The 242,936-nt window shown below is 48.6% G+C and overlaps 4 protein-coding genes, 1 long non-coding RNA gene and 1 pseudogene across 18 annotated transcripts; 4 read left to right on the plus strand and 2 right to left on the minus strand.

The window, feature by feature from the left end:
* Window positions 1–4,365: 4,365 nt before the first annotated feature.
* On the minus strand, window positions 4,366–13,126 carry C22H13orf46 (chromosome 22 C13orf46 homolog). Of its 7 annotated transcripts, none has more exons than XM_049099215.1 (9): window positions 12,651–12,777; window positions 12,390–12,535; window positions 10,102–10,153; window positions 9,479–9,587; window positions 9,327–9,368; window positions 8,391–8,438; window positions 6,607–6,674; window positions 4,632–4,712; window positions 4,366–4,456 (listed from the first exon to the last, which is right to left on the minus strand). In XM_049099215.1, exons 1-8 carry the CDS (start codon window positions 12,728–12,730, stop codon window positions 4,646–4,648), a joined length of 612 nt encoding a protein of 203 aa, XP_048955172.1. In that variant the 5' UTR covers window positions 12,731–12,777; the 3' UTR covers window positions 4,366–4,456; window positions 4,632–4,645. The 7 variants fall into 7 exon arrangements, with proteins under 7 accessions (XP_048955172.1, XP_048955171.1, XP_048955170.1 ...); XM_049099214.1 differs by having other exon boundaries at window positions 4,629–4,712; window positions 9,327–9,374; window positions 12,651–12,761; XM_049099213.1 differs by having other exon boundaries at window positions 9,327–9,374; window positions 12,651–12,745.
* A 34-nt stretch (window positions 13,127–13,160) lies between these two features.
* On the plus strand, window positions 13,161–15,751 carry LOC125753310 (uncharacterized). Its single transcript, XR_007404840.1, has 2 exons — window positions 13,161–13,463; window positions 15,276–15,751. It is a non-coding gene; the product is annotated as an uncharacterized LOC125753310 (long non-coding RNA).
* On the minus strand, window positions 15,717–124,425 carry RASA3 (RAS p21 protein activator 3). 3 transcript variants are annotated; one of them, XM_025441337.3, is made up of 24 exons: window positions 124,260–124,425; window positions 76,743–76,860; window positions 66,750–66,853; window positions 57,231–57,325; window positions 50,295–50,371; window positions 41,622–41,702; window positions 41,170–41,242; window positions 38,847–38,923; window positions 37,157–37,261; window positions 35,494–35,650; window positions 34,560–34,708; window positions 33,446–33,560; window positions 32,654–32,728; window positions 31,773–31,896; window positions 30,584–30,690; window positions 29,750–29,827; window positions 28,762–28,839; window positions 27,729–27,802; window positions 26,941–27,047; window positions 26,392–26,474; window positions 23,647–23,855; window positions 22,087–22,190; window positions 17,630–17,813; window positions 15,717–17,143 (listed from the first exon to the last, which is right to left on the minus strand). In XM_025441337.3, the coding sequence occupies exons 1-24, from the start codon at window positions 124,312–124,314 to the stop codon at window positions 17,068–17,070; spliced, it is 2,505 nt and encodes an 834-aa protein (XP_025297122.1). In that variant the 5' UTR covers window positions 124,315–124,425; the 3' UTR covers window positions 15,717–17,067. The 3 variants fall into 3 exon arrangements, with proteins under 3 accessions (XP_025297122.1, XP_048955169.1, XP_025297121.1); XM_049099212.1 differs by having other exon boundaries at window positions 23,647–23,846; window positions 124,260–124,420; XM_025441336.3 differs by lacking the exons at window positions 57,231–57,325; window positions 66,750–66,853; window positions 76,743–76,860; window positions 124,260–124,425 and adding an exon at window positions 52,520–52,668.
* A 21,444-nt stretch (window positions 124,426–145,869) lies between these two features.
* On the plus strand, window positions 145,870–146,992 carry LOC112655943 (ras-associated and pleckstrin homology domains-containing protein 1-like; annotated as a pseudogene).
* Window positions 146,993–166,385: 19,393 nt separating this feature from the next.
* Window positions 166,386–176,884, plus strand: CFAP97D2 (CFAP97 domain containing 2). Its single transcript, XM_035704515.2, has 4 exons — window positions 166,386–166,553; window positions 173,042–173,122; window positions 174,504–174,622; window positions 176,314–176,884. Exons 1-4 carry the CDS (start codon window positions 166,464–166,466, stop codon window positions 176,423–176,425), a joined length of 402 nt encoding a protein of 133 aa, XP_035560408.2. The 5' UTR covers window positions 166,386–166,463; the 3' UTR covers window positions 176,426–176,884.
* A 30,014-nt stretch (window positions 176,885–206,898) lies between these two features.
* On the plus strand, window positions 206,899–236,305 carry CDC16 (cell division cycle 16). 6 transcript variants are annotated; one of them, XM_049099209.1, is made up of 18 exons: window positions 206,899–207,048; window positions 208,589–208,643; window positions 208,744–208,841; window positions 209,855–209,893; window positions 210,251–210,391; window positions 212,367–212,526; window positions 213,503–213,594; window positions 213,980–214,113; window positions 214,970–215,049; window positions 216,366–216,415; window positions 217,307–217,380; window positions 219,662–219,787; window positions 226,729–226,881; window positions 228,443–228,506; window positions 230,905–230,966; window positions 232,009–232,089; window positions 233,646–233,736; window positions 235,825–236,305. In XM_049099209.1, the coding sequence occupies exons 1-18, from the start codon at window positions 207,001–207,003 to the stop codon at window positions 235,846–235,848; spliced, it is 1,572 nt and encodes a 523-aa protein (XP_048955166.1). In that variant the 5' UTR covers window positions 206,899–207,000; the 3' UTR covers window positions 235,849–236,305. The 6 variants fall into 6 exon arrangements, with proteins under 6 accessions (XP_048955166.1, XP_025296801.1, XP_025296798.1 ...); XM_025441013.3 differs by having other exon boundaries at window positions 206,900–207,048; window positions 232,009–232,144; XM_025441017.3 differs by having other exon boundaries at window positions 206,978–207,048; window positions 208,728–208,841; window positions 232,009–232,144.
* The last annotated feature ends 6,631 nt before the right edge of the window (window positions 236,306–242,936 follow it).

The following is a 242,936-nucleotide window of genomic DNA, read 5'->3' on the forward strand; positions in this document are numbered from 1 at the left end:
GCCTGGAGGGCTCGCTCCCCTGCTCCCAGCAGAGGTCATGTGGGTCAGGGTCCTGAGGCCAAAAGGAGTTGACAGGCAGGCAACCTCCTGCTGTGTGTGTGCTGCACCCCCCAGAGAACTTGTCCCTCCAAGACCAAGGGAGAATGTGGGGACGCCCAGGCAGTCCTCACCAGGGCTTGTGCCCCGCTCCGCTCGCACAGGGCTCTCCCTCTCTCCTGCTGCTTCTCCCAGGGCTCTTGGGATAGTCAGGCAGGCGGCATCCTGGGGCAACAGGCCTCGGGGGACAGGGGAGGGCCTTGGGGGAGAGCACCTCACCTCCTGCCCGGGCCTGGGCTGGTCTCAGACGACTCAGGGCTGGCTGTGTTGGTCGTCCTGTCTCCCTGGGAAGCTTCTCACCTCCCAAGGCCTCAGCACCCCCAGGTCCCTGGGCAATGGCTAGGCGGTCGCACTCAGCTCCTGTCTGCCAAGGCAGGCCCTCCGTGATGCCATGTCACTGGGACCAGGGCATCTGGTGACACCAGGGCTCACAAAGGGCCTCAGGACGACCACAGTTTGAAGGACTTCCATCTTTTGTGGAGTGAAACATCTCAGGTTATAGTGGGAAGATCTACTTGGGGGTGTGTTTCCCCATGAACCAAGGATTGTCCAGCCCTGCGAGGCGCCAGGATGCTCTAAATACAAGTGCCAAGAAGGTCTGTCTGTCTGTTCTACAGAGGGGTCATGGGTCAGGAGGTCAGAGGGCAGGGAGGGCCAGTGCAGGGGGTATCTGACTTCTGGGCTGCATGTGGAAGCTCCACGCCCTGACCTGGAGGAGCAGATACGCACAGGCAAGCCGGGTCTGGCTCAAGCCCCGGGCCTTCCCATGAACTGGGGGCCACCAATGCATTCACCTTCCAGCCTCCCCTTTTAGTGGATCATGAGAGTTAAAATTCTCTACTGATGAAGTGACTCTCCGTCGCCTCCTCTTGGACGGTGCCGGTGACCTCCCCGCTGAAGGACACAGGAGGTGATGCGCTGCCCCAGGCCCGCCACCAGGGGTGCACTGAGCAAGCGCCTCTAACCCTGAGGGAGCCGCTGGGGTGTCCAGGGCTGGGGGCAGGAGCACTGGGGTGCGGCTGGGTGCAGGGGGCGGTGTCCAGAGCTGACGGCAGCAGATGTGCCTTCCACACGGCCGTCTAGGTGGTAGCAGGAGGAGACCACAAACCAGCCGCCACAGCCGGAGCAGCATAGATAGGTCCGCCCTCAGGGGCACAGTAACCTCTGAGGGCTTCAACCAGGACGCACCCCAGAGTGCCTCAACTACAAAACGGGGCTGAGGATAGAACCCACCCTGTAGGTTGCTGTGGGATTAAGGACTTAAAATCTGCAAAACTGCCAAGACCGTGTCCTGTGCCTGATGCAGAGCCAACACCTGCTCTGTACTGTGGCTGTTGCCGTCATGACTCCTCGGGGGCCGGGCACTGTTTTCATATCACATTTATCTTTGTGATGCCCTGTGCCCTGGGCAGTGTGGCAGGAAGGTCATTTCTCACTGCGATGAAGTTAGTTTCCCCAGAACAATGTGTAAATAAATTAAGATACACTGGACATCCACTCTCTCCCCGCCCTGCCCCCGGGAAGGGAAACGCCGAGAGGTGGAGAGCGTGCTTCAGTCACCAGGTCTGGCACACAGATGAGGTCAGGAAAATGCTTGTGACAGAATGAAAACTTGTAAACAAATAAACAGGTGCAATGTGATGCCGATTTTGGAAACGAGCTGTATTTATCCATCTGTCTCCATACATAGCTCTTTATATATATATATAGAGAGAGAGAGAGAGAGAGAGAAATACATGAAAATTCTAACAGAGAGTCTAAAAGAGAGAACAAATTCAATGGTTTTTGTTAGTCCCCACAAGGAAGATGCATATTGGCTTTGAAGTGAAGGGGACAACATTGAAAGGCTGGAGGCAAGGAGGGTGAGCAGGGCGGTGAGCCGCCCATCCTGGCCCTGCCCCAGGGCGGTTCTGTGGGCCTCTCGCAGAGTAGGTGGAGGCCGGCAGAGAGTCAAGGACGAAACCAGGTCAGGCTGGGAGCCATCACCTGGGGCCATCAGCCAAGCCTGTGACAAAATGCCAGCAGTGAGCCGCATCAGTGTCCCCGAGGACCAGGGGCCTCTGAGCAGGGAGGCAAGAGGAGGGTTCCCCTGGCCAGCTTGGCATTCACATCCCCCAAAACTCCAAAACTGCCCAGCAGGTGTCCCATCCCGCCCCCCACCTGCTGGCCACTGCCCCCTGGCTGAGCGTCTGAGCACAGGCCGGGCAGCAGCAGCTTGGCCGTACCCTGGGCGGCTGCTGAAGGCCTCGAGCTGAACGCTCTGGTTTCCTTCTGGCTTCCAAGCGTGCCATGTCCCCGGCAGTAAGTGCTCGGCCCCTACTGCGCGAGAACAGGTGCCCTCAGGGCTGAGTGCTCTTGCTCGGTGTCCACGCCTGCTCCACCCCACCTCGCCCCCGGGACTGGTGCATTTCTCTGGCAAGAGAGGGCTGTGCCTGCTCCATGGAAGCCTCGGCAAGGGCAGAGGTGCACGCCTGCGATGGAGGCTTGACATTTTCCTGGTGTGTCCCCTCCCACAAGACCCTCTGGCTTCCAGGGCCACCCCTGCCGGCAGCTCAGGGACTGGGCATGTGGCTAGGAGACCGGAGCCAAAACCACCACATCTGCAGGCCAAGCCTCTCCAGTTACCCCCAGGCCTGCCCTAGACTGGTTCCCCAGCAGACAGCCCCAGGCCACATGGAACAGAGCTACCTCAAACCTTGAGGTTCAGAGGCTTAATGAAAAGACTCATGCATCTTAACTGCTGAAAGGCTGCAACCAAGGTAGCCATGCTGTGCACACGTGGGGCCTCCCTGCTTCCTAGGCCCTAAGAGGCCAGCAGCCACTCACCATGACAAGGGATGAACGACAGACGAATGGACAGCAGGCCACCCAGGCCCTGTCTCCCTCCTGGCCTGCAGCTGAGCATGGTCACAGAGGAACCAGCAAAGCCAGTCTGGCAGTGCTGCTCTGTGTGGTAGTACCCCTGGGCCCCAGACATGGAGGTCTACTCCTCCCTCCTGGCCAAGCAAGGGGCAGCACAGCTGTCTCTGCAGAAGCTTCCTGGGTGCCGTTCTAGTTGGTGACAGCAGTTCGAATTTGGGCAGGGATAGGGCCTGCCTGTTTGGGGGCTGGGACACAGATGTTCCACATCTCCTTTCCAGGGGGACAAGCAGCGGCCCCTGTGCCTAGGGTGGCTGAGGTCCTCCGTGCGTCTGTGATCTGGTCCTGTGACAGCAAGGCTGCAGCCCCATACACCCGGCCAGGGAAGCCAGTTTCCATGCTTGCAACTCAGCACGCATTTTCCAGCTGCTCTGAGGCTCCCTGTTCCCAGACGGACAGCATTGGAGCAGAGGAACCGTGGTGCCCAACCCACCTGCACACAAGATGGGCACCTGAGAGGTTCATCTGTCTGACCCCTCTGACCTCCGGGCCCAGATATTCCTCACCCTCAGATGCTGCGTGTCACCAGACCACGTGGTCCTGTATGCTTGTGTGTGTGCATGCACGTGTGTATATATATGTGGGTGTGACTGCCCACACGTGTGCTCTGTGTGCAAGTGTATATGCGCCCACATATAACACATGTGTGCATGTGTGCCCGTGTCCATGTGCACGTGTGTGTGCGTGCATGGTGTGTAGATGTATGTATCCATGCACAATGCACACTATGTGTACATGTACACATGCATGTGTGAGTGTGCATGTACACATGCTTGTGCACTCAAGCATGCATGTGTGTGTATAAGAGTGAGCAAGGTGTGTGTGCTGCCTTCTCAGCATTTGGTTGGGCCACATGAAATGAAAAATATTTGCTCACTTGGCCTGTGGTGGTTTGAACAAACACAGTCTGAACCCCTTGTCAAGCTTCCTTTGTATGATCCTCTGCCCCTGCCCCTTGTCCCCGCAAGCAGCATCTCCGGAGCCTTGATGCCCAAGGCAGGGGCCCTTGTGAGGCACGGGCCCTGGGACCTCCACGTCCAGCTGCAAGAATGGCTTAGTTCTGGGCCTGCTCACATCTTGGCCTCGGGGAGCACGCCAGCCTCCCTCCAGGCTGCTCTCACTGGGGCCAAGTTTGCAGGCCATCTCTGAGAGTAGAGCCTGCCCCCAGACCCCAAGGGATCTGACTTTGCTTCCGGGTGTTCCTAGGATCTGAAGGGTAGGGCTGGGTGATCACAGCTGCCATCGTGCACACGTGATTTGGGAGGCACAGCCACCTGTCCCTGAGCTCACACCCCGTCCCTCCATCACGTTTCAGAGAATTGTCAAGCGGGACCAGAGAAGGAGAACACCTTCTGTTCACACTTTATTGTGTCTTTTTAAAAGATGGCATCATGGCTTAGCCAGCAGATCAGTGGTTCACACCTGGGTGGTCATCAATGCCCTGAAAGGGTTTGAATGCTGTTTCTCAGGGCTGCCTGTGGCATCCCCAACCCCATCCCTTCGTCCCTCCATCGCAGGTCTCTGCAGGACTGAGAGGGCTGGGAGGTCAGGAGAGCAGCCCCCTCTATTCTCCCTCCTGCAGAGGTAGGCCTCCACCCAGTCCCGGTGCAAACTACCTTGTCCCAGGCTGCTACACGCTCTCCTTCGCCTTCCTTCTGGTGGAGTACGGGATGCAGCACACCCAGCTGGTCTTGGTCCTAGAGGCCGAGAGGAGGCCACAGCAGATGAGAGCCAGGCATCCCCCCACCCCTGAGTTCAGAGCCTGGGCCACAGGCAGCACCCCTCCCCACAGGTGCATGCCCCTATCCGGCCCAGCTTCCTGCACACACCAGCAGACTCCCGTGCAGAGCTGGGCTTGCCTTCCCACCAGCTGTCCAAGCTTTCTCCAGCCCTCCCAGGGCCTTCATCCTCTGCGCTGGGAGGCCTAACCGGAGGGGCTCCTTGACCATGAGAGACCTCATAGACCAGCCAAACCAGAACGCTCCCCTCGGCCCCAGAGACAGGCCATCTCCAGGTTTCCCCACACCAAGCCCTGTCCATTCTCAGAAGACCATGGCCTCTGCTTTTCCCTCTGGGGTGTGCTCCGGGGTGTCCACTTCCAATCATAGCTGCCTCTGGGATAAGTCAGCTGTCCTCCTTCCCTTTGCAGGGACCCCACAGTGACTGTGAACAGAGCTGGACAGAAAGCCTCAGCTCTGCAGAAAACCAAGATGGTAGGACAGCAGAGCAGCAGGACAGACTGCCCACCTACCCCCAGTCCCCTACCCACTGGCCAAGCGGCCGCCTACAGCCAAGGCCCGGTTCTGTGGCCCGTGGCCAGCGGGCTCTCTTGGGCAGCAGAAGCATCGGGTGGGCTGCCAAGACCATGGGGCCAGGTGGGCGGACTCGGGACTGTCCGGTCCCAGGGGCAGAAAACAAAGCCACCATGCTGCTTCCAGTGCGGCTGAATCCACAACCACATCCACTCAGAAGCAATGGGGAACATCAGGATCTGCTTAGGAAAGACCCACCCACTCTCAGCCTAGATTTGGGAGTGAGGTAGGGATCCCAACATCTTAGCTGATACAGGCGAGACCCCCTGTGCGAGTAGCAATGGGCAGGACACGGGCCATGTGCACGGACACGGGGTGACACTGCCTCACGGAAGCTCTCCCATCTACAGGTCTGGGGGAAGGTGGTGGTAGTAATGACACCGTCAAGGCCCCAAGCAGCCGACGTGGAGCCCCTACTCGAGTGGGCGCTGTGTGCGTCCGGGCTCCAGCCCACGAGCTCCTGTGTGACCCTCAAGCTGTGAGCGGGAGTCTGGGTGACCTAGAAGCGGGTGAGTTCCAGTTATTTAAAAGGACTGTGTGTCAGTTTTACCAAGTAATTTATTTTGTATCTAAATATCTCTATTAGAGACATTTTTCTTTTAAAAAATGTTGAAGCAAATGAGCCCAGATATTAAAATAGCTGTTAATTCCAAGAAGTGGGAAACTGGGTTAACTGTGATTTCCTTCTTACTGTTTCTCTACATTGTTTAAAATAAAAACAGATCCGCAGGCCCTTGGATGATATAGTGGCCTGCTCCCAGCACCCCTTATGGCCTCAGGACTTCGTAGGCCTAGGCTGGCCCTGCCCAGTGTCCACCCTAAGTGGGTCTAGGCAGTCAGGACAAATGTGCCTCCCACCCCAGCCCTCGGGCCTGGCCCCCTCTGCAGACACTCTGGCCGATGGTGTGCCCCCCGTCCCCCAGCAAAACCCCAAACTGACCAGCTAGAACCTTCCACACGGCAACACTTTCCTCTCACCTCCTCGGCCTCCTCCCACCTCTCTCACCTCATAGTATGGCTGATCTGTTGGCTGATGGGATGGGGAGAAAGGGTCTGGCTGTGGGGTGAGGGGCACTCAAGGTAAGGGTTGTCCCTGAGTCCCACTGCTCGCCTGTCAGCCCTCCAGGCCAGTCAATGCCTGGTCTCTGCACACATGGGAGAGGAAGGCAAGCAAGTAGCGGGTTCTGCCCTTCCCCCAGGAGGCACAACGGACCCAGCAGACACCGTGGTGCAGGAGAACCCCCATCTCTCCATGTAGAAACCCACAAGCATCACTCACTCGTCTTCTGACAAATCCCCCACATCCATCTGGGACCGTTTCTCTTCTCTCACGGCACCTGTGACTACCTGTGGCGAGTGGCAGAAGCAGTTTAGGGAACAAGTGGAGGGAATCAACTCATCCACCACAGCCACCAAGGCCAGGCCTGCTAGACCTGCTCAAGGATCAGATGGGGGCATGGAGACAGCACCGGCACTGAGCATCTTCCCATGAGTTGGGGCACTGTCAAGGGAAAGTTTCCCCCAAAAGTAAGGGTGAGGGCACCTGTGTGGTTCAGTCAGGTGAGTGTCCGACTCTTGATTTCAGCTCAGGTCAAGATCTCAGCATCGTGAGATCAAGCCCTGAGTTTGGGCTTACACGCTCGGCATGGAATGTGCTTAAGATTTTCCCTCCCTTCCTCTGCCTTTTCCCCTGCCCCACTCTCTATGTCTCTCTCTCAAAAGAAAAGAAAGAAAGAGATGAGAGAGAGAGAGAGAGAGAGAGAGAGAAAGAAAGAAAGAAAGAAAGAAAGAAGAAAGAAAGAAAGAAAGAAAAAAGAAAGAAAGAAGAAAGAAAGAAAGAAAGAAAGAAAGAAAGAAAGAAAGAAAGAAAGAAAGAAAGAAAGAAAGAAAGAAAGTCGTAAGTTACTTTCTAATTAGGAGACCCCCGACCAAGGAACTATGCCTTTGATGTGCATCACTGTGACCTCCAGACTATAATCCAACTCTGCCACTGGATGACCCTCCTTGAGTCCTTAGAACCTGTGGTGCTCCCAAGAGAGTCTTGTGAGGGGCTAATAGCATGTTCACTGTACCACATGTTCTGAGGGCAAAGAGCGAGGAGGCACAATCTGGAAAAGAACAATCCCACGCAAGAACTTAAATTTCCAAGATAGAACTTCAAAATACTTCCAGAGTGGCTGCCCACAACATCTGAGAAACGGAGGACATCCTAGGACATTTGTGTTGGATGGTCCAGATAGGCCATTGGTCAACAGCTTCGTTTTACAGAAAATGATGCTGTGACAATGATGATGGTGATGGTGGTGGTAGTAATGGTAGTGATGGTGATGGTGGTGATGGTGATGATGGTGATGGTGATGGTAGTGGTGATAGCAGTGTTGGTGGTGATGGCAGTGATAGTGGTGGTGGTGGTGGCAATGATGATGGTGGTAGTGGTGAGGATGGTGGTGATGGTGATGATGGTAGTGGTGATGGTGCTGAGGTGGTAATGGCAGTGATGGTGGTGGTGGCAGTGGTGCCAATGATGATAGTTATGGTGATGATGGTGATGGTGGGGATGATAGTGATGGTGGTGGTGATAATACCTGATGCTGAGGCTTTCTGGGTATAAGCACCATGCGGAGCTTTCCAGTTCAACCCTGGGGATGTGGGTACTAACTACTAAGATCCCCACTGTATGGATAAAACTGAGGCAGTGAGAGGTAGAGTGACTTGAGTATTTAGTGGCAGAGCCAGATGTGGACACCCAGTCTCTGACTCCCAAGCCTTTATACCACCCCAGTATGATCCCCGAAGAGGTTCTCAGGGCCCATGGGCACCATGAAGGTTGACCCTGGCCCTAGAGTCTCTGATGATGCCAGAATGCATGCAGGTTGGAAGATAAGGAGGAGGCAAGGTGGCTTTTGAGTTCCCAGGCCAGTCGTCAGCATCCCAGAGTCCTCCTGGCACTGCCAGCCTGCCTCTGCCTCAGCCTCCACGACATGCATGTGGGACAGGTTCCCTGGACAAGCTCCATGGGCCCTGAGCACCAGCATTCCTGGCAGGTGGTCTGAGGGCTTTTACCTCCTCGGCACGGTCTCCCAGATCAATCTCCACAAACTCAGATGGTTTCTGTGAATGGAAACCAGAGAGGTGTGGATGGCGTTCCAGGGTGGGCTGGAGAGGAGAGGAGGCTCCTGGGAGGGGCAGTGGGCTCTGGGCCCTGGGGCAGCTGAGCTCTGCATGATTAGCACTGGGACCACCAGATGATGGCGGAGCTCAGTGAGGGATCCTGGGGAGCTGGGCAGTGTGGATGGTGAGGTGACCGTGGCCAGCTCTGGTCTCCCACCTCTCCCGACATTCTGTCAGGTCTCTGAGGCCCCAGGTGTCCCCTGGCTTCGCCCTAAGAGAAGCAGGGCCTGCAGGTCACAGGGCAATGCCCAGCGCTGGCCCACACCGGTACACTGCCCACGAAGCTCCTGGGCCCCCTGGGGCCTGCACTAGTGAGGAGTGGGGGCCTCAAGTGGCTCCAGGTGTTGCTGCCCCAGCGTCTCTAACCAGCCCAGGAGGGGTTTCCAATGGAAGCACTTCAGTTAGTGCGGAAGGTATTTGGGGATGAACCCTGGGAATCCCATTAGGGACCATCAGTTGTAGGTGCTGGTAAAACAGGTCCAGCCCCTTCTCTGTTCCTTCCCATGCAGACTTGGAAGAGAATGAGAGCCTCCTTCCCTTGGAAAGTGCCTGGTGAGAATTCGTACCCCAGCTACAGGTGGGTCCCTGGCCACCTCCTGTCATATGCCTTTGGCAACTGCACTGTTTGGGATACTGGGGTTAGGATGCACAGCATCAGCTGGGAGCGCAGAGCTTGACCCAAAGGCTTTTGAGCTATGGCAGCGCCAGGTCCAGCCTGTGGCATGGCCCTACCAAGAGGCCCTGAGGCCACATCTGCACACCCTGCTTGTGCTCACATGGGAACATGCCTGAACGGACCTCCCGGTTACCAAAGTCAAAGGCCCTTGCCTCTTTTCCTGGAGGCTCATCCAGCTTGACGGACTCTGGTTCCTGTTCCTGGGGAAGAAACCAAACAGGTAAATAACAGCGGGACCCGAGAACGATGGACATGCGCGCCCATACAGGTGTGCCCAGCCAGTGCTCCCACTCTTGCCACTGGCCTCTGGGCGGCAGCCCTTCCCTTCTGGCTCCGTCCTTCCTCCATCAGGGTCCAACTTCTCGAGGGCATCCTGATTCTTTTCCTGCTTGTCCTCCTCTGGGTCTGCCTGACTGTGGGAGGAGCAGGGGCAGTGGATCAGGATGGGTACCGAGGAGACGCAGCTTCGAGCTGGTCCTTCCTGCCCCTGGGCGTTGGGAGAGCTCTGGGATGTGCCTTCACGGAAGCTGGGTGTGGAAGCCTTCCTCCTGCCCGGGGTTGGCGTGGGGGAGGGACTCTGGGGGAAGAGGCAGTGCTACTTGAGGATGGTTCTCGGCAATGATGGTAGTGCCAGGGGCCTGTCCACCAATGGTGCTGCACATCCAGAACTTCCCCAACAAACTAGACCTCTGCGTGCCCAGGGGTCTGGAGAGCTGAGTGCAAACATTTGCCAAGACAGGCATCAGCTCTGGGACTCTAGGCCATGGCCAGCTGCAGGCCTGCCTGGGGGAGCAGGAGTAGGGGCTGGGGAGGGGGTGGCTGGCAGCCCTGGGAAATCCTCCCCTCGGAGCCTTCACGGTCTTCTCAGGACCCCTGTGCCACCCTCATGTCTCTGGAAACCACCTCTGCTGGATACAGACCACTCACCAGCTGGCATCTTCAATGTCACTTCGTAGGTCCCTTCCCTGGTCCTCAGACTCTGGGGAGGAAGGAGCGGCAGTTGTCAGCTCCCATCCCTGGACCCTCTGGCCTGGCCCCATGAGGATGGGGCCCAGATTGGGGGAGTCCCCTCAGCTGCTGCACTTGTCCCTGCCAGTGCCTTGGTCCCCCCTTGTCCAGCCCGACACACATAGTCCAGCTGACTGGGAAATCACAAAGCGGAAGCTGGGTGTGGAAGGCTGGGGAGGCGCCTCTGAACACCGCAATACCGCAGAGAAGATGTCCTTACAGAAGTGGGTGCGTCTATTCGGCTCCCAGGCCTTAGGGCTGGGGCACCTGCTGACACGGGAGGCAATGACCAGCTTGGGTTGGTACCTGCACGCGACTCCTGCTTCTCTGCAGGAGTCCCTGACACCATCCCTGCCCTGGGCCTGGTCTCATGGGGAGCCCCGCCCCACGGAAGTCGACCTGCCTCAGCAGGAGATTCGCCTCAGACAGGCCTCCGGGGAGGGCGGGGGTTACGTGCACTCCTCTCGGGCTCATCGGAGTTCCCTGCGGGGAAGACCTGGGGTTGTCAGCCCTGCTCCTGTTGGCTGCACCTGCACAACCTCAGCGACACTGGCTCCTCTGTGCAGACACCACCACTCTAGAGCCAGAGCCTCACAGGCAATGGGCAGGGGTCCAAGGGAGCAGGGGTGCAGGGGTGCTGCTCTCACGTCTTCAGAGAGCATTCCGGAGCTCGGCAGCTCTGGAGCCGTCTCCACCTCAGAGAACAGGACCCGAGTGACTCGGAAGCTGTGGTTTTCTAGTAGGGATTTTACAATTGACTTCTTGTGGAAAATCTTGATCTGCCCCTACCCGTGGGTATGTGTGTCCTCATATTTTAGAGGACACAGGCTCATCCCTGAACCTGCTCCATCCTATAATATGTATCTGGCAAAAAGGAAAGAATCAGTAAAAAGAGAGACATGATATGTTTTCTGCAGTGCATCTTCTTCCTGACAGAAGCAGGTTTCGGCCCTTTCCCTCCCCTAAGGGGCTGCTGCGGCTATCAGGGTGGTAGGCTGGGGGCTGAAATGCGCTCTGCTGAGCCCAGTGAGGTCCAAGAACAGAGATGTGAATGTCCCCAAATGCTCACAGATTCTTTTTTGGCCGCGAGATGCCCCCTTGGGTATCGGCAGGCTGAGGGTGCAGGCTGGGGCCAGGGTGCAGGCGCCCAGAGGCAGCACCACACCGCCTTGCTGCTTGGCCACCAGCTGAAGCTTTCAGCAGGTCCCTCTCGCCCACCCCTCTCAGGAGCAGGCCCCCCCACACCTGCCTGGGAACTGCAGTGGGTAGGTGCACGGGCAGTGGGGTGAGGGCGAGGGTGCCCTTGAGGGCAGGGGCACAGAGCAGGCCCGAGTACCAAGGTCCGGGAGGGTGTCAAGGATGTAGCAGCCCGTGCTCCAGTGGGTCCCCTGGTGGATCCCGTGCAGGTGGCCAGGGTGGGGAGGCGGGCTCAGGGTGCAGCCGCCCAGGGTTGGGGCACTCAGCACATGGACTTCTGCTGTTCCCTCCCAGACCGGGCTCATCCTGAGGCCAGCTCACTCTGGCCGCCCCCAGGCCCAGTCCCTTGACTTAGGTGGCCCGTGTCCTGTGTCCACTGCATCCTGGTGCCAGGGGTTCAGGCAGCAGAGGTCCCTTCGCCCCTGCTCCCTACGCTGTGGGCATCCCATCAGTGAGCCTCCTGTTCTTGGTGTGTGGGCTCTGGGGAGGCGACATTGGCTCCTCTGTGCAGACACCACCACTCCAAATGGTGACACTGGGGCCACCAGGTGTATGTGGCAGGATGGTGCCACAGAGAAGTCTCTGCCCGGCCTCTTGTTTGGGGGAAATGCAGCACTGGTAGGAATAGCCGGGAACGGTGGGGCCCAGACGGTGCTCTGTGGCTGCCCCGCGGCGGCATCTCAGACACCCTCGCGTCCATTCGCAGTATTTCCCACATAGACTTAGGCCGACTTCTTCTTTGGGAAACTTTGCTCCTCTTGCTGCGAAAGGCTCAGGTGCCCAGAGTTTGCTGGGACGGTGGTGCCGAGAGCCTTGCAGTGACCCGTGTGGCCCACCAGCCGGCACCTCCTTTCCCCTACCCGCTGGAACATCTCTGCATGTTTACACTAACGGAACAACACTCTTATGCCACCGCCTCTCAAAATCGTCCCTAGGGCATGAACAGCGAACCGCATTTCCTACTGCTTCATTGCTGTGGCGTCCCGACACCCTCACAAAGGGCCACTCACCAGGTGGGCCTTCCCAGCAGAGCCAGAGCTGCCAAGAGCCTGGCACAGGACTGAAGTGGTCACCTTCATCTGTCAGCCAGGCCAGGGTCCGGCTCTTCCTGGGAGAGCACCCTGCACCCAGCCCCAGTTCCATGTCCCAGAATATCCTAGGTGGCACGTACAGCCAAGTGTACGTTAGCTCACCTGTGTCCCGTGTCCTGGGTCCACTACCCCTGGGCCCACCGCTGACCCTGCCTGGCAGGTTACCCGTGCAGGACTGACCAGAGACACTTCACGTGGCCACGGCCTTCTGGATGCACAGCCCCCCTCGCCTGCTGCCTGCTGACCCCAGGGTCAAGCATGCTCTGCCCAGGCCTTAGGATCTCAGCAGGGACGAGGGCGTGGGCAGGCAGGAGAGAGGGACGCTGCTGGGGCCTACCCAGCTCCTTGGATGGCTTCTTGATGCAGCTCGGAGGGTCCCCCTTCTGATGCAGGCCACCCACACTCCGGCTCCTCTGGAGCTCAGCTATCTCGCTGGCTGCCTTGAGGTGTCCGGGGGCCACCCCTGGTGGAGGGGCCCCGGGGCCTGGCCGGTGCCTCCTATGTGCGGCTGCGTCTTTCTCCATCCTCCTCCCCTCCATCAGGCTTCAGGAATGAAGAGGGACGTGGGCTCCCGAGCGCGCCCTCAGACAGAGAGCATGGCTTCCCACCTCTGTCCCACCAGCAGCCCTGTGTGGCCGGGGCCCCTGTTGCCAAGCGGCCCCTATGACATCACCACAAAGTTCAGAGGTCAGAAGTCAGTGCAGGCAGCTCTTTCCGTGGGTGAGCTTCCTTCTGAGGCCCTCCCCGGCCTTCCCCCCGAGGATGCGGAGGCAGACGGCTGAGTCCCTTGTACTCGAGGATCTTTCTGCAGGGACGATGCCATCACGACCCAAGGGACCGAGGGTTCAGAGTGGCAGTGCTGGTGTCACAGGCTCATCAGCAGCCAGCGGCCCCGCTGTGCTGTCCGCGTGGGCTGCGAGCGCACTGCAGTGAGGCCGCTGATGCCCGGGCGCTCGGGTCTCACCGCTGGGAGGCGGGAAGCCCGACGTGCAGGTGCCGCGGCCGCCTCGTCCTCCACAGTCGTCCCTCACGCTTCCGGGCCCTCATCTTTTGTTTTCTTCTGTTTTTCCTCTTCTGTTTGAGTCTGGGTGACACACATTTGTTTCAGGAGTTTGACGTGTGGGTCAGCTCCTCTGGCTGTGATGCTGTGCCCCCTGCTAGCACGGCCATCTGCCATCGCACCACGCGACCGCGGACGCTGTTCCATTTCACCCATGACCAAGTCACTCACACCAGGGTCTGGCCCCCGTGCTCCCCGCGTCCCCTGCCCGCCTTCTGCCACCAGCCACCTTTGCTCTCTGTGTTTATGGCTCTGATTCTTTTTTATTCCATTGGTTTGTCGCTGCTGTTTGTTTAGACTCCACTTACCGGTGGGGTCCTAGGATATTCGTCTTAGTCTGATTTATTTCACTCAGTGTTGTACCTTCTCGGTCCAATCGTGTCACGAATGGCACAATCTCATCTCTTGACTTCTGAATAATATTCCATTATAAAGGCCAGCTTCTCTTCACCCATTCATCTGTCGGTGGACATCTCAGCTGCTTCCGTATCTGGACATCGCAGATAACGCTGCTATAAAGTTCTGGGGAGCATGCACCCCTTTGCATTAGTGTTTTTCTATACTTTGGGGTAAATTCCCAGCAATGCAATTGCTTCTATTTTCAACTTCCTGAGGACTCTTCACACTGTTCTCCAGAGTGGCTGCACCAGCTGACACTCCCAGCAGCAGTGCATGAGGGCTCCGCTTCCTCCACAGCCTCACCAGCCCCTGTTGTTTCTTGTGTTATTGATCTTAGCCATGGTGACAGGTGTGAGGTAGTGTCTCATTGTGGTTGTGTTTTGCATCTCCTGGTGATCAGTGATGTTGAACATCTCACGTGACTGTTGGCCACATCCTAATCTTAGAAGGACGCTGGTCACATGGGATTGGGGTCCACCCAAATGACTTCGTGTAACCTTAACTAACCCCTTTAAGGAACCCATCTCCCAACACGGTCACAGTCTGAGGGGCTGGGGTCAGGATTTTGCCATGAGTTTTTGGGGGACACATTCAGCCCATGATACAGCTTAGCAGAGAACATCTGGTCTCATCCCAGCACACATTTTTTATCTTGAGGCATCCAAGGCCACAGGAGACAAATCATAATAGGTGCTTTCCCTGAGCAACCAGCAGATCATAAATAGAATGAAGCAAAAGGGACTCTGTTAATTCCACATGCACTTTTATCTTCCAAACCACTTCCCGGCACATCCACTCATGGGGGCTCCAGTCACCCAGCCAAGGGGCTCGTGCAGCTGCTGATGAGCCCAGGGACATGAGAGCAGAGGTGCCAGGCCTACAACCAGGAGGGCGGGATGCTGAGATGGGTTGTCTGGAGGCAGAGCAGGTGGGCGCACATGGAGGCCCCTGGAAGCCACCATGGCCGGTCATGAGGCTCCTGGGAGAAGGCCTTGGCTCCCAGGCTTTCTGCCCCCGGTCCCACGTCCTCCCATGGGGACAGAACTTGGCTCTCCTGATTCCCTGGGTCCTGCATGTATCTGAGTCAGCCAGGCTCCCTGAAGCTGCCCCATGGACCTGCCGTGGATGCCTGCATGTCCCGGGGTACTGATGCTGCTGGCTTGACCCCTGCACCCCTGTGCCGTACCCCCCCCAGCCCATCTTGCTGCCCAGGGCTGCCAGGAGTGGCCGCTGGGAAGCAGCAATAACACCTCCCTCCCCAAGTCCCCCAGGAGGGGCTGACCCCCCGTCATCCCAAACCTGACCTCGTGTCCTCAGAGCCAGACCACTTGATTCTTTCCTAACAGGTGACTCAGGCTGGAAGTTGAACAACGGAGTCAACACCACTTGGAGAGGAAGAACAGGGAAATGATGCATCCCTGCTCTGGAGGCAGGTCTCCTCCAGGCTGCTGCCCCCACACACGCAGCACCCCCCAATCTGGGAGCCCCTCCTGTTGCTTCCCATGGATGCCGGCCTGTGTCTGGTCCTGGAGCTCAGGCCCCACTGTGTCCCGGAGATGGTAACACATGCTGGAGCCTGTCCTCCTCGTGTGGGCTCGAGGCCGCCTCCACCCTCACTGAAGGCTCCCGGCACAACATGCATTGAGGGAACGCTGAGTGCCGAACCCACATCCTTCCATCCCACAGTAGCACTGTGGTTTCCAGTCTGACCCTCACCCTCACCTGTCCCACGTGCCCGCTCCGCCACACGCAGGGGGCACTCCCGCAAAAACAAACCAGTCTTCAGAAAGAATAAAACATCTGTTTTAATTGGCCAGTAAAATACATTGCAAATCATTAGTATCTTATAAACAGAAACATTAAGTTACAAATCCATGTTAAAAATTGCAGTTTGGTGCAGCCTCATAGCTGTGTGTCCCAAAGTTTATTTTTTGCAACATCTTCCTCACCGTTTTGTGACAAGGCATGTTACTAACTGCCATCGTTCAGAATCTGCAGGACAGTGTTTGCAAGTAAAAGCAGAGATGGGCACAAGGTCTGTGTGTGTGAACAGTGCTCTCCAAAGCTCAAAGGCTGCCTGCCTCATGTCAGCATCCCCACCTCCACAGAAAAGCACCCCACCACTGCCTGGCAGCTGCCAGGGGCTTCACAGAGACACAGCCTCCAGCTCAGGAGGAGCCAAGTCTGCACAGCTCAGGGCCTCACTTTCCCTGATGTGCTCTGGACGGCCTTTAACTGGCTTCTAGGAGATGCGCCTCCTTCCCTCTGTGGCTCTCCTGTGGCACCCTGCCCTTTGATGAGAACAGGTCTAGATGTTCCAAGGTACCTTATATCAAAGACCTAATGAGAAATGGTCCTTTAAAAACATTAAGAAAAACAGCTTGAAAATAATGCACATTTCTATTTTAAAAACCTTCCCCAAACCTCCAGAAGTGGTGGTGGCTAATGTGGATCGTACTCTGCAGTTCCACTGACAGCAGAACTACAACTTTTGCTCAGAAGGGGATGGGGTGGACACTGACCTCAGCCCATTGCCAGCTCTGGCAGTGTCTGCAGCCCACGGGGGTGGGAACACCCTAGTGCTCTCTGCAGAAGGATCCCGTACCTCCAAAACATCAAGAACATCCTCAAATTCGGATCTTTGTGCCATTATGCACAATGAGGCCACAAAACCGACCTTTCAGCCAGGAATCACAGCAACACCAAAGGCTGGAGCTGGAGGGCCACTGCCCACGGCCGCCCAAACAGGCTCACGGGAGACAAATGATGCTATTTAACGTCCGGTCTCGCTGAAGCAGAATACGCGAAGGAACAGGGCTCCAGGGGCACAGCGCCACGCAGCGCAGCAATGGCAGAGGTGCACACGACACAGAAGTACAAGCTCTACAGAGGGCACAGTGTCCCCAGCAGCTCATTCCAGAAAGGCCGGTTCCAGTCACCTGCCACAGTGTGAATAAAGTGCACGGCAACCACAGACACAGCCCGCGGAGGTTCACCAGTCCCAGGAGCTTGGCGTGTGAGCTCTATGTGAGCGGAACAAGTATGGATCCCTTGCCCTTTAGTCCTGTCTCTGTTCCCTCCTTCCCGAAGGTGGTGGTCTTCCTGGTGCCCGTCCTTGGACACGACCTCCTACAGACTTCAAATGGAATGGGTGGAGGTCTCAGACTGCTGCCTGATGTAGCTCTGGAAGCTCTTGTCTCCAATGGGGTGCTCCCTGCAAAGCAGAAATGGGGAGGAGAGAGTGGGGTGTAGTCTCCTACGGCCAGTGCTCAGCTGCGTGCTTTAATACTCTCTCTTCTGTCTTTAAACGTGATACGTGTTCATCGCAATAAATATGAAAAATACAGACAAGCAAAGAAAAAACAAGCTAAGCCAGAAGTTGTCTATAGAAATGTATTTGTGGCCCAGAGAGAGGCATGATGTGTGCAACTTCTGGCCCAGGAAAGCCTAATTTTGGAAGCAATGGATCTGAAGGCAGGAGGGTCTGGAGGGAGGAGGTGAGGGAGGTGCTGCCCCTGGGACACTGCCCAGCAGGCCCTGGAGAGCACGGTAAGCCCCTCTGAAGGGACAGGAAAGCTGCCCTAGTCCTCATGGGTGCATGCAGGTGGCTTCACGGTAGCGCCCGGCCCAGGACACTCCTGAGGTCCCCTTCTCTGCTACCTTTGCCAAGAGCAGCCCGCAATCCCGCCGCCATACTCACTGGCTCCCATACTTGGTCTTCTTGAACTTGTCCCTTCTGTACTGGGCGTGCTCCTGCTCCAGAGCCCCAACCCCAGTGATGACCTGCTTCAGTGTCTTATAGGTCTCCTGAGGGTCGTCAATGATGAACGTCGAGTACTCCTCCTGCTCGGGCCCGTCGTACACAGATCTGCTTCCACAGGCCTCTGCGGTGTTGGGAGAGGGCTGGAGGTCAGGGCGGGAGCTCTTCGGGGCAGTAGCCTCAGGGAAGGGCTGGCAGAGCCCACGCAAACGCACAAAGACACAGAAGCCATCCCCAAGAGCCGGGCCTGCACTGAGCCCTAGAGAAGCCAGGGTCTGATGCCTATTTCTGACCAGCCTGTTTTCTGGGCGACCTGCATCTATCCACGCCCCATGGCTCACCAGACCAGAACCAGCAGATGTCTGTTCGCGGACACTGGGCCAGGTTGGCTCAAGAGCCTGTGGTCACCCAGGGTCAGTCTGGGGAGACGACCTCCCCCATGAAGGCCCCATCTTAGAAACGGGTGCCAGGGGTTCACTCACCCAGCATGCACACGCACACCCTATGCTGGGAACCGTGGGTATGAGGTGCGTAAAAAGGTGTCACCTCTCAGCCAGTCTGCACTAGGAGCTTCCTGCGACCTCTGTGACCCCTATCTGCTGTGCAGTGACTTTCTCATTGGACCACCTCACTCCTGCTGAAGACCATGCTGTGGCCTCCAGGTATCCACAGGAAGCGCCAAGTCATCTGAGCTGGGCCTGGCCCCCTCCCCACACAACCGGTCCCCAGTCACCTGAGCTGGGCCCTACATTCCAGGGCCACAAAGAGACCAGGTGGGAAGACATGCCGTTTGGATAGTACCTGGCCTAGGTGAGCCAGCATCTAGGGGGCTCCTCACCCTATCTGTATTGCTGTTTCATTATCACAGAAGCTCTGGTGTCCACTTCATTGTCTTTATTTCTAACCCAGGAGAAATCTCTTATTTCTTGAAAAACCACAAGTCTGTACAAAAGAAAACTAGGAAGATTTAACATTTCAAAGAAAAAGAGAATCTGATGTGAGAAAGACAAGCAGGTCTAAACATGAGGGACGAATGAGCAGAGGAGGCAAAGGAGGAAGAGCCAGGTGGAAGGGTGCTGATCTCATGGTCTGGACCCCTCCCCACAGCCCTACCTGTGGGAGCTACAGCCTGGAGCACGTTATGTAAGTCCAAGCCTCTGTGAACCCTCTGGGGAGGAGGGACACCGGTGTCCCTGAGAGGCTCCTGCCTGGGGGCCTGGCAATACGGAGAGCTTGGCTGTTTTTTATTTTATTTTATTTTATTTTATTTTATTTTATTTTATTTTATTTATTTTATTTTATTTTATTTTTATTTTATTATTTTATTTTATTTTATTTTTAAGATTTTATTTATTTATTCATGAGAGACACACAGAGAGGCAGAGACACAGGCAGAGGGAGAAGCAGGCTCCACGCGGGGAGCCTGACATGGGACTCAATCCCGGGACTCCAGGATCACAACCTGGGCTGAAGGCAGCACTAAACTCCTGGGCCACCCAGGCTGCCCAGCTTGGCTGTTTTAAAGACAGCCAGTGTGGACAGGTCAAGAGGGATCACCCCTGAACACGCTCACATCTCTGATCACTGCTCACGGTGACCAAAACCAAACAAATTCACTGCCAGCATGGTGCCGGCAGAGAATGGGCAGACGCCTTCCTGACACAAGGATCTGAACTTTCTGCAGAGTTCCAGGTGCCCAGAGGACTCAGACCCAGAGGGGACGGAGTACAGGGGAGGTGGCCTGGACAAGGATACAGGCAGCCAGGGCCCTCACTGCCTCCCAGGGGTTATTTGATTTAATCCTGGATTAACCCACACGGGATGGTACCATCACTGCCTGGTCTCATAGGAGAGGACAACAGGCCTTGCCCAGTTGTCTCACAGTGGACACCAAAGCTGTCTCTGGGTTGCCTGAGAATGGCAGACAAGCTGCCCGCAGGGCCCCGAGGAGCCCTGAGCAGATGTGTTCGGAGTGACCCCAGAGGCCCAGGCCCGAGAGAAGGTGATTGTGTGGGGGAAACAGCACAGTGCTCTGTGTGAATCCTCCCCCTAACCATCCCAACACCTGATAAATGGGCCCTTGTGCCTACTTTGCAGAGGATGAAGCAAGCTGCTATCCCAGGATATACCACGAGAATGGTGACCTGCTGCCACCCTGAAAGGCTCATCTGCACTCATCTCAGCCCCACAGCCCAAGCCCCCTGTCAGCTCGTTAGCCAGGCCCCTGCCAGGCCCCATGCTAACCCTCCTCTGCCTAAAGTACTGGGTTCTGCTGTCAGCAGATTGCAGGGGAGGGTTAAAGAACCAGGGCAGGCCCCAAGGAAGATAGCCAGGTGACTCCATACCACATGAGGGAGGTGGAGGAGACCAAATCTCTCCTCCTGCACAGGCAACTACAACACAGCTTCCTCTGATCACCTAAAGCCTGCCATGCCCAAGAGAAAAGGACTGACCATGTCAGGTGTTAATAAGCCCCATGGTCAGTGCCAAAAAGAACAGTTTGATTAATATAAAAGGAGTATCTTGAGAGGATTAGGTTGCTCTGACAACAAACTATCTGCCTCAAAGAAGCACTGAGACTCCAGACAGAGGCTGGAAGACGGTCTGAGAAGTGATTCAGTGCCACAGTGCCCGGGTGAAGCGTACTGTAAGGTCTCCAATCCTGTTGACACTCTAAGAACACTTGTCCAGATGATTCCTATACTTTGAGGGAGGTTCATCCATCCATCCATCCATCCATCCATCCATCCATCCACCACTCATTATCCATGCATCCATCGTCCACCATCCATCTATCATCCATCCATCATCCACCCATCTACCCATCATCCATCCATCCATCCATCCATCATCCATCATTCATCCATCCATCCATCATCCATCCACCCATCACCCATCACCCATCCATCCTCTATCCTCTATCATCCACCATCCATCCATCATCTATCATCCATCCATCTGTCATCCATTGCCTATCCATCTATCTAGAAAACATGTATTTAGTTCCTCCTTCATGTCAGGCTCTAGGATAAATAACACCTGCTTCTGCTCTCAAAGGGTCAAGTATATTGAGACAGTTGTCATGGCAAAGACAGAGATACATACAGGGTTAGAAAAAGCTCCCTGGAGGAGGAGATTCACAAGACAACCAGGTATTGGCCAGACTGAGGGGGCAGAGGCAGAGGCCTGCAATGGCATGATGCTGGGGAGACCCCAGACAACGTGTCTGGAAGCAAAAGGGAGACAGTGTGTGGAAGAGGCGGCTGCAAGGTGGTTGATCATGCAAGGCTTAGGCAGCCCCCTTCACAACCCCGGATCTCACATGGTGGCTTTGGCCTCCTAAGACTCCTTACTTCTACCCTCCTCTGGACTGGTCACTCCTCTCAGGCAGCTGGGAAGGGGCTGGCATCCCCTGGCTCCAATGCCTTTGCCACCTTGAAGCCTGGTGTAGAGTGCCAGGGCCACCACTGCAAGGCCTCCTGGAGCCCTGGAGCCACGTGCTGTGTACAGCACACTTGCTGGGTGGGTGTGTGCGTGTGCACACGAGCATATGTTCAGGTGTATAACACAGTTGTCTTGCATGTGTGACTGTGCATGTGCCCAGAGCCTGGAAGTGCACCCAGATGAGTCACATGAGGAGACCAGAGAACAGGTGTGGCCCCCTCAGACGGGAAGCTCAGCATGGCATGCCTGCCACATCATCGCCATTTTGCTGTGTTAGATCAGGAAAAAGAAAAGGAAAAATATCTAGCAGGTGCGTTTCCAGGCCCACTCCGCTTTATTTCACCTTCAGAGTGGGGCTTAAGGGCTGGGTCACCGAGTCTCTGAATGTGGCTCTGAGACCTGCCCGGCTCGGCCCAGGACCAGGCAGCTCATCTGCCTCCCAGTAGCTCTTCTTCCATCCACCTCTCCTGAACTGAACATCACCCCATGTCACCTCATGTGTCCCACCCATGCTGCTGAGCTCTGCAGAACATTATAAGGTGGTTAAATGTTGAGGATGATAAAGCTGCGTCAATATTATGTCTGCTCCCACGTGCAGAGTCACACACACACATAGGCATGCAACCCTCTGAAAAACACAGAAGACCGAATCCTCAGTCTGGGGGTACAGGAGATTATAAAATATACTATCTTCTCAAGAACTTGGCAGTTCAGAGGCTGCAACTGAATTCCATCTTAAAATTATCTACGGGATCTGTTATTAAAGTAGTTCGCCCACGTAGCTGCCAAGCTGCAGAAAGCAATTCCCCCCTCGGTGCCACAAACGAGGACAGGGGGCTCCGAGGGCTGGTCGTGCCAGCAGAGGGCTCCCGTTGTCGCTGGGACCCCAGCCAGGCATCCCTGAAGCCACTGGCAATCTCGTGAGACAGTGTCAGGCTGTAAGCGGAGCCTACCTTGCATTTTCTCCAGTTTGCTCATGTAGGAGTTGAAGAGAGAGTAGATTCGCTCCGTTTCTCGGTCCCCGTCAATGTCCAGCTGGATGTTTGCTGGGAGGCCGCTGCCCCAATACAGCAAGACCAGAACAGAAAGAACAACAATGGGAATCATGACATTTCTTTTTTTAAAGAGTTAGCTAACAGAGTGGTCTTATAAAGTGAGCTTATCCCTGATGGCATTCATGTGTGGTTGGTGGAAGAGGTCACAGCACTTAAAGGTGACCATCCACGGGCTCGGAGGACGAGAGGCCCACAGATCTGCTGTGATAGCCAAGCAGACTTGTTCTGCTGGGAAAAGAAATGACTTTACTGATGCACCTGGGCCACGTGCCCTGAAGGTTCGGCCTGCCACCCAGGTGGGGACAGCCAGGTCCCCATTCCTCCTCAGCCTGGGGTGGCTCCTACTCCGCCTAAGCGTGTGGCAATGTCGCCTCCCCTGGACACAGTGCTCAGCCTCTCCTGGGCAGGATCCCACAGGGATTTTCCTGAGTCCTAGAAGCCGGATCCTCCACTCCCGCTTCCATTAGCCTGGGCCTTTCCTCACGCCCACACTAGACAGCAGTTGTCACTGTCCTCGTAAGCCATGGGGCACCTGGTCCTCCTTCCAGAAGAGGCAAGGTGAGCCTGTCCTGACCCTCAGGAGGCCCAGCTGACAAAGCCAGAGGGTGCAGGGGAGTGTGTGCAGATACTTGCAGAAACCGAAGGGCCTGTGAGCAGGATGGCGGACGACAGCACCTCCCTCACTGCCACCCACCCCCAAGGATCACTAGGACCCCTGGCAGAGACAGGAGGACCCAGGATGGCTCACCGCTCCTGATGGGTCTCCTGAGAGCCTTCATGTGGATGAGCCAGGGCTCTCTCACACAGAAGCCCCTCAACAATCAAGACAATGGTCCACGGGACTCAGCGGTGCATATGCAGCTTGCCAAGACGCCACATAGCCCCGTGGCCACACTTCCTTGTGCAACGCACAAGCCAGACTCTGGTGCTTGGGCCACACGGGGTGGACGTGAGACAGAGCGACTGAGGGGACCTCACGAAAGAAACAATTTTTTTAAATGCTCCTTTTTCAGCTCCTATTCTGAGTCTGCACCCCTCACACCACTCGACACACGCCTGGGCAGGGACAGAGGCAATGCTACCTTCCCAGTTCTCCAGTACAACACAAAATGTCTAAGGAGTGACTAGTGGGGTGGTCGTAAACGTTCTCTAGGACCACTCACTCCAAACCCCTTGAGGCCAAGACCCTGGCCAGATGGACTGACTTAGAGACCCTGGGATGCTGCCCTTGTGCTGACCAGTCCATGGACGCCGATGTGTGCACCAGACCACGATCCCTGTAAAATCCCAGACCCAGGCTAACATGAGACTCGTCGGAGGCCCTGTACAGACATATTCAATAAACTCTGCTTTCACTTCCTGCTGGCTCAGATCTGACTCCTGGGCTCTGTGAAGCCAAGGCCCCCTCCCTGGGTCCTTGGAGCCAGCCCGCCTGCACTGGCGGTAGTGCAGACCTACCCGGTGCAGGGGGAGCAGCCAGGCGCTGTGTCCGAGGAGGCCCTGCAGCACAGCCAGTGGCCATTCAGGTAGGCTGAGGGGTGGTAGACGGTAAGCCGTTTCTGGTTGCACTGGCTCACTTTGGTGAGGATGTCGATCCAGGCCTTGGCCTCCACACAGTTGTTGGCCTGGATGTACAGCGCTCGCTCGGGCTGAATGACCTGAAACATCTGGGACGTGGGGAGAAGGCTCAGAGAGACCTCAGAGCAAAACACCCGCCGGGCCATGGAGTCCTGGGGATGGACTCGTACAAGACCCAGGCCCACAGAGGGAAATGATGGAGCTGACCCCGAGGGAGGATGGCACGGGGGACTGGGGGGACTGGAGGGAGAGAGAAGAGCTGACCCCGAGGCAGGACAGCCCGGGGGTCATGGCATCTCAAAGTACTTTCTGCTGCCCTTGAACGACAGAGCCACTAGGCACAGCCTTCTCCCTGGGGGCTCAGGAGAGAGAAGAGCCCCTGGCCAAGGCTCTGTGCTGGGGTGTCAGGGGCTCATGTAAAAGCACAGGGATCACACTCTCTACCCTCCCCCCCCAGGTCCTCCTGATGCTCACTGTGCCCATTACTGAGACTTTCTTTGGGTCTCCTGGTTTTTAAGGTGGGAGGACTTCTAAGCAAGGTGCATCTGGCTTACCTTGTGCTACCCCCACACCTACCTCAGGACCTTTGCATGTGCTATTGAGTCCATCTGAAGAATTTCCCCCACCCACCTGAGCACCCTGGGGACCCTTCTTCTCCTTCCAGAAAGGTGTCGCTTCCTCTGAGAGGCTGCTAAGAGCCTCCACTGCTGTTCTTATTATTCATTCCACCCACATTCCCGAATGCCAGGCTCTGCCCTGTGTTCTGGGAACACAGTGTGGCCCAAACAGTTTCTATCTCCATGAACTTTCAGCCCTCAAGAAAGATAAAAATGAAAAGGAAGTGCAGGGTCTGGGCACGTCAGAGGAAGAGTCAGGAAATCAACGACCCCGCTGCTGTCAGAACGTGATTGGGGGGAGGGGAGGGATGTGTGCATGGACAGGAGCTGCTGGATCTGAGGGGAGAGCTGGGGCGTCTTCAGGGACCTGAGCCCTGCCCCTGCCCCCCCTGCACACACATGCACTGTTGCACAGGCCTTAGACTGCATCTCTGCAGGCTGCGACCCCCAGGGAGGGACAAACCCCAGACAGAGTTCTGTTGACCGCCCTCACGAACTGGCCGCTCTGACAGGGCCACCGCGGGCCACCTCGCAGACGGGCAGGGGTCTGCAGTTAGTGCCATACGCAGTTGCCTGTGAGGGAAAGCGGTGGGAAACAACAGGCTGATATGCTGAAGTTGGGTGATTTTCTAAAGAAGTGAAGGGGATGGAAATGCAGTTTCTAGGCTGTCTTCACGCTCGTGCCCTGCCATCACATCCGGGAATGCCATGGGCTGCCCTCAGGGCACAGTGCTCCCAGGCTGCCATCCCGGAGAGGGCCGGTCACAGGCCAGGCAGCAGACACCCAAGGCGACAAGACATGCCACAGAGGAGATGAGGACGGTGCTTGCAGCAGGTGCAACAGCATTACCATCCTCAGGCCCAGAGAAAATGCCACCATCTGCCACGGGCCCATCCGCTTGCCCGAGAAACCACCTTCCGTGGTCCAGGGGCGGCACGAGGTAACAGGGGGTGCAGGTGAGCAGGACGGCCATCTGTGAGCTGGGCCTGGTGGCCTCTAGGTCACACCCATGACGGAAACCACATCTGTGCTCAGCCTGTCGAACTCTGCATGCCCACGGCGTGTGCCGGCAGCAGCGGTGACAACGCGATCAGCAACGCTGCCACGTCCCATGGCCACATAGGGCAGTGAGGGGTGCCACCCCGGGTAAACGTGGCCCTGGGAGCCCCGTGGCCCTGACAGACAAGCGAAGAAGGTCCCTGGGTGGCTCTGTGCACGGCAGAAAGCCAAGGAAAGTTGTGAAGGGGTGAGGGAGGTGGGAAGCCTGAGTGGAGGGGCAACAGTCTGAGGAGGAGCCCGATGAGGATACGGTGCAGTGTGTTTCCCATGCTCGGCTCATGACAAGATGCACGTAGGGCTCAGGCCTAACACCCAGACTGTGGGACACCCGCAAAACCTGGCCTGCATGCGTCAGACACTCCAAGGCTGCGAAACACAGAGAGAGGCTGAGAAATGTCCCAGATCAAGAACCTGGCAGAGAACGAGTGGACCAGGCGGCACTCGGCTGGGCACTCAGAGACTGTCATCGGTGCCGTGGGCACCCTGCCCTGCCTTTGAGAGCAGCACAGCTCCTATCCCAGGATGTCGTTCTTTATAGGCAGCACGCTGGGGTATCTGCGTGGTTCAGAAGGATGCATGGCCACGGAGGGTGATAAAGGACAGAGCTCAGCCAACGTGACAAATGCAAACACCCCGCGACTCTGGGTGAGGGGACACGGGAGGTCCTGCTCTGTTTCTACAACTTTCCTGTAAGTGCACAACCATCTCAAAATTAAGTTTCAAAGAAATGCTGCAAGATCCCAGAGCTGATCCCTGAGCTGCCAGGAAGCCCTTTCCAGCAGGTTCCTCCCTGCCCGGCTGCCCGAACAGGAAGAGCCAGGCCGCTGTGCTCCAGGGTTCCCACACAACAGCTGTGAACACCAGTGAACATGCGGGTGACGGGGCTCTGTGGCAGAGAGCAGAGGATGGAGAAACCCCTGAAAAGTGTGGCGCACACAGGACACTCACGTTCTTCATCTTGAAGGACTCCTCCTCCAGCTTCTCCACCGCCAGAATGTTCTCAATAGGAATGCTGCACAGAGGCTGGTCTCCTGAGGTTGAGAAGGTCCATGAGGGGGCAGGCGGTGGGCAGAGGGTGGGTCCCCGCCCTCGGGGTAATGGGTAGACGACACAGAGACCCCAGCATGGACACTGTCCCACCCCTGAGCCTGGGCAGCACTCCCAGCAGGACCCAGGACACGTGGCAGCGACCCAAAGCCTCCGAGGAGCCCTGTTCTCAGTGCCACATCCCTGTGATCTGAGCCGTGTCACACCTGGGAAGACACGACCAACACAGGACCCTGACCCTGTTGCCCGGAGCCCAGAGGCGCGGCCCGGCCCGCCTGCTCCCCAGCCCCCCGGGCCACCCTGGTGGAGGAGTGTCCAAGCACTCCTGTGACAGCGGCGGCTCACCCGTGGGACACGTCATCCTGCCCTTTGTTTTCACTCCGGAGAAGCAGGCTCTGGCCTTGAGGATAAAGGCTGTGAACCAACTAAAAAGCCAATTTCCCTTGTTACCTTTGCTTTTCTGGTAGGTAAATTCATGGTTGGTCAGGCAGAACCATCTTTTCTTAAAGTTCTTCATCCCAAAGCGCTTCCGTCCTTGTGCCCTCTTGATCATGAACCTGTTGTGAAGAGGGCGTGTCTGTGGGTCATTGTCAGGGCTCAGGGCACATCCGCCTCCGGCCCCCACGCCACAGCCCAAGTCATATCCGCTAAATCCAAATAAACTGCCCCTTTCACAACTGTCCTACCTGAGGCCGCCTGCGGGTTTTCAACACCTTAAACCCAAAAGGCAAAGCTCTCTACTTTTGAAAAGTTTTAGTCCCAGTTGACAAGGACACTGGGTTCACGAGACCTTCAGTGAAGCAGCCACCCTCCCCATCTCCCGCCCCGGGAAGCCCCAGGAAGAGCAACGAGAGACACCATGAAGAAGGTAGGGCCCACGAGCCATGGCAGGTGCGCTCCCCGGCAGGCAGGAGACGCTTCAGGAGTGGGGGCTGCGGGGGCAGGAAGGGTGGCTCCAGTGTGAGCAAGCCAACACCTCAGCACGGTTCAGCCTGCCCTCCCTCTCTCCCACTGACACTCACACCACCCACAGGGGAGAGGCACCAAGAAAGGCAGGCCAACCCCACATTTCAGACATCCCTGCAGACCATCTTGCAGGATCTGAGACACGGATGGGGGCTATGCTTGTCCAGGCCAGGGCGGCCCCTCAGGGGTCTGGCTGCCTGTGAGCTGGGACGGCCAGGAGCACGGCCCCTGCAGGTCTGTCCTGCTGGCCCAGCAGCGCACGCAGGCCTTACCCTTCCTTAAGCAGGATGGGCTGCTCTATACTCTTAGGGTCTCTTCTCCCAGAAGATGAGATCAGATCTAAAAACTAAAGCAGGAGAGATATGAGATGCTTAAGGGGGAAATGGTGGGTTGGATACAATCCTGCTCACACAGGAACAGTTAGCTAGAATGCTGCATCTCTTTCTGACTCGAGGAGAGAGCAACTGGGGGAGCGTGGGTCCCTCTACAAGAGTCAGGGGGTCCTGAGCGTGTCTCTGCTGTAGCTGGAAGCTTCCAGTCCTGACCCCAGCAACCCATCAGACCCCCCAGGGAAGGACTCACTGCACCCACAGCTGCGGCTTCACCTGCTTCAGGTCACACCTGGAGACCTACGTGTGTGGCAACAGGCAGCCCAAGGACGCATCTCTCCTGGAATGCACAGCAGGATCGGCATCCAGGCCCCCGCCCCTCCTGGATTCATCTGTTCCTCAACCTGTCTGGATTCCCTCCACCAACTGTGCTGATGTGTGCCCCCGGCTCCTCTCCCTTCCTCCTCTTCTGGGTCTTGGTTTTTATGATTTCTGAGAAATAAGTATGTGTGACTGTTTCTAAACACAAGAGAAAAAGTGGGGCACCTGGGGGGCTCTGTGGGTAAAGCATCTGCCTGAAGCTCAGGTCATGATCCTGGGGGTCCTGGGATCAAGTCCCGCATCGGGCTCCCTGCTCAGTGAGGCGTCTGCTTCTCCCTCTGCTGCTCCCCCTGCTTGTGCTCTCTCTCTCAAATAAATAAAATCTTTAAAAATCAATCAATAAAAATAAACCCAAAAGAAAGTAAAGCTTTAGCATCCAGAAAAGATTGTCCCCATGTGCTGTGTCCCTAACTCCAGGTCTGGATGCCCAGCTCTGTGACTCAGGCATTTGTGGGGCACCAGTATAGTACGTGGCCGGCAAGGCAAGGCACTGTGCCACCCCTTAGGGACAAGAACTGTCAGTTCCGAACAGGAGTGGTGCAGAAGGGGCTCACAGCACCCTGGGGGCAGAGGGTCCTGGGACAGCCATACTCACATTTTTTACTGCATCAGCATATTTTTGCTCGTTGAAGAATTCATAAAATGCAGCCATGTAGGATTCCTTAAAACTGGCCTAAAATGAAACAGGTCACTTAACAAAGGCCTGCAGGACAGCGCTGAGCTGCAGGCTGCCTGTGGAGGTGCACCACTCATCTGGGCAGCGGGTCTCCCTCAGGCCCACACGTCCTCAGGTGCCCACAGCTGAGGCCTCCTCATCACTGCAGTGGGGCTGTGACAGGTCCTGCCCTGGGGAGCTCTGGTCTGGCCAGGGGACCGCGGGGGCCCTGGGAGACCTCAGGGTTTCCTAGGAACAGGGAATCTCTCGGCAAGGGCCACTGTCACTGCTAACCCTTCTCTCTAGGAGGACACAGGATTCAAATTTATTCCTTGCCCTCCCCTGCCTGGAACATGGTGGGACTGACCCACCGCTGGTCTGGGGGATGTTACTGCTCTACTGCTTATTAAGACACGTCATCATAGGGATCCCTGGGTGGCTCAGCGGTTTGGTGCCTGCCTTTGGCCCAGGGCGCGATCCTGGAGACCTGGGATCGAGTCCCACATCGGGCTTCCGGTGCATGGAGCCTGCTTCTCCCTCTCCTTCTGCCTATGTCTCTGCCTCTCTCTCTTTCTCTCTCTGTGACTATCATAAATAAATAAAAATTAAAAAAAAAAAGACACGTCATCGTGTATGCTACTGGCTCGTGAAATATTACTGTAAATTAACATCCCCACAGTGAACCTGATTAAGTACGATTCACAAACATACCCTCAGTCTCTGAGGATAATTTGCCCCCACACAAAATAGGTTTAGAAAGCAAAGTTTCGGAGTTCAGCAGAGCTGAGGAGTGTGCACGTTGTTGGAACATTCTCTCCGTGAAGATGGTAGTGGGGGCGCCATGTGGGCTTTATTGTTCCTTATGCTTATAACTGTTTAACACACACTCCTCTGTGTTAAAAAGACATGATTAAAATAAATGACTTACAGATTTTGACTTGGACAAGCTGCCAAGAGTCTGAATGGTCTTAGAGATAAGCGTCAGCGTCCTAGACGTCTGTGGGTCCTGTCGGATGGGAAGGAGACAGGCATGTTTCCTTTCAGTTTTACAGAAATGTGACTGAACCAGAACTGCATGGCCGACCATGGATGACATCCCCTAGGAGCCCCCCAGCTCCAGCGTGCTGCCTGTGTGTGATGGAGCAGGTGCACCTGGAGGATTTGCTCAGGCACTTCTGTGGCACATGCTCCAGGAGCGGCTCGCGGCCAGGCTCTCCACCTAGAGGACCAGATGCCAGTGCCTTCCAGGACAGGGGGCTGCGGGCAGGACGCAGGGAGCAGCTCCATCAAGCACCCAGCCTGACACACATTAGGGGCCTCTTTAAATGAGCAGCTTTCCTGTGCGATGCTGAGCGCCACCCTCCCCCACGGCCCTTCGTACGACCTAGAGGTTTAGTCTAAAACTCACCAACAGGAATGGGCCCCTAGAATCACCTCACCCTGGGGTCTCTGCCAAGCCCAAGCACTGCGGGGCCCTGCAGGGCTCCATAAGCGTTTGTTGATTATGTGACAGAACATACACATGATCATAAATGCCCCATAAATGCCCCGTTTTTCCCGAGGTGGGAGTGAGAAATCCCGGTCACAGAGTCCACTGTGTCTAACAGACACAGCTGGCCGAGGTGCTAAGCCTTCTTGCGTATAAAGGAGTTCAGGGCATGTGGGTGTTCACAGCCCGGCTGCCCCACCAGCAAGGATGCTGAACATCCCCATGAGCCCGGGACGGCAGGTTTGCCAATTGACGGGGGTTGACATCACTTACCGTGTGGTGAGGCGTCAGCTGGAAGAGGTTGGGGGACAGGATGGCCGGAGCGAAGAATCTCAGGAAGATGAAGCTGCTCACGGCCGTGTACCTCACATCCAGGTCATCTGCAGCCAGGACACAGAGAGCCGGCTCAACGGGCCTTCTGGGGACAGCGGTGGACCTGGAAGCCGGCACCCAAGTGCGCCTGCCCCTCCTGAGAGTCTGCCCGGCCCCACAGGAGTCCCCAGTCACCATCCCCAAACACACCACACCATGTGGTGGTAGCACTGCACCAGCCAAGGAAGGCCTGGCCGGGCACTAACCCAGAGCGTCTGAGGGCTGGGTATGCTTGGTAACTGCCCTTGCCAGACACCAGGGCCCCTTCCATGCTGGAAGGGGCCACCGTGCCCTGAAAGCAGGAGGTCCCGTCCACAGAGTCGGGTGGGAGGCCGGATGTGCTGAGAGGCACCTCAGCAGGTGGGTAGGAGGCGGCTTCTGTCAGGGTCCCAGGGACCATTCTGGGCGCCCCATGGTTCCCTGAGGCAGGAGGACACATCTGGGCTGTTCCCTGACTCCTCAGGGAAGGATGACGAGGGCCAGGGATGGGGCCTGCTGGACAGGGTGGGGGGCCAGGCTCCCCACAGCCCACTCCTCTGCCTGCATCCCAGTCCTCAGGCCTGCTGGCGCTTCCTGTCGGGGCAGGACACCTTTTCTCTGCTCCTGGGCAGCTCTGCACAGGGTGAATCCTGGTGCCTTCCTGAGGACCTGACACACGTGAAAAGGCAATTCATCCCTGGGGCCCCTCCTGTCCCAAAGCCACGGAGAGCTCATCCTGTCTTTCTTGAAAGTGCAGCAGGGCATGCGGTGCAGAGCTGCCCCTCAACCTACCACAGTCAGAACTACAAAAAAACAGGAAAGGCAGCTTCCCCTGGAGAGGCCCAAGCTCGGAGAGATTAACGCTCCACCCCACATGAACCAGTGTGACGAAACACGGCCAGCTGGCCTTCTGTGCGGGGCCCAGGCCTGGGTTCACAGAGGGGCCCAGCCGGGCTGCAGAGGGATGAGGTGCGGGCACTGGTGTGGATCCAGCAGCCACAGCCAGAATCACGTCCACACAGACTCTGAAACGTCCTTCTCTGCTTTGAGACAGTGGGGAGAGGAACAACCCAGCAAGGGGCTGTGGGTGTTCTCCACACCAAAGACTCACCCTGGAAGCGCTTGGCAGCCGCCTCTCGAAGAGAGAAGAATATGTCACACATGACGGTGGGGCAGCTCACCCCCGATTTGGTGATGACGTTGAAGATGCGGTCAACATACTGCCGCAGGTTTTCCTGCAACAGGATGCGGGTGGGACACCCCCCAGTGCCTGTTTGGAATCACTGTCTCCCCAGGGCTGCTGTGCCAGCCCCATGGAGCTCCAACCACACTGGGATGGGGCAGGGCCCGCAGCAGCAGCAGATGTACTAACATCACTATTTACAGAAGTGCCTCTCTGGCTAGTGACAGTCGTCACCGCGGCCAGGGACCAGAGCTCTGGGGGTGTGGGGCATGCCCCCTCCATGCCGACCTCATCCATGGGGCGTAGAGGTAAAATTCACTGCCTTGTATCTCCCGAAGGCATGAATAAATCACGTGAGAGATTAGGAGGTGAGGGTGCATTGAAAACATCAGGGAGTTCTATTCTAAAACACAGGACAGTGCTCTGCGGGGACAGGATGGAGGCAGCCTGGCTTTGGGACCTGTGTCTATGGCTGCCGGAGACCAGACCAGGCTGGGAGAAGCCAGGCCAGGAGGCCTCCTGGTGGGGAGGCTCTTGGTCCTCCCAGAAGGGAAGGTGCCAGGCCAAGTGCAGTGCCATCAGCAGCAGGGCGGTGGCACTGGGGCCCGGAGCAGGGCATCACGGCGCTGCACTGCAGCTGAGAGGGACTGTCTCTGGCGGAGACACAGGCTCCTGAGGACACCCTGCACAGTCAGTCCCCGTAGGTCCCCCTCCCCAAATCCTAGAGAGATGAGAGCACCCCAAGCAGCCAAGTGCCAAAATCCTACAGATGGGCGAGCAGCTCCAGAGAGTGCAGAACAACTCCTTACCATGTTGTTTTCAAGGCTCTCTCCATCCTTTAGCTTCACAGGATCAATCTCACAAGATTTGTGGCTCTGGCATATCTGGAAAGTGCACGGACAACAAGGAGTGAGCAGCACAGATTCCAGGAGCATGGGCGGGGGGAGGTCAGGGGCATTGGGCGTCATGGCCACAGCCAGCCCCACGCAACAGGGGACGAGAGCCTTCAGAGTGGCCACAGAGCGCCTCGGTCCATGAGGATCAGGCCTCTCCTGGAGACCATTCCAGATCCACGCACGTGGGATCAGGCTTCATAAATTTTAAAAACAGGGTTACTGAGCAGTGTTGGCAGGTCCACGCACACAGACCAAACCAGAATGCGAGTTTAAACTTCCTCACTTCCCTGCATTCATTTATTTATTTTTAAAGATTTTATTTATTTATTCATGAGAGATACATACACACAGAGGCAGGGGCACAGGCAGAGGGAGAAGCAGGCTCCATGCAGGGAGCCCGATGCGGGACTCGATCTCAGGACCCCAGGATCACACCCTGAGCCAAAGGCAGACACTTAACCACTGAGGCATCTGGGCATCCCACGTCCCTACATTTAATGACACCGTTCTGGGAAATGCTGCCTACTCAAGGGTCCCGGGAGCGGTCAGGGGAGGGACTCAGAGCCACCAGGGGAGGATGCTTATGGTGCATTCGTCTGTGTGCCCCAACGCATGAGCGATAACAGAGGGACCATGCACAGCCGGGGGTGCTCTAGAGAGGACCTTGGCTCACAGGCTCAGGGGGCCCTTGGGACCCCCACTCACCTCCTCTATGGCAGGTTTCAGGGTCATGTGCAGGTAGTGCATCCCTGCCAGCTTCATCGTCTCGTCAATGCACTTAGACGTCAGTGAGTTTCCTCGGAAAATGGTGTTGGGGTCCCTACAAGAACAGGCAACTATCTCAGCAGGTGTCAGGGGAAGCAGAGCCTGCTCTGAGCACCCGTCCACTGGATGCAAAGATATGCCCACGCTGCTAAGCGTGCTCCCAGATGCTCTGAGAGGGACACAAGACCACGCCAGATGTTTTACAGCTGAGAATCCTGAACCCGCCGCCCTGTCTGGAGCAGACGGACCGCACAGAGCTGTAGTACAGTTTAGCAGGACATCCACACACCCACTGCCTTGGCTCTTTGTGAAGCTTGGTTTTGCAGCAAGTTAATGCTTCCAAAGACCAAACCTGGGGTCAGCATGGAAGTCCAGCACAGAAGCATACATGTGCTTCATGCCTTCTCTCAACTAAGGTACATTCTGGGTTCTTTGAACCAAGAGCTCCAGGGAGAGACTCTTCTTTTTTTTTTTTTTTTTTTTTAATTTATTTATGATAGTCACACACAGAGAGAGAGAGAGAGAGAGAGAGAGGCAGAGACATAGGCAGAGGGAGAAGCAGGCTCCATGCACCGGGAGCCCGACGTGGGATTCGATCCCGGGTCTCCAGGATCGCGCCCTGGGCCAAAGGCAGGCGCTAAACCGCTGCGCCACCCAGGGATCCCGGGAGAGACTCTTAGCACAATCCATCCCCAGGGAGTGGGCACAGGTCCTGGGGCAGCAGTGACCCCGTCCTCTGGCATGGGCCTGACTCTGAATCTGCACCCACAGACCACGGGAACTGACCACCCTCAAGGCAGCCAGTGCCCTTCTTGCGTGCATGCCTCAGGATTTCTGAGAGAAACGGTGCCTTTTAACAATGTACCTTCAAAAGAAAAACTGAGCCTTGTGGGTCCCTTCTGCTGTCCCAGATGGGCACTCTGATCCATGCTGAGGGGACTTCCGCTATGCTGAGTCACCCACACCTGCCCTAGGCCAGCCCCTCACCACTCACTGACCCCAGGCTGCACCCCTGGTGGGATGGGCTCATGGGCAGAGGCTGAGGTTCACTCACTGGGTCCTCCGGACCTCGGCGTTGGCAATGGCACTGATGAACGGCACCACCCTGCCATAGTGCAGGAAGAGCCTCACGAGTGGGATGGCGGCCTCCTGCTTCTCCCTGCAGACCTCACCCAGGACGTGGGCCGCGGATGCTGACACAGGCTGCGAGAGGAAGACACCACATGGCCCCAGGGTGCGCTTTCCAACCTTGGGGGCTGGTGCAGATCCCCACTCCCCACCCGACTTGGTCAGTGGGTTGATGGTACCAAGTCACCATACCAGAGACCCAGGCCCCCTGAAGCCCACACCAAACCCTTCAACGTGCACACGTGCTCTGAGTGCATTCTTGGAGGATCCTTCCACCCAAAGCCAAATCTAGCACTAGGGCCAGTGACCTCAGGGTCACAGATCAGAAACTGTGGCCTTGCTGGCTTGCCACAGGGCTCTAACTGCAGGCAGGGCATGGGGCAAGGGCTTCTACCCTCCCAGCAAAGGGAGAGGGAGGGATTTCTGGGCACAGAGCAGGTGTGGGGGATGGTGTGCAGGGGAGAGTCACTGCCAAGCGCTGGCAGCTCAGACGCAGGGCAAGGGGTGGGCCGGCTCCCTGCCTCCTGAGGGGAGGCTGGTGCGGGCGGCTAGGTGGGGTCAGGGTGGGGCCAGGTCCAGGGCGAGGGCTCTGAGGGCTGGAGCTGATGGGGGTGTGTGGTGTGGGTGAAGCAGGGCGGGGTCGGGAGGGTCAGTGGGCAGGAGCTGGGAGCGAAGGGGTGGGGCCAGGGCCCAGAGGGGGCAGGGAGGAGAGGTGAGGGGTCCAGGGGTGGAGCTGGGGTCCGGAACCTGGCAGGGGGTGGGGCTGGGGATGCAGGAGCTCTGGGTGTTAGCAGGCTACCCCACAACCCCACAGGTGTCCGCAGGCAGCCCAGGGCGTAGCAGGTGCTCGGCACGGGTACCTCCACATCCGCGGACCTCAGCAGCAGGTCCCGCAGTGGGCTGTAGTAATCGGAGGAGAAGACGTGGTCCTCGGTGTACACCACGTTCAGCCGCAGGGACCCCAAGTCGCCCGGCTTCAGACTCTTGCTGCCGTTGTCTCGGGGCTGAAGGAAGTACCTGGACAAACGCAGGACACACAGTGGGCTGCAGCGGCAGCACCATCCGGGGCTGGGTCCCTCGGGGCTGGTTCCAGGACGCCCGGAAGGCCCAGTATGCCAGGCGCTCTGCACCGCGCTGATCCTGCTGCACGGGGCATCCTGGGCTGGGCCGGGGTCTGAGGCAAGAGGGAGCTCCAGGGCAATTCTACAGGACACCTCTCTGTTCCTCATAGGAGCTGGGGATGTTCCCTGACACCCCCTGCAGGGTGCATGCATTGCATGGGGTGTTTCTCGTGGAGACCCCTCTACAGGGTCCGAGTGGGGGGCCAGTCATTCCAGGCGGCACCCCACAACACAGAGTCCCTGTGCCAGAAGTCTTTTCAAAGGCAGAGCCCCTGTAGGGTCTGTGCCCTGGGGCGCCCTGCACATTATGTTTACTATGGGGGCTGACATTCTGGAGTCACAGGCCAGAAGTTAAGGCTGAAAATCAGGAAGGGTGGAAGGAATAAGAGAATGAGAAGCAGGGAATGAGTGACTACACAGTAAAGTCATTTATCCGTGAACATGAATACTCGACAACAGCTAGCAATACGAAGAGCAAAGCTGCGATTATTCTCATAAATACATGGTAGAGCTTTCAGCATCAGAGGAATGGTGACTTGTGCCTGTAGGCAGGCAGACCACAAGGGTACATGGACACTTTCTCAGTGTTTTCTGACTGGACACTCTTTTCTCTTAGGTCCCACCCAGCTGTGGCCATGCAGAGGTGTATGGGCCAGGCAGTTTGAGGTGGGACGTGGGTGCATCTGGCTGAGCACCTGGCCACCTGAAGACCTGGGTGGCCGTCCGCCAGGCTGCCATGTGCCATCTTGGTTACTGGGCTAGGGGCTGCTAGGCGCATCAGTGCTCCCAGCAGGAACCAGGACCCAGTGATAGTAAACTGCCATCGGGCACAACACACAAAAATCTATCCACACGGTGAGTCTGCAGACGTTCAGGGCTGTGGTATGCAGCACACGGCTTGCGACCACACCACGTCCCCATCCTGCACTGTCTGCTAAAGGAGACCTGAGTGTCTGCGCTTCACAGTGACATTCGCTGTGCTATAAAGGGATGCACTAAGCGATCATGAAATCCAAACATGAGGCTGGAGGCCAAGCTCAGGGGGATTTGCCTGAACAATGCCTTCGCTTCCTTCCTCAGCAGGTGACACCAGGTACGAGAGCTGTGGGGCAGGCCTGGTGCGGCAGAGCTCCTGGGAGTGCCAGGCTCAAAGGGCCGTTCTCAAAGTTGCAGGGTTCAAGGTTGCCTTTGTCTCTCAGCCACCACTCTCGCGCTCTCCCCACGCCCGCCCACCAAAACGGCACTGTTTCATAGCACCTATAACCCCATCCCCTCACCAGAGCTAGCCAGACTGGGTGGCCAGGTAGGAGCCAACCCGAGCCATCTCATTCTGGCTGCACAGTAGCAGCTCTGAATGTCTGCCCACCGGGAGCACATGGCGCCAGGTGTGCAGCCACCTTACCAGGCTTCGTAGGAGCTGGACTGGCGGAGCACGTTCAGTGGAACCCTCAGCTCTCCCAGAAACTCATCTCCAAATTTCAAGTTGCTGGCATTCCAGAGGTCAACTCTGAAAAACAGCCAATGGTACACAGATCTCAGTAAGGGATGACCTTGGGAGGGCAGGTGGGCAGCAGTGCTCCTTAGCTTCCCCAGGAGTGTCTGGGGTGGGATGGGGCCTTTAGTCCCTCAAGCTAGCCTCTGGCAAGAGAGTGACAGTGAGGACATCTGAAATGTGAGGTCAACGCAGGATGTGACTGTGGCATGAAGACGGTGGCCTCCCAGGGCCTCGGGGTGAGGGGGCTGCCCATCTTCTCAACAGCACAGGAAGACAGTGCACATGGATGGGATTCTCACTGCTCCTCTGATTTGGGGCCATGGAGACCCCAGAACCAGAGCTGAGAGTCTAAGACTGGTTCTCAGCACACTTGGTTGTCACAGGGAAGCTTCTAGAAGGCCGTGCCAGCTCTCTGTGGCCCTGAAGTCCAAGCAGGAGCCACGGGCATCACGGAAGGTACAGGAACATGTGTGTGTCAGGAACACACAGAGGAACAACGTCCCGTGGCTCTTTGAGAATAAACAAAGGAAAATCCTTAATCTGCCACATGACACCTTAGCAGTAGGACAAAAGGCGGTCAGGCAGTCTTTTCCCCTTTTTAGTAAGAAAAACATTTAAAAACGGTTTTTGTTTGCTTAAAATACAACAGCTAAGACTTTATTGTCAAGTTTAAAGCCCAGTCTTGTATAAACACTTGTTTTTCTGAACAGGGAAGGGGAGCTGTGTGCTGAGGGCAGCCAGTGCACAGCCAAACCTCTAGCATGGCCCCGACCTTGATCGGGACTCTCAGACACTCTGCCTCTGGTTCAGTGTTTTGAAATGGAAGACTTAAAGCAGAAGCAGCTGAGACCTGTGTGTGGAGCCTGGCATCCCTCAGAGCTCGAAGCCACAGAGGGTCCCACCCTTGGTCCCTGGCCCATGCCCCCAGCTGGACATCGACAGAATCCCAGGCAGGCCTCAGCTGGCTCAGGAAGCTCTGACCCTGCAGGAAACCAGACTGCAAAACCTGCCAGGTTCTGGCAATGTGGTCTGCCCGGCCCCAGGGTGACAGGAAAGACCGCCCAGCTTATGGTCTCAACTGTCACTTGGTGCCTCCTACGGCTGCAGCTGGTGGGCAGAAGCCCCGGGGGCAGGAGGTGGGGAGACCCGCCAGAGCTGCTGCACCTGAACCCTGGCATCTTCCCCAGAGCACACACACCAACGGCTTTACCGTGGGGGCTCCGAGCAGCAGGAGCACGGGGCTGGGTGAGGCCGCCACGTGGACGGAGCCTCACACACTGAGCAGCATCGAGCCGTTAACCCCTCTTAGAACATGGCCTCAAAAAAAAAAAAAAAAAAAGAACAAAACATGGCCTCTAAAACCACATTTGTCCCTTGGGTAAGTACAGGTCCTCAGCCACTCCCCAGATCGCTGGCAAGTTCACAGCTCTTCCTTTCAACCAACCCCCGACGTCCTAGTGTTAAAATTACCAGAAAATTGGAAATCCCTTTCTTCCTGGTTCTGTATTTTCAGAAACAAACCAGAAAACAAACAGCAGAGGTGGGTTGAGACTATAGCCACCAGGCCAGAGCCTGGAGCCCCATGGCCACTGCTCACCGGATTTCAAGTTTGTCCACGTCTTCCTCCTCAAAGTCAAAGTGGGACTTCCGGTTGTAGCTGCACGGTCTGGTCACCTGGAGGGGCGGGAGCAAGGTTGTGTGCCGGCCTGTGAGGACCCCTGCCCACCACGAGCACCCCCACCTGGTGTCCCAGGTCCCAGCCTCAGTGGTCTGGAGCCCCTTCTCCAGGGGGCTGTGCCTGCCGGTCTTCCCAGCACCATGGCCTCCCCTTGTGAGCACCTGGGCCAGCTCCCTCTCCTCTCAGGCTCTCCACCTCTCTGCCCTGCATTCGCTCCTCCCCAACCTGCCCATCTCCCCATCTGGGTACCTCCAGCCACAGCCCAGCTTGGCCTCCACCTCCTCCCCTTGGAGCCCCCACCAGCTCTCCTCCCCCAGCACATGGGAGTCTTCCTACCACCTGCACCCCTGCCTACATCACCTCTCAGGCCCATGCTGGGAAACTCGAAGGGGACTCTGAAATGCCACCTCCTCTAGGAAGCCCCCCAGAGCCTCCACTGCCTGATGCAGCTTGCCGTCTGGCATCCAGCATGCTGGGCACAGGGTTTCTGCATTGTTCCCACTGTGTCTACTCAGTGAAGGAAGATGGTTTTCACAGGATTTTGAATACTTTCATTTAGATAGTGAGGGGTTTTTAGGTAAGTCTAGCCATTACCCTGGAAGAAAATGCTTTCCTGTTGAAACTCCTGTAGGAGGCATGTGCCGGCCCCAAGCCAAGCATAGGGACTCCAGAGGCTCAGCCTTAAGCTGAGTCAGAGCTGTGGGGGTTGTTTGCAAGCTGAAGCAGAAAGCGGGTGCAGAGAACCAAAACAGGGGATTTAGCTGTTAACAGGGCTCAGCCCTTTCGGTCTAAGACCAAAAACTCCAAGGTCCTGTGGTCTGAGGCCATGAGCGAGGCAGGTGTCAGGTGGGCCCTGGCCAGCAGCACTCAGAGCCCAGGTCCGGACCTGCCCTGGGATCCTGCAGGATGCAGGCCTACCCCTGTGCTCACCTGTATCCGGGGCTTGTTAAATTCACCTACTGAGTTGAGACTGATGTTTTTACAGCGTGAACTGTAAGTCAGTAGCACAGTCTCAGTAAGAAGCACCCAGGGCTGCGTGTCAGAGCCCGGGGAGCACATGCTGCAGGGAAAGCCCATGCTTTACCGTGTGCCATGTTGACCTCAAGTTGGAAAGCACTGCCCAGCACGCTGGGCAGCTCAGACAAGGGAGGCTGTTGCTGCCTTTGTGTATAATTTGTATTAGAAACTGTTCTCTATCATCTGTTCCAGACGCCTTCCCTGTTCCACAGCCTGGGCACGAATCCCCTGAGATGAGGCTGACCACATCCGCTTCCTGCCTAATCTTGAGTTTCTTAAAAACCATTTTCTCCACCGGCTATGAAGCAAGAATGTCCTTCTGGGACAGAGAAGGGCACTGTGCCCTCCGTACAGCCGCCCAAGAGGCCTGGCTGCTGACCTACATGCGAGGGACCTGTGGGCTTCTGGACACGTTAGGAGTGGTCCAGGTTCTCTGCACGTGAGCTCCTTAGTTCTAACCATCGCTCCAACTTCATTTACCGAAACGGCACCTTCTCACACCAATCTCCCCTACGTGTGGACGCTCAGCGTCCCAGACTGTACTGGAGGGTCACCGTCCTGGGAAGGCTTGTCCTCTTCACCAGGAAGAACCGCCCCGAAGCCACTGACTCAACGGTCACTTGGCCACGTGCATGATCCTCTCCTGTACAGGCGGCTCTACCCAGTAGCCAAGTCATGCTTAGCCCCCCAGGACCTGGTGCATATGAAACATTCGAGGAAACTTTGTAGCTGCAAAGAGCCTGTGCCTAAATATATGACCTATGGTTCGTATTTAAGCTGAGGCAGCTGCCCTGCTTGCACGCTTTGGCCCTCATGCCCCCCATCCACCCAGTTTCGGTGGCTCACAATTCTGAGAGGCAGCCACAGGCTCTCCGTGCTCAAATGCATTTCCTCTTTTGCCCCAAAACCCCTCACTATCTCTGGTGAAACAAGCCTCCCTCCAGTGCTCAGGAAAGACTGGGGGAAGCAACCAAAAAACAAAATCCCACAGCAAACAATTAAATCCCCCCAAACTTCCCCCCCCCAAAAAAACCCCAAATACTGATAATTTGGGAGGTAAAACTCGCCAACTCAAACCCAAGGAAGCACCAAATGGCCTTTCTTCCCAGGGATGAGGGAAGGTCCTGGGACCCATGGATGCTGCAGGGAGCCACTGCCTGAGGCCCTTCAGAGCCACACTTCTCCCAAAGGATCTCAACGTGACATTGGTGGCACTAATACCAACCTCAAAATAAAACACTTCGTCAAACTGGGGGTTGTTGGTCTTCTTTTTCACTTTTGTCTTCTTTGCTTCCGATCTGTAATCAAGGAAGAAAGGTTGAGATTAAAACCGACACTGTTGACACCAAGTCTCTCTGGATCTTAAGACCAAGTGATCAAATGCACAAGTGACTTACTGCCTTTACTTATAAATATTTCTGTTTGTCTCCAACCCAGATGGTACACAAATCAGGACCCTTTACTGAGCCCAAAACACCCAAAGAGGAGAACACAGGGTTTTTTTGTGTTTTTTTACAAAGCACTTTAGGGCAATAGAGAAAATGAGAGTGGGTCAGGAGGACACTTCCCTCCTCACAGCCAGGCTGCATTTCTCTGGAACCGTCAGCATCATCATAGCTGACTGCAACTCACCATCACGGCCCAGAGGCAGTGGTAGGTGTGGGCAAAGATACTTGCCTGTATGGTCCTGCCAGTGTCACAGTAGCGTAAGGGTCACACTGCCCGTTCACGATGGGGAGGCCTTGGCACTCGAGGATGCTGAGAAGAGAGGTGGGGTGTCAGGAGCAGGAGCTGAGGGGCCCACAGGCCATTTCTCGAGGGCTCTGAAGCCCCCCACAGGGCCAAGAGCCAGGAGGTCTGCATGCTCCTGGCACCAGCTGCCCAGAAGCTCCTGTCTAACAAGCGCAGTGGGTGCTGACCTGACCGATTAGTAGTCAGAAAGCATTTAGGGCAGGAAGAGGTGTGTGCTGCATTCAGGACAAGGCTGTCTTAGCCGAGGATGACACGGTCCTAGGGACTTGTGTGAGTGATGCCACCGATTCATTTCCTGGGAACCAGCAGTGGCAAGAGCTTTCCGTGGCTCATGAGTTTACCTCTCCCACAACCTGACAAAGTAGCTGCTGTGGCACATCGTGTTACAGGTGTGAAAACGGTGGCCCCAACAACCGACTGGGCTTTTGGGTCCAGCCTGGGGACAACCCCCATGCCACGCATGCCTCTCGGCTGCAGAGGGCACCCCAATCTCAGATTTACTCGTGCCTGGTCCCTCCTGTGGGTCCCAGTACAACAGTCCTGGCTCAGGTCTCTTTAAATTCTGGAGCAGAGCTGGTTATGCAATTTATGTGACCATCCTTTCCACTTATTCTGTCATCACTGTCATCCCTGGGTATGCTTCTGTGGGCTGCTCCTTTGGGTCGTGCTCAGGTCATCCTGCTCCTGGCCTGCCGGTTTTGAGCACATGCTGGACGTCGTGAATTCCAGGTTGCTGACTTTCTGGGTCTTGTGCTAGCTGGCGGTTAGGGTCCTCTGGGTACAGACTGGTCACGGCCATTCCTGCTTGAGGCTGTGTCAGGGCTGTGTGGGCCCCCCAGGAGCTATGCTGAGCCCTGAGTGGGAGCAAGGATCTCCACCGCACTGGCGGATACGCAGGTGCCTCTGAGCCATACGAGAGCCCCGTACCCACAGACCCCATGCTCTGTCCAGACCCATGGCGCTAGCCCGACATATCCATATTGGCTTGTGCAGTATGCAGGCCTCCTCCTCTCCGGAAAACACTGCAGTGGCCTCTCTCCACCCACCACAGGACAAAGCCGGGGCCACTGCGGCCCGTGTCTGCCCCCCTTGTCTGGGGTCACAGAGTTCAAATGCCAATTGCCCAACATCCAGAATGTCCCACCAGTACAGCACCAGCTCTTCTGCGGTCTGTGGGAGGAGAGGGGGTCTGGGTCCCAGTATTCCAACATGGCAGGGAGCAGAAGCTCTACTCCCGAAGAGGAACGGTGTGGCAATTAGATGCAGGATCACATCCCCTCAGACGGCTGCATGCTCGTTTCTCTTGCCATCAGGAAGTCAGAGAATAACCAGCTGCCCCATTGCTCCATCAGCCAAGCAATGTGAGCTGCTTGTGCCTCTCTTGGGAAGGATTTAGCTTCCAACATTTCCCAGAACATGTCTCTCCAGTTGAGGATTTTGTTTCCTTCGTGGTGCTTACGGCCCTTGGAGCTGGTGCCACACGGGTCCCACACCTGGCAGCTTTCTACATTTCTCATTTCTCCATGAGTTTCCCTGAAACCTCTGCTAGACGAGGTTGAACCTTAGGGGTCACTTCGTTACTTCTGTTAGCCTTACCTAATACTTTCAACTCTTTACTTGATGAAATATTTCTGAGTTTCTCTCCAGATTACTGCCTTGGTCTTTGGTTATCTTCCTTCATTAACTCATTAAAGAAATACCGATTTATCCATTACATCATCGTGAAACGAACATTCGTGCAGATCTTATGCAGCCCAGGCATGTCTCCAGGAACGGAGCAGTCTGAGCTCAGGTCTGATCATTGGCGCAGCAGCAACAGCAAGATGGTAAACACAGAACATGCAATTGTCACACCCAGCCACGTGAGGGAAGAAGGAAACTAGATACAACAGAGGAGCACAAGGTGGTAGTTGGGGGCCTCAGGCTGGAGTCTGAAGGACAAACGGGCCAGGGAGGGGGGGAATCCCGCAGCAGATCTGAGACGGTGGGGAAACAGCCTGCTCAGGACAGGGCAGCAAGGCCCACACCCTCCCCTGGGGCCAACGACCCCAGTTTAACACAAACACCTTTTTTATTACATTCACTTGTTGCTCAAGAAGGTTTAGATGGTTTTGGATCCTCAGACATGACGGCTTTTCATGGCCAGGAACCAGATGGCATCACTAAGCATCAAAGTGAAAGCAAGTGTCCCCACACCTACGTCCTAGAGAAGCACCACCAGACGCAGGGCAGCAGCCTGTACAACCCCCCCAGCAACCATGGGAATGTCCCTGCCTTGCCTCCTCCCACATGACCTACTGTCTAACGCAAAGCAGTTACCGGGATACCGAGCCCACCTACACAGCCATTGTGGAGGGAAAACCCAGCACCCTCCATCGGTGTGCCGACCATGCAACTGAGGTAAGGGCGTCCAACCCCCCCTCGCTCACCTGGGGCGGCAGGCACCTGCAGGTGGGCTAGGGTTGCCCGGCCACACAGCCCCCTCTCACCACACTCCACACACAGGGCATCTCTCCAGGCTTATTCTCTTGCAAACAACTTCAACCCCTGCTTCGGAATGTTCCAGGTAAATAAGGGAAAGGAGTAAAATATTTACTACGCTGCCTATTCCTGTGTCCTGGGAAGGACACTGTGACACAGCGACACAGTCAACTAATCTGGAGTCCAAGGCATCAAGTATAATACTTACACGTATTATAACATTTATAGGATTTTACATTCAAACTGACCTTGAAAACACAGTTATGCCTTGCAGCTAGAACAGTAACAGCCTAGTGGCTATGTTTTCTTTTTCTAACTCCCCAGTAATATAGTAAATAAGATCTTCATTGGATTTGAAATGCTGTCAGAAACTTGAAAACAGGTAATTCCTCACTTGGATATACCTCAAGGGGGAGGTTCCCATAGCCTGGCTGTCAGCACTGAGCCTAGCCCCCCAGCCTAGCCCCCCAGCACTGAGCCTAGCCCCCCAGACTCCAACCTCTGGTCAGAGGGGCTGCCCAGTGGCATCTATGTTGATGTCAAGCCCTGAGCCCAGCCCCCCAGCAGCAAGGACCCCACCCCCAGTCAGGAGGGGCTGCCCAGTGGGCATCTACAGGGCTGCTGACAGGCTTCTCATCTGCTGGTGAGATGGTGGAGCTTGGAAGTGGAAAAGCGCAGGAGCCCTCACTTTCAGATAAAGCAGGTGGCCACAGGAGACCCAAGGAGACACTGTCCTACAGGGACAAGGAAGGTGAGTAAAGGTCTGTTGCAATGCCAGCCAGCAGATGGTGCACATGCATCATCTTTCCCACTCATCTCCTGGCACCAAAAGTGGCTGCAGGTCTCCCACAGGAATGAGTGTTGTGAATGAAGGTGATGCGGAGTCATAACATGCTGCCCACTCACCCCAGCCCACACTCCAATGGTCTTGGGGGCCCAGCAGATGGCTCAGAACCCCAACCCTGTGCTCAACAGGCCAGCTCCCAACCACCAGGCTCCTCTAACGCTCCTCCAGTGAATGAAATGTAGATGTGCCACAGGATAACGTTCCTCCCCCGCTAGAACGCAGGCCCCAGGAGGCTCGAGACAGTCCTCGGCACCTAACAGGGGCTCATGAAATATTTCTGAACGAATGTTACAAAGGTCTACTCATCTTTGTTAGGGAAGGAAAGCATGAGTTACAGCCCCTGCGTGCAGGCTTGAGATCTCCTTGGAAAGAAGCCATGCACATGAACAGACACCCATCCGAGGTCGGAGGGGCAGATGCCACATCCACAGACAGGGACAGCGGGTCACCAAACCACCTGGGCCTCAGTCAAGCGTCCAGGACAGCACATGTGGACATATGAGGGAACAGCATGAAAAAGAGTAGTTATAGTCAGGAAAGGATAGGGAAGCTTGTGTGAGCACGTCCAGTGTGTCCTCTGTCCACACAACCACAAGGAGGCCCAGTGCTGATGGCACCACCTGGGGAAAGGCTTCACTTGCCATCCAGGCAGTCAGGGAGAGGTGACATTCTGCCCGCCAGTGGCTGGGAAAGCCGGTGGATAATACTACCAGCCAGAGGGAGGCCACATTAAGGGCGGTGAGCGTCCAGGGACTCTGCAGGGAACGCTGGGACGCCCCCAGTCCAGGACTACAAGCACTCCCAGGGCCACCTGCAGTCTGGGGAAGGTAGACAAGGCCTCCCCTTGCTCTTCAGGCAGCTGGGAAGGGTGTACCCACAACAGAGAGGGGCAGGCTGGGAAACAGAACTCAACCCTGCAGAATGCCGTAGGCCCCCCATGAAAGAATGTCCCTGGCGGGGTAAGAGGTGAGGAGAGCCCAGAAGGACCTGACAGTCCAGGAACCATTGGGCCCACAGGCTGGGAGGTGGTCCTCAAACAGATGTGGCCTTGTTCGGAAAAGTCCTTTTGCAGATGTAATCAAGCTAAGGATCTTGAGATGATAAGCTTCCCCTGGATCCAGGATGGGCCCTAAACCCACTGACTATAGAGTTCTTACAGGAGGGAGATTTCATAGACGCAGTGGAGAGGGTCACAGGAAGAGGCAGGCAGAGGGGAGAAGGGCGCCCTGCATCCCAGGAGCTGGAACAGGGAGGGGGGGGGGGCCCCTGAAGTTTCTGGAGGGAGCGTGGCCCAGCCAGACTTCAGGTCGGGCCTTCAGAACTGGGATAAAGAAATTCCTGTTGTTTTAAAACACTTGAGACTGTGGTGTTTGGCTAGAGCAGCCCTCATACCTCACACTGCCACAACGAGGGGGTGCCGTGTGTCGGGAGGCTAAGAACAGGTCCAGGTGGTACACGCAGGCCGTATCTGTCCCCAGCACTTTCCAGTGAGGGAAGGGGGAGAAGTCAGGTGCTGCTTAGCAGGAGGAGGGCATGAGGCGATTCCCAGGCCAGTGGGGACCCCACTGGAACAAAGCTGCTTCTGCCTGACTTCTCGTCAACGGCCCACCAGCCTCGCTCTGAATTTTCCCAAGCCCATAACACACTTCGAGGTTGGCTCAAGCCTGTGCTAACCTCTGAGAGGCCAGGGCACGAGGGGAGGACCCGTACAAATAGCATGTGTGATACTGCACAGACGCCAGCGTAGACATTACTGCTCCGATTTTATACAAGGACATGACAGCGGAGGTCACAAAGGGAACAAGCACTAGCTCCGGACACCAGGATTCCGGGTCCAGAGCCTTCTGCACCTCATCACCTGTGGAGCGTCCACAATCTTCTGTTCCATCCCACAGCGGCACCATCTGTGGGAAGTCCCAGGTGCACAGGGCAGACTTAGCTCTAAGAAAGAAGGTGGTAAAATACAAATGGGACTGAAGTGTCAGAGGACAACGTGCAGCTATAAATGCCCAAACTAAAAAAGGAAAAAGATCACAAATCAATAACCCAAACTTCCAGCTTAGGAAACCAAACACAGAAGAGCAAAGAGCCCACACAGGCCACTAGCAGGTAAGGAAGCAGAGCAAACAGAGAAACCAGGGACATAGCAGTGCGGCCTTCGAAGATATCCACAAACTCGACACATCTGTAGCCAGGCTAACCAAGAAAAACAGACTCAAATTACTGACATCAGCCATGAAAGGGGGACATTCTAACGACCTTAGAGAAACAAGGTCATTTTTTAAAAAGCTTACAGAATAGCTGAGCAAATGGACAGACAATGTTTTGGGGCTGGAAGGGCTCACCCGGCTAATTCCCCAAACTGATGTGCAGATTCAGTACGGCTGCTATGTTCGCAGAAAGGATAACACGTCGATCCTGAAACTCATATGGAAATGAAAAGAGTTCAGGGCAGCCGAAGAGTTAGGAAAGAATGACCAAGATGGGAGGTCAAGATGGAAGATTTCAGAACCTCCTATGATCCCAAGTGGCCACAGGCACAGAACAGAGTTTACCAATAAATGTACCCATTTGTAGGCCAGGGATTTCCAACAAAAATGCAAGACAATTTGCTGGGAAAGAAGGAACCTTCCCACAAATGGTGCCGAGACAGCAGGATATTCAAAAGCAAAGGAGATAATGCTGACCCCTACCTAACACCATACATAAAAAATTAATTCCAAATGTACTGAGAACCTGAAGATGAGAACTAAAGCTGTGGAAATGTTAGAAGGAAAGCACAGGTGTCAATGTGACCTCAGAGTAGGAAAAGGTCTCTTAGAAATCTGTATAAACAGGAAACACGGATGAGGCGGATCAAGATTGAAGACTCTTGTTTTACAAAGAATGTGATCAAGAAAGTGAACACGATAGGACAGAAGATGTTTCCAAGCTATGTATGTGACAACAGGCTGGCATCCAGAATATACAGAAGATTCTTGCAATTTAATAATAAAATATTAATAACCAATGAGAAAATCAGTGAAGGACAGAAAAGATGGTCCCATCACGGCGTGAAACCAACACTTCTGCACACCCCCCAGGAGGCTGCAGAACCCAATGAGCATCGTGGGCAAGCCCAGGCAGAGGAACCGGATCATGCTGCTGGCACAGTGAGAACCTATCGGGAGCTTGCTGAGGCTTAAACACAGTCCAGATACCACACTGGTTCTCCTGTGTCTCGCGCCCAAGAGAAATGAACACAAGTCCGTACAGATGCTTGTATGGGAACGTTCACAGCAGTCGTCTTCACAACAGGCAAACATCTATCAGTGGAGGACGAGTGGGACAACCAAGGACGTGATTCAGTGCCCGCATGACGGGAGCCCTGACACCTGCCAGGGCATGGGTGAGCCCTGAAGATGGCACGCTCAGTGACAGAAGCCAGGCACAATAAACCACCTGTCATGCGGGTTCATTCACGTAAAACGTCCAGAATGGGCAACCCCACAGAAGCAGAGCAGCAGTTGTCGGGGGCTGAGGAGCATGGGGCCCATCAGGGAACAGGATTTCATCTTCAGGGTGATGAGATGTTCTGGAACTGGACGTGGTTAGCGTGAGGATTGTGCCAGAAGTCTGCCTTTGAAAATCCTGAATTTTATGGTAAAAGGTATTTCTTAGTGAAAGAAAAATCGACAGGGGGTGGCTAAGTGAAGAAAGGCAGGCCACTGGTGTCTCAGACACTTGGGGGACATGAGCCCTGGGGGTCTCGGTGCGTTCCTCCGCTCTTCCTCACCGCATCCCTATGAGGGACCTGTCTGCTCGGGGTCTGAACAGTGACAGCATGTGCACTCAGCGACCAACTCCGTTCTTTGCCCGGCCCGGTCCATTCTGCCCCCACCGCTAATGGATACTCCTATTCCACGGGAGCCTCCGCTGAAAAGGCCCTACATCGGAGGCTCCTGGGTGGCTCGGAGGTTGGGCATCTGCCTTTGGCTCAGGTCGCGATCCCGGGGTCCTGGGATTGAGTCCCATATCGGGCTCCCTTCAGAGAGCCTGCTTCTCCCTCTGCCTATGTCTCTGCCCCTCTGTGTCCTCATGAATAAGTAAATAAAGTCTTAAAAAAAAAAAAAAAAGCTGAAAGTTGTTTTGGAACAAGGGATATAAATAAATAAACAAGAAAACAGGCAACTCTCATCACTGCTACAGGGTCTGAGAGCAGCTATTTTTCGGAGAATGGCAGCACCGATGAAGGAAAGGATGAGTTTGGTGTGTCCTACTGTGCATCCCATGCCATGTCCTGTATAGGTTCCTACACACACCCTCCATGTCCCACGGTGACAGCCCCGCAGCCTCAACTGACCAGACAATGAACTGGAAAAGTGCAGTAGGCAGCGAGGCAGGCCCCGGGGTGGACACAGGGTGGAACTCCTCTCATGCCACACCCCAGGACATGACAGAGGAAACACAAGCCTAACGCAGGACTCGGGGTCTCGGCCCAAGGAAAGAGCATTACCCGGGCTCACCGAAGCCCTTGCTCGCCAGAGATGGTGAAAGGATGAATCTGGGAAGCATCTCTGCAAAGACGAAGGAAGCTGGAGCGTCTGGTCCTTCTCACGGTCCTGAGTACCAGAGGACGGCTTCTGCACACCCTCCCTTTCCCCTCTCAGAGGCCTCACTTGGGAACGTGCAGGCCACAGAGGGAAGGCCCGAGCGTACCTGTGACAGCCGCTTGCAGGATCCCTGATGCCTGCAAGTGTCGTTAGTGGGGGGGGGACACATGCGGCGCCCACGGCGCAGGAAGCGAAAGATGGGGCCCCTGAGACCTCACTGTGGTCAGAGGGTGGACCTCTCAGCCTCCTCCAGACAATCTGTGGGGTCCATGACCCTGAATGTCGAGAGCCCACGACAAGGTCTGGGGACCATGTGCAGACACATGCACCGACGCCCACACTCACCAAGCGTTATGGGGTAGACGGAGGTCTGTGGTTGGGCCCCAGGTCCACACACCAGCACACAGACCCCTCCTGTGTCCCGCCTGGGGCCAGACGGCGACCTCTGCCTACATGTCTGCCTGACTGTGGCCGTCTGCAGAAGCCAAATGTGTTACCTCAGGGACAAACACCTGCTTTATTGAGGACATGAGGAAGGATGTGCCAAAACCTCTAAAAACAATGCCATCATGGGGAATCCTGGAGGCTGGCAATTCTGATTCATTTGTCTGAAAAACCACCACCCATCCCACTCCCTGCGGGGCACTGCTCCTGGGAAGACCGGCCATCATGTCTTACCGTGCAGCCAGCTTGTGGCAGACGACACCCGTGTCAGTGATGACCTCACTCAGGCGCAGCTCCAGGTGGACCTTGCCCTGAAAGGCACAAGGACAGAGGGTCACAACAGGATGGCCACGAGCAGGGAAGAGCACCCAGAGCCTCGGCCCACAGATGTGAAGCTGAGCCCGACCCCTGTGGCATCCACAGCACTTCCCCGACCCCAGTCAGGCCGCAGAAACCAGGGCAGGCTCGTCTCAAAACGCTCAAGAAAAAGGTCCTGGAGAAAGCAGCCTCCCAACACTTTTGCTCACTTGCTTTAGGATGTACCCCTTCATACATAAGCTTGTGTGGACACCCGAGTCCTGGGGCAGGCGTGGGCGTCCCCCCGTAGGAACTTAGTGTTCATGGACACTTCTGAAGGAGATGGACTTGAGCACAGGTGGCTGGACTTTTGAGAGCAAGACCAGTGCCGTGTTTCGCCTGTGTCTGTGTCTGTGTCTGCACAAAGGTCAGACCAGCTGGAGGACCAACCAGGTTACCGTCAGGGGTCAGGGCTCAGGGGCGGGGGCCGGGGGCACAAGGCCTATGAAGAAGAGAAGCCCGCTCCCTCCAAACTATCCAACAGCAGCCCGTGTGACACAAGACATGTGTATATGAGCACACACTACAACGTTAAAATTCACACTTTGTAGCTGGAGCCCAACACCAGGCCTGACTCACTACCCCGAGGTCAAGACCTGAGCTGAGATCAAGTGTCTGATGCTCAATGACTGAGCCACCCTTTGGCGCCCCAAAATTAACACTCTCTTTAGTTAGAAAGGGAGACTGAACTGGATAATGTCCGACATCCATTCTGAGTAAAACTTCTAGCCTGCAGCTTGGGGAGGGCCCTCCAAGACTGCCTTGTCCCAGAGAACCCAGGGTACCAAGCGCATGGACAAATGGATGGGCCCTGGGAAGGCTGCCTTGTCCCAGGAGAACCCAGGGTGCCAAGCAGATGGATGGATAGACAGACCCTGGGAAGGCTGCCTTGTCCAGGATAACTCAGGGTGCCAGGCAGATGGATGGATGGACGGGCCCTGGGAAGGCTGCCTTGTCCCAGGAGAACCCAGGGTGCCAGGCGGATGGACGGATGGACATGCCAGGGGAACGTGGGCAGTATACTCAGCGGTGCCCCTAGCGGCCTCCTAAGTCGGCTCCTCTGAACACCGTGGCCACTGCGGGTCTCCTGTGGCTTCCCAGACACCTGCAGAGCTCCCTGCCAGCCTTGCAGCACGGAGGCCAGCCCCTTGGGTATCTGGCTCGCCCACGACTTTGACAGGGGAGACTTGATGTGCAGGAGGGAGCCGGGCACTGTAGCCTCAGGGTGTCCACCCCTCCCTGTCCTGAGCAAGACCAAGCGCTGCCCTTTCTGAGCCTTCCCCTCACCTGCAGGACCAGTGGCCTTAGGAGGGGGCAGCGAGACCTCCTGGATGGCAGGACCAGGCCAGCCTCACACCTGTGTGCCCCTGGGCAACACCTAGTACCCAGAGCAGACTCTGAGCACCGGGGGCTCTGACTGGTCCGCGTCCAGGGTGCTCACCGCGTGGCGTGCATGCCAAGAGCTGCCAACTTCCCGAGGGAACCAATGGGCCAGTTCCTACAGAGCCCTGGCAGCTTCTGCCCCGCCGTACCCCTCATCCAACAGAGGTGCACACCGCAGGCTCCCTGGCGCATCACCTCCTGGCCCGCGTAGCCGGGAGAAGGCAGCTTCCGCACCAGGCGGCTCTGCAGACGGAGCCAGCACCCTGGCCGCGCCCTGGGGAGCTGGCTCCCGGCTCTCCTTTCACTGAGCCAGGCTGGGCGCGGGGCTCCCAAAGCATCTCATGGGGCAGGCGCCACCACTCTGCTGAGGCCAAGGGCGACCGGCAGCCTCTCTCCAAACCAGATGCAGGGTGAAGGCTCAGGACAAAAGCCCAGGACGAGTCACAGAACGGGCTCTTCACCTGTTCTCCCACCCCAAGGGCCCACCCCAAGTCTTTCTTGGCTCAATTTTAAGACTGGCAGCGGCCATCCCAACGGCCACATCACACTGTCTTTTCACTAGGCTCTGGGAAGGGAGAGAATGTGTCTGGCTCAGGTGGACCCCCCAGCGAGGACAACCTGCGACCGACCGGTTTCCTGTTTTTCCCAGAAGAGCACGGACACATCCGCACCCGAGCCCGCGGCCGCTGCGCTTCCTCTGAGGGTGAGCACTTCCTTACCGACGGGGCAGATCGTGTCAGCCACCACCTCTGGACACTCGGGAGACGACTGTACTGGGAGCAAAACGGTACAAGCGCTGCACGTTGCTGAAAGGACCCGGGCCCCGCCCCAGAAACGAACCAGGAGCTCTGTGGTTCACCAGTGCACATCTGTCCTCATGCAGCCAGGCCGCTGGCATGGGCGTGCCCCGTGCCAGAGGGTGACACACCACGTCCCTCACAAACAACCTGCCGCAAACACCTCCGCCCGCCCGAGGGGCCAGGCCACACCCTGCCCCTCAGGGCAGGCAGGAAGTGCGGCTTCTACAGCTTGACACCCACTGAACTCCACCCTCCGCCACTGAAAAATCTGAGCCTGTGCTTATCCTGACCTCCAGCACCAGCGAGGTCGTCGCAGGCCCGCAGAAGGGGCAGCGGGGCTCCGGGCGGCACCCAGAGCCCAGGCGGGGGCAGGATGGCCCTGACCAGGGGGGCTTGGACCCTGCAGGCATCCCTGCGTCTGTGAGAACAGCAGAGTCTTAGGTGCATTCCCAAGGCTGATTGAATGGTTTCCCCCTTTGATTTAAGGTGAATGATGAGATCACGGGGCCCAAACAGCGGCTGGGAGGTGAACAGCGCCCGAGCCCGGGCACCGGCTGCAGCTTCAGCCTATGCCACCAAATCACTCATCTGCTCTCAGAACAGCATGAGGGAGCCGGACTCGGGGGCACAAAACAGCTTGGAAGTCCCCAAATACTCGAAGATGAAACCGCGTACCACCCAGTCCAAAGAGGCCAAAGAAGGGATCCCTGGGTGGCGCAGAGGTTTGGCGCCTGCCTTTGGCCCAGGGCGCGATCCTGGAGACCAGGGATCGAATCCCACATCGGGTTCCCGGTGCATGGAGCCTGCTTCTCCCTCTGCCTGTGTCTCTGCCTCTCTCTCTCTCTCTCTCTCTCTATCATAAATAAATAAAAATTTAAAAACAAAAAAACAAAAAAAAAGAAACAAAAAGGCCAAAGAAAAAGCCTCCAGAGAAGCTGAGATATTTTTAATTCATTTCTTTTTTTGTAAATGAAAATGAAATTAAAACTTATCATAACATGTGGGATGCGGTGAGAGCAGTGCTTACGGGGACATTTATAGCAGCGACTGCACGTTCACAAGGAAAGATCTAGCGTCAGTAACATCAAGACACCAGCAGAAACCAAAGAATCAGAGCAGAAATCAAACAGATTCTATCTCTAGCCAAGCTAAGAAGCTGGAGAACACAAATCACTAATAATGGGATGACAGAGGGGCCGCCCTGTGGGATCGGGGACCGTGGCTCCCAACACCACCACCCTTGTCCAACCAAGAGCGCCCCCCTCCAGGCACACTGTCAGCTCCCCGACCATAACAGATGCAAGGACCCGCCAGGTGGGGCAAGGACGTGGGACTTCCTCCAACTTTCTGCTCAACTTTCTGCAACATGAAATGGCTTGAAAAATAAGGTTTGCTAATTTAAAAAGAAAAAAGCACCAGTGGTTCACACACATTTTCCTCAGGAAAGCGGCAGACATCAGATCCCTGGCCTGCAGAGAGAGCCCTGGCCACAGGCTCTGGTCATGGCAGCCGAGCACACCCCCTGTCCCCTCGAGCCCTGGTCTGCATGGGCCTTGGGGCTGCGGTGGGGCCAGACTGCTGAGCACTTGGACCCTAGTGCCAAGAGCAGGTGAGACTCCCGTGAACACAGAAGGGGAGAGAACAAGCCAGGAGCCGTGCCGGCCCTTCCCTCCTCGGAGCGGGGTCCTCGCATGTGCACAACTGCTGGGAATCCTTCAAGCAGGACTGTCTGACATGCACGACGATCACCATCCCCAGAGCTCCCAGGCCTGCTCTAAAGGGGCCAGAAGAAGGCCAAGGTTTGCCCTCAGAGCTCACACAGTTTCACAGCAAGCCTACAAACAGAAGAGCACACAGCGGAGTTAAGCAGCAGCCGGGCATCCTCGGGGGAGCCGGGGAAGGGCCCCGGGGCCGCTCAGGTGGTGGGTGGGAGACCGTCTCCCTCCCAGTTTTGACACCACAAAGGACCCCTCCCTGCCAACACCTTGTGCTCATACTACCCACCCAGGGTCAGAGAAAGAACACAGCAACTAATTCTTTTTTTTATATAATAAATTTATTTTTTATTGGTGTTCAATTTGCCAACATACAGAATAACACCCAGTGCTCATCCTGTCAAGTGTCCCCCTCCGTGCCCGTCACCCAGTCACCCCCACCCCCCGCCCTCCTCCCCTTCCAGCACCCCTAGTTCGTTTCCCAGAGTTAGGAGTCTTCCATGTTCTGTCTCCCTTTCTGATATTTCCCACACATTTCTTCTCCCTTCCCTTATATTCCCTTTCACTATTATTTATATTCCCCAAATGAATGAGACCATATAATGTCTGTCCTTCTCCGACTGACTTACTCCACTCAGCACAATACCCTCCAGTTCCATCCACGCACAGCAACTAATTCTTTTTAATAAAGTGCTTTTCCAGAGACCTTTAAAACATCAATTCCAGAAGGAAGCAAGATATTGTTTAGATCGCCTTTTCCCCCAATACTAGGGAAATACTCCCCAATACTCCTTCATCTCTCATTGGCCCCAGTTTGTGACACCCTCTTTCTGACAAATGCCTTTTACTGCGATCACAGAATAGATGGATTCAAGAAACCACCTGCCATCCTCTGACCTTCTACGACTGTAAGGGCGACATTTCGGAATGAAAAGGGGCTGCGGGGAAAGATGCTGATGTGTTTCCGGAGGCTGTGTGGATCCAGGGGAGCTCTGCCCGTCTGCAGGATGACACCTCGAGGCAGGCACACTGCACACGAGCTGTCACCAGGCCTGGAGCCAGGCCAGCCGACACATAGCCTGTCCTGTCCTCACAGTCCCGGCAACACCCACCTGCTATTCATGATTCAGATTCCCAGGAAACTGGCCTGCCCAAAGGCAGCATCCAGGCCAGAGATCAGGCTAAGCAGGACAAGGACCTCCTCCCTGGCTATGGCCACTGGCCACTGGGATGTAGTCTACACACTGGATGACTCACACACACCCACGTTCCTCAGTTTTGTGGTGGATCTCGACTGCAGTGATGGTTGCACAGACCTACACGTGTGATAAAACACACAGGTGCACACACGTGCATGCACACACGCGGGTTTAGACACATAAACTGGTGAGGTCCAAACAAGGTCCGTGTCCTGGCTACGGCCAGTCAGCAGGCTGCAGCCACAAGGAAACAGGGTGAAGGAACACGGCCCCTTCTTTACTGTGTTCTGTATAAATAGGAGAGTGCACAGCTGCTCATCATTATTCCTCGTGTACTATTTTTTTTGCAACGTCCTATGAATCTGAAGCCATTTCAAAATGAAAAGTTTAAACACAAGACGAGAAGGACGACAAGCCCCACTCAACAAGGACGCCAAAGTGATCAGGGTAACACAGTGTGAAGGGCATGCCGGACACACAAGCTGTCTCCACAGAGAAGCGATGGCGATAGAGCCAGCACAAGTGGCAGGATGAGCCCCATCACCCCATATACGCCCCCGCAGCCCACGGCCCACAGATAAAGTTTTCGAGCAGCCTGCGCAGGAGCGGCGCTCACCATCACGGCAAGGACTGCTCTGGGCTTCGGGCACAGATGCGCATCCTGCACGACCTGCCGTGTCTGCTAACTTCGGCAGCACGTGCAGCCCCCTGGCCAAAATTACACGTGAGGGGCACTGTGACCTTCCCTTGCACCACCTCTTCCTCCAGGTCTGTGGGCTGAACCCTGGAGCTCCCAGGGGCCTGCACACCCTGGGACCACTGTAGGCAGAAACCCCATGCCTGAGAGCCCAGAGGAAGCCAAGGGTCAACAAGGAAATGGAGGACACGTGGCTGGACAGGTGCCTGGAGGTGGGGGCGGGGGGGTCCCACCAGCCTCCTATTTTGGGGCTTCTGCTGCATCAAGCACTGTCTCGTCTTCCCAGAACCCTGCTTTACAGAGGAGGGAACAGGCTTGCTGCCCCCTGGGTCATACACCCAGGCCAAACCCCAGCCCTGCACAGGACCACTAACGAAAATGCTCCTGTGTCTTGAGGTCAGGGGCACTGTGCTGTCTGGTCAGGGTTCAACATCATGGGCTCTGGGCATGAGCATGGGGTTAGGAGCTCGACTGGAACCACAGAAGCAGGGTTGCCCTCCCAGCGGGTGCTGTCCCAGATGCTTGGGGACATGTAGTGCCCCCAGCTTGGGGAAGGGAGGGCTGGGAACTGGGGTCCCTGTCGGGGGGGAAGCTTTGGATGCAGGGAGTTAGTCTCAGGTGACACAGGGCCAGGCGAGCCAGGGGAGCCCTGGGGACGCGTCAGACAACGGGAAACTCAGTGACTGGTCACTCATTTGCTGGTGTAGGAGCTGGAAGTGCACAGACCCCTCTGGCAACCAGAACCTGAAGCCTGAGGCTCCGCATATTGCTCCCACTCCAGGATTTACTTCTGCTTGCCTGTATTTTCTCTTTACCTTCAGTCATGTGTGATTATTGTCCTTTCTAATTTTATATTTTTAAAGCTGTTCTAATCACACATGACAAAGTGTGATAATAACCAAAAGAATACGCAGAAGTAACACACGCCTCTATTCACTGTAAGAAGACCTACCTTATAACTGCCATTCCCCGGTGAGACCAAAGTGCCCTCTGCTCCCACGGCCCCACCAAGGGCTCACCTGCACTTCCGAGTCTGCATCCACATGCTGCAGCTGGAACCATGTGTCCCTGTTATGATACTTCGGCAAGTCTTCTTTCTGAATGGCCACCTTCCCTACAACAGACGCAGAGGAACAGAGGTCACGGGGGAATGAGTGGCACTCTCTCCACGGACGGGCAAGCTGCTAAAACCACATGTCCTCCTTCCAGTAAGATCAATACGGGCAACGATTCATCTGGAAGGCCTCCCATGAGATCCGTCTGGGGCTGCCGCCCGGCCTGCTCCTCCATATGAGGTTTAGAAGAAGAAAAGGCTACCCTTCTGTCGGGTCCTTGGGAACTCAGCACTGGCCACCCCAAAATAGGCCACTAGGAGCTGCCGGCAAATGAGAACGAGCAGGTGCAGAAAGAGGTCTTCGTGGAGTCCCCTAAGCTGCCCACACACAGAAACTTCTGAAGAGTGAGGCCTGCCGCAGACCCTCTGCTGGGAGGTGTTAGGGCAAAAGGTCAGGCAGTGCCCCAAGATGGTCCTGCATGAACAAACCTGACTCCACTCGTCCCACGCGCTTGCCTTCCCACTGTCAGCCATGCTCAGAAGCCCGGAACCTCCCCCCTCATCAGGTGGCTTCTCTGGGTGTGGGCCGCTCGTTGGCCCAGGTCCAGCCAGCTCCTGGAGGTACTCCTCACGAGATGCCTCCTGCCTCACATAAGCTTCAGGCATGAGGAGCTGTTCCTCTCAGCTAATCTCTTCTGTGAATCCGATTTCACAGGCCCTGCCTCAGCAGGTGGAGGGAGGTTCTGAGAGCTTGGTCAGCCAACCTCTGCCCTGGATTCCGGACCCTGTGAGACCCACCCATGGGGCACAGAAGGGTGTCTGGATGGCAACACACGTGCAGAAGAGCCATTCCAAGTGCCCAAGCGCTGGGACCTGGGGGTCTCATGTCCCTGCCTTCAGCCCCCATCTGCCTGTCAGCGGTGCCATTCATCACTTCAGCACATTTACATCTCTCACATTCTCAAGAGGAAGGTCACCTTGCACAGCCAGTTATCAAACAGCCTCAGGAAAGACCCTGGAATCACCCCACTGGGGTTGTCAGCAAGGCCAGTACTTGTGCCCCTGATGTGATGTGGCACATCAACACCCCATCTGCCTAGACCCCAATGGTCCAGCTCCCACCTGCCAGAGCCACCTGGAGCCACACACGACAGCTCACTGTTGACAGGTGGGTACAAAGAGGGGAGGCGGAGCACACGACAGGTAGGTGCAGGGACATGCAGCAGGCAGAGTCTGCAGAGGACACTCCACAGAAATGCAGAGAGAAGCCCAAATCACAGGCCGTCTGGGCTTTCCTCCAGCAGCACCCAATCACCGGGCAGGATGGCTCCCTGAGGACACCTGCTCCTTCCCCGCCTCAGTCCTCCCCGCTCCCCACATTGGCCTCCCCACCCCCCCAGAGGGAACGCAGTCCTTCCTCCCTCTCAGCTCCTGCAAACCCCATCCTTTGCCCTACAGTGGGAATGTGATTTTAAGTCTCAAGGGAATAAAGCCGTGGAAAAAATTCTGGGAATTGAACTGGGCAATATATTTCATTGAAAAATAAATAAATCTTCAGACTGACATTAGTTCAGCTGGGTAAGAGGATGATATGTGACTTTCAAAACGTTAAGTCGTTGCAGTGTGTCTGTAAGCTTTAGCTGCAAGAGAGAGGGGCTACATATTTAGTGCTTATGTGAATCCCACAACTTATACATCATCACCTGGTACACAAATGTGTACTTTTTAGCACATATATTAGTGTTTCTTTTTTTTTATTTATTTATGATAGTCACAGAGAGAGAGAGAGAGGCAGAGACACAGGCAGAGGGAGAAGCAGGCTCCATGCACCGGGAGCCCGATGTGGGATTCGATCCCGGGTCTCCAGGATCGCGCCCTGGGCCAAAGGCAGGCACCAAACCGCTGCGCCACCCAGGGATCCCTATATTAGTGTTTCTAAATGCTGTTCAGACACAATGCCTGACCCACGAACTATAATACCTACTTACATGTGTCCCAGTCTGAGTGACATCAAAAGGTCACTAAAGCACTCTGGGCCTCACTGACCCACTTGGACCAACAGGCAGGCGGTGCTCCTGCCTTCACACATTAAAACCCCCATGGATCATGTGCTCTGAGGTCGGTCAGGCTCTCTTCAGAAGACACGATATGCCCGGGAAAACTCCAGAGGGCAAGTGATGTGGGGAACCGAGTACAGGACCTGGTGAAACTTCAGGAAGGCTGGCTGAGGCCAGATTTAGGGAGGAACAGATGCTTCCTGAGACGAGCTGGACATGTATCACAAACACTGATGAGAGAGATCAAGGAAGACCAAGCACGAGCCCTACCAGAGGGTCTGAAGACTCCAATTTGTTAAGATGTGAATTCCTCCCCCAAAATCAATCTGTACACTATGCAATCTCAGTCATTCTGGAAATTGAGAAGCTGATTAAACAACATAAGTGACAATTCAAGGGTCCTCAAATAGCAAAACAAGTCTGGAAAAGAACAGAGTTGGCACTCACGCCGCTGACTCAGGACTAGCTAAGGCCACTGTCAGCAAGACCACGGGTATCGGTACAAGGAAAGGAGTATGGATCAATGGAACAGCACAGAGATGCCAGAAATAGGCCTGTATGCATAAAGCTGGGTGATTTTCAGGAACACACCACGGTTACTCAATGGAGAAAGGACAGTTTTTCAATAAACTATGCTCATATCACTGGACACTTACAAGGAGAAAAATGAACTTTGTGTCATACATACGATTCACCTGAAACACATGTAAATGGAGGAAATAAACCATAAGCTTTAAAAAAAAAAAAATAGAAGAAAATCTCCACCACCCTGGAGTAGGCAAAGATTTCTGAGCTATGACACCAGAAATACAAACCGTCAAAGGATTTCGACAAATTGGACTTCATCAAAATTAAAGACTTCTGGGCTTCAAGAGACATTGGTAAGAAAACAAAAAGAACAAAAGGGAAGAAAATGCTTGTACAACAAATGTCTCATGAAGAACTTAAATGCAGAACACACAAAACACTTTAAGAACTCCATAATAGGGGATTCCTGGGTGGCTCAGCAGTGTAGCACCTGCCTTCAGCCCAGGGTGTGATCCTGGAGTCCTGGGATCGAGTCCCGCATCGGGCCCCCAGAGGACGAGGGGGCTCCGTGGGGGGCGGGGGGGCACCAGAGCTAGAGGGGGGAAGAGGGGAAAACACCCTGCCTTCCACAGCAGCCCCAGAACCCTGCTGGCCCAGATCTATCTGGAACTTGGTGGCTGGGGGAGGGAGGAAGCCCAGGAGCAAACGAGGGACACAGGGACCATTTCCTAGAATCCCGCTGACCAAGTGGCATCAACTAAACAGACATTTCCACCAGTTTCCGTCACCAAACCGTCAATGCTAATCTGAGCATTTGGTCTGCATCCAGAACTGCTGGAAGGTGGTGCAGCTCTTGTCCAGTGGGGACAGCCAGTCTGTCCAGCAGCCTCATCCCGGTAAAGGGACATACCCTGTGTGCGAGCAGCCAGCTGCTGGACCTGCAGCTCCTTGACATTCGTTATAGGCCAAGACCATGTGCCTGGAACCCCTCCCTCTGGTGCTAAAATTCTCTACCTAGGAAACCCAAGGCTGCCAACTAAGTGCAAGGGAGCCAGACAACTGCAGCCGATCCATGCCCTCCTCCGCAGGACACTTTCATTGGACCCCGAGCCCACTCTCTACTACACTCCTCACCTCGAGGGGCCTGCCTCTCACCTGCAGCTGACCTTGCACCCATGGCACACGAGTGAACTGGTGGGAGGGCGGTGAGGTCAGCTCTCCCTGGACCAGATCATGGCACCCTACTCCTGCAGCTTTGGGTTTAGGAACGGGCCCTCAGGACGAAGCTCCAGACTCAAGGCTATGTGTCTCTGGCTGGCTGTTCACCAGGGTATGCACGAGGCTCCTCCAGGCCTGTGACCCCATCAGATCAGGCACTAAAAACCCTGATAGGCCAGTGACCTGGTGCTCATTCCCGTGACACAATCTGTACTCTCACCCTCATAACAGCGTAATTACCAGCCATAATTCTGGTTTCTTCCTGGAGATCCAGATGGCCACTATTCCTCCAGCAGCAGAAATGAGGTGGAATGTCTAGGTCCAGCTGCCAAAACACCAGTTCAATGCCACCAACAGCTGCCAAACCATGATTTTGCTGGTTATCTTTAAAAATAGCAGATACTGGGGGGATCCCTGGGTGGCGCAGCGGTTTGGCGCCTGCCTTTGGCCCAGGGCGCGATCCTGGAGACCCGGGATCGAATCCCACATCGGGCTCCCAGTGCATGGAGCCTGCTTCTCCCTCTGCCTGTGTCTCTGCCTCTCTCTCTCTCTCTCTCTATCATAAATAAATAAAAAAATTTCAAAAAAAAAAAATAGCAGATACTTAGGGCACCGGGGGGGCTCAGTTGGGTAAGCATCTGCCTTCGGCTCAGGTCATGATCCAAGGTCCTGGGATGGAGTCCCGCACCAGGCTCCCTGCTCATTGGGGAGCCTGCTTCTCCTCCTGCCCCTGCTTGTCCTCACTCGTGCTCTCTCTCTCTCTAATAAATAAAATCCTTTAAAGGAAATAAATAAAATAACAGATACCTTAAACAGGATAACTAACAAACATCTTATTTGGTTATTTTGAGGAGAAATAATCTCACAAATCAACTTGAGCAGTTTCTCTAAAATGTGCAAATGTGCATTTTTTTCCTCTTAGGAGTCCCACTCAGAAAAGATTTTTCATAGGTTTCCAAAGATTAACAAACTCATCTTTATTTATAGTATAATCCAGGCCAATTGCTAAGAGCTCCACTGTGGGGTTTACCCGTCATACTGGGGTATCAGATCTGCAGAACCACCAGGGACCATGCAACACCCTCTATCTCTGTCTGCTTCATCCCTTTTGTCATTTTTTGCTTTTTAAATATTTTATTTATTTATTCATGAGAGACATACAGAGAGAGGCAGAGACATAGGCAGAGGGAGAAGCAGGCTCCTTGCAGAGAGCCTGATGTGGGACTCAATCCTGGGACTCCAGGATCAGGCCCCGGGCCGAAGGGAGTCCCCCTTTCGTCCTTGAACAGACCTTTGCACACCCAGCAAGTAATGATTAGAGACACCCAGGCCCTGCCTCGAGAAGCTCCTAGGCCCATGCACATCCTAAAAAACTCCAGCTATTTCTACTTAAATCATAGCACCCTCCAAGAAGGTAGCTGTTGGAAATGCAGGCTCTCAGGTTTTGCCCCAGCCTATGAATCAGCAGTGGCATTTTGACAAGTGTGCAAAGCTCTGGCCTACACTGCAGAAACACCACCAGAGGCATGGATCATTTCTGAATCAGCACCTCTTTACCTCAGCACCAAAGCTGCCTTCAGACTTTCTAAATTTGAATTTCTGGTCATTGGTCAAACAGAAGACTATCACTCGTGTTTGCTGGACTAGGAATGCGGAGGCAGGCAGCACGCTCAAGGTGGCTCCCACCACAGGAGGCACACGGTCAAAGGAGTTTCTGGTGGGACAGGAAGAATGCTCCCTTCCGACCAACAGGCTTTGCAGAAGAAGGGCCTCCCTGGCCTGTGGCTGGCATCTACCACCCTGCCGTCCTGGACCATGCAGAGCTACCCTCTTCAGGTAGAAGAAAACCCAGCACAAGAATCTGGTATCTAGATGTTAGATTCACAGTCATATGGTTCCATTCCAAAAATGAGAAATGTGTGGCCAGGACTAGAGCAGATACCCATGAGGATGGGGAGTCCTGAATGAGTCAGCTTTATGGGTTTACACCAAGTGTGTTTTTGGTGCTGGGACATATTTGGGGCTGGAAGTGGTGTGGACAGTGGTGAAAGATGGTGGAACAAGGTACAGGATGAGGGCTAGAGGATGGTAAATGTTACATGATGGCTGGGGAATATGGAGAACATATGAAGGGTGATGGATGGTGGGGGGTGGGGAATGGTGGAGAATAAGTGGTGATGGCAGAGAAGGGTGGACGGTCTGATGGTGGAGGTGGGTGGAGGGTGGTGGTCTGATGGTAAAGGAGGGTGGATGGTAGTGTGATGGTGGAGGCGGTGGATGGTGGAGGAGGGTGGATGGTGGTCTGATAGTGGAGGAGGGTGGATGGCAGCTGATGCATGATGGGTGGAAGGTGGTATACGGTGATGATGGGTTTCTGCTCATGGCAGATGTGGAAGATGCTATCTCGTCCTGGCACGAGTAAGTCATCTGTTACCACTGTCATCCCCACGTCCCACCTGCACACCCTCCACTAGGACCACATCCACAATTTCCAGCCCTGTGTGTGTCCCAGCACCACCACCACCCGCCCCGGCTGATGCAAACCCATAGCCAGGAGTCATCCTGAACTTCTCCCTCCCCATCAGCCTGCACATGCAACCAACGACTGCCTCCAAGTGAAGTCTGCAAAGCACAATGTAAAGCGACATGAAAACCTGGGGACCTGGCTGCAGGTGTGCACACCATCTGGCTTGTTTCTACCAGCTCCCCCTCTGAAGGTAGAGCGCAGCAAAGAATTGTGAAGGCTAAAGGGCTCAGATTCATAGAGCACCTGGAACAAGCCCCTGCACCTACTAAATACTCTGTAAACATGTGAAATAAGTAAATAGATATGCACCAGATACTTCCAATTTACATCGCTTTTCCTTTCCTACAACATGAATCACTGCTGGATAGTTCTGGAGTAAGTGGGCAGCACCTACCATTCTTTCAGAGTAAGGGTAGGGAAGAAAGGAGAAAAGTCAGAATGAAAGCCAATCAGATAGCTCATTAAATGGGATGGTGTGTTTACACTCCCAGGACCAAACACTGATTTCTATCTTCAGCCATGAAATGTTTTTAGTGAGCAACATAGATCATTTAGGCCCTAATACAGGGATTCCATTCAGGGATTTCTGGTACAACTTTGGTACACGTCATCATTTTTCAGCTAAGCCGCCCTAGCCAGAATAAAGCAAGGATCGACACATTCTCTGCCCCACACGTGGTCCAAGACCCAGAAGAGGAAAACCAGGTGAGAGAGAGTCCATGATGGAGCGTGGGGTGGGAAGGGGAGGGCAGGCAGGGCAGGGCTCTAAGGCACATCCCCTCTGGCCCCCAGGGACAGGGCAGGAGCAGATCAGCAGGTCATGACTGTTGCCACTACCAGTGGGTCTGCTGCTTCCATGGGAAGGTGACTACTGCCCTCTCTTGAACATTGGCCACAGGAACGTTCATTCACACAGCAGGCAATGGGGGCCCAGAGCACCAGGGAGAGCAGGCACCCTGAGTGCTGGACGGACTAGGGATGCTCTGCATGAAGTTCAGGAAGCTACCTGTCACATACTGGTAGGATGAAAGGTGATCCAGACTGGGAGCGGGTGTGGGGTGATGGATGGGAGACCCATTAAAGGGTCTTTGGAGGAACCAAAGCAGGTGTGGACACACCTCCTCCTCTCCTGCCTCTGACCCTCCAAATATGACAGGAGATACTTAGCCCATTGGCTTAGTACCTGCTGGCTGTGTATCTTCAGGCAAGAGTGTGACGCCCTCTGAGCCTGTGTCTACTTCATGTAGCAAGTGGAGGTAGTAGCTATATCCAGGGGCGAAGACACAGGTCAAACGCATGCTTTCACGGGAACACTGGCACAGTGCCCGGTACATACATGTCTCCATCTAACTCTAGGAATCACCTGAGGACTCCACTATGGAGTTTTAGGCTGAGCCCCTGACGATGTGGGTCCGTCGGCATGGATGAAGGCTGGGTGCCTGGGACATGGGAGAGAGGCTGAGCATGAGCTCAATCCCGCAGCACAAGTCTGATGTTGGAGAGCGAGGGCATGTTTAGAAGCCTTCTGATGTTGGGAGGGTGTCGTAGGAGCCCCTTGCGGAGGGCAGTCTGCACAGGTGCCCAGTGGGGTGCACACTTGTGTGTGTACATGCAGATACGTTGAGAAATACAGATAACCATTTGGGTCAGATTATGGAAGGTCTTCAAGGCATGCTATGGAGTAGAGTTCTTTCTCCAGGCCAAATCCAGCCGTGAGGCTAAGAAATCGGCAATTTCTTTCTTCCTTCTCTCTCTCTCTCTCTCTCCTTCTGGATAAATTGAGCTCTAAAATGGGAGCACATGACACCAGAACAGGGTTTCTTCAGGAGGGAGACTATCTATAACACACTGTGAATTTCTAAGGTGGAATAAATATAATGAACAGAGGTATTTTCAAAAACCATCCATTTTCTCAACAAACGTTTAGTGACTGCCTCCCAAGCCAAAGGGAGAGACCCGACAGTCACTGCTGAGCCCTGCCTCCGCGTGGAGCTTTTTCATAGGTGAGCTATACACTGTGAGGAGGTGCTGGGGCCCGTACACCGAAGAGGCAGCTCGGGCCTTCCCAGCACAGGGTCAGGGCTGCCGCTGGGAGGGGAGAGAGTGGGCTCCAGGGTCCCAGGTCAGGAGGGTGAGGAAGAGGCAGGGATGGGCCTTACATGGTGATGCAGAGCCTTGGGCAACGAGCAGGAACTCAGCACAACCAGACCCAGAAGTAACCGCCAGATGGCATGATGCTCAGAGGCCGAGGGACAGCTACAGGGGAGGCCACCACTGCCCAGAGTGCTGCTGGCCTGGGTAGGTGACCTTCTCAGGGGCCGGGACACCCAGGAATGAGGCATGGACACTCCATGGTTCAAGTGCTCTATCCTGGAGCTAAGTCCCTCAGCATCCCCCAGGAGCGGCCATGGCCACAACAGGGCCATCATAAGGTGCTTGGAACCCAGCAAATACATGTGCACCCACAGTTAGCCTCTTAATTTCTAGTTTTGGTGCCACAGAGACTATGAATAGGGTCTTCCTGGGACAAGGACCCTTTTGACTCGAGGAGGCTGCGCTGTTCCACAGCTCTCTTCTTTCTCCAGGAGTGCTCTGCTGAAATGCCAGTGCCTGAGAGCACCCCAATTCCTCTGAGAGCCCCAGGGCCCAAGAGCACCCCAATACCTCAGAGAGCCCCAGGGCCCCTGAGAGCACCCCAATACCAGAGAGGGATGTCAAGAGTCAGGGACAAGTGTAGTCTGGGGATTTGCGGGGCACGTCCTCTGCACACTGTCCCTTCAGAGGGGCGGGGCCCTTGGAGGTCATCTGGGGACAGGCTCCGTGGTCACTGTATGCTCACTCTGAAGGACAGTCTGAAGCCCTTGCTCTGGTCTCTCCCATGTGAGCTCCCATTGTGGAGCTCCTCTGTACCTGACGGGGCTGGAGGGGACCTAGGCAGCTTACCCCTGCCACAGGAGGCTCAGGGACCCACCCAGGGCAGGGGGGGACGCCACCACCAGGACAGCAGGTACCCACTGCCACCTGTGCTGCTCAGCACAGCCGGGAAAGCCAGGCCAGGAGTGTGACGGACGTTGCTGGCTCAGAGCAGAGAGCCCAGAATGAGGCCCCACCCAGAAGAGACCGAGAGGATGAGAACACCCGCGTCAGCACCTACCTATGATGGAGTCCCTCCGGAACACGTCTCTATCGAAAATGTAAAACGACAGGTGCCGAAAACTCCGAGGGATTTCGCAGTAGAAGTCTTCTCCATAGAAAGGGCTGAGAAAGAAGCGGAACAGGCTCTGTTAGGTTCCGGATGCAGTGGCCCGGCCCCCCCCAGGGTGGGCCGTCTGCACACAGGCCACCAGCCTTGGGCACACACGTTACAGCACTTTTGCATGTATCATAAACACGCCACTTTGCGTTTCATCTGTGAGGTGGGAAATGGCGGTTTGCTCGCTGGGGTTGAATGTGTGGGGTCATAAGGCCGCTGCACCGAGTGGGCACTGGCAGTGCTGGCGGAGCTCTGCACAGTGAGGACAGTGTCTGCAGTGCCCCGGGACTGTCTCAGTGTCCCAGCTCCAGGCCATGCTACTTGTTCCCTGGAAGTTGGGGTGACGTCTGCGCCTCTCACGGGGAGAGGACGGGCCCCCCAGGCGGACCCTCCATGGATTCACAGAGACCCAACAAGAGCTGCAAACCCCGGCTAAGCGGCCAAACCCAGGGCTCTGTCACTAAACAGACCCCCAGCTGCTCGTGGGGAGCCAGGCTGAGTCCGCGCACGTGGCCTGCACACAGCAGACAGACGCACGCTGGAGACGCCCTGGCTGCTTCTGCGATGGTCAGATTACGGCACACCACGGCCTCGGACTCGGCCAGGATTCCACTTCCACGCATGTTTACAGCCAAGGTCCAGAGCAGCAAACGTGACCCATCAGGGAAGCTGGAACGATATAAGCTCCTGCTCAGGCTGGAATGAAGGTGGAGAAGGTGGCCAGTGTGGTGCCCCATGGCGGAAGTTCACAGTGAGGGACACACATGTCCCCGGAACTGCCGGGACATTATTTTAGAAAACATGCCGGCAAATCCCAGTCGAGGGGCAGGAAGCTGGAGGTTCCACGCCAGAGAACCCTCTCCAGGGTGAGAAACCTTTAATTCCATACCCATAGATGTCTAACACAAGCCGTGAGGTCATGATGGTCTCCAGAGCAATCACGTGTGACACGTGGGCAGCACATGGATTCTCCTCAGCGACACAGAACCCCACCCCATACCCTCAGGCATGCCACTCGGGGCAAGGCTTCACCTCCGAGGGCACAGGAAAACCAGGGTAGTGTCTGCACCCAAGGAGAGCACTAGACTGCAGGGAGCCACACTCCACGTGACCTGCAGCAGCACGACACCCAGGTGTGGGTGGCAGGCACACGCTCGTGCAGGCTGGCGGGGTCCCAGCCAGAGCATGGGCCTGCCCTTGAGGGCTCCATCTGCAGGTACCAGCTCCCCGCTGACTCCCGCTCGTCCCACTGACTCCTGCTTGTCCCAAACTCAGCAAAACCACCCCAGCAAGACATAGCTTTCCGCCAAATGTGTACATTCTTAGAGCTTCCCTGTGCTTCCAAAGTCCCCTACAAGTTCAGTTGTCTGCTTTAAAAAGAGGAACATCGTGGATAAGAATGTTTCCTATAACTTTTAATTTTTATTTATTTATTTATTTATGATAGTCACAGAGAGAGAGAGAGGCAGAGACACAGGCAGAGGGAGAAGCAGGCTCCATGCACCGGGAGCCCGACGTGGGATTCGATCCTGGGTCTCCAGGATCGCGCCCTGGGCCAAAGGCGGGCGCCAAACCGCTGCGCCACCCAGGGATCCCTGTTTCCTATAACTTTTAACTAGAAACACTAACAAGTGCAGGGAGAATGTGGAGAAGCCAGACAATGCAGGGATGTGCACTAGCTCGGCTGCTTTGGAGACAGTGGCAGTTCCTCAAAATGGTGAACAGAGTAACTGTGTGGCCCAGCAGGCCCAGAGCAGCGGGATGACACGTCCACACAGGGGAGGGTCATCCGCCTCAGAGAGCAGGCATGCTCGGGGACCTGTGGCCCACGGGTGAACCCTGACGTCGCGACACTCCGTGAAAGAAGCCACAAAGGCCACACACTCCTGTGATTCCATTTCCACGAAGTGCCCTAAACAGGCAAAGCTATGGCTGCCGGAGAGCAGTGCGCCAGTAAGAAACAGGAGTGAAGGGGATGAGTTTCTCTTCAGGGACACGAAAATGTGCCAAGTACACTGAAAACCACAGAATGAGACATCTTACATATGTTAATTACATGGTATGTGAATTGTATCTCAATAAAGTTATATTTTAAAAATACATAAAAATCTTAAAAATACATAAAGATGTCAGGAAGTGAAAACCAAGTTAACACCATAGGGAATATCCTCCTGGATTTTTTTCTCTGAAACCATATGACTATAGAACAGAAATAGATGTGGATGGAGACATATTTTTGAAATAAAAAGTTGGATTACATTATACATCCCAATCTTTTAATATCACGCCATGGACCACTTCCCAAATAAGTGCATAAAATGTTTGTTGCCAAACAGCACCTGAGGTCTGAGTGGGCCTCCCTGGGGGTCAGAAGTTCCCAACCCCGATGGGCGCCAGTGCTGTCCAGATGCACCCCGGCCATCCACCTGTCCCTGAGGGGCCCCCAGGGCACGCCTGCTTGGCAGAAGGAATCACACTGTGCGACTCTCCAGAAAGCGAGCGCACATTCAGTCCACTCCCCGACCAACACCGCGTCTTACCAACATTTAAAGACTCGGCTAATCTGATGGCAAACAAGCCTCCTGCTTTCACTGGCAAAGTCGAAGTCACTGGTGCAGTGCTGAGTAGGGCACTTCAGTTGCGACGCCTGGGGCCCGTGTTCTATTACTGCCCACCTTCTCATGTCCACTGAGAACTTTCTAATGTGTGTCCCAGACTGGAAGACACATGACTGATACACAGCATGTAAGAAATATCTTTTTATCTGGAAACAGCACGATTTGTTAATAATATGTCACCAACCAGCAAGGACAGGCACGTGGTCCAGCAAAGTAGCAGAGTTCCTGCACGTGGGAGCAGACGCTGCCTGGGCAGCGGTGGCATCTTCCGGGCAGGAGGGTGGACATCACACGGACCCACAATGGTGCCCCTCCCCTGTGTGTCCTCCACCCCAGATCATCCAGACAACCCCGTCCCCTTCCTGGTCAACAGTTAAGTTCACACTGGTCTCTTCACAGGCAGCAGGCTTGGAAGCATGTTCCCAAAGACAAGGGAAGCTAAAGGGTTCTCTCATGCCCACCCTTCCCCATGTGCCCAGCAAGACAGTATCTTCTTTCTGGTGAACTCAGAGAGGCTCCAGCCCCCAACGTCCCCCTCCTGCACATGAGCAGCTTAACCTGGGGTATCTGTCTGCACAGACCCCACTTTTCTGTCCGCACAGACCCCGCTTTGTCCCCAGCCGAGGTCAGCAGCAGTCAGATGCATGACTCATGCCCCACATACTTGGCCCCACTTGCAGCCTGAGGGCTCCAGAACCCTCTTTCCAAATAAAGAAAAAAGCAGCCCAGAGGACTTGGCTCGCCTTAAATACTGCTATCTGACAGAAGGAAATTAACGTGTGCCGCAGCATCCACCCCCAAGGCTGGCCAGAGTGACAAGCTCTTTCCTTCTGTAATTACTGCGAGAAGCTCAAATGGGGTTTCACCAAATCCAGGGAAGTCTCACAAGGAGAAAAGAAAACACCTCCCACCAGACACGGAGCTGATCTGTAAGCAACTCCAACAAGGGAAATGGCCTGCCTTCCTCCCACTCCCCCCAGAGCCCAGATGTGCAGCCTCGAGGGTCAGACAGGGCCGCCTCTGGGACCCGTGGAGAAACCGCAGCCTTCTCCGTGAGTCACTTCCCAGCATTTGCGCGGGGCCCGCGGTGCACCGCCCACACCCAGGCTGCTAGCCCTGCGGCCATGGGGCCTGCTCACAAGAAAACAGCTGTGCGCCTGGTTTTCTCTGGTTTCATGCTGTGTCGCAAACGCCCAAGTGCATTTCCCAACATCTGGGTGGAGGGGCGGAGGGGCGGACAGGCAGGGGGGCGGACGGGCGCAGAGGGGGGCGGACAGGCAGAGGGGCAGGGGGGCAAGGGGGCGGGCGGAGGGGCGGAGGGGGGTGGACGGGCAGGCTGCCTGAGCTGCTCCAGATTGGGGGTAGCTGGAGAGGCTGCGTGCCCAAGAACAAGCAGCCCCACTAGGACTATTCCTGCCTCAAGGTGGAAGCTGTAGATGTGCCACAGAGAAGGCCAGGCTGAGGGTAGAGCCTCCAGAAGCCGTGGGTGCAGGCTCCCAGAGGGACTCAGGTCCAGCCCACAGCCCAACAGGACCTGGATGCCAGGCAGGCAGGACGGGTTTTCGAAAAAGGGCACCAGCCCATCTCCACACAGCTGAGAATGCAGCTAATAAAATGTGGCTAAATCACTAAATAAAAGCCGGATTAAAATTTCATTATATCAAATACTATTGAAACGTCCATAGGAGAAGAACAAGAAATACCAAGGAAGCTGTGTGTGGGCACGGCCCACAGGGACCACTGAGCCGGAAGCATCCGTGTGTCCGTGTGCAGCAGGTGGGCTCAGAAAGGAGCCCCAGAGACACAGGCCTCTGTTGCCAGTTACCTCCACAGGCTCTCAGCGCATGAAGAAAACCTGGTTTCTCACTTCCCTCAAACCTCCTTTAAATCCCTGTGTGACCTGGCTCCCCAGCACCCGAGAGCCTTCGCCACAGAGCCTTGCCCTTCCAATGAGATGTGGCACCTGCCTGGGAGGCAGGATACCCGGCCTCTGTGCTGAACGCCAGCCCCAACTCATGTCACAACCCGACCTGCTCACAGCAGCCCCAGGGAGGCTGATCCCACGAAGACAGAAAGCCACTCTGATCCCACGAAGGACAGTCTGAAGATATGCATCTTGCACTCTTGCAGCGGGGACAGGAGGGATGTAGCTAAGCCTCCTCCAGGAAGGGGAGAATCTGAGGTGGGATCACAGAGTTTGTTCCCATGTTGGGCAGAAGTTCCTGCCTGGGAGCTGCCACAAGTCACCTGGACCAGTCACTGCCTGCACTGGAGGGCGCAGGGCTGGGGTGCTGGCCATGAAGCACCGATGAGTCCACGATGGCCACTGCAGACCACAAGGACAGTGAGGACATTTGAGAGGGTGGCCTGACAGGCAGGGCCAGAGGAGCCCCAGCTCAGCATCCGGCAGGCACAGCACTAGGCAGGAACACACTCAGAGCTGCCCACACTCTTCCCAAAGCACCAGGATTGGGATTCTTCCTAGAGCACTAGGGGACCATGGAGAGACAGACCCCCACCTGGAGCACCCCAGAGCGCTGGGGGGATGGGTCCCCGCTTGGAGCATCCTGGGATGCTGGGGGGACAGGTCCCTGCCTGGAGCACCCTAAGATTGTGAGGCATGAATTCACCTATTCCAGCTGGCAAGGATTGTCTGGGCCTAAAGCCTGCATTTATGTCCAAAAGACTTCTTTTAAATTTAACTGGAGAAATTAGAGATAAAAGTAAATGTTAGGAGAAACTGTTATGTGTTCATAAATCAAACATAACAGCTTCATAAATCAGTGTTTGCTCATCAACAGCTTGGGTTTTATTAAAACCTTCCAAGAAACTGAAATCTATCCTCCCAAACCACAGACTCCTTGCTGTCCCTTTCAGGGTCTAGGCCCAGATGGCTCCTCCCCTAGGACTATGGGGCCCCGAGGACGGGGGCGTCCTTGTTGGGGCAGGTCCTGGCACGCTGTAGGGCTGGCTTCTGAGCAACCATCAGCTTCCAGGGTGAGCAGAAAGGCGCGGTCACGTCACAGACCCACTCGCACCCTCAACTCCAGATTGGAAGTGCACACCCACCCTGCCTGGGAGCGACCTTTCCTCAGGGAACGTTTTCAGCAAGAACGACAGGATGTGGGCGCTATAATCATGCCCCTGTCCATAAACATGGTGATGAGCTAGCTCCTCCTCACTTTCCTGCAGAAAGTGGTTATTTTACTGTCTAACTTTTAATTTTATGTAAAAAAGCAAAACCAAAAACATACTAACAAAAGAACAAAAATACCCCCCATAATCCCACACCCCTCCCCCTGCCAAATAACCACACTGACATTTATGTCCACATATTCCAGGCCATTTTTGGAACAATCCCAATTTTTGAACAAAAGGAACCCTACTGTGAATGCAGTCTGTGACCTGCCGGTAACAGCAGAGAGAGCCCCATTCCGTGTGGACATGAGGAGGCACCAGAGCCCGGCCTCTGCGGGAAGACCAGAGGGGGCTGCAGGCCAGGTGGTCGGGCGATCCCCCCAGAAGGCAACACACATGAGACCCCGTGAGAGGGGGTCCCAGGGCAGCGTCCCCACCCGTCAGAGTGGCTGCCGGAGAAGCTGACGGTCAGATCAGGAAGCCTGGGGCAGCTCCTCTCCAGGACAGGAGCTCTTCTTACATTTTGTGGGGATTTTGTGGGAAAAGGTAGGCAATGCCCTCCTCACAATAAGCACATATGTTGACAGAAAAATAATGAGACCACTCTGAAATACTCTCGAGAATGAGTGGGCTAACCCAGCACTCAGGAGGTCTTGTTGTTAACCTCTTTTGTGCGTGGCACGTGGGTAAGCCCCTTTTTCTGGACAGAATGGTGATTTCCTCCATGATGGAACCTTCCCCACCCCTGTTCCGGAAGCAGGAGGCAGACCCTCCTGGTGGGGTCCCAGAAGGCGCTCAGCAGATGCGCCTGCCACCCAGTATGGGCAGCTGCCCTGAGCCCCGACCTTGCCAGCCCAGTGTCCTAGAGCCTCGGGTTTAAACAGGAGACCCCGAGCTGCCACTGAGGTGCTGACACGATCAAGCCATGAAAGTTACATGTGAACAAAGTTCACTCTCAACGTCAGGGAAGTATTCTTCCTAGTAAAACAAGCTTTGCCCAAAACCACTTTTCTGGACCACAGACAAGGCCAGGAGGAAAGAGCTCGTGCTCCCAAGTGTCCCACCCAACGAGTCTTCCATCAGCAGCAGGCCCCCAGCCCTGCTCTCCATACAGAGAGGAAGAACAGAACAAACTAGGGCCTTTCCCTACGGCATCTGCCGAGTGATCCCTACTGAGTGCCAGGGACACTCATGCCACGTGGTCGCCACCCAGGGGCCCCAGGGACAACCCTCTGCTGGCAAGAAGTTGGGGAGATGCACGTCCCCTTCTCTGCCACGCATCCTGTTGGCGCCTCCCGCCACGTCTGAGGATGGCTCCAGGATGCCACTGAGCTGGAGGCTGACCCTGCCCAGGTGCCCGGCCAGGCCACCAAGCCCTCTAGCTCTGAGTTCAGAGACCAGCTGGAGGCTTTTTTCCACAGTGACTTCGCCAAATGGAGCATCCAGCCTGAGAGGAAATGTTGAGGCCAGTGGGAACATGTCAGGGGAGGCAACAACCACTGACCCACCCACACAGGTGGCCCTCAGCATCGCCAGCATGGCTCCCTCTGTGCCCACTGCCTTCGTGCTGGCAGTCATCCTCGGAGCCTGGCTTTCCTCCTCGGGCCTCTACGCTGGCAGAGGCCTCCATGTGGGGCTTCTGCTCCTGGGCTCTGCCCTCCAACCAGGGCCACTCGGGCCGGAATCTCACAATACCGCCTTCTTCCAGCTACCCTCGCCCAGGCTCCCACCCTCTTCCCCTCACCTCAGGAGTCCTTGTGAGACATGTGTGAACACCATTCTGTTCTGACCCCAAACCTCTCATCCCTCCCATTTCCTTCTGTATCTTCTCCTCAGAGGTCACAGAGCAAGGTTCTTCCAAGCCTGGACCGAAGGGCACATCTGGATTTGCTTCCACTGGCACTTCATCGCTCAGTGTACATTATCAACCACTAGTCTAGCACTGCCGCAACCCATGTTCACGGACGGAGATCTGTGGGCCACAGACGGGGATTCAGGCCTGCAAACCCACAAGACAGCTAGTTTTTGGTTTCAAATATTTGGCAGCAAGCAGCGGCAGCAATGTTCCTTGCTAACTTCTTTTACAGATGCGTTTATTTCCCTTTTTGCCCTCACACCATTGAGCAGAACGTTGGGGGTACCAGCCCGCACGATCCACCAGTGTGAACACGGCTTTTGTTTCAATACCAAATGGCCTAATGCACCCACTTTTTTAAGTTCCTGCAGTGATTCCTTTGGAGTCTTTCTTTCCCGTCAGTTTTAACCTTCTTTTACGGCACCCTCTCCTTGTCTGTGTGTTAATAGGCACTCAATCAACACTCGTTGAGGGGCACCTGGTGGCTCAGTTCGTTGAGAGTCTGACTCTTGGTTTCAGCTCGGGTCATGACCTCAGGATCGTGGGATCGGACTAGGCTCCAGGCTTAGCGAGGGTCTGCTCCAGATTCTCTCTCTGCCCCGCCACCCCCACCCCCAACATATGTGCTCGTGCGTGCTCTCTAAAACAAATAAACAAACCTTAAAATGATAAATATTCGCTGAACTAATAAATAACAAAAATAGCCAAGTTAATTAAAACTGTAAGGAGAGCATGAACATTCCGCCAAGTCTGGACCACTACATCAGTTCACCTGATTCTGGCTATTTCTCAGATTTTCCAACAGGACAGTATTACCACATCATTATCTTCATTGATCTCTGAGCCTCCGTTTCCTGCTCCAGAAGCACATTTTCTAGGTCCGCCAAAGCCAGGAACCATGGTTTCTATTTCTAAACTTGTCTAAAATGTTTTGAGGACCGTGACCCCCGTTCACAACCTCACCTAGAATAGAGATTCCCAAACAGACTCTTCCCAGAGGTCTAGGCTCAGCAGATCTGAGGAGGGCCCGGCTTCCCTGAGGCCACGGTCACCTTCTGATTTTGTGACCTGTGGGCTCCAGCTTCAACTGTGTAAACACAAGAAGGGTTTATGTTCCATCGGGGCAACAAAAGTGACCCAGGAGGTCACAGGAGCATCATCATCCCTGGCACCACCTTCATCCTCAGCCACAAAGCCAGACTCCACTCCTGACATGTCTCAGGCTCCTCGTTTTCCTTCCACAGGCTGCTTCCGAGAATCTAGAGCACACGGAGCGTCAACTACGACTGTGTGGCCTCCGGGGTAAGCCTCTGGGTGCTGGCGGCCACCATGCACATGGGGAATGACAGCAGTCCCCACGTTTCAGGGGCATGAGACCTCTAACAATTCTGTAAAGACTGACTTTGGTCAGTGGTCTGAATGTGCTGTGCTGTCTTAAAAGGAGTAATATGCAAGGATATAATTCATCTGCTAAAAATGTTCTCAAATCCAGAGCAGCTGTGTGCATGGACACACACAACCCACAATCCTAAGCCTGAAGGTGGAGTCGGGGCTTTGTGGGGCCTTCCCCACTCTCTTAACTGCCCGGTGATACATGACTCACTCAGGACCCCACTAATAGCCTTGGCTGCTTCACCCGGCTGCAAACCACGGTCCCCTTGCCCTGCTAACCTCACATTTCTGGATCCATCCCCTGTGTAAAGTACTCGACCTGCAGGGTGCCCTCCCATCCCCGGGGTGTGGCCTGGGGGCCTCACCCCAGGGAGCCTGGTAGAAACGCACATTCTGGCCCACCCTCCACATCCTGGGCAGATGCCTGTGTCTCCACAAGCCCTTGGGTGACGAGTGTCCTTCATAGCTGATCCCACTGTCTGGCAAATTCCTCAATCTGAGGGCCCATTAGGTGCTGCTCCTTCTGCAGACCTCCTCTGGTCAGTGAACACGGTCCAGGCCCCTTTCCTCACTGAGTATTTACCTCCACGCCCATCTCAGATGTGTCCTTCCTAGAACATCTAAAGGAAGGTGTTAAAAAAGAAACAAAACAAAACAAAAACCTTCCAAACATTCAGCTTCTCAAAGTGCTTGACTTGCACTGTGCATGGCACGGGCCTTGCCGCTCATGTGACTAGAAGGTGCCCACGTGTGCCCCAGGAGCAGGCACCTGGGAAAAGGGTCATTCCACTGCCAAGGTGGACACACCCCACGGACGGTGGCAAACAGCACCCATGTTCACAGTGCTCTCCACATGAGGAAAACTTATCAAGAAAGCTACACAGACATTACCAGAGCGACTTCTCCACGATTTTGGTCCTGAAAACTTCCTCCCGGTCAAGGTTCACGGTGCAGTAGCAATCTCGCATCTTGTTCGGCCCCGGGTAAGTCGGAAGATTTTTGGCTTCACCTAAAAAGCAAATGTCGATACACCATCAAGTTAGCAGAACAGAATTATCTAGTTCCCTTGCTGATCACAGGCACATTTCCGAATAATGAACTTATTTCACAGCAATGCACCTGCTCTCCCTCTTGCACACTCCTAGCTCTTCATAATCCTGGTTCTCTGCCACCACAAGTTGAGATGCCACAGATGGTGCCACCCCTGGTATTGGAACACAAGCTAACATACAACCTCCAAAACCAACTGATAAAAGTAGGAATCCATCAGCCTACCAATTAGGATTATTTGTTTTGTTTTGTTCACAGTAGCCCCCTTAATTTCTTTAATCTGCTAAATTAATTTCTTTAATGTTTAAATTATAGGATGATGCTTATACCCTAAAATTTGTCGTCTTAACCACCTTTAAGTGTAGAGTTTAGTAGCATTGAGCATATTTACACTGCTGTGCGACCAGTCTCTGCAACTTTCTCATCCTGCAAAACTGAAGCTCCGCCTTCACGAGACATGTCGTCCCTGCCCCGCGCCGTGTGTCTGTGACCTGGCTCTTCTAGGTAACTCGGATGCGGGCTCATCAGTATTTGTCCTCCCAGGGATGCCCTCAAGGCCCACGGGTGTTGTAGCAGGTGTCAGGATCTTCCTCCCTGTCAAGACTGAGGATGGATCTGCTGCTTATCCATTCATTCCCTGGGTCGATTTTCATTCTGAATCTGATTTGACAGTTGGGGCAATAATGAGGGAGAAGGACTGTTTTTTATTGAGAAAACTATAAACTCCACCTGTTTGGGGTTTTTTTCTAAGATTGTATTTATTTATTTGACGGAGAGAGAGAGAGAGAGAGAGCACAAGAAGCAGGGGGAGGGGGAGACCCTCCTCTGGGCAGGGAGCCCAATGCAGGACTCACTCCCCGGGCCGGGCCGGGATCGCGACCTGAGCCCCAGGCGCTCCTCCTGGTCTAAAGTACGGAAGATTGGCCAGCCAGAAGTAATCCCAAGGGGACGCTGCTGCAGGTCAAAGGGCTCCCTCCGCGGCCCCTCCCCACACGGAAGGACCTCGGCAGCGGCACGGGCAAGCCCACGGCCCTGCAACAACACAACTCCGCGTGCGGCCCTGGGTCTGTCTAGAGAGCAGTATCAACGCCGGGACCTCGCGGACGCCTGGAGACACCTCTGAGGAAGGAAAGCCTCGGACACCCTCCTGCCTGTCAGGGGCCTCCGGTCCCTGCGGCCGGTGGGGACCCCCGCGGGCAGCCCAGGGCTCAGGAGATGGGGCGGCTCCCAGGGCCCGGTCCCATGCCAACAACAGCCTGGGCACGGCCGGTAACGCCTGGAGCAGCACGAAGGACCAAACTGCCTCAGTCTTGTCAAAACGGAAGAAGCAACAGAAACCAACCCCGAACCAGAGCACGAGTCCGTCGGAGCTCAGCACCAGAACACGCGGCACACACACCCTCTGCTGCGGAACTCCCAGGAAGCAGACGCTACAGCGCACTTGCGGGAAGCCAGCTCATTTAAAAGGTGCCAGTTTGCGAGTGGGCACGCCAGGGCCTCAGGAGGCAGGGTTAGCTCCGTGTCGCTGAAGCTTTCTGGACTTGCATGTAATGTCAGTCACACACCCCAGGGCAGCGCATGGGTCCCTCCTGCCCGCAGCTGGGATGAGAGCCAACTGTCCAGGATGGCAAGGGCAGGAGGACACACTAGCTCTCCAAGGCTCCTCCAGCTCCAAGAAGCTTTTAATTAATCTATTTTTTTAAGATTTTTATTTATTTATTCATGAGAGACACAGAGAGAGAGAGAGGCAGAGACACAGGCAGAGGGAGAGGCAGGCTCCATGCAAGAGCCCGATGTGGGACTCGATCCCGGGACTCCAGGATCAGGCCCTAGGCCCAAGGCAGGCACCAAACCGCTGAGCCACCCAGGGATCCCCCAAGAAGCTTTTAATTTAAAAGAATCCAGAGTTTTTTTCCTTTGGGGAATCATCAAGGGCTCTTAGTGGTGAAGAGAGAGAAATAACGATGAATGTTTCTTGTAGAGCCACCTCAACATTACAGTGTTCCAGACACACTATGTCCACGCATGGAGCACGTAAAAACACGGCCAACCTGCTAAGATGCATGTGAATCTGAGTCAACCTCAAGTCAGGTGTTAAATGTCAAAAAGGAGACTTTCAGAAGGCTCCTGGCAGATGGGAAAGGTCACGTGCACGTGCAGGCTGGGTGACCGTTCCACGGGCACCAGAGGGGATGGCAAGGTTCGCCAACACATGCAGAGAGGCGGCAGGCGGTGAGGGCAAGAGGGCAGACACAGGGCTCCATCTGCCAAGCTGACCCAACAAGGCCATCACCGCACACCTGGCAGGCTCCAAACAAGCGCTTTCTGTCTTCCTTCCCGGTTCTGCTTTGGGAACTGACCACTTGTGCAGCATTCACAAATGTTTAACCTTAAAACCAGCCCGACGTTGTGTACTTTCAGCTGACATCTTTATGATGGGAATCAGGGCTGACCATGCTGCCCTTCAGAATTTTTTTTGCAGCAAATGAGATATTTAGCTGCAAGTTCCTGTGTTTCTTAAAAGGAGAAAGGAAACTTGTTTGAAAGTCTCATAGGAGATGATCGCTGGTGGAAAATAGAGAACTAGGGTTTTGTTCCTGTTTAGTCTCCAAAGAACCTCAGAACATGAGCAATAGTAGCTGACATTCCTCAAAGAGAGAAGGAAAAGATGAGACACCTGACACCGTGGACACGCAGTGTGAACACGGACTGGGCCGCATCCGCCCCACCCTGCTGGCCCCAGACACAAGCCCACTGGCGAGACGGCAGGGCCGCAGCGAGCTGGCACTGACAGGCCACGAGGACCAGGAGGGGGGCCCAGCGGGTGGCACCCCCAGCCACGTCCTCTGCCCCCTACAGTTGGGGGCCTCTCTGGACCAAAAAGGCTGAGAACGAGGGGTCATCCTGAGCCCCTGCCTGGGGCCCCACCGCAGGGCAGGGATGACATCCCAGCTCTCAGCTGTCCCACCCCAACCATCCATCTTCCTCCATGCTGACTACTTACCCCAAAGGCCAGAGGTCATTTCCCTGCCTTTCTGTCCCTGAGGAAAAGCATGTCCTTTCTCAGCACATGGAGACATTGACATAGGAGAGTAAAGCTGTTCCAGTATACAGTAGGTGCTGAATTGTTGAGTGAATGGATGAATGAATAAATGACCACCCGGTAAAAGAAGGGTAAACATTGGTTTCATTTTAAGAACTACATTAGGATCATTTTCATGAGTCTTTTTCCGACCAACTGTGTCTGGGGCATACACTCTGCACCCGCAACTGTGACAAGGGCAGAACGTCAGGACCCGGACTCCATCCCCAAGCACCTCATTTACCAACAGAATAAAGGCAGCCCTTAAAACGTGGGGAACTAAAGACCTGGAAAGAGCAAACTCGGTTCCCACCTCAGGAACCAGGCACAGGGCCGGAAGCCCGAGGCTGATCCTGAGGCCACAGTCCTGAGCCTCCACGGGCAGCACTTCCCGGGCCACAAACCCCCAGAGAGGGAGCCCCCACATGTGGACGCCCACACTTCGCTGCCGCCAGGGGGTGTTCAGCCTCCTGAGGGGGCCCCTGCCCCGTCAGGACACTCTGGGGTGCCCAGGAACGGGGCTGTGTGTGCCCTGAGAGACACTACAGGAGGTGCAGACCCCAGCACCACAAACTCTGCGGTGGCTCTCAGCCACCTCCCCTCTGAGAGCCGGATCTTGTTTGCTTCCCTCCAGTACCCTAGCACAGAGGCTGCCAACCTCATACAAGCACCCAGCACACAGCACCCAGCATGGAGGCTGCCGACCTCATACAAGCACCCAGCACACAGCACCCAGCACGGAGGTTGCTGACCTCACACAAGCACCCAGCACACGGCACCAAGCACGGAGGTTGCTGACCTCACACAAGCACCCAGCACACAGCACAGAGGCCGTTGACCTCGCACAAGCACCCAGCACACAGCACCCAGCATGGAGGCTGCCGACCCCACACAAGCACTCAACACACAGCACACAGCATGGAGGCCACCGACCTCATGTAAGCACCTAGCATACAGCATGGAGGCCACTGACCTCTCACAAGCACCAAGCACACAGCACCCAGTACAGAGGCCACTGACCTCACACATAGCACCCAGCACCCAGCTCAGAGGTCACTGACCTTGCACACAGCACCCAGCATGGCGGCCGCTCACCCCATGCACAGCACCCAGTACAACCTCAGGAAGAGGGGCGTGGAGGAGAGAGGAGAGGAGCCTGTGGATGAGAGCCCTACTGACAGTTCGCCCGTGAGCCTTGGGTGTTCTCTCTGGACATGCTCAGATGTACCATGTCCACACAGCGCTAGTGGGTCCTCCCCAACTCGGGAGCTCCACTTGTGGAAGGCAACATCGTGGGAGAATTTACACAGTCACTCCGGCTCAGCACACTGACGTGGGTCCAGATCCTGGTAGCCAGCACAGCTTATCATAGCAACATAAGAGTCTATTCCCCCAAAAACATCACTTTCATGACTAAAATATTCTATTATCCTGAATATAGGTTTTTGAATATATTTTTTAATATGTTTTTAATATGTTAATATATTTTTTAATATTTTATCACTTGATATTAAATAGAAAACTCCATAAAAACAGACAAAACTGGATTTCTAAGTCAAGTTATAAGCAGCTTCTCTTAGTGCAGACAAGAGTCAGCCTGAAAACTCCATGCTGAGTTGCCTGGATGCCTGCCTTCTCTGCATCCGGGCGACCATGGCCAGGAAGAACTATTTAATACACATTTCAGATTTCTTCCAAGAGGTAATAGGGGTAGGTAAAACACAAGAGTAAAATCAAGCGGTTCATGGGGCGCCTGGGTGGCACAGTCAGTGAAGTGTCCAATTCTTGGTTTCGGGTCAGGTCATGATCTCAGGGTCATGGGATCAAGTCCCATGTTGGGCTCCGTGCTCAGCAAGGGGTCTGCTTGGGATTCTCTTTTCTTCTGATGCTTGTGACACATGCTTTCTCTCAAATAAAAAAATATATATCTTGGGCAGTCCCGGTGGCGCAGCGGTTTAGCGCCGCCTGCAGCCCGGAGTGTGATCCTGGAGACCCAGGATAAAGTCCCACATTGGGCTTCCTGCATGGAGCCTGCTTCTCCGTCTGTCTGTCTGTCTCTCTCTCTCTGTCATTCATGAATAAATAAATAAAATCTTTAAAATATATATATATATATATATATATATCTTAAAAAAATAAAGCCGTTCACGTGGAAATTAAAATTTCAAAATATAATGAAAAGGAAAATTAGATCTATCCAGCCTCAACATATGCGAGTCAGTGATCAATTGAGCTCCAAGGTCCCTGGTAGCCAAGGTACAAGTGGAAACATGGCCAAACGCACACTTCTCAGAATTTACTTGAGAAAAAAGCACACCAACCCTCCAGGAGGACACACTGTTCTAGAGCAACCCTCTGCCAGCCTCATGCAGGAGGCAGGAGATGAGGGGCTGGGCATGTGCCTGCGTTCATGTGCCTGTGTACAGGAGGTTCAAAAGCATGCTTCCTGTGGCTACTACTTGCCCTGTCCATCCTGAGAAACAGGGGATGAATTATAAACGCTGTGAAGTCTCAGCAGAGGAGGTGGTGTGAACAAGGAGACTCTGCCTTCTGTGCCCCACCTGGCTGAGGCTAGAACTCCATACACTTACTGTGGGCGGCTTGCTGCGACCAGCATTTGCACTCCCAGCATCTCATGGCCACGGCTCCTGGAGATGTCTAGATCTCTTCCCACATCCAGGGAAGGAGGCTGGTATGACCCCCGAGGATGATAGCAGAGCCAGCCACCAGTCCTCACTGGGATGCAGCAGAGATCCTCAGCCACACCTCCACCCTCCAGCTACAGCCTCCAGCCCCATGGCCCACTGGCTTGTCTCCTCCCTCCTCCCTGGGGAACTGGAGACATGACTGGGCCTCCTTCCTTTCTTCTCCAGCAGCTGAAACAGCCTGCTAGTCTGGCAAATAGTAGGCATCCTATAAATGTTTGCTCAAATTAACAGACCAGTAAATACAAGAATAAAATGACCACCTGGGTAGGGATTAAGGAGTCCTGATTATGCACTTCAGCTGTCAAAGACCTGCCAAACACCCAACAGACAGTCGTGGATTCCTCCCACTTCCTGCCACTGAGAGGCGAGCCCACTGTCTCCCCTTGGGGTCTGAGCCGTCCAGTGGTGAGCAGGCAAGGACAGAGCCTGTGGATTCCACCTGGTCCAACCTGAGCCAACACATCAGAGCCCGATGGCCACTGCTGAAGAGACAGCACAAAGGTGCTCTGGGGGCTGCCCAACCACAGCATGACCTCCCTGCACCCCTGCAGGCACACGACATGTGAGGCATGCACCTGGGGCCTGCAGCCCAGCCCATCCACCAGGTCTCCCATGGAGACCTCACGGTAGAGAGGGTTCATGCAGCCACACCCAGGCCTTTTGCGGTCCCAAAGATGTGAGATACAAGCTGTTGTTTCCCAGCCTTAATGCTCTGAGGAAAACAATACCAAGGCACACACAGTGTCCTCAGGATCAGGAGCTTCTGCATTAGCAGAAAAAGAGACTTTCCTTTTCCTTCCCTTGCAGGAAGACTGGAGGGACCATTACTCAGATTATCTGCAGATTATCCTGAAGGCTGGACCAGCCAGAGCCACCAGTGGTCATGAGCGTCCCTCTCTGAGCAGTCACTCGGCGGGAAAGGACCGCAGAGGAGGCTCACCATGGTGAACTGTGCTGGCTGCTCCAACTGCTATTCGTATTGTTCTCAACAGACCAACAGACTCAAGCAAAGACAGCTGATGCCCTGAATGAGGGTCCCTAGCCCCCAGGGGGCCTGCTGGGATTCTCTGTGCCTGAACTGCACCAGACAAGGGCTGTGCTCCCACCAGTTCTACACCCATGGCCTTGCTGGCCATTAGCCTTTCCGTGACCTTGCAGTTACCCACCAGGGAAAAGTGCTGCTGCCCTGACTGTCGTGTCCATTTGTCAGGAAGCTGTAATATTCTGAGCCTGGGAGTGGGAGACACTTTCCCACCATCAGCCACCACTGTCATAAAAACACACAGATCTTTGGCATCGGCATCCAAAGGTGCTGTGACTCTGGCCGTGGCCCCAGTGAAGACAACATCGTGTGCTGAGTGCTACCCTGAAGTCTCAGTCTGGGCCCTCAGTCGAAAGTGATCCTGAGATACAGACTGCTCTAAATTTTCAGTTACTGGATGCCATTTAAAAATAAAGTGATTTCAAATTTCTTTTAAACCCTTTTGGGGGGTATCCCTGGGTGGCTCAGCAGTTTGGAGCCTGCCTTTGGCCCAGGGTGCGATCCTGGAGTCCCCGGATCGAGTCCCGTGTCGGGCTCCCGGTGGAGCCTGCTTCTCCCTCTGCCTGTCTCTCTCTCTCTCTCTCTCTCTCTGTGTCTATCATAAATAAATAAATAAATAAATAAATAAACCTTTAAAAAAAAAAAAGCCCTTTTGGAAACTCTGCAAATCTATCCATGCTGGCCACTTCCCCTTGCTGAAATGGTTGTGGGTCTGGTGGGGGCGGACCCTCTCAGGGGCCACCTGCCTGGCCTTGTGCATTTGGGGCACTCCAGCCACACGTGTGGGTCTGCCCCCCGCCCCATCCCTTGGGCAGTCTGTCATCGAGGCACACCTGCCCTGGAGCTCTCCACTTCCCCCACAGCGTGAGCAGCATCTGGGGTGCCCTTGAATAATGGGAATTTCTGGCTGGAAGACCCACTTGCAGCAGGTAAATAATGAAACTATAGGGTTTGTGCTTCCCCCACACCTTCCAGCACGGCTCTGCTGCCCAAAGTCTTCTGCTCTTGTATGCTTTGTTTCCACTAGTTGTGTAAGAATTTCTAGGAGATTACAGTAAGGGGAGGAGGGTAAGGAATGTTAACAGAAACATAGACAGCAAGAATATGCTGAGATTTTTTTTTTTTTTTTTAATGCAGGAAACTAAGGTGAGGTACTATGGAAATGTCTGGAAGACTGAAAGTCCCTGGACCCTGGTGAAGACAAGGATCCAAGCTGTTGCCAAGCTGGCTCCGGACCCTCCTAGAACATCACCCCTGTGTGTCTGCACAGAAAACAGGAGGCCACACAAAAGTAAGCACGCAGTCTGCAGGATGCCCCAGGGCCATACGAGACCTCAGCCTCTGAATGGTTTTCACCTGGCACTCCCATCTCCAGAGCAGTTATCATCTGACCCAAATAAGAAACAGGAAGAGAGCAAAACATCTTTGAGAACACATGAGAGATCAAATAGGGGATCGCCTAGAAGAACACCTGGGGGATTAGCTGAGCGATCACATGGAAAATCACCTGGGAGAACACTTAGGAGATCACCTGTGACAACACCTGGGAGATTACCTAGGAGAACACCTGGGAGATCACCTGTGATAACACCTGGGAGATCACCAAGGAGAACACCTGAGAGATCACCTGGGAGAACACCTGGGGGATCATGTGGGAGAACACTTGGGAGATCACCTGGGAGATCACCTGTGACAACATCCGAGAGATCACCTGGGAGACCACCTAGGAGAACACCTGAGAGATCACCTGTGACAACATCCAAGAGGTCACCTGAGAGATCACCTGGGAGATCACCCGTGACAATACCTGGGAGATCACCTAGGAGAACATCTGAGAGATCACCTGGAAGAACACCTGAGGGATCACGTGGGAGAACACGGGAGAACACCTGTGACAACACCTGGGCAATCACCTGGGAGAACACTTGGGAGATCACCTGGGAGAACACTTGTGTGAATACCTGGAGAATGACTGGCAGTGGACACCAGGGCCAAGGGCCATGCCCAAAGCCTGCCGTTTCCTCCTATCCGGGTGTCACACACTTGCTTATGTGTATATGTCTGTGTCTGTGTGTGTATGTGTGTGTTTTGATTTCTGCACTTTAACAGCTTTATTGTGATACCACGGAATTCACCTGTTTAAAGCGTACAATTCCATGTTTTTTGTACACTCATTGGGCTGTGCAACTATCCCCACAGTCAAGTGATGGAACGTTTTCAAGCCCTGAGATAAAAGTGGACCTATTTACTGGCACATCCTTTCTGCTTCCCCCAGGCCCTGGCAACCACTAACCGACCTTCCATCTCTATTGCTCTGGCTCTCCTGGACATTCATACGAACAGAATCACATAACATGTGATCTTTTGAGTCTGACTTCTTTCACGTAGCGTAATGTTCAAGGTTCGTCCACACTGCAGCCTGGGTCAGGGCCCATTCCTTCTCATGGTGAGTAATATTCCACGTGCAGACTTGCCATGACCTGTGTGTCTGTTCTTCAAGCCGACAGACATGTGTCTGGGCTGCTGTGGTGTCGGCGTAGCAGTTTCCGTGTGGACATGAGCTTGCCCAGCAGTGGAGGTGCTGGGGAATGTGGTCACCCTGGGCTGCATTGCCTGATGAGCTTCCAAACGTTTCCCATGGCGGCTGGGATACTTCACATTTCCACCAGCAGTGGATGACATTCTTTTCAGTTAAACATTGCTTGGAATCAGAGAAATGCTTTCCTATTTTTACGATGACAAAATGGGAGGGAGGACAGGTGATGGTGTCAACAAGTTTCTTAAGACAGTAAATACTTGGGGCCCAGTGGCAAGGCTGCCCCACATTGGTCTCCATGTCCCACATCTGCCAGGACGGTCGACGCCCCAACCCTTCCCCCAGCATGAGTGATGCTGGGTTCACGCCGCCTGTGTCCAAGCACCGGCTCTGAAGACACAAAGAGAGTGGGGCCTGACGGGCAGGCATGTGATGGCAGGGGCACTTCTGTCCCCAGACATGCACAAACCGGGTCCATCTGCATGCTTCCAGCCTGCAGAGCCAGCCCAAGAGAAAAACTAGGTCCTCTTCTGAAGAGAGCAGAGCTTCCAGAGGCTAGTCTACTCTGGCTCAGAGTCTCAGTGGCAGTGGACAGAGGTGGGAACATTCTGTACGTACAGGTTTCTGTTAAAATACTTTGTTTACTTATATGCTGTGTTGTTGTTATTGTTCAGAGATACCCATAACGCAGCTGTGGGAATCTGAGAGTAATTATTACGTCTTCCTGGCCCTGCCACAGACACAGTCTCCAGAAAGTCACATTCACCGATTTGTTTCTTAGTTTCTGAGCAAGCATCATCAATTCAAAGAGCATCACTGATGTTTCTCGGTTGATCAATTTAAAATCAGCTATTGACTCCATGCTATGAAAGATGATGTTTTCACAATCATTTTACAATGTCAAGAATTCAACATTTCACACTGTGCTGTACCGATCAATGCCTCACCTACCATTTCTGCAGTTTGACTGTAAATACGCTAACCCTGCCACATGCCATTATCATCAGGGTCACCAGACACTGTGGCCCTTCACCTGCCTCCTTCCCATGGGACCTGAGCACCTCCTGCACTGCTCTGGGCTGTGAGGAGGACACATCTCTGCCTGTCTGAGGGTCTTCATCCTTTGACAAAGTAAAAAAATCAGCATTCGGGTCAACTTGCCGTGTTTCAGGTACTGCTCCCCTCCTAACAGCTCTTTATTTTTTTTTTTTTTAAAGATTTATTTATTTATTCATTCAGAGAGAGCGAAGAGAGAGGCAGAGACACAGGCAGAGGGAGAAGCAGGCTCCCCGCAGGAAGCCCGATGTGGGACTCGATCCCGGGTCTCCAGGATCACACCCCGGGCTGCAGGCGGCGCTAAACCGCTGCGCCACCGGGGCTGCCCCTAACAGCTCTTTAAATACATTAAATGCTCAGGTATGGATGCTGTATTTTGTCAAATGCTTTCTCTGCATCTATTGAGAGGATCACATGGTTCTTGTTTTTTCTCTTGTTGATATGATCTATGATCTATCACACTGATTGCTTTACGAGTGTTGAACCAGCCTTGCATCCTGGGTTAAATCCCACTTGGTCATGGTGAATCATCCTCTTAATGTGCTGTTGGATCCTATTGGCTAGTATCTTGTTGAGAATTTTTGCATCCATGTTCATCAGGAATATTGGTCTATAATTCTCCTTTTTGGTGGGGTCTTTGTCTGGTTTTGGAATTAAGGTGATGCTGGCCTCATAGAACAAGTTTGGAAGTACTCCATCTCTTTCTATATTTCTGAACAGCTTTAGTAGAATAGGTATGGTTTCTTCTTTAAACGTTTGATAGAATTCCCCTGGGAAGCCATCTGGCCCTGGACTTTTGTGTCCTGGGAGGTTTTTGATGACTGCTTCAATTTCCTCCCTGGTTATCAGCCTGTTCAGGTTTTCTATTTCTTCCTGTTCCAGTTTTGGTAGTTTGTGGTTTTCCAGAAATGCGTCCATTTTTTCTAGATTGCCTAATTTATTGGCGTATAGCTGTTCATAATAAGTTTTTAAATCGTTTGTATTTCCTTGGTATTGGTGGTGATCTCTCCTTTCTCATTCATGATTTTATTAATTTGAGTTTTTTCTCTCTTCTATTTAATAAGGCTGGCTAATGGTTTCTGTATCTTATTAATTCTTTCAAAGAACCAACTCCTGGTTTTGTCAATCTGTTCCACAGTTCTTCTGGTCTCTATTTCACTGAGTTCTGCTTGAATCTTTATAAACTCTCTTCTTCTGCTGGGTGAAGGTTTTATTTGCTGTTCCTTCTCCAGCTCCTTTAGGTGCAAGGTCATGGATAGAGGGAACATTCCTCAGCATCTTAAAAGCCATCTACAAAAAGCCCACAGCAAATATAATTCTCAATGGGGAAACACTGGGAGCCTTTCCCCTAAGATCAGGAACACGACAGGGATGTCCACTCTCACCACTGCTATTCAACATAGTACTAGAAGTCCTAACCTCAGCAATCAGGCAACCAAAAGAAATAAATAGCATTCAAATTGGCAAAGAAGAAGTCAAACTCTCCCTCTTTGCAGATGACATGATACTCTACATAGAAAACCCAAAAGACTCCACCCCAATATTGCTAGAACTCATACAGCAATTCAGCAGCGTGGCAGGATACAAAATCAATGCCCAGAAATCAGTGGCATTTCTATACCCTAACAATGAGACTGAAAGAAGAGAATTTAAGGAGTCAATCCCATTTACAATTGCACCCAAAAGCATAAGATACCTAGGAATAAACCTAACCAAAGAGGTAAAGGATCGATACCCTAAAAACTACAGAACACTTCTGAAAGAAATGGAGGAAGATACAAAGAGATGGAAAAATATTCCATGCTCATTGGTTTGGAAGAATTAATATTGTGAAAATGTCAATGTTACCCAGGACAATGTACACATTTAATGCAATCCCTACCAAAATACCATGGACTTTCTTCAGAGAGTTGGAAAAAATCATCTTCAGATTTGTGTGGAGTCAGAAAAGATCCCAAATAGCCAGGGGAATATTAAAAAAGAAAATAATAGCTGGGGGCATCACAATGCCAGATTTCAGGTTGTACTACAAAGCTGTGGTCATCAAGACAGTGTGGTACTGGCACAAAAATAGACACACAGATCAATGGAACAGAATAGAGAACCCAGAAGTGGACCCTGAACTTTATGGTCAACTAATATTCGACAGAGCAGGAAAGACTATCCACTGGAAAAAAGACAGTCTCTTCAATAAATGGTGCTGGGAAAATTGTACATCCACATGCAGAAGAATGAAACTAGACCACTCTCTTTCACCATACACAGAGATAAACTCAAAATGGATGAAAGAGCTAAATGTGAGACAAGATTCCATCAAAATCCTAGAGGGGAACACAGGCAACACCCTTTTTGAACTTGGCCACAGCAACTTCTTGCAAAATACATCCAGGAAGGCAAGAGAAACAAAAGCAAAAATGAACTATTGGGACTTCATCAAGATAAGAAGCTTCTGTGCAGCAAAGGATACAGTCAACAAAACTAAAAGACAACCTACAGAATGGGAGAAGATATTTGCAAATGACGTATCAGATAAAGGGCTAGTTTCCAAGATCTATAAAGAACTTATTAAACTCAACACCAAAGAAACAAACAATCCAATCATGAAATGGGCAAAAGACATGAACAGAAATCTCTCAGAGGAAAACATAGACATGGCCAACACGCACATGAGAAAATGCTCTGCATCACTTGCCATCAGGGAAATACAAATCAAAACCACAATGAGATCCCACCTCACACCAGTGAGAATGGGGAAAATTAACAAGGCAGGAAACCACAAATGTTGGAGAGGATGCGGAGAAAAGGGAACCCTCCTGCACTGTTGGTGGGAATGTGAACTGGTGCAGCCACTCTGGAAAACTGCGTGGAGGTTCCTCAAAGAGTTAAAAATAGACCTGCCCTACGACCCAGCAATTGCACTGCTGGGGATTTACCCCAAAGATACAGATGCAATGAAATGCCGGGACACCTGCACCCCGATGTTTATAGCAGCAATGTCCACAATAGCCAGACTGTGGAAGGAGCCTCGGTGTCCATCGAGAGATGAGTGGATAAAGAAGCTGTGGTCTGTGTATACAATGGAATATTCCTCAGCCATTAGAAACGACAAATACCCACCATTTGCTTCGACGTGGATGGAACTGGAAGGTATTATGCTGAGTGAAGTAAGTCAATCGGAGAAGGACAAACATTATATGGCTCATTCATTCAGGTAATATAAAAATTAGTGAAAGGGAATAAAGGGAAAGGAGAGAAAATGAGTGAAAATATCAGTGAGGGTAACAAAACATGAGAGACACCTAACTCTGGGAAATGAACAAGGGGTGGTAGAAAGGGAGGTGGGCAGGGGGTTGGGGTGACTGGGTGATGGGCACTGAGGGGAGCACTTGGCGGGATGAGCACTGGGTGTTATGTTCTATGCTGGCAAATTGAACTCCAATAAAAAGAATTTTTTTAAATACATTAAATGCTCCAAATTTCCCTTCCCACCTACAGCCTACCTCTTCCACCGGCAGCAATGCCTTGATATGTAAAATAAGACGCCCACCCTGACCTGGCCAGTCCCAGGCAGAAAGAGTCTTCTGCAAGATCTAGATTTATTGTTCAGAAGCAATCAACTTAGGATTTCAGGCAGCTGTTTTCTGTCCTGAACACACTGGTACTAACTCTGCTTTTCTCTCTTTTCCCCACACCATTCTCTGAAAGAGTCCTGGCTTAAGCTTGAGAAAGGAAATTCCTAGACAATAACAAAAGATCAGAAAAACCATTTTCTTCCTTATACAATCAGAGCCTGCCATTCATGCCTGCCGCGCAAAACAAAGTTCTAGGAAGACTTTTAAACGAAAGTGTTCCTCTCTTCACTCACATCTGGCCTGAAGGGAATGGCCTAGATCCAGACAGACATATGGTGGAAATCCTGGGTCTGTGGCAAAAGTGAGACTGATATATTACTCTGGGATAAAGAGGCACTGGGAGGCCTTTCTCATGAAAGCTTGATCTTTTCGGGTGGCTAAATACACCCCAGGCACTCAAGCACTTGGCATTTCCTTGTCGGGGTGGTCTTTGACTGACGGTCTCTGGGAGAATGAAGACAATTAGGGCAGCATCGTGGGGGGCTACATGCTCCCTGAAGTCACTCACAGGTAACATCCACGTCAGCATGTCTCACAGTACCAGTGCTGTGACGCACCTGTTTCTGCTCCTCCATAGGAAGGCAGCATTACCGAAACTCCAACAGGGCTAGCCTCCATGTGCAGAGGGTGGCAGACAACAAGAGGGCCCAGCCACCATGACAGTGCCGACCCAGGGAGGGTTGGGGGTGGGCCCCAGGCTGGAAGAACCCAAAACAAGGTGCTACAACCGCCAGGCTACCTGATGCCTCTCTCCAGCTGTGACATAAAGAGAAACAGGTGATGCAGCTCAAGGCCTCGAAAGCAAAGATCGGCAGCAATGTGGATGTGGGTGACAGTTATCAACAGAGCAGAAGATTCCTGCAAGCCACATACCCGATGAGTATTCTGTGATCCAAAACATATAAAGAGCTTCTACAACTCAACAACTAAAGACACTTAATAATGGGCAAAGAACGTGAAAGACATTTTTCCAAAGATACCCAAACTGTCTGCGTGAACACTAAAAGATGCTGAGTATCACGTGTCACGGAAATGCAAGTCGACGCTGCTGTGAGATAACACTTCACCACGAGGATGGCCAGAATTTTTTTAAGTGGAAAAATAACAAGTGCTGGTAAGGATGTAGAGAAAGTGGGGTGGCCATACACTGCTGGTGGTACAGCCGTCATGGGAAACAGCTAGGGCATGACCCAGCAACCCCACTGCAGGCCATGCACACGCGAGAACCGAAGACAGGAACACACCCATGGATGTCCAGCAGCCACAGCAGCCAACGCTGGACAGATGCAGTTACGCATCCACGTGTCTCTTGGGGTGTGGGCAGGAGCAGGACGGTGCCATCGCTGGCTGTGAGGGGGTCACACGGTGCCCCTCAGGGCGATTACAAAGTTTCTCTTTGAAACTAAAGAGACGTGGTAGTATGTGCACCAAAGGCCACTGAAGTGTACACTTAAAATTGGCTCAATGGTGAGTTTTATGCACATTTTATCACAATGTAAAAAAGAAAAGTAAAGATGGTTGGCAGTGTGATGACCAAGGCAGTAGCCACTCTGTGGGACTGTGGTTATCACACCCAACCTCCTCTGCTGGATGGAGCAGAAAATGGTGTGCACATGTACATTCTTGCTGGAGTGTAACACAACTCCGCGAACTCCACGTATGTGCACAGCATGGAGTCAGCAGCCACACCGACACCTGCAACGTCCTTTGTCATTCCAGGTCAACCCCCTCCCCAGCCAGGGCTCAGCATTCCTCCAAAACCTCTCATGTGGCTCACAGTCCTGCCAGGTTACACCTCATAAAAGTGCAGCCTGGTCTGTTAATCAATTAGAGGCTGCAAAATAGATCCTAACTTTACCTCTCATTTTAATTTATAAACTGTGGTGATGGGCAGCCCCAGTGGCGCAGCGCTTTAGTGCCGCCTGCAGCCCAGGGTGTGATCCTGGAGACCCAGGATCGAGTCCCACGTCGGGCTCCCTGCATGGAGCCTGCTTCTCCCTCTGCCTGTGTCTCTGTCCCTCTCTCTCTCAATCTGAATAAATAAATAAATAAATCTTTAAAAATAAATAAATAAATAAACTGTGGTGATCTTATAGAGATGCTTGCCCCTTGTCTACCATTTGGTGACCCTTTAGTGAAGGTCACACAGAAAGGGTAAATGCTTGATGATTCCATTTATTTACCAGATTTTCAAATAATGAGTTAGTGACCGTACAAGTGAATAAATGGGGCATTTTTTGTAATTTGTTTGCAGTTATTACTACCATATTATTGACATACTTTACATACAAAATCCAACCTTTTAAAATGTACAATTCAGGGGGTTTTGGCACATTCACAGAGTCGCACAACTATCAGCATTAACTCCAAAGCATTTCCATCAACTGGCGAAGCAGCCAGCCCAGAGAGCACTCACCCTGATCCCGCCTCCGCTCGGGCGACCACCGCCCCGCCGCCGGCTGACGGAGCTGCCTCTTGGGAATGTTCCCAGTAACGGAACCCGCACATCCTGCCTCCGAGTCTGGCCCCTTTGGCTCGGCATCTTGCTGTCCAGGACTCCCCGGCATGGCCTGTCGTGGAGCAGCGTTTGCGCACAGCTCCGCACGCAAGCGTTCCCATACACACCCCAGAGACGCAGGAGGAGGGGCCTGGGGCAACATTACCCCAACCCGGGCCCATCAGCACCATCCCCCCTGCCCGTTTCCCCTCCGTGAACCGGGTGGCCAGGCACCAGGACAGAAGTGCCCGGACCTGGGTGTCCAGCAGTTCTCAAACCAGCAGCGGGCGCCACCAGGTGCCGTGGGCAGGGCAGACCCCGGGCGTCCCAGGCGGGCTCCTGAACACAGAAACCGCATCGTCACCAGCCCCGGTGACTCTGAGCTCTCCCTCCCGTCCTGCGCACCCCGCGGCGCCTCAACAACAGCCAGCCTCTGACACTCGGCTCGGCCCTGCCCCGCCAGGGCACCTCCTCCTCGCCTCAGGGGACCCTCTGTGAATGGCCCACGCAGGCCAGCTGCACACTCGGGCCTAGCGGGGCGCTCGGGCTTCTCGCGGGCCTCCGGGCACAGCCACCCTCCTTCGTGGCGGAACGGCCAGGCCGCGAAGCCTCAGCACCCTCTGCAGAAGAACCGTGCCTCCAGTGACATCTGACCTCACCTGCACGACTGTCCTTCCGCCCTCACCCTCACGCCTCAAAAGCACCCCATGACCCACCAAAGAAGGAACTTCCGCCCACAGCCGATGCCCTTTGGCACGTATAGGACAACCTTCAACGACTCACTTCACCTGAGCCAAAGCACATGCCAGGCCCATCCCTGAGCCCCCTCGTGTGGGCCACGCTGAGCCTCGACATCCCGAGCACCCACATCCCCTCTGCGCTTTGGGGCCGCCCGGCAGGGCTGCATTCCTCCGTCGCGATGCTCCCCTTCTACCCTACACACACGCTGTGATTTTGTGCAGGAGGCCCCCTCCTTGCTGCAAAGACCAGGCTGCCTCATGGGCTCTGTCACTCCTTGTTAGCTTCACAAAGCCATTCCTGGTTCTCAGCAAACACATGTCGAACAAAAGAACATCCTTGCAGCTAACTGGGAACCACCCAGAGGTCAAAAGTCGTGGGCCTGCCAAGATGACCTCATACGTGTCACCCGTGGAATGTCCCGGAAGATAGACTTCTTTACGACAGGCCAGCAAGGAGAGAGGCAGCTGTTAGATGCTTGGGATGGGGAGGCAGGACCTACAGAGGGATTTAAAGAATGAAGTAATACAAGCTTTAAACTTATTTCTAAAGGGCCATGGGCTGTTGTGTTCGCTGATTCATGCACAGGAGGGGGAAAGCTTCGCCAGGTCTCGGACCCACCCAGCACACGTGGCTGCTGTCCCCGCCTGCGCTTGAGTCACTCCCCAGATGCACCCCAGGCTGCAGTGACCCCTTCTTCCCTGGGGCCTAGGCAGGGCTATTCCAGACACAGCGAGCTACAGAAGCCAGAGCTCTCCAAGGAGTTCCACTTGCTCAAAACCCCCAAGTTATTTTTAACATTGCTATTGGTCTAATTAGGCAGGAAACACTGCCCGGTTTACAAGCCGGCTGCCCTGGGAGAGCCAGGGGCCATTAGGAACGAGGACATACTGACACACACAGGATGTTTTTTAAATTTTGCTGAAATCGTGAATAAAAGAACTCATAGGAGACACAGCTTGGATTTTACCTCCACATTGAGATCACCCAACACCCTCCCTGGTGCGGAACTTCTGTGCAGCCGTGTGTCCGCCTCCTCGAGCCCAGCCACCTTAGCCTTAAAATCCAAGGGCTGTGGAGAAATCCCCCAACGGCGTGCTCAGGAGGGAGGGGTGGACCGCATGTGTCACGATGCCCCCAACAAGCACTGGCGACCTTGCAGACCTCACCAGCTGCGGGCACCACCTTCTATGTGTGACCCCCGTCTCGAAGCAGAGCTGGGGCCCAGGCTCAAACTGATGGGGTTGTGTGGGCTCCTCACCACACTGCGGTGGCAGCTTGATCAGCACGCCACGTGTGTCCCTGAGATGCTGGCCGAGTCTGACAGAAGCCTGAGACGGCTGCAGGCACACTGGCAGGGATTCCAGGGGCTTCCCCTGAAAAGGTCTGTTGTCCCGCTAGTTTCTACTCCCTCAAGGCAGAGCCTCAAGGCCTCGGGTGCGAATCCCACCAGTAACAAAGGGTACGGTCTTCTCGCTGGGCTTTCTCGACAGTGGTCTGCCCTGGGCTCACCCCGCTACCCTGACCAGCCAGACCCGGGGGGGCCTTCACACCTGGATGTGGGTCTTCCAGAGTCGGGCTCTTCACCTAAACCATTCTTGCTGCAGAGCCTCACCAGGACCAGGGCCAGTGGACCCCAGTGCTCGCTTGGGTGGAGACCAAGCTCACACTCAGCAACCTTACTCCACACCACAGCGACTCGGTGGGTCAGGGGCCCTAATACTTGCTGTCCTCGGAGCACCGAGTGGTGCCCTGACCTCTCTCCTTTCTGGGCTTGAAACTTGGACCAGGCACCATCCTTTCAGGGCCTGGGACCAATGGAACAAAAAAACAGCAAAAGCCAAGTCTGTGGACCGGCTTTCCACGGAAGGTGTGTGTTGCTCTGGGTCCTCAACAAGCAATGAGTCCCCCCTGCAGCTCCCTAGCTCTCACTGTCCTCACCTGCCAGAGCAAGGGCCAGGCCGCGTCTTCCTTCGACAAGCGCACTGGCACAGGGAAAGATCAACGCGACTGCCTGCCGCCAATGTCACAGATAGCCATCCACTGGCTCGGTAATGCCCCAAGACTGAAGGGTTCCTCGGGATTCTTCACAGGACAAGTGCCTAATGGTCTGATGGCTACTGGGCTGCAGTCTAAGTGCACACTCTCCAAGTGGCCTCGGCCAGTCCAGGTGTGTCCTCTGCACACCTGTTCTCGTCTGATCAGAGCACCTGAGGTACCAACATATGCACTGAGAAGCCCAGAAGCACCCAGTACAGATTACAGAGACTCCCCACCTCCAACAGGAGCTGCAGGCTGGTTGAGGCACACGGACTGAGCCCTGGAGGGAGCTCCTGCCTAAAGCCTAAAGCTCCTGCCTAAAGCCTGGCCAATGGCCAGAGGCAGCCAAACCTTAGAAGAGACCCACAGCGCCCACCACCAGTCATCACCAGCCACCACCAGTCACCCACCAGCAGAACCACGGCCAGCATCAAAGTCTAGCACTGCTGGGCTGTCGTATCCTGAGCCTTCAGCCAGCAGAAACAGGCTCCCTGCCTGAGCCTGGTCACTGGGAATCAGACGATGGCCCTGCCTCCAGCACCACCACAGTGTGAGCAACTGCCCAGGGCAGTCACCAGCCACAAAGGCAGCTCCACTCTACCACCTCCCATGGAGAACCACAAACGAAAAGCCTGCGCTGCCCACCGGATTTGAGTCCTAATAACAATTTTAGAATAGGAAGAAACTGACAACGTGAAACTTTGGTTTCTCTTTCCTTATTTATCACTGTGCAAGACTGCTCAGGAAAGATGGATGTACCTTCCTCTTCCTAACACCACAAAACATCAGCAAGCCAGTAGCTCACAAAGAAATGCACCCCAGTCACCCGCACCGTCTCCCACTCAGAGGCCCTGCAAAGACAAGTGCTGGCCTTTCCCTGCTGCCCAAACCAAGGACCCTACAGAGAGGGCTTTCCTGGCCGCCCAAAGCAGGGGCTTCCTGCAGGCCTTCCCAGCCCACAGATGAACAAGGAGGCCCTAATACCCTGAAGGAAAACACCACCAGCCTCTCTGGGTGGAGGGACAGCTACCACCCAAGGTCCTAAGCCCCTGCTCCCAGGGGTTCCTGGCCATGTCCCCAGAGGGCCATCAACTATCTGATACACCTAGGATGCCTCCTGCCCGCGTCCCAACACCCTGGACAATTGAGGCTGTATAATAAGCAAGTGACAGGTTTATCTGTATAACAGCAGCTGAGGGGCACCTAGTGGCTCCACTGGTGAAACATCTGACTCTTGGTTTCAGCTCACATCATGATCTCAGGGTCATGGGGTTAAGCCCTGAGTTGGACTCCTCCCTAGGTGGGGAGTCTGCTTGAGAGTCTCTCTCTCCCTTTCCCTCTGCCCCTCCCCACCCCCACAGGTACTTCTCTCAAAAAAAAATTTTTTTTGAAAAACCATGAATAAATCAGTATCTAAGTCTCCTAAGAAAATATAGTTGACCCTTAAACAACACAGTGGTTACAGTGACAACACCCTGCACAGTAAAAAAAAATCCATGTATTATTTTTGATTCTCCCAAAAGTTAACTACTCTTCTCAAACTATTCCAAAAAATAGAAAAAAAGGAAAACTGTCAAACTCATTCTACGAAGCCAGCTTACCCTGATACCAAAATTAGATAAAGACTCCACTAAAAAAAGATAACTACAAGCCAATATCTCTCATGAACATAGATGCAAAATCCTCAACAAGATATTAGCAAACCAAATGCAAGAGTACATTAAAAGAATCATTCACCACGATCAAGTGGAATCTATTCTAGGAATGCAAGGGTGGTTCCTTGCATTCAATCTTTGAGATACATCACATCAATAAGAGAAAGGGAAAAAAAAAAACATCTGATCACTCAAAAGATGCAGAAAAAGCATTTGACAACATCCATTCATGATATTAAAAAAAAATTTTAAACCCTCAACAAAGTAGGTCTAGTGGGAACACACTTCAACATAATAATAAAGGCCATTTATGACAAACTCATAGTCCACATCATATTCAATGGGTAAAAACTGAGAGCTTTCCCCCTGAGGTCAGGAACAAGACAGGGATGTCCACTCTCACAACTTTTATTCAGCATAGTACTAGACGCCCTAGCCATGGCATTCAAACAACAAAAAGAAATAAACGGCAACCAAATCGGTAAGGAAAAAGTAAAACTTTCACTATTTGCAGATATATGATACTATATATAGAAAACCCTAAAGACCAAAAATCTGTTAGAACTAATAAATGAATTCAGTCAAGTTGCAAGATACAAAATTAATATACAGAAATCTGTTGCATGCCTTTACAGTAATAATGGAGTAGCAGAATGAGGAATTAAGACAATAATCCCATTTCCAGCTGCACCAAAAATAATAAAGTGCTTATAAATAAATTTAATCAAGGAGGTAAAAGACTCATACTTCAAAAATTATGAAATATTCATTAAAGAAATTGAATATGATACAAACAAATGGAAAGACATTCCATGCTCATGGATTGGAAGAACGAATATTGTTAAAATGTCCATACTACCAAAAGTCATCTACAGCTTTAATGTAATCACTACCAAAATGTCAACAGCATTTTTCAAGAATTAGAACAAATAATCCTAAAATTTGTATCTACAAAAGACCCCAAATAGCCAAAACAATCTTGAGAAAGAAGAACACAGTGAGAGGTATCACAATCCCAGGTTCCAAGATATACTACAAAGCTATAATAAAACACTATGGCACTAGCACCAAAACAGACACACAGATCAATAGAACAGAACAGAGTAATAAACCCTCACTTATATTTTCAATTAGTCTATGACAAAGGAGGCAAGAATATGCCAAGGGAAAAAGACAGTCACTTTCATTTAATGGTGTTGGGAAAACAGGACAGCACATGCAGAAAGATGAAACTGGACCACTTTCTTGCACCACACACAAAAATAAACTCAAAATGGATCAAGGACCTAAACGTAAGACCTGAACCCGTAAAACTCCTAAAAGAAAACATAGGCAATAACCACGTGGACACCAGCCTTAGCAACAAAACAAAAACAAAAATAAACTACTGGGACTACACCAAGATAAAAATCTTTTGCACAACAAAGGAAACTTCCAACAAAATCAAAAGGGAACCTACCAAATGAGAGAAGATATTTGCAAAGGATATAACCGATAAAGGATTAATATCCAAAAATATATTTTTAAAAACTTGTATAACTCAACACCAAAAAAAAAAAAAAAAGAAAAAACAAATAGTCCAATTCAAAAATGGGCAGAAGACCTGAATAGACTTTCTCCAAAGAAGACATACACACGGCCAACAGACACATGAAAAGATGCTCAGCATCACTCATCATCATTTTGATCCCAAATCAAAATCACAATGAGATACCACCCCACACCTGTAAAATGGCTAAAATCAACAACACAGGAAACAACAGGTATTGGTGAGGATGTGGAGAAAGGGGGGCCCTTGTGCACTGTTGGTGGGAATGCAAACTGGTGCAGATGCTCTGGAAAACAGTGTGGAGGTTCCTCAAGAAGTTAAATATAGACCCTACAATCCAGTAATTCCACTGCTGGGTATTTATCCAAAGAAAATCAAAACACTAATTTGAAAAGATATGTGCACCCCTATGTTTACTATGACATTATATCACCTTCATAATTATTTTTATATTATAATTAGATGTTATAATGTTTACATTAATATATATTACTTTATTATTATTATATATATTACTCGGTCATAAAACAGAGAGATCTTGGCATTTGTGACAACATGGATGACCTAGAGGGTACACTGCTAAGGGAAATATGTCAGAGAAAGATAAATAGCATACAATTTCACTTACATATGGAATCTTAAAAACAAAACAAACAAAAAACAGACTCATAAATACAGAGATTATCTAGTGGTTGCCAGAGGGGAGAGGGTAGGGAGTGGGAGAAACAGGCGAAGGGCATTACGGATACAAACTTCCAGGTATAAAATAAATAAATCAGGGAGATGAAGATGACAGCATAGGGAATGCAGTCAACAACACTGTAGTGACCTTGTACAGTGACAGATCGTGACACACCTGTGGTGATGAGCACCGAGTAATGTATAGAATTATCAAATCACTATGTTGTATGCCTGAAATTAATGCAGCATTATACAGGGACACCTAGGTGGCTCAGTGGTTGAGCATCTGCCTTCAGCTCAGGTCATGGTCCTGGAGTCCCGGGATCAAGTCCCACATCGGGCTCCCTGCAGGGAGCCTGCTTCTCCCTCTGCCTGTATCTCTGCCTCTCTCCGTGTGTGTGTCTCATGAACAAATAAATAAAATCTTTAAAAAAAAAAAACCAGCATTATACATTATATTTCGACTTAAAAAAAAAAAAAAACTAACAAGCCAACTGCCGACCAAGAGCCTTACTAATAACACAGACAGCTGATTGACACATATTTTGCAAGTGTACGTATTATATACTGTGTCCTTATAATGAAGTGAGCTGGAGAAAAAAAAAGTTATTAAGAGAATCATAAGGGAGATAAAATACATTTACAGTACTTTGCTATATTTTTTTTTAAAAACCACAGGTAAGTGCACCCACACAGTTCAAACCTATGTTGTTTAAGGGTCAACTATAATCCATAAGACAAAGATTTATAAATGATTAAAATTTATAAATGATTTAATGATCAATGTTTATTATAACAATATTTATGTTGGCAAGAAAACAAGGAAATACTTAAACATTCAACAACGGGAGACTCCAACAGACAAAGTGCCTTTGGCCAGTGCTGGGCCAGGACACAAGGCTGTAGAGGGCAGGTAGGTCGCTGCCTCCAGAGTGGCCTGTCTGTGGGTCAGCAGAGGGCCGAGGGGAGGGGTGGATGAGGGCGGTAAGGCTAAGGAGAAGGCCACACAGCAATCAAAGTGATTTTTATGAGGAACTTCTTCTGGAAGTACATGGAAATGTTTGAAGTTAAATTTTTAAAGCATATATGGAGTATATGTGTGTATACATGTGCATTTAACATCTGATAAGGGGATCCCTGGGTGGCGCAGTGGTTTGGCGCCTGCCTTTGGCCCAGGGTGTGATCCTGGAGACCCGGGATCGAATCCCATGTCGGGCTCCCGGTGCATGGAGCCTGCTTCTCCCTCTGCCTGTGTCTCTGCCGCTCTCTCTCTCTCTCTCTGTGACTATCATAAATAACTAAAAAATTAAAAAAAAATAAATATTTAAAAAAAATAACATCTGATAAGTACATATGCAATACAGATATCCCCAAATAAAAAATAAGAATGGAGAAGAAATGGCTGAACCAAAGAACCAGAATGGTACCCAAATGTTGACTGTGCTAAGCCCCCACTGGGGGAATGAGTCACTTTCTTCTTATTCTTAAAAATTCAGAATTGAATTTTTCCAAATTTCTATAGAGCATGTTTATAATTAAATGGAAATGCTTACAAATTTAAGAGCCAATAATTCTTTCCTTTTATATTAAACATTGACCACGTCAATTTATTATGTGTAATAATAAAGGCAATTTCTGATAAAGCTTAAATGTAAAATGAAACATAATAAATGTAAAATGAAGCTTTGTGATTAAATGCTCATTTTATCTACCTTAAGTTAGAAACTCCTCCATAAACCCCAGTTATGCCGGGCACTTCCTACTGCGATGTCTGGATCCCTGGTGACTGGCAGATGTGTTATCTCTATCTGCTGAATTGATCACTTTAATTATTTTATTAGTTATTTTCTCTTCAGCTCCAGAAACAACTGGATCCAAATTCTAACACATTCTACAAAGTCATCTACCCCGTTTCTGGGTATACAGTAGGCACATAATTAATAGTGAGTGAATAACATGCATAGTTCCTTTTAAAAAGCTCTATGTATAAAATTAAGTTTTTTTTAATTTTTTATTTATGATAGTCACAGAGAGAGAGAGAGAGAGAGAGAGAGAGGCAGAGACGCAGACAGAGGGAGAAGCAGGCTCCATGCACCGGGAGCCCGACGTGGGACTCGATCCTGGGTCTCCAGGATCGCACCCTGGGCCAAAGGCAGGCGCCAAACCGCTGCGCCACCCAGGGATCCCTAAAATTAAGTTTTAAAAGGAAACTGTATTCTTTATCTATCTTCAAACATTTCTATTACAAAGGAAATTCGGATTCATTGTAACCACACTAAGAAAGCTCACACAGAAACAATAAGTCATCTTTCCTTCCCTTCACACTGCTGGGCTGACCCTTGGTTCCAAAGCTTCCAGAGCTTTCTCTGAGATCTCACCACTGTATAAGGGATGCATGCATGGAAGGGGGTGGTTCCCAGCGTGTTCACTACGACAGCCAGCTGCTTCCCCTCGCCGTACGATAAATCTGCTATGACCTGTGGATTTACCTCCTTCCTTTTCAGGAATGGCACAGGCGGCACAGAGAGGGATGAGCCCACCCAACTGCTGACTTGCTGCCGCCAGGCCCCGTGTGCCCCAACCACACCATACCATGCTACAGCCTCCACCTCTTGGGGGATGAGAGCAGGGCTGCCCACAGGACTGAGGGCATGTGCCAAGCGCCAGGGGAATGTCACTGCTGTACACCCGGGGTTTCCGGGGAGAGGTCGGGGCAGGGGGGGCTGCACTCCAGCCTTGTGCATCCCATGCGTCCGGCAGCTGCTCTGTCCGCTGTGAGCACACAGGTCGGAGTGCAAGCAGGAGGTCATGACCATGAGCCAGACGCTTCCTTCGTTGTGCCATTTGTTATTTGATGGCTTTTGCCTTACTCACATTTTAACTCTTATATAATCAAACTTGTCATCTTTTCCTCTTCAGCCTTTAGTTTACGGACCACTTGGGAAGTTCTCCCACATTCCAGAGGTCATTCACAACAGTCTCCAAAGCATTCCTGATATTTTTGTTTTATTTTTACACGTTGAAACCATCAATCCATTTGGAGTCTATTTTGTATGGTGGACATTAGGACATCGTATTTTCAAGACTGAGAGCCAATGAAGCCAACTCCGCTTACTAAATATACCACCTTTTCCTCAGTGAGCTCACATGCCATCTTTATCACCAGTTAGGCTCCCATACATGCTCTGATCTCCTGAGTTCTCTATGATACTTTCTATTAGAAACCTAAGAAGATCCTGCCTGACATTTTAAAAAGTCAACTATACCACCAAAAATAACCCACCTTAGTTAGCAATTCTAGCACTTTTATCACTCTCCAAGTTACTTTTTTAAAGAAAGAGATCATTTATTTATATATATACTTGGGGGACTTGAGGGAGAGAATCCCACTGGAGGCAGCCCTCCCCAAGGGGCTTGATCCTATGACCCTGAGATTATGGCCTGAGCCAAAATCGAGAGCTAGACACCTCCCCAATCCCCCAAGTCATACTCTTGTTTCCACACGCTGACTTATATACAAAGCAGGCACCTTGCCCTCTGATCTGAACAATTTTTTCTGTTGAAGTATAGCTGCAGCTAATAACAAACCAATGCTGAAATTTCCACATTTAGTCTTTAATTTATCGTAATTTAAACTTAAACTCTCCAGTCCCCCTTTTCACAGCACGTACATGGCTGCTTAATTACAACATTTAACTCTAGAGAAAGCTCCCTCGCCAAACCTGGGCTGGCCCGACCTCCACCAGCGGCCTGGAGGGCAGGGCTCCACTGTCCGCGCGTGTCAGCTCGCTGTCCCGTCGGGGCCTCTACACTCTGCCAACCTGCCCTTCACCCACCACTCCTATTTTTAGCGCCTAGAATCTGAGGCTTTGGCTGGCCCAGGCAGTCTGCCTATTATTCAATGAAGGACTAATTCACAATTCTCCATGAATCAAAACAAGTTTAATTCATAGAAAACTCCCCACTCTTAATTTCTACTATTATGTCTAAGAAATGAAAAGTAGTCTGAGCCATGAAGATCTTCCGTAGCCCTGACCTCACCAGAACACAGAGGAAGGAGGCTTCTGCGGTGGCCAGGGCCAGGGGGACCCAGGGCAGAGAAGGGCAGCAAAGGTGGAGGTCCAGCCTGGCGGGGGAGGGGGGCATACAAAGGCCATGAGGTCAGGGGACAGAGAGCCCAGTCCGGGCAGACACCCAAACACACGGTGGCCTAAATTAGAGACAGAGGAGGCCAAATGACCACATAGACCATCTGGATCACAGGGAAAGGAGGAAGTGTCACAGGCAAGCCTGGGTGCTGGCACAGCCCTCAGTCCTCCTCACACTGGCGGTCACAGCTTGTGTCTTGCCTTTTTGTGCTATAATTCCTCCTTCACAAACTGCTCTAGCAGTATCTGTGTTTCACATCCCAGCAAGTGTGCGAGTCTCCCCAGGGGGCTGGGGCCGGGCCTCCCCAACCTGGATGTCTGTTGCGGCCAAGCAGGTGGCCGGGAGCACCTCCAGGAGGTTCCTGTGGCAGCAACTGCCCCTCATGGACTCCACTCCCATGCAAGTCTGTCCCAACCCACCCGAGAAGCTCAGAGCTGCCAGGGTCAGAGGAGTCCAGGGCCTGCCTCAGTGCCTCTAGAGGGGCTCCCACGACCACTGCACTTCCCAGAATGGAGCCATGTACAGTTGTCCCTGAGACACAGACTCACAGGGATGCCCAACAGCCGGCAGAACCATCTTCCCCTACTCTCCCCTCAGACTGGATATGAGCTTCCTGCTAAGTCTCAGTTTTCCCATCAACAACACGGGGGTCACAGTGCCTGAGAATGCCCAGCATGGTTCCTGGCCTACCCACAGAGTCTGAACCCATGGGGATCATTCTGAATCTTTTAATCCTGCTCGGCCCTCACACCCAGCACAGGAGCTTCAGTAGTTAGTCTCTGAGCAGGGAGCAGGCACCGTCCCCTCCACAGGGCGCTGTTGCTGCTACAGGAGAGCAGGGAGTCCACCCGCTGAGGGGAGCCATGGAGACCCTGGTAGATTGGGGCAGCAGCACACGTGGAGGTTGCAGCCACAGAGGGGTGTCCATCTCCTGTCCACAACAACAGCTGCTCCACTTGGGCTTATTACCACCTCCAAATGTCCCCCTAGTAAATCATGGTCTTTCCAGAAAGATCTGGTCCCAGTGAATATTCCATTGGCCTCAGAGAGGTCCTGCAAAATGAGAGAAGCAGGAGGAAATGGCAACATCACCCGGTTCCCAGCAGAGGCCAGGGCAGGAGGCCACCAGGCCCTGGAGGGCGCATGAAAACAGGGCAGTACCGGCACCAGAGCCAGACACAGCACCCACATCAATCTGCTTACAGCTTTCAATGAGATCAAGATCCAGGTTTCCCAAGGGAAACTTCTGAGAAAGCCTCAGGTCAGACAAGGGGCAGCCCAGAGCCAGGCTGACAAATGGGTTCTTAGAACTTCATCTTGGTCACAGGATGCTTGGCTGGCTCCGGGTCAGGCCAAAGCCCTGGCGCTGTGACCTCATCTAGAGAAAGGCGTTATGTAAACAGCGGGTTTCTTCCTTCACTTCATGCCCCCGCACCAAGGGTTCTTCCCCACCGATAGCAGAGCTGCATCCAAGCTCCAGGAGCCTGTTCATAGCTTCCTCTTGCTTCCAGCACCGGATGCACAGCTCATGTCCCATCCGTACCCTTCATGTTCACTTAATCCCAAACCACTGACAACCCGAAAAGACGGTGATAAATCCAACCCACATTTACATCAACCTTCTCACACAGCACAAACTAGCCAACGTCAAAGCTAAAACTGAACCCCAGGCCATCAGACTTTAGCTTGTCCTCTTAACACTGCACTAAGGTCTTGCACATCCACCTGTGAAACTAATGCCAGGCCCTCAAATCTCTGAACACAGTGGACAATGTCCTGCTAGCTTCGACAGCAGAGACAGTGGTGGAGATGACGGTCTGAACCCACATGGGATGCTGGCACCTGGCGGCAGCAGCCCCACAAAACATACCTGTGTCTTAGTCACCCACACACAACTGTGACGGTCCCATCTCACCCCCAGAAAGGAAGTGTCTGGGGGTCACCCAATGTAGAATTACAATTTTCCATATTCTAACTTTGCTTTTCTATATCCCCCAAATCTTCTTCGGTGAAAATGTTTACTTTTGTAAACACATGCATTGCACCCAGAAGACACAGAACAAACAGCTGCTGGAACTCTATGAGATGAGGGTTAAGTATACCTGGGCCAGAGGCCCTGGGAGCCGAAACAGTGGACAAGGGAAGTGGGCACTGGCCCTTGTGGGCCTTTCTGGTTTAGGGGTGCCACAGCATGTCCTGCAGAGTAACCAGGAGGTGGGGTGTCAAACACTGAGGGTGGCAGCGCTGGCCTGCCCTCGGCACCACTTGAGACACACCCACAGGCCGCTGAGCCGAGGCTCCTGAGAGGGACTGCACAGGGACACGCTCCCCCAAAAACTGACACGCTGAACTCCGGCTCATGCTTGCTTGGAGACTGTGATTACACTTTAAAAGCCTGATCAGCCATTGGGACTGACTGGGGTGGGCGGGTGGGGGGTAGGGGGTGTGTGTGGTGCTGACCCCGGATGCCGGCTGCACCAGGGCTTCTTCCACCGTGAGGCCTGGCAAAGATGTGGGGCTGACGTTCAGGGCTACTCAAGGGAAAAACAAAGTGCTGATGCCACAAGGGGGCTGTGACAAAAGCCCCACGCAGAACCCGCCTCTCAACAACTCCCACCAAGAAGCTCAGTATTTGACGACATTCGTGACAACCTTTCTTTCCAAAATAGCCTCTAACCACACAAGCTGTTCAAAAAAACCTCAAATATAATAGCAGAGTATGTAAAACCTCTATCCAAGGTCAGTAATTAGAGCACTCCCTGCTTGTAATTTGAGCAAGACCCGTACTTCTAGGGGCATATCAAATCCAAGCAGTGGTTGGAGTAACAAGGTACCACAGCAGTAATTCAAAATAGAACATGACCAACTCCAAGTGCCTTCTGTTCATGCTGCTGTTGGAGGACGCACACATCGCACCCTATCCTTTCACGCCAAAGAATGGGGTGCAGGTGTTACTGGAAGAAACAAAAGCAAACATCAAATCAGCCCCTTCGTGGGGCTGGGTGCGTGACACTGCCCCGTCCCGACAGAATCTGGCCCCAGGCACCTCACTGGCCCCTCGGTCTGGGCGCCCTGTACTGCCTGAGCAGGAAGGGCTGCTGTGTCCTCACACCAATCTGCTGACAGCAAATGCAAATACGAGGAACAAAGCACCCCGTCTCTGTGAATGGGTGTTAGCACAGCACCCAGAGGGGCTCCTGGAAAGCTCCGTCCCTGCCAGGTGCTCAGACATGTGGTCCTGGCAGGACGTCCACCAGGAAAGTCAGGGCCTCTCCCCAGAACCTGAGCACCTTCCACAGATGAGCACGCCAGAGGCACTGCTGGATTCTCCTCTTGGACCAGAGGCGCTCAACCTCACGCCACAGGGGAACCCCAGGAGACATGGGGTTCCAGGCCCAATGCCAGAGCCCCCAATTCTGCAGGTCTGCGGTGGGGCCCTCACATCTACACGTCAAACCAGTCCCCAGGTGCTGCTGTGGCAGTGAGGACCCCACTTGGAGAGCCCTGGTGGAAACTTTAAGGACAGTGATGGGTGTGCCCCACCCCACGTCCAGGGGTCCAGCAGCCTTGTCTTTCTGAAAAGCAACAGAGCTGAACCAGCTCAGCCACAGACTCAGCAATCAGTGCAAAAAAATTCAGGAAGGAACCTCAGTAGAAAGCAGACCATCTCCTGGGGGGTCAGGGGAGTGAGTGAGTGTCTGGGGATGGGGCTGGGACATGCAAAGGGCCAGGGCAGAGGCAGGGAGGGCAGGGGGAGGGGGGCTGTCAGGGGAGGGGGAGGGTGGCAGAGGGCAGAGGCTGGGGGAACAGGGGGAGGGAGAGCAGGAACGCAGGGAGGGTGGGGGCTGGGTGGGCATGTGCTGATATCACGATAAAGAGAGCCAGGATCCCCAGGGCAGGGTGGTGGATGGGGGGAGGTGACCAGAAGCTGAGGGAAGGGAAATGGGCACCCTTTCCTCACCCAGAGAGGGGCTTGGGGTGGTCCTGGAACAGCACCAGTGAGCAGGTGAGCGATGCCGGGCCCCAAAGATGGAAGCTTTCCCTGCTCTGCTGTCAGGGTGGCACCTGGGGCAAGGAGGTCCCAGGCACCCTGTGGACAGTCACGAGATCACTCAGATAGCATCCTTGTGACTGCTGAGTGTGACACCTGACACGAAAGGGGTCCCTGCTGAGCCCCCGGGAATGAAGCTGCTGTGGACAGACAGACTGCTAAAGACAAACAGTCAGGGGAAACCAGGCCAGTGAACTCTGTCACCTGCCTTTCAAGATTGTGAGACAATCTATACTAGAGATTTGCAGCATTTACTCCACAAACTGTTATCGCATGTGCAGGAGTCTGCCCCGCAGTGACACAAAGCCAAACCACACCTTCACCTGTGCAGCTGGGAACGGATTTCCTCTCGTCACTGTGCTAGCCCCCGATTCTGGATTTCCTGGGGCTTCGTTTCCCAGACTCAGTGCCTGGGAAGGAGGCTAGGTCATCTCAGCCTTGTCCACGCAGGGGTGAGGACAGGGGGCAGGACGAGCATCGCCGGCCTCCAGCTCATCACATGGTATCAAGTGTCCTGGGGGTACCCAATGTAGCGGGTCATGGTACCAAGTAGGCCAGAACCCTCATTCCACCCCTGAAAAAATAACACCTCACTCTTCGCTGGCCTTTAAAGTGCACAAAGCAAAATGAGTGGAACATTATCATGCATTTAACTTTACTTATAAAAGCAATTTGTTTTTCTTCATCCTTCACTAACCTTGTTTGCTCTTATCCACTCATACAACGTGGGCAGGTTTTCAGTATAAACCTAAGAGTACATAAACACTCACTCCAATGTGTTTCCATTGACCCGTCCGCAGCCCCACTTCCACGCGCAGGGGGAAGGCAGACTCTATAAAGTGCCAGTGCAGTGAGTCATCCAGAACCCCGTTAGCCCTGGGGCAGGGAGAGGTCAGCTCAAGTGCCAGGCTCGTGCCTTGACCAGTATGGGTGTGCGAGGGCGGCGGAGCAGGTGAGCAGCAGGGCACGGCTGCCCCACCTGGAAACAGCTCCAGCCTGAGGGCCTCCCTTACTGCTGGGCAACCCAGCATTTGCATGTTGTCAGGAGGCCAAAGAAGTCAGTTTTCCTGGGTGTCTGATGGGCAAGGTCAGCACGTGAACGTCATGCCTCCGTGCCAAGGACCCTGAACAGGAGGAGACAGCCAGGCCGTCAGCCTCCCAGCCTGGTCTCGCAGGGCTGCCCAGCACACAAAACCGGCGCTCGCCTCACTGGTGTTAGGCGGGGGGCAGGGGGCACCAGCACACTCTAAGTGCAGACTCATCACAAGACAACTTCCCATAGTTTCCAAAATAGTTATCTGATTCATTACTACCACTTCCCCATCAGGGCCTGTGGCACAGAGATAAAACCATGAAATGATCCAGAAAGAAGCTACAAAAGCCACAAGAACATTCGAAATAACTTCGATTGTCACCATGGTATCTACAGGACTGTGACCACAGTGCCTACAGCTTCTCCCGAAGCTCCCGCAGCCGTGCGTGAAGGTTTTTGCTGCACTCGAGGTTTAAAGTAGCAGAGAACATCCTTCCCACTTCCTCCTTCTACTGCACCCCGAGGGAAAGCACAGCCTCCTAACTACGGGCACCAACTTCCCTGCAAACCTGCATTTAATTGTGAAATCATGCTTCCTAGTTAATGTTCTACTTGCAAGTCCCAGGCAGCACACTTAAGGAATAACCAGGGCCAGGCTCTGTGAAGAGAAGGAGAGCCTCGGAACCAGCCTGCAGTGGCACTGGAGACATCCCCGGGTCCCCGGGAGGGCAGCCTGATGGGACAAGAGGGCCCCAAGGTCCAGGGGTCAGTTATGAGGTGAGACCACAGCCAGGGGCACGGGGGCCAGACCCCAAACGCCCACCACCAACTCATGCCCTCCCAGCCCAGCCCTTCCCCTCAGCCACGTCCTTTTGAGGAATCTGGCCAGCAGTCCTGCTTTCCATAGGCCCTGAAAATACCATCAGTTGTCCCTTCCGGCTCTGTGAGGCCTCAGGCTCCTCCTAAGAGTGAGGAAGAGCTGGAGAGAGAGGGACGGGGCCACTTAGGTAAGGCACACGTAGGCCCAGCACGTCGCCACCGCACCACTGAAGAATCCTATGAAGCCTATTGTTATCCTCCCTCATCTTACAGACACAGAGAGGTTAAGTGACTTGCCAAAGTTCACACAGCAAGTAAGGTGCAGAGCCAGGTTACCAGCTATGGCCACACTCCCTTTCAGAGGCACTGCCCTCCTTGTCCACACCCTAGACCCTCGGGCCGTATCCGTGTGGTCCACACTGCTAGGTCTTTCCATCAGGCAAGCATGAGATCCATCTACTCCCCTCCTGGCCACTTCCTAGGGAGAAGCCGAGAGCACTAGTCGGACACACCCTTGGTTTTCACAGGCACCAGCACGACGCCCCAGGCCTCTCTTCTGCCCACCCGGTGTTGACATTCTCCAGGTGGGTGCCTGTGCGCTGTCAGGTGCTGGGCTGTGGGTGCCACCCTCCCCCTCCCAGCGGTGACAAACAAAAACAACCCACACATGGCCGGACGTCCCCCAGGGTGAAAACTGCCCTGGCATTAGGGGAAAGGTGTGTGTCTGGACACACTCACTCCCGGGCGATCAGCACTGCCTGGACCAGATATGCTGGGGCAGGACCTACGATGGGTCTCACGGTGCTGGGTGTGAAGATGTGGTGCACCCGTCCCGAAGACCCCTGTCTCCTCTGGTTTTCCACTCTGCTTTCACAAGATCAATGACTCTCAAGTGCTGAGCAAAAGCCCAGGAAGCTAGGAGCTGGGGTCCCAGAGAGACGGTGCTGGGGCCTTCCCACTGTATTCACTCAGGAAACCCCAGAATCAGGAAGGCCTCCCAGAAAGGGGCGAGCCTTGCTGTCCACACACATCCCAGTCGGGAGCCTCATTTCTGAAGCATTTTCAATGACTGCTTTCTTACTCTCACCCCGTCACCCTCCCGCCAAGGCCTCTGCAAACTACAGAGGAGTTTGGAAAGGAAGGAGGCATATGGGACCAACCCCGTGGCACCGTCACCTGTCACCTGCCACCCTCTCCCGCCCTGCAGGCTCTATTTTAGCTGAAGACGGTTTGCTACTCTGAAATGCACCCCTGCAAACATAATGTACAAGACAGCGTCCTGTCCAGTCACCCAGTCTCTAGACCTGGTCCCTAGCGTTCCCTGCTTCTGTTTTCCCCGGAATACCCCCCATTTCAAGGAGCCTGAGAAGCCTCTGTTGTAAAACAGACCACTGTCACCTGCTGCCAAGGAGGGGGAAGCAAATCTTCAGAGCTGTTGAATGTGGGGGAAATTGCACTTTAGAACAGATAAAATCTTCAAATACATAGAACACGGAGTTGATTTTTAATTTATTTTTAAAGATAAAAGTGCTCTTCTTGTTCGATGGGGACCACTCTGAATAATGAAAAATGAATCTGCAGGTTAGGGAAGTACCCTGTGTGCAAGGGGCACATGGACACATCTGCTCCCCAGAGGGCAGGAGCAGGCCAGACCGCCCCAGGCTTCTTAGCACAGAGAAAGGCTCGCCTCCCCAAGAACTGAAAATCCCTGCTACTATTAGTCCCATAAATACAAGACTTTGTTTTATTTAACCTTCAGTCTGTAAAAACCTGGAAAGAAAGTCCTCTACTTCTTGTGTGTGCTGTGAAATACCCAGTTTGTGCAGCATCTGATGATAGCATCCAACCTCCATGAAACAGAAACATCGGGCCCCCCTTGGGTTGACTTCGGTCAATGGTCGATCTGCGTGACTCAGACTCGCCACCTAAGCAACCTGCGAGCACTTTACAGCAGGAGAAAACCTTCTAAAAACTAACTTTTCCCCCAAACAAGCATTTGTGATTAACACATCAAGTTCTTGCCATTGCCTTGCGGTGACCCCAGAAGTCACCTGTCTCACCCCTACTTGTGGATGCCGCCCCTCCTACCTCCCCATCCCAACCCGGAGACTCAACACCAACTTACAGGACCCACAGCACCTCCAGCTTCGGTGCACAGGAGACCTCCCCCCACACCTCCCGCTTCAGGCCACGGCAACAGGGAACTCGGAACTAGCTTCCGGAGTGTGAGGCAGCTCGCTCATCGGCTCACCCTCTCCGCTGAAGACCAACACACACATCCTACTTTTGAAAGCCAACATTCCTATGTTCACAAAACCAGCGATTCTGTACAGTTGCCACAGGGAAGCCAATGCGGGCTGGGTAGACAGCAGTGCACGACGGTAGTGGGGTGGGGGCAGGGGTGCGGGCAGGGGTGCGTTCCAGAGGGAGAGACACTGGACTACACTGTTATCGATCACAGTGGTGCAGGAGAAGAGTCTGGTTCTGTGCCGGCCCCTCCTGCTCCTTCCTCACCACCCCGTCCACTCCCTTGACCAAAGGCTCTGCTGGTCCAGGAAGCCAGGAAAGGGGTTCCCCAAATGGATCACTGGGAAACACTTTAGGAAACAATCACAAATAGAAAATCAAGATACTGAGCAAAAACATAATGACAAGTGTTTTTTTCTTTCCATGTGACCCTTTCTTTCCAGTCAGGACACGCATAAACACATTCTTGGGTCCAAATGCTGAGAAACTCTTTCTCAAACTCTTGTCGCAAACTTCGCAGCAGGAAATGATGAACAGAGAAAGGAATGCCGGGGATTCCAGATGGATGGAGCCATCTGGGGGCTCAGGAAGCCAAGGAAGGTCTTCTGACCATCACCTCCCATGATTTCCCAAGGAGTCCCCATCTGCAGCCAACCGGCTCAGAGGGAAATGGGAAATCGTGACCCAAGTGCGGCCTCCCCCTTCCAGGAAGGTGTGTGTACTGATGCCACTCAGGGGGGCTCTCACAAGCAAGCTCGTTAGTCCAGGGTTTGGACCCCTGAGCCCAGAAGGCCTGCCCCACGTCAGCACGCCAGCAGCAGACCCGCAAGGACGCAGCTCAAGTACCAGTGCTGGCAGCGGTGCCTTCTCCTGTCTCCCAGAGTTCCACTGTGTCCTCCTGAGCTGCACGGCCCAGCCCAGAGTCCCTGGAGCTGGCCAAAGACAGGGAACTCCCACCGAGGGCAGCCAGCTGACAAACAGGCCAGAAACAACTAGGGAAAAAAAGCTACAAGGCCCAGGATGTGGGCCTGAAAAGTAAAAGGCTTCTGATTCAAATACAAAAAATTAGAAACTCAAAAACAACTCCAGAGAAAACTCTCAAATCATAGAAAGTGGAAACCTAGGTATCCACATACGCAGGCTCCAGGGCAGGCTCTCCGACTACAGGTGCCCCCAAACCACACCCCAGGCCCCCTGGGGATCAGCTCACAGGGGCCACATGACTCTGCAATGTATGGGGCAGAAGAAGATTGATTTGTTTGAGAAACAGGAACTTTTTAAATGCCACACACTCTACTGTGTCACGCATGACCAGTTCCCTGGTGCCATAGATCTCAGCTAGTGGGAAACAGTTGTCACAAAGGGGTGTGAGCCTCCCTTCAGTCTCCATGCTATGCCCACACTGGGCACCCAGCATCCTGCATCTCTACCCCCCAAGACAGGCCCTAGGGCCCATGTGTGTACCTGTGTGAGCAGTGTGTCCCCGTGTGTCTGCCTGCATGTGTGTGTTCTGTGTGCGTGTGTCCATGTGTGCATGTGTGTGCCCATGTGTGTACATGCCCATGTGTGCATACGTGCATCTGCTTATATCTGTGCGTATGGTGTGTGCCCGTGTGTGCATATGTGCATGTGTGTCCCTGCATGTGCATATGTACATCTGTACGTGTCTGGGTGTATCGTGTGTGCCCATGTGTGTGCATGTGTGTGCCCATGTGTGTACATGTATGCATCTGTGTGCCTGTATTTTGTACACGTATGCAGGGCTGTGTGGTGTGCTCACATATGTGCGTGTGTATCCTTGTATGTGTGTATGGTGTGTGCCCATGTGTGCATCTGTTTGTATATTCTGTGCATGTGTATATGTGCACACATGAAACCATGTTCCAACAAGGGGAGACCTCATAAGAAAGACCAGATGGACAACTGCCTCCCTAACTAAACCCTCCACTTCACAGGGTGCAGCTGTGAGGAAAGTCCAAGTATACTTGGCTCCTCCATACGCCTGACCGACTCCTAGACCTACTATGCGTTGGTGTAAGTATTCTCTGTGTATACATCGTGTAGGCAGTTTACTGCCCTTGAAACTCATCCCTATAAGGTAATAAAATACCCAATTGTTTGGTCCTAAATTAACAACTGTTAGGGCAATGAGCCTCAGGACAGGCTAGCAGGGCCTCCTGAACAGGCAGCGCTTGCCAGCCTCAACCCTGAGTGGTCTGGAATTCCCCTGCCAGGCCCACATCCCACAGCCCGTGGGAAAACCGGCTGGGTCACAGCACCCACCCCAGACGTCACAACAAGTAGCAGGCCCGGCCAGGTTCCCCTAGGGTCTGCACACTGATGGGTTTTCCGGAACCAACTCCTATTCCTGGATCTCTGCTCATAGTTCCGGACCACACTCTGACCCCAGCCTTGGAAAGTCCCAGTGTAGCTGGGCCAAAACAAGCAGGTGCCCAGAGGCTTAGGGGCCTGGGGCTGACCCACACCCTGAAATATCCAAGCGTAACTGCCCCAACTTGACCCATCTTCCACCTGCCACAAGGCCATGTCTTCACTACCTGCCTTGGCCGGAGAGGTTTCCCTGCACAAGGTTAAGTTTGGCATGGGGGAGAAGATTGGGGAACCTGGTGGGGAACAGGGGCACTTGAGAGGGAGTGGGGCACTGGGGGGAGTGGAGAGGAGTGGGGGTGGGGGGGAGAGTACGGGTTTCCAGGGGCAAGGAGGGAGAGGAGGTGGGGGGGAGGTAGGGACACCTGGGGGGAAGGGGAGGAAGTGGGGACACCCAAGGGGGAGTGGGGACACCCAGGGAGGAGTGAAGACACTGGAGGGGGGCAGTGGGGAGGAGTGGAGGCACCAAGGGAGAGTGGGGGTATCCAGGGGGGAGTAGGGACACTTAGGGGGAGGGAGGCACCAAAGAGGGGATGTGGGGGCACTTGGGGGGAAGTGGGGGCAGCCAGGGGGGAGTGGGGGCACCGAGGGGGCAGTGGGGAAGAGTGGGGGCACCGGGGGGGGCAGTGGGGAGGAGTGGGGGCCGTGGGGGGAGTGGGCGGGATGTGGGGGCACCCAGGGGGGAGTGAGGGCACCGAGGGGATTGGGGGCACTGCGGGGAGTGAGGGTACTGGGGGAGAGGGGGAAGTGGGGACACCTGAGGGGCAGGAGACACCTGGGGGGCAGGGGGTCACCTGGGGGGCAGGGGGCACCCCCCAGGAGGAGGGATAATCAGAAAGAAGCCTTTGGGCTGTGGGCCGTAGGCAGCTGAGAAGTGGTCGGGGGCTCTGAGCCCCCAGGGGTCACTCTGCTGAGTAAGTGTCCAAGTGCTACAGAGGCTCCTGACGTAAAGATTCACGAGGAGGAGACAGGCTGGGGGGGGGGGGGGCAGCCGTCTCCTGCGGGGGGAGCAGTTCCATAACCACCCAAGAAGGCAGCTCCCCCTGACCACAAACGCACGAGGGCCTTGAGCACTGCGGGTCCCTCACAAGCTCTCTGGCTGGTGTCATTTCAGAGACGTCAGCAGCTTCCCTGAGCCCCAGAGGTGGGGGCCAGTCGCCGGTCCCAGCCTGCACCCTCCACAGAATCACTGGGTGGGGCAGGACGTGTCCGTGGCTCCCTAAGCGATGACTGAGCGGGTGCGATGAACTGGACGAAATCGAGCAAACCTGCTGTTCTCGTACCTCCCAGAACTGGATTCGGGACCAAAAAAAGAAACCACAAGAGCTAAAAAAAGGAAAACGAATCCTTTTCCTCAGAAGAAGGGAAACACCCAACAAAGCCACAGAGATCTAGAGGCCCCATAACAGGCCTCACCCACCCATGGGCTCTTACAACCAACACGACGAAAAGGGAGGAGCCGCCCTGACTGGGTGACAGGACGACCGGCCCACACCAAGATCACGCCTCAGCGGACCCATGTTGCCACAAAGAGGACCGTAGAGTCTGCACATGAGGCTCCAGAAAGAAATACACAAACACTTAGTGCTCTCAACTCTATTAAATGTCCTGAAGAATCTGGAAGCCTGAGCTCCGTCCCAGGAGTCTCCACACACAGAGGGGACGATGGCTCTCAGGAAAAGCCTGGGGACTGGGTCCTGCTCCTAGTGCTGGAGGAGCCGCTGAAGGCACCTGCCGCTGCCAAGCAGATCTTACTGCGAAGGATGCTTGGGGGGAGGCGGGGGGGGCACAGCCTGAAGGACAGGAAAACACCTCCAGCCACAGGTCTCCAGCCCGAGTCACCCCGAGTCTGAGAAAGACTTTACCTTTGGGTTTTATCCTACTGGCAACTGGGGTCAAGACAGAATAATGCTTCACATTTTGGAAATTATTCAGATAACAGGAACAGAAACGACATGGAGGAAAAAGCAGGCACGAGAGTCATTCCTCCACAGTCTTAGGAACGAAGGGGACTCTGCTCTGTTCTGTTTCTAGAAAAAGTTTTGATTTACTGTGTGACCCTGAGCGTGGCCTCCAGCCCCTTCCAGCTCTCCGAGGAGTGTGCTACACCTCACAGCATGTTTCAGAATATAGATGCAGCCTGTGTGGTTCAGATGAGGGGAGCCCCACACGGGCTCAGGTGTGTGAGGTGCCCCGTGCGGGCCAAGGTGTGAGATGCAGCATTTACCGGCTGTATCTAGGACAAAGGCAGCTGTCCCTGGAGAGGGATTCAAGCCAACTGGAAAACTGAAACCGGGGGCACCTCAGTGTCTCAGTCAGAAAGTGTCCGACTCTTGATTTTGGCTCAGGTCATGATCTCAGGGTCATGAGATCAAGTCACGGATGGGCCTCCTCACTGGGTGTGGAGCCTGCTGGAGATTCTCTCTCCCTCTGTCCCTCCCTGCCCACAAGCGCTGGTGAGTCCATTCATGCACACGTGCACTGTCTCGCGCGCTCTCTCTCTGTATTTCTCTAAAAAAGAAGAAAAGAAAACTGAAACCAGCAATGCTGCATTTCAGAACAGACAGAGCTACGGCCCAGGGAGTCCAGCCTCGTGAGCAGAAACATGCCCGGCTCTTCGACACACATCAAACGAGCAATCACTATCTTTGATCCCATAGTCGGCCTGACCATCCACCCCCCCCCCCCCCGCAAAGACAGAAGAGACACTCAAAGCCAAAGCTTCCCTGATGCTGAGGCCCAAGTGGCTCTGAGTTTGACCCAACAACCCTCGTGTGAGAACCACCTCGGGAGGTCCAGCCTGCAGAACAGGGGGGAAGCCAGGAATCAGGGACACACATCTCCATACTTCTAAGGGTGACCCTGAGACCTGTGTTTATACTGAAGTGTGAATGCGTTGAACACTGCCTCACACTTAAAGAGAAGCACTGGGTCACCTGCTGTGGATGACACGATATTGAGTTCCCTGTGGTCTGCTCAGTGTCTCCGCATGTCAGAGCAGACTCAAGGATGACTCAGGAGCCAGCCCCTGCCCTGTGCGCCCACCACTTTGCCTCTGTCCCTGCATCTGGTTTGCTGTTTCTAGATTCCAATGGCAGCCCCACTCCCAACTCTCCACACCTGTCAGCAGTCTAGGTAAATTATTTCACCTTTCTGGGCACTGCCTCTCCAAAAAGTTGTTCTTTCCATTTTTAAGGTTGTGATTTTTGAACTCTTCATATGCCTACCTAAATACCTAGTTCGTGTGTGCGCCCGACAGTAACATCCTTGATTTTCTGAAACAGATCTTTCTTGCTGTCTTTCCTAGTCCACAGTCCCCAGCCCAGGGAGTCTAGCTGATAGGCTCGTGTGCGCCCGGACATCCACATCGCCTTCTTGTGTACGCTTTGCTCTTCTATAAGGGGTGATCTTCGGTAGATATTTCTGCGTTTTGTTTCTCTTTCTAGTCATACCCCTGGGAACTCCTGCATGTCACACAGCCTGGCCTGGCTCTAACTCCCTGCTCTGGAAGCTGCGCAATATTCCACACTGTGGAAGCCCCATAGCATAATCACCCTTCCCATTGGTATTTCCTTTGTGTCCACTCTCTGCTAGGCTTCACTTCACAGCAGACTATGGTAGTATGGTATGATCATACCTGTACATCAGTACCTGCTGGTCAAAGCACTTCTCCCCATCAGGATAGAAGCCCCTCCCTCACTGTGCCAATACAAACCCCCACCCCAACATCAGGAACAGGAGACCAGACAGTGAGGACTCCCTGCTCAAGCACCCTGATTTCTCCTCTGCTCTCCAGCCTCAGACCTTCCAGGGACAACCATCACCACCACACAGGACGTCAAGTCCCCACAAGGTTCACCCAGAGGCCAGAGGGCCATCCGTCCATACACAGCGCTGGCCATGTGGGCCATGCCAGCCACCCATGTGTCCATGAGGATCTACATCACACACTGGCTCCCTATGTCTCGAAACCTCATGGCAGGTTCAGGGCCACTTGCTCCCAACATCTTTCCAGAACTCACCCATGAGCAAACACGCATATGGAAGTCCAGCTTTCTCTGAACTAATGCATCTTGCTTTGGCTGGAACCTCACTTTGTCACACAATTAACAGAACACCTCCTGCCTGGAAAGTCACACAGAGGACGTGCCTTTGTTCACACAGTCTCATTAAACTTCACGAAAAACGTCTTATTCTCCACTTTGACAGACAAAGAAACTGAGGCAGAGAGGGTTTCAAAGATTTGTCTGGAGTCACAGAATTAGTGAGAAACAAAGACTTGGGTCTGGGATCTCGGTGTCGTTAGGCATACCCTCCTCACCTCACTGGCTCCTGGGGGCTGTGGTCCCTACAGCAGCCAAGGACACTCTGCCTGTGCCCACCAAGGCCTGAAACTACCTCCAAGGTCACTAGGAAAGTAGGACGTACACCCACAGCCACACATTCAAGGGCAACTTGCACATCTCAATTCTCAGGCATGAGCGGCTACTACTTCTGCTTGCTTCAAGCAAATATACCCATCTCCTCTCTAAACATGTGCACATCTATGACTACAACATGATATGCCGATGCTCCGACTCCCCGATGCCTTCAGGAATGTGTGTTACATACTCAGATGCTTCATTGGTTTCGGAGAAGCAAACCGAACGTTCCCACCAAATGCTATATTCCAGCCAAATGATTCCACCAATAGGAACCCATGCTCCGCTCACCTGCCCCATGCCTCTTCCCAAAACATATGTTTTGCTGGTGACCCTGCTTAACAATTCATCTCTGGATTTCTGTATTCTGTTGAAGACCCCATCTCCACAATTCTCTCCTCTCGACCTTCTACCCCAGCAGCCCTAGTCAATGACTCCAAGTCTGCAGACAATCAGGCCAGTGCCCCTGGTGGTCCACCCACGGGAGACAGTGGCCCTGTTCCCTCCTGGGCCTAGAACCGGTCTTTCCCAGCTCTTCATTGCACCTCTACCATTCAAACCCAAGATCACACAGAAAGACAGACTGTAGTAAAGTAGCAAGAATAACACTGGCATCGGTGTAAGGCCCCCAGCTCTGCTTTCATGGGCTGGGTGACTTTGGCAGGTTATTTAAGTTATATGGCTCTCCTTTTCTCCACTTCAATGTCACGGAGTTGTGGAAACTTAAATTAAAATGAGATAATACGCATAAACTAGATCCTGAAGTCTGCAACCCTCTGCATGCCACACGTGTGCACAGCAAACCCAGCCCTCCCCAGCGAGGGAGCCACAAACTGAAATCCCCAATGGCCTCTGAGCCTGGCTGCTCCCCAGGCAGAGCCCAGGTCTGCACACTAGTCCTTAAGGGTTAAAAATAGCAGCAGCAGCAGCTAGCTCAGCTCGGTTAATAGAATATCCAGGTTAATTTTAGCATGAGACAGCTCAAGAGAATACAAAATCCCTGATGCCAAGAACCATGTGTGGCCTGTATGGCCCCTTCTCCCACTGTCTCTCTCTCACTGACACACACACACACACACACACAGTGAAAAAGCTAACATCACTAATATCACTTCCTCATATTCACAAAATATTTTCTCTGGTCAGGAAAACCATGTCTCCTTAGCCCTGGGAAGTACTAACGATAACTACCTTATCAAGCAGGAGCAGCACCTCGCTGACCCTCACAGGACCCTGGGATGAGCACACTACTCCTTCCCATGCCAGAAATTTGGTTAAATATCCCACTTTCAACAGAGCAGATGCAGAACCCTAAGTGTCCAGGCCCTGTGGTCTGGGCCATCTTCACCACGCCCCACCTGAGCAGCCACCTGGCCCAGGGAGGTACAGGCCAGAGACCCTCAGCCACCATGTCCTGTTCTCACCTCCCTTGGTTCCTGCCTGAGAGGCCTCCTGCTTCTGGAGGGATTGTGTCTGTAACTAGCTGGAGGGAGGGCATGAGGCTGGGGCAGGCCCGCCAGGGCCCATGGCTGGGCCATGCTGTGCTGAATGGTGGGCACTGTCAGTCCCAATGTGCTTGCACTGGACCCCACCTGCCATCGACCCTGATGGTGGACAAGTGGTAACTTTACAGAGAAAAAACACGAGACTGTGCTCTGAGCCCAAGGAGAAGGGAGGGAGAGACAGGCAAGAGAGGAAAGCCTGGAACCAGGCAGAGTGTGGCCTCGCTGGGGACACGGAGGCCAACATGCCCAGTGGATACAAACTGGGCCCTCAAACCTGATGATGAAAACCATTAACAGAGCAAGAGGGAGGGCAGCCCCAGTGGCGCAGCAGTTTGGCACCGCCTGCAGCCTGGGATATGATCCTGGAGACCCGGGATCGAGTCCCACATCGGGCTCCCCGCATGGAGCCTGCTTTTCCCTCTGCCTGTGTCTCTGCCTCTCTCTCTCTCTCTCTCTCTCTCTGTCTCTCTGAATAAATAAATAAATAAATAAATCTTTAAAAAAAAAAAAAACAGAGCAAGAGGGCTTTTCTCATTCAAGTGCAAGGCTAGATTTTGATTTTTGTTGTTTGTTTTTTAGCTCTAGAGAAAAACCTTTGTATGTTGCTCTTAACTGAACACATTTATCAAGATAAGATGACACTTTTGAAAACCAGAGGTAACTATTATGGAAAAGGAAAGTACCACTGAGAGTTAGAGCTATACCACAAAGCCGAGAGGAGCACTGAGTCCAAAATAATGCTTCCCAGAAGGGCTTTCTCTGTGGGTCCTCCACACACGCCTCACTCACAGTCTTCAAGTTGCTTCCCTCCCAGCACAAAGGCCCTGACTCATGGAAAGTCAGAAAGGCACACTTCCTCAAAACTACAATCTCATAGGAAGTGCACTTGGCCTTACACAAGAGACACTAGTATAAAAACAGCAACAACTACTACCAAAGGTAGAAGATGTTTAGGATTTTTAAGTATACAGAAGAACCACCCAAAATAACTGCAAGATCTCCATGGGAAAGGCAATAGGTTCTTCACCACAAGGCCTGAAACAGATCTAATAAGAATGCCTCGCTCTGATTTGGCTTTTGCAGAGGGTAGAAGGGCCAGAGAAAGGGGAAGAGGAAGACAATGAAAAGATTCTTCCCATTGTCCCCAGCCTCAGCCTGGGGACCACAACCACCAGACAACCCAAGGCCCTGACACCTAAAAAACTCATCCCCCAAAAACGTACTGCCTTTCTTTTTTAGCTAGCAACAAGATTAGTGATATTGCTTACCAGTGTAACTTCAGGGAGACTCTTTTCTTTCTCTGCTTTTCCGGGAGTGAGGGGGTGGGCATGAATGTGAGCCGGAACAATATCGTCTTGTAAGCCCCCACCGGATGCAGTAGACAATTACTGCCTGCATTTTGTACATGGAAACATGAGGCTATGGAAGGGGAAGACATTTGCACTGGGTCAGCCAGCCAAGAGCGCACAGGCATGCAGCCAGCTAGCCTGGAGACAAGGTTCAAAGATGAATGGATGGCCTGGCCAGTGTGTCCCCGAACAAGAAGAGGCAAGTGTGCATGTGACTGTGTGTATGATTCATGCATGTGTGCCCCTCTTCCAGATCAACTGTGGTGTTCCTCATCATCCTGTACCTTAAAGACCAGGGCATTCAGGCAAGCCAGAGCCAAGACTGGCCACGAGAGACAACTAGGGAAAGAAATCAAAAGCTCAGCACTACCACCTTCCATGCTCAGGACCATCCTCATCCCATTCTATTAACAGACCACCCCTCGAGTTAAATGAGACTAAGCCCCAAACCAGCCCCTCCACTTAACCTTCAGGGCCTCCAGCCCAGGCTCTAACTCAGAGGCACAGCCTAGAACCATGTCTGTGCTCAAACACAGGAGGATGCCCTGTCTGTGCTGGGTGTAGGCCCTTGCTCCCTGAATGCCCCCAGCTGCAAAGGTGACACACAGATATCTCCCTCTTGCAGCCCAGTGTTGTGGACAAAGACCCCCAGAGATGAGAGAGAGATAAGAGTTTCTTGAAGCTGGACCAACATCTGGGGAGTTGGAAGGTGGTGCTGTGTTCACTGCTAAGCCCCCAAACATGAGAAAGGTGTTTCAAAACTTCCAACAGTACCCACTCTCATGTGGGGTTAGAGACAGCAGATGTTTAGGACTTTTAAGTATACAGGCACTGCACCATTCCTCAGCTGAGCTGGGTGTTTCTCTTGCGTGTTTAAGGTAGAACATGAAAGACAGGAAGCCTAACCAAGCAGGGTCTTCAAATCCCCTTCCTTCCACACCAGGCCCATCCTTGTCAAGATCCAGAACCCACCCATGGACATGGACTGGTAGGCTAGTGAGGCTGCTCTCCTACATCTCCACAGTCTCCTCACTACCCTGCTTCATGTGCTGTGCCATTCCCTGCTCGGTCTACCACTGTTCCAGAACACTCCTGGAACCGAGCAGGAGACTGGAGGTGCCTGGCCTGAACCATGAAGACCTCAGACCCATTCCTGCCAGCTGTACCTGCAGAGCCTGGCACCCTCGCCCACCCCAGGTTCCCCTCCTGCTCCCTTGACTAAGGCTCAGTGGGCCCAGGGCTGAGCGAGGGCTCTTGGCTGAAAGACCCTAGTACTGGCGAGTTCCCTGACCCCACTACAGCAGCGGCGCAACCTTGGATCTCTCAGTACAAAAGTGACAGCAGATTTCAACCAAGTAAACAAGAGAAATCCTCTGCAGGCGGCCTCCTGGTGCCTGAAGAACCGCTACATTCAATCCACAGTGCTTCTCGGCCAAATATCAACGGTGTCTCAGCAATGATCCATAAACCAAAATAAAGCAGACAGGAAGCAGCACGCTGCTTTGGGGTAGCTGGAATTCCTCAGGCAGCATCAGATGTCATCAACAACTGACGGTCACTGGGCGCCTGGCTGCGTTCCCAGCGGCCCCTTGCCCCGCGGGAGGAGGCGGCGATGCGGCAGGGAGGACCCCAGCACCCGCCCCCAGCAGGGCGCTCCCCGGGCCCCCAGAAGCCGTCCGCTCATCCCGCACACTGGTGGCATCGACGTGTGACATCACGCCAGGCAAGGATCCGGGTCTTGGGAGGGAGGAAAACCTTGCCCATCACCCTCCCGAGGCAACACGGCGCTGGGGACGGGCACCCCCTCCAGACTCCCTCCCCCAGCCCCGGGCCAGCGAGAAGGGCAGGAACCTCCCCGCCGACTCGGCCGCAGGCTCCCCCGGGCAGTTCTCGATGGGGGCGGGCGGGGGCGCGGGCAGGGCCGGGCAGGGCAGGGCAGGGCAGGGCAGGGCGCACCCCACGAACGCGCGCTCGCCCGCCCGCTGCGGACCCGGCCCACGCCCCTGGGCACCGCGTGCAGGGAAGCTTCGGTGCAGCAGCCCCGGAGACGCGGCCTCCGAGCCCGGGGATGAGCCCGGGGATGAGCCCGGGGCGCACGAGCCCAGCCGCCCGACCGCGCCCCCGGAGCCGCGTCCCGCAGAGCCGGCCCGCGGTCGGGGCAGGGGCCGCCCGGCGCTCACCGATCTTGATCTTCACGCTCTGGAACACCCGGAGCCCCTCTTCCTCCACCGCCATGCTGGGTCCTCGCCGGATTCCGCGCGCCCAGCCCCGCGGAGCAGCCGGACCAGGGCGCAGCTCAGCCCCGCGCAGCCCAGCCCCGAGCTCTGCGCCCGCCCCGGCCCCGGCCCCGGCCCCGGCCCCGGCCCGCGCCCGCCCCCGCCCGGCTCTGCGCCTCGGCCGCGCCCGCAGGGAGGCGGGGCAGGACGGCTCCGCCCGCGGGGCGACCCCACGGCCCCCGGCGAAGCTCTCGGAGGCGGGAGCCAGGCGGCCCCGCCCTCGGAACACCCCAGCTCCGCCGCGGCCGAGGCTCGAAGGGGGCGGAGTCGGTCTCCGGGGGAGGGAGCCCAAGGGACCCTGCGGTGGGAGGGGGAGCGGATGGGGAGCGGATGGGGAGCGGGGAGGCGGGGCCGAGGGGATGGAGCGGAACCGCGAGCGGAGACGGGGCGCCGAGGTGGGGGGCAATGGGGAGCAGGAACCGGGCCGGGGGATGGGGGACCCGGTGGAGAGGATGGGAAGGGAATGGGGCGCTGAAGCAGGAGGAGGAGGCGAGGAGGTGGGACCCGAAGCGGGAATGGGGGAAACCGGGGAGGGCAGCTGGCTAGGTGAGGAGGACCCAGAGCGGCCAGGGGCCCAGGCTAGACGGAAGCCAGGCAGGGGAATGGAGTGAGACCAGGCAGGGGAGCCGGGGAAGGAGGGAGACCCTGGGGCTCAGGAGAAGGTCTAGATTAACGCGCTCAAAATCTTCCGGACCTGAAGAGATATCCCACTTCTCCCTGTTACAGACAAACGCTCTCTCTGTGTTTGCTGAGGAGCGCAGAGACCTCTGCAAGGCTGTATTACACCAGTGGTCAGCCCCCAGCCCCATTCCTCCACCACGTCACCATCCCCCAGCTGGAGAAGCCCAGATCTGACAAAGGAAGAAGGTCCTATCTGCAGAAGAGCCTCACAGCCATGGAAACATGTGCCCAAAGGGCCGGGAGAATAAACACAACCGGATCCAGAGAACCGTGGATTTGGGCGGGCAGAACAAAAAGGTAGATGAGGTTAGAGTTTAGTGATAAGGAATTATTCCATCATGATACAGGATTTGGCACGTTGGCACGTACCCCATGCTACTAGCATGGTCTTGGGAAGCTCATAAAAAGCGATATCCCACACTAAGTGGAAATGCCAAGTAGTTGTGGCGGATAGCAGAGAAAAACCCCAGAACGCTCAGAGAAGTGGCACAAGCGAGTAAATATACTCCCACGACCAGGAAACCTAGCTGCAGACAAGGTTTCCTGGAAAACCCAGAGGACATTTCAGTTACAAAAGTGATGAGGAATGTTCAGATGAGGGTCTCAGCGGTAGCTGGCCATTCTATGACTGGGCCATTACAGAGAGAACACCGAGCTCCCTGATAGCAGTGACGATGACCAGATAGTGACATATAGAAGCCTAGGGGTGACGTTTAACCATCGGAAGCAAGCCAGGTGCTATTATTACATTGAGCAACGAGGCTGGAGTGGCAGCCCGGGTGCTCTGAACTGCAAGGAGTAACACAGATGGTCAGCCAAACGCGGTGTCAGGAGCAGGGCAGTCAGCCTGCTAGCAAGAGTATTGCTCCATTCATACAACCAGAGGAAAAGATGGGTATCAGAACTCTTCAGTCGAACTGAAGAGTTCGACTGTTTAGGCCCCACATTGGGCATGGAGCCTACTTAAAAAGAAACAGGAAAATATTGGGGTTCAAGGGAAACATGAGGGCTTTCTTGAAAGTATAATCCTTTTTTTTTATAACTAACAGTTGCATTTCTCTCCCTTTGATAGAATCCTCTTCTGTACTCCCCCAAAAAATATTTCCTGAAAAGTATCAATCTATAAACAAGTTGGTATTTATGCATTGCTCAGACAGCATGATTAGATCATTTATTATTCCTATTTGATCAATATACTTTCAAAGGATTTGAAATGGCATAAAATAAATGACCAGTATATAACTGAATGATTTTTAAAGGGTACCAAAAAAGTGTTGAAGGAAGAAGCTATTGTGTCAAATATCTACAGTAGATACAGCTACAGCAATGTTTGTAAAGCCCAGCTCTGAGTTCCCTGGTCATCAAGGTGAAAAGGAAATATAGAAATATAGTATTTTAGACAAATGATTTAATAAACAGAAGTATGTTAGTTTTTCAGAAAATACTCTTTTGGCCAACTAAGCAATATGGGATTTTTTTCGTAGGGATGTTCAGCACATTTAGGAAGGATGTTTTTAATCTCAAATGACTAACCTTCAAGGATATGCTTGTTCCAGCATCTGGCACAGAGTGAAAGCTCCATTAAAATTTGTTGAATGAGGGATCCCTGGGTGGTGCAGCGGTTTGGCGCCTGCCTTTGGCCCAGGGCGCGATCCTGGAGACCCGGGATCGAATCCCACATCGGGCTCCTGGTGCATGGAGCCTGCTTCTCCCTCTGCCTGTGTCTCTGCCTCTCTCTCTTTCTCTCTGTGTGACTATCATAAATAAATAAAAATTTAAAAAAATAAAATAAAAAAAAAAATAAAAAAAAAAAAATAAAATTTGTTGAATGAATATACTGGTTTCTCCCATTGTCTCATGGCTAACTTAGGGACATAATGTTAGTTCATAATTCTCTGATAAGATTTACTCAGGCTCTCAGGAGTCAAGGAGGGTAGCTCTCCAAAGGCCTGAGTGTCTGTGAGAGAAAGCATTTAGAGAATCTAGAGAAATGAGTCATAGCACACCTTTGGGTAATATTTCTCAAATATTAGTTGTTTGGAGACAGAAGCCGAACAGTGAACACATCTACGCTAAGGTTCCTTCTGGATGCTTAAAGCCCAGACGTCATGCAGCTGGTAGAAAGTAGGCCCAGAGCCACTCCGAGGAGGCATCCGTGAGCCTCACAGGTGTGTACCAATAGCTCTTCTGCGGGGCATGGAGGCCACACCACCTGCCCTCATCACAGCTCAGTGAGGAACCATGTGCCCGGAAATGGGAAGGAAGGGACATCACATCTGGCTGGAAGCTGAGAAAAGCCACTGGGATATTTTCCAGTCTCTCCTGCAGTGGCAATTGAAGAGGACCCACTTTGAAACTCGGAGATGAGATAGAAGCAGCCCAGATCCCTGAGTAACTCCTGGAGGGCTGCTGGGATCTGCAGCCACAAAAATGAGAAATGAGCTTCTCACTTCTTCCTGGGTAAAGCCAATAGCATTGAGGAATCAGCGTAACCCAAGCCTCTCCTATCCTTACTGATAAAGTCTTTGATAAAGTGTATATGGTAAATTCAACAACACAAGAAACAACAGGTGTAGCAGGGACGCAGGGAAAGGGGAGCCCTCGAACATGGCTCCTGGGAATGCATGCTGGTGCAGCCACTCTGGAAAACAGGACAGAGCATCCTCAAGAAGTTAAAACAAGAACTACCCTAGGATCCGGGCAATCACACTACTGGATATTTACCCAAAATGTACAAAATTATCAAAGGGATATATGCACCCCGATTTTTTTATAATAAATTTATTTTTTATTGGTGTTCAATTTACCAACATACAGAATAACACCCAGTGCTCATCCCGTCAAGTGCCCCCCTCAGTGCCCGTCACCCATTCACCCCCACCCCCCTACCCTCCTCCCCTTCTACCACCCCTAGTTCGTTTCCCAGAGTTAGGAGTCTTTATGTTCTGTCTCCCTTTCTGATATTTCCCACACACTTCTTCTCCCTTCCCTTATATTCCCTTTCACTATTATTTATATTCCCCAAATGAATGAGAACATACAATGTTTGTCCTTCTCCGATTGACTCACTTCACTCAGCATAATACCCTCCAGTTCCATCCACGTTGAAGCAAATGGTGGGTATTTGTCGTTTCTAATGGCTGAGGAATATTCCATTGTATACATAAACCACATCTTCTTTATCCATTCATCTTTCGATGGACACCGAGGATCCTTCCACAGTTTGGCTTGCACCCCGATGTTTAAGGCAGCAGTATTTACCATAGGCAAGATATGGAAACAGCCCAAGTGTCCGTTGATAGATGCATAGGTAAAGAAGATGTGGTGTACATATGTAATGGAATATTACTCATCCATAAAAATAAGGAAATCTTGCCATTTGCAATATGGATGGAACTAGAGTGTATTGTGCTTAGCAAAATAAGTCAATCGAAGAAACATAAATATATGATTTCACTCATATGTAGAATATAAGACAACACAAATAAGAAAAAGGGGAAAAAAAGAGAGAGAAACCAAGAAACAGACTCTTAACTACAGAGAACACACTGGTGGGAACCTGAGGGGAGGTGGATGGGGGTGGGAGAAACAGGTGACAGGGATGAAGGGGTGCACCTGGCCTGATCAGCACCCTGTGTTGTATGGAAACTAATATTAAACTGTATATTAACGAAGTGGAATTAAAATATAACCTTAAAAAAATAAAGTTTCGATGGAATGTTATTTGATTAATATTGATGCAATACTAATCATTATTAATATCAATCATCTGTCAATTTGAGTAATAAAAGATCACCCTAAATGTCTAAAAGATTTACCCATTGAATAGATTTGTGTAATATCTTGATTGCTTACTATGAAGAATATTTGCTCAAAATTACTGTTTTTTAACATAATAACATCTAACTTGTGACTTTTGACCGTGAATTAGCTAAATATCAATGTACTCTATGAAGACAGCCCTGAAATCCAATTAATTACACTCCAAATCTTGTCTTCTTACCTATAGCAGGAATATATGTTGTCCTTTTAAAATCTCTGTCGAAGGGCACCAGAGTGGCACCAGAGTGGCACAGTTGGTGAAGTGTCCAACTCTTGATTCCAGTTCAGGTCAGGATCTCGGGGTCATGGGATCGAGCCCCATGTCGGGTTTCGCACTGGGTGTGGAGCCTGCTTGGGGTTCTCTCTCTCCCTCTCCTTCTGCCTCTCTCTCTCCCCACCTCTATCAATCTGAAACCCTAACCCTAACCTGGCCCATTGCCAGAAAAAGTTAAAAGGAGAGGGGTACCTGATTCACACCATTTGGAATGGGGATTTGTTGTCAAGACTATTCTGACTTCCGATACTCAGCAGAGTCACAGCACAAGCTCCAAAGAAGAAGAGGCCGAGGGCTTTAGAAAACCCTTTGTCTGACCCACAGATGCTCCCTGCAGGGAACCAGACTGCCGAGATAGCACAGGAGCAGCAGCGAGCCTTGGCGTGCTCCTCAGCACCACGACCAGGCATATGCCCAGTAGGAGCTGGCCCTTTGGTAATAATAATAAGACTTCAGAAGGGCAAGAATGGGGGCCCTAGTGGGCTCAGTCGGTTGGGCATCTGACTCTTGGTTTCAGCGTGGGTTGTGATCTTGCACTCTTGAGCTGGTCCTGAGCTGGAGCCACTGTTGGGCTTGGTGCTCAGCAAGGAGTCTGCTTCAGATTCTCTCTAAAATAAGTAAATGAAATAAAAAATAAAAATAAAAGGGCAAAATGTATTTGCTTGCCTATCATAAATATTTTTATTTCTTTGTTTCCTTCAAGATTTTATTAACATTTATAGACAGTTTTACACAGTGGCCATATAATTTGTCTGAATGCATACTTACTCTGTTTAGCAATTCATTTATTTAGCAAATGTCTAATGGGCACCTAGCATGTGTCTGGAACCAGCCAGATCCTGTGGGAATACCAGAGAAACACCACACATACCCCTGACCTCGGGCCCTTGGACTACTTATGCAGCTACCCCGAAGTTTTCCCTCTGCCTGCTTTAGTGTGGTGCGCACCGGCACGGTAAGAAGGTAAAGAGGAGAGCGTCCTAGAGGCAGGTGGACACCCCGCAGCGCTGCAGGGTGAACGCGGGGTCTGGGAAGCCCAGGAGCCAGGCCATAGCCCCAACCCCGGGCGCGGCCCTGCTTCTCCCAGCCCCCCGGGGTGTGAGTGGCACCAGAGGGAGTGGGTGGTGGCAGCTGCTGACAAGCAAACCTGCCAGAGGGCGCGTCATGGGGCCCAGTGACGACAGAGTGGAAGAAAGACAAGGCTGGGGCCGGGAACCAGCACAGCATCCGTGCGCGTTGGGACGGTTCATTTACCTTCAGGTATGAAGAGTGAGCGACTGCACTGCTCGACTTATTTTCTATTCCTTCCCAATAATTTGATGTGAACATAACTATTTCCCCAAGACTAGATCTAAGTGTCTGTAAAGTGGGGAGAGGCGGCGCCTGCCCGCAGGGCTCTGGGACCAGCGGTGCGCGGGGCGTGGGGCGCGGGGCGTGCACCGCACAGATGGGCCTCCGCCTGCCCCCACCCGGGCCGCCGGGTTTTCAGCGCCCCCTCCCCCGCCAGGGTAAGGGCGGGCCCTTCCCTCTCCTGCCCGCGGCTGCCACAAACCGCCTGAGCACCTGGTGGGTGCCAGCTGCCCTCGCCCACCGCCCACGCAGGGAGGTGTCCAGAAGCACCCACCCGGCTCCTGCTCTGGGATCTCAGGATTTCCTCACCAGGAGGTCAGCTGCCCCTGCAGGCCTGCACCTCTTCCCAAACAGGGGACCAAGGTCTTCTGTTTGGGGGTGTGCTCGGAGCAGCACGAGGCATGGCCACCCAAGGTGACAGTGGCCCACATCCCAAAGGCATCCTGCACACAAAGCATCTTTGCAGTAAGGTACGACCAGGAGGGCAGCCCCAGTGGCCAGCGGTTTAGTGCCGCCTGCAGCCCGGGGTGTGATACTGGAGTCCTGGGATCGAGTCCCACGTCGGGCTCCCTGCATGGAGCCTGCTTCTCCCTCTGCCTGTGTCTCTGCCTCTCTCTCTCGCTCTGTGTCTCTCATGGATAAATAAAAAATAAAATCTTAAAAAAAAAAAAAAAAAGGTACAACCAGGAAACGGTGTCCCACAGGCCTTCACTGGCAGGGGGTGGGAGAGAGACAAACAGGAATAAAGTGCTGACATGGATCCCCAGGCTGCCAGGAGGACAGCCTATCACAGGCCCTACAAGTCCTTTTCCACAGCGTTGTTAAATGACCAACTGTGGAGCAGGGAGCAGGTGGGGCCATGGGGGGGTGGGGGCCAGGGGAGCAGGAGGAGGGACCCCGTGGAGGGAAATGGTCTGTGTCCTGGCCACATTGGTGGCCACAGGAACCCACATGTGACAGATTCACACACACGTGTGCATGAGGAGCAAGCCCTCCAGGTGGGTGCATGGATGGGACCCTGGCCGTCTTCTGGTTGGGATCCTTTTGCAGTCACCGCAGTTCTGCAAGATGTCAGCAGTGGAGACAATGGTGAAGAGTGCCTGGGACCTATGTGTCGTGCCTTATAAGGGTTGTGAATCTACAGTTTTCTTGAAATAAAACAAAACAACTGAAGGAAGGACGATATGGCAGTAGATACCGACTCATCGCCGGTCCCCTCCCGCGCTTGCTACAGCCCCACGTGGGCAGACATCCTCTCCTGTGGGGAGCTGATCTCTGCTACCCACAGGAAGGGCGTGACATTGTGTTTATCTGCCACACCTGAGGAAACCGTGCCCTTGGTGTCCTTGCTCGCAAACAAGGGGTTTGACCTCAGGAGTCACAGTGCACACCTGAGGGCTCATATGGCTCACAGGCATCCCTCAGAGCCTCGTTTGCTCCCTCCTCCCGTAGAAGGCAGGAGATATTCAGAACAGCAGCTCTCTTTAGTCAGATTTTAGCTCTCCTGGTGGGTGGGGTGGCCCTCCTGACAGTCACTCTCAAACCAACATTGTACAGAAATGCTGCTGGAGGTGTCGATTGCAGAACTGCTCAAACTTCTTATTAAAAGACCCACATAAGTAAATACATTTTAGGTGATGACATGATATACTCACAAATTTTATGAGATGAAAACCTATCCTGACCAGATATAATGTGTTCTAAAATTTTATATTCTATTCTAGCTTCACTTAAACTAATCTTGTTTATTTAATTTTTAATTGATTTCAGGATCCTCCATTCACTAGTGAGCAACTAGAGTGCTGGAGGTACCAGCTCACAAGATCCAACCAATAAATATTCAGAAGTTTTGCCAGCTGATTATTAAACAGAACCATTTTTTAAAATGAAATGATACAGGCTTACAAAGCTTACAAAGCTACTGAAACTCATGCTCTTGAGGCTGCCAATGCCTATTAGATGGTGGAAATACTACATAATGACGTGTTGCTTGCATCTCTTCCCACCTTGCAGAATTCACACCGTGGATTGGCAAGCACTACACACTACCCCCTTTTTATTTCTAGTCAGATGTCAGCGCTTACCAGCACATGGCTGGCTGCAAGGCTCGGTTTGAGATGTGCTGCACCAGACAGTTCCCTTCCCTGTCCCCTCCCACCTTTATGCTTGACTGGGAAGACTGTAAAGGGAGGTCACTGGAGAGTCCGGGGTCCGGGACCAGCTAGTGTCTGAGTGGGGGAGGGGGTGCCCCCTCTTCCCATTCTAGGTCCAATGCTGTTAGCCCGAAGTCCTGCTTCTTGCCCCACACCACAGACCAGGACTGTCTGCATGCAGCTGGGCTACGAGGCTCTGGGGCTGGAAGCAGAATCCTCTCCCATTCAGGACTAATCACCCCTTTCTGAGATGTGGACATGGTGGGTGAGGAGCAGGTCTCAGGACCTGCGGCCAGCCAGACACCAGTGTTCTTGCTGGACCAGGGGACAGTTAGCCGACGCAGCACCCAGCTCTGGGAGGTGTAGGGGTCTGTGCTTTCAGCCTGGCCTCCTGGCGTGCACCTCTGCATGGTGTGCTTCTTTATTTGCACTTCCAAACTTATCCGAGATATGTTATTTAGACATGGTGAGACATCAGCCCTTATAGCATTCCTGCAAGGCTGCTCCTAAAGAAAGAGAAAATCCAATGGGAAATACATGCATATGATGCTAGACACAGTGGGTCCTTACCCTATAAAATATGTCTAGTTATAATATTCCAAAGTGTTTTTCTCCCATCATCAATTTTCATTGCTAAAAATGCAACATTAAGGGAAATATAAAAGAATATAATCACAATCCCACCCCTCTTGCATGAAAGTCATCTGTATGTTCCTACACTAATTCTCTGAGTAAGCATTTCCACCCAGTCAGAGTTGAAGTCCTGAGCAGCGAGAGCCCTGCACCATCCACGTACAAGCTATGGAGTAGCCCATGCATTTCCTAGCTGGGTGGGCATTGAAGCTCAGCTCCTCTCCCATGAGCATGTGAAGGGGTGAGGCCGGTGAAGACACCTTTGGTTCCCTGGCACCGTCTTCTCCCTGCGTGTCTCATGTTTAAATATGAGCAGATACATGATAATTGTATAGGGCCTAGAGGCCCTATAATGGGCCTCTAGGCTTTGGAGGAAGCATGCTGCAAAGTGCTATGTGCTCCAGGGAGACCACAGCCTGAAGCCCCTTCGTTGCCTCCACTGCTTCTCCCACCCTTATCAATTGCTAGAGCCAGCAGCCTCTGGAAGCCTGGGCAGCAGGGCTACAGGGAGCCGACGTGCCCTGCGGGATAGACCAGCCTCCAGGGCTGAAATGCCACGTTTGGTGGGTGGCTGGAGGCCTAGGGCTCCCAGCTGGACTGTGTCCTGTAGGCCAGTTAAATCCTGGTTCCCCCAGTTGAAGGGACCCAGACCGTACATTTATGATGATGAGTTAACTAACTCCTGGGGTCCTACTCGACCCTGTTGCCACCTAAAGTTACCTTTTAAAAATATATATATTTATTTATTTATTCATGAGAGACACAGAGAGAGGGGCAGAGACACAGGCAGAGGGAGAAGCAGGCTTCCTGCGGGGAACCCGATGCGGGACTCGATCCCTGCACCCTGGGGTCACAACCTGAGGCAAAGGCAGATGCTCAACCACTGAGCCACCAAGTGTCCCCTCAAGTTACCTTTAAGGTGAAGATGTAGAATTGTAGGAGGGGTCTCAGTCTCATTGAGGTAGATTTCTTTAAAACTACATTTTTGTTCACCAGGCTAGAAATTTGAGATGAATTAGAGCATGGTCACCATGCTCTACCAGAGAAGAGGACAAACATCTATTTTTTACTTCACAGTGAGAGTAGTCCTCTGTAAATTCAATTCAGGCTGTGTCACTCCTCTGCTCAAATCCTGGACTGGCCTCCTCCCCAAAATCTCTAAACCCTATATACAAACAAAGCCCATGTGCCTCTACTCAGCTTATCCTCTGACCTCACCTCCTAACATGCCATTTGCCACTTCTCAGGGCTCCATACCCATGGCCTCCATGCTGTCCCCCAAGCTCTTGCCTGCCTCAGGACCTTTGCACTTGCTACTCTCTGCTGAAGGGAGTGTTGCTCCATAGCTACATGTTGCTCTCTCTTCTCCCTCTGAAATTTTGCTCAAATGATCCCTGAGATATTTCCCTACTTTACATCAAATAACTGCCTCCCTGCCCCCATTCATTCTCACCTCTTCACCTTGCTTTATTTTTTTAATTAACATTGTTCTACTTGATCTACTATTTATTTAATTGATTGCTTATTGTCTGTCTCTCCCAGACCTGGTGTGTGAAAATAACCTAAATTCAGTTTACAATAACAAAGAGAATATTAATCTACATTGAGACTGATGATGCTCTGAAATTTTTTTTTAAGATTTTATTTATTTTCTCATGAGACACAGAGAGAGAGGCACAGACACAGGCAGAGGGAGAAGCAGGCGCCATGCAGGGAGCCCGATGTGGGACTTGAGCCCGGGGTCTCCAGGATCACACCCTGGGCTGCAGGCGGCACCAAACCTAAACCACTGAGCCACCCAGGCTGCACTGAAGTTTTTTCATTAAAAAATCCTTGATTCTCTCTCTCTACCTCAGTCCCTCCCCCATTAGTGCACACGCGTGCACTCTCCCTCTCTCTCTCAAAAAAAGAAAACCCTTGAGAATCTACTCCATGAATAAATTGGCGTATTCAAGCAGTAATAAGAATGACGATGCTGATGGTGGTGAAGCTGTGCCATGCTGGTGTCACACCGTCTGCCTCAAGGCGGTGACTCTCTGTGGTCTCCGCTCCCTGGAAGGACAGAAACAGTTCTAGGGACTTTCCTGAAGCCAAGCAGAATTGTAATTTTATAAATTTTACATAGCCTTCCTTCGTAAGAAGAAAAAAAGTCCAGCGTCCACTGGGAACACTTTCCACTTGCTTTGAGAACTGAAAGTTGGGCTTTCTAAACTTCATACACTATAGTTCTTCAGACACAAATCTGAAGAACTTGGGTCTGGTCCACATCCCTTCAGAGCTCAGCACCATGGGAGCACTTCACACGCCATCCCTGGAGGGGTCCCAGCCCCATCTGGATGACTCACCCACTGGAAGCCAGCAGCTTCCTTCTTTCCTTCTCTTTAGAGCAGGGCTCTCCACAAGGGAGGCAAGAACCTGCCTCCCTCCACAGAGCAGCTCCGGCAGTCCCCAAACAAGTGGTCTGTGCCTATGCGTGTGAATTTGTACACGTGGACACGTGGACGTGTATGTCTTGTACATGTATGTGTGTGCACATGTATACACATGTGTGCTCATGTGCCTGTGCATGTGGACACGTGTGTGGTCCTGACCATGTGCGTGCATATGATCATGTGTGCACGTGATCATGTGTGTGTGTGTGCACATGTATATACACGTGTGCATGGAGGTGGGACCTGTTTTCCCTGCTCTTACCTCCCTTCACTTACACACAGGCTACTTTCACATCCATTCAAATAAGCAACTTTTAAAAAACTGAAAAAAGGAAAAGTTACGAGGTCCAAATGGGGATTAAAAGACAGATTAAAATGAGAATTAAGATCTGTGGTGGCATAACTGTGGTTGTAACTGAGGACATTTTCCCAAGTTCACAGGTCTTCTGAACCTGACAACCAATGCCCACCTGGAGCAAGGAGTCGAGGATCCCAGAAGCTAACGTCTGGGGGTCCCATCAGGCATTGAGGGTGTGGCAAGCCACAGCATAATTTCTGAACCACTAACCCAATAGAGACACCTTGTTTGTGGATTTCCCCAAATCCCTTCCAACCCTCACACCAAGTTTAAACAGGCAATTGAGAAGGCCCAGGCAAGAGAACATGCAGATCTATTTTCTCTGACTCTCAAGTGGGTTTGAGGCAGAGATGAGAGCAGTAGGCAGAAACAGCCCGTCCAGCTCAGAAAGAGGGTCGAGACATACAGATGACCCCTGGCTCTCTTCTCACTTGTTAAGTGTGTCTGCCCATACAGGTCTTCACTTTCCTGTGACTTAATCAGAAATACAGAAAAAAAGGCTATATACTGTTTTGAAATTCTTATTCAAAAAGGACAGTATTTGATACTTCTTTTTTGAAAGATTCTTGTACTTTTGCTTCAATATGATTTCATATTTTTTTGTTCCCTAAACCAAATGCCAAACTATTGTGTGATCATCAGCACAAGACTCTCGAGACAGACTCAGGTGTCCAGAAGTTTGCAGCAACACTGTTTTTTTAAAACTGCCAACCACATCCATTATGCCCTTGAAAGTTTGACTTTTCAATAGGACTTTAGAGCTAACTGGAAAGACCCGGTTCAACCTAGAGCACTGAGGGGACCACCAACTCTATTAATTTCCAGGAATGACACCAAAACACTTAATCTCTGGCTCAGTCTCTGAGCCAAGTTACAAGGCCCATGTCACTGCTGACTTTCCTCCCAGAATCCAGGAACCACAGGAGCCGAGGCATCCAAGGTTCAGTGCACCACATTCACGGTGGAAAGAGTACTAAGGGCACCTACTCACTTGCATTTCATCACCACATCCATCCTGAGGTAGGACTCATGGTTTCCACAGTAGCCTCCACAGGCTGCTATGAGCAACCAAATTCTCTCCATGGACCAAGGCAGAGCCAGGGGCTCAGGGCTCATGTCCTCTGCTACGCTGCCCGCAACTCTGGTTCATGCCCAGGGGTCATCATTGTTCTTTGCCCCTGTGCAAAGATACTGAGACTCAAGACTGTGATCACACGCAGGGCCACCAGAGCTCAGTATTACATGGGGCAGTTTTTCAGTTGTCACAAGACAACTTTGAAATAATGGGGATAGAACAAAATGTATAGGGCCATGCCTTACTTTGTCTCAAATTTTCTCCTTGAGAAATAAAAACATTGTACAAGAGGTACAAATCAAAACCACAATGATAAAAAAAATAAAAAAATAAAAATAAAAAAACAAAACCACAATGATGTATCACCTCACACCTGTTGGAATGGCCAATATCAAAAAGACAAGAAATAACAAGTGTTGGCAAAGGGAAATAAGTCAGATGGAGACAAATATCCTATGATCTCTTCTATATGTGGAACCTAAGAAACCAAACCAACACAACAGAAACACGCTCATAAACACAGAGAATAAACCTGTAACCACAGGGGGGTGGGGGGTGGAAGAAACAGGCGAAGTGCATTAGGGTTACAAACTTTCAGGCATAAAATAAGTAAGTCAGGGAGATAAAAAAGTGCGGCATTGGGAATGTAGTCAATAATACTATAGTGACCTTTTACCATGACCATGCTTGTTGTGGAGAGCATCACATCATATAGAGTTGGTGAATCAATATATTGTACACCTGCAATTTACATAACATTATATGTCACCTGTACTTCAATTTAAAACAAGAAATTCCATTTTTGGTCACATACACGTCACAAAAGCATCTTGTTTTCATCTCTGTCCCAATGGAGGCATTTCAGAGACTTGTTACCAAACTGGCAGCACCTGCATAACCCCCACAAGCAAATCTGAAAATGTGACTGAGCAAACAGGTGCTGAATTTCAGAATATCCTCCTGTATCTATTTTCCTCAAAAAAAAAAAAAAAAAAATCTGTGATTACCAGTCTCAGTGTCACTGGAGCCAAAGAGGATATTTGTAATTACGCAGCAGCACACTCAAGTCCTGATGATGCCCACTGCAGGCTCCTCTCCATCACTGCTGTGGCCTAATCTTACTGTGAGTCCTTTGCAAACACATACGCCTGGTGTTTCAGCAACTGAGTGTTGAGTTTACTCAGATTTCTAAGAAGGGTGATTAGCATGTGCCACCTGCTGGGAATAATGACCATGTCCCCGGGTGAACAGAGAAGTCCAGAAGGTGGCCCCAGAGCAAGCCAGGCAGAGTCGGCAGATCCTGGCTAAGGACCACTCCCGACAGCCTGGAGAGCAGATGGTGGGACCAGCGGCCAAGGGCAGGAGTTGCACCTCAGCTGCTGGTTTGCAGAGGTGACCCCTCACCAGACTAACCTGGACCCCAGCACCCCCAGGACTAGATCCTCAACCCGGAGCTGCATTGTCACATCCCAAAGGCCAGATAAAAGCAGCAGGCTGGATACACCCCCTGAGGCTCTGAGTCAGCAGGTCCAAGGAGGCCAGAGTTGACATTTCTATCATGTTCCAGGAATGGGTGACCAGCAGTCCAAGTCTGCCGGGGACCAAGGGGGGCTCTCAGGACACAGGACTTGTGTCTTCAAGCTGGAGCATTCTTGGGGCAAACAAAGACAGGGTGATCTCCTGGGCTCACATTTTAGGAACACCCACCTGAAGCACCTACCCCAGTGATGAAGTTATGCTTCTCATATTTATTTATTTATTTTAAAGATTTTATTTATTCATGAGAGACACACAGAGAGAGAGGCAGAGACACAGGCAGAGGGAGAAGCAGGTTCCCCGCAGGGAGCCCGATGTGGGACTAGATCCCAGGACCCCGGGATCACGACCTGAGCCAAAGGCAGGTGCTCAACCGCTGAGCCACCCAGGTGTCCCACTTCTCATATTTATTGTTTAAAACTTTGTATTTTTATTACGTACCTCCTCCTTAGAGATGCAAATGCACAAGGAGGAGAACGGAGAGAAGTGTGCTATCACAATCCCTTCCACCCTCTTCCACTGAGCTACAGTTTCTTGGATGGTGGAGAATCAATCCAGCCCTAGGCTAGCATGGGACACGATGACCCAGTTTAAAAAGACGTGTGGAGCCATCATGTGTTCTTTCTCAGGACTGTGGACTGAGATGACAAGCAGGCTCGGCCCAGGGCCGGTGCTCCCGGGTTCAGGGAAGCACGCTGTGCCCAGCACCTGGGAGCCAGAGTCTCAGGGGCAGGAGCAGCAGGTGTACCCACTCAGAGCACCGGCGCCCGCTTCCTGCAGGCAGAGGAATCGGCTCCCCATGCGAGGCCCTGGAGCTGCCACCAACCCCGAGCAGCCCGCAGGACCAGTGTCCCAGCCCCGTGCCTGCCAAGGCTCCTGCTCCTGTTTCGTGCTCCCTGGAGCTGCGCCAGAATCCACATACCACCTGCTTCGGGTCCAGCATAGCCAGTTCTCACTTCCTCTCACACGAAGCTCAAACTCAGTTGCTCCTCAGAAACAAACAAACATAAGTAAATAAAATAACTTGTGAGAAATAGGAAAAGTTTGCTAGGAGAGCCCTTGCCACGTATCCACTGGCAAGCCTTACTTGATCCCAGGTCCTAGGGGGCTGGCTTAACTGGGCTGCCCAGGCTACTCAGGGCTAGTGTCGGGGGACACCTCTCAGCGCCAGGCAGCCTGAGACACTTGGGCACTCTTTAATCACCGTGTGGGGGTCCAACCATTGTCACCTTGTTTCACAGAGGGGGAAATTGCAGATGCTTTTGTAAGTGAGCGGTGAGGCTGAGGTCTGGACTGGGACAGTTGGACACCAGAACCACAGCCAAGTGTATGGCGTCCACAGCTAAGAGGTGCGTTGAACTTTGGGCGAGTGCTTCCACTGCCCTGTGTTATATCATTCACTTCCTTTAAAACAGTCATTCCAAATTACTTTGATTGTGTCAAAAAATAAGATTCAAATTTTCCTTCATAGACAAAGGCTTGCTGTATTTATGGACATTCCAAAGAATGTGTCACTGCTCTGAAGAACATAAAGACAAAGCATCACCCTGGCCTCTTCTGCATTGGCACCTTGTCTAATCAGTCATCATGCTGCATTTGGCAAGGCCCGTGTGTGGAGCTGTGGACACCTGGGCCTGTCCACTGCCAGGCTCCCTGCAGGGTCTCAGTCCCACCAGACAGACTTTTCTGCTGGCACCTCACCCACCATGGCAGCAAGCAGCAGAACCCTGGTTGGCGTCCGGCCCTGGTCCCAAGCCCATGCTCCATCCCCACCATGGGGGCCTTTCCACTGAGGCAGAAATTTCCACAGCAGGTTCTCGGTCCCAAAGCACCAGGTCTTCCCGCTCCACTGCTTGGAAAACCACCCTCATTTGGTTGTATAAGTTGCCACTGGTTGGTTTAACAATTAAGTGACCCACCACTTCCCCGTGAGTCTTCTCCTGGTTAAGCGGAGCCTGAGCAGGGCCCTTCTGTGTTGGGCAGAGTGTGAGCGGAATTGGCAGGGCCTGGGCAGGGTCTCTGAGCAGCTCTAAGACAGAAGCACAAGCCAGTGAGAGCTCTTCCTTACTCAGACAAGGCCTGACACCTCGCAGAGACACGCGGTGAATCTTGGAGTGTGCCTGGCTCAGGATTTGAAAAGCTTGTTTTGTGTCGAAATATACGCATTTATTTAAAAAATACTTGGTAGTGCCAAGGGCCCTCGCAGCAACCAGAGGTGCCTGCCTCACCTTCCCCATCTCGCCTCCGAGTGGGCACACCCCACCTTCTCAGCCGGCCGAGCATTTCCTCTATCCAAGCACTAACGTCAGTCACCCTGTCCACTCCTCAGTTTTACCTGGGAGGGCAGCCTGTTAGAGACTTCCTCCCGCGGTGGGGAGAATCCAAACAAGTTCTCTCCAAACTTTTGAGTCTGCGGTTCTCGAAAGGTCTGTGTTCTTGACTACATTATTCTTTATCCATGCACTTGACCTAGACCTGGTTTTAACCAGGTTTCCCTTCCTGGTCTTCCTGCCGAGGTTGCTGCCAGCATCACCTCTGCCCTCCAGGTGCCAGCCCCACCCCGTCCCTCTGGAGGGACTCACTCACTCACTCGCTTGCTCACTCTTGGGATTCTAAGGGTTATCCGTGCTGTCAGCTCTTCCACTCTCAAGATGTTCCTCCTCAACTTTGGGAAGTGCTCTTGTATTGTTTCTCAGGTAACTTCCCTTGCGTGATTTTTACTTGACTCTTTCCCTGAATTCCTATCAGCAGGGAGTTGGAACTCTTAGCCAGTTCTTCTGCTTTTATTTCCGAATTTTTATCTTCCATACTTTTTTAAAATCTTTTATTCTTTTTACAAAGAAAAAAAGAGTGGAAGCACTCACCCAAAGTTCAATTACAAATTTTCTTTTGCAATTTCTTCAGTTTCGTGTCTTAGCCTCTGTCGAACTTTCTACCTTTCAGAAAGGTCCTTATTGGGGCCTCTGGGTAGCTCAGCGGTTGAGCGTCTGCCTCTGGCTCAGGTCATGATCTTGGGGTCCCAGGATCAAGTCCCACATGCTCTCTGCATGGAGCCTGCTTCTCCCTCTGCCTGTGTCTCTGCCTCTCTCTCTCTCTCTCTCTCTGCCTCTGATGAATCAATAAATAAAATCTTTTAAAAAAGAAGAAGAAAAGAAAAAAGAAAAGAAAGAAAAGAAAAGAAAAAAGAAAAGAAAAGAAAAAGAAAAGAAAAGAAAAGAAAAGAAAAGAAAAGAAAAGAAAAGAAAAGAAAAGAAAAGAAAAGAAAGAAAAGAAAAGAAAAGGTCCTTATTGCTCTCCAGGACCATCCTAGTCTTGAAGACACTGACTGGAGGCTCAGGGGGGTTTGTTTTAGGTTCTCTTGTGTTCCTGAATAATCTCTCTTTCTCCAGAGTCTTCTTCCGGAGGCCTGACCCTCCTGGCGGTGTGTGCATGCTCACTGACTCCCTCCTTGCCCTGTGGCCTCCTCGCCCTATGCCACTGCTTCCCACAGAACTCCATCTTCATGTGCCACAGCCTCTTGTCTCCCATTCCACTCATGCCCCTGGTTTCATACATATTCTAGTTCCCCTACACCATGTAGGAAGATCTCAGGAAAGGAAAAGGCAGTTTTTTGTTCCTAAGAATTACTTCTTTGCTTTTTCCATAGACCTTGCTTTTGTGCCTGGTACAACATTCAAAGCGCGAGAGGATGATGACAAGCAGATCTTCTGCTCCCCCTGTCCACCAGCTCGAGAGCACCGTCCCAGGTGGAGCAGGCCGTCTGCATGTGTTCAGGTAGAGACTTGCATCTGTGACCGTCTCTGCCTGGAGCTGTGTGCTCCATCCTGACTCCCCTGTGCTTTTCTCCCTGTAGCATGTGGTTTCATCTTTCCAAATACAGAGCTACCTCACCAAAAGAGTGTCTGCATAGTTTTCCATTTTCCTAATGTGCCCAGATGTGTGCAGGGGGATGGTGTTTTCTCCTCTTGCAAACACCATCTTGTGCTTCTTTCTTTCTTTCTTTCTTTCTTTCTTTCTTTCTTTCTTTCTTTCTTTCTTTCTTTCTCTTTCTTTCTTTCTCTCTCTCTCTTTCTTTCTTCTCTTTCTTTCTTTCTTTCTTTCTTTCTTTCTTTCTTTCTTTCTTTCTCTTTCACTACAGAGCATGTGTTCACCCTCATGCACAGCTCTGCTCTACACAGTCACTCAGGCACCTGCCATCCTCTGAGCCTATCAGCCTGTGTGGTCACAGCTGTGTCACCAGCCCTGGTGTCACCCCAGGAAAGAGCAGAGGAGCATAGCTGGGATCTCAAGTCCGACGCTAGGACCAGCACGTGCTTCTTTCACTCACTGCAGCACTCCCCACTGCAAGAGGACCCCAACATGCCTTTGACCCTGGGCTCATAGAGGAAGTGAGGGTTCTGGGCACATTGCAAACCCAGCTGTCCTTCTGTCAGCCTGCATTTCTTGCTGTCATGAAGGCCTTCCCAATGTTAAGGCCCATGTATATCTTTTGCTTTGACATGTCTATTCATCTTATTGCTCATTTTTCTTTTATTTTTTTTCTTTTTTTTTAAGATTTTATTTATTCATTCATAGAGACACACACACAGAGAGAGGCAGAGACACAGGCCGAGGGAGAAGCAGGCTCCACGCAGGGAGCCCGATGTGGGACTTGATCCCGGGTCTCCAGGATCACACCCCGGGCTGTAAGCAGCACTAAACCGCTGAGCCACCGGGGCTGCCCTTATTGCTCATTTTTCTATTGATCTGTGGTCTTCTGTATTGACTTGCTGGTACTCAATAACTATTAAAGAAATTAATCTTTTGTCTATGATTATAAGTTGCAAATACTTACCCAGATTGGTTATTTTGCCATTGGATTGTGTTTATTCTGTCTTGTTTTGTTTTGTTTTTGGTTGAAGATATATTCTATTTTTATGTAATGAAATTTATTAATCTTTTATATTTTGTATCATACTCCGAACTTCTCCTCTTACTTTTTGTTAAATCATTCATATTATCATTTACTAACTTCATGTTTCTATTTTCTCCAATTAAATTTTGACTTATCTAGACTTTATTGAGTGGGAGTTGTCACACTCACCTACTGGGTAAAGTGAATTTTTCAGATGGCTATTTAGTTCTCACAAGGCCATTGTGTACTCATCCTTTACCTCATGATTTGAAAGATTTTTTTAATCAAAATTTCTATATAAACATGAATATAGGGATCCCTGGGTGGCGCAGCGGTTTAGCGCCTGCCTTTGGCCCAGGGCGCGATACTGGAGACCCAGGATCGAATCCCACGTCGGGCTCCCGGTGCATGGAGCCTGCTTCTCCCTCTGCCTGTGTCTCTGCCTCTCTCTCTCACTGTGTGCCTATCATAAATAAATAATAAAAAAATTAAAAAAAAAACATGAATATGTGTCTGAGTTTTCTTTTTTAAAAAATTTGTTCATTTGATACAAAGACATACAGAGAGAGAAAGAGAGCATGAGCAGGGGGAAGGGAGAAGGGAAAGGGAGAAGCAGGCTCCCCACTAAGCCAGGAGCCTGACCTGGGGACCAATCCCAGGAGCCAGAGATCATGACCTGAGCACAAGACAGACACTTGACCAACTGCACCACATAGCTGCCCTTATTCCTGAGCTTCCTATTGTCATTCATATGACAGCATAACCCTGCCACCATGAATCTTCCTCTCTGGCTATTTTTAACTAACTGTCCAATAAATAAATAAATAAATAAATAAACCCATACTATATGTTAATGCTTTTTGAGGATCTTATGCCTCCTAAGAGTATGCCCATCCTTTCGTTGCACACTGACTCTGTGGTTCAGACCTGGTCCTGCAATCCTCTGAGTCCCTCTGATTCAGACCTGGTCCTGCACACCCTCTGAATCCCTCTGGTTCAGACCTAGTCCTACACGCCCTCTGAGTCCCTCTGGTTCAGGCTCAATCCTGCACACCCTGAATCCCTCTGGTCTGGGACCGGTCCTGCACACCCTCTGAATGTCTCTGATCCGGGCCTAGTCCTGCACGCCCTCTGAGTCTCTCTGGTTCACACCTGGTCCTGCACACCCCCTGAGTCTGTCTGATTCAGGCTCAGTCCTGCACACCCTCTGAATCCCCAATTTCCAGGCCTGGTTCTACATACCCTCTGAATCTTGTTTCACACAACTTTCACACAACATAATTCTGGTTTTGCTTTGTGATTCAGCCTGAGAGTCTTTTTATTTTAATATCATCATTGAACTTATTTCAGGGCATTCACTGAGTGTCAGAAAGGGCACAGTGAGACTTGGTTTTGTCTATGTATTTCACATTTTAGTGCATTTTTTCTTGCTGTTCTTTTAAGCATATATAGAGTTCTGTGGTTTGCTCTGTGCATCTCTCTGTTTGGAAAAGTGATGTTTCTGTTTGGATATGTGTTTGGTCCATTTTCACTCTTCAGTTTGGTCCACACTGTTTTGCTATTGGTTTTGCTATTTCCTTTCTCTTTATTTTATAGTTTTCATTCTTACTTTATTCTTATGTGGATCCTGTGTTGATTTCTTTCTGATTATGACTCATCTTCAAGTATAATGAGTCCTCCCTGGATCAGATTTTTATGGGAAATTCAGTCTGGAAGTTGAGCGGTGGAGACTAGGTTCAACTAGTCTGAATGAACTGACTAGGTTCAACTAGCCACTCAACTAGTGTGAGTGACTGACCTCGGCCCGCAGGCCAGCATGGGGCATTCACAGTGCCGTGTCCCTGTCTACCTTCCTCTCCATGGACTCTTCCTGGTGGCCTGAGTTCTGCTTCTCCATGCCCAGTGATGCCCAATGCTTGTCCCCGTCCCCTTAGGATGTGACACTTACTCTCAAGTGTTGTGACCACAGCGTTTCAGGATCTCCATCCTCCCTTGTCCTGCTTTCTCTGCCTCCCCATCTCGAGTGGTGTAGACTTTTCACTGTGTCTAGCTTTGGTGGAGATCAAATGTGTTCCTCTTTCTCCTTGTCTTCGTTTATTTTTGTTCTTGTAAGAGAGGGGGCAAAATGCCACGTGCAGTTTGCTGTTTTACTGCAGGACACCTCAGGTGTCTTCTAGCTGTGGGTCTGAAGCCTGTCTGGTTCCAGATCCTCACATGTGATCTAGTCTTTTCTTCCCAGGGCTTTCAGATGGGTTCCTTTTCCAAATGTCCTGAGACTCCCACTGGCCAGGTGGAGTCGGACCAGTATGGAAGAACAGGTAGAAACATCTGTAGTTTCCCAAGAACCTACACGGATAGAGAAATCTACGGACACAGAGGAGGACAATATAGCTGGACCACTGTTTATGAACAAAACCACTCAGTTCCCATCAGTTCACGCAGAGGTGCTCCTGGAGCCCGAAGAGACCCCCGAAGCAGCCTGTGGTGGCAGCCCGAAACCATCTACCCCTAAGGCTGTGACCCCACCATCCTCACCATCTCCAGCAGCTGTCTCACAAGAGTTTGCTTATGTGCCAGCTGACCCAGCTCAGTTTGCTGCTGATGTTAGCCATAGCAGCAAGCAAAGCAGGACAACCACCACCATACTCTAACATGTGGACCCTTTATTGTCTAACTGATATGAATAAACAGAGTCATCCATCACCGCCACGCACCTGGGCCTTTCCCCCAAGCAACCCCCTATTTATCTAATCCTAAGGATCCACAGTTTCTGCAGCAGCCACCGAAAGTTACTTCTCCAACTTACGTGATGATGGATGACAGCAAGAAGACCAGTGCCCCACCTTTTATTTTAGTAGGCTCGAATGTTCGGGAAGCTCAGGATTGGAAACCTCTTCCTGGACATGCTGTTGTTTCTCAGTCAGATGCCTTGAAGAGATAACGCTGCAATACAAGTACCCATTGCTGTTCCTGCAGATCAGAAATTCCAGAAACATAGCCCAGGGATCTCTGGGTGGCGCAGCGGTTTGGCGCCTGCCTTTGGCCCAGGGCGCAATCCTGGAGACCCAGGATCGAATCCCACATCGGGCTCCCGGTGCATGGAGCCTGCTTCTCCCTCTGCCTGTGTCTCTGCCTCTCTCTCTCTCTCTCTCTCTCTCTCTCTCTGTGTGTGTGTGACTATCATAAATAAATTAAAATTAAAAAAAAAAAAAAAAACATAGCCCAAACCCCCAGAATGGTAGTCCTACTACAAGTGGACAAGATGTCCTCAGGCCACAAAGCCCAGTTTTTCCTTCTGTTGCATTCCCAGTAGAAGATGTAGCCAAAAAAGGTTCAGGATCTGGTGACAAACGTACTCCCTTTGGAAGTTACGGTATTGCTGGAGAAATAACCGTGACTACTGCCCCTGTTCGCAGAGCAGAAACTTAAAACTGATGCTGAAAACACCACCGTCTGAGTCAACGTTCAAGGTGGAGTCTGCCACCCAAACGTACTTTGTCAATAAACTTCATGCAAGCATAAAAAAAAAAAAATGTGGCTCCTCACAGCCTGATTTCCTCAGCCTGGAGGCAGAGGCAGGCTCTCTGCTCTGGGAAATTTCCTGCTATGTCTTAGTCACATAGTTTGCCCTGAAGCTCCAAGTCTCAGACACTTTACTCCTCAGCTGCGTGCTGATGACTCTGTCTCTCCTGGCTTAGCTCTCATCTGTATTTCTCATCTCTCTCTCATCTCATGTTCTGGAAGACTCCTTTGATCTTTGAACTCCTCTGTGACATTAAGTTCAGCAGTCATATTTTTAATTTCTTTCCTGTTCTCTACCTGTTTGTAAATAGCATCCTGTTCTTAGATTGTGGATATGCAATATCTTCTTGAATCTTTTTGAGGCTTTTAATGTAATTTTCTGTTGTTTTGTCTGTGGCTGTTTTCTCTAAGGTGAGGTGTCTTTGTGAAACTCCATTTCTGTCTTCTATGTCAGCAATTTTCTCCTGAAAGTCTGGGGATACTGAGATGCTCACATGTTAAGAATCAGTGGCTTGTTCTAATGAGCTACTATGGGCTCTCCATAAACTTCTCTGAATGGAAAGGCAAGCTGGGAGCTCTGTGCCTACAGACAGGGTTGTTGGTTATGCTTTATTCAAGATAGATGAGTGAGGAGCCTGCCAGTAGGCTAGCAATTCCCCCTCCTTCCTACCCCCTGACATACACCAACCCAAGCCAAAATGAGGAAGATTTTACTCAGCAGCCCCAGACCCACACTAGAAGCTGTAGCCCAGAGACTGATGATTTTAGGTCTTTGAAGAAGACCTCTTTGGTTGTCTACAGGCTGGAAACCTGGCTTAGTGGGTGAGGGAAGAAGAGGGCAGGGGAGCAGACTGCAGGTGCTGAAAGCTTGTGCATCACAATTACAGCCCACCTCTCAGAGCCAGTCTAGGGGTCCTTCAACAAGATGACACCCCTCCACTGCTTGAGCATAGGACAGTGCCCAAAACTTGGGGTCATTCTGCCACTTGAAGCACCCCCTACATAGTACTCCTAGGATCCTTCTTAAAATGTAGAAATAAAAATTGAGTCTATTACTCTCTTAAGAGCTTGGACAATGCTGAGTACAGAGGGCAAATTACTGCCTTGAGCCACACTCCTTGTAGGGTACTCTGTAGCAGGTTGTTTCTTTAAAACCACATTTATTCTATTGCTGACTCACTTCAATGCATCATTTTTTTATGATCCTCAATCATCTTTCCATTGTCCTGTTGTTTGTTCATTATTTTCAGCTTGTGCGGAAATGCTCTGACACTGTTGATCCTCCGGACACTTTTGTCACCATTGAATGTGGTCCCTGGGGATGAAATGGTTTTCTAGCTAATGGTCAATCTCAGAAAGATAAGGCTGATGTACACATAGTGTACACTGAAGGCCTCTGGTATAGTTTCATCTTGAATCCTTGTGTGTGTAGAGTTTGTAGGAGACCTCTAACTGCTTACACAATTCTACCACTCTGCTCTTGGATGCTCTGCAGGACACAGCACATTCCCATTGGCCACCCCTCTTTTTTCTTTCTTTCTTCCTTTCTTTCTTTCTATCTTCCTTTTTTGGTGATATTTCTTTTTTTTTTCTAATTCCAATATGGTTAACATACAATGTAATATAAGTTTTGGGTGTACTATACAGTGATTTGACACTTTCATGTATCACCCAGTGCTCATCAGGACAAGTTATGGAAGCAGCACAGATATCCATTGACAGATGAATGGATAAAGAAGATGTGGTATTATAGATATAGTTATCTATAGTTATTATAGATAATGCAACAATAAATATGAGAATGCATGTATCCCTTTGAATTAGTGTTTTCAATTTCTTTGGGTAAAATAATATGCAGCACGGATGTAACTTGTTCCCATTGACCACCATTCTTCGTGTTTTATCTTCCTGCATGCCATCTCATCTCTAGTTAAAAGAATGCTTTGTGGTGTGAGTAAAAACCTTATGGCTTCACTAACATGCCAAATCTCTATGCTCAAAATGTGAAGAAAAGAAAAAACTGCATTCTGATGACATACTCCTAGCTGCATGTTTCACCCAGTGGCTCCATCAGATTGAGAACTGTGCTGATTCATTGTGTAATTCACTGATATCTCTTAAAATTGGATATTATAACAAATTATTATTTCATGCTTATGAGGAAAATCATATATATTAGCCTGTTATTAACATTAATATTTAAGATACTAGCTATGGACTACTTGGAACTATGGTTTTCATAATTTCTATGAGTTCTAGGATATTTTCTTCAAACAAAATTAAGCACAACACCAACATATTAAGTGCATTCAAGAAGAGCTGCTATGATTGTGTGGGAGGCACACAGGGTACTGCCCTCTGGGCCTCATACTCTGGATCATGCATCTCCCTTAGGGGACATCATTGTAGAGAAAACACATTAGGAATGAACCAAGAGCTCATTTCAAAAGTATGTGTGTTAAGTAGACATCACTCGTGGAGAGACAACAATGGAATCCATGGGAGCAGGAAGCATTTTCCAGATGAAGAGAAGCCGATCCAGGTTTGGTGGAGGCTGAAGCTGATATACTTTGGTCATGCTGGGAGGTGAAGGTAAGGCATCAATGGAAAAAAAAAAAAAAAAGAATTAAAATCACAGAGAGAAATGAGCAGGGTCTTCCTAAGGGCTGGGAGGCCTGTGCAGGGGGACTCTGACATAATCTCCTCCGGCTTCAGGGTAAATTGGTATCTTTCCCACAGAGAAGCTAGTGACACAAGAGTCCGTCAGAGAACCTGCAGAGAGGTTGGGGATGGGATGGGAACAGGAATCTCTGGGTTTGGCAATGAGTAAGTAAAGCTACGGAAATCTTAATTAGTGTGGTCTCCATAAAGACTAAAGGCCAGGAACCTATTTGGAAAGGGTCCATTGAGCATGAGTTGTCAGGAAGCTCACTCAGAAGAGGAAGCAGTTTATAGCAGCCGGTGAACCAGATGAAGGAATGGAGGACACCATGGCCCCTGACTAGCTCTGTCCCTTTACTCACTTTTCCCAGACTCACTTTGTTAGTAACATGCAGGAATGAAAACCCTCTACCTGCACTTCATTACCTCAAGGAAAACAATAGCTTAGCCCAGCTAAAGGCCTGGTCAAATCTTCTGCCCAAAAAGAAACAGCAGATCCAAAATGGAGTCATTTGCCCCACGGACAGCAAACCAAGATTTAGATGCAGCTACAACTTCTCCCAGACCATGACCTTGAGCCTATCCATCTGGAATTTCTGCTACTGCTAGTGAAGCTGCCTGATAGACTCCCACCATTCCCCAAAGGCAGGTGACCTTGCCCGAAACAATCCACTTTTTCCTAAAAACTTCCTTTGTCCTTTCTTCCTACCTATAAAACCCCTCCATTTTGTACAGCTCCTTGGAAATCCTTTCCATTTAACAGATGGGATCCTGCCTGATTCATGATTCAAGGAGACAATTAGATTTTCACATTTTTTCAGGTGGATTTCATTGTTTGACAGATTAGGTGGCAGTGGTGGGATCTGAAGCAAACTTCTGACAACACGTGGGGGAAGAATCATGGGTGTGGTACCCATGAACCTGTCTTAAGTTTTCTGGCTCTTCTGCCATTTCAAAGGGCTGTGGATAAGTTCTTTTCAGCTCTGAGATCCACTGTCCTTGCAGGGAACTCCTCACCTAATTGTCTTTTCAGACCACAATTCCCAACTGGTGGAAATTCCCAGCCTTTGACTCCTTTCCAAGATCCACATGAGAACGGATAGTGGTAGTCTGTAACTCCCCATTTATGCAGAGTTTCCCCATCCATAGCCCCATTGGCTGTTTGCTTGTTGATCCTTCCTTACTCCAAGGCTCCACAGGAATCAATGGTAGGAACCACTGGGTCTTCCTATGACCAAGACACAGGAACATCTCCCAGTAAATGACAATACAAATACATGAAGGTTGCATATTTGCTTTCCTTGTTTTGTGTAGATAAAGGCTATTGCTAACAGGCATCTTGGAGGCCAAAAGACACAAAAATTGGTGGACCAACTCAAAGACCCCAAGTTAGGATAAGTTGGTTATGGAATGGGCTACACTGACATTAGGTCACTCTCCAAACTTAAGAATGTTTCCATGCAACAAGGTACACTAAAACACTACACAACTCTCAACCCAGTGGCACATCTCTTGTATGTATTTGTTTGGTTGCAAGAGGCCCAAGGGCTTAACTAAAAGAAATAGGATCTTTAAAGTCTAAAAGAGGTAAGTACACCTTCTGGCACACTTGCTAATTTTATGCTTAAAAAGTGTAGTCCTGGGGATCCCTGGGTGGCGCAGCGGTTTGGCGCCTGCCTTTGGCCCAGGGCGCGATCCTGGAGACCCGGGATCGAATCCCACGTCGGGCTCCCGGTGCATGGAGCCTGCTTCTCCCTCTGCCTGTGTCTCTGCCTCTCTCTCTCTCTGTATGACTATCATAAATAAATAAAAAAAATAAAAATAAATTAAAAAAAAAAAAGTGTAGTCCTGGAAGCAAAAATATTTACAAAAATGTAAAATCTTATGAAAAACAACCTAGAATTACAATTGCCATTTTGAGGAGTGTTTCAGATAGATAAGATCAATTAAGAAGTGCACTTGTAAGTAAAGATTCCCATATTAAACAAACAGAATGGGATATTTATTTTAGAAGTTTCTGAAAGGCTTTAAGATTCCCAAATAGCTTTATTGAATGTGTCACTGCAAACGCCGGAACACCTGAACCCCAATGTTTCTAGCAGCAATGTCCACAATAGCCAAACTCTGGAAGGAGCCTCGGTGTCCATCGAAAGAGGAATGGATAAAGAAGATGTGGTTTATGTATACAATGGAATATTCCTCAGCCATTAGAAATGACAAATACCCACCATTTGCTTCAACGTGGATGGACCTGGAGGGTATGATGCTGAGTGAAAGAAGTCAATTGGAGAAGGACAAACATTATATGGTCTCATTCATTTAGGGAATATAAAAATTAATGAAAGGGAATAAAGGGAAAGGAGTGAAAATATCAGTGAGGGGGGTGACAAAACATGAGAGACACCTAACTCTGGGAAATGAACAAGGGGTAGTGGAAAGGGAGGTGGGCGGGGGGTTGGGGTGACTGGGTGATGGGCACTGAGGTGGGCACTTGGTAGGATGAGCACTGGGTGTTATGCTATATGTTGGAAAATTGAACTCCGATAAAAAATAAATAAATAAATAAATAAATCACTAAAAAAATAAAAGAAAGTGTCACTGCAAAAGACTAATGAAAAATAAAAGCCACTAAAAGTACCTTTGACAACATTTAGACTTCCCCATTATACCCTCCTAGAGGTTCATCATCAAAAGCGGCCCAAAAATTGGTGTCTTATTTGCAACTGACTGAGACACCAGAAAAGAGATTGTCCTCAAAGGTTTTGTGTAAATCCTTCAACATGCACTCAAATGCCTTCATATCTACCTTCAGAGGAGGTCTCCTACATGGGCCCCACCCAACCTCTCAGGGATTGTCTGATAAACTGCTGTGTTATTCTCTTAAACAATGAAGGGAAAGTAAAAATTAAAATTAATGAAAACCTTGCCAAATTCTGGTTGATACTGGAGTTTACAGAGGGGATCCTGGAAAAACAGAAGCTGGGTGAAGGTGAACATTTTTATCAGTCAGCTCTCCCAAATTTCTGTCTGTGGTACTCAGTTGAGAGAGAGAAATAAAATTTCACATTATCCCTTCCTTATCAACTTTGGGTCCACTGGTTATTGATCCTTCCATCAGGGACAGCTGCTGCCTTCTTGCTTGTTTTGTGTCCTAAGAATTTGGCTGGATTTCTATCTGGGATATACAGACTGTCGGTTCTACCTTTGGTCACCTTTAGGGGTGACTCTAGGTCTTGGGAAGGTGGTGACTTTTGCACCCTCTTTGAGGACACTTCTTAGTCCCATGGGTTGTTTAATGCTGCCAGAAGTATGTACAGTTTATCCCCCACTGAAACCTTACAAGACATTTGAAAGAATTTAGTGACTCTATGATTAGCAATTTGGCCAAATTGGAAGCTGATTTTCAGAGTGTGGTGGGAATTTTTTAAGGACTTTTCTCCTAGGCTAAATGTACCTGGAAAGAAAGGAAGACATTCCAACATAAATGGATGGGCATTTCAGACTTGATATCATGTAGGAGGTGGCCTGAAAAACAACTGTCCTTGTTTTACAAATGTAGTCTTTATAGAACCAGAAGTGTAGTTCTAAGACAATTCAAAGTCCACCAACATTTTTTACCAACCCCAAACCTCCGCTATTGATCTCAGAAGGGCTGTAAGCTTTGCAAAAATTCTGATCTTAAGAGCACCAAAGCAAACCTTCTAGAAGGTTCTTTCCCCATGCCTTTGAGATATCAATGTCCTGCCTGGCCTTCTCTGGGAACTCTTATATTCTCATCCAGGTCAATTCTTTAAAATATCAACTTTAGGGATCCCTGGGTGGCGCAGCGGTTTGGCGCCTGCCTTTGGCCCAGGGCGCGATCCTGGAGACCCGGGATCGAATCCCACGTCGGGCTCCCGGTGCATGGAGCCTGCTTCTCCCTCTGCCTATGTCTCTGCCTCTCTCTCTGTGTGATGACTATCATAAATAAATAAGAAAATTTTAAAAAATAAAAAATAAAAAAATAAAAAAATAAAAAATAAAATAAAATATCAACTTTAGGGCAGCCCCGGTGGCACAGTGGTTTGGCGCCTCCTGCAGCCTGGGGTGTGATCCTGGAGACCAGGGATCAAACCCCACCTCAGGCTCCCTGCATGGAGCCTACTTCTCCCTCTGCCTGTGTCTCTGCCTTTGTCTCTCTCTCTCTGATTAAATAAATAAATCTTTAAAAAATAAATAAATAAAATAAAATAAAATATCAACTTTAGGGGCCCCTGGGGGCTCAGTCAGTGAAGCGTCTGCCTTCTGCTCAGGTCATGATCTCAGGGTCGTGGGATGGAGCCCCACATCAGACTCCCTGTTCAGTGGGGGAGTCTGTTTCTCCCTCTTCCTCTGCCCCTCCCCTCTGCTCATTCTCTCTCTCTCTCTCTCCCTCTCCTTTTGCCCCTGTCACCACTCAAGTGTCTCCCTCCCTCTCTCAAATAAATAAATAGAACCTTAAAAAATAGAATAATAAAATAAAATACTAACTTCAGGGAGGTAATTCTCATCAGAAGAGAAGCAAAAGGGGAGAAGACATTTGAAACTTTCATTCATGGCAGTAATTTGAGAACAAAAGCAGTGAGTCTCTGCTTATGTCTGTCCATAAGTTCATGCCTGTCTATGTATATGTTTTATAGATGTGTGGTGTTTTCTGTCTCTGGATGATATTGCCAAAATTAATTTGTAAATGAGCTCTATTTAATTGGCTTAAAGAAAATTGAGCACTTATATAAGTTAAATTCTCATGAATGTGAGATTGAAACTAACCCAAATGAATTTCAGGGAAAATATTCTGTATTAATGCTATTATTTAAAAAGACTAAATTATTTTTAAACAACTATTTAACTTTCTGTATTTGCCTGTGAAGTGTTTGTTATTTAAGGAAATATTTCTTCACAATGACCTATGATCCTACTTTACCAAGTGTTTTAAAACCTTTTGATATTTTTGGGTACCTGGGTGACTCCATCGGTGAAGCCTCTGCCTTCAGCTCAGGTCATGATCCCAGGATCCCCTGCTCAGTGGGGAGTCTGCTTCTCCCTCTCCATGTGCCCCTCCCTCTGCTCCTGCTGTCTCTCTCTCTTTCTCTCTCTCTCTCAAAATAAACAAATGAAATATTTTTTAAGACTTTTAATATTTTTTATAAACTTCCCAAAATCCAATTCTAAATAAAATCTTTTTGACCTTGAACTATCTTTGGGTTTTCCAAAGGGTCCCTGAAACTTCTCAAAAGATTTGCTTTCCTCTTATGAAAAGGGAGATGTTGAACTAATTAGGCTTATTTAATATGTTAAGATACATGGGAAATATTGTCAAATAAGAAATAATAAGAAATAATAACCCTTCCTTATGTTGCATTTGTCTAGGTATAAAGTGTTCCAAAAACTGTGTGACCTTCCTAGAAATCTGATACATCCTGATATAAAGTTATCAGTCATTATTCTGTTACTATCTTCAAATATTGTGTGGCACAGAAATAACCAAATTTCCTTGTTAATTCCGTTATAATGAATTCTCATCAGATCATTCATAATGGACATTTTTTAGTCTTTTGTCATTTACAGAGAGTTATTATTTTACTCTGATGCTTTGCAAAAGTGTCCTTGCAAAAGTACTTCATCTGCAAGGAAATTAATGGAAAGGACTTTGAGAAGTACAGGCTTCTGACAAAACTTTAAGATCATAAAACTGGGGATCCCTGGGTGGCGCAGCGGTTTGGCGCCTGCCTTTGGCCCAGGGCGCGATCCTGGAGACCCAGGATCGAATCCCACGTCGGGCTCCCGGTGCATGGAGCCTGCTTCTCCCTCTGCCTGTGTCTCTGCCTCTCTCTCTCTCTCTGTGACTATCATAAATAAATAAAAATTTAAAAAAAAAAAAAAAAAAAAAAAAAAAAAAAAAGATCATAAAACTGAACTGGGTAAGAATTTCCTGAATTGACAGGAAAAACTGGATTCAAGTGGAACAGATGTTAATAACATGGAACTAAGTGAACTGAAGAGGATGGTGACAACTTTCTATGAATTTTTATTGGAAACACTGCTGGTTCCTTAATGTTTTGTTTTTCCAGATTCTTAAAAAAGATTTTATTTATTTATTCATGAGAGACACAGAGAGGAGGGCAGAGACACAGGCAGAGCGAGAAGCAGGCTCCATGCAGGGAGCCCGATGTGGGACTCGATTCCGGGACAACAGGATCGCGCCCTGGGCTGCAGGCAGGCTCTAAACCGCTGAGCCACCCAGGGATTCCCATGTTTTTCCATATTTAAGGAAACTTTTTTCTCATAAGCTATTTATGTCTTACAGCAATTTGGTAAAGTACTCCTTTGTAAACAAAGATGAAACATTTCCTTTCTCTCCCTACCTAATTACTCCAGAATTCGGAAACTTTTAAGTATTTTTTTCATGACACTATTGTTACTATCATGCATAAGTTATTTGCAGAAGTTCAATAAGAATCCATCCTCCTTGTAATAGGAAACAATGGGAAATATTGGTTATATGACTAAGGCTTTGACTGATAGAAATTCACCCAAATGATGATTATTGTAGGCAAAATCTAACAGTGAGTCCTTGGCATGGCTTCCTGGCCTCAAGAAGTTTGTAAGAGTTCAATCTGAGGTTCCTTGTGAAAAGATCTAGCAAAGCAGTCTTAAAAAGAGCTTATATGATCAATTACTATTCTTAGTGCACTAATGTAAATAATCAGGACAAGTTTAATACAAATAAATTAGTTTAACTGGAATTATCTCTAGTAATAAATGAGCATAATTGTAGAGAGAAGAATTGATTGTTTTTGAGGTTTTGTTGTATAACCTGTGCACTAGACTGGGTCCTGAGTCTAAATCTACATGCTAACATTTTCATTTTCCTCCCATAGCCGACATCGATGGGGACTAGTTCTGCCCCAGACACTAGATCAAGGCTTCCCACTTGAACTGAACATGAAACCCTTCCTTCTTTTCTTTCTTTCCTTTATTCTGGGCTGGAAAGATAATACCATCTTCCACCTCTCCTCAGCCACTGCTAAAGACTTTTCAGATTGCTGGATTTGTCATTAGAAACTCTGATCTGGGGATCCCTGGGTGGCGCAGCGGTTTGGCGCCTGCCTTTGGCCCAGGGCGCGATCCTGGAGACCCGGGATCGAATCCCACATCGGGCTCCCGGTGCATGGAGCCTGCTTCTCCCTCTGCCTGTGTCTCTGCCTCTCTCTCTCTCTCTGTGACTGTCATGAATAAATAAATAAAATCTTTAAAAAAAAAAAAAAAAGAAACTCTGATCTGTCCATGAACAGCCTCACCTTCAGAGGAGTGGTCTATGGCCCGAATTGGATTTATCTTTATCCGTAGTGATCATTGTTCTCCTTGGGTGGATGAATGCCTACATGGCTAGTGCATAGCCTGGCAATGCCTCTTAGGTTATCTGACGGTGCCCCTAAGTGTTCACAAGCAAATGGGGACACCTCAGTGGTCCAATCTCCTGAATCTGCATTGTTGATTAGAAAGGATCTTCTAGAGGCTTTCACGATTCAGCATTCACTCCTTTGGCAGGTCCCTACTTCCCTAGTTGGGAGTAAATGTAAATGAAGCTATGATCAGGAACTTCTCCTTAATTCTTGAAAAGATTACTGACTGTGCTGTAAAGGCAAAAGCTGTCCCCCACCACCACCACTCCCACCCCACCCACCCGACCCTGCCAAAACCCTTAGACTCTCTGGCCCAGGTAGTTCTTGATATGAGAATAGCCTGTGATTACCTTTCAGATGAACAAGGACACGTCTGTGCTGCAGCTACTACCATCTGCTGCACCTGGAAGAACACATCTGAGGAAGTTGAAACTCCATTACAAAATCCCTGAGCAGGCCGCTGGACCTAAAAAGTGCCTCTTTTAATGGGATCTTTCCTTGACTTTTTAAATTTTCATTGGCGTGGGTCTTGGGAACCATGACTCTGGGGTGCACTCCAGATGTTTGGAATTACTCTGTGTGATCATAGTAATCTCCCTCACATGTTGTGTTCTCTCAAAGGCTTTTTTTTTTCTCTCTCTCAAAGGCTTCAGATGCATGTTCACAGCTGCTAACCACAAGAAACAATCTCCCTGAGGCTGGAAGTCCAGAAAAAGAATGAAAGGAATGGCAAACTTAGAAATGTGAGCCTGAGCTTGAAAGTTACAGGTGGTCAGTGACACTGAGGACCACAGAGCTGTCACTGAGAGTGGCGCTAGTGCCCTGAATTCTGACCACATCCTCAGTCAGATTGAGAGTAATTAAATGGAAGGAATTGCTAAAAATGAAACAGGTAGGTCCAAAATGGAGTCACTTGCCCCACGGACAGCAAACCAAGATTTTTTTCTTAAGATTTGTTTACTTATTTGAGAGAGAGAAAGAGAGAGAGCACACGTGAGTACATGCACGAATGGGGGGAGGTGCAGAGGGAAAGAGAAAGAGTCTCCAGTGGACCTCACTGAGCATGGAGCTCAACACAGGGCTTGATCTCACAACCCCAAGATCAGGACCTGAGCTGAAATCAAAAGTCAGATGCCCAACCAACTGAGCCACCCAGGTGCCAGCAAACCAAGATTTAGATACAGTTTCAAGCTCTTGAACCCAACCCTCTGGAATTACCACTGGTGAGGCTGCCTGAAGACATCTACCATTCCCCAAAAGGAAGGTGACCTTAGCTGAAATAATCCTTTCTTTTCTTTTGCAATAATGTCCTTGTCCCACTTCCAAATCATACAGTCCCCTGGTTTCCTTTCCATGTACTGGATGGTAGCTGCCAGATTCATGAGTCACTGAATAAAGCCAATTAAATCTTCAAATTCATCAAGTTGAATTTTGTTTTTTAATCTCTCCACAGATTGGGGAAAGCATAAGGATAAAAGTTAAGAAGCTCAAATCCTAATAAGCCCAGAGCTAGGGAGCTATGTTCCCTGAAGCAGGCACATCAACCCCCCCGAGACACAACTTCCTTACTGAAAACATGAGACCGGGCTCGGACTAGTACCCTCGCTCTGTCCACGCTTTCTGACTACATTTTCCCCATTTCCAGATTGTTCTGATCTGCCACTGGCAGAAGCACTCCCTCCATGCTGGCAGAGGTGAATTCCAGTTGGTTGTAACAGGGAAAGGGGTGGAGGACCCTGCACTAAGCAGCATCCCCGGGGGAGGGATGGAGTATGCCATGCGAACTCCACCCCCCAGCTTCTGATCCACAGGGGGCCCTCTCCTTCCTGCCCCCACTCACTAGCCCGCCCGCCCGTGGGAATTACTACTCCAAGTGATGCTCCTTTATGGTCTAAGGAATAATTAAAGAAGGTGAAGAAGTGTAGCCTAGGGAAGGGGTGAAGGGGGAGGGAGGCCACCTACGGCTGTCCAAACTTCCAAAAGTACAGTCTGTACAGCTTGTTACCCTGACTTCTGTGAATTTCCAATCTTCCCACCTCCTAGGCCTCTCGTTTCTGCGCTGAGTCCGTGAATGCTTCCTCAGTTTGGCCCAGGAAACCCAGCTGCAGTTTGGTTTTGGGAACCTTGTCACTTTACGGAGGACAGGACAGGTGTGGGGAGGAACTCCACACACCACATGACTGTGCGCCAGCTTCTCAGCCCCTCAAACCCTCCATCCCCCCTACGCCAGCCCATCCCCACGCCCTCTCGCACGCCTTTCCCCAGAGCAAGCCAGTTTTCCTCTCCCACTGCCTTTCTCACGGGTGTAGACCCTTCAGCCCCATTGCCCCTCTCTGCCGGCCTGGAACTAACACCACCAATTTATAGCACCCTCCTTTGCTTCACAAGGGAAAGGGAATCAATTGCTCTGATTCCAAGGGGACATTTTTGGTTGTCATTCTGGGAGGGAGGGGTGATGATGATAGGACAGAGAACGGAGTTCATTCAGCCCAAAATACCAACAGTGCTGAGGTCAACAAACCCTGAATCGGCCCATTTTTCTAGTTGCCTTGCTTGAACCTCTTCCAATTCAGCAATAAGCAACCTTATTAAAATGTGAGGAGGGGTGGGGAGCACAACCCCCAACACATGGCTCTCTACCCAAATACTTGCTGGAAGTCACCATCCGCCAGGAAGAGCTGCGCCTGAGGGAAGGCTCCACGGACTGAGAGATGAAAGCCCCATTCACAGCTTCCTTCTGGTCACCTGAATGCAGCCAGGAGGGCAGCGCCCCACCCCACGGGGACGACACCCCACAGGGACGACACCCCAGCAGAAGGCCAAGGCGCTTCTTTTGGCGCAGGAGAGGCCCCCCATCTCACAGACCATCTTCCTCCTAAATTGGAGGAGAGCCTACACTTTGGCTTTCAGTTTCATTTTCTCCTTTTTCTTGAAAAAAAAGGAGAAAAGACAGTTGGCAAAAATACTCATGAACTGATTCCTTGTTTTTATGATGGAGAAAAGGGTGTAATTATTTCACAGTTGCAGGGACACTTGGTGGCTCAATTGTTGAACATCTCCTCTGGGTTTGGGCTGAGGCCACAATCTCAGGGTTGGGGGATCAGGCTCCTCAATCAGCGGGGGGTCTGTTTCAGGGTTCTTTCTCTCCCTCTCCATCTGCCCCTCCCCCTACTCACTCTCTCTGTCCAAAACAAATAAATACATCTTAAGAAAGAAATAACATGGCAGCAGGGAACAGTGAGGGAGAGAGCCTGAGGACATTACCCCACCCGGGGCTCCTCAAGTGCTTGGGGTGTCTGGAGGGTCCCCAGGACAGGGTGGCTCCGCGGGGCCCAGACCTGAGGGCAGCCAGTACTGCGGGTTCTCTACCAGGCTGGCTGCTCTGCTCACTCCTCTGTTCTGACCAACACCTTTTCCCGTCACCCTCGTCTCCAGGGAGTGACCCTCCCCTGCAGATGACAGACCCAAGGATCAGTAGCAAGTGATAAAAAGTAGCTGCTAGATAAACAATAAATTAGGGTGGAGACCCCGAGAGGACAGGGTGCTGTTGCAAACATGAGAGTCTCTGCAACAGTCTCTAGAGCCGCCCCCCAGCCCTGTGTCCATCTGACCATGCGGGCACTGTGCCCTCGCCTTCTCCACGCTGGGAGTTGGGACCTCGGCTCCACTCCCCCAAACGGTCAGCTTTGCCTAGGTTTCTGAGCAAAAGATGACTAAAAACTCCGATCAGGGATCCCTGGGTGGCGCAGTGGTTTAGTGCCTGCCTTTGGCCCAGGGCGCGATCCTGGAGACCCGGGATCGAATCCCACGTCGGGCTCCAGGTGCGTGGAGCCTGCTTCTCCCTCTGCCTATGTCTCTGCCTCTCTCTCTCTCTCACTGTGTGCCTATCATAAATAAATAAAATAAAATAAAAAATTAAAAAAAAAAAAAAAAAACTCCGATCAGCTCTCCACTCGGCCTGATGTGGAAGAGGGCAAAGGAAGGATCCATCTTCCAGATGTTCTTGCCAGGAACACTCTGCAGCCCTGGAAGTTCACTCTGTTTAGTACTTTCTCGGTCTGCGCCCCCTCACTGCAGACACCCTGGCACAGCCAAACACCATACCCACAGCGTGGGGCTGGTGGAATAAAGATACTCTCCCTGGCCCCTTGACCAGAGTATAGGAGAACCTAGGGACACACTGTGTGATGCTGGAGGCCGAGGAGAGGTTTGTTCACCTCACAGGAGCATCTCTAGGGAAATGAGGATGGACTTACCCTTATGTGAATTCTCTAAGCTCAGTGGATGAGAGTGGTGGGCTGTAAATGGTGTGATCAAGGCCTAATATGCACATCAAATAGATTCTTAAAAAATTAACCACAGAAATACGATAAAATCCATTTTAAGTTAAAAATTACTTTATTCCCACCTGTAACAAGTCAGCTTTTCCAAGATCTCCTCTAGGCTGTGTGAACATTCCTGACTCTTACATATTGTTTTCTTTCTGCTTCCTTGTGTTTATTGTCTTTCTAGCCGTGCACATTAACGACTTGCCGGCTTGTTAGCACATGGATGGCCTCAGCCTCTGTGGACACAGAGTGACGCCAGCAGTGACACAGAGGACACTGAAATTTGTCATCACTGTGCGTAGCTTTTTCTCTCTGGTCTGATTCCCTGGGAGCATCCCCAGAGTAGGATTAAGAAACCTAAGTGAATCTTATCAGGACTAACACTGTGGAGATGTGATTTTGTCAGTAAGATTACAATTGGTTACCACCGTTACTGAAGGCCTGGTGATGACAACGCCCAAAAAATATATATCCAGTTCATTCTGAAAGCACCTCCTGAAGGTCACAGAGACATCCCTGTCCTGACACTTAGAATTGCATTGCTTAATTTCCAAATATACAACATTCCTAGCTGCCTTTGTTGTGAAGCCCTAAGGCTCCATCCTACTGCTAACATCTGTGCGAAGGCCACCCTTTGAAACTTGTGGAGACTTGTTTATAGCTTATCATGTGGCTGAATTTTACAAATTTTGTAAATATTCCTCCTGTACTGAGAATTTTTATGGTTTCGGTACCCTGCAGATATTTCCTATTTTGTCTACTCTTAATACAGTTAAGTGTAGCTTTCCTGGGATTTTCAATGTCAGAGCTCTGTTCTGAGGTTTCTGCTGGTTCTAGTGGTGGGCATTCACTGTGCAAGACACTCCTGCCCCAGGGACACTGGAGAGTTTAAGGCCTTCGGGAGGGTGGGGGCCACCAATTTTCCTCTGCACCTGGAGAACCGGTCAGCCCAGGACTCCTAGCTAATCACTGTTGGAGGGTGTTTGGGCTGCTAAATGATGTGCATTTGGACTGCAGCAACTTTCCCCCATTTGTCCCCTGGTCTGCAGTAACTTGGCAGCTGCTTTCGGGGGAAGGTTTATTACTAAGACAATATACAGGATTTTCTGTTTTCACATGGAGGGGATAGATAGCCCCAGCCACTGAAAATAAGTATCCTGGTTCTTTGATGAGAATTCTCCAGTGACCCACACTCAACAGAGGGCACTGGGAACACATTCATTTTTCTGTGAATCAATATTTGCCCTCCAGAAGCTGAATTAATCTGAAGTAATTTGAGATTGTTATTAAACTACTCTGTACTGTGGAATAAGAATGAAGCCTGTTGCTTTGCTTTGGTCTCAGTGCTCTTGTGGGAGGGCAAAGGAACATAGAAACCAAAGTGTGGACCTGAGCTTATAGTCACAAGACACATTCAAAGAATTATAAATATTAAGGATTTAATAAACATTTGTTACTTCACAAATGCTTTATATTGTATATCACATACAATATAACAACCAATTGCACTAATAGCCTTCACATATTCAGGGAATCACCATTTCTTTTTTTTTAAGATTTTATTTATTTATTCATGAGAGACACAGAAGAGAGGCAGAGACACAGGAAGAGGGAGAAGCAGGTTCCACGCAGGGAGCCCAATGCAGGACTTGATCCCGGGACCCTGGGATCACGACCTGAGCCAAAGGCAGGTGCTTGGGCCGCCCGGGTGGCGCAGCGGTTTAGCGCCCCCTTCAGCTCAGGGTGTGATCCTGGAGACCCTGGATCGAGTCCCACGTCAGGCTCTCTGCATGGAGCCTGCTTCTCCCTCTGCCTGTGTCTCTGCCTCTCTCTCTCTCTCTCTCTGCATCTCTATGAATAAATAAATAAAATCTTTAAAAAAAAAACAAACAAAGGCAGGTGCTCAACCGCTAAGCCACCCAGGGGTCCCAGGAATCACCATTTCAAGATATTTCTAATAAACTCAATATTTAAGTCAATATTGAGCCAAAACACTAAGGCTGGAGCTGAGTTCAGATAATAACACTAAGGTATTATCTGAATAATCAAATTAAAATAGGCTTTGCTGTCTATTTTGTGCAAAGTATAAATAGAAACCATATAATATTAAACATACAAACCTAACTCAATATTAAAAAATTCTTTTCTTAAAAATTCAAAAAATTGAAAGTATCATGGATTGGATCTCAGAACAGAAAAAGAATGTTAATAGAAACTGACATTGACACTTATTATTAATTAAACTACAGGCTTTCCCATTTTCTACTTTAATGAGTAATTCTGTGTTGCATATAAACCCTTGACAATGTTTCAGATTTTTTCCTCGGATAGTTTGCAAGGAGTTACTGGTTAACTGAGATTTCTGGTCCAATATTGTTAGGAATATGTTAAGAAACAGGGCGCCTGGGTGGCTCAGTTGGTTGAGCATCCGACTCTTGATTTTAGCTCAGGTCATGATCTCCTGGTCCTGTAATTGGCCCCATGCTCAGTGGGGTGTCTGCTTCAGGATTCTCTCTCTCCCTCTGTCCCTCCCTCCCCACCCCTGCCACACGCACCCGCATGCTCTCTCCCCCCTCCCTAAAATAAATATTTTTTAAAAGAGTATGTTAAAAACCAAACTTAGTTTGAGCCTGGATGGGTGGGTGTACCATGCAGCAGACAGTGATCTTTCTGGTTCAGTGTGGGGTATATCTAGTTGTTCCAGATCCTCTGCTGCGGGACCCCACAATCAAGTTAGATTAGATAAAAAATGTTAATTGAATGGTTAATCAGTTAAGAGTTAACATAGTGAGTGGGAAGAACAGGAGTAAGACTCCAACTTGAGATCACTTATTTGATAAGGTGCATCAATAACAATGTGTGTATCATAACCACTATGAGTAGCCACATTGCTAAAAAAATAAAAAAATAAAAAAAATAAAGACAAAAAACCCCACCCAAAGAACCTTTATTTTTTTTTAAGGATTTTATTTATTTATTCATGATAGACACATAGAGAGAGGCAGAGACACAGGCAGAAGCAGGCTTCCCACAGGGAACCTGATGCAAGACTGGATCCCAGGACCCTGGAATCATGACCTGAGCCAAAGGCAGATTCTCAACCACTGAGCCACCCACGCATCCCCCAAAGAACCTTTAAACATCATTTTTCTATCCAGCTTCTCCTTGGCCCTCCATCTGTGGTCTATCACACAAGCATGAGCAAGCTGGACAGAACGATGCCTCCATTCCTCAGTTGACTGGCAGTGATGTTGAGCATTGCAGGATTTCTCAGCATGTATGGAAGACAAGCTTCAAGAAAAGAGAAAGAGCCATATACAGCCAGCCCCACAACATGAATAAAAAAATCTCGGAGTACCAGTTGGGGATTCAATCATTATCATTAATACCATTATTTCATTAATGGCAGGGATTCCTTGAACATCTGTTGAATATTGGACTTGACCAATGACAATAACTGGATAAAGAAAATTAATTATTTTAGTAGAATTCCTCTGAATATAACATGTAGATTTTACAGGCTAAGAAACCTTAATGAAGGGATCCCTGGGTGGCGCAGCGGTTTGGCACCTGCCTTTGGCCCAGGGCGCAATCCTGGAGACCCGGGATCGAATCCCACGTCGGGCTCCCGGTGCATGGAGCCTGCTTCTCCCTCTGCCTGTGTCTCTGCCTCTCTCTCTCTCTCTCTCTCTGTGTGTGTGTGTGTGACTATCATAAATAAATAAAAATTAAAAAAAAAAAAAGAAACCTTAGTGAAGCCTTATGTCTTAAAGTGCCAGCTATATTTTTCAGGCAGTAATTCTTACATCTATTTTCTACTGTATATGCATGATTTTCTAAAGTTAATACATGTGAACTGAAATAAATTCATTTTGAAAAATCCAACTTTTAAACTGTTAATACACCAACAATTTTTCCAGCTGCAAAGTCATCTGCCAAACGTTTGAAGAGCATTGGAACCAGCTAAGTGCAACATACTTCAGCCACCTAAAGCCAGACAGGAGAAAGTCATATTCTGATTTTATCCACATCTTATTTTTCCAAAGTCTGATTCAATTTAGGCTTGGCTAATTCTCTTTCAGACTGACAGCCACTGAATCATGCTCATATGGAGAACACAATTCTTCATAAAATGCCCCTTTTCTGCTCTGTTTTGTTTATTGACACATAGCTGAACAATGAACCTCTAATCACAAATTCTGCACCAGAATGTTTCTGTGATGGGTATGATGATGTCATGACAACCAGCAATCTGAAATGAAAATAATATTGCTATTTTGTCATTAGCCAATTCCTCTAATCATGTAATTTCTAAAATTATGCCTATGATTCCGACAAAGATGAATAGCTCAATGGATATTCTAGTACTACCATCCCTTCATCTCTGTCACGGAAAACCCATCCCAACCAGATAAAAGCCACAGAGAGAGGAATGGCTTCAAATGGCTAAAACTTTCTATACCTAATCCTCAAGTCACCTGGAAAAAAAAATGAAGATCTGCCACCTAAGCTGCAAATAAAAATATTTGAAGTTGTCCAAATTATTGGACATGATTCAAATCATTGGATAATGATTCAAAGATAGGAGGGAAAGGGGATAGGTTCGGGAGGCAGGATCGGGGAGGGAGGAGAGAAGGAAAGCACAGCTAGGGAAGGAAGAAGCAGGAAAAGAGGGAGAAAGAGAAGGGGAACATCAGCTAGGGAAGAAACTCCTTCCCTTCACAACTACGGGACAGGTGAGCAGTGGACATCAAAATGGCATCACTAAGCTACTTAAGTTCGCTGGAGAAAATACCCTTTAGAGTGGAAGGAGCTTCAATTCTCCTTTGTTGAGATATCCTCTTGCCCTTTTTTTTCTCCTTGGCTTGGATGCCATGACAACTGTCAGCTGATCCAGCAAACACAACCCTCTGCCTTCTGCACCAGGCCACTAGTGGAAATGAGCAGCTGGTTTTGCTGTTTGAGATGCAGAGAGTCCCCAGGCCAGCTCTTCTCTGCGGCAGAGACTACCTGCAGCACACCTGGGAGAAAGCCTACCAGGATCACAGGAGAAAGGTAGGAAAGGTGGGTGCCAGCCCAGATGGCTCAGGCAGGTACCAAAGCAGCACCCACGGAATGCCAGGGCTTTCCCTGGAAACCAAAAGCTAATTTTATTTTCAGAGATGGAATAGTTAAAATGATATTTCCTTAAAACATTGGTCATATGTGGGGATCCTTGGGTGGCTCAGCGGTTTGGCACCTGCCTTTGGCCAGGGTGTGATCCTAGAGACCTGGGATCCAGTCCCATGTCAGACTCTCTGCATGGAGTCTGCTTCTCCCTCTGCCTGTCTCTCTCTCTCTCTCTCTCTCTCTCTCTTTCTCTATGTGTGTGTGTGTCTCTCATGAATAAATAAATAAAATCTTAAAAGAAAAACATTGGTCATATGCGTTGTCATACAATAAAAATTACATTAAATGGATTGTGATTCTCATGTGTCATATTTTAGGACTCTGAATCATGGCATGTTTACAAAGTACTTAATTTTTCCTAAATGACTTGAAATATCTTAGGACACAAAAATCTGAGGGACCCTCTTCCCTGTCAAAACAGCATATTCCAATGTGAACTAAAAGCCAGCTTTTATCTCCACTTGGAGATATGCTATTATTTCCATTATTTGATGCAAATGTGGATATCATTTGAGAAGTTCACCTTGTGCTTTTGAAAGACCTGCTGTGATGGTCTTCTGCTGCTGGGACGTCAGTGGTGCTACCCAACCACCCGATGCTCAGCTGGTGCTGTCTCTCTGTGCCTGTGTTCCTCAAGCTTGAGAAATGCTCTTAAGAAGGGAATAACCTGAGAAGGGGGTGTTGCTCTGTGATGCTCTGAGGGCATCTCCCCAGAGTGGGGGGAACCAAGTTTTCGGCAGGATACAAGTCCAGATGAGCCTTTCTACTGCCCCTGGGGTTCTACCTGCCTGGGTTGTGGTAACACCGTAGCCTCAGGGAAATCACACTTACTGCAAGGCTGCTCTGGTGCCCACCCCAACATACCTGGGCCCGCCACCTGCGGCCCTCCGGACCGTCCCAGGGCTCACCCTCACTTCCTCAGACCTCCGGGCCTCCTACAATCTCCTGTGTGCCCATTACTCTCTGGTCCTTGTTCTTCCGTCTCCTGTCGCCACATGATTGAAGTAACATATTCATCTTGTCTTGTTTGTTTCCCCCATCTGGTGGGGTGGCTGCATCGTGCTGTTATGACATCATCAGCACATAGTGAGTCATACTTAGCAAATACTTGTTGGCAGTGAAGAACTGAAAGAGAGCTTATGGTAATAATACAAAATCAACTGGCATTGCCTCTTTGAATAACAGATAAGAAAGGAAATGCATGAGGGTTTCATTGTTCATGTGTGCATCCCAGGGACTAGACTCATCTCTCATAAGAGGTAGTGGTTGATAAACAGCCTCAGGTAGGTAAATAACTCTGCTCTGTGCCTGAGAAACTGTAAGATAAAGAAGATTTGCAGTTGTCATTGTATGAAGCAGGGAGCTGATGAAAGGGGAAGGTGGTGTGCCAGCATTTGGCCCCGGGCCCAGGTGTGGTTGTGGAGCATGAAATTCTGTTGCCCCAATGCGCCCCCCTCTGAGGTGTCTCAGGAGCACAGCGTTGCTGGCTGTAAGCACGGAGTGCTAGAACACCCTAATGTGGCGTGGCCAGCAGCGGAGGATGTGGGGCAGGGGAACCCATGCTCCCAGCATCAGGTGTTAAAGGGAGGGAATGATGTGAAGATGGGGAGCAAGTCTCAGATACAGTCAACTAAGAAAGCTGAAAAGTGGGACCCCTGGGGGGCTCAGTGGTTGAGTGTCTGCCTTCTGCTCAGGGAGTGACCCCAGGGTCCTGGGATCAAGTCCCACGTCGGGCTCCCTGCATGGAGCCTGCTTCTCCCTCTGCCTGTGTCTCTGCCTCTCTCTGTGTGTCTCTCATGAATAAATAAAATCTTAAAAAATAAAAGCTGAAAAGAAGGGAACTGTGGGTGTGGAATGGGGCACCTAGAGCCAGAGGGGCCGTTCCCAGCAGGGCTGGTGCCAGGAGTCTTGGCAGGCGTTTGCTGGAGGGGATAGATCAGGACAGAATGGAGGGTTCAGGTAGCTGGCGTGGAACTCATTGTGGAAAGACAAGGCTGCGGTCCAGATGGCGAAGGCCCCGGTGACTGAGGGAAACACGGGTTAGTGATAGGAAGGAGAGGAGAAGAGAGGATGGGGCATGGTGGCCACACTGCCCTTCTAGAGGCAGCAGCAAGAACCAATGCCAAATGGTACCTGCTGGCACCAACACTTGGCTTAAAGCAAATGCTTCTTCCATATTAAGAGTAAGGGGCATTAGCTCTTTAGAGTTACTTAATTTCTTACTACTTGGCTGAGAGTCCTTGGGAACACATAGGACTCTGATGCAATAGAAGGGAGAAAAGGATTTGCAGGTGAGTGCTATGCCCACAGTATCTCTTGAGCGAGTGCCGTCCTCAGTCTGGCGTCCCAACAGGACTTCATCTCTTACAGCCTGAACAACTGGTCATGCTTTAAAATAAAATTTAAATGACCTTAATAAAATAGAAATCACTACTGATATTTCCCTAACATAATGAGATATAAATCTCTCAGTCCTGGGGAACCCTGGGTGGCGCAGCTGTTTGGTGCCTGCCTTTGGCCCAGGGCGCGATCCTGGAGACCCGGGATCGAATCCCATATCGGGCTCCCGGTGCATGGGGCCTGCTTCTCCCTCGGCCTGTGTCTCTGCCTCTCTCTCTCTCTCTCTCTCTCTCTCTCTCTCTCTCTGTGTGACTATCATAAATAAATAAAAAAAAAAATTAAAAAAAAATCTCTCAGTCCTAAGACAGTACTCAAGTAACAGTGAAACACTAAAGGTATTCCCTGTAAAGTAAGAAATAGGACAAGGATGCCTACTATCTCATATACTCTTTTGAATTGTGTTGGAGGTATTAGGAAGCAGACAAGACAAATCCATTAGGCATGAAAATGTAATGAAGTAGGTAATGTTTTTTTTTTTTTCTATTTGCGGATGAAATGATTAAATATCTAAAGAACCCAGAAGAATCAATGGAAAAACAAATATAAATTGGGAAAAATGATTGCAACTTATATCACAAAGGGTTAATATCCTTATCTATAAAGAACTTCTAAAAAGAAAAAGAAAAATGCACACCACCTCACATGAAGATGGGCAAGGAGTATGAACAAGAGTTCAAAGAAAAAGAATTGCAAACAGCTCTTAACCTGTAAAAAAGTCAGTTCACTTCACTTGGAGAAATGCAAATTAAATCTACACTGTAATATCATTTCTCAACTAACAGGTTGGCAAAAATCCCCCAAATTGTTGGCAGTGCTTTGGAGAAAGAGGCACTACACACAGTGTTGGTGGGCATTTAGCAGGCACAGCCCCAGGGATTTAGCAACTCCTAATGCCAGTGCACACATAGTGTGCATAGCCTTTAATCCAGAACTACCCACTCCAAAGGCACGCTGGCAAAGAAAAGAAATTGCAAAAGATACTAACTCCAGCAGTATCTGTAATAGCAAAATCGAAGCTAGCCCAAATGTCCATCAAAAGCAAGCTGGGTGAATAAGTGAGGATGCTTCTACATGACGATATAATATGCGATACAAAAAAGAGCAGGAAACCTCTCTGTGTGCTACTATAAAATTAGCCTAGAATGCATTGTGAAACGGAAAAGGCCACGTGAAGAAAAATGTGGAAAATACACTACATTTGTCTAATAAAGTGCCAAGAGTCCTGGGAAATGGGCATCCTGTCCGGGCAGGAATGACAGCTGCAGACTGTGGCAGGGTAAGCATGAGCTATGTCATTGGATGGCCAGCCTCTGCTTCAGCCACCACCTTCTTTAAAAAGTCTCGTGATTCCTGTGTTACTATGGATGCGAGTATGTGGGTGTATCTTTTCAGAAACTTTTAGGAAGGACCTCCTCTTTACTACTGATGTTCTGACATGTTATGATGACATACTTTCATGTGAATCTCTTTGAGTTCATCCTGATGGATTCTTTCATTTTAGAGACCTTGAAAATTCTATCCCTTACACTTTCTTTTTTTTTTTTTTAAGATTTTATTTATTTATTCATGAGAGACACATAGAGAGATGCAGACACACAGGCAGAGGGAGAAGCAGGCTCCATGCCGGGAGCCCAATGCGGGACTCGATCCCAGGACTCCAGGATCATGCCCTGGGCCGAAGGCAGACGCTCAACCGCTGAGCCACCCAGATGACCCCCTTTCACTTTCTAGAAACCCTACAAGTTATATGTCTGAGGCCCAATATTGAGCCTTTAGTTTCCTTTTATTTTCTCGTCTGCTGCCCATCTCTCTATTTCTGGCTCACTTTTGGGAGGTTTCTTGGTTTTATCCTCAGCTCCTTAATTCAATTTATTTCAGCGTTAATTTTCAAGGACTATTATCAGTAATTACTCTCTTTTCCTAGAATACCCTTCTTGTTTTAGGGATGCAGCATCTCTTTTGTCTCTCCAAGATTGTTACTTAAAGTTTACTTGATATTTTCCTCTGTTCTTTCATCGTCTCCGTCTCTTCAAGGTCCCCTGTTTGGTTTCTTCATTTCTCACTTTCGTGTTGGAACTATCTGTCCAGTGTCTGGAAGATGAAGTATTAGAAATTGACTTGAGGCTCTGCATGCTCTGGTTAGTCCAGTTTTGTGGACTCCCCATGTCTGGGCATGGGGTCTTTGGAGCAGTGATCTTCACGGAAATCTGCCTAGAGAACCTGACTTTTTAGGCACTGAGCCAGGAGGAGCCCTGAACCCCTCCTCCCCCCCAGCCACACACACACTGTGCCCTCAGCCAGAGTCTTCCACACTCATATCTCCAGAGGCAAGGAAGACAACTGCAGGCATTCCCTGCCTCTTGCAAAGACTCAACCAGGCCCCAGCTCTGGGCCTCGCCAGGCATTGTGGTTGCTGGTATCTCTCAGTGCTGAGCATCTTAGTGGTTCTTTGAGGTGAACCCTGTCATTCTCTGTCTCCCCTCAGCTGCTCTCTCTGATACCCACATCAAACACTCCAGACTTTCCCCCAAGATCCACATCTGTTGGTGATTGTGCCCGAACCAGTCTGTACTATGATGGTTATAAAATGGCAATGTTTCAATGTCTCCACCCCCTCCACATTTAGCAACTGTTAGGAAGAGTATCTTCTCCTCTATATTTAGTGTGTATAATAGATGAGAGGGAGCTTCTCAGAAGACAATATGTTCAAAAGACCTTGGTCAAAAGTAAGTGCTATAATATGGCAAATTAGTGTCATATTTTTAATGACTATAATTAGTCTGTAATTTCTATCTGCAGCCCAGACTAACTTGCTATGGATAGTTACACACAGTCACCCAACACAGGATTTACGGGCTACCTTCCAGACTGCTCACCACCTCTCTTCATTCTTGCTGTCACCAGGAATCAAAACTGCAAGCCTCAGACCTTTCTTCATCACTTCTTTCTCCCTCACCTCCACCCCCACAGACATGTGCTTCCAGGAGGTCTGTCTCCTATGGACCCTTCTCCCACCATCACTGGCATGCCTCTGCTCACCATCCCACAGCCCTAAGTGACTGGCCACCCCACCTCTGGTCTTCTTTTCCTCCACACATGGTAACAGTGGGCCTTCAGGTCACATACATGGTTGTGCTACTCCCTTGTCTTTGTTCTTTAGTCTTCCCTCATATTAGGGGCCAAGTGTCAATTCCTAAGTGTGCCGTCCAACCTTCCCACCGTCTAACCCTTTAGCCCTGTCCTGGCTCTCTGCAGGTGAGCTCTGCTCCACCACTGCATGGCTCTGCGGATTTAATTCCCAGAGTGAGCAATGCTCACGTTATCATTTCAGACAGACTCAGTTGGTGGGGTTTCCCAACATTGTCTCATGCAGATTATCGGCTAAGAGGACCAAGTAGCTGGTGGTCTAAAAGCAAGTATCCAGAGTATTGGCGGGGGGGTCCCTTTTATTGCAGATGGTAATACATATGGCCCTCATGCTTTACTCCATCATATTTTAAAACATAAATTTTCTTCCTTTGTCCATTTTCTGATAGGAAGGTACAGAGACCATTTTGAGTTAATCCATGTTTCAGGAGCTCATCCTGAACATATTACTGGCTCAGAAATTAGAGTGAGGGCAATAGAGTTTCATAATTCACTCCTTTTTAAACGCCTCTGGAGACAGAATAGAAATGTCTACTGGCACTTACATTTAATGAATTCTTACTCCACGTCTACTTAACTCTCTACTTGAGAACAACAATGTAGGCTCATTTCCCAGGGCTGCCTGTTTCCCTCCAGGGGCATTTGGGTTCTGACTCAAGTCTTGAGCACCATTGAAGACTATCTGTCCCAGGCTGACTTGGAATCTTCGGTTTCACAACCATCTATACTCATTCCTGGTGCCATAGCCCAGAAGCTGCCCAATCTGAGTTCATGTTAGTTACCTGCTAACAGCGTGCCTGGGCTCACACTGCCTCTCTGCACTGCAGATCCAAGACGCCCAGCCTCTCGTGGACACCAGCGCCCCTCTGAGCCTCAGTCACCTCCACCTGAAATTCAAGAAGCTGAAGGTAAGCTTCATTCTACTTCTCAGTTACTGGTGTAGCTAACAAGAAAACATCAGCTCAGGGCAGCCCGGGGGGCTCAGCGGTTTAGTGCCGCCTTCAGCCCAGGGCCTGATCCTGGAGACCCGGGATCCAGTCCCACATCGGGCTCCCTGCATGGAGCCTGCTTCTCCCTCTGCCTGTGTCTCTGCCTCTCTCTCTCTCTAATAAATAAATAAAAAAGCTTAAAAAAATCAGCTCAGAAACCAGGGAAATGGAAAATGCAGGCTCAGTAAGGAATAAACAGTCCCTGTTATCGACGATAACATGTTGTGTCAGCAGCCAATTAACCTCATCTCGCCAGAACAGAGCTGGTGGGTGGTAGGTGCACCAGGAGTCTTCTCCAGTCTTCCTGCTAACTTTTTGTCTCCAGGAAGAGAGGGCAGGAAGGGGCAGGAATGCACAGTAGCAAGTTATTCACTGCCGCCGTATAGCAATTAATTAGTACCCTTCCCTTAAACAAGAGCATTTCTTTAAAATAAAATTTTAAACAGTAAAAAAAAATTATAAGCAAGACCGTTTCTTGACCACCAGAGAGTATTTATGTCTTGAAGTGTAAGCCATCTAGTTAGAATAAGACTCTCATAGTTAGGCTGATAGTAATGCCTCTGAAGCGAGATGCTATGTGCTCTTTATGTGACTGTTAGTAATGATAACTGAAGCGGGCGGAACAGAAGCTAACTAATCATTGTCAGGCAAACCAGCAGATGAATCTATTTCAATACCTAAAGCAAGTGGATTTTCATTTCCTCTGGGCTCCAATCTTCTCTTCTTCTGAACAATATAAAATACCTCTCTTAAAACATGAAGTGATTTCCTCATTAGCATCACTGTCACAGAGCGTTGGAGGGTGACCTAATTTCACAAAGAATCATAGCATCCTCGCTGTTATCTCCACTCTGAGCCTATGTAATTTAATCCCATCCTAATGTATTCCAATTAATAGAGAAAGGAGCCTGCATGTGTCACACTGGTCACTGAAGCTACAGCAGCACTTACTGATATTTGAAGAAACAATGTAAAACCCACAGTGTGCTTAAGTTACAGGAAAGAGGGTTGAAGGAATCCTCTAAACATGATTTTATGTATTTATTTGAGAGAGAGAGACAAAGTGAGAGAGAGCACGAGCAGGCATAGGGGCAGAGGCAGAGGGAGAAGCAGGCTCCCCACTGAGCAGGGAGCCTGACCAGGGACTCGATCCCAGGACTCTGAGATCATGACCTGAGCCAAAGGCAGAGGCCTTCTGACCGACCACCTGGTTGCCCCAGGAATCTTCTAAATAAATCTGCACAGTAACAGCACAGACATGGCTGGTGTTTCAAAAGGTTCCTTGTGTGTCTGTCCACAGCTGGAGGAAGAACGGCTCGCCATCATTGACCGGGACAACCGTCTACTGCTGGAGAGGTTGTCCTGCATCATGAGGACCAGGGGACAGGCTGAAAGTAGAAAGAGCCACACACAGAAGAGGTAACTGGGGTCCCTGCACCCTGCAGTCAGCACCAAAGCCAGTAGGGCCCTGTGTGCTCTGCTCCAAGGCCCGCACAGAAGAGCTGCCTCTGAGCCACAACACAGTGCTCCCATCCTCCCTGCAGAGAGCCCTCTGCCTTTTCCTTTGCGGTCCACGAGTCAAAGTGTTACGTGAGGCTCATTCTATACCCACAACAGAACAAAGACCCACACGGCAGCTCTCACTGCGCACATGAGCTGTCCAAAGCCTCCTACGTTGGCTTCCTATTTAAGCCTCAGATTCATCCCACATCGGGCAGGCTATCATGCTTCTCCAGGTACACAGTGGAGACACTGAGGCACCAAGATGGCATCTACGAAGTGGGGGAAGCAGGTTCCTGCCCCGGGCCCTGTGATCAGGCAGTTCTCCTACATTTCCATCTGCAAAAGCAGCCTAGATTGTTATTTTCCTGCCAGCAAAGGCTGGGCCCAGCGTCTGCCTGGAAACAGCATCAGAGGTCATGTAATTGTGTCTCATGTGTGAGGGTGACTGTTCCTGTTTCCTACAGGGGAGCCGTGGGGATGCTACTGGCTCCAACAACATGGCATTTCCCCAAAGTGGAGCTCTCTGTGGGGAGGGAGAAGAGCAGGCCTCCATGGCCTCTAAAATCTTCCTACAGTTATTTAGAAACTGTCATTAATCCTAAAAGCCCTTCTTTAAGGTAAATTACCCCTGGCCCCTGCACCCCACAAGTCCCCAGAATTTGCTCACCGGTCACAGTACTGTCCTTTCTTGTCAAATGCGGAAGTTCCGCAGTGCCCGTGATGGACGATTGTGATGCAGGCAGGTTTTCAGAGGTGCTTAATCCTTCTAAAATCTTTAGCCTGGACCCGTCTCTGAGAAACTCAGGGTGGTTTACAGATTTCATAATAAATTACAATTTGGGGGATCCCTGGGTGGCGCAGCGGTTTAGTGCCTGCCTTTGGCCCAGGGCGCGATCCTGGAGACCCGGGATCGAATCCCACGTCAGGCTCCTGGTGCATGGAGCCTGCTTCTCCCTCTGCCTATGTCTCTGCCTCTCTCTCATTCTCTGTGTGACTATCATAAGTAAATAAATTAAAAAAAAATTACAATTTGGTTGACAGCAAGCACCAGGAAGTGTGTCTTAGAGGAGGGCTGTAGGGGCTCTGCCTGAAGCTCTGTGGGAGGGGCAGGTCCTACACTCCTGTGGGGCGGGTGTGTGGAAGCAATCTGTCTCTAGGTTCTCCAGCAGTGGTTCACCTGGGGCTTCACTCTGGAGTATCTGGTGGGATGGGGAGCGGGCCTGGTGTCAGGAAGGCCTCCGTGCTTCCTGGCTGCACCACTGTCTAGCCCCTGTCATTAAAAGCCTGACAAAAGCAGTTACAGGTCAACCTCCATATTCCTGGGATAGTTTACATAAGATTTGGAATCACTTTCTGCTCTAAAGACAGATATTTAACTTGAGGATACAAATCACTGTTGAGTGCTACTTACCTTAAGCTGTAATGAGGGAGCCTAAGCTAATAATTAATCTCCATCCAACTCAACCCAGGACAGAATCCTACTGGGAGATGATCCCACCTGCTGCCTAGATTCTCTTTGAAAAACACAAGTCCCAACTAGCCCGGAGGTAAATCTATACAATCAAGTGGCTTCCCCCCTCAGAACCTGCCTGATTTGTCACACACAGGACTGGACTGAAGAAGGAAGGAAAAGAGGAAGCAGAAGTGATCTCGGGGAGGTGCCAGCCAGTCAGAGAGCCACAGGAAGAGCCTCAGCTTGAACAAGGCAGCCAGGCTTGAGGAAACTTGAAAGGACATGAAGCACCCTAGGTGACCTGCAAGCCGACCCAGCTCTTCCCATTCCAGGAAATTAGCTCCTCAGGCTTTGCAAGTTACACACCAGAGCTCTGGGCACACTCTGGGCTCAGACTCAGAATGAATTCAGCTTTACTGTGGCTCTGAAGTCTCCTATCTTGAAGTAGTTGGCACCAAGCTAATTCAGCTAATGGCCCAGCACACAATAATGGTAAAAATGGTGTGTCCCTCAAATACCCACCATTTGCTTCAATGTGGATGGAACTGGAGGGGATTATGCTGAGTGAAGTAAGTCAATCGGAGAAGGACAAACATTGTATGTTCTCATTCATTTGGGGAATATAAATAATAGTGAAAGGGAATATAAGGGAAGGGAGAAGAAGTGTGTGGGAAATATCAGAAAGGGAGACAGAACATAAAGACTCCTGACTCTGGGAAACGAACTAGGGGTGGTGGAAGGGGAGGTGGGCGGGGGGTGGGGGTGAATGGGTGACGGGCACTGAGGGGAGCACTTGATGGGATGAGCACTGGGTGTTATTCTGTATTTTGGTAAATTGAACACCAATAAAAAATAAATTTATTATAAAAAAAATGGTGTGTCCCTTTATTAGTTTAATGGAGCCCCACCAAGAACGAAAGTCTATGATTTTTGTTAGGAATGCTTCAATTTGAGCCTGATAACTGATGTGGGAAACAAAGGCAGAAGAGAAATTATTAAATTTCCTTACTCCCAGGATCCCTGGGTGGCGCAGCGGTTTGGCGCCTGCCTTTGGCCCAGGGCGTGATCCTGGAGACCCGGGATCGAGTCCCACGTCGGGCTCCCGGTGCATGGAGCCTGCTCCTCCCTCTGCCTGTGTCTCTGCCTCACTCTGTGTGTATGACTATCATAAATAAATAAAAATTAAAAAAAAAATGTCCTTACTCCCTACAGCCCATAGACACATCCTTGAAACAGGCAGAGTGAGAGGACTCATCTGCCTCTATGTTGATACTTTGCTTTGGGCAACAGGCAATCTTAGCTCTATCCCCAGGATCCTGTGAGTCTACTTTAACATACAAAAATTCCTTTGGAAAAAAAAAATTCCTTTGGAAACTTTCTTTATCTCCGCCCCCCCAGATATATGTTGGCAGTCACCCCCAAGTATATGACCCTCTGATATACATCCGAAGGGTCTCATGACTGAGATTTTACTAAACAGTAATAAGTGACCTTTCCTATCAATAGATGCTAGCACCCTCAGGATCCTGAAAACCTTGTTTCCAAAATATGTGGGGAGGCTTACCCCTTCCAAACTTGAAAGTGTATAATGGGGGCACTCCTTATGACCCCAGTAGCTCTTTTTGCCATTGGGTCCAGTCCTTATGCTTTAATAAAACCACCTTTTTCACCAAAGATGTCTCAAGAATTTTTTCTTGGCTGTTGGCTTTGAACCCTAACATCTTCCCTACATCAGTAACTGGCCATTTCATTTCTCTGTCCCTTATTTAATAAAAGACACTTGTTAAGTTAACACATAGTGTGGAAGAGAAACAGCCCAGAACACTGCAAACTAGTTGGTTCAAGCAGTTAAGCAGCTAACTACTCAATAGCCAAAAGTCAACACTATAAGAGAAACTATATGACCAACAATCAAGTTTTCACTCCTTATTTTATTTTTTATGGCTTTATGGAGATTATAACTGGCATCTGGTAAACTATATATTTACAGTATACCAATTGACAAGTTTGGCATGCTTTATACCCGTGAGAATATCACCACAATCAAGATAATAACTGCATCCATCACTCCCCAAGGTCTCCTGTTCCCATCAATAATTACCCCACACCTCCTCTTTCCCATCCACAAACTGGTTTTTGTCCCTATGGGCAAGTTTGCATGTTCTGAGTTTTGTGTAAGTAGATCCACACAGTGTCTGCATTTTTCTGCCTTTCACCCCACATAATGTCATGTTTGAATAAGTGAATAGACCATTCCTTTTTGTGGCTGAGTAGTATTTGTTATATAGAGTTATCAGTTTGTTTATCCTTCCACCTATTGGTGAACATTTGGATTGTTTCTGTTTCTAGTCTTTTGCTATGACATAAGTGTTCATGTTTTTAAAAAAATTAAAACCCAATATCTCCGCCCAAGGCTGAAAACTCGGAGATAAATGAAGAATATCAAATATGAGTCACACAGAGAAAATTCTCTAAGCATGACAGCATAAGGAGGTCCTGGACCCATTCCCCAGGAAAACTGATAAAAAGTATTTTTAAAACAACCATTTTAAAGTCTATGGAAATGGTCCTAAGGGCATACACTATATAAAGTAACATTTATAAGAAAATCTGCTAAAATGTGGCAAGAATAGATCGGTTCCATTGTACTTGAACTGAGACCCACTTCTTCCCTCCTCCCCGCCAGCTCAGCAAAGCAGAGACTCCACTCCAGATTGCCAGAGCCAAGAACTCAGGGCTCCCTCTCTCTCTCTCTAACTCCCAGCTGGAGAGCTTTCTTCCTGGAAAAGGCAGAACTTCAGCATTTATCATCCTGTCCCTAGCTGCCTGTTACAGAGACCAAGTCTCAGATGAGTATGGTCCAGAGGTGATGCCTCTTTTCTGCCCAACTCCCACCGAGAATGAGGCTCTATCTCAAGTGTGGTGTTGTTGAGAATACTGGGGCCTGATCTCCTTGGCCTAGTTCAATTAATATAACGATTTGATGCCATGAAGATCTACGTATCCTCCCCTACTACAGCAAAAGAGCATGGGGTGTCACACAGAGAGAAGCTTGCCATGGCCCCAACTGAGCCTCAGAGTTCTGAAATTTTGCCCGAGGAATAAGCATGCCATAAAACAGATGGTTCTTGATGTCCTCTCAAAGAAAGTGACTTCATTTGCAGCAGAGTGTTTGCAAGTTCCAAGTTTCATTGGACATGAAATAAAAGACACCCACATTGGGAAGGAAAACATAAAGCTGTCCCTATTCACAGATGATACGATCTCACAGAAAATCCTAAGGAAACTACTAAAAAAATGATAGAACTAATAGACAAGTTCAACAAGGTAGCAGGATACAAGATTAATATACAAAAGTCCATTGTATTTTTAAATACTTGCAATTAACAACCTGAAAATAAAATTAATAAATTTATTCCATTCACAAAGGCATCAAAAAGAACAAAATACTTGGGAATAAATTTAATGAAGGAAGTGAAAAACTTGTATTTTGAAAACTGCAAAACATTACTGAAATAAATTAAAGAATACCTAAATAAATGGGAAAAAATTCCACGTACATAAATCAGAAGACTTCATGTTGTTAAGATGGCAGTACTCCCAAAACTGATCTCAGATTCAGTGCAATCCCTACCAGAATCCCAGCTGACATTGTAGAAATTGACAAGCGGATTTGAAAATTCATATGAAACTAACAATTCCAAAAAAGAATAACAAAGCAGGATTTGGTGTCCTGATTCCTGTAAAGCAATGGTAATCAGGACAGTGTGGTACAAGGGATGCCTGCGTGGCTCAGCGGTTGAGCATCTGCCTTTGGCTCAGTGTGTGATCCCGGATACCAGGATCAAGTCCCACATTGGTCTTCCTCCATGGAGCCTGCTTCTCCATCTACCTGTGTCTCTGCCTCTCTCTCTATGTCTTTCATGAATGAATAAATAAAATCTTAAGCAAAAAAAAAAAAAGAATGTGGTACCAATATAAGAGTAGGCATAGATCAATGGAATAGAGTTGAGAGTCCAGAAATAAACCCATGTGTCCATATCAATTTATTTTCAATAAAGGTGACAGGACCATTCAATAGGGAAAGAGTAGTCTTTTCAACAAATAGTGCTGAAACAATTCTATATTCATATGCAAAAGAACAAAGTTGGACTCTTATTTCATATCATATACAATAATTACCTCAAAATGGATCAGACCAAAATATAAAAGCCAAAACTATAAAAATTCACATAAGAAAACATAGAGGTGAATCTTCCTGACCTCATATTTGGCAGTGGTAGTAGACATGACAACAAAAGCATGAACAAAAAAAAAGAAAAAAAAGAAAAAATAGTAACTTGGATAAGTTAGGCTTAGTCAAAATTAAGAATTTTTTTTTTATTAAAACCTTTATGCTTCAAAGAACAGTATCAAGAAAGTGAAAAGACAGCCCACAGAATGGGAGAAACTATTTGCAAGTCATGTATTTGATAAGGGACTTGCATCAAGAACATAAGAAAAGGGCACCCCAGGTGGCGCAGCGGTTTAGCACCGCCTGCAGCCTGGGGCGTGATCCTGGGGCCCCGGGATCGAGTCCCATGTCGGGCTCTCTGCGTGGAGCCTGCTTCTCCCTCTGCCTCTGTCTCTGCCTCTCTCTATATATGTCTCTCATGCATAAATAAATGAAATCTTTAAAAAATAAAAATAACTATTTAAAAAAAGAATATATGAAAAACTCTTATAGCCAAATGAGAAAAATTAAAAGTATCCAATTAAAGAGGAATAAATATTTCTCCAAGGGAGATCTATAAAAAGCCAATAAGCAAATGAAAAAAATTCTCAATATTATTAGTCATTGTGGAAATGCTAGTCATAACCACAACGTGATACTGCTTTATACCCACAAGAATAAAAGGCAGATAATAACAAGTGTTGGTGAGGATGTGGAAAACTTGGAACCATCATTCACTGTGACCGGGAATGTAAAATGGTACAGTCACTGTGGAAAGTAGTCTGGCAGTTTTTCAAATGTTTAAACATAGAGTTACCATATGATTCAGTAATTCCACTGCTAGATACATGCATAAGAGAAATGAAAACATGTCTACAAGTAAAATTGTATATGAATATTCACAGCAGTATTATTCATAATAGCCAAAAGGTAGAAATAATCCAAATGTTCATCAGTTGAAAAACAAATGAACAAAAAAAAAAAAAAAAGAAAGAAAGAAAGAAAGAAAGAAAGAAAGAAAGAAAGAAAGAAAGAAAGAAAAACAAATAAGCAAAATTTGGTATACCTATACAATGGAAGATTATCCAACCATTAAAAAGGAGTGAAATACTGGGGCAGCTGGGTGGCTTAGTCGATGAAGCATCTTCCTTCAGCTCAGGTCATGATCCCGGGGTCCTGAGATGGAACCCCACATCCGAATCCCTACTCAGCAGGGAGTCTGCTTCTCCCTCTCCCTCCACCCCTCCCCTCCACTTGTGCTCCCTCTTACTCTTTCTCTTAGATAAATAAAATCTTTTAAAAAATAAATAATAAAATAAAAGGAATGAAGTATAGAAAATACTACAACATGGATGAACCTTGAAAACATTATGCTAAGAGAAAGAAGCCAGTCCCAAAAGATCATATATCATATGATTTCACTTATATGAAATGTCCAGAATAGGTAAATCCACAGATAGAAAGTAGATTAGTGGTTGTTTGGGGTTGGGAGCATGGAAGGACAGTGAGTTGATAGTTAAAGGGTGCAAGGTTTCTGGGGCTCCTGAGTGGCTCAGATAAGTGCCTGACTCTTGATTTTAGTTCAGGTCATAATCTCAGGGTTGTGGAATTGAGCCCCAAGTCAGGCTCTCCACTCAGCAGGGAGTCTACTTGAGATTCTTTCTTGCCCTCCCCGTCTACCCCTCCACCCTGCTCTCTCTTTCTCTCTCTAAGAATAAATAAATAAATCTCTCTTTTTTTTAAGGTACAAGGTTTCTTTTTGAGGGTGATGAAAATGTTCTCATTGACCATGCTGGTGGTTACATATATCCACAACACTCACATGAGATCTAGAAGGAGCTTTTCACATTAAAAGAACAGGCCTTACAATGCTGAATAAAGTTCATTGCTAGGAAGATAGCCTGGAATCTATCTCTCCACCTAGACAACTGCACAAGCAAATCTGTATGAAGTAACTACTTTGGAACTCTGGAGTTTATTGAAAGCTATAACTCCCAGGAGGAAGGCTTATGTGTAAAATCGTGGTTAATTTCAGTCACTATCAGCTCTTAGCAGGGTACAGCTACCCATTGCCCACCCACAGACTCATAAGTACATGTGTTCCTAGAGCAGTTTGTGAGAGCCAAAGTAGGTGACAAAGGATCCTTACCTCCAAATATCAGGTCTATGTTGTGATCACTGATTCCTGCTTTTGATCATGATGCGTAGATGAAGATGTGTTGCACCTCTCCTCATTGTTATAAGACCACTGTCCTGCTGAAGTGACTTCTAGGCAATTGAAAGGACCCATGTCCTTTCTCTACCTACTCCTCAGACATTAAAGACTAGGACATTCAAAAACAACTACATACATGGAAAATTAGAAAGCGCCCTTTAAAAGACCATTTTCTGGGTCTTTATGAAAAAGTAGCCACCACCTACACCTTTTTGAAAAAGACCCAGAAAAGAAATAAGAAGACATTAAGTTTACACCTCAGGCTGATCCTCAGCACAGAGACAGCAGATTTCTCATCAGAAGCTTCAGAAATCAGGGATCCCTGGGTGGCGCAGCGGTTTGGCGCCTGCCTTTGGCCCAGGGCGCGATCCTGGAGACCCAGGATCGAATCCCACGTCGGGCTCCTGGTGCATGGAGCCTGCTTCTCCCTCTGCCTGTGTCTCTGCCTCTCTCTCTCTCTCTGTGACTATCATAAATAAATAAAAGTTAAAAAATTAAAAAAAAAAAAAAAAGCTTTTGAGAAGCTTCAGAAATCAGAAGGCAGTTGTCTGATATATTCTGAGTGCTAAAAAAAAAACATGTCTGGGGCACGTGGGGGGGCTCAGTTGGCTAAGGGGCTGCCTTGGGCTCATGGTCTCAGGGTCCTGGGATCGAGCCCCATGTGGGATTCCTACTCAAAGGGGAGTCTGCTTTTCCCTCTCTCTCTGCCCCTCCCCCTTCCTATGTTCACTCTCTCTCTCTCAAATAAAGAAAAAAAATGTCAATCAAGAATCCTGTATCTAGGGACACCTGGGTGGCTCAGTGGTTAAGTGCATCTGCCTTTGGCCCAAGCAGGACGTGATCCTGGAGTTCATGGATCAAGTCCCACATCGGGCTCCCTGCATGGAGCCTACTTCTCCCTCTGCCTGTGTCTCTCTCTGTGTCTCTCATGAATAAATAAATCTTAAAAAAAAAATAATAATAAGAATCCTCTATCCAGCATCCTGAATCTGTCCTTCAAAAGTGAGGGAGAAATCAAGACATCCCCAGATATATGAAGGTTGGGGGAATTCATTACCACTAGACCTGACCCACAGGAAATGCTCAAGGGAGTCCTTTAGGGTGAAATTACTAGTAACTATACAGTGAATCAAAACCATATGGAGAACTAAAGATCTCAATAATAGTAAATACATGGTCAAATATCAAAGCTAGTATTATTGGAAATTTGAAACTCCAAATCTTATTTTATACATAATTTAAGAGACTGGGAATGCCTGAATGGCTTAGTAGTTGAGCATCTACCTTTGGCTCAGGGGGTAATCCTGAGGTCCTGGGATCAAGTTCCACATCGGGCTCCCTGCAGGGAGCCTGCTTCTCCCTCTGCTTGTGTCTCTGCCTCTCTCTGTGTCTCTCATGAATAAATAAATAAATAATTTTTAAAAAAGAATGTAATGTACATTAATATCAGAGATTATAAATAAAAAGTAAAATTATGTGTAATTCCATCACTTGGAGATAATAAGTTTTGTATATTTGCCTGCATTTTCTTTTTTTTTTTTTTTTTAATTTTTATTTATTTATGATAGTCACAGAGAGAGAAAGAGAGAGAGGCAGAGACATAGGCAGAGGGAGAAGCAGGCTCCATGCACCGGAAGCCCGATGTGGGATTCGATCCCGGGTCTCCAGGATCGCGCCCTGGGCCAAAGGCAGGCGCCAAACCGCTGTGCCACCCAGGGATCCCTGTCTGCATTTTCTCATAGTTTTATTTCTGTGCATGTTGAAATGTTTTTTTTTTTTTTTATTTTTTTTGTTTTATTTTTTGTTTTGTTTTGTTTTGTTTTAAGATTTTATTTATTTATTCATGAGAGACACAGAGAGAGGCAGAGACACAGGCAGAGGGAAAAGCAGGCTCCATGCAGGGAGCCTGACGTGGGACTCAGTCCCAGGTCTCCAGGGTCACACCCTGGGCTGAAGGCGGCGCTAAACTGCTAAGCCACCCGGGCTGCCCATGTTAAAATGTCTTGAGTATAAATAGACTTGTTCCTCATATATAATCATATCCTGAATTTTTTCACCTAATGTTAAATGAAAAGAATGTTTACACCTCACTAAAATGTCTTCTTGAAGGCCACTTAGCGTGTTCATCTCATGTTCCCGAAGCACGGCCCCACCACCAAGGCGCGCAGGCCCTGAGCTGTCAGCCAGCAGGTAAGTGTGAAGGCCCCGCTGCGGAAATGCACTTTTCACACCGTTCTCACACAGACTCCTTCCAGTGCTGTTTTAGTGTTGAGTACTATTGTTGGGATTTTTTCTTGTGTGACCTATGGAAGTGTGCATCCTGTTTGCTGGATGCGGTGCATGGCGCTCTTGCTGCATGTGCCCTGGAGCCCCGCTCCTCTCTAGTTGCAGCTCTTTCCTGCCTCTCACTCTTCTTTCTCCTGATTGTTTTCTTCTGTCCCATCATGGCCTCCTGTCTCCCGACCACCCTCCAGGGCTAGACCCCTCCGACCCTTGCCCTCTTTGCACACCACTCCCCTGCTGCAGGTTCCTTCACACACCAAGTCTTTAGCCCTTGGCACGCACACACACACAGACACACACGTGCACACACACACCCCTTAATGGCTCTGAGGTGGGAAGGCATCTTTCTGTGTAAGGCATGGCATGGTTTTGCTGGAAGGCAATTTCTCTTTCTTGGTGGCATATACAATGATGCACAGCAATCTGTTATCAATGAAACACTGCTATGAATGTTCTGACCCTGGTGAGGATGATGCTCAACTGTGCACCCTATTTTAACACCTCTCCCCACATCCACCCAGCCACTTACCTGAAATCTGTGCTCCACCATCCACCTCTGGCTCCTCCACTCATTATAGCCTATGGGAGCCAGCTTCCTCCTGTCCCCACCACCCTGCTGCCCTGCCTCTTGCCTTCACATCCCTCACCTGACCCCTGCAGTGCGTTCCCAACAACACTCCATCCACTCCTGTTATCTCTCACCTGTTCTCCACCCTTTCCCTACAGTGGTTGTTTTGAAATGGAGAAATGTGCCTCACAGCCATTCTGTGGCTCCCCATTGCCCTCAAGGTATGTCAGAACTCCTAGAGCTGCACCTGGACTTCCAGAATCAGCCAACCCCCTAGGTGCACCTGCTACCGGAGATGTCCTTCCTCAGCTTACCTGCCCACTCACACATCCATCATTTCAGGGCTCTGTCCCAGCATCAATTCTGGCTGCTACCTCTTCCCATTGCCCTCAGGGAGCCCTGAGCATCCCCACACCTGTACCTCCAGCACATTGACTACACTATGCTACATTTCCTCCTCTATACCTTCATTGTGTCTGCATGTCCTCTCCCCTACCCGGGCTGTGAGTTGCTGCTCATTTCTAAAGCCCAGCACCTCCCAAACCAGGACCTGGAGCAGGATGGGCTACCAAATGTTTGTCAAACAACTGAGCCAGAGTAAGCACTCCTTCTCTGGGAGCCCTTCCTGCTCTGTGGGAAGGAAGGCTCTCACAGGCTTTAACTTTGTCAGTATTTCAAGAAATATATGTGCTGGTTTTTTTTTTAGTCTAAACAGGGAGAAAAGAGAACAGAAACTCCACAGAGTGCAAAGAGAAAACAAAACCATTCTGGAAAGGACCACAAACCCAGAAACAACATCACACAGAGCCCAGAGGTGGCAGGAGCCTGGGACAGGCTGACAGATACCTGCACACTGGTGCAGCATGTCCTGGGAGACTGTAGACATGCACAGTGACAAGATGCCTGTGGTTTCTTGTTCATTTTAAATCCACAGTTATTTGAAATTTCCATTTGCCTCATTAGATTTATCATATATTTGGATTCATTGACGGTTTTAGGGCATTTTATTCTATTGTCTGTAAACATTTGCCAAATTAGGGTCATACCCTAATAATAGAAGACACTGAACAATGACTCAGTGGATGAATTCATCCATTTCCTCACACACACAAAATTATAAGGAGATGAAAATGAACTCAGCTGATTGATTTTAGGTTGAGGAAGAAAGATTTGGTGAAAAATAATAACAAGATAGTATCAATAAAATAACACTAAGAAATCACGTGACAATCCTGAATTAGCTATAGCACACTGTGTCCAGAGAGGCAAAGAAGGTTAATAATTTGAAAAAGTTTCCCAGATAATTTAAAAGCTAAACTCTCTCTCATTATCTTATTCTTTTTTTTTTTTTAAGATTTTATTTATTTATCCATGAGAGACACAGAGAGAGAGAGAGAGAGCCAGAGGCACAGGCTGAGGGAGAAAGCAGGCTCCATGCAAGAAGCCCGATGTGGGACTCGATCCCGGGACTCCAGGATCAGGCCCTGGGCCGAAGGCAGGCGCTAAACCGCTGAGCCACCCAGGGATCCCCTCAAATCTTTATTTTTAATTACAAAATGAATATTTGTTTATTGCAAAAAGTAAAACGTCAAACAGTAGAGTGTATAAGTAAAATGTGGGAATTCTCTTGTATTGAATTCCTTAGAAGCAATCACTGTTAACTTGCTGATGAGCATTGGCTTTTGTTCATTAAATACATATTTGTTTATTTAAATAAAAATGGGATCAAACTCTATTCAGTTTTCTGCAAATGGCTCATTTTATTCTATTACGTACAATGGAAATAATTTCATGTCAGTACACGAAGATATTTTCCATTTCTGCTTGGCAATTATAAAGCAATTTCTGTATAGATATGCCCTAATTCATTATTTCTGTGTTAGTTCTGTAACTTATGTGCCTAAAAGTAAAATGTTTCCATCAAAAGGTACACACATCTAATCTTTCAAGACTATCAAACTGACCTCCAAAATGCTCTAGCCACTTGCACCTACGTTGCAGTGGCTTCAAGTGCCTAATTCCTCATTGTCTCATCAACGCTCAGGATTTTATATATTTTAGAATCTCCTTCCATTCAACTTCTACGAATTAACCCTCTGTTCATTTTTTACTGGGTTGTCCCTTCTAGTTGTTACTATATAGTGACTATTTATTTATTTGTTTTTATTTATTTATTCATGAGAGATACACAGAGAGAGAGGCAGAGACATAGGCAGGGGGAGAAGCAGGCTCCATGCAGGGAGCCTGACGTGGGACTTCAGATTCACATCCTGGGCCTGTGGAGGCCTAGAAAATTAAGGCCATTCCACTTTAAGCTCAGGGTTAGCACACGTCCAGCCATCCCAGGCCCCTGGGAATAAGAGTTGAAATTTACCTTACTTCAGTTACAGGAAGAAAACAGCTTACAGCTTAAGGCCCTAGAAAGCCCCCTATTAGAATAAGAACAGAGCTCAGTGCCCTTGAAAGCCCCATATCAAAATGTAAACAACTTGAGAAATTCCTCCGCCCCTTCTGGAGGTCCCCTAGACCCGCCCTTAAAACTAAGGAGCCTCGGTGTCCTTGAAAGATGAATGGATAAAGAAGCTGTGGTCTGTGTATACAATGGAATATTCCTCAGCGATTAGAAGCGACAAATACCCACCATTTGCTTCAATGTGGATGGACCTGGAGGGTATTATGCTGAGTGAAGTAAGTCAGTGGGAGAAGGACAAACAGTGTATGTTCTCTTTCATTTGGGGAATATAAATAATAGTGAAAGGGAATATAAGGGAAGGGAGAAGAAGTGTGTGGGAAATATCAGAAAGGGAGACAGAACATAAAGACTCCTAACTCTGGGAAATGAACTAGGGGTGGTGGAAGGGGAGGTCGGCAGGGGGTGGGGGTGACTGGGTGACGCACTGAGGGGGGCACTTGACGGGATGAGCACTGAGTGTTACTCTATATGTTGGCAAATTGAACGCCAATAAAAAATAAATTTATTAAAAAAAACCAAAAAACTAAGCTGAAACCCACCTCAGGGTCCAAGTCCCTGCTCTGCTGTGTCAGGTATACTTGGACCCAAGATCGAGCTTGTAAATAAACTCTCGTGTGTTTGCATCAGTGTCTGCTCCTTGGTGGTTTCCCGGATTCTCAATCTCAGGCACAACAGGCCAAAGGCAGATGCTCAACCACTGAGCCACCTAGGGATCCCCGTGACTGTTTATATTATCAATATTTACTTCTTTCTATTGTCAATGTCACAAATATTTTTTGCTACATTATTATCATTTCATGTAAATTTATTTTACCATAGCCAAATCAGCCATTATTTTCCTTTATAGGATCTGATTCTAGTGCCATACGTAGAAAGGACTCTCTCAGCTAAGATTGGAAAAATACTGTCCTATATTTTCTCCTAATACTTTTAGTTTTCTTGATTCACTTTAAATCTTTAATTAACATACAATTTAATAAATATAGAATTTTTGTATGTTGTATAAGTTAGAGATCAAAGTTCGTTTTTTCCAAATTTATTGCAAGTTAAGAAAATCAGTTAAAATATTCACAATGTTCACACTCTTTCTATTTCACAGCAGCAGTGTGGAGGCTTCCGCTTCCCGCTGGTAAGCAGCGAATTCCTGCCTCCTCCCTGCAGGAGGGAAAGAGGCAGGGACTCCAGCAGGAAGGCAGGGCTCCCCCCAGGCTCCTGGGGCTCCGCATCCCATGCCCTTTCTACCGCCCTTTTACTGGCGCCGCTGCCTCTGCTGCCTCCTGCAGTTAGTCTCCACAGGCCCATTTGTTCACAGACATCTGTGCCATTTTATTTCAGGTTTGTGCCCTCCAGCAGAAGACTATAATTTCTCTTTTAACCCTAGTCCCAGAGGCTTTTCTCTTCAGTTTTATTCATTTATGTGTATTGATGTTAGTCTCCTGTTTGCTCTGGTTTCTGCTTTTTTCTTTGTTTTGTTTCTTTTTCCTCCATTATATTGTTTTCTTTAGCAAATGTCGAGAAAATGCTTGGAACCTATATTTCAAATCCATCCTTCATTTATTTACATTGACTCTCCTGAAATTCCTTTTTTACATAACAGGAAACAGATAAGGCCCTGGGGCAAAGGGAGATGTTGAGATAAAGTAAAACAAAGTGGGGGAAAACAGAAGGTCCTAGAAATAGGGTTTTCTGCAGCACAGCCTAGAGACTGCACTGTTTTACTTGATCTCAACATCTCCCTTTGCCCCAGTGTCAGCTTGATGTCCCAGCTGAGGCCCTTGGGAAAGGGCGCCCCTTAGGGTCTGAGGAAGACGGGACCCTAGGGAAGCAGGCCTCCTGGTGAGGCGGTCCCTCCCTCCTGCCCTCCAAGGAGAGAGAAGCACGTTAGCTCAAGGAAACAACGCATTGCCTCTGGATCCCAGGTCAGAAAGAATTGTGGTCTGAGTGTCTCAAATCAAAGATTGCTCTGTCGCAGGCAGCTTGCACACCCCCGGTGAGGTTCCCAGAGCCTTCAGCTTCCAGGAGGAAGAGTGACAGGCACAGAGGCCGAGGGAAGGAGGCCAGTCAGAAACCCCTTCCCTGCTCTTGGGCCTGATGGCTTTGAGGTGGAAGAACTTTCTCTGGGGGTGAGTTTCTTTTTCCCTGCTGAGCCCCTGCCTCCCAGCCTCAGCAATATCAGGGAATTAGCATGGAGGTGGGCTGGGGCTAAGGGGACACTTTATGGGAGGGGTTTTCCTTCAGAAAGAAAACCAAAATTAAGCTATTGAAAACTGCAGTGTTAGGGAGAAGCAAGCTGTTTCATAGGACCAGAGGTCAGACACGGTCCCCAGATCCCCAGACCCGCAGTAGCTCCCCTTCCCCCGCTGTGTGGGCACCAGCACCCCTCCCCGAAGCCTGCCGGTCCACCGGGCCTGCAACTTGTGCTCATCTGGTACAGGCGGGGATACACCACAGTTTACCTTTAAAATTCCAGAAATAGGGAATGCCTGAGGGGCTCTGTCAGTGAAGCGTCTGCTCAAGTCTTGGTCTCAGGGCCCTGGAATCAAGTTCTGCATCGTGCTCCCTGCTCAGTGGGGAGTCTACTTCTCCCTTTCCCTACTCCTCCCCACTCCATTCTCTCTCTCTGTGTCTCTCCTCTCAAATAAATAAGATCTCCTCTCAAATAAATAAGATCTTTAAAAAATAAATAAAAATAAGATTCCAGAAATATGCCTCTCATTGACTTGGCAGAGAAAACTACTCTTCTCCCCGAGAGCCTGGCTCCTTCTCTTCAATCAGTGTCTCCTAAAGCAACACTTCCTTTCTTAATTTGCTGAATGGCTGCACTGCCAGCAATCCTGGATGCCTCAGCTTTTTTTTTTTTTTTCTAGTTTAAATATTAACTTGCAATATATCAAAAATATTTTGAAGGAAGGATTTCAACTTTCATCCTCGTTTATCCCTAACTCCAAAGAGAAATTACTTAGCTAACTTGGTACCCGTTTTTACCCAGAGAATAAGATTTCTATAGAATCATCCCATAAAGCTCATTAGCCAAGAAACAGACTCTTAACTACAGAGAACATGCTGGTGAGTACCAGAGGAGATGGGGAAATAGGGATGGGGATGATGGAGGGCACCTGTCCTGATGAGCACCGGATATTGCATGCAAGTGTTAAATCTCTACATTGTGCATCTCAAACTAATATTACACTGTAATATTACACTAATATTACACTGTTAACTAACTGGAATTAAAACCTTAAAAAACGTTATAAATCATTAGCTGACCTGAAATCTACAAGAACCTCAGTTAACTGAAAGTATGTATCCCTCCAATCCAGTGCCCCAGCCCCAAATAACCACACACACGAGAAGGAAACACAAATGAGACTCAGCCAGGGAGCATTAGTCAAACGTTGATACAAGTTATGCAGAGGGGTGTGCAGCAAGCTTGCTCAGCCCAGTGAACCTCCCAGAAGAGGATTTGAACCACCTCCCAGAACTCAGGTCAGGAACAAAGGAGTAAAAATGACTATAGAAGTGCCTGAGATTAACTTGGCAAGTAGTGAAATATTTCTTTCTTTCCTTCCTTACCATATGTATCTTCCACACAGAATAAAAACGTTACAAAAAAAAAAAAAAAAAAAAAAAAACCATGGTCAAGGCAGCATTATTCACAGTAGCCAATAAATGGAAACAGCCTGAGTGTCCATAAATAGGTGAATGGATGAATAAAATGTGAAAAATAAAGAAAAGAAAAGGTAGTATATACACACACACACATCCACAAATACATACACACTCACACAGACATCCATACACACATGCACACACATACATACACATGCATCCATACACACATACATGCTTCCATACACACACAGATGCACACATATACAACAGAATATTACTCAGCCACAAAAAAGAATGAAATCTTAACCATTTACAGGAACATGGATGGACTTCGGGGGCATTATGCTAAATGAGGTAAGTGAGACAAAAACAAACACCATCCAATCCTTCTCATGCGTCAAATCTAAAAATAAAACAAACAAACAAAAACAAGCTAATAGATACAGATAACAGACTGGCAGTTGCCAGGGTGATGGGGGTGGTGAATAGACAAAGGGCTCAAAAGGTGGAAAAAAAAAAAAAAACGTAAAGACAGCATTTAACATTTGTGCAAACCCTAAGTTCTGTTCATAGGAAATCATTCAAGGTAACATGAGATAGGCAAATAGTACCTTAAGTCATTGACTCATCTCAAGTATTTTATTTCAATGTGTGTGTATGTGAGTGTGCCTGTGTATGGATGTGTGTGTCTGTGTATGGATATGTCTGTAGCTATGTGTGGATGTGTGTGTGCGCGTGTTGTAGAAATGCATATGGAAAGAAATGGGATGATGAAAAGTAGGTGTCTTGTTAAGTTTATTCAATTTTTATATGACAGTATCAAACCAGAGATAGGGGAACATTTTTACTTAGATAGTTGGAATCAGAATTTAATTATTGAAATATTTCTGCATCATCATTCAACAAGTGTTCCTTGAGAACCTGCAACATCAGGCATTCAGTAGAGCTCCCAATAGGGACTTATCATTTTTGGTTTGTGGTTAGAGCCAGAAGAGAATCCAATAGGTTCTTTTGAAAGGTATTAACCATTTACAATATTGGAAAAAAACCTTAATGTGGTTTATTTCAAACCATAGAAATATCTGTTACTGTGTTTATTGATATGGCTTTCAGCTTACCCCTTGACCTAGTAGGTAGGTTTGGATAATATTTTGTGATCATCTTGGCCATCCTTTGATGGGTTCTTTGCCTGATTATATCTTAACTATATAATGAAAATAAACAAAACTGTAAGAATTCCACCCCTAGCATTTTAGACAATTTGTGCACTGTAGCCCCACATACACCATGAAAGTCAGGTAACTGGACTATCTCAAGTGAAGAGGTGGCCTAATTCTCCCCTAAGTCCAGATGGTCCTATAACAGAGAAAGAAACCCCATTCCACCTCTTCTCTGAATGCCCTACCATCCAGATTTCTCCACAGATGATTTCCAGCACAGCCTTCATAGAAGGATGAGGGAAGCAAATGCAAAGAACCTGAGGTCGGTGACATTCTGAAGACCCTGTACCACCCAAATCAGTGAGCCAATGGGTCTCAAAGTGCAATTGTAGAAGCACTGGTGTAAAAGTACTTCAGCGCATTTTAGAAGGATATTCAACAACAAAATTAAAAGAATAAATGATCATCTATTATTTAAATAGACATTTCTTTTAAAAAGAAGCACAAATGAAAAAAAAAAAAAAGAAGCACAAATGGCCAGCAAGCCCATGAAAAGATTCAGTATTATTACGGAAATGCACGTCAAAACCATAATGAGACCTCATTTCATACTCACTAGTTGACCAGAATCAAAAGACAGAACATAACCAGTGTTGGTGAGGGGTATGGGGAGCTGGAACTCCCCTCGTCTGCTGGCAGGTGTGTAAGTGCTCAATGGAGGAGCCAGGTCTGGCTGTTCAAAAATGTTAAGCATAAAGATACCATATAACCTATCAAGTCCACTGCTTAGTAAATACCCAAGGGAACTGAAAACACATGCCCACACAAAACTTGTACAAGGATATTCATAGCAACATTATTTATAATTGTCAAAAAGTAGAAACAACCCAAATGTCCATCAACTGACAGATAAGCAAGATGTGATATAACCATCCAATGGAATATTATGTAATCATAATAAGAATAAAGCTCTGATACATACATCTTTGTGTGGGTAGTCCTCAAGGACATTAGACTCTGTAAAAAAAAAACAGATACAAAAGGCTGTGTATTGTATGATTTCATTTATATGAAATGTCCACAATGCAAAAACCCACAGAGATGCAATATGGATTATCAGTTCCAGGGGCTGTGGGAAGGGAATTAGGGAGGAGGAGCTAAGGAATACTGTTCGGTTTTCTTTTGGCAGGGAAGGGTAAGAAAAGTCTTCTAAAATTGGATTTGGTATGATCGCACAGCCCTGAATATACCAAAGCCACCTGAGTATATACCTTAAAAGGATAAACTTTATGGTATAACATCATGTCTTGATAAAGCTGCTATGTTAAAAAAAAAAAAAGACTATATGATTGATTCTAAATGAAATTGAATTGTCAGTAAATTGAAATATACCATTTGTATGAAATTGAAATGCACCATTTCCTTTGCATTCTAGTAAATTGATATTTTACTGCCCTTGCCTAAGGAAAGTGTTTGTTTCCAATATGTAGTTTTGATCCAATAGGAACTGAAACTATTTAGCAAGGCATATCCAAGCCTGAACCCAAAAAGTGAAGGGGGAGGGAAGGACTCAAGACACAAACTGGAAAACAAAGTCAAGTCTGAGAAGTGTGGCAGGGAAAATGACAAGGTGACCGTGGGCTCCTCGAAGCCACACGCCCCTGGTCCTCTGGGGTGCCAGCTTCTGAGGCCAGCCAGGCCCTCCCCACTGTTATCACACTCGTTGTGCATGAGACAGCAGTCTAAAACCATGCATGTTTACACAATATGCCTGACCTGATGATGCAGCAAAACTATTGTTTGTACTTCTTAAGTTGGTAATTGGAAACCAGTTACACAGAGGAGTAACATTGGGAGCTATAGGTTTTGAATTAAATTTTTTTCTCTAGCCACTAATACTTGATTACCTTATTTAGTGCCGTTGGGTATTTGTTAATGATTCTCAGGTGGATTTGTATGTTACCTTAAAAACCTGTGATTGTAACTTGAACAAATATCTAAATAAAACAGATAAAAACTCCTCCATGTGGAGAAACTACACCAGACTCCAGAGCACACAACCCTGAGACATAAAAGGAATCTGGGGTCTTGGTTGGACCAATTGAGTGTTAACAAAACTATCTCAGAAAATTCTTACTTTCTCTGTCACACCCAAAAAGACCTCCCTTGTGCTGCTCTACAGCAATGAACATCTATTGTATAGGTAATGCCTCAAGAAAAAAATGATCAAAAGACTCATGCATACCTCCATTCATTTATTCAAAAATTAAATCTAAAATTTAATTTGGGGGCAACCCGGGTGGCTCAGCGGTTTAGTGCCACTGTTGGCTCAGGGCGTGATCCTGGAGACCCAGGATCGAGTCCCACGTCGGGCTCCCTGCATGGAGCCTGCTTCTCCCTCTGCCTATGTCTCTGCCTCTCTCTCTCTCTCTCTCTGTGTGTGTCTCTCATGAACAAATAAATAAAATCTTAAAAAAAAATTCCCAACTTATACAAAAAAATAATAATAATAAAATAAAACTGAATTTGGTAATGATTGCATGACTCTGAAAATAACGAAACTACTCAAATATACACTTTAAAACGGTGATTTTTATTGTATAAAATTATGACTCAATGAAGCTACTATTTTAAAAAAGATTGTATGATTAAGTTGAGACAAAGTGCATGTGCCAGGCACTGGGTAGGCCCAGGATTCAAGATGAAGAAGACAGACATGACCCCTGCCTCACGGAGCTGGACTCCTTAGAATGTTGCAGAACCTAATCACTCCTCACTAGATTTAACTCATACTGTAGATTTAGGCTGAATTCTTTATTTAAAAAACAAAAAACAAAGAAAGAAAAAGAAAAAAGGAGTTAATTTCATTCCTTTATGCACAAACCCTTGAGAGTATATTTGAGCAACACTAGTTGAGTCTGCTTTCAGGTTTCTGTGTCCAAACAGTGTCATTCCAGGTCCTTCCCTGCAGCTTGCAGGCAGGACTTTTCTGACAGTGGTGTTTCAAACCATAGCTCTAGAGTCAGATGGACTAGGACATGCATTTTGACTCCTCAACCGATTAGCTGAGTGGCATTGAGCAGATGACTCACCGTGTCCAAACCCCTCATCCACAGAGCAAGGCAGAGCCAGAACCTGGCTCGCAGCTGCCCATTAGGCCTTCTGCGTGCCATCGGTGTGATGTTCCTGTCCTGGAACCTCACACTGGGCACAGAGCTGTGTTGAGTCTAGCACTCAATTTGGTAGAAAAGTGGCATCTTGGCAGTGACAGCGTACTTGCCTTACAAGCCCTCATACCTGCATCTCCTTTTTAACTGTGGCAATTGAGAGGTCAATCAGTAGCCCTCCCTGACTGTACGGCCACTGTTTTTCATGTCTCGCTCCTCATCTCAATGACTACATTATTCTCAGAGTTGTATCTTATTAACCTACTCTCTTCAGCCTTCTGCTGAAAAACCCCCATTTGTGAAAGTTAAACAATCTCTCACAGAGCTGGAGACTCTGCTATTTGGTCATAAAAACATTATTCCATTTTTCTACCTACCACTTCCCAGGGAACCGACAGGTTCTAAAGGCTACCAAACCTGGTTGAGCCTTTACTTCACATGCTCAAGAAACAGCTCTCTGCCAGAAATGGCACAGGTCTCCCCATTACAGGGTGACTTTGGCCCTTACCTCCCTGAACTTTGCTCAGAGTCTTTAGTTGATGAATGGGTCTTATTTCACACATGACTCTTAGGGAGCTTTGATTTTATTTTATTTCATTTTTAAAAATATTTTGTTTATTTATTCATGAGAGACACAGACTGAAAGAGAGGCAGGGACACAGGCAGAGGGAGAAGCAGGCTCCACGCAGGGAGCCCGATGTGGGACTTGATCCCGGGACTCCAGGATCACACCCTGGACCAAAGGCAGGCACTAGACCACTGAACCACCCAGGGATACCCGGGAGCTTTTATTTTAAAGGCAACTTGAAAAAACAAGGTACCAGGTGTGTTTTTAGGTGAATAGATGTGTTTGTCCCATCACACTGTGCATCAAATTAGTTTAAATGTACATTTAAATGGACATTGGAATGCTTTAAAATCACTGTAACTATAATGAATGAGGACAGCGATGGATGGGGAAGGATGGCGAGGGTGATGGGGAGGATGAGCAGGAGAAGAGGTGCTCATCTGTGCAGCAGGCAGAATCGAGGAGACACTCCCCTGGGGGACATCAGGGTCTGACTGTACTTGGGATCCTCATTCCCTCTCGATCCCTAGGCCCCTCCTCTGTGTCACCCAGCATCCAGAGACAGCTCCACAATGCAGTGGCCACTCTCTCTTTTGTCAAAGACAGTGAGACACGGGACTGCCAGAAACTTCAAAGTCTATTTTAGGACCAGAGTAAATTTTATAGAATTCATAAAATCTACTCATAAGTAGATTAGGGGTAACCACAAGCAGTACTAACCTTCCAAACAGTGGCTGAAACAGAAAGAACCCTAGGAGCTGTTAGGCTCGGAGTTCTGGACCTCATGACGACCTTCTGATGTCCTTAGCCTGATCAATTGCCTGTCAGGCCAGAGACTCGCACAGAAATGAAGTCCTGGACCAGCTATGGTCCCCTGAAACCCTTAGCGGAAAACCAATGGATGTGTGCAGAAGTGGTGGTCACTACTGGTGCTCCCTGGAACTGTGGCTCTAGCTCCTGAGCCAAGATGCCCAGATGGGCAAGAGGCTCAAACCATGAGGCACTTCCAAATTGTCCAAGGACCTTCCTGTTAAGATCTTCTCTCTCTCTGCAAGTGTGATGATGCTGTTTATTTTCCCACACATCAGACCCAGCTCCCCAGCAGAATGACTCCTGAGCACAGACAGTAGTTCCTGGTAAGGTTCCTGTCAAGTCCTATGGGCATGAGTTACCTTGATTCCCACTGACATGCATATGTGATGTGCCCCCAATCATGTGGCCTAACTTTGACCAACTGAATAAAATAATAAACGAACCAATAGTATTCCATGATGGAAACGTGCTCAAACAACCATACTGCATACACTCATACACTCAGCTGTTAGAGTGTCACAATGAACAAGTTATCAATTTCCCTGTGCTCAAGTGAGCACAGGTCCCAGAAGCAGTCAGCAGTACTCTGAAGATTCTGAAATGATCATTTACCCTAAACTATTTCCCCCAGAACTTGCATTAACCGCACTTAGAGTCGCTAGTGGACAAGACAACAGAAGTCATTGTTGTCCTTATATCCACCTTTTAGCTGTGGCTTTGTGGTGATTGGCTCTGTGATCCTGAGCAGGCAAGTTACTCTTGCAAGGGTCTCAGAGCAGGTATCATAAGGCTGTACATTTATGAGCCAACATAAAATGTCAATTTAAGTTAACATTTATTTATCAAATATTATTTATCTATATGGAGATTAATTTAAATGATACTTATTAACTAAGAAGATTTTGTTTTCTCCTCAGGAAAACAAAACTGGATTCTTGCATTATCACATGGAGCCTTCCTGGGGCCCTGGCATCTGGGCAGGTAGCACTCCAAACTACCACTGCCTAGCTCTGCTGGAGACACTGACAGCTCATCAGAGCTTACAAAGAGCCAGCTGACCAATGTCTAACCAGCTGTTTGGTGTAGATGCTTAGGAAGCCTGCAGCAAACCCAGCATGACACAGGAAAATGTTACCAGTAGGAGAGAATGGAGGTCTTGGTTCTTGGATTCCCCATGAAAGATTTGCATGACAATAGACATCAGGGGTGGGGTGGGGGTGGGGAACCGGCCAGAAGGAAGGTAACAAGCACAAAGCAGTTCATTAAGGACAGAACACTTAGGGTGTGAGATCAGGCAGGCCCAGAGGTGGGGAGTGCAGGGGGGTGTCTTTTCTTTTTCCATTTGCAGAGGTTATGGGTCATAGAAGGGGGGTGTCTCCGACTAGGTTGTTTCCACCTCCTCCTACCAGTTGTGAGGTGAGTATTTGGCCCTACAAGCTTCTTGCTGAACTGTCAAGGCCATCTGTCTGGGGGAGAATGGGTCAAAACCACAGTGCAAACATATGATAATGAAGCTGTAGGTCACCCTAGGTCAGAGGTGGAAGAGTAGAGCTCTTGTTCTGCACCTGTGGCTCTCCGGCTACAGCCCTGGGGTGTTGGAAGCTCTGAGGCCAGAATGTGAAAAACAGAGTCAGGATGTTGTGTCATCTAATATCTTCTAATATATCATCTACTTATCACCTTCTTTGCCTCTAGCAAATGTCTAACTAACTGCCCACTCTATCAAAACCATAATGAGTGGAGACTTGAAGTTTGGTTAATTCCAAATTTGTACAATTGTCATGTCTGGGTGGCTCAGTGGTTCAGCAGCTGCTCTCAGCTCAGGGCGTCCTGGGGTCCTGGGATAGGGTCCTGCATCGGGCTCCCTGCAGGGAGCCTGCTTCACCCTCTGCCTGTGTCTCTGCCTCTCTCTCTGTGTCTCTCATGAATAAATAAATAAAATCTTCAAAAAAATTGTCATGCAAAGTGACAAGAGAGATATTTGCAAATCATTGGTGTTCTAATAAATTTATATCCTTTCAAAGCCTCAGTATTTTCCAATTTCAGCCAATAAGAGTCTACCAATTCTTAAATTACTCTCCTGTGGTAACAATGTCACACTTTTCAATCCAATGAATAAGACTATTGTTCTCTCTTTATTTCAGAGAATTTAAATTCTTGAGAAACTACTTGAGATATTTAATATTCTGGTCATACTGAAAATCCATGCCTTGAGTTCCTGACTGTATTCCATGGGCAGTTTAAGAAAGGAATCATAAAACAGAAACAAAAACAGCAAGACAGATTTATGTATATGAAATTTCACAAAATTTAGACTTGCATACAAATATCAATGTACAGCTGTTCCCCAGTATTTGGCTGACTTCAGACTAGTTAAGACACCAGAAAAAATCTTGGGTTAGGGGTTTAGAAACCCTTGAATGAAAATGTATTACTATCTAATATAATTTGTGACTTGATTGGTGACCTCAGTAACCTGTTCTCTTTCTATACATGACTCTTCATCGTCCCATTTTGAAGACAGTGAGACTTACTCCTGTAGAAAAGCAGACTATTTGAGGGTAAGCCATCTTTCCCACTGCCCCATGTCACTCTGCTGGCCCTTGCAAACAGTCTCTAGCTGTTCCTTGGCCTTTACTATACCCTGAGACACCTGAGCAGTGACGCCTGACTGGTGCATTTAGGTCACGGGTATAGGTATGAGGGATAAAGTGGAGGGAAGATTGTGCCCAACACCAGCACATACCCTCCCTGGTTGTATATCTTTTTAAATTGCTGCTACCTAAAATAATGCAACTATCCCTGCATGTGCTGAGTCCAATGAACACCATGGGTATTGGATACCATTTTACTTCACATCCTTGATTAGAACTGTGAAGATGAATAGGGTGGTTAGAAAGTCCACAGGTGGTGATCTGATGAAATGCGAAAGGCAGGGAAAACAAATTCAACAAATTCAAATCCTGATTAAACTGTTATTCCAGAAAGAAAAAAGTACTGTTCTTTCTGTGGTAGGATTCCAATGTAGTCAAAGTGCCATGAAGTAGCTGACTGGGCCAAGGTACTCCAGGGCCCGTGAAGGCTCAGGATTACATGCCTGGCTATGAAGCATCAGGTGAGGGAAAGCATCAGGTGAGGGAAAGCATGCCACCTTCTTACTAACACCGTGGAAGGAGAAGGAAGAGGAGGAGGAGGAGGAAGAAAAGGAGGGGAAGGGGAGGAGAGGAGGAGAGGAAGAAAAGGAATGAGAAGAAGGGGAGGAGGAGGAAGAAGGAGGTAGAGGAGGAAGAGGGGGAAGAGGAAGAGGAGGGGAAGGAGAGGAAGAAGAAGGAGAAAAGGGGAGGAAGAAGGAGGAGGAGAAAGAGGATGAGGAGGAAGGGGAAAGAGGAGAAGGAGGGGAAAAAGAAGAGGAGGAAGAAGGAGGAGAAGGAGGAATAATGGGAGGAGGGGGATGTATAACCCCTTGTATAGCTGACAAGTTCACCATCTGGCCAGATGCTCCTTGAGTTAGATCTTCCATCATTGTGTTTCCCCTCCTACACTTACTAACTTGGTAAAGCCAACTGATATGGCTTATAAATACTTCCAGCAACAATGTTTGAAATGAGAAATGATAGTAACTAGAACATTCTGAGACTCACAGTCATTTTACAATAGCAAGTACCCTGCCTGTGCCTCCTGGGGAATGTCCTGCAAGCTCAAGATTCAGAGTGAGCCAGTACCCTGGTGCCAAGTGCATCCAATCTCTGAGTACTCAGAGCCCATTCTCCACGGTGAGGCTGATGCCCCACAACACAGGAAGCTGTGAGGGGAATAACATGCTACATGGGGAGGTACTTTGGAAGTGGAGAAGCCTCCTATAGAAATTGGTTACTACTTAAAGATCTTGAGGACTTTGAAAAGAAATGGTCCATGGTTCAGATTCTTCAGATAGTCAGATGTCTCAGCAATCCCCTGATTGAAAGTGGAGAGGACACTGGAGCTGCCCTCAAGAGCAGGAAAGAACAAGGTGGGGGAAAAAGGATAAACTGTACCTTCAAGGGTATGTGTGTACTCTATGAAGTCTCTTTGCAGCAAAGCTTTTAATACAAGAAGACAGTGGGAGAGCCTGGCTGTGCAGAATGGAATAAGATGTGTGCACTTCAACACATCTGGGAAACAGCAAAGTGATTTAGTTACTAAGGGCTTGTAACCCAAACTGAATTCACTATTTTGTCTTTTTAGAAATGAGTTTGATAGAGAGAAATTTTTAGACTCTATCTGTGATTTTGTTATTCATCTCAAATATGTAACTGGGACATATATATTAATAAAAAATGTTTGGGATGCCTGGGTGGTTCAGTGGTTGGGTGCCTGCCTTTGGCCCAGGGCGTGATCCTGGAGTCCCAGGATCGAGTCCCACATCAGGCTCCCTGCATGAAGCCTGCTTTTCCCTCTGCCTGTGCCTCTGCCTTTTTCTCTCTGTGTCTCTCATGAATCAATAAAATCTTTCCAAAAAAATGTTCAATAAAGACTCTAAACTTGAAAAGTCACCTGGCCAGCCTTATCACAACAGAAAAACTCCAGACCGATCTGAGTTTGTTTGGCAGCTTGGTCACTACTTTTTAGCTGTTACATAGAGTGGAATAGCCCAGAAAGTAAACCAGAACTGTCATGGCTCAGAGACTTCAAATGACACGGGAGCAAAGTGTCCAATTTTGAGATGGACCTGGGAAATGGCCAAGATAAATTTCTACGCTGCTACTTTCTGTTCCTCAGACTTGCTTTCAAGACTACTACTACTCCCACTACTAATAATTGCCATTAAAAATGTAATGCAATGGAATGTAATGCCATATATATATATATAATTACAGTATGTTCAGCGAGATCCTAGCACTTTAAATTATCTCATTGAATCTTTATATGTATCCCTACAAAGTGTGAGCTGTTATCATCCCCATTTTACAAATGAAGAAATCGATGCACAGAGAGGTTGAGAAACGTACCCAAGATCTGAACCACCACAGGGCTATCCTCCAGCAAGAAGTGGGTAAATTACTGGCTATGGTGTTGAAAAGAAGAGATGAGATGGTCCTTGGAGGGGTAGTCTACGTACTTTGAGTTGGTTTCAAGGCGGAAGGGTGGGTTTTCTCGGATCCACCCATATTTTCTGACTCTTGTAATAAAGGCATACCTTTCGGTTGGTGACTTGGTTAGGTAGGGTGGAGGGCAGAACAGCCCCAAAGATATTGAATTCCTGATCTAGTTAGTGTTACCTCAAATGGCAAAAAGACTGCAGAGGTGATTCAGGTAAGGTTGTTAAATAAAGCAAATATTCTGGGTTATTTGGGTAGGTGCAAGGTGATCACAAGGATCATCATAAGTGAGACCAGGTCAGAGTCAGAGAGATTTAAAGATAGAAAAAGAAGCAATACAAAAAAAGAAAAAGAAAAAGAAGTCATGCAGGCAGCCTCTAGAAGCTAGTAAAGCTGAGGAATTGGGTTCTTCCTTAGAGCCTCTAGAAGGAAAACAGCCCTGCCAACACCTTGACACTAGTCTGATGAGACTCATTTCAGGGACTAATTGAAGATTAGGAAACAAAATTAGAACTCTGCCAAATGTTTGAATACCCAAGTGTGGTTTGATTAATTGAGGAAATTCTATTTTCCTCTCCTTACATTGTCCCACAGTACTTACCTTCAAGAACACAGATATGGAAAAATGAACAGGTAGTTACGATTGTGTTTCTACGAGGAAAATACAGTGTTGGGATCCCTGGGTGGCGCGGTGGTTTGGCACCTGCCTTTGGCCCAGGGCGCGATCCTGGAGACCCGGGATCGAATCCCACATCGGGCTCCCGGTGCATGGAGCCTGCTTCTCCCTCTGCCTATGTTTCTGCCTCTCTCTCTTTCTCTCTCTGTGACTATCATAAATAAATAAAAATTAAAAAAAAAAAAAAGGAAAATACAGTGTTATAAAAAGTATAGGAGGGACACATAAGCCCAGCTTGGGGACCTCAAAGACTCCTTAACTGAAATGGCCATTGTATTGCTCTGAGTTTCCCCAAGAAACTGAACCAGTAGGAGAGAGGAGTGTGCGTGTTTACATACGCGATTTGTTATAAGGAATTGGTTCATGCAGTTACAGAGGCTGAGAAGTCCTGAGATTGGGAGTCGGCAAGCTGGAGACCTGGGAGGGTCAATGGTGTGAGTCCCAGTCTGAGTCTGATTCCCAAGGCAGATGATCAATGAATGTCTCCACTCAAACAGTTAGGTGGAGACCAAATTCTCTCTTACTCTACGTTTTTGTCCTATTCAGGCCTTTAATGAATTAGATGAGGCCCACGTTAGGGAGGGCAATCTGCTTTACTCAGCCTACTGATTCAAATATTAATTTTATCGAAAACACCTCACAAACCCAGGATCACATTTGACCAAAGATATGGGCATTCTATGCTCCAGTCAAATTGACACATGATCTTTTTTTTTTTTTTTTTTTTAATTCATGAAAGACACACACAGAGGCAGCAACATAGGCAGAGGAAGAAGCAGGCTCCATGCAGGAAGTCCGATGTGGGACTCGATCCTGGGACTCCAGGATCACACCCTGAGCCAAAGGCAGACGCTCAACCACTGGGCCACCCAGGCATCCCAATGACACATAATCGTAACCAACACAGCCACTTAGGTGTGACTTGAAGGATTAGTTTGTATGGCGTCATAACCCAGCCTGGTCTAATGAATATGACATAACACACTTTTTAGTTGTTGAAAAGATAAAAGGAGGTCCCGACAGGGAAAGATCTCTAATGTATACCAGTGAACCAGGCAATTCTCAGAATAATTATATGTCATATCATCCCTTTTTTTGTAGAAAAGCGATATTTGTACATTAAAAGTACAGAAAGTATGACAATAATTGACAGTGTACAGCAATAATTGACAGTGATTATTTCTGGGAAGAGGTGAAGAGAAGGGAAAGATATAGAAATTTCAACATGTTACCAGTGTATGTGTATGCACAGAAAAGGACATGGCAGATTACTCACAAAAGTGCTAAGAATTTTTGAGTGAAAGGGATGCTTTATAGGAAGTTTTATGCTGTTTTCATTTCTCTGCAATTTTTTTGGTGTTTTCTCTGCATTTTCTTTCTTTCTTAGGCTTTTATAACGATTATATCTACCTTTAAAAGGTAATATATGTACATGGTCAGAAATTCTAGAGGCACAACAAGATATCTAGGGAAAATCCTCTCTCACGGTTCCTCACAGCTCCCAGTGGTCATCTTGGAAGGCACTGCACTGTGCCAGGTTTCTAATTTGTCCTTCCAGGGTTAAAGGATCTTCTTACTTATTCTTTGGTTAGTTTCCTATTTTACCCAAATGGATGCATATGAGAAACACTTTCCTCGGCCTTGCTTTGCCCCCCTTAGTATTTGTTGGAGATTGTTCCATATCCATACACAGAACTGCCTTGTTCATTATATATTTTGAAGTTTAAGTAATCTCTCTACCCAACATGGGCTTTAACTCATGACCTTGAGATCCAGAGTTCCATGCTCTTCTGACTGAGCCAGTCAGGCACCCGTGCCTTGTTCTTATAAGCAGTTGCAGGGTATTCCACTATGTGAGCACATTGTGACTTCTTTAATGGGTTTCTACCTGTCAGATTATTAAATTGTTCCTAACCTTCTATTTTGACAGACAGCTCTATAATGGTTATCCTTAAAAAGCGGATCATTCTACACATGTGAAAAATGTATCTCTAGGAGGTGTTTCCCAGAAGCGGAAGCATTAGAGCAGAGTATGCACATATTTAGTTTTGGAAGACATTCAACTTGCTCACCACAGACAGTAGACCAACGTCACTTGAAAAAATTAATATGTGAGGGAGTCTGTTCCCTCACGCTCCAAGCAGCAAAGCGTCACCAATATTTTGATCTTTGTTGTTGTGTGAGAAGTGGCATCCTACTATAATTTTAATTCTTATTATTATGAAGTTAAGATTTCTTTCATTTATCTAGACTCCATTTGCATTTCTTTCCCTGTGAACTGTATTTTCACCCTATTTGCCTATTTCATTTCTTGAGCCTCTGGTCTTTTTATAGTGCGTTTGCATCTAAAGGAAATAAGCATCTTACGACAGGTTTCCAATTTATCTTCTGACTTCATGTGTGGTTCGTTCAATTACGTTAAATTTCTTTCTTTTCTCTTTTCTTTCTTTCTTCTTCCTTCCTTCCTTCCTTCCTTCCTTCCTTCCCTCCCTCCTTTCTTTCTTTTCTTTTCTTTTTCTTTCTTTCTTTTCTTTTCTTTCTTTCTCTTCCTTCCTTCCTTCCTTTCTTTCCTCCCTCCCTCCTTTCTTTCTTTCTTTTCTTTTTCTTTTTTTCTTTCTTTTCTTTTTTCTTTCTTTTCTTTTCTTTCTTTCTTTCTTTCTTTCTCTTTTCTTTCTTTTTTTTCTTTTCTTTTTCTTTCTTTCGTAATGAGAGTGCATTGCCTTTATTTTAAAACTGCAGCGTCGTTAGGAGGAAAGGCTGCTCACACCCGGTCCACCTCCGGCGGGCGTGAGCTCCTCGTGGTCCGCGCTCCCCGCGCCTGCTCCCTCCTCGCGCGCCCACGTGGGCTCCCCTGCAGGAGGCCGAAGACCTCTGTCCGGGGCACACGTCGGGCGGCCCCAGGGCAAGGCTCGCGGGCAGGGCGGGTGAAGCTTCCTGTCCAGCTCCCGCTTCCGACTCCTTCGCAGGCCCGTCTCCAGCCTCGCGGCCACACGAACCCGTCCGCACCCCTTCCCGAGGCCCTACCCCGACCTCGACCGCACCCCTGCCCCGCTCCTCCCCGACACCCATCCGCACCCCTGCCCGCCGCCGCTCCACCGTCTCCGCGGGTTGCCTCCTTCAGGAACTTCGCTCCAATGGGTGAAGAACAGACCGGACGTGATGCCCCTGGAAGCCCGGCAAGGAGGGCCTCGCCCAGGGCCCCAAAACGGCAACGAGCGCGGGCTCTGCCCCGACAGGCCTGGGGCCTCCAGCCGGCGCAAGGGGCGCAGGGGCCGCAGGGGCCGTAGAGGGCGCAGGGGCCACAGAGGGCGCAGGGGCCGCAGAGGGCGCAGGGGCCGTAGAGGGCGCAGAGGGCGCAGGGGCCATAGAGGGCGCAGAGGGCACAGGGGCCGCAGGGGCGCAGAGGGCGCAGGGGCGCAGGGGCGCAGAGGGCACAGGGGCCACAGAGGGCGCAGGGGCGCAGAGGGCGCAGGGGCGCAGGGGGCGCAGAGGGCACAGGGGCCACAGAGGGCGCAGGGGCGCAGGGGGCGCAGAGGGCACAGGGGCCACAGAGGGCGCAGGGGCCGCAGAGGGCGCAGGGGCCGTAGAGGGCGCAGAGGGCGCAGGGGCCATAGAGGGCGCAGAGGGCACAGGGGCCGCAGGGGCGCAGAGGGCGCAGGGGGCGCCGAGGCAGCCCAGCGTCTGCGGTCTCGGGGCCCCGCTGCTGGTGGGCACCGCGTCCTCGCGGCCCGAGGGCGCCCCGGCACGACTCGCTCTCGGCTCCCGGACTCGGCCACAGCCCCGTGCCCCCGGGGTTCCGCCGCAGGACAGCGCGCCCGGGCTTAGCCCGGAACTCCGGCCACCTGGGGGCCGAAGGGGCGCCTCGGAACCAACGGCTCGACGCCGGCTTCCACGCTAGAGGGGACGCGTGTGCGGAGGACTTCCGGGGCGGGGTCCGGCGGGAGCGGAAGAGCCCTGGGGCCGCGCGGGGCCGGGCGGGGAGCGGGAAGGAGGCTGCGGGTGCAGGGGCTCGGCCATGAACTTGGAGCGGCTGCGGAAGCGCGTCCGGCAGTACCTGGACCAGGTGGGCCGCCGACCGGGAAGGGGGAGCCCCGGGGCTGGGGAGGCCGGTCCGCTCTGAGCCCTGGCCCGCGGGGGTGACTGTCGTCGCGGTCTCGGCGGCGCCGGGTCCCACCCGGCCTGGGCCCTGGACCCGGGGTAAAGCTCTCCAAAGGAGGGGCGCAGCCCCCAGCCCGCAGGCCCCGGCCCCCAGCACCGCAGCCCCCAGCTCTTCAGCCCTGCCGGGTCCCAGCCCCCAGCCCCCCAGCCCCGCACCCGCACTCCCCATCACCCCAGCCCCACAGCTCCCCAGCCCCCCCGCCCCCGCCCCCCGCCTTGTGGATGAGGGACCGTCAGCCGCGCACGTGCCGAGTCCTGCAGCTGGCCTCCCTGCTGGGCACAAAGTAGCTGCTCCGTAACACAGTGCTCGCTGCAAGGTGTAGGCTGGCCTTTGAATTTAGCTAGTTAATGAACATTTTTGAGAAGTTTAGTTGTGATTCTTATTTGGCAGGACTTAAGTGAATAAAAATACAAATAAGTGTGTTTTGTGGGGTCAGTATTCTTAAAAATTCATGTTAACAATATCTGCATTCCCTGCACTGCCCTTGAATGAACAGCAGCAGTGTTTAAGAAGTGATTCCAGCACTTAGGTTTTGTCAAGCTTATACCCTCCAAATAAGCTGGAAACCAAGAAGGGGAGGGAAAAGCATATTTGATGTGAGATGTTTGGAGTGAATCTGAGATTATGCTGCCAGATGCCTGCCGTACACTGGAGGCTGTATTTTGGCAAGTCAGTTAAATGGAGCAAATGCCCTGAGCACTTTCCCTCGGGCCCTGCAGACTGAATAGGAAGGAGCCTGCCTGGTTTCCACCCTTGGGGGCACCTACAAGTGAGCAGAGTTTTTTTTTTTTTTTTTTTTTTTTTTTTTACAGTGAGCAGAGTTGTAACCATTCTGGAAGCATTCCTCTTCCCAGATTGACTGGCTACACAGTACCTAGTTGGCACTCAAGAACTGAGAACCATTGCTAACCAGATACTGCAAAATAATTGTTTAAATTTTCTAGTGTTTTAGGTACCTACTGATCTATTTTTCCAAAGTATTTTTTTTTTTTAATTTTATTTATTCATGATAGTCACAGAGAGAGAGAGAGAGAAAGGCAGGCAGAGACACAGGCAGAGGGAGAAGCAGGCTCCATGCAGGGAGCCCGACGTGGGATTCGATCCTCGGTCTCCAGGATCGCACCCTGGGCCAAAGGCAGGCGCTAAACCGCTGCGCCACCCAGGGATCCCTATTTTTCCAAAGTATTAAACTTCTACAAAGAAAAGAAATCCTACCTTCTTGAGCTATAATTATCAAAGATCTTACAGTAATGTTCTTATTGCACCCCTGAACCAAAACTCACCTAGCTGCAGGTAAAATGGAGATATGATTGGTAGATCCCTGGTACATGTAAACCATTTTTGTATTAAGATGTCAATTTATTGTATAGCAGTCCAATATTAGATATCTGTTGAAAATTATTGAAATAACAGCAGTTACTTTTTTTTTTTCTTTTTAATACAGCAACAGTACCAAAGTGCTCTATTTTGGGCAGATAAAGTAGCTTCACTTTCTCATGGTAAGTGACAACTTTAAATTTTTTTTCCTGATTTCTGTATTTTAAAAGGCTTTATAGTTTTCCTTGTACCTCTGACCAATTAAGTGATTTTGTCTTCCAGAGGAGCCCCAGGACATTTATTGGTTGGCTCAGTGTCTTTACCTAACAGCACAGTATCATAGAGCAGCTCATGCACTTCGGTCACGAAAACTGGACAAAGTAAGTGTGTGAACTTTAAAGCTTCCCAAAGCTTTTCAAAATTGTCAATAGATTCAATGTCAAAATTATTTTAAAGGATTCAGTTTTTCTGATTGAATGAGACATTTTCTCATTCCTAATCTCCATTTTGTCCCTCCAGCCGAGTCACTTCGTTTTTAAAATTCTGTTTTCTAAATAACCCTGAAATGATGGATATTCCTTTCCGTTTCATTACTCCTCGTACTTGTCAGGTCTTTCGTCTGTTTTGTCTTAGCCTCTTGTCTCTCTAGTAACATCTTTCCTACTTCTACTTTCCCTCTCTCTTTTTTTTTTTTTTTTTTAATTTATTTATGATAGTCACAGAGAGAGAGAGAGAGAGAGAGAGAGAGAGGCAGAGACATAGGCAGAGGGAGAAGCAGGCTCCATGCACCGGGAGCCCGACGTGGGATTCGATCCCGGGTCTCCAGAATCGCACCCTGGGCCAAAGGCAGGCGCCAAACCGCTGCGCCACCCAGGGATCCCCTTTCCCTCTCTTTTTAACTGTCCTTTAAACTATCACAAGGGTGATCTTCCCAAAACACAGAAACACAGTCCTGATTATAGCACTCACCATATCACTAAGTGATTTTCCATCATCTACAGGGTCAAATCAGATGCATTAATAGTCCTCTGTGATTTCTCTCCAGTCTGTGTTGAACCCAGTCATACTGACTACTTGCAGTCCCTTAGACCTACCCACTTTTTTCTCCGTTTAATTGGCTAGTATTGCTCATGCCCTTCTTTCAGAATTTATGTAGTTTATGTCTTCCTTCCAGAACCTCCTCGAGGGCAGATCCTTACTCCTTTTTGAATCCTAGGTGCTAGTGAGGAGTAGGTTCACCATGAGTATGGTATTAAAAAGACTGGATTTGGGTTTTCTGCAAAAGTAAAAGGACAAATTAGGAAGGTTGCTTTCTTCATTTTATGCTTATAGCTTTCTTTTAGAATGGGAGTATGTATTATCTTGATCTCTTTTTTAATAATTTCTTTCCTAGCTATATGAAGCATGTCGCTACCTTGCAGCTAGATGCCATGTAAGTGTGCCCTCAGTTTCAATTTTCTTTGGTAAGAGTTTAATTATGTGAATGTTATGCATTCCTTACATATGTGTAAGGATTCTGGTGATCGGGCTTGGCAGATTAGTAAAATACTTCATGAGGAAATGTTCTTTTCTTTAGTATTATTTGCTATAAAATATCCTCAATTTACTAGAATCTGACATGCAAGAAGAAAATTGTTTTAGAATTTTAAAATTTAAATTCTACATTTTAAATTTAGGTAATGAGTTGGCATGATATATTATTAACTTTTGAAATATACACATAGTATTCATGTGTATATCTAGTGTTAGAAGTCATGGGTGATAAACAGTATTTCTGGTTTTTACACAGTATGCTGCAAAAGAGCATCAACAAGCTCTTGATATTCTTGATATGGAGGAGCCAATCAACAAAAGGTTGTTTGAGAAATGCTTAAAGGATGAAAGTGGCATGAAAGACCCCTCTAGTGACTGGGAAATGTCACAGTCCTCGGTAAGTCACACTGTAGTAAGCATGCTTCAGTAACTTTGGTGAGAATTACCCACAGGACATGGCAAACAAAAACCACCTTCTTTTCTTTGAGTATCACCATGTTAAAACAGTTTGCTTTCCAACTTATTTGTCGCTGAAACACAAAAACATACTGAGGCATTTCTGAGTCCTTAGTTGGAAGCTGTAGTTATGTCCTCCTATGCCTGAATCTGGAATAGGGTGACTTGGTATCTTTCTTCTCATACTTGATGCCTTAAGCTACTTGGGCAAGTGGACCAACCCTTCCCCTTCTTTTTTTTTTTTTTAAGATTTTATTTATTTATTCATGAGAGACACAGAGAGAGACAGGCAGAGACACAGGCAGAGGGAGAAGCTGGCTCCATGCAGGGAGCCCGATATGGGACTCGATCCTGGGTTTCCAGGATCAGGCCCTGGGCTGAAGGCAGCGCCAAACCGCCTGAGCCACCTGGGCTGCCCTAACCCTTCCCCTTCTTACTGTGTTGCAATGGCCTACCTGCAGCCTGCAGAAAACCTTGATTACCTTAGTTTGCTTCCTTCCAGGGAGTGGTCAGGTGTTACTATTTATGTTATGTTGTATATTTTAGTTTGTAGACTTCATATCTGCCCGCAAATTCCTTGTTGACAGAGGTTATATAATGTAGCCTAATCAATAACGTTCACAGTCAGATTACTAATCTGGACTGTTATTCTTGTTTTCTTTCTTTTTTTTTTCTTTCTTTTTTTTAACAGCCTTCTTGAGATAATCTATTTATGTGCTAAGAAGCACATTCATTTTTCTGTTAAGAAAGGTATTTTTGAGGGAGCTTGGTTATTACCATTATTATTTTTGGACTGCTTATCTGTTAATTTATCTAAGAAATGCATGGTTTGTTTGTAATGTGTTATTTATGAAATCACTTTTTAAAAAAAATTTTAACAAGTCGTAGGGTACTGAATAGGTCTAAGATTTGCTTGTTATATCCTCTGATATTTTTAGGTTTGGATTTTCTGATGAATCTTCTTTGCCCTTTACCAGTTTTAGCTGCCTATCTTTGGATCATCTATAAGTCTAGTTACATATTTCTTGAGGGTCACAGTCTGAAATATGGATTACCATACCCTCTTGTTAATGGTAGTGCAGTGGCGACTGTGCCTACACCTTAATGTGTGCTTACACCTTCTGGTTCTCACAAGACCTTGTAAGTAACGTGAGGGAAGGAAACCTGTCTGGAGTCACTAGTAAGCATCAGAGCTGGGATTGGAACTCAGGTCTGCCCAGTACTACAAGCCCATGACCATTGTGCTGTGTTGCTACATTAAGTTTCTTTCACTGAGATCTGCCTATCAAACTGAGTTTGATTTAATATTTGTATGCTCTTTGCTATCTCAATCATTACCCTCTCTGAGACAGGATAGGAACAAAGTGGCAGTGACATGTACTCTAGTTATAAAGATTGTTGAAGTGAGGAGAGCTTAAGAAAGATTAGTTTTACTTTGTTTTCCTGTTTTAATTTATACTAACAGTTGGGATGGAACAAATCCTTTTAAAGGTAAAGAAAAGTCTCAGCCTTCAGGTAATATATAATTCTTGATCAAAAATTAAGTTTAGAAGTATTGATTTAGCTGAGTGAAGTAAGTCAGTCGGAGAAGGGCAAACATTATATGTTCTCATTCATTTGGGGAATATAAATAATAGTGAAAGGGAGAATAAGGGAAGGGAGAAGAAATGTGTGGGAGATGTCAGAGAGGGAGACGGAACGTAGAGACTGCTAGCTCTGGGAAACGAACTAGGGTGGTGGAGGGGGAGGGGGGCGGGGGGTGGGAGTGAATGGGTGACGGGCACTGGGTATTATTCTGTATGTTAGTAAATTGAACACCAATAATAAATAAAATCTTTTAAAAAATTGAAAAAAAAAAAAAAAAAAAAAAAAAAAGAAGTATTGATTTAGTATGTGACTCCTCATTTTTCCAACAGATAAAGAGTTCTATTTGTCTCCTACGGGGGAAGATCTACGATGCCCTGGATAACCGAGCCCTAGCTACTTATAGCTACAAAGAAGCTTTGAAGCTGGATGCCTACTGTTTTGAAGCATTTGATCTTTTAACATCACATCACATGTTGACAGCCCAAGAAGGTTTGGAAACTCAAGTGTTTTCATGTTTAGCACAATTAATAGTGTTTGGATTTTTTTTTTCCTCTGAAGTCTGTAGAATCGAGCAGACAATGTTGCAGGTTTAAATAGACCTCTTAGGTCTATTTAATAGACTTCCTTAGCATCTTCAAATGTGAAGCACATTACAAAGGACAGTTTTTTACAGTGTCCCCTTGCTGTCAGAGTCTTTAGGGGTTTTGATGTATAAGACCATCTTTTTGAGAAGTGACTTAAGGTAGTGTCAGCCGAGTTCTCAGCTTCTGATTCAGAGGTGCCCAACCTGGCTGCACCTCAAAGCCCTGAAGAACTTTAAAAGCATCAGTGTGCAGGTCCCGACTCCAGGCAAGTGGAATGGAATCTCTGTTCTTGGGGCCCTGGGTCAGATGTTTTAAAGTTCTCAGATGACCCTGAGGTACAGGTAGGGCTGAGAACCATAGACCTAGTATGTGAGCAGTAATACGAAGGGAACATAACGCAAGAAATGGAGAGAAGGTGGAGATGTTGTATTAATGGGACTCAAGCACATTTTAGCCTAGGGCAGTGGTTTTGCCCTCTAGGGACATTCTTGATTTTTACAAATTGAGAATGGTAGTGGGAGGTTTGCTACTGGCATCTAGTGGGTAGAGGTGAGATCCCGCTAACCATTCTGTGGTGCTTAGGACAACCAACATGACAGAATTGTTCACTCAGAGTGAGGCTGGGAAACTAGCCTGGTGGTCCTTGTATCTGGTGATGTGCAGCATCACTTAAAAGGCTTCATGGCTCAGCCCTCCAGGTAGTTCTCACCACCTGGGTCTGGAACCACTGTCCTAGTTTTTCTAGTACATTTTGATCTTGTTATTTTCTCTTCTGAGTTTGATTTACTTAGAACAAGAACTATAGAAGAATATTTTTCATCGCTGATGTTTTTTTCCCCCATAAATATTGTGAGGATTTTTTTTTTTTTAACATTTTTAAGAAAAAGAACTTCTTGAGTCACTACCTCTTAGCAAGCTCTGTACTGAAGAACAGGAATTGCTACGCTTTCTGTTTGAGAACAAATTAAAAAAGGTAAGTGAAAACACTGTATTTGCTTTATGTAAATGTTTTACTAAATTTGGCCTCTGTTCTTTTACTAGCTAAATTTTTAAAAGTTAATTTTTATTACTTAGTACATTTGCAAGAATAGATTTAGATTGCTTAAATTAAATGATGATTCCTAAAAAAGCTTCCAAAAACGTGTCTTTCTCCTACGGACACATTCCTACCCTGGAATTCCGTTGATAAAATTGAGAGGAGAGTTCAGCTAATTGAGAAGAGGACGAATGAGCAGGAAGTTAAGAGCTTCTGAATCTCACACTTGCCCTGTGCACAGCCTTGAGCCCTCGAGCCAGATTGAGGCTGTCATTTGATTTGTGTCACTCATTGAGTTCATGTCTACCTTTCTCTGTTGCAGTATAATAAACCTAGTGAAACTGTCCTCCCCGAGTCTGTAGATGGTTTGCAAGAGAATCTGGATGTGGTAGTGTCTTTAGCTGAAAGACATTATTATAACTGTGATTTTAAAATGTGCTACAAACTTACTTCTGTGTAAGTATATCCACTCGTTTCTATGTAGGAACATAAGAGTCCTGTCCCGTTTTACCTAAGGAGTGTATGGGACTGCTTTCTGAGTAATCTTAAAATGGGTGATAATTTAAGTTGCTTTTACCTTTTATAGATTACTAGAGGGGTAATTGTTTCTTAAAAGAACAAATTACAGGTTTATGCATGCTTGTAGTTTTATTCCATTACTTTAGGAATAGACATGTCCCTCATCTCAGTCTTCTATAATTTGCAAGTTTGAAAATACCGTTCTGGCACATAGTCTTATAAAATCCATTCTTTGTTAAAGTAAGGACTAGTAAAATCCTCTAGATACTGGGTATTCAGTCAGTCTCACTAACTAGCCAAGCCATCCCCTCATGCCAGTTTTCCAGTGCACCTGATTCAAACTTGTCTCTTAGCTACATTATACATGCTATTTTTACTATATGTGCTGTAGAAGTGAACACACATACGCTATTTTGAACGAATCTTTAGGATTGCTTTAAATCCTTGATTTGACAAAAATTTTAAGTGACAAATACTTATCTGTTTAATATTTCGTATTGTTTTTAATCCTAAATAATTGGATTGTTCATTTTATGTTATAGTTTTAATGATTTAAAGTAAATATATGTGATAGTGTGTATTTTTATTCCTAACAAATAAACCAGAAATTTCTCTTTCACTTGTGAGATAATTAATCATTACCTTAACTGAATCAATGTGAAGTAAGAAAGTAAAAAAGTATTGTACCCCACAGTATTTTACATAATGACTGTTTAGACGTTGCTAATTTTAATGAGTTATGTTCTGTTACATACTGTTTCTGGCACAGTAAGTCTGTTGTTTTGACTTTCAGAGTAATGGAGAAAGATCCTTTCCATGCAAACTGTTTACCTGTACATATAGGTACACTTGTGGAGCTGAATAAAGCAAATGGTAAAAATTTTTTTAAATGAAAATAATTGTTGGGGTGCCTGGGTGGCTCAGTTGAGCATCTGACTCTTGATCTCAGCTCAGGTCTTGATCTCTGGGGTCTTGAGTTCAGGCCCTGTGTTTGGCATCAAATAAAATAATAATTGTTAGGACAAAAAATTTCTGTAACTCTTGAAGTTTTGTCTCAAATCCTGGATATTTGAGATTGCAGGTGACAATATAATGGAGTTCTCCAATAAAAGTAGTAGGGTAAGAAAAGCTTATTAGGGCACCTGGGTGACTCACTGGTTGAACATCTGCCTTTGGCTCAGGTCTGTCTCGGGCTCTCTGCAGGAAGCCTGCTTCTCCAACTCTGTTTCTCTGCCCCTCTCTCTGTGTCTCTCATAAATAGATAAATAAAATCTTAAAAAAAAAAAAAAGGCTTATCAGAGTGACTGAGGATCAATTCTATTATGCCAGCAGAACAGTTTCTTTATCTGTGCCTCCTTTTCTCAAATGTAGTTTGTGGTTTAAGTTATTTAAGCTTTATAGTGTTGAGGCCAGTTTTTCCTTTTTTTTTTTTTTTTGTAAATCTCTAAGAAAATTGATAAGATAGCAGGCAGTAACTATTTAGAAACTGGAGGGGGACAGACTTTTTTTTGCTTGTGCTTTCCATATTTTAACATTTCAGAAACATTTAGTTCTATTTGGATGATATTTGCCCTTAAGTCTTTTAAGCTGAATAGTGGACTCTGTCAGGATTTTAAAAAGCCAGACACTCCCATTCCAGACCCCTGCTGCTCAAACCGTGGTTTGTGAACCAGCAGCATGACATTTCCCAGAGGTTTGTTATGGATGCAGTCACTGGCTATCTTAGTCTAATGCGTCCAAGTCTGCATGTGGGAAACATCAATGGCATGTTATGACTTACACATTCCTCAAGAAGAAATCATTGTGCTGATTTGATAAACTTGAAAGTTTGGTTACTCAGATTGATTGTGGATGATATGGATGCTCCATAAGGCCATAGGGTTAGAGACCTCAGTTTTTAAGATAGGTCAAAAGCTGTGAAACTACTTTTTAAGTACCATGACGTGCTCATGTGCCACTCCAGAAGCACTCAGCACCCACTTACTGGGTAAGGAATGGGGGGAGTGAATGAAAAATCTGTAACAGCTGCCTTGTGCAGTTGGTATATCTCCTTACGTAGAAAGAAGGAAAAATATAAAATTTTTGCTGTGAGAACAAAATCTGTGTGATTGTGAAGAGTTGTAACTGGAGGAAAGTCGTATCTTAAAATTCATTGGATCTAATTTTTTTTTTCTTTTTCTCTAATGTAGAACTTTTCTATCTTTCTCATAAGTTGGTGGATCTATATCCTAGTAATCCTGTAAGTAAGTGTAAAACTTTTTTTATTATGGTATTTTTTACGTAATAGCTTATATTTAAGTTCAAGCAAATAATGTTTTATTTCAAGGTGTTGGAGGAGAACCTCCTAGCGCTACGATAATTAGAAGCAGCATTAGCTTTATCAGTCCATGAGCTTTTTTATTTTTCTAAGTATCTTCAAACAAGAGCTTAAGACAAAAATCCTTTTTTCTGGTTATAGAAATTATATACACTTATTTTAAAATACTTGACATACAGAGAAAGAAAATATTGAAAGTGAAAGTCATACTCTCACCTCTTAATGAGTAATGCTAATGCTTTTTCACACTGCACATGTAAGATACCTTACTGAACAATGCAGTGATTGAAATCAGTGTCTCCACTGCTGTGGGTCACAACCACCCAGACATTGAAACTGGAATCAGGAACTAGGTCTTTAGAGACAGAAGTCAGGGATCAAGGCCTAAGGCTCTCATAAGAATCCATCCTCGGCCAGCATGAAAGTAATCTAGAAGAAAGAGGCAAAACCAGTGCAAGAGAAGTCAGCTAATGAGGTTGATCCTGGTTTGTTCCTGCTTGGAGCGAGGGTCGAGCCAGGGAAGACATGACGCAGGCTGGCATTTGAACTCTGGGAGCCTCATCTTCTGTTGAACGCTACACAGACGTCATTGAAGGCACTTTGAGGAAGAATCTGTTCTTTTTTATCTAGGACTCTTTTTTCATCTAGGACTTTTAATAGCCTGTCTCAGAGAAGTTTCTAACTTGAACTAGAGTAGCTCGAGCTAGAACATGTATGTGATGGAACATCTAGTCCATGCTCTGGCCTAATCTGTTAGAGATTTCCATTTCCAACGTAAGCATCTTTGGTTACAGTAAATTTTGAACTTTGTAGGTATCTTGGTTTGCGGTGGGATGCTACTATCTCATGGTTGGTCATAAAAATGAGCATGCCAGAAGATATCTCAGGTACGAATCTGTTGTCTTCCTCCCCCTGTAATAAGCCCCTATAGGCTTCCTATAAAATGATTTCTTGTTCATCCTTTTAATATAGTAATTAGTTAAGTAATTTAAAAGCAATATGAAAGAATGATTTGTTTAGCAGATTCAGTTCAGTTGTATCAATTATGTACCTTTTTATAGGATGTCATGAGGGGAGATTCAAGTCAGTGGTCGTTGACCTTGTTCTCAAGGAACTTACAATACATTTAAATTATTATTTATAAACTTTATTTATTTATTTATTTATTTATTTTTTAAATTTTTATTTATTTATGATAGTCACAGAGAGAGAAAGAGAGAGAGGCAGAGACACAGGCAGAGGGAGAAGCAGGCTCCATGCACCGGGAGCCCGATGTGGGATTCGATCCCGGGTCTCCAGGATCGCGCCCTGGGCCAAAGGCAGGCGCCAAACCGCTGCGCCACCCAGGGATCCCTATTATTTATAAACTTGAAGAAATATGAAACAATAATATAATTTGAAACTTGTTTTTCATTTACAAAGATAATAAATATTATAACCTTTTACTTTTAGGACTTCTTTTGTTAACAGTTGTGAAATTATATGAAACCCTGTGAGATTAGGATCACTAAATGTGACTATAGAACAGAATTCTTGGGGGTGCCTGGGTTGCTCAGCGGTTGAGCATCTGCCTTTGGCTCAGGATATGATCTCAGAGTTCCGGGGGGATTGAGTCCTGCATCAGTCTCCTGTATGGAGCCTGCTTCTCCTCCCTCTGCCTATGTCTCTGCCTCTCTCTGTGTCTCTCATGAATAAATAAAGCCTTTAAAAAAAAAAAAAAAACAATTCTTGCCATAGCGAACTGGTTTATATGAGAGGGTCTGTTGTGGTCTTACCTTCAGGAACTCCATGCAGCCAAGTGAAGCTAACCAGTGTTAACCAATTATTATTAACCAGTATTATTCAATTATTCAAGTACAGAAAAATGGGAAAGTGTATGGACTTTGGACCCAGATTTGAATTCTAATGCAAGTCTTGCCACTTACTAGTTAATTTCTCTGACCCTGTTTTCTTTAAAATGGAAATGATACAATACTTGTATCCCCGGCTTATTAGGAAAACTGGCAGGTGACACGTAAAGAAGGATTTTGCACAAGGAAGAAAATAGGGAGAAGTTCTCTGATCAGTTGAGTTTTGCATTTTAGAAGAACTTACTGTGTTTTTCGTGGAGTAGGAAGGTATGCTTCTCTGATTTAGTGGTGGACTCTCCATGAAACAAGAAATATTTGAGTAATAGAAAATAAAATGCTGGGAAATGAGAATCTCATCCTTTGTGTTTTCCATGTTTTGTGGTATGTGTCACCAGTATGTCTGCTGACTGAATACTACTTATAACTGTTTGAGACCATGCAGTCCAGTCTGCAGAATCAGAGTGACTCTCTTACCACCATCCATGGGATGTCACTTAATGTTCTCAGGCTCAGTATCCTTATCTTTAAAATATAAATAATTGTGGGGATCCCTGGGTGGCTCAGCGGTTTAGCGCCTGCCTTTGGCCCAGGGCGCGATCCTGGAGTCCTGGGATCGAGTCCCACGTCGGGCTCCCTGCATGGATCCTGCTTCTCCCTCCTCTTGTGTCTCTGCCTCTCTCTTTCTCTCTCTCTCTCTCTATGTCTATCATAAATAAATAAATCTTAAAGAATAAAATAAAATAAAATACAAATAATTGCAAGTTATTAGAAGTAGGTGATGCATATAAGGCACCTAACATGGTGCCTCATTAAATGGTTGCTGCTACCACCATTAGTGAAACAAAGCTCCTAGATTAAGTAATATTTCGGTACCAGATGCCGTTGGGTTCAACTATTTTAGCTAAAAAACAGTGGATCTCGGGCAGTCCCGGTGGCCCAGCAGTTTGGTGCCGCCTTTGGCCCAGAGTGTGATCCTGGAGACCCGGGGTCGAGTCCCACGTTGGGCTCCCTGCATGAAGCCTGCTTCTTTCCCTCTCCCTCTGCCTTTGTCTCTGCCTCTCTCTCTCTGTGTGTCTGCAATGAATAAATAAAATATTAAGAATAAATAAATAAATAAAATAGATCTCTTAAAATTTCTTAAACTTTTGCTTGTACTATTAAGCACTTTTATTTCAAATGAATTAACATAGTTGTTATGTGTTTAGTATGTTGGGAGCTCATTTATTTATTTAATTCTAATATCTTCGAAGCCATCAGCTTATATAAGATTAACAATTTAAGAATGAATATATTACTAGAATGGCATCTCTCGTTTCAGCAAAGCAACAACACTTGAGAAGACTTACGGGCCTGCGTGGGTAGCATATGGACACTCATTTGCAGTTGAGAGTGAGCACGACCAAGCCATGGCTGCTTACTTTACAGCAGCACAGCTGATGAAAGGGTATGACAGAGCAGGTGGTAAAATCCATGAAGGATTGCTTTTGCTCACAAAATGAGAATTCCACTATTACTGCCACTCCCATTTAGTTACTGAATCAAATTATCTTACTTGTGTCTTGTTAGTAGCTTATGATTTAAAATAACTATTGGAAGTTGAGGGAAAGAGAGGCTGCTGTAGTGATTTTGCCTAGCAGTTCACCTTAACCAATACAGAAGGGAAATAGGAAATAAAGCTGAGGGAAGAGGTGAGGATACAAGCTCCTTCTCACATGCTCATGCAAGAAGGAAAGTATTCATGAGCAAATTGTTAATTTATAGTCTATTTAAGTCCAAAAGGTATTTGCTCTGGGCTTAGTGGACTATATTTGCCAGTGTTCCAGATTTCTATTGATATATCAATATTAAGTATATTGATATTCCGTGATGTAAGTGTGCCCTAAAAGTATCTTACTTTGGGGAGTGGAGTATTGCTGTTACTCCTATCAACTCTCTTTGGACTCCCCTCACCCGAGGCCTACCATATTCTTTTGTGTGGACTGCCTCCATCTCTGGAGAGGCAGTAGGAGTACAGCAGTTCAGAGGGCTGGTCTAGAGTCACTACCTGGTGATCTTGGCAAACTATGTACCCTCCTGAAAATAGGTGTAATCACAGTACTTATTCCTGGGAGTCATTGAGACAATAACAAAGACTTTGAACAACACCTGACATGCAGAACATACTCAGTGAAAGTTAGCTGCCTTCATTTGTTTGCTTGTATTATTCAGGAAGGGGATCATCTATTCATTTGCACTAAATGTCCTTTTGTTAGGTTTAACCCTTTTCAGGCTATCAGACTTATTTTGGCACCCAGTTCTGCATCTAATATTCATGATCCCCAGATTTTTTTCAATTCTTTTAGATTTGATGTATATGATTTTTATATCTAACTTGTCATCCCTGCACATATTGTAAAGGAAATAGCTCCCTAGTTGCGGTAGTCTCTTTAGCCTGCCTTAACAAAGTGCCAAAGACTGGGTAACTTAAAAGAATGAAAACTTATTTTCTCACAGCTCCAGAGACTGGGAAACGCTGGTCAGGGTGCTGTCCTGTTTGGTCCTCGTGAAGGCTCTTCCTGACTTGCAAATAGCCACTTTCTCACTGTCCTCATGCGGGGGGACAGAGCTTTGGCATTTTTTCTTTCACAGGGGCACCAGCCCTATTGTGATCATTTAACCTTTATTATTTCCTCACAGGCCTTCTCCAAATGTAGTCACATTGGGGTAGGGCTTAACATGAATTTGGTCGAGGTGGGGGATGTATAAATTGAGTCCTAATACCAGTGTACTAGAAACAGTCTTCAAGAGGTACCTGGGTGGTTCAGTCCGTTAAGCATCTGCCTTCCATTTAGGTCATGATCTCCGGGTCCAGGGATCAAGTCCCATGTCAGGCTCCCTGCCCAGCGGGGAGTCTGCTTCTCCCTTGGCCTGCCCCTCCCCTCCAATCAATCTATATCTGTATCTGTATCTATATATCTATATCTATATCTATCTTAAAAAATAACCCTCCAAAAAAAAAAAAAAAAAGAAAAAAAAAAATAACCCTCCAGGTTAAAATTGTTCAGCCCCTTATCGATTTACCTACATCGTCCTCAATACTTAGCCCAAGATTCTCCAGTTTATCCACCAAGACGTGTGACTTTTTCCAGTGCTTTGCTAAAGCTTGGCTCCCATATCTATGTAGACAGACCTAACAAATGACAGATCTAATCTGTCAATCTGATAAATTGGCAGGAAAAAAAAACCTCCATAATTTGCCATGGGTTGTTTCTTAGGAGCACAGGCTAGAGTATGCTTTCTTTTTTTCGTGGATGCTCACAAACCCACAAGAGTTAGTTGTTTGTTAGTTCCTACCTAAAAATCAAAACCAGTGATACTTTCCCAGTTTAACAAACTTTATCCAAGTAAATTTTCAAATCAGCTCATCAAGATAAGCATTATTCTTTTTAGTTCTTCTTCATCAGAAAAACTTTGCATTCTCTTAACTTGCCCTGTGTTCAGATAAATGTTTGACATTGTGTAAATATCTTAAGTTTTCTGTATGATTCCTTCTTTGAGCCACTGGTTATGTAGAGTATGTTTAATTTCCACATATTTGTGAATTTCCCAAATTTCCTACTCAGGATTTTTCATTTAATTCCATTGTGGTTGGAGAACATACTGCATGTATTTCAATCCTTTCAAAGTTCTTGAGGCTTGTTTCATGATCTAACATGGTCTACCTAGAATGTTCTAGGTGCACTTGAGAATTCTGCTTTTTTCCAGTACAGTATTATCACTGTAATCCCTTGGGTCTGATTGCGTTTCCTTTTTTTTATCCTCCATCCATTATTCTACCAGTTATGACAGATGGAGTATTGAAGCCTCCCAACTATTACTGTTAAACTGCCTCTTTTCCCCTCCAATTCTGGCAGTTTTTGCTACATGTATTTTGGATCTCTATTGTTCAATTCTCCATGGATTGAGCCTTTTATTATGGAAGGTCATCCTTCATTGTCTCTGGTAACAGATTTTGTCTTTAAGTCTATTTTGTCCAATATTAGTATAATCACCTCAGTTCTCTTTGTTACTGTTTGCTCGGTCGGTCATTTCCCATCCTTTTACTTTTAACTTGTTTGTGTCTTTGAATCTGAAGTATGTCTCATAGATAAAATGTAGTTGGATTGTGGTTTTATTATCCATTCTGTGAATGTCTTGCCTTTTGATGGAATTTTATTCATTTATGTATTATAAAATTACTGATAAGTTTAGAATTTATGTTTGCCATTTTGCTCTGTTTATGTCTTATGTCTCTTTTGTTCTTTCTTGTTACTGCCTTTTGTTTAGATATTTTGTAACATACATTTTAATTCCTTGGTTTTTCCTTATAGTATGTTTTTTGAGCTCTTTTTTGTGGTTTTCTTGAAGATTATAGTTAACATCTTAAACCAGTCTAATTTGGATTAATACCAAAAATGGGACTTTCCAACACCAACAACCAGTTCTCTGATTCTCTGGACATGAGCTAAGTCCTATAAGTCAATTCAGTTCTTTTTTATTTTTTATTTTAAAATTTTATTTAAATTCAATTAACATATAATTATTATTAATTTCAGAGATAGAAGTCAGTGATTCATCCATCTTAAATAACACCCTGTTCTCATTGTATCATGTGCCCTCCTTAATGTCCATCACCCAGTGACCTCATCCCCCCACACTTCTCCTTCCAGCAACCCTCACTTTGTTTCCTATGGTTAAGAATCTTTATGGTTTGTCTCCGTCTCTGATTTTTTCTTTTTTCTTTTTCCATCTCTTCCCCTATGATCCTCTGTTTGTTTCTTAAATTCCATATATGAGGTCATATAATTGTCTTTCTCTAATTGACTTATTTCACTCAGCATAATATCCTCTAACTCCATCCATATTGTTACAAGTGGCCAGATTTCATCCTTTCTGATGGCTGAGTAATATTCCGTTGTATATACAGACCATCTTCTTTTTTTTTTTTTTTTTTTTTAATAGACCATCTTCTTTATCCATTCATCTGTCGATGGACATCTGGACTCCTCCCACAGTTTGGCTATTAGGGAGATTGTTGCTCTAAACACTGGGGTGCAGATGCCCCTTTGGATTACTACTTTTGTATCTTTAAGGTAAATACCCAGTAGTGAATTGCTGGGTTGTAGGGTAGCTCTATTGTCAACTTCTTGAGGAACCTCCACACTGTTGTCCAGAGTGGCTGGTTCCTACCAACAGTGCATGAGGGTTCCCCTTTCTCTGCATCCTCACCAACCTCTGTCGTTTCCTGACTTGTTCATTTTAGCCATTCTGACAGGTATCTAATGGTGGTTTTAATTTGTATTTCTCTGTAGCCGACTGTTGGCTCAGTTTAGTTCTGACATTAGCTGGACTTAGTGTAGACCTCACAGGTTAAGTGCTTGGCCCCACAGGACTGCCCCTCCCCACTTCAGATCCCAGTGATAAGTCCCAGGCCACTTTTACTTCTGACTGTCTATGAATCAGAGGTTCCCGTTACCCTCTCCTGAGATTTGATGATTTGCTAGAATGACCTACCAAACTCAGGAAGGCATTTTACTTACATTTTCTGGCTTATTATAAAGGATACACTCAGGAATAGCCAGATGGAAGAGACACACAGGACAAGGTATGTGTGGAGGTGCGCATGGCTTCTACTCCTCTTCAGGCATGCCACCCTTTCAGCACTGCTTTGTGCTCACCAATCCAGAAACTCTAGGGCTCACTGTTTGAAAGTTTTTATGGAGTTCAATCTCCAACCCTTCCCTTCCTGGGAGGTCAGTGGGTGGGAACAAAGGTTGCAACCCTCTCATCACATAGTCCATCTGGTGACCAGCCCCATCTCCAGGCTATTGCAGGGTCCTACCCTAAATCACCTGAATTAGCATAAACAGATATGATCAAAAGCGGTCATGAATCACAAAAGAGACTCCACTCCCACCACTCAGGAAATTGTGAGGGTTTTAGGTGCTCTGTATGAAGAACACGGGAAGACCAAATATATTTCTCATTTTACCACAGCAACTTAATTCCAGTAGTACATAAAAACTTCACCCCTATGCATCTCTGTTTCCTCCTCCCTCCTTTGTGCTGTTGTCTTATGCATTACATTTACACATTGTAAATCCCTTAACACATATCTAATTGTTACGTTATCTATTAAATCAGACAAAAATACATTTGTATTGTCTTATGTCGGGGCACCTGGGTGACTCAGCAATCGGGTGTCTGCCTGCGGCTGGGTGTGATCCTGGGGTCCCAGGATCGAGTCCCACATTGGGCTTCCTGATTCTCTGGACATCCTCCTTTGTCTCTGCCTCTCATGAATAAATAAATAAAATATTTTTAAAAATGCATTTATATTGTCTTATGTTTACCTATGTGGTTACTTTTAGTAAGCTGTTTTTTTTTTTTTTTAATGTGAGATTTGAGTTACTGTCTAGTGTCCTTTTCATTTCAGCCCGAGGGATTGATTCCCTTCAGTGTTTCTTTTTTTTTTTTTTCCCTTCAGTGTTTCTTATAAGGTAAATCTGCAACAGGATTTCTCAGCTTTTTGTTGCCCTGAGAAATTTTTGATTTCACCTTCATTTTCAGGAATGGTTTTGTTGGATATAAAATCTTGGTTGGCACTCTTTCTTTCATCGCCTTGAATGTCCTCCATCTGCCTTCCTGGTCTCCAGGTATTGGATTAGAAGTCAGGTGTGAATCTTAATAGGAATCTCTTGTGTGTTATTGGTTGCAGTTTCTTTTCTTTCTTTCTTTCTTTTTTTTCTTTTTAAGATTTTATTTATTCATGAGAGAAACAGAGAGAGAGGCAGAGACACAGGCAGAGGGAGAAGCAGGCTCCATGCAGGAAGCCCGACGTGGGACTCGATCCCAGGTCTCCAGGATCAGGCCCTGGGCTGAAGGCAGCGCTAAACCGCTGGGCCACCCAGGGATCCCCTGGTTGCAGTTTCTTATTGCTTTAAAGGTTGAGGGGTGCTTTATCAGTAGTCTGACTATGGTGTGTCCAGGTGTGGATCTCTGAGTATTCTATTTGGAGTTTTTCTTTTTCTTTTTTTTTTTTTTTTTGTTTTTTTGAGCTCAGATACTATTTGGTTTATATTCTTCCTGCCCCTTCTGTCTCCCTTTGCCTTCTGGGGCTCTCATCATGCAAACTCTGGTGTGTGTGGTGGCATCCCATAGGTGTCTAAAGCTCTGTTCATTTTTATTCACTCTTATCTTTCTGTTCCTTAGACTGGGTAATATCAGTTGGCCTGTCGTCAGGTTCACTGATTCTTCAGCCTGTTCAAGCTGCTGGCAAACCCTTCTAGTGAATTTTTATTATTTTACTTTTCAACTCAGAATTTTCTATTTATTTCTATTTTCATATTTAAAATAGCTTATTTAAAGTGTCTAGAACATCCAACATCTGCCCTTTGTCACAGACAATTTCTGTTGACTGATTCCCTCCTTCACCCCTAGCCCCTAGATTGCTAATTGTTCCTTGTGTCTTTGCACGCTTCAGCGGTTTTTCTAGAATAAACACCCCTCAGATCATTGGTGCCTTTGGTTAACTTCCAAGTTTTAAAAAGTTTTCTTTTGATAATTTAGCAGTGTTGTTGCTTTTTATTGAGTAGTTTGGCCATTTCAGATGGACTTTCTCTAGCTAAATGACCCCTTCTGTAAGTGATTGAGTCTTTATCTGAGTCATGATTCTTGATTAAAACCAAAGCACATACTAACCAGTTGGTTACTAGTTAGACATTCTTAGATCTGTCTTCAAAGAAATACTATTATGTTTGTTTTGTTGTAATTACTGGTCTGACAAGAGATGAAGATTCAGTTAAGAAGTGGTTAGTACTTTTTGCCTAGAACTCTCAGAGGATGTGAAAATGGGGTATATACGATATACTTCTGAACTGATAGTAATTGAGATGATAGGAATCCACACAAGGGAGGATCTAACCTAACATTTAGGTTAGAAAGTCAGAAGCATTTCACAAAGGGAAGTGGAACTTGAATACATCACGGTGTATCGAATCAAAAGAAGAGAGAGATTGTCTAAGCTAAGGGTGTGACATTAGCATCCTGGAAGAAAACAGGAAGCACACATCTGCCCTTCTGCTTCAGACAGTTCCAGTTTTGTTTTTTGTTTTGTTTTGTTTTGTTTTTACTGTAGAATGATGAAAAATAAAGACAAGTAGGTTGCTGATAGATTCTAGAAGTGGCAGCTGATCAGTCTAAAAATTATTAGACTTTGATTAAATATCAGTAAATGAAGTGTTAGAAAAAAAGGAAGTACCTTGTTTTTGGCTGTGTTATCTTGCAGACAGGATTTAAAGTTGGTAAATTTCTGCTGAATTACCAAGTTTTAGGTGTTGAATATGTGAAATTTTCCAATATTTTTAGGTGTCATTTGCCAATGCTGTATATCGGATTAGAATATGGATTGACCAATAACTCAAAATTGGCTGAAAGATTCTTTGGCCAAGCACTAAGCATTGCCCCAGAAGACCCATTTGTGATGCACGAGGTTGGTGTGGTTGCATTTCAGAATGGAGAGTAAGTACTGAAAGGCCTGGGAGCCCTTCCATTTTCCTTCTATAAATGAAGTTAAATCTCAGTCACGAGAGGTTTTACTCTCCTCAGTGATCTTTCATTAGATTTTTGTTTTTAAATATACCATTTTAGGAGAAGGAGGTGGGCAGTTTAAAAAAAAAAAAAAAGAAAATACAAAGTGTTATCTTAGATTTCTTTAAAATACTAAACAGGAGTTGGTTTCCATGGACATGCGCTGCCACAAGCTAATAGTTCCAGGAGCAGGAAAGTTGTTGCTGAAGGTGAAGAGTGGCCTTAGGGTTGCTTGGAGGCGTGGCAGACCCCTTTGTCATCTTGTTGATTTGGGAGCTGGAGTCTTATATTGGAGAAGGATTTTCCCACAATTGTGAAACAAAAATGCTCGTTTAGTTGCTGGTTAATCCGAAAATTAATCAGAATGGCTCAGTCTCAGAGTTTCCTGGTCATCTGAGGCAGTACTGCATCCTTGGATATTTATAGAATAAGTAATTCAGCGTTACATTCTAAAGAGAAAAATATTTGAGTGCTTCGCACTAAATTATACATAAATTTAAAAAAATAAATCAGTACTACTGTAATGTTTTTTTATGGCACGTGTGTGTATTCTAAAAATTGGATTATCTGCTATATTTAAGAGCAAGTTTGAAGCTGTTTTAAAATAATATATAGGGCAGCCCGGGTGGCTCAGCAGTTTAGCGCCGCCTTTGGCCCAGGGCGTGATCCTGGAGTCCCAGGATCGAGTCCCACGTCAGCCTCCTTGCATGGAGCCTGCTTCTCCCTCTGCCTATGTCTCTGCCTTTCTCTCTCTCTCTCTTTGTCTCCCATGAATAAAATAAATCTTAAAAAAAATAATATACAGTAATGATTTAATATGTAGTCCATTGATTTGTAAGCCAGAGTCAGCTCTCCTAGCACTTACACATTTGTAGACAGATGTATGTTCCTAGCTGAGGTCAGAGATGACATTCTGCCTTCCTATTTCTGCACCCATACTGTAAATGAGCATTTTTTTGTGCAGTCTATTATTTTGTGCTACATTTTCCACATTTGTATGCTTTCTGTTGATGATGTTACTATTATAAATGATCCCCAAGCCTGGTGTTGACGTGCTGTTAGTGGCCCTAATCATAGGAAGGCTGTGATGAGCCTGTAGAGGAAGTACCTGTGCCAGATGCGCTTCTTGGCTGGCCATGTTCAGTGTTAGCATGTGGAAAGCAGGTTACATGTTGGACAGTTGACCACAGGTTTGTAGGAACCTGACCCTATATTTCTGCCAGGAGCCATAGTTCAGTATTTGCTAGAACACTGTTTACAGTGACTTTATGGAATATAATTACCAGGAATCATGAGAATTAACTCTCACTCTTAAAATCTTGATCTCTTACAATATTAATGCCATAAAACTATCTGACCTTTAAATTTGAATTTTAATAAACTGTTTATAGAAATTTACTTCATTTTCCTTTCATTTTTTAACCTCATTTTTTCTTACAATGTTTATACTTGCTAGTTTGGAATAATCTGTAAACTTTCCCTTCTATTTTAGATGGAAAACGGCAGAAAAATGGTTTCTTGATGCTTTGGAAAAAATTAAAGCAATTGGAAATGAGGTATTCTTTGTAATACCTGTAACTCAAGTATGTTTGCTGTTGAATGAGAACGTTAATATGGACAATCTGTTTTGCCTGGAAGACAGTGGGCTAAAATTTATACTGGCAAATGGCTTGTTAATATTTGGATTTCAGGCACTTATTTTGCTACATGGTATAAAATGAGTGTGTTTCTAATTGAAAGGGTAAGTGTGGGCTCTTTGCTTTGTTAGAGGCTGTAGTTTTGATTTATGGGAGTAATCAAAATGTATCTATTGGTTATTTGATATAGGGAATATGTGGTAGTGAACACTGGTAGACACCGTACCATCTAACATAAGATGTCCTTCTCTGGACCTGAGGAGCCTCCTCTTTGATTAATGAGTAAATATATAGACCATGTATCACTTTGTTCAGACCTATCATGGCTTTTCCTTACCTTGTACTTAATACATATTTAGACCTCTCAGTGTTTGAAATATTTAACTAGGTCTTCCCATATGTGAGATGTATGCTCATAAATTAACTTTCCAGCTAGTTTGGATGTATATACATGGGTATTGTTTTAAAATAATAATGATGTTAGATATTATCAATTTCTGTAGGTAAAGGATTTGCATATTAGTACTTTTCTGATTATTGATTCTTTTTATTTACATCTATTTTATTTTATTCTGATTGCCACTTCCCATTTTCTTTTTTTTTTTTTTTTTTTTGCCACTTCCCATTTTCACTCTGTTCCTTTTCTTACTTATAGATCACATCTTCCTTGGCTGTTGGTTCCTTTTTACTGACACAGACACAGCTCTCTCTGGACCTGTGCCAGTTGACGGTCCACTTGCCCCTTTAAACACAGCTTTATCTATTTTAGTCTTTTATTTGTCCTGTGAATTTAAAACACCCTGTTTCTGTGTGTTGGTATGTGTATGCATATAAAACAGGTTCTTGAACAGCTCAGTCTTGGGCAGCCTGGATAATGTCTTTTGTTAATATGGGATTGTCACATATCACCTTGCCAATTTTTAGAGTTGGATACCTTAAAACCTTGCTACTTTAACTAGACCAACTGCATCAGCTTCACCTGGGAGTTGGTTAGAAGTGCACAATCCCAGTTCCACTGAATCACAGTCTGCAGTTTTAGCAGGATCCTGAGATGATATGCACAAAAGTTCAAGCCCCACTGTCACAAACCACACTTAGAGTTGGAACTGTTTTTTGATGATCTGAGGACACTGGATTCTTAAGAGAAATTTACAGTAATGGCTTTAAGTACAAATGCACAATACTATTAAACTGATAAAATGCCTATTAGAAAGTTACTTGAAAAGAGGGAGATATTGTTTGTCCTCAATTATTAACTGCAGCAAATGTCAAAATAGCCACAGGGAAGCAATGGTTCGTAAGGATCAGAAGGAGTTTGTTTTTTGTTCCCATGGGCTGTACCTCCTAGAGTCAGGCTAGGGAGCTGGAGCGTGTGGCTGGAGTCCAAGCTGTTTCTGGTTAGCTTGGACTGACTGAGGTGTGTTGATTGTGTCCTAAGCTCTGAGTGAGATGTTGGGAGGCAATAGGAAACTAGTGAGATAATTCCTGCCTTTAGACCTGTTGGGGATTACAGATAAGTAAATTGCAATAATTATACAGTGCACAAAAAGGGCTGTGATTGAGCAAATAAAAGTGCCCACACAGAGGGGCCAGTAACCCAGACTTGAGGATGGACCAAGAAGGCCCCTTGGATATGACATCTTAAACCTCCTAAAACAGGAGCAGACATCAGCCAGGCATAAGTGAAGAGAAAAGGTCATAGAAGAGATAGAGAATGGCATGTACTGAGCTGGAGTGAAGCCAGTACAGCAGCTTGGAGTTTAAGTTCATAGAGAATATCGAGGAATGGAGCAGAAGGTTAAGTGTGGATCATTAAGGGCCTGGTATCTTATCCTGAGGTGGTGGAGCGCAGATAAGACTTGTCACATGGGGGTTGGCGTCACACTGAGGTGTCCTAGGGGTTAAGGATGATGTGGGCGCCAGGCATAAGAAAGCAGGCACTCAGAAGGGCTGGAGGTTGGGGAACTGGGATGGTAGGACAAGGGATAAAAGGTTAGTGGGTGACACTGGATTTGCAGTGTTTGTGAGCTTTGTAAGTAGGAGTATTTAGAGGGCAGCTGGAAAGCTTTGGGCTAGAAATACAGAGGTTGAACTACTTAAGCATAGAGGGGCTCATTAACAAAGTGGTGTTAATAAAATAATAGCATCCTCAGGAAGTCTCTTTAAATAGGAAAGAAAGAGAATCCAAGAAATACTCTGCTTTGTGCTGTGTAGGCTCCGGGAAAGAAGGCAGCCTGCACAGGTGCGGGTGATGATCAGGTGGGTCTGGCTGAAAAATGCATCTGTGAGTCATGGCTTTGATGATGCTTTGTTTTAGGTAACAGTGGACAAATGGGAGCCTTTGTTGAACAACTTGGGGCATGTCTGCAGGAAGCTTAAGTAAGTAAAGTAGAACATTTTCAGAAATATTCTTTTTTACTAAGTTTATTTAATTTTGGGCAGTCTTGTCCATATCTTTTTTGTTTGTTTGTTTTTAGGATTTAAAATTTTTAAGTAATCTCTACACCCAATGTGGGGCTTGAGCTATGACCCCAAGATCAGGAGTTACATGGTACACTGACTGAGCCAGCCAGCCACCCTTTAACTTATTTTCATTTTGAGATCTTCCAACTGTGTACTTTGCTGCTCAGATATAGCAAGCACCAAAATAATTATCTCTAGTGGCTTTTGTTATTTCTTTATTTTTATATTCCGGTGGTACATTTATTCTAGAAATTTGAAGAATTATAATAACTTTTCTTTTATTAAAAAAAATTGGTGTTCAAAGTTAATTTGGAAGAATTAGGATAGTAGGGTTTAGTTAAAACCATATGCATATTCTAACTTTTTTTCTCTAGATACCAGTTTTATGGTATGATAAGCAGCAGCATTTGAAAAATAACTCTTTGGTTAAATAAGTTTAAGGAACTCTAGGCTACTCAAAATAGAATAGGCTTTTCTGTTTCAATATATCTTGGAGTCTTTACTATTTATTAGGAGCTGCAGCATTTCCCAAACTTTAGTGAACTTTTTTTTCCACAAAAGATTTACAGGCAGGTATTCCAGGGAACTTTGGGAAATGCTGTCCCAAGTAACTTGTTTGGACCTTAAAGCAAAAATGTTTGGTTGCTTTTAACCACCTGTGGCGTGGGAGGTTTGTCTCGCCACAACGGAGGGCTTGCAGTGTATTGGGATTCTGGCTCATCTTGGGTCCCTGCTGGAGTGGCCTTGGCTGGCTGGCTGACTGGTGGGTGTCCAAGTACGCAGTGCTGGATGTGAAGAACCATTACCAGTCTAAACTGTTACTCTGATGTCCCTAAGTGTTTCTGATGTTCTTACATGGATGACCTAACAACTGAATGCTTTCACTGTACCTACTAATTGTTTTTTCTTCCTTCCCGATCTCCCTGCTCCCAACTCAGTCTTTCATCTTCTCTTACAGAAAGTACGCTGAGGCCTTGGATTATCACCGTCAGGCACTGGTGTTAATTCCCCAGAATGCGTCCACCTATTCTGCCATTGGGTATATCCATAGTCTGATGGGCAATTTTGAAAATGCTGTTGACTATTTCCACACAGTATGTCTACTTAACATTTACTGCCTTTTTTTAAAAGATCTTTTCTAGGCAATATTGGGAGTGTTTGTTCGTTTTTCTAGGCAGTGTTTATTTTGCCATCTTAAAGTTCTTCAGACGACCTTGTGCTTTCTTCTTTCCTTTCAGAGAAAAGCATGTGTGTGTTGTGCAGTACTCATCCAACTGCAGATAAATGTGAGACTTGTCCTAAGTGTGCAGTGAGACAGACATGTGTCTGTGCTATATGTTGCCCTGTCTAAGCAGGAGAAAAGAAATTTAGGATTTAGAATTAATTCCCTTAGTTACTTTGTTCAGTGAACGAAACAGTCTGTGTTCATCACAAGGAAAGAATTTCTCCTAAATTCACATGCTGTATCTCACCAAATGTAAGACACCATTAATAAGCAAGTTGCTCCCCCCCCACCACACACACATTCAGACAGACACACACAAATAAACCTTTCAACTTTACATAATTCTAATCTCTCAGTTTTTAGGTACTTAGAAAAAGTGCTCTTTTTGAACAAATGAGGACATAGATTTTCATCAGGAATCACTCTAGTATCTACATAAAAAAGAAAATATATGTGAAACAGATACTTATAGCACTCTATTCTTCACATTCAGAATTTGGTTCTTTTAAATCACTTTTGCACCAGGTGGTCAATGTCTCTGCTTTCCTGGTGCCAGTATTCACACCCTGTTCTTTACTTGTGTTTCTCCCAAACAAAGACATTGGCTCTGCAAAGCTTATTCTGCCAGAAAATGTCAACAACAGGTTTTTAGACAAGAATGGCAATTCCTGTATTTTTGAGTGTTCATATGGTTTGTGGTCTAGTCTATATCTTCATGGTTGCCACATCTAGGCTACCCAAACAGGCCACCATCATCATGGCTGTGGCCAGCTGACAGCAGTAGTAAGAAACCACCAGATATTTAAGGCATCGAAGTTCAGAAATGTTAGAATTGGGGGGGGGGGGGCGGGCAGGAGTGCGTCTTAGAATCAATGAAATAATGGTATTTGAAAAGAAAGATAAAAATATGAGAAAACACGTAGGGTTGGTTAAAGATTTTCAGGTGAGATCAAGTCCTGAAAGTGCCACTATGATAATGAGAATACTGAGCTAGTAAGAAGTGTGGACTAGCAGCTTTTCTGGTTTGTGTGATCTTTCAAATGTGTACGTTTGAAGATTGTATAATTCACCTCTGTTCTGTGATATAATTAATCCAGAAGGTTTAGAAGGCTCTATATTGAGATATGATTTTGAAAATCTTTTTTGGAGGAGTGTGATTTCAAACATAAAAGAGAATGGTGTAAAGACCCTCCACATGGCCATCATCCAATTTCAAAAGACTATCAACTTGTGGCTACTCTTGTAGCCCTCCTCCCCTACTCCCCCTAATTCCTTGGAGTGTTTTGAGTTGAGTCCTGCAGGAATATTTTTAAATGAAAGAGAAGGAGATACATTTTCTTGTAATAACAATGCTGCATCTTTTCTGGCAGGCCCTTGGTCTTAGACGAGATGATACATTTTCTGTTACAATGCTTGGTCATTGCATTGAGATGTACATTGGTGATTCTGAAGCTTACATTGGTAAGATTATAATTATTCTAATTGACATTTTATTCTATTCTTAGATTGTTGTATATCTCTGTTTAGTTTTCTCAAATCTCATGTAAGGTTCTCAGTTTATCTTTCTAACTATTTAACTATATTAATATCAATAAACTCCATTTATATTGTTGGAATAATGCTGTAGGAATTAATGACTCATTAAGTATTTGTACAGTTTAAAATTGAATACTCGGTATATGCAAAATACTATTACAGAGTACATGTAGAGTGCTGTTGTGATATAGGAGAATATAATTGATAGAAAAAATCTTGGAGACTTTTATTTTCAAATAATTTCTAATATATGAAAAGGCTCTGGCCTTAATACTTTGTAAAATGGGGCCTATAGCATATTAACTTTTAAACTTCAGTGGAATATTAAGTTGGCTTACATTCACATTATAGTACAATGTAATTTAAATAATTTTTTGGTAATAAGCAAGTCTTAAGATAAATCTGGATAGAATGCTGCACTTGGGCACTCATTTGGTTACAAATTTTGTAAGGTAACAAGGGTATGGTGAGGTTAAACCTTAAGACAATGTAAAACCATGAGAAAAAATGTTAATTTAATTAGGCTTCAATAAAATGAACTTCTGTTCATTAAAAAGGCAGGTCATAGACTGGGAGAAGTTATAATTTGTAGACTGTCAAAGAACTTGTGTTTAGAATACAAAAAATCCTATAGAGCAATAAGAAAAAGTTAAATAAGAAATGGGTTTATATTATACTACATATTAACTAGAATTTGAATAAAAATTTGAAAGGGAAAGAAAAAAGATCCAAAATGAGCAAAATATTTGAACAGGAGCTTCACCAAAGAGGATATCCACTGAAGCAAATAAATATGCTCAGTATCGTTACATAATCACGGAAATGAAATTATAAAACCATTCTGAGATGTCACTGCATACCTGCCAAACTGGCTATAGATAGAAAATACTAATAATGACTAATGTTGGTAGTGATACGGAGCAGCTGGTACTCTTGTGTATTATTGGTTGTCGGTGGACTACATGCAGGTAGAGCTACTTTGGAACACTGTTTAACATGTCTGCTAAAGTTAAATAGACCAATTAAATCCATTATGTGTTGCTGCCTGATGAATCACTCCAACCGACAAGGATGTATTAGTTCTCACAGCTCTCTAGGTTGATTGGTGGTTCATTTGCTGGTCTCATTCAATGCAGCTGTGGTCAGCGGGCACCTGATGGGCTGACAGTCTAAGATGGCCTCATGCATAGATGGGGACCTCAGCTGACACTGAGAGCTAGGCCTCGTACAGGTCTTCTATCTCGGGCTTCTTCATAGCGTGGAGACCTCAGGGTTCTAAGGACAAGAATGAAAGCCTCAAGACCTTTTGAAAGCTGGAAGTGTCACAAAATCACTTCCATCATATTTTGTTCAGTGTGGGTCACATGATTGAGGGCAATGTCATCACGGGTGGGGCTAGGAGGTGTGGTTCATTGGGGTGTTAGGGTGGCAACCTGCCACGCTGCTCTTAGGATGTAGTAATTCTCCCAGGTGTGTGCCCAGTGGTATAGGGGCCTCAGGAAGCCAATGCTCACACACAGGATTGTTTCCAGCATCTATGTTCGTAATCACACCTAACTGGAAATAACTGAATGTCTACACGTATGTAGCAGAGGAGAAAGGAATGCTAGCAAGCTTACCCAGTAGAGTACTACACACTTAAAAAGACCATTAAGTCATGTTGTAACATAGGTGAATCTCCTACATTTTGACAAAAAGAATATACGCCAATTATTTATTTATTATTTATTTATTTTTAAATTTTATTTATTCATGAGAGACAGAGAGAGACACAGGCAGAGGGAGAAGCAGGCTCCATGCAGGGAGCCCGATGTGGAACTCGATCCCGGGTCTCCAGGATCAGGTCCTGGGCTGAAGGCAGGCACCAAACCGCTGAGCCACCTGGGCTGCCCTGAGCTGTGCTCTTAAAAGTACAGTTTTACTAAGTGGTGGAGGGAGTGCTGTGTAAACATGGAAATGATGGATAAATGACGGAGTGTCTTACTTTATTTTCCTTGTGGTGTTTCTTTTTAGGAGCAGACATTAAAGACAAATTAAAATGTTATGACTTTGATGTGCATACAATGAAGACACTAAAAAACATTATTTCACCTCCGTGGGATTTCAGGGAATTTGAAGTAGAAAAACAGACTGCAGAAGAGACAGGGCTTGTGCCCCTGGAAACCTCACGGAAAACCCCAGATCCCAGACCTTCTTTGGAAGAAACCTTCGAAATTGAAATGAATGAAAGTGACATGATGCTGGAGACCTCAATGTCAGACCACAGCACATGACTGCAGACAGGTCTCAGCTCCATTTTGTCCTGGGGGAGGTCACGGTTTCCTCATATCCTTGTCCCATCTTCAGAAATCCCCACTTGTTAACACAAATGCAGACAGCACTTCTCCACTGAAGAGTGGAGACCTGCCAAGAGGCTGGACCATACACCTTTGGAGCAGATATTTTCTCGTCCCACAAAGCAGTTTTGTGTAGAGGAATAAAGAGGTAAATTGTGTATTATGTCTTTTTTTTTCCTTTTTCAAACAGTGTTTCTTTTGGACTGATTTTAGGTTTTTGAAAAAGCTACAAAAGGTTTCTCCCTGTTCACGTCTTATGTGACCGAAGAATCTTGTCATAAAAAAGAAATGCATGTTGGGGATCCCTGGGTGGCTCAGTGGTTTGGCGCCTGCCTTTGGCTCAGGGCTTGATCCCAGGTTCCTAGGGTCCTGCATTGGCTCCCTGCGTGGAGCCTGCTTCTCCCTCCGCCTCTCTCTCTGTGTCTCTCATGAATAAATAAAATCTTTAAAAACAAAAAACCAAATGCATGCCTGTACTCCACAAGTAATGCCACTCCAGGCTTAACTTGGATTTCACTTTTTGTCCATTAATGTCCTCTCAGCTGTGACCGTATCCCAGGCTTCTCTGGTCTTTCATGACCTAGATGGATTGCAGAGGACTGGTCAGTTATTTTGTAGAATGTCTCTTGATTTGAGTTTGTTTGATGTATTTGTCATATTGGACTAGGGTTCTTGGTTTTGGGAAAAAAGTACCACAAATGTGGACAAGGTACCTTTCTTATCACATGTCAGGGGGTCACAATATCAACATGACTTATCACAAATGTTGTTAATATTGATTACTTGGTTGCCGTGGTGTCAACCATTGGTTTTTCCACTGTAAAGTTACAGTTTTTCCCTGTCTGTAATGCATGCTTTAGAAGCAAATTATGAAGTAGTTTTTGTTTTTAGGACCAAGAGGTTTAAGCTCCACCCTCTGGAGGGGAGATATTTATACATATTATTTTGGAATTCTTGTGTAATGCAAATTTGTGTCTCCTATTTATTCAACCATCTGTGTGGACTCATGTATATATATTTTTACATTTTAGGTTATGATCCTATACAATATTATTTTAGGGCTTCAGTTGTTTCAGCATTGACCATTGGGAACTCCTTCAGGTTGGCTCCTATCTCCTTGTGATATACCCCCATCCATTTTTCTTTTTTTGTTTTTCTTCTGGTAAAATATACATAACATGAACTATGGACTTCAGTTAATAATAATGCATCACTAATGATACAAATACACCAGTGCAAGGTGTGGATACAGGTGTGGGTGGGGAGTACTTGGGAATTGTGCCTTTTGTAATCCTAAACTCCTCTAAGAAATAAAGCATGTATGTGTTTATAGATGGACAATGATAGCCATCTTAACCATTTTTTTAAAGATTTTATTTATTTATTCATGAGAGGCAGAGATACAGGCAGAGGGAGAAGCAGGCTCCATGCAGGGAGCCTGACGCGGGACTCGATCCTGGGTCTCCAGGATCACACCCCGGGCCGAAGGCAGTGCAAACCGCTGCGCCACCGGGGCTGCACTGTCTTAACCATTTTTATGTGTACAATTCAGTGACATTTATTTCCAGGTTTTTTTCATCATCGCAAATTTTGTACCTGGTAAGCATTAACTCCATACTCATCCCTTGTGCTGGTCCCAGATAACCTCTAATCTACATTATGTCTCAATTTGCTTATCTAGACCATTTCATGTAAGTGGAATCAGACAATATCTGTCCTTTTGTATCGACCTTACCTAGCATTTGTTTTTTTTTTTTTTTAGATTTTATTTCTTTATTCGAGATAGAGTGTGATTAGAGACAGCACAAGCACGGTGGAGGGGCAGAAGGAGAGGGAGAAGCAGACTCTCCACTGAGCAGGGAGCCTGACATGGGGCTCATCCCAGGACCCTGAGATCATGATGAGAGCCGAAGGCAGACACTTAACTGATTGAACCACCCAGGGGCCCCTATGTAGCATATTTTTAAGGTTCATTCCTGTTGTAGCTTTTACCAGAATTTTATTCCTTTTTATGGCTGAGTAATATTCCACAACATCAATCACGTATACCGCATTCATCTCTGGATGGACATTTGGGTTGTTTCCACATTTTGGCTATTGAGAATAACATTGCTGAAAACGGGAGTGGATAAATACCTGAGTCCCTATTTTCAGTTCCTTTGGTATATGCCTAGGAGTGGTATTGTTGGCTCCTGCGCAAAGTTGTACGTAATTTTTGAGGAACTGACAGACTTCCTACAGTGACTGCCCGTTTTACATTCGCACCACTAGTGCATGATGATCCACTTTCTCTGCATCCTTACCAGGGCTCTTTACTCCTTTGTTATTATAATCATTCTAGTGGGTTGGAAGTAGTAGCTCTTTTGGTTTGATTCCTATTTCCCTGATAACTAGTGATGTTGAACATCTTACCCTGTACATTTGCCATTTGTATGTTCTCTTTGGAGAAATGTGTTCATATCTTGTGACCACTTTTAAATTGGGCTGTTTATCTTTTTGTTGTTGAGCTGTTGGAGTCCTTTACCAATTCTGGATATTCTCAGGGATGCCTGGGTGGCTCGGTGATTGAACGTTTGCCTTTGGCTCAGGGCGTGATCCCAGGGCCTGGGATAAAGCCCCACATCAGGCTCCCTGCTTCTCCCTCTGCCTGTCTCAGCCTCTGTGAGTCTCACGAATAAATAAATAAATCTTTTAAAAAAAATTGATACTCTCAGATATGTGGATTTGCACATATCTTCTATTATTTGCATTCTTCTCATTCTCTTGATAGTGTCCTTTGATGCACAAATTTTTAATTTTATGAAGTTTGTTTGTTTACTATGCTTTTGGTATTATATTTACAAAAGTGTTGCCAAATCCAAAGTTACACAGATTTTCACTGTTTTCCTCTAAGATTTCCTTTTTTTTTTAATTTTTCTTTTTTTTCTTTTAATTTTTATTTATTTATGATAGTCACACAGAGAGAGAGAGAGAGAGAGAGGCAGAGACACAGGCAGAGGGAGAAGCAGGCTCCATGCACCAGGAGCCCGACGTGGGATTCGATCCCGGGTCTCCAGGATCACGCCCTGGGCCAAAGACAGGTGCTAAACTGCTGCGCCACCCAGGGATCCCCTCTTTTTTTTTTTTTTTTTTTAAGATTTTATTTACTTATTCATGAATTCATGAGAGACAGAGAGAGAGGCAGAGACACAGGCAGAGGGAGAAGCAGGCTCCTTGCAGGGAGCCTGATGTGGGACTCGATCCCTGGACTCCAGGATCACGCCCTGGGCCAAAGGCAGGTGGTAAATCACTGAGCCACTCAGGGATCCCTTTAAGATTTCCATAATTTTAGCCCTTAAACATAGGTCTTTGATCCATTTTGAATTAATTTGTGTAAATGTTGTAAGTTGCATTCACTTTTACTCTTTGGAGTGTAGATATTGTTTTCCCAGCACCATTTTTTTTTTTTTTTTTTTTTTGAGATTTACTTTTTTTTCAAATATGGATTCCTTTATTTCTTCTCCTTGCATAACTGCTCTGGCCAGAATTCCAGTGTTGTGTTAAATAGAAGTGACAGAAGCAGGCTTCCTTGTCTTGTTCCTGATCTTAGGAGGAAGGCTTCAGTCTCACCATTGAGGGTGATGCTAATCTCAGGTTCTCACTGACACCCTTAACAGTGTTGGAGAAGTTCCCTTCTATTCCTAGCCTGTTAAATGGTTTGTTGTTGTTGTTTATTAGAAGGTTGCAGATTTTGTCAAATGCTTTTTTTTGTTGGATCAGTTATGATAATGAGGCGTAATGAGTTCTAGGATTTGGGGTCTGTTGAGGGAAAAACATGACCAGTAGCACATTTTGTTTGGCAACTATATTTGACAGCTCTTTGGGGGCAGTGTGGTGGCGGTATAACAGTGAGTCTCAGGGTTAGAGAAGTCTGAAGTGCAGTGGTAGTGTGGTCTTTCTAGTCCTGAGGTTTGTCTTTATTTATAGCTAGCAGATGCTGGGTGTAGATTTGCCTGGTATGCAAAACAGGCTTTAGATGGCTAACGATATGCTTGTTTAAGCTACATTTAAAACAATTGCATAAAAAAAAAATAAAACAATTGCATGTACACTTGATGGGATGAGCACTGGGTGTTATGTGTTGGCAAATTGAATTATTGAATTTAAATTAAAAAATGTAAAAAATAAAACAATTGCATGTGAAAAATTGGATTTGGCATGTTGGGCTTGAGCTAACCATCTCCACCTGCTGTGAAGAAGTAAACAACATAGTGGTCAGTATGCAGGGGCCATCTCTGGTTCATTTATATGTCTTGTAGGCTTTTTCTTTCATTCTGCTAATGTCCTCTATTATACTGATTGGTCTTCATATGTTGAACCACCCTGGTGATCCTGGGATAAATCTTGTTTGATCATATTGTATGATCCGTTAAATGTAATGCTGAATACAGTTTGTTTTTTGTTAAGTTTATGTATATATTCATAAGAGATATCTGTTGGTCTGTAGGTCTCTTGTAGTGCTTTTGGCTCTGGTATTGGAGTATTACTGGCCTCATAAAGTTAATTAAGTAGTATTCTCTTCAGTTTTTTGAGAAGAATTGAAATTAATCCTCTAAATATTTGGTGGAATTCACCAGTGAAGCCACCTGGTCCTGAGCTTTTCTGTGTTGGGAGATTTTTGGTTATTGATTCAGTCTCCTTACTTGTTATAGCTGTTTCTTTTTGAGTCAGTTTTGGTAGTTTGTAGGTTTCTAAGAATTTGTGTTTGAGTAATCCCAATTTAGCATTGATAGCATACACACACTGCTGCTATGCGCCTCCCTTCCCCCATCTTTTTTTTTTTTTTTTAAGATTTATTTATTTATTTATGAGAGACCCAGAGAGAGAGAGAGGCAGAGACACAGGCAGAGGGAGAAGCAGGCTCCATGTTGGGAGCCTGATGTGGGCCTCGATCCCTGGACTCCAGGATCACGCCCTGGGCGGTAGGCAGGCGCTAAACCGCTGAGCCACCCAGGGATCCCTCCTTCCCCCATCTTAATATTGCTATTGTTACATTCATTGTTTTTATTCATTGTTCCTATTGATTTATAATTATTGTTTTAATCATTTGCCTTTTAAATTATACAAGGAAAAAAAAAGCGTTACAAGCCAAGAGTACACTAATACTGGCTTTTATATTTGCCTATATAGTTATCATTACCATTGTTCTTTATTTATTGATAGGATTCCATATTAGTGTTTAGCATTCTTTCATTTCAGGCTGAACAGCTCCCTTTGGTATTTTTTGAAGGGCACTTGGACCCTTCAGTGACAAACTCCCTTAACTTCTATTTATGGGGGATGTCTTAAATTTCTCCTTCCTTCTTGAAGAATATTTTTGCCAGATAAGAAATTTTTGGTTGACAGTATTTCTTATTCAGAGCTTTATGTCATCTAATAAAGAGGAGGATTATATGCTTCATTTGTTGAAATCCTCGCAGGTCCTCATCCTGATACTGGAAGGTACAGTATCCTACTTTTTGACGGTTCCTGAGACATTTATTCAGAGTATGATTAATGTGTTGTACAGAAATGAATTTTCTGGGGTGTCAGGGTGGCTTAGTTGGTTGGTTATGCCTCCAACTCTTGATCTCAGCTCAGGTCTTGATCTCAGGGTCATGAGTTCAAGCCCCATATACTGGGAATTGAGCCCACTTAAGAAAAAAAAAATTTTCCTGACATCTGAAATGCTGTCTTAAACACCAAAACTTTATCTTCACCAAAAGTATTCCATATATATCTACCTTAAGGTGAGGCAAAACAAAACAAAACAAAACAAAACAAAACAAAACAAAAAGGCCGTCATCCCTTGAGGTTACTGAGTGCTAACTCCAGGAGGTCTTTGTAAGGCTCTCTACATTTGAGGAATCTGAATGCACCTCTCATGCTTCCAGGGCCCAGCATCTGGACTGTTCTGTTTCAGCTCTCTCCACAGTGACTGTCAGCTTAATGTAGTAATGCATTTGGATCCTGAGTTCCCTACTGTTTTTTAGACTCAAATAGTGAGGTTTGAGTTTTCATTTTTCTATTCAATGGCTTTTCTCTGTCTCCTCTGTCAGTATCACATGTGCCTATTTTTATGCCTTCTGTCTTTAGCTGGGGCTAGAAAATCAAGTGACTAAACTTAAAATAGTTTTCAAATAGGTAAAATGAAGGTATTAATACTGTTTTCACATTTTTTTGCCTTCCAGACCAAAATACTGCTTCACGTAATTTCTTCATTGATCATGTGGTGATTTTTTTTTTCTTTTAGGTTTCTGAAAAAGCAGACTCCTGATAAAGGAGCTATTTCCATATTGACAGTGCCTTAAGAAATAAAAGGCAAAATCCAAGCTGTTTTTCAGATCAGCAGTTAATATCAATGTTTAGGCTTCAGAGTATCAAAGAAAGGTAATGTGTAGTTGTACTGTCAAGTATTTTTCTATTAGTACCTAATTTTTACTCCTTATAGTTTCCTATATAGTTTCCTCTATAGTTTCCTAAAAAGGCATCCTTTTTGACAACCTCAAAGTGACCATACTGTCATTTTCAGAGGAATATGGGAATGTTATGGTCACTGCTGCTTTAAACCACATGAAGCATGTCCCTAATTTCCCGCGGGCTGGCTACTGGGCCGATCTTAGAGGACTATCAACCAGAAAATGAGTGTGTGTATTTGGGAGCAAAGAATTGCAGTTTCAGGAGCAAAGATCCAGATGGGGTGAAAGGAAGGGAGGTTCAGTTACAGGAGTTAGGAAAATTTCTGGGCAGCCCGGGTGGCTCAGCGGTTTA

The sequence above is a fragment of the Canis lupus genome, chromosome 22, assembly GCF_003254725.2.
Source record: "Canis lupus dingo isolate Sandy chromosome 22, ASM325472v2, whole genome shotgun sequence".
NCBI lineage: Eukaryota > Metazoa > Chordata > Mammalia > Carnivora > Canidae > Canis > Canis lupus.

What these genes read in the sequence shown, in the direction of transcription:
- C22H13orf46 (XM_049099214.1), bottom strand. Translation starts at nt 12,730, where the DNA reads ATGCTTGACCCTGGGGTCAGCAGGCAGCAGGCGAGGGGGGCTGTGCAT. An exon ending in CTGCTGGGAAGGCCCACCTG is followed by an intron (nt 10,154 to 12,389) that starts GTGAGTGGCCCT and finishes CTTCCTCCCCAG; the next exon opens with AGTCTGAGGACCAGGGAAGG. An exon ending in GGAAGGGCTGCCGCCCAGAG is followed by an intron (nt 9,375 to 9,478) that starts GCCAGTGGCAAG and finishes TTTCTTCCCCAG; the next exon opens with GAACAGGAACCAGAGTCCGT.
- RASA3 (XM_025441337.3), bottom strand. Translation starts at nt 124,314, where the DNA reads ATGGCGGTGGAGGAAGAGGGGCTCCGGGTGTTCCAGAGCGTGAAGATC. An exon ending in ATCGTGGAGAAGTCGCTCTG is followed by an intron (nt 66,854 to 76,742) that starts GTAATGTCTGTG and finishes CTTCTTTCTCAG; the next exon opens with CCCTTTCTATGGAGAAGACT. An exon ending in ATGCTGATGCAGTAAAAAAT is followed by an intron (nt 27,803 to 28,761) that starts GTGAGTATGGCT and finishes CTCCTGCTTTAG; the next exon opens with TTTTTAGATCTGATCTCATC.
- CFAP97D2 (XM_035704515.2), top strand. Translation starts at nt 166,464, where the DNA reads ATGCAGAGAGTCCCCAGGCCAGCTCTTCTCTGCGGCAGAGACTACCTG. An exon ending in ACCAGGATCACAGGAGAAAG is followed by an intron (nt 166,554 to 173,041) that starts GTAGGAAAGGTG and finishes TCTGCACTGCAG; the next exon opens with ATCCAAGACGCCCAGCCTCT. An exon ending in AAGAGCCACACACAGAAGAG is followed by an intron (nt 174,623 to 176,313) that starts GTAACTGGGGTC and finishes TGTCACACACAG; the next exon opens with GACTGGACTGAAGAAGGAAG.
- CDC16 (XM_025441013.3), top strand. Translation starts at nt 207,001, where the DNA reads ATGAACTTGGAGCGGCTGCGGAAGCGCGTCCGGCAGTACCTGGACCAG. An exon ending in TTGAGAACAAATTAAAAAAG is followed by an intron (nt 213,595 to 213,979) that starts GTAAGTGAAAAC and finishes TCTCTGTTGCAG; the next exon opens with TATAATAAACCTAGTGAAAC. An exon ending in TTAAAGCAATTGGAAATGAG is followed by an intron (nt 228,507 to 230,904) that starts GTATTCTTTGTA and finishes GCTTTGTTTTAG; the next exon opens with GTAACAGTGGACAAATGGGA.